The sequence below is a fragment of the Heterocephalus glaber genome, unplaced genomic scaffold, assembly GCF_053883595.1.
Source record: "Heterocephalus glaber isolate CG9 unplaced genomic scaffold, H.glaber_assembly_v1.0 deba00000122, whole genome shotgun sequence".
NCBI classification, from domain to species: Eukaryota; Metazoa; Chordata; class Mammalia; order Rodentia; family Bathyergidae; genus Heterocephalus; species Heterocephalus glaber.
The window spans coordinates 83,893,115-84,175,307 of NW_028258138.1; the positions used below are offsets into that span (position 1 = coordinate 83,893,115).

The 282,193-nt window shown below is 41.5% G+C and overlaps 6 protein-coding genes, 1 long non-coding RNA gene and 8 pseudogenes across 10 annotated transcripts; 7 read left to right on the top strand and 8 right to left on the bottom strand.

The window, feature by feature from the left end:
* Positions 1 to 9,497: 9,497 nt before the first annotated feature.
* On the bottom strand, positions 9,498 to 14,401 carry LOC101709768 (uncharacterized). The gene is made up of 4 exons (XR_204775.4): positions 14,232 to 14,401; positions 10,265 to 10,340; positions 10,018 to 10,175; positions 9,498 to 9,679 (listed from the first exon to the last, which is right to left on the bottom strand). It is a non-coding gene; the product is annotated as an uncharacterized LOC101709768 (long non-coding RNA).
* A 327-nt stretch (positions 14,402 to 14,728) lies between these two features.
* LOC147830545 (uncharacterized) lies at positions 14,729 to 63,192 on the top strand. The gene is made up of 12 exons (XM_087180775.1): positions 14,729 to 15,011; positions 38,292 to 38,371; positions 41,329 to 41,367; positions 47,252 to 47,450; positions 50,434 to 50,647; positions 53,528 to 53,652; positions 54,512 to 54,683; positions 55,922 to 56,096; positions 57,437 to 57,560; positions 58,927 to 58,999; positions 61,413 to 61,513; positions 63,058 to 63,192. Exons 1-4 carry the CDS (start codon positions 14,825 to 14,827, stop codon positions 47,333 to 47,335), a joined length of 390 nt encoding a protein of 129 aa, XP_087036901.1. The 5' UTR covers positions 14,729 to 14,824; the 3' UTR covers positions 47,336 to 47,450; positions 50,434 to 50,647; positions 53,528 to 53,652; positions 54,512 to 54,683; positions 55,922 to 56,096; positions 57,437 to 57,560; positions 58,927 to 58,999; positions 61,413 to 61,513; positions 63,058 to 63,192.
* LOC106009547 (rho GTPase-activating protein 12 pseudogene) lies at positions 25,020 to 26,673 on the top strand (annotated as a pseudogene).
* LOC106009548 (abl interactor 1-like) lies at positions 44,790 to 46,501 on the bottom strand (annotated as a pseudogene).
* On the top strand, positions 50,539 to 71,956 carry LOC147830546 (transient receptor potential cation channel subfamily M member 7). The gene is made up of 12 exons (XM_087207829.1): positions 50,539 to 50,647; positions 53,528 to 53,652; positions 54,512 to 54,683; positions 55,922 to 56,096; positions 57,437 to 57,560; positions 58,927 to 58,999; positions 61,413 to 61,513; positions 63,058 to 63,192; positions 66,753 to 66,806; positions 70,001 to 70,141; positions 70,531 to 70,665; positions 71,672 to 71,956. Exons 1-12 carry the CDS (start codon positions 50,539 to 50,541, stop codon positions 71,954 to 71,956), a joined length of 1,629 nt encoding a protein of 542 aa, XP_087063955.1.
* An 8,433-nt stretch (positions 71,957 to 80,389) lies between these two features.
* Positions 80,390 to 112,115, top strand: Trpm7 (transient receptor potential cation channel subfamily M member 7). The gene is made up of 19 exons (XM_004835419.3): positions 80,390 to 80,718; positions 82,331 to 82,457; positions 83,356 to 83,540; positions 84,214 to 84,346; positions 85,080 to 85,795; positions 86,458 to 86,525; positions 88,044 to 88,103; positions 89,880 to 89,976; positions 92,101 to 92,171; positions 93,801 to 93,835; positions 96,188 to 96,213; positions 98,139 to 98,189; positions 98,267 to 98,332; positions 98,871 to 99,154; positions 99,283 to 99,365; positions 99,525 to 99,730; positions 105,502 to 105,553; positions 105,656 to 105,762; positions 110,763 to 112,115. The coding sequence occupies exons 1-19, from the start codon at positions 80,553 to 80,555 to the stop codon at positions 110,891 to 110,893; spliced, it is 2,664 nt and encodes an 887-aa protein (XP_004835476.2). The 5' UTR covers positions 80,390 to 80,552; the 3' UTR covers positions 110,894 to 112,115.
* Positions 112,116 to 112,265: 150 nt separating this feature from the next.
* Positions 112,266 to 124,603, top strand: Usp50 (ubiquitin specific peptidase 50). Its single transcript, XM_087207831.1, is given in 8 exon segments — positions 112,266 to 112,318; positions 113,303 to 113,322; positions 113,757 to 114,145; positions 114,148 to 114,171; positions 116,455 to 116,472; positions 116,475 to 116,666; positions 119,652 to 119,794; positions 124,338 to 124,603. Coding segments are annotated over 8 exon segments (981 nt in total). The 3' UTR covers positions 124,480 to 124,603.
* On the top strand, positions 121,051 to 122,839 carry LOC110350031 (3-oxoacyl-[acyl-carrier-protein] synthase, mitochondrial pseudogene; annotated as a pseudogene).
* Positions 124,604 to 126,808: 2,205 nt separating the features above from the next.
* On the bottom strand, positions 126,809 to 139,635 carry LOC106009550 (glomulin pseudogene; annotated as a pseudogene).
* A 180-nt stretch (positions 139,636 to 139,815) lies between these two features.
* On the bottom strand, positions 139,816 to 202,917 carry Usp8 (ubiquitin specific peptidase 8). The gene is made up of 19 exons (XM_004835420.4): positions 202,779 to 202,917; positions 187,915 to 188,070; positions 186,376 to 186,520; positions 184,564 to 184,649; positions 176,354 to 176,516; positions 173,655 to 173,697; positions 171,451 to 171,595; positions 167,169 to 167,331; positions 164,925 to 165,069; positions 164,452 to 164,663; positions 161,675 to 162,256; positions 152,944 to 153,024; positions 152,049 to 152,311; positions 150,602 to 150,814; positions 149,390 to 149,600; positions 147,733 to 147,969; positions 146,747 to 146,889; positions 140,844 to 140,976; positions 139,816 to 140,692 (listed from the first exon to the last, which is right to left on the bottom strand). The coding sequence occupies exons 2-19, from the start codon at positions 188,016 to 188,018 to the stop codon at positions 140,507 to 140,509; spliced, it is 3,255 nt and encodes a 1,084-aa protein (XP_004835477.1). The 5' UTR covers positions 188,019 to 188,070; positions 202,779 to 202,917; the 3' UTR covers positions 139,816 to 140,506.
* On the bottom strand, positions 191,054 to 193,931 carry LOC101704136 (SCY1-like protein 2 pseudogene; annotated as a pseudogene).
* A 30,059-nt stretch (positions 202,918 to 232,976) lies between the features above and the next one.
* Catsper2 (cation channel sperm associated 2) lies at positions 232,977 to 245,219 on the bottom strand. Of its 4 annotated transcripts, none has more exons than XM_021261272.2 (13): positions 245,122 to 245,219; positions 244,346 to 244,478; positions 243,517 to 243,690; positions 243,207 to 243,275; positions 240,777 to 240,949; positions 240,163 to 240,318; positions 239,776 to 239,900; positions 238,157 to 238,335; positions 237,904 to 238,003; positions 237,515 to 237,571; positions 235,598 to 235,776; positions 234,786 to 234,953; positions 232,977 to 233,119 (listed from the first exon to the last, which is right to left on the bottom strand). In XM_021261272.2, the coding sequence occupies exons 2-13, from the start codon at positions 244,470 to 244,472 to the stop codon at positions 233,088 to 233,090; spliced, it is 1,539 nt and encodes a 512-aa protein (XP_021116931.2). In that variant the 5' UTR covers positions 244,473 to 244,478; positions 245,122 to 245,219; the 3' UTR covers positions 232,977 to 233,087. The 4 variants fall into 4 exon arrangements, with proteins under 4 accessions (XP_021116931.2, XP_004835478.2, XP_021116925.2 ...); XM_004835421.3 differs by having other exon boundaries at positions 245,089 to 245,177; XM_021261266.2 differs by lacking the exon at positions 245,122 to 245,219 and adding an exon at positions 244,869 to 245,078.
* A 5,664-nt stretch (positions 245,220 to 250,883) lies between these two features.
* On the bottom strand, positions 250,884 to 251,974 carry LOC147830548 (sodium channel and clathrin linker 1 pseudogene; annotated as a pseudogene).
* Positions 251,975 to 252,020: 46 nt separating this feature from the next.
* Positions 252,021 to 253,180, bottom strand: LOC147830549 (sodium channel and clathrin linker 1 pseudogene; annotated as a pseudogene).
* A 15,697-nt stretch (positions 253,181 to 268,877) lies between these two features.
* On the top strand, positions 268,878 to 271,622 carry LOC147830550 (suppressor of cytokine signaling 5-like; annotated as a pseudogene).
* The last annotated feature ends 10,571 nt before the right edge of the window (positions 271,623 to 282,193 follow it).

A 282,193-nucleotide genomic window follows, 5' to 3' on the forward strand; every position in this document is an offset into this window, starting at 1 on the left:
CCTTTTTTTTTTTTGGTACCAGGGATCGAACTCAGGATCTTGTGCTTTCAAGGCAGGCAGCAGAATCACTGAGCTAAATCCCTGCCCCTGCCAGCCATTTTTTTTATCTTAAAATGGAGTGACATTAAACTGCCCAGGCTGGTCTTGAATTTGTGATTCTCCTGCCTGCATCTCTCTGTGCTGGGATCACAGATGTACACCACCACACCTCTGAATTCTAACATCTAGGTCAGTAATTTTCAACTTTTTGTGTTACACTCCTAACCCAAGTGACTTACAACAAATTAAAATAGGGGCTGAGGTTGTAAGTTTACAGTACATGCTTAGCACGTTCAAAACCTTGACTTGATCCCTTGCACCAAAAAGGTCAATGGAAGGGCCAGGGATTTAGCTCAATGTTTCTGCCGCCTGCCTCGCAAGTGTGCAAGATCTCGAGTTCGATCCGCGGTACCAAAAAAAAAAAGGTCAATGGAGCAACAGTAAAAATGTCAATCCTCAATACTGCAAAAAAAAAAAGTATCACAGAAAAACATTAGTACTAGCAAATGAAAACAACCATTTCTACACAATATTAACGATTAAACATCCTTCCTAAAAAGAAGTTGGCAATTTCAGCTACTTACGCAGGTGAGCTTTTAGAAGCTTTGCCCTTGCAGCAGTAGGCAGACTCCTTCGAAGAACTCCAGAGGCATCTCTGACTACTCACTGGAGGCGACGTCTCAGTCCACTTTGTGCTGCTGGGACGCAACACCTGGCATTGCACAGTTTGCAAAGCACAGAGAGTTATTTCTTAGGTTCCGGAGGCTGGGAATTCTAGAGTTGAGGGGCCCCAACTGGTGAGGACCTTCCTGCTGCTCTGGTGGAAGACAGGTAGGAGAGGGCTGAACTTGCTTTTATAACAAATCCTCTCTTACTATAACTGATAGTCTCCTAAGGGAAGGACATTGAGTTGGGCATTGTGGTGTACGCCTGTAATCCCAGCACCAGAAGGCTGAGGCGGGAGGACCATAAATTTGAGCCTAGCCATGGCAACTTATTGAGACCCTGTTTTAAAATAAATTACAATGATAATGATGATGGTGGTGGTGATGGTAGTGGTGGTAGTAGTGATGGTGATAATGATGATAAAATGATCAAAAGACGAACTAGGGATGTTGTTCAGTCCAAAGACCCTGGGCTCAATCCCTGTACTGCAAAACTAACTAACAGAGGAAACTACCTTACTCCGCAAAGGTTCTGCCCTCATGAACTGACCAGCACCATCACACTGAGGATTTCCAACATATACTCATTCAAACTACAGCAGCACTAATTCCTGCAATTCCCTTAGGGTCATGGGTAAGTAGTTCTCAGTCTTAGCTAACAATCAGTTTGGCATAAAAGCTTTTCCATTAGGATGGGAGGGCCGTAGCTCTCAAAAAAGGTATCAATTCAGTTCTAGTTTGCAGTTACCTGGGAATAGACTGTGCTACATGGTTTCATTAATAAGGAAAACCAAGTAACTCTTTAGAAGTGTGAAGGATACTTGAGGAATTTATCTTACATATGTGAAACTGGGGGGTTAGCTTGGGGATAAAGCTTGTGTGGGTCCTGGTTTGAACCCCAGCATCGCAGAAACACAAACACATACACAAAAATGTTCTCTTCTACACATGGATGTTGTAATATACAGGAACAAAATAAGATGCCATCTATGACTTACTTTAAAATCCTTCAGCTAAGAAAATAAGAAAAAAGAGGAAAACAAAGCAAATACATAGTCTTGGTAATCACTGAACCCGTGATGACTGTATTGTCTCTTGTGTATATATGAAATTTTTCACTAAAACATCTTTGAAAACTCCTCTTTTTAAACTAGATGTGTGTTCAATTCACCCTTTATCTGCATCTTATGTTTTACTCTTTACTTCAGCTACACATTTGTAATCATTTGGTTTTAAGGACTTGTATTTTAATACTATTCCAAGCACAGAGCAAATTATTCCAATTCACAATTCACTGGCTGCTTTTTTATTTGTTGTTTACATGTTTTAGTTTTACTTAGAGTTTTATGTAATTGGCCTGCGTGATCCTGAAGTGCATTAGGTCAAGATTAGTGCCTGAACATTATCCCCTTTGAGAGCCTCTGAAAAAAGATGAAAATCTCTTAAGAATAATGAAACAAGTATATAGATATCCATACACATAAACACACAAATCACCAACTCAGTGTTGATGTTGTTTAATTTGCACTTATCATATCTGTTAGCTAGCCTTACAATGCTAAAAATCTTGATACCTTGTTAATAAGTTAAAAGATCTATGTTAACAATGTGAACAATCCTAGAAATAATTATATCAATATCAGATTTGGGGGCTGTGTGCTGGGGATCGAAGCGTTTTACTACTGGGCCACATCCCTGGCCCTGGCCCCTGTGCCCTTCCTTCCTTTCTTTCTTTCCTTTCTTTCTCTTCCCATTTATTATTCAGTCATACTAGGAATCTGAACCCAGGGCCTTCACTCTAAGCTAAATTCCCAGAATTTTTTTTTAATTTTGATACAGGGATTCACTAAGTCACTAACTTTCCCAGGCTGGACTCAAATTTGTGATCCTCCTGGCTCAGCCTCCCAGACTCTCCTTCCCTGGCTCTGCATCCCCACCCCTGGCCCCTTATTTTAAATTTTTTACTAATATTTCATGTAAAGAAAATTTCTTTTAGAAATATTTTCAAACAGCTTAAGAGTCAAAGCAGATAATCAAATTTGGACCGACTTACTTTTCTATACATTTTATTGATTGGGTTTGCTCAAAAACATTAATATGTCAGTGTGAATAAATAGCAATTCACAATTAGAACCACCAATTAATAATTTGAAAAATGGACAGTGAAAACTAAATGCCCCAATCTCATGATTCCTAACATCGAAAACCTTTCATGTGCACAAATCTGATTTCTCATCCCTCACTTTTAAGTAGTTTAAGTCTCTCCTCAGACTGAGATTTAAGGATTAACTGTATACGTAGATGACATTAGCTTTTTTTCCCCACTTTCTCAGGAAAGAGTTGAATTCAATGATTTAAGGAGAGCTGTATCGTTAACATTAGTTAAATTAAATTTAGCAAAATACCATTGTCACATTTTGATGTATTTAGTCTTAGACCCCTGTACATTCTCCATCCAGCCAAAGAAATCCCTTCAGTATACACTTACATTTGCTTTGGAAAAGTCCCTGCAACCCAGCCACAACATCTTCGTCAACACAGGGCTTTGCTAAATTCAAAGGAGAATTTCTCTCTAGGGTTACTGCTATTCACTCTTGATATTTTCCCCTCAATCTGGTCACTGAAGGGTGTTGTTCTGTGATGTGAAAGGCCCAGGGTTTGATCCCCAGCACTGCCAAAAAACAAACAAAAAAGCCTTTAGGAAGAAACCGTTTTTCTTCCTCTTTAAATATAATTCTAGGGCTAAAGAAAAAAATTATCCATGATGAATGTAATCATTATGTACTGCAAACATGTATGAATAAAAATAAGTTTAAAAAGAAAAGGCTATGGAAATATTTTAGTTGTAGCTGGGGATTTAGCTCAGTGGTTCCGCCACCTGCCTCGCAAGTGCAAAGACCTGAGTTCAACACCCAGTACCCCCCCAAAAAATTTTAGTTGTATACTAATTAGTGTATTCACATATAATACAGCTAAAGAAGACTGATTTCATTTTCTCAATGTTCAAGAAAAATATTTATTCAATATTTATGATATGCCAGGCACTATACTAAGGTACTGGTGTTAAAGATTAATATTTGAAACATTCCAGATATTTTTAGCTGGCATTTTTATAAGCTTTCACTTGTGACCAAGGTTAATGCTTTTCAGAGTGTCTAAGAGAAAAAAAAATCCATTAATCCTCTATCCAAAGTACAGCAAAATTCACTGGAACTGGTTTAATCACCCCTGTGTTTACAAACGAAGGATTGTGTAATGGTTGGCCAAACATTGTAAGTGACAGAGAAAGTTACATAAAATGGACACTTCCTGTATTACTCTCTTTTTGTTTTGATGTTGTCAGCGATTTTAGCTGTCTTTACTTGCCAGCATCATCAGTCTTTGCTTTTTAGTTTTGGGGAGCAGCGTCCTTCCCCCATTCATTCGGAGGAAGTCAGAGGCGTGATTAATGTGGAAACAATCGCACATGCCAACACTTTGGTCCTCGTGACATCAACAGAGATCTTTGATTAGCTGATTAAACAGGCTGTGCAACAGATTTTGTGAAAGACAGAATCATATAATGTTTGCTATTATTAGTGGCATTTCTCGGTTGTGTCTTTCTGTCACATGAAATGAAACAGCGTAAGGCCTAAGGACAGAAACTCTAGAATTAGACTGTCATGATTGAAAATCTGGCTGTGGCCCCTAAAATTTCCTCCTTGGTATAATGGAGATGATAGTAGCATGTGTTTCATAGCTTTAAGAGGACTTAATGAGTTAATACGTGGTAAGCGAGTAGAGCAGCATCCGGGGTATGCAACCACACAATAAAAGACAGCTGTGTAGTGTAAAGACGGAAGGGCCCTGCTATCTTCAAATCGTATTACTACAGATCCTGCTTTCACTTATCTAAACGGAAACCTCTGTATTGTCAAGGTTTGTGAAACATGTATTAAGTAATTGTGAGGAGTTACAAAGCCTGGATACTGTAAGAGTAGTCATTCACAAATTGTAGTACTTTTAGTTCACTTCAGTTATACAAGGTGTGATTTTTTAAAAATACAGTGAATGCACCAAGAAAAGTAAGGATCTTCCATATGAGAAGCAGAACATTAATCCTTAGTAACACTGTGTGACAAGTTTAAACTTGTTTGTACAGTCAGTTGTGAGCTATGGTTGAGTGAAGGTGTGTTTTAAAATGTGCTATAAGTCATGGATCAGGAGCAACATATTAACATGAAATTTTGTCAGTTTCATTGGAGTTGTAGGTCTCAGCTTTTTAAAGAAATCTCATCATAGGAGAGGAAACTTGGGTCTATGGTTATGATCCTGAGAGTTCTCAGTGGAAATCATTCAGTTTTCCTCTTGTGAAAAAAAGTCCTGTAATCAACATCTAACAGTGAGATGTGTTGTTCTGACCTTGATGGAATTGTGAGAACTGAGTTTGTACCCAGAAACACTATGGTGAACTTGGAATACTATAAGGGCTTAGTAGAGCATTTGGGAAAAGAAGTGCATAGAAAACCGCCTGAGAAATGGGCATGCTCTGTGTCACATGATGCTTCTGGTACAGCAATTTCTGGCAAATAAAAACATGACACCATGTCCTCATTCACTGTGTTCACTGGCTCTGGCACTATGCAACCCCAAAGTCACAATGAGCATGGAAGGGAAAGGTTTTGAATCCATTCAGGACATCCAGGCAGCCACTGCAGTACAACTGAAGACGCTCAGGAAAGAGGACTCCGGAGCTACTCCAGAAAGCAGCAAGAACAGTGGGATGAGTGTGTTCCAAGCGAGAGGCAGGATTTTGAAGGAGATTTATGGCAATGTGTCTTTTACTGTAACACATTTTAAAAAACTTTAAACAGTCACTGTGTTTTTCAATCATATGCTCTAATTTAAACGTAGGTTTCCAAAAATATATTTTCTGGGCTAGAAGTTTACCCCCAAGGTAGAGTACATACTTAGCATGTACAAGGCCCTGGGTTCAATCCCCAGCACCAAAAATAAAAAATAAATAAATAAAAAGGTAAAATTAAGAATGTATTTTCTGAGTTAAAATTAAGCCCCTTTCTCATTCAACACTTTAAAATTTCAGTGAACCTTATAACATTTAAAATAGTTGCTAGAAGTGCAAGGACCCGAGTTCGATCCCCGTTACCAAAAAAATAAAAATAAATAAAATAAAATAGTTGCTAGAGCTGGTGTATGCTTATAATCCCAGCACTCGGGAGGCTGAGGCAGGAGGATCATCAGGAGTTCAAGGCCAGACTGGGCTTCATAGTGAGTCCAAGGCAGGCTGAACTACACAGTGAGACCCTGGCTTAAAAAAATTTTTTTTTGTTTTGAGTCTGGGAGTATAATTTAGAGGTAGTGGTCATGCATGAACCTCTAGATCCAATCCCCAGTCACTGCAAAAATAAATAAAAATAAAATAATTACAGTTGTCACATCCTGGCTGTGGTTGTTTATGAGTTAAACCCACAAGGTATATTTCTGGGTTTTAAAACCAAAATGTAATAGCATATGTTGCTGAGGGCTGGGGAGGCAGCTGGGCAGCACAGCACCTGCCTGGCAAACACGAGGCCCGGAGTTCAATTCCTGGTACCAAAAGAAAAAGTATAGGTATGTTGTATATATTTCTTACCAAAATTGAATTATAAAAACAAAGAAGAAATGATGGGATAATCACTGATATGTCCTGTATCGACCAAGTTTTTATTGTAATTACTGTTGTCATCCCCTCTGAGCCCGGCCCCTGCAAGACTGAGGCCTGAGCCCAGGGCCTCACCTATGCCAGACAAGTGCTGCACCACGGAGCTATGCCCCGCCCCTTTTAAATTCTGTTTTGATACAAGATCTCACTAAGCTGCTAAGTTGCACAGGTTAGGCTTGAATTTTTGATCCTCCTGCCTCAGCCTCCCAGAGTGCTGGGATGACAGGTGCACACCACCACGCCTGATGAAGTCTTTACTTTTACATGAGTTTTACATTTGAAAAAACATCCAGCGGAAAAGTACCCATTAATCTCTTTCCCATGCTCTGCACCCCTCCCCCACTCATTTTCCCCACTATTTAAACTTGCGTTACTCTGGTGCATTTGTTACAACGGATAAGCCATATTAATATAAATAACCAAAGTAAGCCAGACGTGGTGGTGCCTGTAATCCTAGCCCTCTAGAAGACAGAGGCAGGAGGATCTCAAGTTAAAGCCCAGATTGGGCAATTTAGTGACTTAGAAAGAACCTATCTCAAAAGAAAAACTTTAGAAAGAGAAGGGCATATAGCTCAGCGTGAAGGCCCTGACTTCAATCCCTAGTACTGCAAATATAAATAAATCAATAACCTCTACCCTTCTAGAGTCTCTTGTTGGGATGAACAAATTGTAAATAATTTTATTTACATGCACATGGGAGCCCTGACAAGAAAAATGAAGACCCGAAGGTAAGTGCTTATGTGCAAGGTAGACCAAAGAGTGGCACTGCGGGAATTGACAGGAAAAGGGGTAGGTTAAGGAGGTTTGTGAGTACAGGTTTCTCTGGGCCCAACTGCCTGTATTTCCTGGCGAGGACATCCTTTCCCTCCTGGCATGGGGAGGGCATCTTTCACATGGGATTTCATCAGCTTTCAGAAAGAAGAGAGGATGTCACAATGTCATGCATCTGCTGTTTTCTAGGTGACTTGAGATCTGCCAAAGTAGCAGATCTCGGGGAAGCCTGTCCTGAACTCTTCAGGGAGGACTTCACTGCCTCGAGCCGGGTGTGGTGGTGCATGCCAGTAATCCCAGACTCAGGAGGTTGAGGCAGGAGGATCACTTCGAGTTCAGGGCCAGCCTGGGCTACATAGTGAGTTCAAGGCCAGCCTGCACTACATAGACCCTGTCTCATAAAAACAAAAAAGAATTTGCCTGCCTCAAAAATAACCTATGTTGCACCTGTTCATCTCTCCCTCCCTGGAAATCACTGAGCTTTCTGTTGTCATATTTGTGCCTTTTCCAGGATGTCGCACAGTTGGAACCATGAAGCTTGCAGCTTTTCAGTTTGGCTCCTTTCAGTTAACCATCTGCATTTACTGTTCTTCGTTCTTTTGTATGACCTGGCAGCTGATTTGTTTCTGTTGCTGAGTGCTATTCCATCGGTGGGTGTAACACAGTTTGCTTATGCATCACCCATGGAAGACAACTTGGTTGCCACTAATTTGGGGCAATAGTTAATGAGGTCGCTATATTGTGATTAGGTTTTTGTGTGTACATAAGTTTTCAACTACTCGGGTAAATACCAAGGAGGACAACTGGGGTATTGTTGCTAGTGGGAATAAATGTAACTCCCCAACCTATTTGATGTCTGATACACTGAATCTATGCTTTCCAACAATGAAGAATGAATTCTGAGTAACAACGGAGGTTGAGTAGGGAATTTTATTGAGGGAGAGAGAGCTCCTGAGAGACAGGAGGGGACCTGGAAAGCAGGTTTGTGGATTCCACTTACAGGGGAGGTTTTATAGAGCAAAATCAAGGCGTAGGTACCACACTATGGTCAACCAATAGTATTACAGGATTATAGTTGCTTAGGTAATATTGATCCAATGGGGAAATAAGTCATGTAGCAAATGTACATGGATGACATCATTAGCCTTGACAGACAATCCATAGCACAATTTTTTTTTCTTTTTCATCATCACCTTCATTCCAGAATGCATCCTTTTCATTTTTTTCTTTGGTACCGGGGATCAAACTCGGGTTCTTGCATTTGTGCAGCAGGTGGTGAAACCACTGAGCTAAATCCCCGGCCCTGACAATCCATAGCTTTAGTCTTTGATTTAGCAATCTTAGTCTAGTGGGTAGGAAAAGATGGCCACCCTTAATGAGATAATGGTTTATTGTGGATCTCAAAAGGGTGGAACTCAAACTCTTGTTTATCCCTCACAGGTATGTGGGTCTTTCATCTTTTTTTTTTCATCTTTATCTTGAAGCCTAATGTGCAATGGATGCGCCTCCAGCCACAGCTGTGATGTGTTCTCATCCTCTGCACTGACTCTGAGGGCCCAGCCCTGTCTGCCTGCCTACATTATTTCTACCTAACTTAGCCCTTTATATCACTGTCATTTCTAAAACACCCCCTGAAGGTATGTCAGCCTTTTCCAGTGAGAGGGTGCACACAGGAGTAAGGAGGCAGACTGAGACGCACCTAGGGGCCTGTGGAGCCAGCTGACACAGCAGTGAGTTCCGCTATCCCACTAGACAGAGATTCCCAACCTTTTCTATTGCTATTGTTACTGCCTCTATGGAGTGTGTGAGACGTGTTCTTCCAACTGCAGGCTCCCTGTGACATTTTAATGCTGCAGATGTGCTGTGGATCAGTCAGTTGGTCTTTACCGTAATGAAATAGATGAGGCCGCTGACAGAGACAGAAAAGAGGTTTCCTTGGCTTGATGTTTCCTCCTTTTTCCTTTTTTTTGAGACAGGGTGTCACTATGCAGTTTAGGCTGGCCTTGAACTCACTGTGCAGCCCAAGCTGGCCTCAAGCTTGGACAATCCTCCCGCTTGCGCCTCCCAAGGGCTGGAATACAGGATCGCCCCACCATGCCTGGCTTGGTGCTCCCGTCTGTTCTGTTTTGGTGCTGGGGTGGAACCCAGGCCCTTGCACATGCTGAGTGCACGCTCTACCAAGGAGCTGTGGCCCGGCCCTCGCTCACAGTGCTGGTGGCTCACGGGGCAGGCCTGGCTTTGGCCGGGTGCTGGGGAAGCTTTCTCAGCTGTAGCAGGTGGCAATGGCAGGAGCCTGTTGGGGAGCAGGAGGTCACATTTTTATACAGGAAGCCAGAGAGAGCGAGTTGGGCCAGGCTCAGGCTTTGATAACAACTTGCTGTTTGGAGCACTAGGAGACCAGCAAGCCCTCCTGAAGGCTATGTCCCCGATTCCATAATGACGCACACCTGGTCCTGTCTTCCAGCACTGCCACCCTGAGGACTAGGCCTCCACACACAGAGTCCTGGGGAGAAAACACAGCCAACCGTGCATACAGGAGGTCAGCGTATGTATGCTCTGCGTATCTCTGCTCTGTGTATAAAAGAGAAACAGCTTCCCACCCCCCACGAAACTATTTTCACTTCTTGAAGGGTGATCACGCACAGGCTAGATGGAGAGCTGGAAACGTTAAGAGTGGCTGCAGGACCACACCTTTCCATGTGTTAGTCCCACCCCACTTTGCTTGCTGAATTGGAAATAAGGGCAAGGGCAGCCGGAGAATGAGCAGTGTGTGGTCCAGTGACGCCACTGACGGATGGAAAGAGCCCCGAGGGAGCAGGTGCCAGGGAACACTGAACTCACTCTCTGAAACACCGGGTTTGTCCACCCTGTTCATCAGCTGGCCTTGACCACACCGGCTCCTGACATATTCCAGACACTCAGTGGACACATTTTGAGGGAAAAAAATTCAGTCTTCAGGGCGATTGCTTGACATATAAACATCAAGTCTGTCTGGTCATCTGAAATTAAGGAATTTATTTTGATTAGTTCAATTAAGGAAAAATCATGTTCTTCATTTTCAAAATATAAAATAACTGCTCCAATTTACCAGAATTCTGAAGATTAAGTGTCGGGGAGCTCATCTTGCTTTATTCCTGCACCATCCAGGAGAAAGGAAGCCTTTGCTGTGGGCACAAAAAGAACAAAGCAAGTTCCAGGGAGCAAAGTATTCTTATCTCGCTGCATTTTGATTCTCTGGTTTGTCTCTGCTTTCCAGAGTATAAACTGCCTAAAGGCAGAGAATGTGTAGGCCCGTTGAAATCGAGAAGATAAACACTCATTAAATCCATGTATAAATTAGTCTGGCCCCCAGCCCCTCAGGGCTGGCAATCTACTAGGCCACATATTTTTTTCAGTTTCATGTTTATTAGTCCACGTCTGCAGACCGATGATTACAGTTCCTCCTCCTGGGAGCTGGTGCCACTAAGTAATGCAGCTCAATTCCTTTTCTCATCCCCTTCCTCTCCCCTTTCTCCCTCCGTTTCCTGTGACCTCTCTTTCATGTTGCTCTTTATTTGTATTTTGGATTTCTCACCTCAGAGATATTTATATGAGATACTTAAGCTTGTGTGTCTGATTTATTGCACTTAACACTACGGTCTTAAGGTGCATCTATTTTCTGACAAATGACTCAAGTTTATCCTTCTTGATGGGAGAATAGTACTCCATTGTGCATAAACATATTTTCTTGATCTGTTCTTCTGTTGGTGGACATACATAGGCCACTTCCAAAATTTACCTATTATGAATTATGCTTCTATAAACATAGGTATGCATGCTTCACTGTAAGATGATGTTCTTAACTCTTTTGGGAAGATACCTAAAAGGAGAATAGCTGAATCAACCAGAATTTCTAGTGTTAGTTTTTTGAGGAATCTCCATACTGATTTCCATAATTTACATTCCCACCAATAATATAGATGGGTTTCCACCCCCCACCCCACCCCGAGGTCTTGCTAGCATTTGTTATAATTTGATTTTTTTGATGATAGCTATTTTTTCTGGAGTAAGATGGACTTTTAGGGTTGTTTCAATTTTTGTTTCTCTAATGGCCAGAGATGTTGAAGATTTTTTCATGTACAGTACAGTATTTATTGGCCATTTGTATTTATTCTGAGAAGTGTCTATTTATTTTAGTTGCCCAGTTTTGGTTAGGTATTTTATTTTAGGCATTTGAATTTTTTTGAGTTCTCAGGATATTCTAGATATTAGTCCTCTGTCTGAGTCCTACAGGCAGAAAATTTTTCCCATTCTGTAGGTTGTCTCTACATTCTGTTGGTTTTTCCTTTGCTGTGCAGAAGTTTTTAATTTGATATGATCCCATTTGTTGATTCTTGATACTGTTGCTTCTGCAACTAGGTTTTATTCAGGAAGTCCTTGTCTACATCTATGTCTTGAAGAGTTTTAACCTATTTTATCTTGGAGCAGATTCAGTGTTTGTTTGCACATTTAGATCTTTGATCTAGTTTTGATTTTAGTTTAGTACATGATGAGAGCTATGGATCTAGATTCAATCTTCTGAATGTGGATAACCAGTTTTCCTAGCAGTATTTATTTATTTATAGATGGGATCGCCCTATGTAGGTTCAGGCTGACCTTGAACTCACTATGGAGCCCAGGCTAGCCTCAAACTCACAGCAATCCTCCTGCCTCAGCCTCCGGAGTGTTGGGATTACAGGCGTGTGCCACCATGCCAGGTTCCAGCACTGTTTATTAAAGAGGCAATCTTTCCTCCATTGTATGTTTTTGGCCCCTTTGTCAAAGATTAGATAGCTGCATGTATCTGGGGTTGTATTTGCATTCTTTATTCTGTTCCAGTGGTTCACATATCTGTTTTTATTGCCAGTACCATGCTGTTTTTATCATTGTCACTTTGTAGTATGATTTGAAGTCTGGGATTATGATGGCTTCTGCTTTGGCCTTGTTACCCAGAGTTGCTTTTGTTATTCTGGGTCTCTTCTGATTCCATATGAATTTTTTCTTAATGCTATAATGAATGGTATCGTTTTCTTACTTTCTCAGTGAGCTCATTATTGGTGTACAGGAATGCTATTGGTTTTTGTGTTGATATCATATCCTGCTACATTGGTGAATTTGGTTATTAATTCTAGGAGTCTTTTGGTGGATTTTTTTGGATCTTCTATGCAGAGCATCATGTATGTCATCTACAAATAATGATAATTTGACTTCTTCCTTTCCTATACATATCCCTTTTATCTTTCACTTGCCTTATTGCCCTGTAATGTGCCCTGTATTTTTAAAAATTTTATCAGTACATTTTAGATATACACAATGGTAACAGTCACCATAGGGAATTTGTACCAGTACCTGATATATTTTTCTACTTCTTTTGTTTTTTCCCATTCCCCTCCTCTCCCTTCAATGTCCCATATTTTAAAACATTTTAAAACTTCAGGTCTGCCAGAGTTGCCAGATAGGGAAGGAACACCTACTTCCTGAAGACTGCCTGAAGATTGTTTACAAGTATGGCCAAAGCTCTAGGGAAACAATGGTTGGCTCAGTCTGTTGGAGAAAAAAACACTGCTTCAGTGACTTGTGGGTCATAATGTTTGAGAGGCAGTAATTAGGCAGGGTGAAAAAAGCCAGGCCCCAGCCCCAAGTATGTACTTATTGTAGGATTCCCATCCGTAAACCTTAGCATGTGCAGACTAACCTGTAGTCACAGAAAGCCAGTCATGAAGTAGGGCCTCCTGGTCCCCAGGTTCCACATATGAAGATCAACCAACCAAAGATGGAAAATGTGTGGGAAAAAATTGCATGTGTAGTTTTTCTCTTTATCATTATTCTCTAAAAATACAGTTTAATGGGCCGGGGATTTAGCTCAGTGGTTCTGGCACCTGCCTCAAAAGTGCAAGGTCCTGAGTTCGATCCCCAGTACCAAAACAAACAAACAAAAAATAGTTTCATGACTACACAAATTTTACATTCTCTTAACCTAGGGATAATTCAAAGTACACAGGATGCTGTGCGTATGTATGGTGTATGCAAATACGATGTCATTTTGTATGAAAGAGGTGAGTGAGGCTAACTTGAGTATGTGCAGGGAACCCTTGGAACCAACGATCTGTGGATGCTGAAGGACAGCTGCCATTGCTAAGGGATGTGATGGGGAGGGACACAATGGAGATTACAAAGGGTGGTGGGAAACTTCGAGGCAAACATGTTCAACATCTTTATTGTGGTGATGACTGCACGGGTGTATATATGTGTCAAAAGTTACCAAAGTGTACACTTAAATATGTGCAGGTGCTGTACTCGGTGGAGCATTCCTGTAATCCCAGCCCTCTGGGAGGCTGAGGCAGGAGGATCACAAGTTTGAGCACAACCGGGGCAATTTAAAAGACTTAGACCTTGTCTTAAAATAAGAAGAGGGCTGGGCATGTAGCGCAGAACCCTTGGTTCAATCCCCAGTACACATGTGCGTGTGCACACACACAAGCAAAAGTGCAGGTTATCATGTGTCAGGTATTCTCCAGGAACGCTATTTTTATTTTTTAGGTACCAGGGATCGAATTCAGGTCCTTGCGCTTTCGGGGCAAGTGGCAGAACCACTGAGCTACATCCCTGGCCCAGGAACGCTATTTTTAAAAAGAGGTTAAGAGTCAGATCCCCACAGTGAGAAACCTCCAAGTCTCAGAAAGGTGATGTGCGAAAAGCAGTTTTTAAAAAGTTGAACCGACTCGCAGACAGGGAAGAATAACATTTGGTGAAATCTATAACCAGTGCGGCCGGGGTGAAAGGAAAGGCAGGCTCATGTCAGAGCCGGGATGTGTGTTGCGCTGTGCGTCTGCTCAAACCAGAGGAACTTTAAGACTCTGGCGCGTTCTAGTCCTGCGACCAGGTCGTTAAGTGAATCAGTCGCTAAACGTACATTACGACATTCAGAACAAAGGAAAGGGCAAAGGAAACTCTGACTTGCTAACTTTGCTTTTATGTGCACAAGTCTTACTTGCAGCACTGTAGTGTATAACAGAACATAAAACTTCAGAACTTACCGTACAGTGCAATCAGCAAAAATTACGGCGCTGTATAAACAAGCTGTACTGTACCAAACAGACCCTGAGGTCCTATCAATGAGAGGTACGGAACTGTACACAGAAAAAGACCCTCGTGTGTCGCAGCAGCTCGCAGGCTGTTAAACGAGGAATGTGTACAGGCAGAAAAGGAAGCAAGAGGAAGAGCAGGATTTCGGGGAAAAAAGGGATGATTTTGGATTTTGGACCAGCAGAATCATACTTAAAGTCTCGATCCTTTAGGAAGCGCGGAGAAGCTCGAGAGGCCCTGGTGGGTTCCACCACACGGACCCAGAAGGGACACCACGCCGACAGCCCAAGCCGTACCGGGGTCCCACCGCCCGGGGCGGACGCAGGCGCAGACCGCCCGGAAGCCTAGAGGCGCGCGTGCGCAACTGCAAGGAGCCGGGCGGGGGGGGTGGGGGGTGGGAGCGCGCGCCGCTCACGTGACCGTCCGCGGGCGGCGACGCACCCAACGCGCCCCTCACGTGGTCCGTCTTCAGCCCCGTCGCCGGCGGAGGCGGGCGCGGGCGCGTCCCTGTGGCCAGTCACCCGGCGGAGTTGGTCGCACAATTATGAAAGACTCGACTTCTGCTGCTAGCGCCGGAGCTGAGTTAGTGCTGAGAGAGTTTCCTTGGGCTGTCCTCGTCCGGCGGCCTCTGCTGCCGCCTCCGGAGACGCTTCCCGATAGATGGCTGCAGGCCGCGCAGGAGGCGGAGGTGGAGTCGCGGCCCTTCCGGAGTCTGCCCCGTGAGGAGGATGGTACTGAGCGGCGGGGACCCGGCGGGGACGGGGCACGGCGGGGCTGGGGGACAGGCAGGCGCGTGCACATGAGGGGCCCGCAGTCCCCGCATCCCTCGGAGGCAGCTCCGCTGCCTGGCTTCGGAGACGGGGCCGGGGCGCGGGGCCGACGGCGAGGACCTCCCGAGGGCCTCCCGAGGGCCGCCCGGTCCCGCGACTGTCCGGGTCGGGCCACCCAACGCCGCGCTCCGCCCGCGGCTCGCATCTCCCGGGAGCGCGGTGCTCTGGCGCGAGGGCTGGCAGATAAGGAGTGGAGCGCGCTGCTAAAGTTCACTGGGAAGGGAGGGCGCGGGCAGGGACACAAAGGCGCCGAGGACGCGGGTTGGAGCGGTGCCTGGTAGCCGAGCAGCGGATACTCCACAGGTAATTGTTTCTTGTCGGAGCCCGAGAGCGGGGAGGTGGTTGACTGTCGGGACGGCGGTTTCTGGTGAGAATTTTCTGGTCTAACAATTGAGGGTATTTTGCGAGGCGAGGAGCTGCAGTGGGGCTGAGGCCCCGAGCTGTCGGGTTTTAAGGCGAGTCGCTTTCTCTGTTGCTCTGGGGAAGGGTTTGAGCCGAAGGTGCAGGGTGAAGACACCGACGGGGTGGGGGTGGGTGCAAATGCTCCTTTTGATAGAGCTGTTAAGGCCGGGGATCGAATGTGAAGATTCTTACAAGGCAAGACATTTAGATCAGGAGCTTGAAAAGCAGCGAAGGTGTTTCTCGTTAGCTTTGTAACCCGGCAGGCTTTTCGCAGACAGCTCTCCCCTGCTGAGGTCTGGCGGGTTTACTTTTTCCAGCATGGAGCGTCAGGCGACGCCTTACCAAATCGAAACCAGGTAATTTTTACTGACAGCATGAACGTAGTTCTACTTTGAAAAAGTAGTTCATTTTCCATCCTTTTTGGTAAAGTCAATAAAAACGTCATTGAATTTAATGGAGCCGCGCATTGAGGTGCATGGCTGTAATCCTAGCACATGCCTGAAGTCCCAGCCCTCCTGGAGGCTGAGGCTACATCACGAGTTCAAGGCCAGCCTGAGCTACAAAGCAAGATCCTACCCATCCTTCCCAGGGGATTTAAGGGAATCTTATTTGGAAAGGGAGTTAAAGTACCTGATAAAAAAGCTGTTGATACTGACTGTTCAGGGATACATGTACTTTTCCTTTTTAGATGGTAAATAGCATAAACTTGAACATATCTTTATTTCAAATGTGTTCATAAAAAGAAATGAAGATGCCTCAGCATCTTCGAAACCGTTCATTGCGTCTAATCTTATGTTAGAGTAACAGGCTTCTTTGTTACTATTGAAAGTCTGTTCTTCGTTTATCTCAGGTGTTCTCAAATTCAGCCTTTGATATCTTATCTATATACTTTGAAACCTAGTCTTCAAAAATTACGGTGTGGTTTAAGTTTCTCTTGTTTGTATTGCCTGTGTCCCTTTCGTTAGCAGATAAGCTGCCTCAAATTTGTTTACATAAATAGTTAACTAAATTGCTCTGAGTAAGAACTTAGTATTGATTGGATATGCTGTTAACCTGTTAGTTCTATGAGAACATTCCCGTTTGAAGATGGCCTTCGCACTGTGCTACGTCCTCAGTCCTTGTTTTATTTTACTTTTTTTTTTTTTTTTTTTCGAGACAAGTCTTTCGGAGTTGCCCAATCTGGGCTTTAACTTGTGATCCTCCTGCCTCAGCGGCTCAAAGTGCTGGGATTACAGGTGTGCACCACTATGCCTAGCTCATTCTCACCTTAAAATTTGAAATTGCATCAGATTTTATTTTTTACATTATTTGAGTTCTTACTGCTGTTGGGTTATTTTATTTTCACAATTTCCAGTTAAGTTAAAGTGAATCCCAAGTATAACTTAATACTAAGGTTCTTCGTTCAAGAATGATAATTTGTTCAGCTTCTTCAGTTTTTAGATCAATACTCTGACCTAAAATTTCACCTAAGTATATTGTACCTACACACATATTCTTACTGTAAATTGATACTGAAGGCATTTCTGGTAGTTTCTTTCTTTCTTTTTTTTTTTTTTTCATTTCTGGTAGTTTCTACTTCAATAAAAGAAACCATACAAAATTTTTCTGTTTTGAAAAGCTTTAATTAGCCAGCTGACTAAATAACAATGTAAGACAAAATACCCAAACACAATTTAAAAAAACTGGAGTGGAATCAGATTTTGTGAAAATTCATCTAGGTGACTACTGGAAGTGTTCTATTCATTTGGCAGTCAGCCACTTATTTAATGATGTATTCCAAGCTCTGTGATAGGCTCAGGAGTGACAAAGATATGTTAGACAAGTCCACTTTTTTTGGTGGTGTGGCAGATGGAATCCAGTGCCTTGTAGTTATAGGCAGGTGTCTGCTGCTGAACTACAACTCCAACCTCATAGACTACTTTAAACAGCTCACATTATTGGGGTTTTTTTGGTACCAGGGATCGAACTTGGGTCCTTGCGCTTGCGAGGCAGGCGGCAGAACCACTGAGCTAAATCCCCAGCCCTACATTCTTGTAGTTTCTAAAAGGTCTACCTGTCAGTTGTCCAGTGGAAGATGCAGACATCATAAAACAAACAGTAACTACTGTATTTCAGGCACATTGGTACTTAATGACCTTGAAGGGCAGTATAGGAAAACAAAAGGAGAGTATTGCATTGCTTGGATTACTGTGACAAGTGCCGGGTGATCAATCAGAAGTCTGAGCAGGCTTGCAAAGAACTAAAGGTACAGGTGAGTCCTGTAGAGCTAATAAAGAATAGGAGTTAACCTGGAAATAGGATATTGACTTGGTTTTAGTGTAAGGAAACTGTCAAAAGCAAAGAGCATCTTTAATTTGTTTGAGGAACTATGTACAGACTGTACATAGTTCGGAGTGAGTGGGGTATTATGGGATTACGTAGGGTACTGGTGGCATTATAAAGATAGGCAAAACCAGATTTCTAATGGTAATTAATATGTCATGTAGAGGAGTTTGAATTTTATTCTGGAGGTGCTGGAGATCCACTTAGGGTGACACTATGGAGGGTGAGTTGATGTGTAGTCAGACTGAAAAGAGGCTTGTAAGGAGAAGGCTAGTGTCTGGCTGACAAATGCTGAGGTAATTAGAAGTGGGAAGGAACAGATTTAGATGTTTAGGAGTTCAGAGAGCTTTAGCACATTTATGTGTATAAATGTTGATAAACAGGTGTAAAATGGAAACATAATAATTGAAGTCTACTTAAAATGCTGTATGTAATAGTTGAAAGCAATACTTCAAACAGCTTACAAATTTTTAAATGGTCTGTTGAAACTAGGACTTGTAAAATTTAAGTTCTTCCAGTCAGATGTTTTGGTCTAAATGCTGTGATAGTCTAACATGGGAATTTTCAGTGTACAGATACTGCAAATACTAAAGTGAGCCACTGTATACCCATTGACAAGTTTCAAGTTTCAAACATGTGAATTTTGTTTTTTCTGTTATGTCCCTCCCTTTTCCCCTGAAAAGCAAAGCACAGACTTACATGTTATATATAGGTCTTTATTGTGTGTATGTCTAAAAGGTAAGGGCTCAACATAACCACAGTGCCATTAGCATATCTAAAATTAATAATTCCTGCATTGTCTTAGGTTTTATTCATTTGATTTCTTTAAATCAGGATTCATAGAATTCTGCACATGGCCTTTGGTTGATAACTCAGTTGCTAGTATCCCTTCCTTTTTGTTCCGAGTCATTTGCTATTTATATTTTGAAAAAAACAATAAAAACTATTTGCTCTGTGTTATATCTCACAGTTAGGATTTTGTTGACTACATGCCTGTAGTTTTCTTGATATTTCCCAAAACTATTGATAAATTTGAAAACTTAGAGTCTAGTTTCATGTGTTGGCAGAATAAGTACCACTTTTCTGCTGCCAGGTATGTTGGTACATGCCTGTAATTCCAGGACTCTAGGAGGCTGAGGCAAGAGGGCCACAGTAAATTCAAGGCCAACTTGGTCTGCATAGGGAGGTCAAGGCAATCCTGGGCTACACAGTGAGATCTTGTTTGGGGGGTGGGGGGTGGGATTGTAGCTCAGTGCAGAATCCCTGAGTTTAGTCCTCAGTACCATCCAAAACAACTGCAACTTTCTACTGCATCACATTAACAGGCCCATGTCTATTTTTTGTTGTTTTGCAGTGCTGATGCTAGAACCCAGAGGTTCAAGCATGCTGGGCATGTTCTCTACCCCGGAGCTGTCTGCCAGGTTTTTTTTTTTAAGATTCACTGTGAATTCTTGTTAGCTGCCTGATCTCTCAGTTGTGAAGTTCTCCCTGAGTCATTCACATAATACTGTTAGTACTGGCCAGTAATGAATGATGAATGATTTTAACCATTGATTAATTATTTTGATCTTGGTTCCTCTTTCTTTTTGGGGAACTTTTCAGCATGAGAGTAAGTTGTACAGTCATTTATTTTAATGACTGCCTATTAAATGTCTGTTTTAAACAGTATTCAGAGTAATTGAAATAGTCAGACTCTAAGCATCATTTGACTATTTATGGGGATTCGAACTTTGTCACTTATGTGAAATTAAAGGATGGGCCTGGCTGCATTGCCCAGGTACACTTCCACCTCCCAGGCTTAAAGTGATCTTCCCTCAGCCTCCCAAGTCTCTCAGATTACAGATGTGGGTTGCCTGCCACACCTGGCTTAAAGTCACAATCTTTTATGAGCACACCTGCTAACCTGTCTGTAAAAAGCATGTGAGATTTTTTTTTCCCCCTCTGCTTGACCTCAGGAGCAATTCTGGGTTTAAAAATGTATTTACCCTTTTATATTTTTTATTCTAACATTTTATTCTAGTGAGATGAAACCTTACAGAATTTCCTTTATTGCCAAATTTCTGTGTATTAACAATTTCAGGACAAGTTATTTGTAACTCAGTTTTATACATTTTATTTGGAATTATTTATCTTTTTATGAACTTTGCTATGTATTTCCTGTTTTGCTAGTATTAGACATTTAGGTGATTTCTGTGTTTTTCCCCTTTTACGTAATGATGCAACACTTTTGTATGCATAATCTTATGTGTCAGTGTGAGCTTCTTGATGATAGGCCATAAGGCAGGCCCATCTTGTTGGCTAAAGTAGTTGTGCAGTTGACACTCTTGATAAGAGTATGTAAGAGTTACTGCTTTCCCTGCATTTTTGCTTGCACTTTGTTGGTTAGGTTCTTTTATTTGGCCAGCGTCATGAATGTGAAATGATTCTTCATCCTTTCAATGTGCGTGTCCCTAATCCCTAATAATATTGAATATCATTTCAGGTTACAGTTTTTATAGTTCCTTTTTCCTAACTTTTGTTAAATTTCCTATTTTAAATCCTGTGTAATAGTTTTTGTCTCCCCCCACCCCCTTTTTTTGGTACCAGGAATTAAACTTGGGACCTTGTGCTTGTGAGGCAGGTGGTGGCACCACTGAGCTAAATTCCTCCCCCCCACCCTTTTAAATGAGCAACAAATGTCTCTGTAGCCTGTACTTTTAAAATTTTCCTTTTATTGGTGATAGATTATTTATTAATTTATTTTGGGGTTGTTGATGTATACTGGGTTTTACTTTTAATGTGCTAGTTTATCAGTATTTTCTTTATGTTCTTTTTCTTACCCTAAGGACATAAAGTTACACTTTATGACTTTTTAAAGTGGTATGTGTCATCTGCACCCCTCCCACCCCCAACAGAGACCCAGGGTTACTCTGTGACTGAGTCATCCCCAGCCCTTACAAGAGCTTACTGTCCTGTCTGACCTGGCCTCAAACTTGCTATTCTCCTGCCTCAGCCTCTCAAGTAGCAAGGATTACAGGTATACACCACCATGTATGGCTGGCTTTTTGTATTTTAACTTCAGTCCATCCTAGTATTCATTTTTGAGTTTAGCGTTATATTTCAGATAATATAGTGTAGTAGTTCATACTTTCTCCTGATTTCTATTGGTGTGTCTATCACATACTGTTCATTCAGTGTGTTTCTGTTTCTAAATAGTTTATTTCATTCTCATTTCCTGTAACTGTATATTTACTTTGATTTCTTTCGCAGTCTTAAGTGGCCACTAAATCTGTTGACTTAGCATAAGAAATTTAAAATGTTTAATTTTTTTCATGTATGTGTATATATATTTTTTATCCTAAAAAGATGAATATTCAGTTGCTTTTCATTTTCCTAATAGTTTTTTTATGTTAAAATGAATTGTTTTAGGAAAGACTTTTCTGTAGACACCTGAGGAGAAAATTACTATTTGGGCTAAATTGAGGTTTACTACTTTTCAGATGTGGTATGCTCAGTCTTTATTGCATATCATGGACCCCACTGATGGCAGCTGCTCACAGTTCTCTTTATCAGTTTTTACCACAAATTTAGTGCTTTAAGCAGAGTTGCAGTCTCTAAGAAGTCAGCAGTAAAAGGGAAGGGACAGAATAGATGTGGTAAAATTCTCTTTGCAAATATGGTCATGTTCTGAATTTCATTCAGTTTCATCTATGTAAAACTTTTCTACTAACAGTCATTTTACAGGTTCTTTTTGATAATATCTTGAAATCCTCATAGAATTCACATCTGAATTATCATCATTTAATTATTAGTTAGGTAGCAGACAGTCATTTAAGAGTAAGTGTGTGTAATTCTCTGGAGTAGGACCGGGAAGAGTGAAAGAGGTCACATGAATGTGACACTGATAGGGGAAGTCAGCATGCCATATTATTTCAACATTTGCTTTAGGCAGGCCTTTTTTTTGAGGGGAGTCACTATTTGTGCTGTCTTGTAGTCATGTTGACTCGTACAGATTTTATCACTTAACTCTGAATTTCTAAGTCTCTAGTATCTTTTTTAAAGAGCATCCACTTTATTAGTAGGCAACCTCCTTTTTAATTTGACACCTTTGTTTTAAGTATGGGTCACATTTTCCTATTTCTCCATATGTCTAATAATTTGAGATCATGTGGTGGACATTGTGTATGTTCTTAGTTTTGTTGTAGTTTCCTGAGGATATTTTTTTTTTTTTTTTGTACTGGGGATCCAACTTGGAACCTTGTGCTTGCGAGGCAGGCAGCGGAACCACTGAGCTAAATCCCTGGCCTGATACTGATTTTTTTAATTTAGTTATAGGCTGAATATTTACGGCTCTTGCAATTCATGTTGAATTCATTCAGATTCATTGAAACCATGACCTCCATTGTGATGGAATTTGGGGGGACCTTGGGAAATAATTAGGGATAGGTGAGTGGTGAGGATGGGCCCTGTTCCCATAGTGTTAGTCCTTGGAAGAACAGATGCTGGAGGGCTTCAGTGCACATGCCTGCCCACGCTTTGTCAACGCCTTCCTCTCCCTCTTTTCTCCTCATCACTGTTTGGGGATACAGTGAGGGCATGCTCCTCTGCAACCCAGAGAGAGCCCTTGCCCGACCCTGACCCTGCTGGCACCTTGGCCTTGAAGTAGTCTTCACAACTGTAAGAAAATTTTAAGCCATCCTGTCTATGGTATTTGTTGTGGCAGCCCAAGCAGACTAAGATTAAGATAGTCATTAATCAATTTAACTCCAAACTTGAAGCTCCAAGCTTTTTCTTTTGTATGATAGGTGGTAGCTAGGCTGGGACTGAACTCCAAATACTTCTGTCTCAGCCTCCCAGAATGCCATGATTACAGGCATGCACCATCATGCCTGGCTCTAATTTTAACATGTAGTATCACAGAATGTATTTAGTTGTTTAAAAGATGAATTCAGGGGCCAGGGATTTAGCTCAGCAGCGTAGAGCCCGCCTGGCAAGCACAAAGTCCTGAACTGAATCCTGGGTACTCCCCTCCCCCAATGAATTCAGTTGTAAAAACGTTCCACTCATTACCCTGAAGTAGAATTTTAAGAAACTTGTAATTTTTTACCCCATTTTTTTTTTTTTTTGCCAGCAGTATCTAGGCAAGAAGGATATGCTGGTACTATTTGGAAAGTGAGATGTAACTAGGCAGTTTTATTTATTTATTTATTTGTAGTACTGGAATGGAACCCAGTGAGTACTGAGTTACATCTCCAGCCCTTTTGATTGCATTTTGAGACAGTCTTGCTAAGTTACCCAGGCTGGCTTCAAACTTACAATCTTGCCTCGGCTAAGTAGAATAAGTTTACGTACAACATGTGTGCCCCTTATTGGTAGAGTGGTAGGAAGAGCTTAATAGTTTATGGAATTTTGAAGTGATAATAAAGATGGTTGAAATTTGAATATGTGCCAGGCATTGTACTAAAAACATCTTGCATTGATCAGTTTGTTTAATCTTCAGAGCAACATTGTAAGGTATATACTGTTATTACCCTATTTTATAGGTGAGGAAACAGAAGTTTAGAAACTTTCACAAGGTTGCACATACAGTAAACAGCAGAGCTTGGATCCTAACAGATTAATCCAACTCTAGAGCTTGTGTTTTTAACCACAGAAAGTTGCCAAGTGATCTTCAAGATGCTTTTGTGTGCTGACATTCTGTGGGTATTAAGGTTGAGCATCTCTAACTTGGAAATCTAGAATGCTTCAAAACCCATAACTTAAAAGTACTTATTTGCAGCACATAATGATTGCATTCACCATGAGAAGTTGGTGCGTGTACCTAGCACATCTTCATTCTGTTTTCATCCCTTTGCCTCCCCTCCTTCCATCTTGTGGTTTCCTTCCCTTTTGCAAAAGACCTATCTCTCCGTTTCCTATTACCTATTTTTAACTTTTGCTCCTTATTTATACTTCGGGTTCCCCATAACTGTTTGAGTGCTGACATAACACCACCCCGAGTTGAAAATTCTACACTTGTCCTCACATGATGAGTCACAGTCAAAATGCAGGCAGGTCCACTGTCACCACACCTGTTTAGTGTAGTACTCAAGAAATTAGCCAGGGTGTCAGGCAAGAGAGGGAAATAAGAGAGATATCTATGAGAAAGGAAAAAGTCAAGTTATCATTATTTGCAGATGACATGATCCAAAAAATAGAAGATCCAGAAAATTTCACCAGAAGAATTAATAACCAAATTCAGTAATTAGCAGCATGCAAAATCAACACACACAAAAATCAATAATGTTCCTATACACCAATAATGAACTTACTGAGAATTAGGAAATCAATACCATTCACAGTAGCATCAAGAAAAATTAGATATGTAGGAGTTTACCTAATCTACAGTGGAAACTACGCTACTGGAAAAAGGAGATTAAAGAGGACATCCTCTGTTCCTGAATAGGCAGAACCAGTGGAGTCAAAATGGCCATACTGCCTACTCCAAAACTGATAAACAGATTTAATGCAGTCCCAATCAAAACACCAACTGGATTTCTCACAGATCTAGAGAAGACAATCCTAAAATTCATACAGAACCAAAAGAGACCCAGAATAGCAAAGCAATCCTGGGCAGTAAGAGCAAAGCAGACGGCATCACAATCCTGGACTAAAAGTTACACTACAAAGCTACAGTGATAAAACCAGCATGGTACTGGCACAAAAACAGATACAAGGATCAACAGAACTGAATTGAATGCAGAAACAACCCTAGACACATTGAGCCATCTGATCTTTGACAAAGGGCCCAAAACACACACTGGAGGAGAGACAGCCTCTAATAAATGGTGCTGGGAAAGCTGGCTGTCCACATGCAGAAGACTAAGTCTAGACCCATATGTCTCACCATATAGTAAACTAAAGTGGATCAAAGATGTAAATGTGAAAACAAAATAGGTAAAACTCTGGAAGAACCGGGTATAGGTATGGTCTTTCTGAATAGGACTCCAGTTGCACAAGAAACAATGTCAAGAATCAACATATGGCAGCACTTCCATCAAAGCTTTCTGTGCTGTTCATTGGTCTCTGGGTCTGTTTTTGTGCCGCTATGCTGATGCTCTGGTGACTCAGCTTTGTAGTCTAATTTGAAGTCAGGGAACTACACCTCCCAATCAAGGAAGGCCAGATTCTCCTGTGTATGCCAACCTACAAGAACTGAAAATATCCCCCCCCCACCCCTTCCTGGGAGTCCAGCAGTTCAGATTAATGGAGAATGGGAAACACATACAGATAGTTCAGGGCATTGTTACTGCTCTAACCGAGGAACACAAGAATGGACTTGGATATCACCCTGTTGGATGTGGGATGCGAGCATGAGCAAAAATTGCCACAGTCAAGGAGATCCAGAGTGGCTCAAGCATGTCGATGACCAAGGCAGACAGTACTACTACAGTGCGAACGGTCTCCATCCAAGTGGGAGCTGCCAAAGTATAATGCTTTGTCCCAGCAGCAAAGAGAAATAATTAAAGTAGGAGGCTGGACAGGTGGCTGCAAGAACCAATAGTATTAATGAAGTGGCGACGAAGCACCATTGTATTGGACAGCAGTGACAAGGGTCAAGAGAAGTATGGATTATTAAATGTATCAAAAATGACTGAAAATAGGAAGAAGGTCCGAAAGAACTGGCTGTCTTCCTGGGCAGTGTTGCAGGGCTCATCTTTACTTTTTACTAAAACTCAAGGAAGCAGTACAAGTTGGTTTGGGAGTAATCAGTCCAAGCCACAGTTCACAGTGGACTTCAGTGGGGCAGGGACTGAGGTGGCCTGAAAGGACAAATCCAGCAAGAATGTATTTGAGCTGAAAACTCGTCAAGGCACAGAACTGCTAATTCAGTCTGCCAATGATGCCATTATTGATTGGTTTAAAGTTCTTAGCAGTACGATCAATAACCAGGCAGTAGAAACTGGTGAAGCAGTAGAAGAGGAGATAGCAGATTCACCAGGAATAGAAAAGCAGGATAAAGAAAAGAACCAGAAGGATCTTAAAAAACTTCGTTCTATGAAAGTATCTAGCATAGATTCTTCAGAACAGAAAAAAACCAAGAAAAACTTAAAGAAGTTTCTTACACAATGCCCCACTTTGCAAGCTGTGCCTGAAAAAGGTTATATTAAAGATGCAGTATTTGGAGCCAGTCTTGCTGATTTGTGGCCGAGAGAGAATGGCACAGTGCCAGACTTTTTGAGGCTGTGTATCACACGGGATGAAGAACAAAAGTTTGGATGTTGCTGGTCTCCAGAATAAGAGGCAGCCTCTCAGTGATCCGGAAGCTGAGGTTTGCAGTCAACCATGATGAGAAAGTGGACTTGAAGGACAGCAGGTGGGAAGACATTCATGTCATCGTGGGAGCACTCAGTGTTTTTCCGAGAGTTGCCAGAGCCTCTATTTACATTTAATCATTTTAATGATTTTGTTAATGCAATTAAACAAGAACCAAGACAGCACGTCGCTGCTAAGGATCTGGTCAGACAGTTGCCAAAACCAAATCAAGACACAATGCAGATTCTTTTTAGACACCCCAAAAGAGTTACAGAAAATGGAGGAAAAAAACAAGTGACCTATCAGTATAGCAGTTGTTTTTGGTCCCACTCTTAAAGCCAGAAAAAGAGACTGGTAATATAGCAGTTCATACTGTTTGCCAAAATTAGATTGTAGAATTCTTCTAGAATTAAGTTCCATCTTCGGATGCTGATTCTTACGGAAGATAACCTGTGGGATAGAAGCTGGATTCCATCAGATTTCAGATCTTTATACACATTGTGTTTTATTTTTGGACCAAGCAGTGGCTCTTTTGATTTTGCACTTTTTGAGGGTCAGAAGGGAAGAGAGTGTGAAGATGCCTGTTAGGCCCTCATGTTTGCTGCTTTCTTGCGAGGTGATAAAACTGTAATTTTGGGAAAAAACAAAAAAAAGAATCAACATATGTGATCGTGTCAAATTAAAAGACTTCTCCACAGAAAAGGAAACAACCAACAGAGTGAAGAGACAACCCACAGAATGGGAAAAAATTTTGCCATCTAGTCTTCGGACAGCAAATTAATATTTAGAATATACAGAGAGAACGCAAAAGAAATTCAACCTCCCCAAATGAAAGACCCAATTAAAAGATGGGCAGCTGAAAAGAATAGATACAGGTACTTCTCAGAAGATGTATGATTGGTCAATAAATACATTTAAAAATGTTCATCTCTGGCCTTTAGAAAAGTGTAATTTAAAACAATACTGAGTTTCTATCTTACTCCAGAAAGAATGGCTGTCATCAAGAAATCAATAACATGCTGGCTAGTGTGCAGGGAAAAAGTAACCCTTCTATATTGTTGGTGGGCATGTAAACTAATACAGCCACTATGGAAATCAGTGTGGAGCTATTCCCCAGAAAACTAAAACTAGAAATTCCATTTCTAGTTACTCCCCTTCTGAGTATCTTTCCAAAAGAGTTAAAGCATCAGTCATATTATAGTGATCCATGCATATCCATGTTTATAGCAGCACAATTCATAATAGCTAAATTTTGGAAGCAGTCTATATGTCCATCAGCAGATGTATGGATAAAGAAAATGTGGTGTTTATACGCAGTGGAGTCCTCTGCCACAGTAAAAGACAAATGAGTCATTTGTAGGAAAGTGGTTGCAGCTGGAGACCATAATATTAAATGAAATAAATCAGGCACACAAGCCTAAATATCATATGGCTTCTCTTCTATGAGAAACTCCAAATATAAATGAAGAGCAAGATAAAACATTGCAAAAGGGAAGGGGGGGCCAAGAGATGGGGGAGGGTGTGAAAAAAGAACTGAGGTGCGTTGCGTACCCATACCGACTCCTCATGAGGAACGTAATCACTGTGAACTGCAAACATGGACTCGTAAATAAAAGGTCAAAAAAACGGCAGAAAGACTAAAGACAAAACTTGTTTTCTTTTGGACAGGGTCTAAGTATGTAGTACAGGCTGGCTTTGAACCTGCAATCCAAGTGCTAGGATTACAGATATGTTTCACCTGGCCAGATTAAAAAATGCTTCATGAAATTATTTTCAGCACATGAAATACAAATGAATTTTGTTTGTTTTTGGTACCAGAAATTGAACTCAGGACCTTGAGCTTGCGAGGCAGGCATGGTGTCACTGAGCTAAATCCCCGGCCCTGAATTTTTATTTAGACATGGGTCCCCTCCTTACATCTTATCGTGTATATGCAAATATTCAGCAATCTGAAAAAAATGCAAAATCTGAAGTACTTCTGGTCCCAGGAATTTTGGATAAAGGATACTTGCTCTGTGGCTATATTTTATATTACCTGGGACATAAGTTTAGGAGTTTTCAGATTCCTGTTTATCGTTTGACACCTTTTGGTATAATTTGGTAATGGATCCTAACAAAAGAGAAGAATGTAAGATGAGGAATGTACATGTGTTTATAATCCAAGGTAGACTGAGTTACTGATGGCAGAGCAGCAACTCAGAATTTCAGACACTGTCAGAACTTAGTTTTTGATGGGTGAGATTAATATTATGTGGGGAGAATATATTTATTTATGGCCATTACACCAAGATGCAGTAAATCCTTGAAATAATCAAAACTTGGTGTATAAGGTAGAGGAAGCTGTAGGAGGTATGTCTTGAAACATGCTAATGTGTGTTCCTGAAGCAGTAGAATTTAGTAAAAATTGGTGAGCAGAGGAGTGGCACAGTTTATATGACTTTGAGCAAATAGTTTTGCTACAGTTTTGGGTGGATTTGACAGTTAGAAACTCTTCCATGATACAGTAGAGGGGATGGTATATTCAAAGTGTGGAAGGAACATAACTGCCAGTTTGAGAGTACATAGCACAGTTGCCCTTCAGAAGTGAAGAGATGAAGACTTTCCTGGGCAAATAAAAGCTGAGAGTCCATTACCACCAGACCTATCTCACAAGAAATGCTAACAGGAATTCTTTAGGTTGAAAGGAAAGGATGCTAATTAGTAACATGAAAACGTGAAAGTACAGTATAAAACTCACCAGCAAATGTAAGTACATGTCAAATTCGGAATACTCTAATAATATAGTGGTAGCTTGTAAATCACATGTATCTTTAGTGTAGAAGTTAAACGACAAACTACTGCCGGGAAGTGTGGTGAGCCCTTATGGTCCCAGCTGGCTGCTTGGGAGGCTGAGGCAAGTGGATTGGATAAAGTCAGCCTTGTCAGCATGGCAGGAATCCATCTCAGAAAAAGAAAAAAAAACCCTACTAACTATAATAATAGTAAAAATAATTCATGAAGGAATACACTATAAAAAAGATGTAAATTGTGATAAGAAAAATTTTAAATGGGGAGGATGAAGTAAGCATAGTTTTTAAAATTTAACCAAAGTTATCAGCTTAATTGTTGTAACTGTTTTATTAAGCCTCGTAACTACAGAACAAAAATGTATCATTGATGTACAGAAGATAAAAAGGAAAGTATACTTCTAAAGAAAATCACTGAATCATAAAGAGAGATAAGGAGAGGAGGACAAGAAAGGGATTTACAAAACAGCTGGGAAAAGCAAGATGGCAACAGTAAATCCTTACATATCAATAATTACCTCAAATGTGATTGAATTGTTTTCCAATTAAAAGGCTCGAATGGTTGAATGGATTAAAAATAGCATTATTCACTTATATGCCACCTGTAACAGACTCAGGTCCACCTATCAGGACACACTTAGCTGGAAAGGGAAGGCGTGACCAAGGTGTGGAATCTACCTGTGTTCATCAGTGGATAAATAGGGAAAGAAAATGTGAGATATGTACGTGTATGTATAGTAGGCATATATATGCAACTACACATACATGGTGAAATACTATACAGCCTTTAAAAAGAAAGGGAAAACCTTTCACAAAGAAGGAAGTCTAATTTGAGACAATCTGGATGAACCTGGAGGAAAGTTTAAATGAAATAAGCCAGAAACAAAGATGAACACTGCACAATCTCATTTAAATGTGAAATCTAAAAATGTTGAACTTGGAGAAGTGGAGAACAGAATGATGGTTACCAGGAGCTGGGAGGTATTGATCAAAGGGTACCTTATATCAGGTGGATAGAGAACCAAGTTCAAGAAACCTGCTCTACAATATAGTAACTACAGTTAATACAGTTGAATACAGTTAATAGCAGTGTATTCTTTTTTAAAAAATTAGTTTTATTGATAACGTTTTAGATATACATAGTGATCACGTTCATCTCAGGGAACTTGTACTTGTATATAATATGTCCTGATTCTTCTTTTTTCCTTAGTCCCCTCCCCTCCATTCAACTCCTTTTCCTCTTCTTATCTACAAAGGCTTTGTTTTCACTTTTTTCTTCAGTTCTTTTTTTCCTTTTCTCTTCCTTCCCCCCTCCCCACTCTCTTGTTCCCCTTCTCGTCTGTTACACATTTTGGTCCTTATTTACCCTTTTGGTTTCTCACACCAGGGAAACAATGCAGCATTTAAACATCTGTGTCTTGACTTATTTCACTTAAGAGTATGGTCTCAAGATGGCTCAAGTTTATCCTTCTTTATGGCAGAGTAGTACTCCGTTATATAAAAAACACACATCTTTATTCATTCATCCACTGATGGGTATTTGGGCTGTTTCCAAGATTTAGCTATTACAAATTGAACAGCACTGTATTCTTCAAAATTACTGAGTAGAGTTCAATCCCCGGTACCAAAAAAAAAATTGAGTAGATTTTTATTGTTCACAGTACCAAAAATGACTTGTGAGGTACTGCATGCTAATTAGCTTAATTTATGCATCCTGCACTGTGTATATATTTCAAAATGATATAGGGCTGGGGATTTAGCTCAGTGACTCCATGCCTGCCTTGCAAGTGCAAGGTCCTGAGTTTGATCCCTGATATCACTGAAAAAACCACAAAAAACAATATGATGAAAACAATATATAGAGGCCACCCAGAAAATGTATACATACTTTAGGGGGGGAAAATCCTTGTACTAAAATATTACAATACTAAATTATTGACATCATGAGATTAATAGATTAATACAAGTTACCTTTCTGCCTCTACCATTAGAAGAGGTGCTCAAAGTGGTGCCCATGAGCTTCTGAACTGCTGCTCAGGTCACCTTCCCGTTTGAGACTGCTGCACATGCATTTTCAGTTTCTTTTGTAGGGGCTGGCAGTGTGTAGTGGGTTTTCTGGTACGAGGCATCCCCGAGGGGCCCCCATACAAGGATAACACCACCTGTTGAAAAAACATCCTACTGGTAGTTTTCTTTTCCTGAAGTGTGTGTACCTTTTTTTTTTTTTTTTGCCCACTCCGTGTATATGTATATTTTAAGTACTTTTAAAAGCTATAGGTGGTTTGAGGTGGAGAAGGGATAGTATTGGCAGTACTGGAAGTATGTAAATGATAAAATGAAATTTGTGAATAGGATTTGTACTGGGCTCTGAATTCAGATAAGGTGCTATTCTAAGTAGGTCTATATTTTATGATAGAACATTCACCAAGTGAGGATTCACGTGATTATGTGAGGCAGGAGGATCAGCAGTTCTCTTTTCTCCTAGGAAAACTGTCTCACAACAAGTCAAAAGGCCTAGGTTTGTAGCTCTGAGGCAGAGCACCCGGGTTCCTTGACTGGTACCCTCCCCACATCCTTAAAATGTGGAAGATCAGGGGTGGTTTGGCTTAAGGTGACTGAAGACTTACTTCTGGGCCAGAGCTACCTATTAAATACTCACACATTAATGAGGTTTTGCTCAGGTAGGGTTAGCTTTATTATTATTTAAAAAGCTTGATCTAGTAAGGGTTATGAAAATGCTTTTACTATTAGAATTTCTACAGGGGAAAAATAACTTTGTTATTGTACCTGTGAAACTTTCTGCCCCACCATTCCTCTCTGATGGAACTGCAGCTCTACTCGGATGTTAGAAAGGGATAAGGGAGAGAGACATCAGTGTTCTTAAGGGGAAGGATCTGAAGAGCCTTGGCATAAACTTACGGGATTGTTTGGCTCAGTGGAAATGTGGGACCCACATTTATGGGATTGGGGCATGGGTGGATGTATAGGACAGTCTTCTTCCCCAAGGGCCTGTTGTGTGGCCTGGAGCCAGGAATGGTTTGTCTCACTCCCCTGCCCCAAGCACTGGGGATCAAACCCAGGGGCTTGCTTGTGTGTGCTTGAAGGGGCGCTGCCTGATGAACTTCACCCCTAGCCCTGGTTCTTAAAAATGTTAAGGGTTTAAAAACAAAAGCATTTGTGGCAGAAACAGGGTGTGGCCCAAATGCCCTAACATATTCACTATATTTATAAAAAAGTTTATAGAACAAGTTTACTGATTGTCCATGCTTGTAAAAAAAAGTGTTCACTCTGGCCCTACTAAGTTACATGTGTGTTGGAAAATAATTGTACAGGTGTAGTGAGAGGAGAATGAGAAGCCAGGACTGTATTAATAATCACCCTGTAGTGATTTTATTTTTATCAATTTATTTCTAAGATGGGGTTTCAGTTTGTTGCCTAGGCTAACCTTGAATTCTTGGGCTCAAGTGAACCTCTTGCCCAAGTGTCCCAAGCAGTTAGTACTACAGCCATGCACCATTGTGCTGGGCTTCTGTAGTGTTTATTTTATAAGACATCATACTAGGTTGAAGGTTTTGAAATCATCTGTTTTAACCATTTCTTTCCTAGTCCAGATCTCCATTGCCTCCCCTCCCCTCCCTAAAGTCACTGCAGTGGTGCAGTACTAGCTTATGTTTAGTTGTCTCCTTACTAGTCTTTGTTATTTTTTTTTCCTTATTAGTCTTTGTAAAGAGAGCTCTGATGATTTTATATTAATTCTACTTAGAATTCATTTTTCCTGTGATTGTCTTAATTGAAAATGTCAGTGAAATATTTTTACTTACTGTTAGTAAGAAACCCTAAGCTGTGAAAAATATATACCTGCCTTGTTTGATTTATTTATTATTATTATTTTTTAATTGAGGCAGAGTCTCACTGTTTAGTTCAGGCTGGCCTTGAATGCGAGACCATCCTCCTGCCTCAGCCTCCCGAGGGCTGAGATATTATAGGCATGCACCACCATGCCCGACTTGTTTAATGAATATTTCAGTTAATAAATACCAAGTTTTGCAAGCAGGCATTTAGAACCTACTGATTTAGTGGCGTATTAAGTCTGGTGATTGATTTCCCCCTACCTGTTCCCATCTTAGTTTGAGTGATTGTAGTCAGAGTTGCTGCAATGAAAAGAAAAGGAGAAAAGCTTAATACAGATTAATAGTTCTTAGAAAGTGACAACATTATTTAGGAGAAATATGTTAGTCTTTTTGTTCTTTCTGTCTTTCTGTTCAGGAAAATAATGTATAGAGCAATCACATTGGATTCTCCCTTTTGAAAGTTATTTATTTCTGTTCATCAGTTTAAAAAAGATGGAGGAAAGGTGGCTTATTTAAAAGCATAGCATCAAGTGATTTTTACTACATTTGATCTTAGCCAAAAGGCCCTGAAGCGATAGTACCAGGTGATTTTTAAGTGCTTATTTTAAATATCTCTTAAAAAGTTGGTAGAGACTTTGGGCCAGGGCAAAGTCTTAGCTGAGCAACTTTGGACAGTTCTCTAAATTTTATCCAAGTCCTCGTATCTGTGATGGGGAAGTACTAATGGTACCCACTTCGTAAGACTGTGGGGATAGAATAATTTGGGTACCCATTGTGCCTCTAAAAGGCACCACTGCATTAAAAACATAATGAAGACGTCCTGAGTTTAGAGCAGTAGGTTCAGCCGGTGGGTGTGGTGGTACAGACCTGTCATCTCAGGGAGGTTGAGGGAGAAGGATCAAAATTCAAGCCCAGCCAGGCAACTTAGTGTCTCAGAATAAAAATGGCCTAAGATACAGTGTGAAGGCTGTGGGTTTGAGCCTCAATGGGGGCAGAGTTGATTTTGATAGAAATTCTACCTCATAAGTAGAGTAGCACTACCAGATGATTTATTTTCAAGTTGCAGGCATAATTGACATGAATAAATAATGTTTTTAAAGTTACAGATTGGCTCCTGAATTTCAGTTTGTGGGTGGAATGTGAGAAGGAGCCAGCATAAAAATAGTATACCGGCACTTACGCTGAAGTGAGCAATCTACTCCTCACCATCATTCAGTGTGTGTTCCTCAGAGCTTTATCCAGAGAGCGAAAGGATGACTGAGCCCTCGGTTTTAGGTCTCTGCTAGCTAGCTATATCTTTATTTTTTGGTACCGGGGATTGAACTCGGGTCCTTGCACTTGCGCAGCAGGTGGCGAGACCACTGAGCTAAATCCCCGGCAGGTCTCTGCTTTTTAGAATGGATCTGGAAGGATGGAGTTGCCATTTATTTACAGAGATGGGTGAGACTGTGTGAGGAGTGAGTTCATTCAGTTGTGGTTGTAGTAAGTGTGAGATACCTTTTAGGAAATGGTGCCTTGTGAGCAGATACCTGAGTGTGGAACTCCATCTGGGATGGAGATAGAAATTTGTGAGTCATTGACATATTGGTGGTAAACTGTCCGTGGTTATGGAAAACAAAAAGAAGTCTGGGGTCAGCGCTTTAGGAGATTGAGGTGGGCTGGGGCTGTAGCACTGTGGTAGAATGTGTGCTTAGCTGGAGCAAGGCCCTGGGTTCATTGCCCAGCATGTAGAAACAACAGGAGAAAAGACAAGTGAAGGAATGAGCAAGGGGTGGCCCTGGGGCTGGGGGTGGGTAGTGCTCAGCTCTGTTCAGTGCTGCTAATGACTCAGCAGCTTGTCTCATCAAAACTTACTTCAGGAGAGTGGTAGGCTTGAAAACTGACTGGAATGGATCTTAGTAGGAAGAAAAGAAAAGAGGAAAATGATTGCGCACGCCTGTGATCCCTGCACTCGGGAGGTTGAAGCAGTAGGATTATTGCAAGTTTGAAGCTAGCCTGGGCTACAAATTGAGTTCAAGTAGTTCAACCTGTACTACATAGCAAAACCCTGTCTTTAAAAGAAAAAAGAAACCTTTACCGTAGGTGTAGGCACAAACATGGAGTGGGTAATGTGAAGAGAAAGAGTCAAGAAAAGGTTTGTTGTGTTGTTTTGTGTTTAAAGATCTGGAGGATAATAGCACACTGCATGCTGGTGGGAATGAGCCAGTCAGGAGAGGGAGGTAGAGAGGGCCCTTGATTTAGAGGTCAGTGTCTGGGGCACGTGAAGAGTGGCAGCACAGTCACGGGGCGGGAAATACAAGAGACACAGGGTACCTTTTCTCGATACTCCGTGGTGGGGAGACGGGAGGAGGTTGGTAGCAGTTGTCTCTGGGCTTTCTTTTTCTCAGTGAAATGGGAAGTGACAGAATGTTGGATAGAGAAGGGTGGCAACTTTGTGGAGAGGAGATAATAAACCCAAGACAGTGAGAAAATGCACCAGGGAAGCAGTGATTTTTGGGCATCAGTAAGCTTTTGTGGTTTATGGTCAGGATTTTAAAGTGAAACCAGAGGGCATTGTTCTGTTTTTGATAGTCATGTTGACAGCCTATATGCGAGTAGTTGGAGAATAGAATTGACTTCCCTGTTGGGTCTGTCAGGTTTACGCTGGGAGCAAAAGGACTTGTATTTTAGTGACCCTAGAGATTTCTTTCCTTTCCTGTCCCCACCCTCTTTTTTTCAGAATGATATAAGAAAAGCAGGTTCTTCAGGAGATAATAGGGTTTACTTAAACTAAAAGGAACTTGAAGGAGTGTTGAGCATAGGAAATTTTGCTGATAAAAGGCCTTAAGTTTGGCAGTCATGTGATTTTTATGGCTGGCGGTTCATATAATTTGCTGCTACTGAGTCTTTTACCTGTGGGAATTTTGAATGAAGATAGAATTTTGGAAACAGAACTAGAGGCTGGGGATAAATTAATATTTATCAGTAGGGTTCCTGAAGGGATTAAAAAGGATCCTGCAAGATTTCACCCATATACTTTTGTTTGTTTCACCCATATATGTTTGTTTATGTTTGTTTTGTTTTGTTTTGTTTTTGGTACTGGGGATCAAACTCAGGACCTTGTGCTTGGCAGGCATGCGCTATGCCGCTGCGCTAACTCCCCACCCCTCACCCATATACTTTTGTATGGTTTTCGGTGGCACAAATAAAAGGTCTTCTTTATCTTCTGTACTTCCCTGGTGTGTGTATATATGGGAGAGGAGGATGAAGCCTGACATCCTGCTGGTACATAGAGTCTAGGGCAGCAAAGATGAGCCTTTTAGAGACGAGTGCCAGACTGCAGCCCACGACCCACTTTGTCTCCAGCACTGCACTGAAACCTGGACACTGAGGGTTTAGTTCAGAAAAAACAACTCTGTACTAACATCTTTTGTCTTAAGAGAAAAATCACACTAACATGCGTGCCATGGGTTCACCACCACTGACCTAGGCTCCAGGCAGAAGCCCGGGTAGGTCTGATTTGAAGTAAGTTCAGGTTTATTGAAGGCTTGGAAGGAAGTATGAAACATTCTTGAAAACTCTTCACCAATTTTCCCCACTGTACCACTTTCTCTCTGTATTTATACTCTCCTAGAATATGCCTATTTCATGTTTTAAAATCGTGAATGTTTTGGCACAGAGTTGTTGATAGTAGTCTGTTATTTTCTGTTGTATCTTTATATGATATCTTTTCATTTTTCTTATTCCGAGAATCAACTTTTTACTTTATCTTTTTGGGTTTTTTTTGCCTTTACCTTTATTTCTTTACTTTCTTTGAGTTTATTCTTTCAATATATTTTTAAATTTGGGACAACAGCTCATTAATTTTCAGCTTGTATTTTCTAGTGTAATCTCTTAAGGCTGTATTTTTCCTTCAAGCACAGTTTAGACTGCATTGCACAAATTTGAAATGGGTGTAATCTTCATTGTTAGAGCCTTAAGAGTTTTAATTTTTTTTTTTTTTCTCTTTGAGACAAGGTCTTGCTTTGTAGTGCAGGCTGACCCTGAACTCACTATGTAGCCCAGGCTGGCCTTGAACTCATGACAATCCCCCTGCCTCAGCCTCCTGAGTGTTGGGATTGCAGGTATGCACCACCATGCCCCACAAGAATTTTATATTTTTAATTATGACTTTTTTCTTTGATTCTCAACTTAAAGTAGTTTCAGGTATTGAAGGCTTAATTTTTACTTACGTTGTGTTTATTCAGTTGTGGTCGGTGAATATGATCTGAAAGTAATTGCTGCCTAAAAATTGAGTGAATCATGTTTTCTGGTCAAGTACATGATTCAGTTTCTATGAATGCGCCATTGTGAGCTTGAGAAGAACTGATGGCTTTCTGTTTGTTACATGTAGAAGTAGCCATATGTTCATAAGGTAGGCTCATTTTTTTTGTACTGGGGATCAAACTCAGGACCTTGTACTTGTGAGGCAGGTGAATCCTCGGCTTCTGGTTATTTTTTAAAATTTACTTTTCAGTAAATTAAAGAGGTGTGTTAATCTTCAGCTTTCTACCTTTATCTAATTTTCCCTGTTAATTTTTTTTTTAATGTATTTTGGGTCTGTTTTATTTGGTTAATCTTATCTAAGATTGTTGTAGCAGTTGTAGATTGGCTGTAATTATGTAATAACATGCTCTATGATGTTTAGCATGTTTTTTCTGATATTTCTTTAGATTAGAATTTTAGTGCAATGTCTCTTAAATCTCTGTACCATTAACCATTTCGTGCTTTTATAGTTTAGGTATTTATTTTAGAAATATCTAATATCTTAGCTGGGCTTTTTTATTTATTTATTTATTTATTATTTTTGGTACCGGGGATTGAACTCGCGTCCTTGCGCTTGCGCAGTAGGCAGCAAAACCACTGAGCTAAATCCCCAGCGCTGGGTTTTGTTTGATTGATTGATTGATTGATTGATTGATTGTTACTGGGGATCGAACTCAGGACCTTGCGCTTGCGCGGCAGGCCTCTGAACCACTGAGCTAAATCCCTGGGCCTGGGCTTTGTTTTTTAAATTAAATCTGGCAGTTACTTTTAATTGTCTTCTAAGTGGTCCATGCCTCTTGAGAGTTTTGACTTTTGGTGAGAATTTCATCACACCTGTTTTTTCTCCTGTCTGGCACAGCACTGTTAAATCACATTGGGTTTGAATGGGATTATTTTAATGTTTTACGTATGCTATCATCAGTAAGAGTATAGCGTGCAGTAACAAGTGGATTAAAACAAAATTAAATAGTATAGAACTATTTTTTGGTTTTGATTTGTGTAGCTGGGGATTGAACCCCAGGGGCTTCTCATTTGCTACTAAGCAGGCAGCTCTAGCACTGCTTTTCTTGAGACAGAGGCTCCTTAAGTTGAGGGAACTGACCTCAAACCTGTGACCCTTCTGCTTTTACCTCCTGAGTAGCTGGGATTATGGGTATGCTCCACCACACCTAGCTATAGGTATTTGTATGTGTTTATCATGAAATTGTTAGCTCCTTATTTTAGTGAGATAATTTGTAAACCTTAACACCTTTTCCTTTTAGTCCCAGAAATCCTGGATAGAAAGCACTTTGACCAAGAGGGAATGTGTATTTATCTTACCAAGTTCCAAGGACCCTCACAGGTAAGCGTTCCTTTGTTTCTTTTGGAGTCTTCCAGAAATTTAGATGTGAATTATATTGCTGTTTATTTATTGAAGATAAAAATGATTAAATTATTTGTAATTACTGTTAATCTTGGTAGTTACTGTTAATTGGTATTTTGGGAATGGGAGGAGACAATATTATTAGACACAGTACTGTATTTTGGCGTTCTCAATGACACTTACAGCATAAAACCTCTTCTCAGTGTTCCCTGTCTCTAAACTTCATGTATTACAGAGATGTGGCTGTTTAGGCTCTCTTTAAAAACGTATTCAGTGGTTCTGGCGCCTGCCTTGCAAGTGCAAGGTCCCAAGTTTGATCCTCGGTACCAAAAAAAGTATTCACTGATCTTGAGAACTTAAAAATGTTTGTGTATGTATTTGCTTTTTTGGGCATCTACTGAATACACAGCATTGGTTCATGTTAAGAAACCAATTATGAGGGCGAGGGATTTAGCTCAGTGGTTCCAGCACCTGCCTTGGAAACGCAAGGTCCTGAGTTCAATCAAAAAACAAAAAAAACAAAAACATTGATTTCTTTTGGGCCAGCAAGCAGTTTTAAGCCTTTACAAATTAAAGTTAGGCCGTAATGAATATTTTTGTGGGTAAAATTTTTTTAAATTGTAAACTTCCCTCATTTATGTAATCTTAGAAACAGTATACATTATCACTAGTAGTGAAAAAGAATGCTTGCTTTACTGAATATTGGCTAAAGTAACATACTCTATTACTTTGAGAAGAAGTAGCACACATACACACACACACACACCCACACACACCCACACACACCCACCCACCCCTACCCCTACCCCTACCCCTTTTAGGCCAGGTCTTACTACGTTGTCCAGGCTAGTCTTGAGCTCCTAGACTCAAGTGATTCTCTGGACTCAGCTTCTCAAGTGCTGGAACCATGCATAGGCACATGCTATTGTACCAGGGTCTTTTTAAATTTTTAATTAACAATAATTGTCATTTTGTACTTACACACTTTTGTTTTTAATGGGAATTGAATCCAGAGTCTTTTACACTGAAATACATCCATAATCCCTTTTTTAAATTTTTGAGACGGGGCCTTGGTTAAGTTGCTAAATGAGGCTGAGTTTGACTATGTAATCTTTTTATGCCTCAGCTTCCCAGAGTACTGGGATTACATGTGTATGCCACCACTCCTATCATAGGGTATGGTTTAAATTTGCATTTTCTTCATTACTACTGAAAATATTTTGTATTTTAAATATACCAGCATTTTAAAGTAAGTTCTGTGGTGAATGTTTTTATTAACTCTTCTGAGATAATTAGATGATCTTAGTGCCTTTTCATAGAATCAGGAGATTCTGTGATGTATTCTAATTTTTACTACTTATTCAAGATGCATTGTTATTATATCATCAGGTCACATGTCTGGTTATTCCTAAAGATGAGATTAGAATTTAGATCTTAGTGTGTCAGTTCTAAAAACACTTTCTCTTCCAGGGAAAGTTATGGTTTTGCTTTATTAAAAATAGATTGTATGAAAAAATAGATTGTATTATCAGTAAGGAATTTATTTTCTATAATTTTGTTTCACTTTGCAGTACAAATAAAGCATTTGTCAGGTGTTAAATCAAGATGATATTAAATATCTTCAGCTAGAATCTTCCTTGTGAGGCATAATTTACAAACAGCTACGCCATTTGGATTTTAAAATTAATTTTATATAAACTTTATAAGGTACCTAATGTTATAAGTGAAAGTCTCCTTTCCACGTCTGTGCTTTAACTATAAAGTCTCCTTACCAAAATAATATGGTATTAACCATTCCTTGAGATACCTTCCAGAAATAGATGCAGTCTTAGCGTGTCAAAGTAGATGCTTACATACCTTTTTCTTCCCTAGCATACATCTTTTTTAGCCTGCTGTCCAGTTCTTTATGGTGGAGCTTACTGCCTTGCTGTTCATTGGTGCATAGTAGTTACCTGTCGGAATGATTTGTTTAGTAGCCTCTTACTAGTGAACATTGTGGTATTTTTAGATTTTCTCTGCATTAGATACTACACTTGATCTTAGCTAAAAGGCCAAGAAGTGATTTCTCTGCATTAGAAAAAAACAGTGCAGTGTATTATTCCCTCTGTATACAGTTCAGATACGTTTTAGCTCCGATTTTAGAACTAGAATTAGCATGTGAGGAGTCTGCATTTTATTTTGATGAGCATTATCAAGTTGCTTCCTATAGAGATATGCTACTACACATTTCCACCAACAGATATGAGACTTTCTCCATATTCTCACAGATATTTTCCTGTAGTATTTAAAAATTTTTTCCTTGGGCCGGGGATTTAGCTCAGTGGTTCCGCTGCCTGCTGCGCAAGCGCAAGGACCCGAGTTCGGTCCCTGGTACCAAAAAAAAAAAAAAAAAAGAAAAAAAGAAAAAATTTTTTTTCCTGCTGAAATCTCTTTTCATATGTTAATGTGAACTGTCCATGTAATTTCCTTTTTTAAATTGGATTTTTAAAAAATGGGGAAGCTCCTTATTTTGGTGGGGGAACAAGCCCTTTGCAAAAATTACTTTCTCAGTTTGCCTTTCAACCTTACTACTGGCAGATTTTGCAGCATATAAATGTTATGTTTTTAGGTAATTAAGCCTGTCAGTCTTTTAATAGTTTCTAGATTTTATGTTAAAATGTATTGTATTTAAAATAGGGACTCAGTGGTGCCATGCTTGCCTTGCAAGGTGAGGTCCTGAGTTCGATGCCAGGTACCAAAAAAAAAAATGGAAAACAAAAATTTTTAAGTTATTTGAATGTATAAATCAGTTTGCATGTTTGATATTGACTGAAAAATTAAGTTAAATACATAGTTTTCCTTGGTTTCAAATTTTTGTGTCAATTTTCTATAGTTTAAAATAGTTTATGATTAAAAATTTTGATGTAATAATTTATTTGCCTTTTCATATTTTATAGATGCCTTCCAGGATGTCAGATATGTCAGCAACTTGTCAGGTAAGTTGAACATGACTACACTGCACAAAATTTGAAAAATAAAAAGAACTAATATGTTAGAAACACTAGTTAGATATAGTGGGATAAGACTCACATCCTGTTATATTCGAAGGATGTTTTACCTGGAGTTGGAAGAGCAGGTATTGCTGTTTGAAACTCAAGTGGAGCTTCCTGAGCTGAGTTCTAAAGTTGGGTGTGAGCAGAGGCAGAAGGAACAGGGCTTTTCACAAGAGAGCAGGCTGTGGGAAGGCCTGACAGTAAAGACATATGATTCTCTTAGGAACTGACAGAGTGGAGCAGGCAAGATGGGGGCTGCAGAGACCTGAGCCTGAGCCTGAGCCTGGGAAGTAAGTAGAGACTAGGTCATTTCAGTGCTTTGTATGCCATGCCCTATATTTTTACTTTTTTATTTAAAGGAATTAGATAAGTGAGTACCTGCTGGATTTTTTTTTGTTTCTTTAGTTTAGCTTTTTGTAAGAGCAGTTGGGATTTTGAGAGGATTGGATTAAGAGGGGAAAAAAAGACAAGTTCCAAAAGTTTTGGAGTAATTGTTCTCAAAACTGAGAACCTGAGTTAAGATAGCGGCTGTGTTGGTGAAGAGAAGTGGACGTATTTGACAGGATTCGTGAGATAAATGCAGTAGGGTGTGAGGGAAAGGGAAGATTTGAGCATGGAACTTAGATTTCCTCCTAAGCAACTGAGAATGTTCATTAAGGTCTAAAACAGAGGAAGAGGAAGAAGTCTCTGGTTGGTAGGCTACAAACAAAAGTGCATAGGATGAAATTTATTTTTAGGTACATTGAGTTGTTTTTCAAGCAACTGAGTGGAAGTAGAAAGCAAACTGGCAATCTTATATTTGACCCTGTGCTTACTCTGTCTAGTCATATTCGTCACTTCCTACAGATGGGGAGTTTGTGTGGCGTCTCTTCTTTAGAACTTAATACGTGCAGCTATACCAGAAATCAAGTTTTGCGGTTTGGGTTATCTGAAAATATTTTACTTTCATATTTAAAGAATACTTTCACTAAATATGGACTTCTCAGTTGAGTCTTTAAATTCCAGCATGTAAAGGATGTCGTCATTTTATCTTCTGGCTCTCATTTCTACCATGAGGGCAGCTGTCATCAGTGTCATTTTCCCCCGGTATGAAATGGGGCTAGTTGAAAAGTGTTTTTCTTTGTGCCTTTGGTTTTCAGCAGCCTGTCAATAGTGTGAGAGTGGTTCTTTAAAGAGAGTTATTCTCTTTCCATAAATATCAGGTAGTTCAAATTTTTTACCTAATTGGGGAGATTTTAGTTATTGTTCTTAAAATATTTTACTACCCCATTTCTCTTTCTTCCTTCTGGGCCACCAGTTACACACATGTTAAGAGTGTTTGATGTTTTCCACGTATCACTGTTGCCAGCTTGCCTGCCTGCCTGCCTGCTTGCTTGCTTTCTGCTGAACTTGCTTATCAAATTGTTTATTTCCTGTTTATCTTTCTTTAGGTTCATTAACTCTTATTTCTTTAACTGCCAGTATGTTAATTTGCCTATCCAGTGAACTTCTCATGGATTACATTTGTCAGTTTTACAATTTCTGTTTCATTCACTACTGAAATGCTCTGCTTGTGTCTGCAGTTTGATCGTCTGTTCCTCTTAGTCCTTCAACATAATTTACAATACCTGCATTAAAGTCTTTGTTTACTAATTCCAATATTTGCATTATTTAGAATCCATTTCTATTTTTTTCTTGACTGGGTCACATTTTCTTGCTTTTTCGTATGTCTAGTAATTTTTTAAAACTTGTAAATGATCTACTGTGGAGGTCTGGATTCTGTTATCTCCTCTAAAAGGTGTTCAGTTTTGATCTTACTGGTGGCTAAATTATTGATACCTTCATTTGTCTTGTTGGGTGTGATTTTCTTTGTTGAGGCAATGCTATTTCTATTTTGAACTTAGTCCTAGATTGTAGACCTTATTTTTAAGATATAGCCTTTTTGGGAGCTTCAACTGAATGCTCAAGGTGCTCGGTGATGTCTTTCACCCTAAACTAAAATCAGTGACTCCCAGACTGTATGAGTCAGTCCTGAGACATGCAGCAGGTGATTTCTGCTGGGTATCACAGTCTTGCCTGAAGCACATACACCAAGGACCCTCGTGTGTTTCCTTATCTTCTCTCTTGAGTCCCTCTTCTCTGATGCCCTGCTGCAAGTTCCAGTTTTTCTGTTGTCTGCTTCCTTGCCTGGCACAGTGATGTTGCCCTTCTCTGCCTCACCTCTGCACAGTGGCCAAGGACTCCCCAGGCTGTGTGGTCCAGGGGTTTGCGTGGTATGTGTATAGTATCACCCTCATGGACAGTGGCCCATGCTGCTGGTTAAGCAATGTCTGAAAGCAGTTACCTTACATATTTTGTCCACCTTTGTGTCAGACTATCCATAGGTTTAGTGATGAGCTAGAGTGAATCACAGGACAAAGCCTGTAGTGCTGCTCACTGGCAAGATAGTGGAAGTATTATGTAATCTGTGTGGAGGAAGTTTCCTGAAAATATTCCTAATGAATAGATGGTGAATTTTGCCCAATGCTTTTTCTGCATCTGTTGACATGATTGCAAGTTTTTTTCCATTCATCTTATGGTACAGTAAATTTATGACTATTGGAGCATTCTCAGAATGTACTCCCCTTGAAATAGATTTTTTTAAAAAAATATACAGCTGGGTTCAATCTGCTCATATTTTATGAAAGATTTTTGTGTTTATCCTAATGCAGGATACTGGTCTTGTTTTATCTTGTAATGCTTCATCTTTTGTTAAATCAGGATCTGTCTCACCTTATAAAATGAATTGGGAAATGTTTTCTGTTATGTTCTTTGGAAGAGTATGTGTGGAATTGATACTGTTTCCTCTTTTTTTTTTTTTTTAAGTTTTCTGGTTTTAATATTAGGTTAATATAGCATTAGTAATCACGCTGCACTGAAACATGTAATGGTACACAATCTGAATCATGATTTGTTAAATATTGTACCCCACTTCCCCAGAATATTTAGGCGGGTCATAAAGCTAACAGTGTGTAAGTACATAAGCATAATCATTTATGGGTAGCCTCTTGTATAAATTGCTGTTTAGCAGTACACAAACTGCCACAAAGATTTATGCTTACAGGTAGACATTCAAATATGCCAATAAACAGCATGTCCTGAAAATATGGGTACATTTGAAAACATTAAGACAATTCTGTTAACCATAAGTCCACAGTATGACTGAGTAATAATCCACTTTAAAAGAAAAAAAAAAAGGGTATTGCATAATGCAGCATAGTTGCCAGGGAAGACACCCGTTACTCAGTTGTAGACTCCTTCATACCAGACATGGTAGTTCTTTTTTTTGGTACCGGGGATCAAACTTGGGTCCTTGCACTTGCGCAGCAGGCGGCAAAACCACAGAGCTAAATCCCCGGCCCACCATGGTAGTTCTTTATCACGTAAATTATTGTACCCTCCGTAAATGACAGCTCCTCATCCTTGTGTTTTGTGTTAAAATTATATCTTGCAACAACCTTCTCAGTATAATTCTTGGGGGCCCAGGCAGGACCACCATCTGCATATGGATCATTGTACTGAACTGCTCCAGCTTCCTCATTTTCATAGTTCACTGAGGGAGGTGGGCAGTGGAGCTGGAGAGTCCTCAAATACAGGAAGGTCATCTGGTGGAGGGTGGTGGTAGTGGAGTGGGGCTATCAGCCATGTGTTCCTGCATCCTGGCCACAAAGCCAGTAAGAGGTATCTGTGGAGTCAGTTGAGCATAGGGGGAGGGGATGAAGCAGTAGAAATTGAACTTTGAGAATAAAGTGGACCCCCATTAACATGAATCTGAGCAGAAAATTGAGCAGTCACAGAGGGAGTTCGTCAATTCAGCACAAGACGTCAAGGAAAGGGTAGAATCGTATGGCGATATCTACCTCGTCATTGTAACACACTGACAACCAGGAGCAGAGCCTGGGGCTGCTGGTCCAGTGGTGGGGAAGGTATAGGTACACCAGTGGGAATGCCAATACCATTGCTTCCACTGTTCTCTCGACTTCCACTGTTCTCTCGACTTCCACTTCCTCCACTGCTTCCACTGTGTGTCCTTGGTCTCTGATTTTAAAAAGCTGTCCTGCCTGGACTATGCTGACTGCCAAGCCTTGCAGGACTGGTCATGTGATCATTAGGGACTGTTGGGGGTTTAACAGGCTCTCTAGGCTTTTATAAGGAGTATTCTGTCCAGTGTTACCTGGTCTGATGTGGGAGGGCTTGGTGGTTTCTGAGTAGGTGGATTTGTTCTCAGCAGTGCGCCTGCTTTTGCAGGCTGGCTATTTCCATGCTGGACACCGTGGCCCACATTATCCAGAACTGTAGAGTCAGGTTTCCAGATATACCTCACAGGGCACTCTATGTTTGTAGATGCTATTATTTTGTGAGTTCTTGATATACTCTTATTTGTTGTCAAAATAGCAATTTCTCTTCGAGCCACTTCCTCTTTATGAAATCCATAGTCTGTGAGATATGATTGATGGAAGACTCCACTCTTCAAAGCTGAAAAGCTTAGATGTCCAGCAACCGGAGTATGTTGTTGGCTGATGCATTTATTTGATAAGCAACACTAGCTAGAGATTGGGTTGTATATGCTTGGTCTCTTCTAAAGCTTTTCTCTTGTCTGTAGCCTCTAATTGAAACCTATATTCAGATTTCTCCAAGTTCCAAAGAAAAAACCTTTATATCTGTTTTATTTCATTCTGTATGCTCCAAGAGCCAAAGATTGTTCACAGCTGTTGATAATCACATCTATGTGTGAGAAACTGTGGCCCAGTCTTTTATCAAAGGATGTAAACAGGAGTGCCTCCATCTTAGACTCTAGTCCACCCTACTGTTTCCTCTTAAATATTTGGTGAAATTGCCCGGTGAAGCCATCTGTCCTTGAATTTTCTTTGTGGGAAGGTTTATTAGTGATCGGGGCCCATGCTGTCCAGGTCTAATGTAGTCCTTCTAATTAGACAGAACTGTGAGAGGATCTCTCCACTCTGGCCCACGGGAGCTAAACTGTTCTCTGCCCTTTGTAAGCTTTAGGAATTGCTTGGTGTGCTGTCTAGTAGCTCTTACCTTGCCTCGAATAGTTCATTCTTACATAGAGGACTCTGCAGGTACTTAGAGCTCTTTGTAGCTAGCTCTCTCCTCCTTTTGTTTTCTATTTCACAAACTCTAGCTGCCTTGGCTTCCTCAAACTGATCTGAGTTTAAGATTTTTATCAAATCAGTGAGACTGCCCTGGCTCTATTAGGTTTCATCTTCTTGAATCGTGGTCCAGTGTGTACTTCCAGATAGAATGCTGTCCTCCTTTCTGCCTCTTGCCTCAGACAAATGTAGACGACCTTTTGGTCAACCATGGATTAATTTGTGTTTTCTTGGTCTGTATGCATGGAATCATATAAATACGTACTCTTTGGTATCTGGCTTCTTTCACTCGGCATGATGATTTTGTGTTCCATATGTATTGTATCAGTAATTCATTTCATTCTTTTGCTGAATATGATTTCTGTTACATGGCTGTACTGCATTTTGTAGATGCATCAGACTAAATTTAGATGATGATGTCATCTTAACAGATAGATTAGTTTCTTTTTTCGGTACCAGGGATTGAACTTGGGTCCTTGCGCCTTTGGGCAGGCGGCAGAACCACTGAGCTAAATCCCCAGTGATGATGTCATCTTATACTAATGTAGTAATAATGTTCCAGTCCTATGCCGAAGATATTTGATAGCCTAAAATAAGTAAAACCTTTCATTACTCTTCATTAGTTTATTCATTTTAATTCATTTTTTTGTTCTAAGTTTTTGAAAGAGCTCTTTATAATCTTAACTTTTCCCCATTAGGTGTTTTTGTGGTCGCTTGGTCAAGCAGCATGCTTGTTTTACTGCAAGTCTTGCCATGAAATACTCAGATGTGAAATTGGGTGACCATTTTAATCAGGTGTTAGAAGAATGGTGTGTGGAAAAGCATACAGAACAGAGTCCAACAGATGCTTATGGAGTCATCAATTTTCAAGGAGGTTCTCATTCCTACAGAGCTAAGGTATGTCACATATTTGATACTTTTTAAACTTCATTTGTCTTGTTACCTAAATAGTAAACACTTGTATATTCATTTAATTATTGTGGTGTTGTAGATTGAACAAAGGGCCTTACTTGCTAGACAAGCTACTACTTAATCAGCCCCTTTTTTGAGACGGGTTTGGCTAAATTGCCCAGGCTGGCCTGGAACTTTCAAACCTCCTGCCTTAGCCTTCTGAGTAGTTAGGATTATAGGACGCTAGTAATGTTTATTATCTAACAATGATAGTGCCTACTTCTTCCAAAATAACAGCTAAACCTTCTTTATTCCCTTTCAGTTTTGACCTTTTCTTATGTTAAGTAAGAGGTATCTTTTTTGGGCTTGGTGTTGTGTGCCTTTAGGCCCAGTTACTTGGGAGGCTGAGGTGGGAGTCTCTTGAGCCTAAGAGTTTGAGACCAAGCAACATAGGGAGACCTAGTCACAAAAAACAACAACAATAACAAACCACCAAGAGTGGTGTCTTTTTAGCAGCATATGGTTGTTTTTTAAAATTTAAAGTATTTTATATTTGAGTTTAAATTTACCATCATATTTCTAGTTGTCTATTCACTTTTTTCTTTGTTCCCTTTTTCTTGTATTCTTTTGGATTTTTTTTATTATTGCCTTCCTTCTTTACTAATATGCTATTTAAACCTTTCTCTAATCTTTAGAATACTCCTCTTATAATAATAAATGCTATAAGATGCATTTCAACTTGCTGCTGTCTATCACAAATGGGTACTTTTACCAGTTCCTCTACAATGCATGAGTGTCTAGAATATTTGTAACTGCATTTGTTTCCCTTGTGACTTAGGTTGTGTTTGTCAGCATGAATCTTTATTCTGTGTACATTAAGCCCCACACCGTAATTCTTAATCATTTAAATTGAAGCATAACCTTTGTATTGTTTTGCCTGCCTCTCCATAGTGATGAGAAAAGCAGTGCCAAATGGTAGGTTCATTATTTAGAAGTTTTCTTATTTTCCTGGGCTTGGGCCCATAAGTCCCTCTGCCATCATAGCTCTTTTACTCTCTGAAACGTATGTTATTTTTCTTCTAGTTTCTGTAGCTCCCATAGATAGTTAGACCTCATCTGTCATTGTTGGATGTTGAAATCCTTACTTACTCCTAGTTGTTTTATGTTATATGCCCAACCATAATAGTGAGTTAAATAAAATTCTTTATATACTTTTTTTTTTTTTGGTACTGTGAGCTAAATCCCCGGCAGGTTAAATAAAGTTAATACAGACAGACTTTGTGTAGAACAAATCCTATATACAAAATATTCTTACAGGATCCTGAAGCCTGCTCAGTTTTGGAGAATTCTGATTTTTTTTTCAGCTTCATATGTTGTTTCAAAGACTTTGTTGTGTTTCATCTCTGTTTGTAAAGGAATGGGCAGTATACCCTTTTTTTGTGTGTGCTTAAATTATTTTATTGGTACATTTTAGGTATAAAATATACTTACATTTATCATTGCAGTACACCATTTTTGCGAGGAACTTTTCTTAGAGATTATTTAAAAATTGTATCTTCTAGAATCTGAATATTTGGGAGTTTTTTAGGCATTTGTTTGCTTTAGACAAAGAGGATGAATTAAAGTGATTATTCAAGTATGTTTTATGATGTCATTCAAAAAAAGGTAAATTAAAAAAATATTTTCAAACCAAAAGTTATTTTTCCACAGATGCAGTAGTTTATTTCCTATCCCCCCCCACCCCCGCCCCTTTTGCACATGCTAAGGAAATGCTATACTGCTAAGCTACACTTGTGGCCCTTCTATTTCATTTATTCATTCATTCATTTGCTGGTATTGGGGATCTAACCCAGGGCTTTCACTTTGAGCTATACTTACAGCCCTATTTATTTGCTTGTTTTATTTTGAGACAAGAGTCTCACTAAATTGCCTGTCTGGGCTCTAACGTGTGATCCTCCTCTCTCAGCCTCATGGAGTGCTGGGATTATAGGCATGTGCCACCACATTACCTTTTTAATAGAATGGTTGTTCAGAAACTTAGCTGGTGAGTCCTTCTGAACACTGTTTTGTGTGTGTGTGTGTGTGTGTGTGTGTGTGTGTGTGTGTGCTGGGGATCGAACTTGGTACCTTGTGCTTGCGAGGCAGGCAGTGGCACCACTGAGCTAAATCCCGGCCCCTGTTGTTGTTGTTTTAATGTGCTGGAGATTGAACGCAGGAATTTACACCTGCTGAACACATGTTGTACCACTGAGCTACATCCCCAGCACTCCACTTAATGTTGATTTAGATTTTCTGATTATTTCATACTTTAATTAAATCCATTTATTTCCAATGAAAGAAATAATCATTCCTATTTAAAATACCTTTTAAATTATATTACTTAGTTACAATTCTGTTATAAATGGTCTGGATTGGCAGAACTTTCAAACAGAAAATATTTATTTCTCCAGCAAGTCTTAGAAGCTTCCATTTTTTCCCCACAATTCTCTTTTTTCCCTTTACCCATCATCTTAATTGGTCTGAATGTTTCTGACTCACTGTGTACCCATAGTTAAGTAAGACAGAAATACTGTGGATAAATTTGTAAATTGGATTAATTGGTGATTGAGTATAAACAAAGTAACATTTGTGTCTTAATGTAGAGTGCCTCTATTATCTATAGATGTCACAGAATGATTTTTCCAACTTTAAAATCACTTGCAGCACTGGTTGTGTTGGTGCATGCCTGTAATCCCTGCACTGGAGAGGATGAGGCAGGAGGATTACCCTGAGTTTGAGGCCAGCCTGGACTACATAGTGAGGCCCTGTGTCGGGGGGAAAAAAGAAAATCACTTGTTATTGTTTATTCCTTGCAGTGCAGATATATTAAAAGGAGCTTGTGAAATTTGTTCTTATGCAATCTGTTTCAGGTATATTTTTTCCTAAAGTAAGATGATGTTGCGTGGACAAATTTCAATTATTTTGTGCTTTTAAAATATTTTTATTTTAGTATGTGAGACTATCATATGACACTAAACCTGAAATCATCCTGCAACTTCTGCTTAAAGAATGGCAAATGGAATTACCAAAACTTGTTATCTCTGTACATGGGGGAATGCAGAAGTTTGAACTTCACCCACGAATCAAACAGTTGCTTGGAAAGGGTCTTATCAAAGCTGCGGTTACAACTGGAGCCTGGATTTTGACGGGGGGAGTAAACACAGGTAATATGAACTAGATCAGTTCTATTTAGTGTACTTCTATGTTTAAGACATTTGAAACAATAGTCAATACCTTATTTGGTTTATCTATTAAGTAATGTATAATTCCTGGGTAAGAAACTGAATCTGTTTGGTTGTCATTTAAGCCTTAAAAACAATGCACTTCAGAGCTAGGATTGGCAAACTACAGCCCATGTGCCAAATCTGGTCTTGCTTTTGGTTTTGTGAATAAAGTTTTGTTTGCGTATAGCTACACTCATTTGTTTATGAAGGGACTAGGGCTATTTTTGTGTTACAATAACAGAGGTGAATAGGGTGACCGAGATTGGCAAATTCCTTGCAAAGCTTAAAATATTCATGTTTGCCCCTTTACAAAATCAGTTGCTGGCCATAGTGTAGAACAGTGTGTTAATTCTTACAGTCTGTGCCTACTGGTAAATTGGTAGAATATCTAGCAACCCATTACCTTAGCCATTAAAATGTTAAAAGGTAGCTTTCAAAAATCAGTGTTTAAAATGCTATCATCTTTCATTTAAATATACAGATTAACTCTGAGGGCAAATTAATTTTCTTGTCTGTAGCAAATAATTATTTATTTAAGTTGTAGGCATCTAATATTAGCAACTCTTTTGAGCCTCATTTGTCAGACATTTTTTGGACTGTTGAGTAAGTGTATGTCATACCACAGAACAGATGAGCTGTTTAACTTCATGCAGTGTAGATATTAGTGGGGAGGTTCAGACAGTAAACAGGTGACTGCGTAATGTGATACGTTTGATGATGGTGCGTGCTGGGCACACATGGAATAAAGAGGAGAGGGAGGGATGATGGAGCGGCTGGTATTTTGTACACGGTCAGAGCTTTACTGATAGGTGACACTGAGGAAAAAATAGAAGGAAATGAATGAGGAATCAAGATACAAGAAAAATTTGAGGCAGAGCATTTAAAGGAGAGGAAATGACTACGGTATTGGAAGAAGAGTGAGATTTTGGTGTCACTTGAGTCCTAGATGATGTGGTCAGAAGTTACTGGCCTGTGGTGGTGAGGGAAGCCTGGTGAAGAGTGGGGACAGCAGACAGCTGGTGCACAAGGCCTTCAAGGCTGTACGAGCACTGAGGGTTTTACTTTGAACAAGAAGGGGAGGTTTTAAGCAGAGTTAAGCATTAAAGATGATTTAGATAAATTTTAATGGACTGGGAGGCAGCAGGTGAGAGACCAATGAGGGTACTATTTCTTTTGTGGTTTTTTTTGAGATAGGGTCTCACTATGTAGTTCAGGGTGACCTTGAACTCACTGTGTAGCCCAGGTGTGCCTCAAACTTACCGTGATTCTCCTGCCTCAGCCTCCCAGCTCCTGGGATGATAGGGGTGTACCACTACATTCGGCTTAGAGGATGCTATTTCTGTCATCAGGTGAGGGTTGAGATCTTATCTATTATTTTAAACAGAGCAAATTGAGTGATACTAATTTGCTAGGGATGCCATAACAAAACCCCACACTGAGTGGTTCATCTTCTCATGGTAATGGAGTATGAAAAAGCCCAATGTTAAAGTGTTAGCAGGTCTGATTACTCCTGAGGCCTCTGCTCTGGCCTCCCTGGGGTCTTTTTGGATCTGAGTTATCCCTGCAAGGACACCAGTCAGATTGGTTAGGACCCACCCCAAGGTCCCATTTGAACTCAGTCACCTTTTTAAAGGCCCATCCCCGAATAGACTTTTGAGGTATTGATGGTTTGAGTTTTGACATATGAGTGGGGGGACACAATTTACCCCACAATAAATGGTAATGAAAATGTATAGTAGTGCATTCTTAAATTTTCAGTTCTTCTCAGTTAATTGTGGCTTGAAAATATTAAATGGAAAATTCAAAAAAAAACTAATTTACAAGTTTTAAATTGCACTGCTGTGAGTAGCCTGATGAAATCTCATGCCGTCTCACTCCATCTTCCTGCTTGGGATTGACTTGTGCCTGTGTCCAGCACACCCACCCCTGTGTACACCAGTGCCCATTAGTTATTTAGTGGCCATCTTGGTTACCGATTGACTATTAGATCCACTGTCACAGTATTGCAGTACTGGTGTACAAGGCTTTGTACTCTCCACTGGTGTCTTAGGACAGACCCCTCACAGATAAAGGGTAATGACTGTATATATTCTTGGGAATTGTCTTTCCTACTTCTCTCCCTCAGTTTTTTTGTGGTATATGTGTTTTGTTTGTTTTTTTGAGATAGGGCTTCACTATGCAGTTTAGGCTGGCCTTGAACTCACTGTGGAGTCCAGGCTGTCCTTAAACTCCAAATGATCCTCCTGCCTCAGCCTCTCGGGTGCTGGAATTACAGCATGTACTGCTACGCCTGGCTTCTCCCTCAGGTTTTTTTTTTGGTACCGGGGATCGAACTCGGGTCCTTGCACTTGCGCAGCAGGCAGCGAAACCACTGAGCTAAACTTTTTTTAGTTGTTTGTGGTGTATTTGCTTTGCTTATACCCTGTGCTCCTGGGGTATATTCTTAATTTATACTAGATGATGTGTAAAGAAACAACAAAAACTTGTTACAGGAGAAATCCAAGAAAGGACTAGACCTAACAATATAGTAAAACTTAGTTTTACATGTGTTTCAGGCATTTATAGTGATGCTATGGGGATTTGTTTTGTGTTTCTTTTTTTGTTGTTGTTATTGTGTATTTTGTCAGCTTGGATTTATTGTCTTCAGTGTGTAAAGAAATACCGCATTCTGCTGCCTGCCTCGTAAGCGCGAGGACCCGAGTTCAATCCCTGTACCAAAAAAAAGAAACATATCACAAATTGTGAAGTTACAGATTTAAGAACAAGATTGTTCTGAATACAATAAAGAATTTGAACTAAAACAGCATTTTTCATGAACAGGTGTGGCAAAACATGTTGGTGATGCCCTCAAAGAACATGCTTCCAGGTCATCTCGGAAGATCTGCACAATTGGGATAGCTCCATGGGGGGTGATCGAAAACAGAAATGATCTTGTTGGGAGAGATGTAAGAATGATTTTTAGGTTGCTTATATTTGGACTCTTGTGTTAATAAAATTAAAGCAAGAACAGTGCTAGTCAACTCAAAATATTCTTGATCATAACATACTTTCCAAATTAAGTTTCAAAAGTTTTTCCTGTGGTTTTCCTCTGGTCCTTTTTAAAACACATTCCTGAATATAAATGATTGTTACTATAGTGTTGGCACATTTTGCTTTCTTAAACATGTCAGTCTTTATAATTAAAATTTTAATGATTAAGCATTAGAAATAATTCCTACTGTTACTAAAGGTAAACATCAAATACTAGTATTTTGAGTAGGTTAAATATAGGGATTTACATTTATCAAGAGACAAAAGGAATTACTGGCTTATAACAATTTCAAATGTTATTAAATTTCTAATACCAATTTTAAAGATTCTATTTATGGCCCAAAAAATAACAATATGACATTTTATTGCTTTTTTAAAATATTCTTTACATATTGCAGAATATTCACTTTAGTTTCTTAGCACTGTGGATTTTGCTTTTTTACTGCTTCTCTTTTTACATGTAATGATAAAATTGTAATTCTTCAGTAAGGATCAAGATGTAATTGTGTGGTTCAACTCATATCGACTGATCTTCAACTTAAAAATTTGTGCTTTTTGATATGTTTTTTGTCTTTTTTTTTTGTACTGGGGATCAAACTCAGGTCCTTGCGCTTGCGAGGCAGGACCACTGAGCTAAATCCCTGGCCCTGTTGTTTTCTGTCTAATTGTGAATGTAAAGTAGAATGTTACTTCTGTTCAGATTGTTTCAAAAATGTTTTTTACATTATGTTACATTTAATGCTACCCACTAACTCTTTACGTTCCTTGTTTTAGGTGATTGCTCCTTATCAAACCTTACTGAACCCCCTGAGCAAATTGAATGTGCTAAATAATCTCCATTCTCATTTCATATTGGTGGATGACGGCACTGTTGGGAAGTACGGAGCAGAAGTCAGACTGAGAAGAGAACTTGAGAAAACTATTAATCAACAAAGAATTCATGCTAGTAAGGGCATTCACAAATTTGTTAATGTTGAAATTGTGCTAGACTGTATTAATAGCCATCAGCATTCTGAAAAAGTAGTGTTCTTTGAAGTACATTTTCCTTACATAGCAAGATAACCTATAAAACAGCCAAGAACGGCAGATCTTAAATAAGGTAAGATGACCTAGGAACAGACATTTCCACCCAAATAGGTTTTCAGACCAAAGTCAGAAAGGTTCATTACACCCTTTGTTGCTGTTATAAACCCATTGCAGCCTGAAGAACTTCTAAGTATTTTTGATATGTGATACATTACATTACATTGCTTTGATATTCAAGATTGAAAAATAAGGGAGAATAAGTTATTTTGTTACAAAGAATCAGCTTGCTTAAAGTTTATAGAATGAATAGTTACCATTTTTTGGCAAATGTGTCTTAAAAGTTGAAATTCTTGGGATTGATTTTGCTCTCCAACTACAGCTGAACTTTCTGGTTCAACATCTAGATTTTATTTCAGGTAGAAGAACTTTTGTAACCCTAGAACACCAAGAAGGTAAACTTTTTGAAATACAAAATCACAGAACAGCACATTCTGTTTATGGTGGAGTCAAAGCATTTACAAAAATTAGGAAGACTTTGCATAACTCCACAGTTCACCAATATTTTCTATTTCTCACCACCCTGCAGGTTGCTGTAAAAACAAAAAATGGTATTTGTCACTACATTTTTTATTTTTCTCTTCTAAGGGTTTTAGAATTTTATTGATCAGTTTTATTTGTGTAATTCTGATTCTGTAATAAATTTCTATGTTAATGTCAGAACTCATTTGAAATCAGAAATAGGCATTTTAGGGCCAGGGATTTAGCTCAGTTGTGCCACACCTGCCTTGCAAGCCAAGCACAAGGTCCTGAGTTCGATCCCTGGTATGAAAAAAAAGGCATTTTAAAATGAATTAAGGTATACATTAGAAACTTAACTAATACTGTATCAAAAAGTAACCTTAAGAAGTGTTATTATACATTTCTTGCTAAGAACTCAATAAATACACACAATTTTACTTTTCAGCGAACATACATTCTCTAGTGTGTGTTACAAATTATATATTGGATTTTTAAATTTTCTCATTTAAGTTATTGACTGTAATTTATGTGAGACTGTTGAGCTGTTGAGTATGTCTTACATGAAATTGTTTTGACTAAAAATAAATTTCAATTACTGAACTTTGTCAATTTTCTAATTAAGGTTTTACTTTTTTTAAGGAATTGGCCAGGGAGTCCCTGTGGTGGCACTGATATTTGAAGGTGGACCCAATGTTATCCTCACCGTTCTAGAATACCTGCAGGAAAGCCCGCCAGTCCCAGTGGTGGTGTGTGAAGGGACAGGCCGAGCTGCAGATTTACTTGCATATATTCACAAACAGACTGAAGAAGGAGGGTAAGTGTGTGAGTGTAACACATTTTAATAGCCTTATTAAAGAGGCCTGTAGTTTTTGGAGTTTAGATTCCTTTGAATGTTTTTTGAACATGAAAAATCTCAGGTTTAATACAATACTTTTTTAAGGCTGGAGGAAATAGTCTGACTCACACATTATTGAAATGAATTATGATACGGTATAACCATCTTCCTGAAAGACTTGTTTGCTACAGAGACACATGCCTTTTAAGCTGATAGTTTCATTTCTGGGAATTGAAATCCTACAGATGTTGGAACATCTATGAAAAAATATATACTGTTGTTATGGTTATTTGTAAGAATAAAAGATTTGAACAAAGTAGAATATCTGTTAGAAGACGACTAGATAAATTGCAAATATGTATACAGTGGGATAGTGTAGAATTGAATAAGGGTGGTATTTGTGTAAGATATTTGTGAAGATTACCAAAATGTCTACATAGAAAAAGATATAAACCAGTATATATATTGTGGCACTTCCTGTGTAGAAAAAGAAAGGGGATAGCCAGTGACGGCGAACCTTTTAAAGCTTTGAATGATACAAACAGCCCACTGTGGCACACATGCCATAGGTTTGCCAGCCCTGGGATAGGCATTTGTATTTATGGAAAGAGAGCTCAAAAAGTTATGTAAGCTAATAAATGATTTCTGAAAAGAGCTAAGATGGAGCTGGTTAGATGGGAGAGAATGGGAAGGAGACTTCCACTATGACTTCTTACTTTTGTATTTTCTGTAGCCATGTGAATGTATGACCCTTTCATCAGAAGAAATAAAAATGTGGGCCAGGGAGCTCAGTGGTTCTGTGCCTGCCTGACAAGTGCAAGGTCCTGAGTTTGATCCCGCCAAAAAAAAAAAAAAAAAAAAAAAAGTACTGTGTTCATGTTCAAGACATCTTAGTGAAATATTGCTTTATATACCATAATATATTTAAGCTGTCTTTGTATAGTATCTTATAAAATTGTGAATATTAATACTGAAGTACACACTTTGTAGGGGGGAAAAATATTTTTGTAAAGTAATCAGAAAAATGACCGTGTTAGTTTTTTACTCCCTTAAGAATTACAAAATTATCTTATGAAAGTGAAAACAATACTGCCCCAAGTCACGTTTTTAATATTAGTACAGTATCCTGAAGGTCTTGCATGGGTCTTTCTGTACTTTTTTTTTTTTGGTACCAGGGAACGAACTCAGAACCTTGCACCTGTAAGGCAGGTGCTGGAACCAGTGAGCTAAATCCCTGGCCCTCTTTCTGTACTCTTTTTGATTTTGCAGAAAAGGGAAAATGCAATCTTAGAGTTAATTTATATTCCCTTTTATACCAGGAATCTTCCTGATGGAGCAGAGCCTGATATAATTTCAACCATCAAGAAAACATTTAACTTTGGTCAGAGTGAAGCTGTTCATTTGTTTCAAACATTGATGGAGTGCATGAAAAAAAAGGAGCTTGTAAGTATAATGTGGCATAATTAGGACTTCTATTTATTCCACAGTGCATTGTAAATTGGTGAACTTTTGTTTTAATTTGGATTTATTTATTTTCAATGTTGGGGATCAAACACAGGGTCTTCCACGTGCTAGGCAAGTGTTCTACAACTGAGGTACATCCCTAACCCTGGATTTTAAATTTTTAAATCTTTCCTTAACCGTGTGAAGAGTTTGCTTATTTATTGGTCTTTTCAACTGAGTGGTGACATAGAACTATTTTTTTTTTGGTACTGGGGATCGAACTCGGGTCCTTGCGCTTGTGCAGCAGGTGGCAAAACCACTGAGCTAAATCCCTGGCCCCACATAGAACTTTTTTTTATATATTGATACAGTATATTTGCTTTTTTGGGAAAAGTTGCATAACTGCAGCAAAAGATTATGTCCAGTATCAAGAAAGAACTATAAGAGTTGTTCATACCTTTTCTCATAAGATATTTGGACAAAATTTTTAAGCAATTTCATATTCAGTGAACATTCAAGGCTACTAAATTAAGAGATTAAGGCTGTTTCCTTTCAGTCATATATACATGGGCTTCAGTTTTCAGAGAGAAATTGTTTAACGGCTCTTTAAATCAGTAGATGATAGCAAGAATTGATCTGCTGTCTGCTTTCATTGCAAGTTTTTGTAGCACATGAAATGAAGTTGGCTGAAGTATTTGTGTTTGGGTTACTGTAATCTTTTACTTTATGAAAAATGTTATTAGATAGACACTTCTCAAATGGTTTATATTTCAAATAATTTAAGGAAATATGCAGTGAAAAAGATTGAACAACATCCCCCATCCCCAAAAAACCCCCAAAACAAAAGACTTTCCTCATTCAAGAATACATACACTGTATTAACTATGTGTTCACTTTGTGGAAAGAACAAGATTTACTCTGATAAGTAATTACTTTGGTAACAGACATTATTAGCTAGGTCCAAGACAATGTATATAATAATGGAACCAAATATTTTGAGTATACTTGCCACCGTATTTGATAAATGATTGTTTAAAATCTTTTTTTTCTCTTGGTACTGGGATTGAACTCAGAACCTTGTGCTTGCCAGGCAGGTGTGGTGCCACTGAGCTAAACCCCTGGCCCTGCATTTGATAAATGATAAAGTATACTAAATTTCTGTTTTGTTTTGGTTTTGGGGGTTGAAATGAACTTTTGGGGGCTGTTCCCCTGTGATACCAGTCAATCTGTCACTCCCCCTTCATCCCCCCTGCCTGAGTCTCTCAGAATGTGTATACATATTCCCCCACATTTAGTGGCTATTGCATTATGATGCCTTACATTTAAGAATATAAAGGTATAATATTATGAGTTAATTTTTAAACAGATCACTGTTTTCCATATTGGATCAGACGAACACCACGATATAGATGTAGCAATACTTACTGCATTGCTAAAAGGTAAGGTTTTTAAGTTTATTTGTATGATCTTTAATTTATGGCTCACTTATATAAGAGAACTTTTCAAATTTGGCTGAATGAGTGAGAAGTGAATTTTTCAGTAAGTTCTTTGTGAAACAGTGTTGGTTTTCATTGGTGGTAAATTAGCTTTTGTTTTTCTCTTGTAGAACTTTTAAGTTTATAGCAAGGTTCATGTGTCCAGATTCATTTCATCATCTTATTAAGAATGTGTCACTGCCATGTGTGGTACACACCTGCAATCCCAGCACTTGGGAGGCTGAGACAGTAGGGTTGCCAAGAGTTCAAGGCCAGCCTGGAATACATAGTGAAACCCTATCTCCAAAAAAAAAGCATTATGTTTTTAATTGGCTGAAAAATAACTGTTTAAAAGTAATGAGGAATTTAGTTTATAGAAATAAAAGGATTCTTAAACATAGCTTTTTTATTCTGGAGAGAAAAATTTTAAACTAGATAATTGTGTAGGACTGAGGGATTCCTGCACATACACTGGACTGTTTCATTACCTCCCCAAAGGTGTCCAGCTGCTCTGACAGCATGGTGCTGAACAGATGCCTGCATCAAAGTAAAGAGGTGTGGCAGGAGCAGAGCAGGAGGACACTGTCTTGTTATTTGTAAGAATTTCCCAAGTGTTGGACCACAACAGCGTGTTGATATATCAAGCGTTTTAAAAATAAGTTAATTAAATATATGTGGTCTTGGGATCAAGCGATCATGTTAGGAAACCCAGCAACTTCCTTTCCTATAAAGGAAGAAGTCAGTAAGTGAGATAACATGAGAAGATAAAGGAGGACACATTCCCCACGTGGGTGGTGGATTTGCGGCACTTGTCCTGTGCATAAGTGGCTGAGTTGTCTACCTCGTATTATCTCTGTGACCCTGATGGCACAGTTCCTTTTTTATTTTTTGTTTTTGTTCTGTTTTTTAAGACAGGGTCTCACTGTGTAGCTACCAGTGGCCTTGTACTCTCTACGTAGCCCATCCTGGCCTGTAACTGGCAATCCTCTAGCCCCAGCCTCAAGTGCTGCTGGGATTACAAGTATGCACCTTCATGCCTGGCTTTTTCCCCATTTTATAAGTGAGAAAACCACAGATAATAGAATTACCAAGAGTGGTTAGAAATTAATAAGATGAATACCTATAGAAAATGTGTCAGTTTATGTGAAAGGTATTTGAGGTAGAATCTAAATATTTGGAAGAAATGTGGGAAGATGGTCAACATCTTAGTGTAAAAGTAAATATAATTTTTTAAAAAGAGCTTTACCCCCTCTACTGGCAAATGGAAAAATGAGTATTCTTGTACCTTTGTGGTTGGCATAAGCTTTTTGGAACTTTTCTTTGTTTTTGTTTGGAGACAGAGTCTCCCAATGTAGTTCAGGCTGGCCTTGAACTCACTATCTAACCCAGGCTGGCCTTCAACTTGTGGCAACTCTCCTGCCTCAGCATTGCAATGCTGGGATTACAGGTGTGCACCATCAGACCTGGCTCTGAAACATTTTGATAGTTAAGCCTTTTCACAAAGCCTGAACATGTATATCCTTATATTCAGCAGTTTGGCTCCTCAATGTATTTAAATGCTAAAACATGTGCCCCAAAATTTAATTGACAAAAAATTCAAAGTAATTTGACTAGTAGTAGAGATATTTGTTGATTAAATTATAGTTCACCTTTAAAAGATGTTAATACATATGAAGTAAATCTGTATTTACTCTTTTTTGGGGGCGGTTATAGGGGATCAAACTCAGGATCTTGCACTTGCAAGGCAGGCGGCAGAACCACTGAGCTAAATCCCTGGCCCAGATCTGTATATACTCTTGAGGAAAACTAAAGTATAATAGTAAAGTATGTAAAGCAGGCTGGTCAACACTTAGTGTAACATGGTCCCATTTTTCTTTTCTTTTTTGGGGGGGAGGAAGGGTATTTATTAACCAGCATCAGGGGGAGCTGAGCCTAGGCTCCCCACTGTCACATGCCTGTTCCACCCACCTGGGGCTGAGTGAGGCCATTCCTAAAATACAGCCATTCTCACAATAAATACATTCATTGTGGGCTGGAGGTGGGGATGGTCCCATTTTTCAGTGAACACAGTATTTGAATGAACTTACATATGTACAGAAAAATACCCAAAAGGATGTTTTCAGAATCCTAACAGTAGTATCTCTGTGATAGGTCATTTTTATTTTCTTCTCATTTTTCTGTATTCTGAATTGTTTGCAATGAATGAGGCTGTGTAGTTTTTATAGTTGGAAAATTAAAGTTCTCCGTCTTGTGTTGGGGTTTGTCCTGTCTCTGAGGCAGGCTGCTTCTGAATGGTGGCTGATGCCATCTGTGTATATTAAAGGATCATAAGTGTTTGCATATTAATGAGGGTAAACTTGCCTGTTTTCTTTATTAGGTACTAATGCATCTGCCTTTGACCAACTTATCCTTACATTGGCGTGGGATAGAGTTGACATTGCCAAAAATCATGTGTTTGTCTATGGACAGCAGTGGCTGGTAGGTCAACAATCTCTGTGCACATATACTTACATGACATGCAGTGGCCCTCTGTATACACAGGCTCCATATCTATGGATTCTGTTACATGTAGTTGGGCTACAGTGATTGCATGTGTACTAAACTACATGCAGTTCTCGGGATTATTCCCTAAACAGTACACAACAATGTGCATAGTACTGACATTATATTAGGTATTATAGTGAATCTAGAGATGATTGAAGGTATATGGAGGATATGGTTGTGTTACACTGTTCTGCAGAAGTCATTTGAGTATCCATGAGTTTAGGTATCAAAAAGAAGGTCCTGGAGCCAACCCTCCAGAGATACTGAGGAACGAGTGTAGTAACAAAATTATTTGCTAGAACAGTGACCCAACTTCGCATTTTATCTTTCTTTCACAAGTACAGAAGTAGCTTAGCTAAGTATTTACACTACATCCAAATCCAGTTAGGATTTAATAAGTTACTTGGCACTTGATGAAATCTTGTTTTATCAGCCCCTTAGAGCATTTGTAGAGCTGGTAATGTGGATACGTCTAAAGAAAATGTGGGCCAGAGGAGAGAAAATAATAATTTTATATTATTTTGTGGTACTTGCATTTTTTTTTAAGTATAGTACTGTATTTTCTGTATAGTAATGAAGAGACAGATCACTTTCCCTCTTATAGAGGAAGAAAGGGATGTTAATTGCTTGTAAGTTGTAAGCCAGCCTTTTACTCCCTTGAATGATTTCTTTGAACTTCAGTCTCCTCAGAAAGGCTTGGATGGAGCCTTTGTCTTTTGTATAGGTTTTTAGTCTCATGGATTTATCTGGTATAATGTTGCCTATTTGATTTAATGCTTCATGCTAAACTTGGAGTTTGTAGGACAATTGTTTGATTTTTTTTTTCATTCAGTACACATTTGAATGAGAAAATGCTGCCTACAAACCAGGTAGATAGGTTTATTTTAGCTGCATCTGTTTTTCTTCAGATAATAAAATTGTGTCAGGCTTTTGGTTATAAACCCAGTTAGATAGAATACTCCTTTATTAAGAATTAAAGGGTAAGGATGTAGCTCAGTGATAAAATTCCTGCTTAGCAAGTGTGAGGACCTGGGTTCAATCCCTAGTACCACCAGAAAGCAAAACTAAATAAATAGTAAAAGCAAGAATTTGTTAGGCTTCTTTTAGTATATCAAAATGAAATTTCATAAACACTACATAAATTTAAAAACCAATGTAACACCCTAATTGTAATAAGACAAAAAAATGACTTACAATAAAAAATATTTTAATATTTGACCATGAACTTTGTGGTCCTCCTCCCCATATAACCCTTATTCTCTTGTAGAAATAGTATTTATGGAGTCTTCTTTGGGTAATCCTGTTCTAGAGAGGTCTTTTTACTTGTTTTCTAAATACCCGAAGGCCTAGTCTGTCAGTGTTTTGCATCTTTATAATTCTAAAACTGAAACAAATAGGTATAACTCCTATAGACTTACATTTAGACGTTATTAGTAGAACATATGAAGTATATTTTATTAATTTTAATATTCTTCTAGGTTGGATCCTTGGAACAAGCTATGCTTGATGCTCTTGTAATGGACAGAGTTGCATTTGTAAAACTTCTTATTGAAAACGGAGTAAGCATGCATAAATTCCTTACCATTCCAAGACTAGAAGAGCTTTACAACACGGTAAGTGTGTGATACAATTCTCTGTTGGCTGTTTGGTAATCTTTCAGAAAGAAGTATTTTGCCTAAGTATGTACATCCATTCCCATGAATAAAGCCTTTCTTGTCTTTCTTAGCTATAGGGAAAGAAATACAGCCACTATTAGTACAGATCGTTTGTATGATAGTCTGCATCTCTGTTCCTGCTTTGGGAGCCTTTTCTCATCACCATAGATAGCCATGTAGTAGTGACGGCCAACCTTTTAGAGCTTTTAGTGGTAACAGACAGCCCACTGTAGCATGGATGGTGTAGGTTCGCCACCACATTGGAAGGACATGTAGACTCCAGTCCTGTCTCTCCTTTTGTCTCTCCTCCCCCCTTTAAAGAACCAGGATCAACTTCTTAATTAGAGGGCGATGATGTTTCTTTTGACTCCCTTGTGTGATGGAGAATGTGAAGGTGGTTAGAAAGCCTTTCTCATTTCATTTCAAATTTCATGTCTTTAGTGTTGGAGGGGATAAATGTTACCCTTCTTTGTGGTTTTCTGTGGTACCAGTGTGAATTTAATTGAGCTGTGTATGGAGGAACACTGACTAAGTCCTCGCTTTCTGACTTTGACTTCTCTATAGAGCTGTGTCTGTTCATTCTCAATTTACCTATTTCTCTGCTTTCCTTCCTGATGTCTGTACTATTCAGTCACTACTAGTCTATGTCACTAACTTTTTTTATTTTTTTGTACCAGAAATTGAACCTCGGGTCCTTGCGCTTGGCGCAGCAGGTGGTGAAACCACTGAGCTAAATCCCCGGCCTTGTCGCTATTTTAATAATCTAATCTCTTCATTGATATTCTTTTCTCACATCAGTTTATTTTTGTAATGATGTTGTACTATAACTTTCTGCAGTTTAAAAAACCTTTGGTGGGGCCGGGGATTTAGCTCAGTGGTTTCACTGCCTGTTGCGCAAGCGCAAGGACCCAAGTTCGATCACCAGTACCAAAAAAACCCAAAAAACAAAAAACCTTTGGTGGCTGCCCGATGTGTTCATAACTTTAGTTTGATTTGCAAATCTCAACAGTTTGCCCCAGCTGTTTTTCTCATTTGGATTTTGCACTATCACACCTGGCTTGTAAATAACATTTTATGTGTGTGTGCTGAGGATTGAACCCAGGGTCTTGTGCATTCTACACAGGTGTTTACTTCCAAGCTACACTTCCAGTCGTAACATTTTTATAGTAAACAAATTACTGAAAAGAGTAAAATGATGCTATAGTTTCACAGTCTCTTCAATACCTGGCCTCATCAACGCAGCCTAGACTCTTAATGAATTAAGTCTTATGATATCATGCATCAAGAAGCTTGTGAAGGGCCAGGGATTTAGCTCAGTAGTTCTGGCACTTGCCTTGCAAGCGCAAGGTCCCAAGTTCAATCCCCGGTACCAAAAAAAAAAAAAAGCAGCAGCTTGTGAAAAGGGGCCGGGGAATTTAGCTCAGTGGTGCCACCACCTGCCTCGCAAGTGCAAGGTCCCAAGTTTGATCCCCAGTACCAAAAAAAAAAAAAAGCAGCTTGTGAAAAAACCCACTGAACGTTGAAAGAATGAGAGTAAAACAATGCATATATATGAAAATTGTTTGGAGTTATTGGCCTTGAGCAGTGGTCTTGGAGGCCTCAGGTGCCTTCAAGCCATGCTTTGAGAACCGGCCTTCTATAGTATATTTATTTTCTGCTAAAAACTTATTTTTAATAGATAAACTTCCAATGGATTAAGATAAAATATTGTGAGTGTATTTCTATGTGAACATATAGTTAAAGAAAATATAATGAAACTTCTTTTTTTTGGTACCGGGGATCGAACTTGGGTCCTTGCGCTTGCACAGCAGGCAGGGAAACCACTGAGCTAAATTCCTGGCCCACAATGAAACTTCTTAATACCCTAAACATATAAAACACTTCATGTTAACTTACAAGTTAACTTGTGGGAAGAATGTACAAAGAGAAGCCAGCCAGAGTGAATAGACTACAGTATCATAGGAAGAAAACAAGGTAAAATATAATTTATATATAGTGTCACTTATAGTCATCTTAGATATGCTGTAGAATTAGACAGCTAACAATGTTAAGGGCCAGGGATTTAGCTCAGTGGTTCCGCCGCCTGCCTTGCAAGCGCAAGGACCCAAGTTCCATCCCCGGTACCAAAAAACAAACAGAAAACTAACAGTATCAAAGAAATACTATTTTCAAAGACATGGTAGTATTTGTGCCTAGATTTGAAAACATATTTCCAAGTAGATATGATATTGAAAAGTACAGTAATTAGTATAAGAACTCCCATAAAAAAAAATATTAACAATACAGTGGGACTAAATCCCATTTGGTACCAGGGCATGGTGGCTCACACCTGTATTCCCAGCACTTGGTAGGCTGACACAGGAGGATTGCTGCAAGTTCAAGGCCAGCCTGTGCTACATAGTGAGACCCTAATCTCAAAAAAACAAAACAACAGTAGGCTGAGGCAGGAGGATCTTCACTAGTTCAAGGCCAGCCTGAACTGCATAGTGAGACCCTGTCTCAAAAAACAAAACCCAGAAAACCAAAAGGGAAAAATCTCATTTGGTAATTCTTTTAAACAAGATTTAAAGTCCTAAGAATAAGTCCCTTGATTTGTGCCACATAGAATGAATACATTGTAGTAAATTTCATGAGTCAAAGCTCTGCCTGAAGTGTTCAGAGGAATGTGTTTTGGGGTCTTTTACCTCAGTGTTGACAGTGGTATATATTCCCGAATATTTTTTTGAAATAAAGAATGCTGTCAAAGTAAGATGACTGTGATGATAAAACTTGTGATAAACCTGCCCTAATACAGAGCACCCACGAAGAGGATAATGGAGAAATGATGGCATAGATAAGTATTGAAATGTTTGCTACCCAAAATATTTAAAATTTGTACAATTTGATGATTGGTGACAAAAGAGAGGAACATTTCAACAAGAAAGGGAATATGAGAGAAACTAAATTTAAAATTAAGATACAAGGCTGGGGATTTAGCTCAGAGCTTCCACCGCCTGCCTCACAAGCGCAAAGACCGAGTTCAATCCCCGGTACCAAAAACCAAACAAACAAAGTAAAATTAAGATACAACTACGAAGTTTGCACTATTGACATTTATTTTTGTTTGATTTTGGGGTTTTTTTTGTTGTTGTTTTTGTTTTGAGATAGGGTCTTGCTTTGCAGTTCACACTGGGCTAGAACTCACTAAGTAGCCCAGGTTGGCCTCAAACTCATGGCAGTCCTCCTACCTCAGCCTTCTGAGTACTGGGATTACAGGTTTGTACCACCACGCCCAGCAAATTGATGTGACTTTTAAAAAACAAAAATTTACATATAATTTTAGTGATTCTCTGAATTCATTCATGTTTTTGATAGTAAACAATATGAAATGTTTATATCCTTACCTTTGTTCTAAAGAAATAACTCCAAAACAGTATAATTTGTACATGAAAATCCTTGAAGGTCCCATATGTAAGAAGGAAAATTAAGTTATTTTAGAAGAAAAGTAATAGTTTTTTCTTTTTCTTTTCTTCCTAAAGAAACAAGGACCAACTAATCCAATGCTATTTCATCTTGTACGAGATGTCAAACAGGTAAGAGGTTATTTTGTTTTTGAAAATGTTATTGTGTAAAAATCATTCATTTATTTCTGGAAAAAGCATTTAAATACATTTTAAGATCAGCAATAAAATGATAGCTTTTTATGTAAGATAAAATAAGGGTAAGCATAATGTATCAGAAGTCAAAAGGAAGGTTTGTGAAACTAAGGCCTGTATCTTGATCCCTTGGTCATCCACAGTAGAATGTGACTGATTTTATGATGCTCTGGTTTGTAAAAGGAAGGTCATTGATAAAATCTTTATTCTTGTGCCATATTCATCAGAAACTTGTTCCCTAGGGGTTTTTCTCAATAAAAAAGATAGTAAAGGAGGAGCTTGAGGTGTGCTGGCTTCGTGGCTGTGAGGCAGGGCAACATGCTCTCTCCCGTTGTGAGACAGCATCTAGTTTGGTGGTGGTGTTGAGCACACACCATCCTAAGGGCCGATACCATTCTGCAGTGGCTTTTTCTCCTCTGTTGGGAGTCTCTCTGACTTCAGTTTTAAACATTTGTCAGTATTTTTATATCCACTTTAATGGTATCCTGTACATTTTTATTTTCCTTAATAAAATGACACTGGTATTTGATTAAAATCTTTTAAGTTTCTGAACTTAATGCATTTTCTTTCTAAACTAATTTTTTTCAAACTTACTTTCTATCGTGTAGTGTTAAAAAACAAAATTTAAAGTGGAAATGTCACATTCTCCTTTAATTTTCTAGTTTGTAACTTATTTAATACTAAAGCAGCATTCCATATGAGAATTTAGTCTGTATTATACTTAAAATTTTTTGCTTTATTCAGTTCTTTAATACCAGCTCTTCTTTATAGCTTTATTGAAGTATATTTCACACACTACAATTTATGTAGTTAAAGTATACACCTTATTGACATACTATTTTCAGAGTTGTGCAGCTGTTGCCACCATGTGATTTTAGAGCATTAACAATACTTCAAGCCAGGCATGGTGCTGCACACCTGTAGTACCAGCACTTTGGGTGGCTAATGCAGGAGGATCTCAAGTTTGAGCGTCTTCGACTAGCCTAGGCAACTTAGCCTCCTAGTAAGGCCCTGACTCAAAGTAAATACAAAAGGGCTGCAGATACGTACCAGAAGCAAAACAACATCAATACCTCAGAAAGTGACTCTGTACCCCTAGCTGTCAATCTGTATTCCTGGTCCTTTTCTGTTCCCCACTTCTGGCCCCATCCCAGAGAGTTAATTTTGGGATTTGCCTGTTCTCCATATTCCTAATGGGGGCAACCTTAGGACCAGGAGTTTCTCCAGTATGTTTGCATTATAATTTTCTTAGATGAATCAGCAAAAAGAAGTATAGTACTGGGCTGGCTGGTACAGCTCAGTGGTAGAGCAGGGACCCAGCATACATAATGCCCTGTGTTTCATCCCCAGCATGTTCCTTCCCAAAAATAGAAAAAGAAATAGTATAGTATTTAAAATTTGAGGAGAAATGAGAGTGAGTCTATAGTGATTGTTACATTGGTGACTATAATAGGCCAAATCGTTTTATTTCTGTAAGTTGTAAATACTCAAGGGTATAATTGAATATTTTTTGGTTCAGATTAATATGTTGAGTTTGTAAACCTTATCAGTATCGTTGGGGACATTGTTAATCATAACTTTTTAGATGACTCACATTATTTACATGGGATTAAATATTTCCTGTTCAAGTAGGCTTATATAATGATATTTGTCACATTTTTAAAAAGCTAGTATTAGGGCTGGGGATTTAGCTCAGTGGTTCCACCGCCTGCCTTGCAAGCGCGAGGTCCTGAGTTTGATCCCTGGTATCAAAAAAACAAAACTAGGGCCAGGGATTTAGCTCAGTGGTTACATTGCCTGTCTCGCAAGCGCAAGGTCCTGAGTTCGATCCCTGGTACCAAAAACAAAACAAAACTAATATTAAGGACTATAAAGGTAGAATCTTCAATCATAAAGCATATTTTGAGGTTGCTTGAGTTAAAGTAAAAACCTTGTATTTTGGTTGGAAATAAGTATTTTGATCATTTTTGAAAGAATAGAATTGCAGTGCTCGCTTTGGCAGCACATATACTAAAATTGAAAAGAAAGAATTGCTGTCTAGAAATTAGAAATTCCAAAGAAGAAACAAAAATATTAAAAATACAGAGACATAAAAAAACAATAGTTCAGGGAGGCTGGGCAAGGAGGATCACAAGTTTGAGGCCAGCCCAAGTTATATAGCAAAACACTGGCTCAAAAACAAAAACCACGAGGCTAAGAAATCAATAATAAAGGAAATAGGAAGAATGGTAGTGTTAGGAGGTCAAATTAACCTGATGGATTAAACTTCTTTAAGATTATTTAATGAAATTAACAAGTTTTTATATTTTGAAATGGGCAGTCTTTACAAACTCATAAATAAATGGCTTTAGTTTGAAAAGTTCATTTGTAAATTGATTGTTGCCCAGGGAAAATGGAGTCTTAACTGTGGAATATTAGTTAAATCCTGGACAAAGATATAAGTCGTATAACCTGTGGTATAGCCTGTATGATTTTCATTAAAGAATATTGGTATTTTTGAGCCAGTCTGGAAACAATAAACATAACATTTTTTGTAGGAAATTGCATTTTATGACATGTATTATCATGAAAATGAAATACTGGCTCCAGGGCCAGGGATTTAGCTCAGTGGTTCCGCTGCCTGCCTTGCAAGTGCAAGGTCCCGAGTTCGATCCCCAGTACCAAAAGAAAAAAGAAATATTGGCTCTAATAATTCTGTTGCCGCTATCTGTAAGGCTTTAGGGCAGTGGAAAAAGCATATTATCTTCCTGCATTAGGCTGTACTCCTGTCCCAGTCCACACGTTTCAGGTTTCAAAACCTCAGAATCCTCTCTTCTCGCAAAAGGAAATAGAGAAACAAGCCTGGCAGTGTAGCATGGTGGCACATGCCTATAATCCCAGCTATTCAGAGGCCGAGGAAAGAAGATGCCAAGTTTAAGACCAGCCTTACCAATTTAAGGAGCCCTGTCCCAAAAGAAAAAAGGAAAAGGGCCAGGAATGTAGCTCAGTGGTAGCTTGCCTAGCTTGTTTGAGACATACCACCAAATAAGTAAGTACATGCTGGCAATCCTGGCTTCTTACAAGAAAACAGTTTTGTGTGACAGTGTTGACAATGTCATTGTATCTGTTTAAAACTAGTGTTTTGTTTGTAGGGAAATCTTCCTCCAGGGTATAAGATCACTCTGATTGATATAGGACTTGTTATTGAATATCTCATGGGAGGAACCTACAGGTGCACCTACACTAGGAAACGTTTCCGATTAATATATAACAGTCTTGGTGGAAATAATCGGGTATGTAGAATTTGGGGGAAGTTTATATATGTGTTTTAAAGTTAATCCATGCATTTTAAATGTTAAAAATTAGTAACATGGTGAATGTAGTATCTTTAACGTACGAGGTTTCAACCAAGAGTTAACTGGAAATATTTTATAAGCTGGACATGGTGTTGAATGCTTGTGGTCTCAGCCACTCAGGAGGCTGAGGTAGGCGGATCATGAGCCCATGCATTTGAGACCAGCTCAAAAAAAATCATAATTGAATTCCTAAACCAGTCATATTTTGCTTGTGTGTATGCACATATATTTGCACGCACATGCACACACACACACATATATATATAGTTAAATTTTTATAACATCAGCACCTTGAAGCATAAAAGCTAATAACCTCTCGTTTTCAGAGATCTGGCCGAAATACCTCCAGCAGCACTCCTCAGTTGCGAAAGAGTCATGAATCTTTTGGCAATAGAGCAGATAAGAAAGAAAAAACGAGACATAATCATTTTATTAAAACAGCACAGCCCTACAGACCAAAGGTATGTATGTTTGTTTTTTAAAGAAAATGTTTATTTAGCTTACCAAAAGCATATTAATGTAAACCCTTTCTGGATTTTGATTTTGTTCTTTTTAATTACTTAGTATTATTAAATAAAAAATTGTTTTAGTGAGAATTACTGCTTTTGGATCATTTATATCTTTGAATCTCTATTTTCCTAAATGTAGATATTTCCTATTTGAGATAGTCTTTGTAAGTTAATGATTGTAATAAGCTTTTCATATTTAGCTATGTATAATAACCAAATTTCACAAAATTTTAACTCATTCCATTTTCACTTAATATGCACAACAAAGTGTTATCTACACTTTTATTAAAATTGTGTTTTATTAGATAATAGTTGAAATATGCCCTTTCTTCAGCCTTGGAAAACATTTATTACAGGCATTTTCAGATTTTTTTTGAAATGGTTTTGGTGGGGCATGCTGGAGATTGAACCCAAGGCCTTCATTCACACTGAGTTATAGCCCACCCGTTTTGTTTTGTTTTGTTTTCTTTCTTTCTTTTTTAAATTTTGAGGCAGTGTCTCTCTTAGTTGCCTAAGCTGAAATTGAACTTACTGTCCTTCTGCCTTAGTCTCCCAGGGTGTTGGGTTTACAGGTGTATACTACCATGTCCACCTTGAAAAGGCATTTTTATAAAATAAATTATGAGCTATAATGCCTGTATCCCATCTACTCAGGAGGCTGAGGCAAGATGATCCTAAGTTTCAGTTCTGTCTGAGAGACTTAATGAGACCCTGTCTCAAAATAGAATTAAAAAAAAAAGACTGTGGATGTAGCGTGGTAGAGTGCTTTCTTAGCATTTTGTAAGGCCTTTGTCCAATCCATAGTACTATAAAATAAAATTTAGAAAGTTTATACTTTCTGTTATGGGTAGTTTTATGAAGTTGGAAAATAGAGAAAGGGATATTTTATAGGAATTTACTAACTCAGTGTCATTGGCCTTGGTTTAATGAGCCTTATCATATTTATTTTCCCTTGAAGATTGATACAGCTGTGGAAGAAGGAAAGAAGAAAAGAACCAAAGATGATATTGTAGATATTGATGACCCAGAAGCCAAGCGCTTTCCATATCCACTGAATGAACTGTTGATTTGGGCGTGCCTTATGAAGAGGCAGGTCATGGCCCGTTTTCTGTGGCAGCATGGTGAAGAGTCAATGGCTAAGGCATTAGTTGCCTGTAAGATCTATCGTTCGATGGCATATGAAGCAAAGCAGAGTGACCTGGTGGATGATACCTCAGAAGAATTGAAGCAGTATTCCAAGTAAGTGATCTTGTATCATTTGAAAGCATTTTAAAAATATAAAATACAGTGTTTGAGCGGATGTTATACTGCTATGCACTTAATGAGGATATATGTGTATATGTATAAATTTGATACAGTTGAGAAAAAATTATTTTAAAATATATTAAGTATTTCTAAAAATGTGGGAAGAAATTTTTCTGCCTGTGTATGTGAAAGAGATATCATTACTGTTTGCAATTCAAGAATAAAAACATGTCAAAAGTCAGCTTAATAATTGTTCTAGTAGCATTTAGAAAAATTACATTTGGAATGGTGAGGGGAAAAAAGAAATTGACATTTGAGGCGTGTTCCAAGGAAAGGGATCGATTTCAACTTCGGGGCTGTTTTGGATGGTGGAATCACATAAAAGAATTAAATTGTTCACATAGTTTATACTATGTATAGTGCACATAGGGAAGTATTGCCATATCAAGCCGGAAATGAATCTGAGGATGTTTTCTAATAGATACTTAGACCCACCTGTCTCTAAGTGGGCTGTGTGGGAGAGTGACAGCTGCTCCTGAAAAACTCATACAGGGATCCTGTGGCTGCTTAGGGATGTTGAAGATTGTGACATTGCGGTGGGCCTCAGGCACATTACCCTCCTTTCTACTGCGTATCATCTCTTTGGTTTGTTTGAAAGAACAACGTAGAAACTTTTGTGAATAGAACATTGTCGCATTGTTAGTTTTGGTTCCCTGTGAGATTAACTTGTTAGACCAGAAGAAGGTGCTCTGATATACCTTTTCTGTTCTACACCTAATGTTCCATATTTCAATATTTTCTGATTTTCACATAGATGTAGATGTTTGAACGTAAAACTACTTTGATTCTAATGCCTCACAATTCCTCAGTCTGTGTGGAAATATTAAAAACTAAAACATGTTATGAAAAAATTTTAAATTATTTGGTTAAAACTAATTTGTGGGCTGGGTATATAGATCAGTGGTAGAGTGCTTGCCAGCAGGTGTGAAACCCAGGATTCAGTCTGTAGCATTGCAGAGAAAACCCGTACAATAACAGATCACTGCAGATTTATTAATCTGAATATATTTTGGCCTTTATCTTTTGGTAGTGATTTCGGTCAGCTGGCAGTTGAATTACTAGAACAATCCTTCAGACAAGATGAAACCATGGCTATGAAATTACTCACTTATGAACTAAAAAACTGGAGTAATTCCACTTGCCTCAAGTTAGCAGTTTCTTCAAGGCTCAGACCTTTTGTAGCCCACACCTGTACCCAGATGTTGTTATCTGATATGTGGATGGGAAGACTGAATATGAGGAAGAATTCCTGGTATAAGGTATACCTTAGAAATAATTTGCCTCAAAGTATGTGATTAGATGCAAGAATAGAGGAATGAGCATTGCATACATAGCAAAGTCCTTTGACGTGTGTGTGTGGGGGGGTGGAGGCCTGAGAGAGGAGGGAAAGGGTGGCTGTCACCTCATCCAAGTGGCATAATATGCCCTCCCTTCCTCCTGGAACTTCCTTGTGTGGGGGATGATTGCCCTCTCTGAGCCAGTACAAGGGCTAAAATGGGAACATTGGCTGATATTCACAGCCCTGAACAGTCATGAAAAAATTACTGCTTAAACAAAAGAGTGAATCCCAAATTTAAGAATTCCAGACCTGGGGCCCAGAATTTAGCTCAGTGGTTCTGGTGCCTGCTTTGTAAGTGCAAGGTCCCGGGTTCAATCCCCGGTACCAAAAAAAACCACAAAACAAGAATTCCAGACCTACCTACTAATGTAATCTGTTACTTTTAAGCCATTGGAAGTATATTGGATAAGTATTTCCGTATGTCCAGTCTTCAGGGTTAAGAATTTGGGCAAAATTGCTGGTCCTTTCAGCTTTGTTACAGTGAAAGATATTGCTTTAAAATTCCCTTTTCATTCTCTCATATCTTTTTAAATAAGGTACAGAAATGTAGAAGGCAGAAATCAGGCAAGTGGTTTAACCATTGACCATTTTAAGTGGATAACAAATATTAATCATCTACTAAAAATAACGGTGAAGAAATAACTAACAGAAAGCCTCTTGCACAATTATAATTTCTTTCTCCCTTAGGATTTTGCAAGTAATACATAAAATTTTGGAAATAAATCCTTTTGTTGGTAGAGGCCTGAGATGAGGTAATCATGTTAAGATGTGGAGCACTCGCAAAGAGATTTAGGATAAAATGAAGTACATTGCACCTTCACAATACTTCAGTTTTGTTTAAAAATATTTTTTTCTGCAAAAATTGTTTTCTCCTTAAAGGACATGTCTATTGTAATGAGTTTACTCAGCACTTATTATCATAATACTGTAATATTTTCTCCTTTCTTAAAACAGTTCATCCTTAGGGCCGGGGATTTAACTCAGTGGTTTTGTTGCCTGCTGCGCAAGTGCAAGGACCCGAGTTGGATCCCCGGTACCAAAAAAAAAAAAACAAAAGCAAAAAACAGTTCATCCTGTGTCTCTAAAGTATGTTTAAAAAAAATGATTGTTTTTGTATTTTCCCTCTATTTCTAGGAAAAAAATAATAATTATAAGATTTTAAACTTTTTATTATATTCTTAAAGTTAATTGATTTTTAAAACATAAAAATTTATGTTTCTAAAATTTGTAGGTCATATTAAGCATTTTAGTTCCACCTGCCATATTAATGTTAGAATATAAAACCAAGGCTGAAATGTCCCATATTCCACAATCTCAAGACGCTCATCAGATGACAATGGAAGACAGTGAAAACAACTTTCAAAACATAACAGAGGAGATCCCCATGGTAAGGAAGAAAAATTTTAAAGTAAATGTAGGTTTGTTATGAATACAACAATAAATATATATTTTTTTTAATTTTAGGAAGTGTTTAAAGAAGTAAAGATTTTGGACAGTAATGAAGGAAAGAATGAAATGGAAATACATATAAAATCAAAAAAGCTTCCAATCACTCGCAAGTTTTATGCCTTTTATCATGCACCAATTGTAAAGTTCTGGTTTAACACGGTATGTTTTTAAATTGTTTATGCATGATGTATATGCGTGTGTGTGTGTCTGTGTGCACACATGCACTTGGGAAAGCATGGTTTTTTTTTTTTAAATACGCTTTAGGAGACCTTTGGTCTAGAATCCACATTAATATTTTTTGTAACTTAGATTACAGAAAAGGCATTTTCCATTTAAGAGAGCAGTAAGCTTGACTTAGTTTTCTCCAAGTTGCTAACATCTAGAATCATAAACACCAGCAAATCTTAGTTTTAATTGGACATAAATTTTATTTAAAAATATGGTAACATTAGGCATGTATTACTGGGTAGTATTTACTAAAAAAGCGGGATGTTGACCAAAATAAACTCAGATACACAATTATAATTTTGTTGTGCTTTAGGATTTTGAAGTTAATACGCAAAAGTTTTAAAATAATCCTGTTTGGTGTTGATAAAATAATTCAGCTGATTTGTGTGGTTTCATTTGTGGCTGATTCCTTTAATCATGTTCTTGATTATCTGCCACAGTGGCTTTCTCCTGCTTTGTGGAAAGTAGACTTTCCTAGTAGATTGAAGAGCTTATATTCATAGAGGATGGGCTCACTGTTGGACTGTAGTTGTTGATTCACTGCTCTGATTGTTTTTATTGGGGGAAGGGCCATAAGCATTAGAAACTTGTAGGGGCCCACCTTCCTGTTGTCATTTCCCAGGGATGGCTGCCCCTGAAAAACATAGGAAATCAGCCTCTGCTTTTAACCTGGTGTGGAGTCTGAGAGAATGAGCATTTACTCCCAGGAAGGATTCTTCAGGAGTTTTTACTTTATTTTCATTTTTATCAGCATTAGACATATGCCAGAGTTTACACATGGCTTTGTGCTGCAGTGAACATTTGAGAACTTCCTTCAGCTATTGCTTCATCCATACTTGCCCTATTATCCTGAGATTAATTTATTAATTTCCTTCTTAATGTGAAGATTCTCCTTCATCCTTCCTAGATGTTGATATTGCAAATCTCATTTAATCTAGTGACCAAATTCTTTCACCACTAATGGAAATGTAGATTTCTTACATTTGTATTCATGTGAAAGGGTACTTAAAATATAGCCAGCCCAGGTGGTCATAGGAATGTCTCCTTCCCTCCCTTTCTTCCATTTTTTCCTCTTTCCTGGATCCCTCCCCTCCTTCTTTCACCGGCCATCGTTCAAATCAATATTTGTATATACGAAAATGTCCATAATAAGCTTTATTTTGTAGTAGTTTTATTCATGTAACTTTTGTTTCTTTTTTGTTAGTTGGCGTATCTAGGATTTCTAATGCTTTATACATTTGTTGTTCTTGTACAAATGGAACGCTTACCTTCAGTTCAAGAATGGATTGTGATTGCGTATATTTTTACCTATGCCATTGAGAAAGTTCGTGAGGTACATCTTTCATTTTTCTTCGATTTGTCTCTGAAACAGCCTAGATTTTGTTTTATTTCCTCAGCATTCATATTTGCATTCTCTTCCACTCTTCAAAAAGCATTAAATATCCTTATAGCCTGTTGGGTAGATACATAGATTTTCATTATGCTCATGTATTGTACTGCTCACTGAAGTTTATTATATTGCCCACTAGTTGTTACTTAATTTACTCTTGCCTTTCAGTTTCCGGTTTAAATTGTAAATTTTCTTATGTCCTGGTTTTGGAAAAAATGTTTTTATCCTTAAATGCATTTTTATATTTTCCATTTAACAAGCAGCTATATAAATGTTGTTTTATAATGAATGCACTTGCATAAATATTTTTGTGTTTCATGTCTGGTTTACCTTTAGAGAATACATGAAATGCAAAATAGAAAACGTGGTCCTTTATGCCCACTTAAATCATAAGAATTTATTTTATAAAATAATTTATCATGCATTTTAAATACCCCTGATTGCTGATTCTTATGTTTGAGTAATAGTATATGCTTTAAATAAGTTAGATAAGCATAACTAGTTAAACTAGTCTCTTTTCTGTGAATAAGACATCTTTGGAAAAATATTACAAAGATACCCAAGTATTTGATTCTAAGTAAAGCAACTTTTCAAAAACATGGAGAACTATGTTGTAATCCAAGATGTCACCTTCTTTGTTGGATGACTTTGGTTGAGCAGGTCATTTATTTATAAGATGTATTTATCTCTGCTCTTAATGTTTTGATGATTAAATGCATCATCAAATGTCAAAATAATAAAAGCATTTTGAAATATTAAAATCCTGTGATATAATTGAATACTGTTTATGTTTTATTTTATTATTATTATTTTTTGGTACCGGGGATCGAACTCGGGTCCTGAGCTTGCAGGGCAGGCGGTGGAACCACTGAGCTAAATCCCCGGCCCTCTGTTTATGTTTTAATAAGAAATTGATTAAACCTTTTTGTTCTTACTAAATCTTTAGATTTTTATGTCTGAGGCTGGAAAAATAAGTCAGAAGATTAAAGTGTGGTTTAATGATTACTTCAATATCACTGATACAATTGCCATAATTTCTTTCTTCGTTGGATTTGGACTGAGATTTGGAGCAAAATGGAATTTTGAGAATGCATATGATAATCATATTTTTGTGGCTGGAAGATTAATTTACTGTCTTAACATAATATTTTGGTATGTGCGTTTGCTAGATTTTCTAGCTGTAAATCAACAGGCAGGACCTTATGTAATGATGATTGGAAAAATGGTAAGTTGAGAGGTGTCTGCTAATACTCATGGCTTTTTTGTTTCCTAAAAATCATAAAAATGTGTTACCTAGTATAGTTTTCCTTGAGCCAGCGAATATCTGTTATTTCATGTTTATTTGGCTCATACTACCAAGTCTTCTATTCCTTAAGAATACATTATTAACTTTTTAAAGTTTAGGAAAAGTAGCTTAGAATATTGTTTGTATTACCTTGAAATAAAGTGCTACTTCTGTGAGCACTTGGCATCAAAATGCAAAATATGAACTTGTCTGCATATTTCTTCTCATCTTTCCTGCTATCTTGAGTCAAACCACATCATCTAGCACTTTACATTTCCTCACGGCCAGCCTGACTTGTCTTCAGTCTACACTGTAGCTAGAGTGATTATTACAGAATGCAAACCTGAATATGTTACGTCCCCACCTTAAAATTTTTTTAGTGGTTTCTACATTGCTCTAAGAGATTACTTAAGATCTATAAGGCTTGCCTTTGTCTCCCCCCACCCACACCCCTACCCTTTTTGAGCCAACACAGTGGTGTACACTTTAATCCCAGCTCTTCGGAGGCTGATGGACAAGGAGTCCTAGAGTCCAGGAGTTAGAGAACAGCCTGGGCAACATACCAAGGCTTGCCTCAACAGGTTTTATCTTTTGACATAGCCGCTACCAGAATAGCATAGCTCATATTCTTTCTACTTGGAATGATCACCCTCATCTACACTCAAACCCTTTGCTTTTTTGACAGATTACCTTAGTGTTTATCCTTCAGATCACAATTCCAACATGATTTTCTTTTCAGGAGAGCTGTTTTTGGTCTCTTCTAGCTAGATCAGGTTTGTCTTCTCTGTCCCCTTCTGGGACTAATGCTCTTTCCCGTCATACTATTTGTACCTTTGTCTGAGTTTTAAATTCCATTCTTACTAGATTGTTTACCTTCTCCTTAGACTGTACACTCCTCAGAGTAGAAACATTGTTTAGTGTTGGTCACATCTGTTTCTCCAGTACCTCACACAGTGCCTCCATATACCATGTTCTCTTTAGTAAAGCTTTATTGGTTGGATGGATAAAGCAGTTATAAGTTAAAAAATAACTACATAAAAATGCTGAATACTCTATCTTGGTAGTTTATTAAGATTTTTTATTTTTATATCCTTAACAGATTATAAATTTTAAAAATTGTAATTGTTAAACTAGTATTTTAATATGTTTATTATTCTCTGCTGGGTAAGACAGTGCAACAACCCTCAGGATATTGCACCTGAACTTTATGAAACCACATTTCTGTATTTTTACTTTATTCATCCTGTGGTTATTTTTCTTCATAATTTCATCATCCCATATAAGACATTTCAGGAAATCATAGCAGATTGTTATCTAACAGTCAGTGTCATTTATTGAGTAAATGAATGAATAGGGAATATTGAGATTCATGGGGAAAGAGAGCTCTGTGGAAGCATCTTTTTTTTTTTTTCCGTACCGGGGATCGAACTCGGGACCTTGAGCTTTCGAGGCAGGTGTGGTGCCACTGAGCTAAATCCCCGGCCCTATGGAAGCATCTTTTAAAGTAACAGGATGTGAGCTGTTCTCTGGAAGCTTAACGTAGATGTGAGTAAAAAAGGCACAGCCTGACTGGAATTTCTTTTAGAATAAGAAATCGTTAGTTGGCAGTCAAATTGGATAGACAAGCTGTAGTCTGGGTTATACAGGTTGTTGAAAAAATGAGCAGTCTGAATTCTTTAGAGAATAAAAATACAGGGAAACCACTGAGTCCTTCCCCCTCCCTGAATTTAATATTTCTTACCTTGCCTTTGATTTTCCTGCCTTCTATTTTTATTGTCATTATAAATTTATTTATATGAAAATGATAATTTCTTTTAGATTGACTTGGTATTATAATTACTGTTCGTTCCCAGTGGATTCAAGTATAGATTTATTGTAAATGCTGTCTTTGACTTTCATGGGGCTGTTCTCCCCAGTGAGATTATTATTCATGGGTAAATATTATCTATCTTTAGGGTGAGAAGCATTCACTTTGTTAGATGTAAGTGCTAAGAACTTATATACCTAAATAAATAGGGATTAAAGATATAAATTAATATAGTATTTTAGTTAATTTCTTAAGCTCGTGGATAAGGATTCCAGATTTGCATTAATTATTAGATGATTGTTCAGTTAGGCTCTTTCTCAGTTTTGTTGAGATTAAAGAATTTCAGACTACCTGACTTGCAAAGGTGTCCCTCAGACATTGGTATCACTTAATTTTCAGCGCCCATACTGATAAATCAGTATGTTGCTGTGTTTGGCTCCTAGGAGATAGATTGTTCATATCCAGGACAAGGCTCCATGGGAGGATGTTAGGTTTGGGACACCTGGAGAATAATTTGCCTTTTTTTTTTTTTTTTTTTTGCGGGGTGGGGTGAGCAGAGGCCAGTTAAAGGCAAGGTGTTGAAAAGAGTCTGTGCCTCCATTATAAAAGTAGAGACGCTTTAGGACAAGGCACCCATGAAAATTGCATGTGTGCCTGTGCCCTTATGTGCCCCAGATATATGCATGCTCCAGTTTGAATCCATGACACAGTTCATCATAGACAAAAAGGTGCTGTTGACTTCTGTAGCTTCACACATCATTTTTTTGTGTAGTTTGATGTTTTGCAGTGCTAGGCATTGAACCCATGGCTTCACATATAAAATCCCCAGGCCATAGATTTTTTTTTTTTTAAACACAATCTCCTTAATGTTAGAGTTTATGTAGTGATGAGATTTCCCTGAATGCTATTATTGGAAATACAAAGAAAGTCATAGGTTCTAATTATCAGAATATTAGAAGTATTTTTAAGATGAAAATTTGTTAAAGTGTTTAATGTGTATTTTAACAGTTTTGTTTTTTTTAAACAGGTGGCCAATATGTTCTACATTGTAGTGATTATGGCTCTTGTATTACTTAGTTTTGGTGTTCCCAGAAAGGCAATACTTTGTCCTCATGAAGCACCGTCTTGGACTCTTGCTAAAGATATAGTTTTTCGTCCATACTGGATGATTTTTGGTGAAGTTTATGCATACGAAATTGATGGTAAAGGTTTATGTTTGCAGAATCATCTTTTGCAAGATGATTTTGGTTATTTTATGTTTCAAAGTCGTTTTGCATTAAAGTAACATTGCATGTTTTCCAGAGTGAAACTTAAAACCTAAGTCCCCCACTGTGCATTAGTTAACCCTAGAAAAAAACAAAAATTAACTGACAAATATTTTAGAATTTTTCAGTTAAAAATAATGGAAATATTTGTAACTGCATTGGCCTAAACAGGGAGGACATTTATTAAGTCAGAAAGCTCAGAGGTAGAGAGGTCTCAGAAAGGTTCATGGCTAAGGTCCCTTGCTCCTTTTTCTCTTGCTGCTTATAGTGGAGATGTCTGGGTTATACAGGTTTTCCTCAGACTCAAAGCAGTAGGAAGGAAGGGCACTTTTCATCCATGGGAATTGTTAGAGCAAGCCTCTCCCACAGACATCCCCTTTGAAACCCTGTCTTCCCTCTCATTAGCTCAAGTGGCTTCTGTGAATGGGAGAAGCGTGTTCAGCTGAGGCCAGTCAGGTGGATTAATAGTGAGGAGTCAGTCCCAGTGTGAAGGACAGAAATACTGATTCTCTGTGAATCTTGAGTTTTACAGGGGATGACTGATTTCAGGTTTCTATCAAAATTTGTGAGTACTTTTCTCTGGATAAGCTAATGAATACCCTCTATCTGTTCAACCTTGGACAGTTTTGTTACTATTCATATTTTGACTCTGTTAAGAGTAAAAGGACCTTATTAACATCAGTCTTCCTATAAGACCTCTTAATGAACTAATATGGCCCTAATGAGAATTTCAGTGATGAGTATAAAACTTACTAAGTGCTAACTGCTAAGTGCACTAGAAATACTTACTTTTTCATTTTTATTGTATGTGTGTATGTATTAATTTTGGTTTTTGAGACACGGTCTTGGTATGTAGTCCAGGCTGGCCTTGAACTCACTGTGTAGCCCAGGATAACCTAGAATTTATGGCAATCCTCTTGCCTCAGCCTCTTGAGTGCTGTGATTATAGGCCTGTGCCACCACGCCTGACAGTATAAATAGTTATAAAGGAATTGTTAGTAATTTATGATTTCATTCTAATCTTTGTGCTATCTCAGTATTCACTTTTATCAGTTCTGTGGTAGGTGTTAAAGCTGTTCCTGGGTTTGTATTGAGCTATGGTCTGTCTTCAGAAACACTGTAGGTAAAGGTCATGAAAACCAAGGAGTTCAAATCTAGTCAGCATAAATGTGAAAGCACATTGCTACTCCTCCAACCCTGTGTTTTGACATAATTAAACTCGGTTATGTTTATGTACATGAATATACAGGATTTCTGTATATCTTACCATACTTCAGAGCTCCCAATATCTTTCTTACATAAATGTTATGATGTGGCTGAACATTATCCTCCTTAGTGGTCCTGGCCAAAATCCAGCCTATGTGAAGAATACACATAACATCCTACATGGACTTGTTTGTCTGAAACAGGGTAATAGAACACACAGCACCTACACCGTGACAAAGCCCTTCACTTATTTTACTGTTAAGTAAAATAAACAAATAAGCACTGATTCAGGGCAATTTCTGGTGAATTACTATATTTAAGACTCTTTTTCTTCTTCCTAAAGTGTGTGCAAATGATTCCACTATCCCTGAAATCTGTGGTCCTGGGACATGGTTGACTCCATTTCTTCAAGCAGTCTACCTCTTTGTACAGTATATCATTATGGTTAATCTTCTCATTGCATTTTTCAAGTAAGAGTCTTATTCACTTGCTTATTATAATAGATCATTTGATGTACAGTATAGTGCTACTCATTTTGATCATTTTGACAGAAACAGATTTTAAAGTCTAAAAGTTTATTGAGCCTTAAAATATAGTACTAAAATTACTGTTTAAAAAATTGCAAATAAGAGATGCTTTTTTCAAATCAAATGAGTTCTAAATTTTAGACTTATCTTTCAACATGCATTTCTTTTATAAATTCAGTCCTTATCTAGGGTTTTTCTTGCATTGCCAGTGAATCCACATTTCAGTATAGAAAACAAAAAGGCAAGTTCAAACTCATCTGTAATCCCACTCTTAATATTTAGACATATATGTGTCATTTTTTATGAACATACAAACCTTTTTTTTTTGTATTGGGGATCAAACTCAGGACCTTGCGCTTGTGAGGCAGGTGAGATGCTGCTGAGCTAAATCCCCGGCTAAACCATGTATTTCTTTAGAATGTTTTTCTAAAAATAGATGTGTTTGAGATACGTACTTTTAGGGCTTCTTGCATATAGGCTTGTCACAATAGGCTTGGATCCCTAACTTCCTGCTAAAACTAGGTATTATTACTTTTTAGTAATTGTTGATTTGATAGTATTTAAAAGTATCATTTTTGTCTACGTTTGATTACTCTTAAGATAGGCATTTTCTTATTTTTTTTAGCTACTTATGTATAATCTTTTAAATCTTAAAATCATAGTATTTTTGTCTGTCCCATTTTTCTGAGAGGTTCTTATTAAGGTCTTCCACAATATCAACCTTTTCATTTATAGAAGGGGGTTACTCGTGAGATCTTGTGTATTACAGAACGACAGTAAAATCTTTAGTATTTAAAACTGTAAGATATGATTGTTTTATTTTTATTCCTTGTTATCCTAGCAATGTGTATTTACAAGTGAAGGCCATTTCCAATATTGTGTGGAAGTACCAGCGTTACCATTTTATCATGGCGTATCATGAGAAGCCAGTTCTGCCTCCTCCACTTATCATCCTTAGCCATGTAGCTTCTCTCTTCTGCTGCATCTGTAAAAGAAGAAAGAAAGATAAGACTTCTGATGGACCAAGTAAGTACAGTAAATTAAGGTAAACGTTTTTATCACATCCAGTGTTACACTAGAGAGTATTGAGTTTATTTAGAACATTTAGTTGTTTGATATTATTGTGAAGACTTTTGTTAAATTTACCTAAACATAAAGGAATTTTCAGTGCAGTTTGATGTCTTTAATTCGTACCATATTGAAGTTCCTTTTAAGAGATGCCATCTCAAGTTTGTTTTGTTAAAATGGTAATGTAAACAATAACAGTTTAGCTGGATTTTTTTTTACAAACCACTTTTACTGCTCTGTAAACAGTGCCAAGTTCAGTACATTCTGTGTACCAGCTGAGACGAGTCACCTAAGACGAACTGCACTTAACATTAAGCCAAACTGTGCTTAAAATTTTCCTGTGGCTGTCTGTTCTCCCAAATTAGTTCTTATTCCTCTGGTGGTGACAGAGAGATGAAGGAAGGGGGTAGTGTGGGAAACAGGAATTAGAAGAGAAGAAAGTACCTGAAACTGTTATGTAAGTGAAAAAAAAGAGAAAGATGCTTGTTTAGTGCCTAAGAAACATAGTAGTAAAACGGGAAAATGCAGAATAATTCACAAGAACCTGAATAATTCACAAAGCTTGTGATCTAAAGTTTTAAGAGCCTGAAAGCCCTTCATTATTTTTTTTTTCATTTTTTTACCCCTTTAGAACTTTTCCTAACAGAAGAAGATCAAAAGAAACTTCATGATTTTGAAGAGCAGTGTGTTGAGATGTATTTTAATGAAAAGGAAGACAAATTTCATTCAGGGAGTGAAGAGAGAATTCGTGTCACTTTTGAAAGGTTCAGAAGCTTTTTTTTTTTTCTTGCTTAAATTCTTTTATTGGTACATTTTATTTTAGAAGCTTTTTAATTATACTTGACTGTGGTGTCAGAAGGGATTCCTTTAGTTATGTCTCTTGTAATGGCCATTGTTCTGTTTATTTTGTTAAAACTGACTGTGTGTGACTGTCATAATGACTGACACGCACACATGCACACGCACACACACACACACACACACACACACACGAGCTATACCCCCAGTACTTTTTATTTTGAGACAGGATCTCGCTGAGTTGCTAAATTGCCAAGACTAGGCTCAAACTTGGAATCTTCCTGCCTCAGCTTCTCAATTCACATTCATACACTGCAATCAGACCCAAGGCCTTCTGCATTCTAGGCTAGTGCTTAACCACTTGAGCTACACCCCCTCCCTCTTACTGTCTTTCAACCATAACCATAGTTACAGATACAGAGTTAATGTTCTGCACTGTTGAGGGAGAGAAAAGAAAAACTGTCCTCACAATTTCAAAGTCATTCTTTCCATTGACTTTGCTGCATCTTGAAAGTGTAATGGTGGTCATGTAGTTACAGTAATGTTAATTCTAATACTTTCTACAAATAATTTGCGATATCTTGTTTTTAATAACTTGAGTGCATGTAAAATTTGTTTCTACCACCTTCTTTTGAGACTAAGAACTAATTTCTACATTAATTTTTTAATATTTGTAAAAAGCCAATTTCTGTCTTACAGAGTGGAGCAGATGTGCATTCAGATTAAAGAAGTTGGAGATCGTGTCAACTACATAAAAAGATCATTACAGTCATTAGATTCTCAAATTGGCCATTTGCAAGATCTTTCAGCTCTGACAGTAGACACATTAAAAACTCTCACTGCCCAGAAAGCTTCAGAAGCTAGCAAAATCCATAATGAGATCACACGAGAATTGAGTATTTCCAAACATTTGGCTCATAACCTTATTGATGATGGTCCTGTGAGACCTTCTGTGTGGAAAAAGCACAGTATTGCAAATACACTTGGCTCTTCTCTTCCACAAGGTGATCTTGAAAGTAATAATCCCTTCCTTTGTAATATTTTTATGAAAGATGAAAAAGATCCCCAAAGTAACATATTTGGCGAAGATCTACCTATAGTACCCCAGAGAAAAGAACTCCATTTTCCAGAGGCTGGTTCCTCTTGTGGTGCCTTATTCCCAAGTGCTATTTCTCCTCCAGGACTGCGACAGAGACGACATGGGGTAGAAATCTTAAAGTTACTTAATAAAAGTCAAAAATTAGGCAGTTCACCTAATAGCACACCACATCTCTCATCTCCACCAAACAAATTTTCTGTTAGTACACCATCCCAGCCGAGTTGCAAAAGCCACTTGGAAACTGTAACCAAAGATCAAGAAACTGTTTGCTGTAAAGCTGCTCAAGGAGATAGTGTAGAATTTGGAGCATTTGTAGGTAAGTTTGGCAAACAGTTACTTTTCACCTTACACAAAATAATTAGCTAATAACATGTGACAAGGGAACTGTCTTTTCATACTGCTCTAAAAATTTTCAAAGGAACCAGAAGTGGGTGAAATGAATTGAGCTCTAAGAGTTACTGGTGTACACCTGTTTGGTGCACTTTACATAATAACAGTAAAATCTGTAGTATTTAAAATGGTGAGTTATGATTAGCTATAAGTTTATTTTTATTTATTTTTTTGGTACCGGGATTGAACTCAGGACCTTGCACTTGCAAGGCAGGTGGTGGAACCACTGAGCTAAATTCCCAGCCCAGCTTTAAGTTTCTGTAGTTTGTTATTCTATATCTATATATATATATATTCTGCAGATCCATGAACGTGGGACATCTTTCCACCTGGCATCTTCTCAGTTTCAGTGTTCTATAATTTTTGTTATAGAGATCTGCAACCTGCTTGTGTAGATTGACCCTTGGTTGTTTTTTCGAAGCTTATTTTCAGTGATACTATTTTCTTGATTTCTTTCTCACCTAGTGTATTATTGGTGTATAGAAAAACTGTTGATTTTTTTAAATGTTGATTTTTGTATACTGGTTGTTATTTTGATAGATAAATAAAAACAAAAATTTGGAATCTTTTTTTTTTTTCCTGTTAAAGGGCACAAGGATAGCATGGATTTACAAAGGTTTAAAGAAATAGCAAACAAAATAAGAGAGCTGTTACCTGTAAGTAAATCCTTATAATAGCATGATTCAGTTTATTTCAGTTTTTAAAATTAATTTTATTGGTACATTTTAGGTATACAACACGGTAACATTCATCATTGGGATCTTGCACCTTTACATAATCTCTCTTGGTTCTTATTTTTTCCCCCTTCCCCTGCCCTCCCTTCAACTCCTCCGCCCCTCCCTATTTACAAAGACTTTGTTTCCATTTTTTCCTTTTTTCATATTTTTTTCTTTCCTTTCTTTTTCTCTACTCCCTCTTCCCCTTTTCCTTTGGACCTTTTCTTCCTATTTCACATCATCTATTATATATTTTGGTCCTCATTTACATTTTCAGTTTCTCACACCAGAGAAATTAGTCTGTATTTACATATGTGTGTCCTATTTATTTCACTTAAGAGTATGGCCTCAGTGTGCATCCATTTAGCTATAAATGTCTTTAGTTTCTCATTCTTTGTGGCTGAGTAGTACTCCATTTTATTAAAAAAATCACATCTTTATTTCACTATTTTGAGAGTTTTGATAGTTTAAATAGACTTATACATTTTTGATAAAAACGTAGTTTTAGCAGACTGTCAACAACATGATGTACCAAATATTTGAAGCTATACCTAATTTGAAAAAAAAAAAGTAGAAACATGAATAATGTATATATAGCTTGCATTTTCAAAACTAAAATTTGTTTCTCTTTTTAGACATGCTTTTCTCTATTTGCTTTTTATAGATTAAGTACTAAGCTCAACTTTTTTTCTGGGCCTCAACTTTTCTTAGAGCCTTGTAACCTGTGGTCTAGAAACAAAAACCTGTGTACAATGTGCAAGTGCAAGATTTTCATTGTTGTTGTGTTTAAAATGTATAGAATAACTGCCCTCAAAATGTGTTTCCTGCTTGAAAATTAGTTTTTATTCCTTAGGCGTTGCCCTCATAAATTACTTGTAACTACTTAGCAGCTAAAGGGTAATAATGTAACCATACCATGATAATTAAGAGGATTTAGGAAAATGTTAATTGTCTAATCCTTAAAGAACTTAACATTGTTGACATGATTAATAAATACAGTGAAAATAAGGTATTTTTTCCAAAGCTACAGCCAAGGAAATTATAATGACTTACGAGTTTCTATGATTATTCCATGTATCCAAAGTTAAATGGGTAATTCCCATCATGATGTTACTACCCTATATACAAAAGGTAGACGGTAATGCATTTTGATATTTACACTAACATTTGTGCTTTTAATGACATATATTCTGATAAAACTATTATACTAAACTGATTACCTATGTCTCCTAACTACACATTATTTTGGAAATTAATTGATGTTTATATGGAAATTGAGATGTAATGATTATATAGGTTTTTTTCTTTCTGTATTTGCCTTTGTTTGAAAATAGCTATAATGGGCCGGGGATTTAGCTCAGTGGTTTTGCCGCCTGCTGCGCAAGTGCAAGGACCCGAGTTCGATCCCTGGTACCAAAAAAAAAAAAAGAAAATACGTATATTATTTTCTTCTAATAGGACCAGCAGAACGATGTGAGAAACACAATTATGGAATACTCAGAGATGCCTAAATATCAGGTACGTCTCATTAGTGTGTATGGGCATCTGACTGAGCTTGACATATACACACACACTTAGATGGAGGAAGTCATGTAAGTTCAGTGGACCTGTCGTAACACTCTGGCATACTTGTGAAGATCTGAATTTTCTATTATGACTAAGAAGCAGAGAGCTAAATAAATGAGTGTGTGTTTTATGACACATTGTGAAAAAATACAGGAATGAGAAAAATGATGAATATTAAGAACAAATAACTCCCAGTGTTGGTTTTGGAATTATTATAATGTGAGATATAGTACATCTATTTTCCGTTCAGGGTTTTTCTTGAGCAGATTTCAGCTGAAGTGGATGTTACAGGTAAATGAATTGTTTTGTGGACCTTCGTTAAGTCCTAGTAAAGCTGTGTACACTCTGAAATTATTTAAACTAACACATTTTCTTTTTCATCTATTCATGTAATTATGATGTTGCCACACTCTGGTGGCATCGTTTTGATGTGGTGAAATATTTGATATACAAAGAATATAGTGTAGCATAAAAAACACTTAATAAGAAAGAGTGAAACAGAGTTTCCCAACAGATTTCACCATCTAATGATAAAAGAGGACTGTGCTAAAAATTTTTAAGTAAGCAAATAACTTCTTGATGAAGGAAGAAGAAAGCTCAGGTTTCTGTGAGGAGGCAGGAAAAGTGGTGGCTGTGATGTTTTGATTTGGTGCTAGAGATGGAACCAGGGCCATGTGCCCACCAGCAAGAGCTCCTCTGCTGAACTGGTGCTTGTGTTTGGAATAAACAATTTTGGGTAATTTACATAGGGGGAAAGAATTCAGCTATAATAGAATAATGAGCTTTGCCTTATGGTGGTCAGAGTCCTGGAGTGCTTAATCATTTGTGGGTTTTGCACTCCTTTGAAAATCTGATGAAAGCTGTAGACTACCTTCCCAGAAAAATGTGCATATACAAGGTTTTTCTCTGAAGGGTCTGCAGATACCTTGAAGTCTATCTGTTCCAGTTTAGAATTTCTGGTTATAGGTGGTTCTCTGAAACTGATAGATATATCATTGTACCCAGGAGTATATCAAGGAAAGTACTTAAATAAAGTGAACAAAAATAACTACAATTGGTTCCAGGAAACATAACTAAAATCAGACAAGAAATTAATATGATTTGTCACTGTGTTACTTCATTTGGGAAAATAGGTAAAAATACTGAAGAGAATTCACTATTAGATATTTTAGTAGCTTGCAGCTAGAACAGAAGAAACATGAATATTTAGCAGAACATTTTAGCTGACCTAGAAGAATTTAACAAGGAGGGAAAAGAGGAATGATTTATGAGTAAATACAAAATGGGTAGAAATTTGGAAAAGCCTGGTTATATTCTCATATTACTTTATAGGCTTGGATGAATTCTGGAGTTAAATGTAACTATTCAAATCATAGAAAATAGAAATGTTTATTAAGCCAGTAAAGCCACTAGGGCTTTCTAGATGTATAAAAAAAAGTAAGGGAAGTTGAAAAGAAATTTTTAAAGTATTTTAGCTAAATACGTCGTAATTGTAGCACGGTTGAAGTTTGACAAATAATGAACAGAAATCTTTGTTAATAAATAGCTCACTCAAATCAGGAAGAAAACTATCAAGACTCCCAACCCACAAACGCCCACTGCAAAGCAATATTCCTTTGGTGTCCAGGAGACACATACTGAGCTAAACAGATCAGAGGATTGTTATACTTAGAACAACAGCTTGAAATTCAGTTGTTTTAAAGTTATGTTTGTGTACAATATACATAGAATGACCCTCCCTCTGAAGATCCTTTGAAGCTCTTGAGTTCTTACGCTGGGTTTGCTAAGAGTCACAAGACTTCTGTTTCTCGTCATTCAGAACAAGGTATTTTGACTTAATGAATTCTGTTAATAAGCATACTCTTTTCAACTTTAAATATTGTATGTCAAACCTCTAAATATGAGTGGCATAGGGGTCAGATGACGAAGATTGTAGTTCATAACTGTTACTGTAACTGTGGGAATGTCATGTAGTACTAACATTCTAATATTTTTACAAATTGTTTAGTCCATAAAGATGAAATATAAAGACTTGCTTTTTTACAAATCTGCTGATTTTAACTTCTATAAGTTTAATCTATCATTTATTCAACATGTTTTTCTTGTTCACCTTTTAAAAAAATAGCTAATATATTTATTGGTTTGAAATTAAAATAGGCATACCTCACAACCGTTATTTCTGTTTGCCTCTAGAGTTTTGTGCTTGTGCAGTTATACATGTCTATACAAGTCTTGCTTACCTCTGATCTTTTAGACAAAAGTTGGCATCTCATACTAGTTACTTGTACCACTAAGTTTTCACTTACTATATCTTGATGATATGTCCACATAAAATTATATATGCCCATAATTAAAAAGTGGAATAGTAGTAAAACCTCTGTAAGAAAAACAGCCTTGCCTCGCCCCTCTCACCATCACTTCTTTCATCCTGTTTTGAAATCCTGAATTCAGCAGAATATAGCCTGACCAAGTTGGGGTCGTTACAGGAATGCAAGTTGGTTTGGCATTCAAAAGTAAAATTATCGGGCTGGAGATGTAGCTCAGTAGCGCCGTGCCTGCCTGGCAAGTGCAAGGTCCGAAGTTCGATCCCCAGTACTACGAACAACAACAACAAAAGTACAATTACTATGATGCATAATAGTAGCAGATTAAAGAAGAAAAATCCTAAAATCATTTCAATCGCTGTAGAAAAAGGCAGTTTTAAAAATTCTACATCTAATGATGAATAAAACTCTTAGTACTATAAGAATAGAATGAAATTCCTCAATCTCAGTCAAGTCAATCTACAGAAAATTATCACAAACATTGTATTTCATAGTGAAATATTGAAAATTCAAGATGGAATACAAGATAAAGATTCTGACAAGACAGACATTTTGGAGGTGGGGAAAGGATCAGAGGATGGGATCAGAGGGAAGGATGGGGTAAAGAGATGAAAAGCAATCAAGGTACATTATACATGTATATGAACATGAATGTTAGGTATTGTAAACATACTAAAAAGGAGATAAAGATTTTGCTTGTTTTATAATTTAGAATATATAGAACAACAGTAAGGCAAGTAAAAGCAGTGACGGATTATGAGGGAAAAATTAAAGTATCTGATAGTATTTTAAGATATTACTGCATCCTCGTATTTCAGTTTTAGGCCACATTTATTAACTTTCCAAGAACTGAACTTTCTTTTCCCATTGTGTGTTCCCAGAACACACGCACAAATACACATACCTTTACCCTTTCCCATCAGTATATTTTAGAGGGATACCCTGGATTCTCTGAACTGACTGAATTTCTTGAAGATAAAGTTCATTTAGGATAAACAGACGAGATATGACAAAGATATCTTAAATGGGCGAGTGTGGATTATTCTTTGCAGTAAGTTTGTTTAAATACATTATTGTATGTCTACAGTATGAAAATAAAGGCAGCATCAAAAAATAATAGGGAAGTCCTCTGTGTAAAAATTTTTCTGTGGAAAAATCTCCCAAGTCTAAAGTTTAAAAACCAACAAGCCAAGCATAGGCTCACAAACCTAGTGTTACAGTTGCTCAGGAGTTTGGGACCAACCTAGGTATCAAAGCATGACTTCGTTTTTGGGAAGAAAAATAAAAGCTAACAGCACCAAAACCTGAAAATAAATACTGTAAAAAGTGGGAGAGTGGTGTGGTGATACGCACACTTAAAATGCACACCAAAAAATGTCCCTGGAGAATATACAAGAAGCTGATTACCTTGACTGCCCCAGTGAGAATGATTTGGACAGAAAGACTTACTTTGTACTCTTCTGTTTCTTGGTGTCTTCTCATAATAACTCAGTTGAGTGGTTTATTTCAATAATTGGCCTCATGTAATTCTTGTGTCCTGTGCCTGGAAACCCTGTATTTGGCTAGTCAGCATTAACAAAACTTTTTAAAGTTGCATGACTTTATATCTTTACGTTTTTTTTCAGCAAAAAGCAGTGGTAGAAGGCCATCTGCAGAAGACACACACGAAGTAGATTCCAAGGCAGCATTGCTACCGGTTGGTACATTTCAATTAAATTATTATATATTATGAAATACATATTTATTAAAGAAGAGCTACATGGTGGCAGTATTTTTATATGACATTATATCAAGCTTTCAAAAAGATTTTACCTCAGAAAACTGACATCAGATCATGGTGGCGGTAACACAAAAGTTCCTCCTGCAGTGAACACTGGGAAATGTTTAAAGAAAAATTTATGCAGAAGAGAGGCAGGATCTCCTTTTCTTTGAATGCCAACTAAGGTAATACTTGATTTTGCAAATGCTCACATGCAAGACAAAATGGTTCTGGAGAAGGCAGAAAAATTACTCCTTTATAGTCAACTACATAGAAATCAACACTCATAATTACAATAAGATACTCCTTGATAGATTGAGTTGTTAAATATGTTGTTAAAGCTATTTTCAGTGGAGTAAGGAGTTTGTCAGTGCAGAGCTTCATGTCACAGATCTCCTTTCTGGAAGGATCCATCCTGAATTTAGGCTACACAGTATTGCAACAGAGTCCCGTTGAATATAAGCTGATGACACCATGGCAGAAAACTCACAGATGCTGGCATAAACAGTGTGAGACTTCTCATGGCTAGGAGAAGTACTGGGTATAGATTATAAAATAAGTACACTTACCAAAGTGACTAAAAACAAGGGAAAATGTTATAAAATATGAGGAAAGGAAAAGATAACTATTCCAAAAAACTGGCACACCTAAAAACATTCAGTGGGTATTGGGTAACATGAGGCGTTCTTGAGAGAATCACTAAACTGGAATGCAACACAGGTGCAAATAGAATTAGAAAATATGTCACAGAAAGGAGATGTGGGAAATACATCTGATTGGCCATGAGATAGTGGAATTTGAAAAGATATAAATGGCTTAAAATTATCCAAATTAGTAAAATATTTAAAAATTCTGATTCAAATATGAGTCTCAAACTGGAAAGTAAAAATAAATCCATACCTAGAAACATCACTGCAAATCTACAGAATAAAAGCTATGTGTGCATATATGCAAAAACTCTGCAATGAAATATTCCTGTATATCCTTAGTGAATGTCTGATGTATTCAGTTTGCATGATTTTAACTTTCTGTATTTTTTGATGTTCTTTTGGCAAGGGGCACATACTTTTAGAATCATAGAACAAATGTATATTTTGGGAGAATAAAGTTGTTAATAGAAACAAGGAATTTGAAAAACTATGTGGTAGGAAATTGCACTCCTGGAATTCTTTTTCCCACCTTGTGGTTGTCACATACGTTTATTGTCTTATTAGTTCAGTTGTGTGAAGCTAAGTCTTCATAGTATGTTTGCAACCCTCTTTTCCTACAAACATCTTATAAGAAATGGGGCTGGGGAATGTTCCTTAGGGGTAGTGTTTGGCTACCATGTTGGGAGACCCTAGATTCGATCCCTAGCATTGTTTAAAAAAAAGGAAAGGAGGGGCTGGGGATTTAGCTCAGTGGTTCTGCCGCCTGCCTCGCAAGTGCAAGGTCCCGAGTTCGATCCCCGGTACCAAATAAAAGGAAAAAAAAACTACAAGAAACAAGACAGTGTTACACAATCATGCTTCACCTAGAGATTTTTTTGACTTTTAAGTTGTTCTTTGTGTTTGTCTTTGCCTAAAGGATTGGTTACAGGATAGACCGTCAAACAGAGAAATGTAAGTAAATCTTTTCTCATCATTAGCCTGAAAAGTTATCGAATATTGTCTTTTCCCGTTTTGTGTCACTTTTTGAACTCTCTTTTATCTGTGGGTGGTGATTATTTATTCTGCCACCTCCTGTCTTTATGTAGATGAGATTGAGGAACTTAGTTATAACTATATTAAAATCTTTTTGGGGGGCCGGTACTGGGGATCAAACTTGGGACCTTGTGCTTGTGAGAGGCAGGTGGCAGAACCACTGAGCTAAATCCCCAGCCCTAGCATATTAAAATCTTCTCTTTTTTTTGGTACCGGGGATCAAACTCGGGTCCTTGCACTTGCGAGGCAGGCAGCGGAACCACTGAGCTAAATCCCTGGCCCCTCATACCAAAATCTTAATAACAGTGATACCATTGCAGTTTTATTCTTGAGTCCTATTTCCAGCTTTCTCTTGAATAAATTTGTTGAAAGACCTAATTTAAGACTAGTTTTGCAGTTGATTAACTTCTCAATTCATCATTCTAATCAAACCTTGCAATTGCTTTTGGAAAACACTTTGGGTAGAGCAGCGGCGGACAGTGTGCAGTACTCCTGCATACAGGAAGACCCTCTAGAAAGCTGTTGTGATAATCTAGAACGAAAAGTAGAAACAGAAGCAACCTGACAGGTAATTGTCCTCAGAAAGTAAGATTGTTTTAGTACAGAGTACTCACAAGAATAAAAAGATAACCTCTGTTTCTAGCATAGCAGTCAGCATTTTACAATTTAAATTTTTTAAAGACTTGTTTTGACTTCCATTTGACACTGGAAACATGGTAAAATTACTCTGTATATGATCTACTTGAGAAGGGAAGCCAGTTTGAAGGAATTATTTCTTCCGTCTGTAAATCTGAAATAGATATGAATATATAGAGAAAAAAATCAGCCATGTGCTATGTGGATCAGTCACTGTTCAGATTGTTTTGAGTAGTCTATCTCTGAGTGGCATGGGGAAGATCTGCCTATAGTCACACCTCTCAAAGGATTATTGTCTTCTGTAACCAAAGCCCTAAGAACGAAAGATAGACAGGCCGGGGATTTAGCTCAGTGGTTTCGCCGCCTGCTGCAGAAGTGCAAGGATCCGAGTTCAATCCCCGGTACCAAAAAGGAAAAAAAAAAAGAACAAGAAAGAAAGATAGAGGAAGTCCTGCAAGTTGATATTAATTCTCTGTCTAACAAGGGAATGTTGTGTAGGCTGCTGACCCAGGAGGTTGGAGTTTATTTGCATTCTTACAGTGATGAGAAAAGCGTGGATTATCAGCAGCAGACACAGGGCTAATGATAGGGTTAAAATATTTCCTATAAGAGGATGTTAAATTATTAAGACTAGCCTTTGATCAGATGGAATGTAAAAACTAGAAAGAGACTGCAGTGGCTCTCTTCCTAAAGTCCTATTTAGAGCTAAGCTTTTAAGTGCTGGACAAGGCTATATACCTGTATAATGGTTGAGCCAAACCTGTAACCATTTTCCTTGGTTCTCATTTCATTCTCCTTTGCACTCTACTTGGGTCTCTAATTTGCCTGGGAATTCCAGAATTAAAATAGATGCATATGGCCAGGCACAGTGGCACTTGCCTGTAATCCCAGCTCCTCCAGAGGTTGAGGCAGGCAGGCTTCAAATTAGAGATCAGCCTGGGGAACCTAGACCCTGTGTTTTGATGTCTCCCCCCAAAGCCTCATGCGGTCATAGTTGGGGCTTTTTCAGAGGTGGTTGGATCTCAAGTGTGTGATACTGGGACTGCTTCCTGGTGCAGTGTTAGGCTCAAGGGCACTAGGATTAAGGGTGTGAGTGCTGCCCGCCCTGAAGAGCCTGGATAAGATACAAGGGGCAGAAAGAGTTATTGTCCTCCCTTGCTTGCTTTGCTACCTTCTCCCTCCTATGAAGTGTTTCTTCTCTGTGATGCCTGTCCGCCATTCTTCCCTGCCTTGGAGCCAGCTGATTATATACTGAAACCTCTACCAATTGTGAGCTGAATAAACCTTCCCTCCTTTAACTTTGAGTGTCGGGTAATTTGTCTCAGCAATGAGAAAAGTAGCTAAGACACTTACCTTGTATCAAAGTAATAATAGCTCAGTAATGAACCATTTGCGTGGCGTGTGTGAGGCCATAGGTTCAATCCCTAGGGTGAGAAGGAGGGAGGGAGACAGGAGTATATATGTTTCTATGTGTAGATTCTGAGTTGCCTAAAGAAAAATGGCACCTATTCAAACAAATATGAATCTGTCAGAATTCCTTTGATGATATTTAATTAAATGGTTGTGATTACTTTATAAAGTCTAAAAATTAAATGATTAAAATTGTGGCACAGCTAACATTTTGTTTTTCTTTAGGTCATCTGAAGAAGGGACATTAAATGGTGAGTCGTTGTGATATTAATGTAGATTGTGTCGGACACATAGCCCGCCCTATGAATGTAGTCTCTTCTGTCACCACCCCTTCATCCTGCTACTCAGCCTGCTTTCTCTAGGGTTTCCTGTTGAGTGAACAATACTCTTTTCAAAAGTCAGCTATGTGAGATGAGTGAGTTATCCTCAACTGCCCACCTTCTCATTCATGCAGTTGTATTGCACTACCTTCTGAGTGTCTGTAGAATCCACTCTACATCCCGCTGCTCCATTCAGTTCCTATGTTATACTGAAGTATAAATATGTATACAAAACAGTGCGTGTGAGCCTTCAGTGAATTCTCCCTAATTAAGGATACCTGTGGCATCAGCACCCAGAAACAGAGTATTGCACTATCCCAGCTCCTTTGTGGCTTCTTGTTTCAACCCCTGATTCTACTTAATACAGTGACCTAGTTTCGCTGTGTGTGTGTGTGCGCGTGCATGTGTGTACTAGGAGTCATACAACATGCAGTTTGTGTCTAGCTTCTATTTGTCATATTTTTGTGAGATTTATCATCATTGTTGTAGATAGTAGCAGTTTGTGTATTCTTTGTAGTGTTTCCTTGTGTGAACACATTGAATTTAGCCATTCCATAACCATTTGATGGGCTTTTGTAGGTTCCAGTGTGTGGCTTGTATACTTTCTGTTGCTGTGAACCTTGCTGTACATGTTTGGCAAACATAAGATTTACTTTGCGCTGGTTATATGCCTAGGTGTGGAGTTGTAGGTCATAGGGTGTGCGCAGGTTCATATGTCGTAGCTCTTACTAAGTAAGTTTTCAGAGTGGTTATGTCAGCTTGCACTCCCTGCCGTACACTTCTAGTCTATGTTCTGCAAACAGAACAACTCTTCTAGAAGTCTAATCTTGCCACTCCTCTCCTTTACCTTTTTCCAGTTCAGCACAGTCTGTTTTCCCTTCTTTGCATGGCATATTAGGCTCTTCACTGTTATTCCCTGGCTCCGTAGCTTCACCTCTTCCATGTGTGTGCATTAACTAACAATCTTGGCTGTGTATTGTGGAGAATCACTTACCTGATGACACATTCCTGGAGAGTTAGAATATTGGGGGCTGAAGTCTCAGGTGTATTTCAAAAGCTGTTCTGCTTTATAGTTTGTGCTAAACTTCAACTGCTTGCAGCTCCCTCAACGTGGCATGCAGTTAAACACTTCTGTGCCTTTATCGTGGAGCCCTAAAAACCACTACTTTGCAGATTACTCTCGTCCCTCTTCTGTTCCTTTGAGACAGCCTTTAACCTTTCATCAGCCAGGAGGCATGAAGTACCCCTCCTACGTTCTTTTACTGTGCATGCACACATAAATATTTTTATACTTACCACAGTTAAAACTGTTGACTGACTACCTTCTCTCCCAAGAGAATGGGTGCCTTTTCATTTGTACCTAGAAACTTAACATACAGCAAATCTGACTCAGTCTCCATCTTTCTCTTTCTGCTACATTTAAAAGTAAAATTCCCCAAAAATATGAGAGAAGAGGGGTTCTTCTCTTGACGGTGCATTTCACCTTCTAGAAGTTCATCTTCTCATGGTAGACCTGCTGAAATAGAGCCATGGCTATAGTCCCAGTCCCTACAGGTCAGACATGAAGAGGTTTTTCTTCCTGAGTGGGAGGAGTGGAAACATGGAGTCATGGCAGGAATTGGGTTAATGGGAAGTATCATGCACTTCTCCCTTCCAGGGTTTTGGAGCACAGTAGGCACTATTCTGGCATAAGGATACAGAATAGCACAGCACTTGAAGGGCATGTGTTATGATTTGGTTTTTCTGTTTTTGTGAGTGAGGTACATGAAGGAAATTTAAGATGACTATAGGAGAATAAAAAGTTATGCTGCACTAGGACTATTAAAACAGTCTCATTTGTGTATCATTTTATTTAGGTCTTGCTTCTCCATTTAAGCCAGTGGTGGATACAAATTACTACTATTCAGGTCAGTAATGCTAAAACAGAATTTATAATATTTTGTACCGTTAGAGATTTCATTACTTTTCTCTCATTTATATGCAGCTGTGGAAAGAAATAACTTGATGAGATTATCGCAGAGCATTCCATTCACACCTGTGCCTCCAAGAGGTAAAGCCAAAAACAAGAGAGGTAGACCCTGCCCTGAGTTTTAGAACATGCATGGGGTGGAAAGAAGAGGGCTCATGTGAAGAAATTTTGGTTTCGTCTAAGTCCTTGATCTGACTACTGCATGTGTGATGTATATGTAAACAGAGGGAACCATTAGAAGTTTTAAATTTCTCTATTGCTGACACATCCACAGATGTCTGTATTCCAATTTAGGAAAGTTCTCAATCCATTGTGTCTTAACAAAAACAAAGATCAACTGACATCTGTGGAACAGACGGTCTTAAACTGCTGTCTAAAGTTTCACTCGGAAGTGCTTATAACTTCACTTGCTTCCCAAAAGTTTTATCACAAAGTGTTCCTAAATTTAAAAGTGCTTCTTTTATATAGAATTCAGAGATATACTGAGGTACATTTGATTTCCTATCATTTGTCTCTATTCTTTTTATAAAATTGCACTCAGATACCTGCAAATGTCCATCCTACTTTGTGCTGTTAAAGAGTCGCAAGGTGGTCTGAGACTCTGCCCTTGGTGTTGCAGGTGAGCCTGTCACCGTGTACCGCTTGGAAGAGAGCTCCCCCAGCATCCTGCACAACAGCATGTCCTCCTGGTCCCAGCTGGGCCTCTGTGCCAAGATAGAGTTTTTAAGTAAAGAGGAAATGGGAGGAGGTTTGCGAAGAGCTGTCAAAGTGCAGTGTACTTGGTCAGAACACGATATCCTCAAATCGGGGCACCTTTATATCATCAAGTCTTTTCTTCCTGAGGTGGTCAACACATGGTCGAGTATTTATAAAGAAGATACAGTTCTACAGCTCTGTCTCCGAGTAAGTGCCAGTGAGTGCATAACTAGGAAGCATGATTTGAACTTCATATTTCGACTTCTAAAAGTGTGAAGAAGCCAAATAAAATCTTAGTTTAACTGTTCATCAAGGGTTCCCCTCTCCTTCTGTAGGAAATTCAGCAGCAGAGAGCAGCCCAAAAACTCACATTTGCCTTCAATCAAATGAAACCTAAATCCATACCGTATTCGCCGAGGTAAATCCTTACATTTTTCTGGGATCTTTTAGTATTGTGTGGGTAGCAATCTCCTGACCTTCATTATTGATGTTGGATATTCAATTATCAGCACTTTGCATGTCAGTTAGAATCTCACTGTCAAAACTGCTAGTAATACCTGTAACTATTTTTCATAAGGTTCCTTGAAGTTTTCCTGCTATATTGCCATTCAGCAGGACAGTGGTTTGCTGTGGAAGAATGCATGACTGGAGAATTTAGAAAATACAACAATAACAATGGTGATGAGATTATTCCAACTAATACACTAGAAGAGATCATGCTAGCCTTTAGCCACTGGACTTATGAATATACCAGAGGGGAGCTGCTGGTACTAGATTTACAAGGTAAGTTTATTAGAATATTGCTAAGGTGAAATGGTACAGTAGGTTCTCATTTGTTTATGTCCTATGAATAATACACAGAAATCTGTTAATTTAAAGACTTAAGCTACTAAAGGTTGAAAATAAACATCAGGAATAGCTACACCATATAACCTTAGCTTAGCAGAGCTTTTAAGAATAGTGGGATCTGGCTGTCTTATCAGTAAGGTGATAGTGTGTTTTAATGAGCGAAAACATGCGAAATACCCTATTTTACTCTTAGATATATGGCCTTTAGTATTTCAAAGGTATAAAAACCTCTTCTGGGGGTACATGTTTGCCATACATAATATTTACATTCTTACGGAGTGGGTATATCTACTTAACATATCTTGATTTAAAGACCATTTTTTAAAACAAAACAATAGCACCTGTTCCTTATATTTATGTTATCCCTTACTGTGAGCTAATGAACTAAACTACTTAAGGATTTATTGGATTAAAGTAGTCAAGCAGATATGGTGTAATCCCACTGCTGGGGAGGTTGAGACGAGAGGATTGCAAGTTCGTGGCCAGCCTGAGCTATGTAGTGAGACTCTTATCTTTTAAAAAGTCATTTTTCTTACAGTTTTTTGATTCAGGATTTTTTATTTTTTATTTTTTATTTTTGGTTTTGGTTTGCTTTTTGAGTTAAGTGTTTTGCTGTGTACCCCAGGCTGGCCCTGGACTCGGGCAGTCTTCTTGCCTCTGCCTCCTGACTGCTGGAATTACAGTTATTCACCACCACACTCAGCTTGATTTTGGATTTGGATGAGTATCGTGGGGCTGACTCAGCGCTACGGTCACTCTGAGGGGCTCAGTGGCAGCCTGAGAAAGTCGAATGTCAGGGTCTTGTTGAACATGGTGTTACATGCTTATGATCCGGCTACCTGAGCCAAGATGATTGCAGTTTGAACCCATCCTGGGCAACTTAGCAGTTTAGCAGTCCTTTATCAGGATAACAATGGGCTGGGGGTATAGCCCAGTACAAACATGCTTGGTTCAAGTTTCAGTAACCCATTCGCCCCCAACCCCGACAGGTCTCTGTTCACAGTCAGCAGAATTCCTCAGTTCTCCCAGGGTGCTGCTCATAGCTGACTTTCTATAGTGTGGCAGTTTCAGGTCTTGGGCTTTTTACACGGAGCTGACTTCGAGGAACAAAGCAGACTCCTGGGGCTGGGCCCAGGTCTCTGCCCCCACATTCACTGGTTATGACATGTTCTGGGGTGGCCCAGCTCACAGGCGGGAAAGTAGAAGCTGGCACTGCTGGGAGAGCCGTGCGTAGGAGAGGCCAGGAGGGGCTGCTCCCAGGCGTGACAGTGGACAAGTCTGACAGACTGCGAGCATTGAGGCTGAGAGAGGGTGGCCTGCCTGGAGCAGTGTCCTCACATTCTCACAGCAGTCTGGGCCAGGTCTGCTTGGCTGTGTTCTCACCTCACAGCCTGCATAATCCGCCTCAGTTTCAAATGTGAACTCAGACCAGATAAAAGCTGCTTAGAATATCCATTATTCCTTGACTCCTTTCATTCCACAGATGGAAATATTTTAAAAATTTGCTTAGAACTGTTGGATGTATGTTATTAGGCCAATCCAATTATGTTTCAAAAATAATTAAAATAAGCCAGGCATGGTGGCACATGCCTGAAGTCCCAGCACTTGGGAGGCAGAGGCAGGAGGATCACCATGAGTTTGAGGTCAGCCTGGGACACATAGTGAGCTCAAGTCCAGCCTAAAATGCATAGCAAGACTCTCATATAATAATTAACATTATATTTGTTTAAACAGTTTTCCTGAAGCATACATAGGAAGTGAGATCAAACAAATTTTACATCATCTGTTCTGTGTTGATTTAAAAGATGGCAATATTTTTCCCTCTTTTTCGGTACTGGGGATTGAACTCAGGACTTGTGCTTGTGAGGCAAGGGCGGCTCTGCTGAGCTGCGTCACTGGCACAAGAAGGCAGTATTTTCTTTTTGGTATTGGAGATGGAACTCAGAACCTTGCGCGGTTGTGAGGCAGGCAGCAGAACCACTGAGCTAAATCCCCAGCCCTGATGCCAGTATTTTTAATAAGCAAATGCAGTTGACCCTTGAACAGCATAGGTTTAAAATGCACACTTTGTGGATTTATTTTTTGCAGATTTGTAATAATGTGAAAAACCTCACAAACCATATAACCAATAAATACAAAAACAAAGAAAAACAAGGTTAGTCATGTTGTGAATGCATAAAATATATATGGACAGTAGTCTGTTTTATTTAATGCCACAGAATATGTGCAATCTATGATAAACAGCTGGAATTTATTGAAACTTACCCACAGACTGTGCATGCTGCTGTTTGCAGTCAAGAGAAATGTAAACACGTAAAGAAGCACCATGAAAGCATAACTGCATAGAATTAACTCGTGAAAGTACTGTGCTACAGCAGTCATTTCAGAGCCACCTCTTGTATTGCAGAGAGTGCAGGTGTTGAGTCTCCACTAAAAACGCTGTGTGGTGCCAACCACCTCTGAGCAGTTCATCTGTGAACTGCACACTGCAGGGGTGCTCTTGGGTTCCCATGGTCTTTCGCCTTATGTAATACCCACAACATAGAAAATATGTCTTCTTTTGTTATCAGCAAGGCTTCTGGTCAACAGCTGGCTATTTGTAGTTAAGGTTTTGAGAGCTGAAAGTTAGAGCTGAGATTTGATTTGTGGTGCCAGCCGCCTCCCCTGGGCCTAGTCTCAGAACTGCCAGTCCCATGCTGGCACCATGGACAGTGGCATACAGGGCAGTGCTCTTGAGACGAAACTAAAACAGGAGAGAATTACAGGGAGGGTTGGGGGGCAGTAAATTGGTTCAGTGTAAGAAGTGGATATGGTTTCTAAAATGGGAATGACACCAAGGAAGACATTTGCATACCATGGTACAATAAAGAAGAGTAGCCAGGAAGGGCCTTGACTGTGTAAGGGGGTGGGGAGACTGGAGGAGGGGAGGTGCACAGGCGAGAGGCGGTATAGAACTTGGTGAAGTGCAAGTTTAAGGCAGTAAATATGCAGCACATCAGAACCCTTAAGGATGTTATTTAACTGAATGCTAGTCTTTCATGTAATTACCAACATACTTACAGCAATAGTGTCTTAGTCACTTTTCTTTATTGGGACAAAATACCTGACACTCACAACTTAAAAGCTGGAGAGGTTTATTTCAGCTCATGGTTTTCAGAGGGTTCAGTTCATGGTTGCTGGCATGGTGGAGGAAAGCTGCTCAACCGTACAGCAAGGAAGCAGAGAGACCTGGCAGAGCCAGAGAGAGCGATGGACATGCCTGGTCCACACCCCTAGCATCACCCCCTCCTCTTACCAGCCCATCTCCTGCTCAGACCCACCTAACAGTGCATTTGGCTGTGAACTCATCACATGAATTCCTTTATGAGTGCAGCTTCCCCATGATCCACTCACTTTCCAAAAGCCCTATCTCTGAACACATAAGACCTTTGGGGACATGGAAGTCTAAACCGTAACAGTGAGGGTAAGGAATATAACCAGAGATCATAGAGCACTTCTGATGGTCAGGCCCAACAGCGCAGTCCCATCCCAGCAAAAGTTCACACCTGCCACGCGAGACCCTGTGGGCGTCAGCCGCAGATCCTCCCCTCTGCAGGGAGGCACTGACCACCAGGTGCAGGGGAGCAAGGCAGACCAGAGGGACAGAATGTGTGTCACAGTTGTAGGCCGTGGTTGTGCAGGGGCGCTCCTTGCCAAAGACATCCTGGAAAGGACTCAGATGATGATAAGGAAAACCGGTGAGGTGAGACCCAAGGTTAGTTGCCATCTTGACATTGGCACTGCTGCAACTTCAGTTACTGACGGATGCCCAGAAAACCCCAAATCACAAGATGACAGAGAAAAGCAGCTAATGTATCAAATTAAGAATTCTTCTACTCCTAAGGCTGAGCAGGACTTGGCTGAGTAAATGTCCTCACCATCTCCACCATCACCTGGCCATCCACTAAAAAGAAACAAATAGGAAATTCCAGCAACAAGAAAGAAAGATTGGAGCTGAAGATACAGCGCGCTCACCTTTTGCGCCTTCACCAGATGGTTACACTGCCTCATTATTCGCACGCGTCGGGGTTGGTTCTTCTTTCTGAAAGATGGCTCTTTTTGGTAATAATATTTTTAAACCCTAGTGTTTCTCAGTATACTTTATGGGCTTTTAATTGTTTCATATCTGGTCAAATTGAGATTTTTAAATCTGGAATAAAAGTTCACGAGTTGACTTTTTTCAAATAAAAAAAAAAGCACCAGGGCCAGGGGTGTGTAGCTCAGTGGTTCCGGTGCCTGCCTCACAAGTGCAAGGTCCTGAGTTCGATCCCCTGTACCAAAAAAACCCCTGCTAATAAAAGTCTTTAGTTTCTTTGAAAAAGTCACACGCCAAAAAAAAAAGAAAAAGAAAAAATCACACGCAGATTTTCAGCTAGTCAGGGGTTGTTACTCCTGACTCTAGTGTTGTTCAAAGGTCATCTGTGATTGCAGTTTTTTCTACACAGTTAATATGTTCATGAAGCCAATTTTTCACAGGAATATTCTAATTTGCGACAAGTTGAACAATACAGAGAACAAAATGGCCCCATCCTCATGTTTTCTCTACTTTTGTGAAGACATATACAGAAATGGAAGCCCCTCTCCCCTTTTATGGTGTGCTAGTTTTTCCAAAACTGGATTCATGAAATACAACTATTTTTTTCCTTTTTTCCCCCCTCTGCCATTGTATCAGACATCTTCTAGGTCGTTATCGATAAATCTGAGGTACTGCCAGTAGCTTCGTGGTAGTCAAGTATGGAGGCATAGCATGATGTTCATCCTCCATTGATGCGGCATTCACTGTGTTGAGCTTTTTTGCTACTACGAAGAGTGGTGCTACAAACTGACAAATATTCTTCATCTTCACCAGTCTGTTAGGTGGAAAGTAGTACCGCGTTTTAAATCTGGTTTTTCCTTTCCTTTCATGAAAATTAAACTACTTAGGTTTCATTCTGATGGGTTAAATATTTGTGATTATTCAAAGTATTGGTAGGTGATGTATGTGTTTGTTTTGCATTCCTGGAAATAGAGCCGAGGGCCTTCACACTGAGCTCCATCTTCAGCCCTTTTCTGTTTGTTTTGCGAGACACTCACTGAATTGCTAAGATGCCCAGACTGAGCTTGACCTTGCCATCTTCCTGGCACTGCCTCCCCAGGTGCTAAGAGTACAGGTGTGTGTGCACCGCATGCCTGGCTACCCCTCAACATACTATGTGTGTTACTATATGAGGGACTGGAAAGATTGAACCACATCTGTGGTGCCTGTGAGGAAGGCTGCAGGTAAAGGAAGCTGAGTTCACTCTTTATTGTGAATATTTTGCAAGAAAACGTATCATGTTACTGTGTGATTTTTTTCTTTTTTTTCCCCTTAAATATCCTATAGATTGTGCCTTCATGTAGCAAGTTGTCTTTTGCTACCTACAGTGAATCAAGGGCAGGTGTTCAAGACCTTTAACAAGCAAAGCTCCATCAATAAGCTAGGTGGCTTTTGTTCACATCACCGGAGCTGTGCCTGCTCCTGATGGGAGGCCAGGGTCATAATCAAATTAGGAAATTCCAAGAGAGAAAAACTTGAATAATTGAACGTTGTAATGTAGATGATGCTGTGACTCTCTCGCATCTATTGTGTAGACAATGCCCATACCAATTTTATAATATAAATTATCCTTTTCTATGTACATACAAAGGTGTGGCTGAAAACCTGACTGACCCATCTGTGATAAAAGCAGAAGAAAAGAGGTAATAATAAGTTTTAACAATTTCATTAAAGCATATTTTCATAATTTTAATTTTTATATTTCTACTTGCATAAACTTTTTTTTTCAACTACTAATTCCACAGATCCTGTGATATGGTTTTTGGCCCAGCAAATCTAGGAGAAGATGCAATAAAAAACTTCAGAGCAAAGCATCACTGTAATTCTTGCTGTCGAAAGCTTAAGCTTCCAGGTAAAGCTTTTCTTACTGAGTGCAGCATAAAACTTGTCAGCCACGTTGGTCACTGTGTGCTCGTGAGGCCAGACACAGGTTTGATCAGTGGTCTCCACAGTGCCAGCTGCAGCAGACACACACTGTGGGCTCTAAGTGCATCTGTGATTCCTCCTTACCTGTAAATCACAGGGTCGTTGGTTTGGCATATTTTGTGTCTGCCAGATGCTGGGAATTGGGCTGAGTATTGCTGGTAGGATAGTGAGCAGACAGACGTGTTCCCTGGCCTCATGGAGTTGAGGCAGATGTCGGGTATGGCAGTGTAAGTGCTGAGGAGGAGAAGCAGACAGTGCTGTGTAAATGGGAGCAGTGACTGAGCCAAACCTGGAGCTCAGGGAATGAGGCTGCAGAACAGACACGTGCTTCGACCTGCAGGCTGAACAGACTTTGAAGTGAGCCTGGCAGAGAGGTGGGAAGAGAATTCTGTGATGCAGAATCATGAAGTACAAGTATATTCTCTCATCATGTCATCTTTGGATTTGAAGAATCGCAGGCTCTATTGAGTTGTAAGTTTTTGAAAAGCCCCGTCTTTTATGGCTAATAATGTAATAAGAGCTTGGGCTCAGAAGGCAGACTGAACATCTCCAGGGAGTTCTCTGTCAGTTTTCGTGAAGGGTTAAGTGAGTTGGTGTTTGTGAAGGCCTTAGAACAAAGCCAGCCATCTAGTGCACACTATTAAATCGTAAGACATTGAGTTTTGGTTTGTTGACCCTGTATTCTGCAGTCTGGGTTAATTCACCCTTTCTAGAAGCTTTTGCTTTTCTGATAGACTCCTTGGGATTTTCTGTATACAAGACAGTTTTGTTTTACTTCTTCTACAAACTGTAAGCCTTGAATTCCCTTTTCTTGGCTTTTTGCCCTGGCAAGAACTTTTAGGTGTAGTAAAACTTGACACCCTTCCTTTGTTCCTTGTAAGGATTTTGTAGTAAATAGCTTTTTTTTTAGGCTGTGGAGATTGCCCTCTACTCTTTGTTTCTTCAGAGTGTTTATCCTGCATGGATATTGGATTTTTTTCAGCTGTTTTTTCTGCACCCTTTGGCATGGTCATGTCGTTTTTACCAGTTAATATAGCACGTATATTACACCAGATGATAGTTTGGTCTAGATTTGTTCTATTTGGTTTGGTTTGGGGCATTGCTGGGAATCAAACCCAGAGCCTTACGCATGCTAATGAACAAGTGCTCTCACATGAGCCGCACCCACGTCGAACAGTATGTTAATACGGAGCGAGGCTGGCACCACTGGGACAGACCACACTGCCCTGTGGTTATGTTTTTCATGCATTGTTGGGTTCAATCTGCTAACATTTTGGTAAGGATTTTACGTCTGTGTTCATGAAGAACATTGGCTGATGGCTTGTTTTTGTTTTCTTGTATTGTCTTTATCTTACCTTATAAATAAATTGGAAAGGGCCGGGGATTTAGCTCAGTGATTTCGCTGCCTGCTGCGCAAGCACAAGGACCCAAGTTTGATCTCCGGTACCAAATAAATAAATTGGAAAGTGTTCACACCTCTTCTGTCTTCAGGAATCAGTTGTAGAGAATTGATATTCTCTCCACCATAAAGATTGCTAGAACTGTCCATTGAAACTACCTTTGTCTGGACCTGGGATTTAACTCAGTGGTTCCACTGCCTGCCTCGCAAGCTCAAGGTGCCGAATTCGACCCCTGGTACCAAAAAAAAAGAAAAAGAAACTACTTTTGCCTGAGGTTTTCTTTGTATTTACTAAGAATTTGACATAATTGGTAGAGGGCTGTTGAGATTATCAGTTTCTTCTTGAATGTTTTGAATGCGTACGTGAAATGCAGTGAGCTGCCTTCTGTTGTTGCAGTCTGTGTCTGTCCTCTTTGTTTCTTGGTCAGCCTGGTCGGGTTTATCAATTTTATTGACAATTTTAAAGAACCAGCTTTTTATTGATTTACTCGATTTCTCTGCTTTGATTTATTCTTTTATTTCCAACTTCAACTGGCATTTAAATTAATTTGTTCTTTTTAAATTTTAGTTTATTCTTTTTTGTAGTTGAGTTTGCTGATTGAAGGCCTTCTTTAACAAAACATTTGGTACCATAATTTTCCTTCTGCAGTGGCATCCCATGAATTTTGGGTTCTTTTCTCTTTCTTCCTCTACTTCATTTTTCTTTGTTTTTTGTGGAGCTAGGGATCAAACTCAAGGCCTCACACGTGTGTGGCAGTTGCATCTTGTTTAGTTCTCACATATTTATAAATTTTCCAGATGTCTTTCTGTTGATTTCTTGTGTAATTCCACTATGATATAACATAATTGTATAATTTGAATTAAAAAATTATTAAATCTTAAGGCATGGCCTCTGGTGAGCATTCCACATGCACTTGAATATATGTTCTGCTATTGATGGATGGAATGTTCTGTAAATATTAAAGTTTGTACTGTTTAGGTTTTTTTAAAATGTCTTTGCTAATTTATTTGTTCCATTGACTAATTAGAAGATATAATTGTAATTATGTTTTTGTCTTTTAGTTCTTTCCTTTGGGTAGTTTGAAGCCTGTTCTTGGATGCATAGATATTTAATATCGTTGCTGTCTTCTTGGTGAATCGATTCTCTCACCATAATGCAGTGCCGTGGTCGTTTTCCTTGTTCTGCATCTTGTGTGAACATAGTCACTCCAACTGTCTTCTGATGAGTGTTTACCTCAGCTTCCTTTTTCATTCTTTTTAACGCACGCACACAAGCAGATGCACATATGTGATAGCATATTGTTGAGCTTCTGATTTTTTTTTTATTCTAAAACCTTCCATCATTTAGTTGGTGTTTTACATCCTTTACACTTAATATAATTACTGATACCGTTAGAGTTAGACTTGTCATTTTATTGTTCTCTTGTTTTTCTGATATGCCCCCCCCTTGGGTAATTTGAATACTTTTTAGTATTCTGTTTAAATTTATGTTTAGTTCTTTGGTGGTTGCTTTTAGTTTTCCTTCACTTAAGTCTCTATTTCTATGATTTCCATACCCGAAGGATGTTATCACCGAATGTAGTGTTTGGCTGACAGTTTTGACTCAGTGCCTAAAGATACTCTCTTGTCCTCTGGCCTCTTTCAGATGAAAACACCACATTCATTTGAGTGATCCCCAAATGTGACATACCATTTTATTTATTTATGTATTTATTTATGGTACCAGGGATCAAACTCGGGACCTTGTGCTTGTGAGGCAGGCACCGTAACCACTGAGCTAAATCCCCGGCCCATGACATACCATTTTAAACTAGCTGCTTTCAAGATTTACTTCTTATCTTTGGCTTTCAGCAGTTTTATTCTGGTTTTTCTGATTGTGACTTTCTCTGAGTTTATCCTTTGTTGGTTTACTTAGCTTATTTAATTTGTAAAGTTAAGATTTTCATTAGGGTTTTTAACTGTGAGTTATTCAAATAGAGTTGAGATTATTTGCTTATGGCTGCATCCATTAGTTAATAATAAAGACTTTAACTATTAACTGCATGGTTCTCTACTGTTCTTTATATAGTACAGATACACATTAGCTCTTATTCTCTCAGGCCATACTGGCATAAACTTGAATTTAAATTGAACCAAAAGTAACTCGTGTAGTTGCAGCCATGGATTTGGATCATTTGATGTACACTGTTTCTTGGATTTAAATTAACAGCTCATATTTTGAGTGTCAGTTGTATTTTATATGCAGATAAAGTAAGGATATGGCCTGCTAGATGTACGCTGTTCTCATTTATGTCTGTAGTTCCTTAAGTGACTCTGCCCTGTCCCGTAACTGTAAATGCTGATCATTCCAGAGGCATCTGAAGTCTTCCTTTCATTGCTGTACCTTTGCTCCACATTCAGTCCCCCATTTCTCCTTGGATCCCTTAAAGCACCTTTATGGTGCCATCCATTCCAGAACCTGGATGTACATCTCCCACCCTCCCCGCAGGACTCTCCATCCCCATCTCAGAAATGGTTTGCCCAGTTGCTTGGGCCCTGACACAGCTCCCCAGTTTGCCCTCTCCTTTCACAGCCAACCTGTGCAGATCCTTCTGCTCCGATTCCCGCAGCCGCCCTGGAATTGGCCGCTACCATCTTGTTTCCTGCGTAGCTGCCGTGTACTCCAGACAGGCCGGGCTTCACAGACCATCGGCATCATTCTGAGTGTTTCTCCCACACGACTGCTGAAAGCCTTCCAACAGATTCTCAGTGTAGTCTGTGCTCCACTTTATGACTTGCATCCCCTTAATTAGTGGTCAAAAAATTGGTAAAGGGCAAGGTGGGTATTTTCTGCTTTGTGGCCCATGTGATCTGTGTCTAGCTACCTGGTTCTGCTATCTCAGGGCATAAATAACAAGCGAGTGTAATAAATGAGCTGGGCTGCATCCTGGTAAGACCATTTATCAAGACATCACTGGCCAGATTAGTCCATAGGCTGTGCTTTTAATCCTTGGCCTTAACCGTTGCTCAGCTTCATTTTCCTCTCATTTGCCACACAAAAGCCACACTGTCTTCCTCCCATCGCGCTGGAGCGCACCACGTCCATGCCTTCTTGCAGAGCTGCTAGCTCACCTCGCCTGTGCCCAGAGCAGTGGTGGCGAACCTTTGGCATGCGTGCCGCAGCTGCCCATGTTACCATCATTGAAAGCTGTAAGGGTTCACCGTCGCTGTCGCCATCATGAGCGCTCCTGTGGAGAGCGCTGTGACCATCCGCTCTGCTTTCGAGTTGTGTGCCCGGTCTGTGCCCCGTCTTCCTTCCCAGCTGTGGGCACCAGCTGCCTGCTGGCCTGGGGCTGCTTCCCGTTCTTACATAAGTTACTGATTGATGGTCAGTGTGTAATAATTATTTCACTTTTACGTAGTAAATATTGTCACTTAACTGTATAACAGCTTGTGGAAAATAGGTGTATGACCTGTTGATTTAGAGAATGTTCGTAATTCTTCATTTCTAAGAAATTCTTTTTTCTTCTGTTGGGTGGTGAATGTAGATCTGAAGAGGAATGACTATACTCCCGATAAAATGGTGTTTCCTCAGGATGAGCCTTCAGATTTGAATCTTCAGCCTGGAAATTCTACCAAAGAATCAGAATCAACTAATTCTGTTCGTCTCATGCTATGATACTGCTGAATCACTGGTTTTGCCTACACCTCACAAACATGTTTTTGTGTCCCTCTTCCCTCAGGAGGACATGAATAATGGGGAAAGGTGTATGCAAATTGAATTTGACCCCAGCATGGTTTAAAGGCCAATATTCTTTTGGCCTAATTAAACTTGTCAGTTAGAAACTCCCTATAGGATATAGCTGGCAGCTGAGAGAGTCTGAAGGTAATGGAAAGGTAGTGTTTGTAGCTGGTTAAAGGGCTCCTGATAGCAGAAGGTCTGATGAGGGTGTGAAGCCCTCTTACCGCGGTGCAATACATTAACCAAAGTTAGAAGTCTCTGCTCATTTTATTGGCGGCTGGTTTTCGGCCATTCGGCAAGAGGAATGAAGAACTCACGCAGCCTTTGTTACCGGCCATCAAGTCTTCCTGGCGCTCAGTGAGCGCGTCATTGTCCCCATCTGGCCTGCACCACCTCCCGAAGAGCTGGGCTCTGGGGTATCGAAGGCCTGGGTGAAGCCCATTTCTGAGAGGGACTTGATTCATAATCAGGGTTAGGCTCCATAATGAAAAATAGAGCCAGTTTTTTAAGTAGAGTGCAAATTGTGCAAAAGTATTAGATTTTATTTTGTTAAACCTCGTTTTATCAGATCACTGTTAAGCAGAAGCAAGCCATGGTGAAAGGGAAACGTCACTCCGTGAGGACGCTCGCTTCCCTGCGTGGAGGGCCACACCTTCCTCCCTCCGGAGTGAGCTAGGACCGCAAGCTGCTACTTCTCCAGACCTCCGTGGGCGTCAGGCCGGACCTGGGGTTAGCTCCGTCGCCTTCAGATTGCGGGGCGTCGGGACTTGATGTCGTTCGTGGTACTTGCTGAAGAAATGAATTGAGTCGGGTCATCCCTGGTGGCTCGGGAGGCTGCAGTGCGACTTAGGCCAATAAGATGTAATTTAACTGCCCCTCGTTTCTGAATATGCAACAAGAAGAAAAATGCTTCATCTGCTTTCGTTTTTTTCATTGTCTTTTTGTTTCCTAGGTACTACTTTTCATTTTTACTTGGAAGGGAGCAGCGTAAAGCTTATTTGTATTCAGTAGTGTATCTCATAGATACAGACGAGGCAAGCAGTACAAGCTGTTTAAATAGTGTTTAATACTGACTTGGGAGAGAGTGTATTACTAGAGATATACTATATACATTTTGTATATCATTAAATCTTTAAAGAAATAAATTTATTCTTGTTTACACGCGTCTGTTGAGCCGTCCTTGTGGAACCTGGGACTTGGGAGCCGTCCGCGGGCCGAAGCCCAGAGTAGGGTCTCCGGGGCGCGGACTGTGATACCGGACCGGGCGGAGCCGCCCCGAGCAGAATCCAGCCCGACCCGCCCGCGCTCCATGACGGCCCGCCCCGCTCCGTCGGACAGCTTCGGCCTCTACTACATCCTTTGGTGAGCCTCGCTCCTGGCCCGCGTCCCGGGGACCCCGGAGAGGCCTCGGGGAGCAGCCGGCCAAGACAAGGGAGGCTGGGGGTCCTGGGAAGCCCCCGTCCAACCCTGGCCCGGCAGATCTGGGTCAGAGGGTCCAGTCCTGAGCGAGCGCCGCTGGGGCGTCTGCCGCCTGCCCGGGCCCGCCTGAGCCTCGCGGGCCCCTGCGGCCAGCAGGAGGGGTCCGGGGCCCGGACACTAAGCATGCGGCCTGGCTGAGCTCGGCCCCGCTGCTCACCCCTGCCGACTTCGCTGAGGCGCACTGGGATTCAGCTAAAGCCCGGCTCTTTCGGGCTGCCGGGGCGTCCCAAGCAGGCAGAGCCCGAGCCTTCGGCTCACCCCGCCTTCACTCACCCACACACGGGCGCATGGAGTGGTGACACACGCTGTAATCCCAGCAGTCAGGAGGCCGAGGCAGGCAGATCGTCACCAGTCCAAGGCCAGCCTGGGCTACATAACAAGAACCTGTCTCCAGAAAACAACAAAAACTCAGACCACGTTTCCCTGGGTTATGCTATTTCTCCCTCCCTTTCTCTGTGTTGCTGTTTATGAGTATAGATGTACGTGTGCATCGCAGGTGCTCCGGACGCGTGTATGCACCGCGCTCACACTCACACTCAGTGCAGACACTGACGTCGAGTCCTCCAGCCCTCGGTGGATGGGGCTGCCCTTTCCCACATGCCCTGCACCTCCCCTTAGCTGTACTGCTGCCAAACAACACACCTGACATCTGAGCTACAACTGGGATTTAAATTTCTTCCCCCAATCTTGCAAAAATATAACAGAAAAATGCACGTTAAATGCATGATAGCTGTTGTCATTAGCTGTCCTCTATTACTACTGGTGAGAACCACCCCACAAGACCTTGGCTTTTATTGAGAAAGGTATTTTCAGCCAAGCAATTCTAGGACTTCGAGATGCCAATATGTTGCACTTCTGTTGATTTAGTTTCCGGAAGAAAGTTTTCTGTAGGTCTTATTTGGCTTTGGGCACTTGTTCAGAGTTCTGGACTAAAGAATACTTGCTTTTGTTTCGTTTTGGAATTTTAAAAAAATCTTATTAGACAAACTATTTATGGTACCGGGGATCGAACTCTGGACCTTGCGCTTGTGAGGCAGGCAGCAGAACCACTGAGCCAAATCCCCGAATTTTTGAGACGCTCTATGTAGTGCAGGCTGGCCTCGAAATCACAGTGACCCTCCCGCCTCAGCCTCCCCGTGCACCCTCACGCCCGGGATGAAGACGTTCCCCGGTGGACCCTGAGCTCCAGTCACGTCCCCGGTGGGGAGGGCTTATTTCCTGAGGCCGGGAGGTGTTCGAGGCCTCCACACGCCTGGCGCTCTGCACGCTGACCACACAGCGCTCGGATCCCTCCAACCCGCTTCCCGCCCGCGAGGCTGAGGCGCGGACACCGCACCCTCTGGGCGTGGCCGGGCTGCGCAACCTGGGCAACACGTGCTACACGAACACGGTCCTTCAGTGCCTGGGCATCCTGCCGCCGCTGGCGCAGTACTTCCGGTCGGGACGGCGCTGCGCAAGTACGGCGGGGGCGTGGCCGGGCGGGGAAGGGCGTGGCCGCGTGCCGGCTCAGGGTCAAGGCCAGGACGGACTTCAGCCTCCGCTCTCCCGCGCTGGCCCAGGGACTTCCCCTATCTGCTGACCGACCTGCGGCTGGGCGACGCCGACTGCGCGTCCCCCGAGGAGTTCCAGGCCACGCTGGGCCGCCCGCACCCCGCCTTCTGGAGGAGGACGCCGCAGGGCGCGCGGGGGTTCCTGATGTTCGCGCTCAGCGCGCGCTGCACGAGGCGCCGAGGCAGGTGAGCGCCGCGGCCTGCCGGGCCCTCCAGAGCGTGCCAGCCCAGCCTCTGCGGGCGGCGTGCGCGTGGCTTCATTCTTTCGCCGCCGCCGCCGCCTCTTCCTTCCTCTCTTGGTTCCCTTCCCATTGCAAAGATCCATCGCCCTACTTCCTGTTACCTGTCTTACATTTTGCTCTTTATTTATACTTTGGGCCCCTCGTCTAAGGAAATCATGCCGTATTTAAGCTTATGTGTCTGATTTCTTTCACTTAATATGGTCTCAAGGTGCGTCCGCTTTCCTACACATGACTGAAACGTATCCCTCTTTCTGGCTGACTAATACTCCATTGTGTATCTTCATCAGCGGCTCCAATGTCTCAGACTTCCTTCACGTGTCATGTTGCTTGCTGTGTGCAGTGCTGGGCGGCACCGGGCTGTGCTCCACAGCCCTTCATGTTTGGATGCACAACTGCATCCACCAGACTGGCATTCCAGTCACCAACCCGATGTGGAACCAGGAGTCCAGTTCTCCTTACAAGTGAAAGCTGCATGGACTGGTGTTTAAACGCACAGGGCCGGGGGTTCAGCTCAGTGGTTCTGCCGCCTGCCTCGTAAGCCCATGGTCCCGAGCTCGATCCCGGTACAAAAAAAAAAAAAGGTATAAATCACATTTTATATAGAAATATATTTCTAGTGAGAAATAGCATGTAGGAAAGACTTTAGCTGGGCATAGTGGCACACACTTGTAATCCTGGCACTCGAGAGGCTGACGCAGGAGGATTTGTGTGAGTTCCAGGCCAGCGTGGGCTGCACAGTGAATTCCAGGCGAGCTTGAACTACGTAGCGAAATCCTGACTCGAAAATAAAATGAGAGACCACAACTTGAGTTTTCAGGGCATCTACACATCCCAGCAGGCAGTGATTCCTGCTCCTCTGACCACACCCACCCCGGTGCTTGCTGGTCAGGACTGTGCCTCCCTGGTAAGGAAGTCGCCCTCCGGCCAGGCCCGCCTTGGCCTGGGGGTGAGAGCCGCCACACTTCCTGGAGATGTGTCCATGACTTCTCCTTAGCTGCACATCGCCTTCTCCCCTGCCAAGCCGCGGGGCCATTTTGCATTCCAGGTAGGGACAGTTGGCGGCTCTGGGAGAGACTCAGTGTGAACCCCCCGTGCTCACGACAGGCAACTGAAATAAACAGCCTTCGGCTCCGGGGCCACATGAGAAATGAGACCCAGGTGGCAGGCAGAGGTGACAGAGCCGGCTGATCCTGAGCACAGCTTCGAACTCCTCAGCCCCCTCCACTGGGTCCGGGCTCAGGAGACATCTGGGGGACAACCTGGGCGCATACCAGACATCAGGGTGCCTGAGGAATTTTTTTTTCGTGTTTCAAAAATAAGTAAAACTTCATTAACTCACATTCTTTCACCATTACCAGAAAAATGCAGAAAACAACATTTTGTGTTTATAAAGATAAAGTAGTCTCTTTACCCAGAAATCCAAACCTCAGACCACAGCGGGGAAGAGGACAGTGCTGTCCCTCATCCCCACCCTGCCCCTGGTCTGAGACAAAGCTCCCTGGCGGCTGAGCCTGTACATGGCCAGCTCCGGTTGAGGGCCAAGGGAACAACCAGCCTGTCACCTGCGAGAAAGTGGGGCCGAAGCCAGGCCAGGAATCAGGTGCCTATATTGACACAGGAACCAGGTGGCCACTTATATTAACAATGAAAACAAGATGCACTTCGGGCATGACATTTTCTGTTTGCTTTGTTTTATTTTGAAAAGTATTTTCTGGCTGCGTGTGGTGGTGCATGCCTGTAATCCCAGCACTTAGGAGGCTGAGGCGAAAGATTTGCTGCCAGTTGGAGGTCAGCCTGGGCTACATAGTGAAACTCTGTTTCAAAAACCCAAAGTATTTCCTGTACTTTAAAGGAGAAAAGCCAGGAAATGTAAACTGAAGGGATTGGACTAGACTAGATCAGCTTGCCTGACCTAAACTTGTTTCAGTAGCAGGGAAACCTAGGTCTGGGGCCTGTATCACATTATCACAGGCTGTCAGCTTCTGTGGCCAGGGGCTTGTGTTTACCAGAGTTGGGGCCACCATTACCATTGCTCAGCCTCCCCTCGAGAAAAATACAGTCATCAAAACTCATACATGTTATATACCTCAAGATCTTACTCTATGTATTGTCTCAATCTACAACTCTGGTTTCTGTTGGGCATGTATCATTCTGATAGAAAAAAATGTTTTTAGAAATGTTTTTGATAACCCATAGTTGATTTGGGGGAATTTGTCCCTTGATTCAGTACCATCGAAGAAGGTCATGTGAGAAAAAAAATCTACCCAAAGATGTCACAGGAAGGTGATTGCCAGCGAGACGTCCATCATCACCCGTCTCTTTGAAGGGCAGCTCAACTACAGCATTGTGTGTTTGAAGTGTGAGAATTGCACCTATAAGAATGAAGTCTTCACCGTCCTCTCCCTCCCCACCCCATCCGAATATGAGTGTACCCTTCAGGTAGGATTCCTTAATCCTGGATGCGCAGGGTCTTTGAGTTTTTGAGACAGGGTCTCACTGAATTGTCCAAGCTAGCCTCAAATTTGTGATCTTCATGCTTCAGCCTCCCAGGTAGCTGGGATTACAGATGTGTACCACTGCAGCCAGCCTACCTTTGGATACTTCTTTTTGCTCTACCCTCATCCCTGTATTTTCTTGGAGCCTTTTTAGGTATTTTGGTCAGCTTTCCTGGTGCTGGTACAAAACACCTGACATCCACAGCTTACAGGAGGAAAGCTGTAATGTGGCTTATAGTTTCAGAGGGTTCAGTTCATGGCAGAAGGACATGGTGGGAAAAATTACTCATTTCATGGTGGCCAGGCAACAGAGAACAGGACTAGAAGAAGGGGGCAGAGACCGGATATAGACTCTTAAGGTCACACCTCTATGACCCACCCAGACACACCCAGAAGTGTACTCTGAAGCCAGTCAAGTAGATGATTAAGCTTAACCATCACATTCCAGACCTTGTCAACTTGACACCCAAATACATCTTCTAAAACCATACTTAATCTCCAAATAAAGATAATTACCAATTTATAATTTTACCTAACATGATACAACTATCCTGCATACAACCAAAAATGTACTGATCCCGTTCCCAGTGTCTCAACAGTTCTGCATGTCTCAGAAGTCCAAGTCAGAGTCCCTGAAACTCAAGGCAAACACTTAGCTATGACCTCCTGTGAAATTCAAAAAGCAAATTACTTAATCTCCAGATGTAGTGATAAAGGGTAAATATTCCCATTCCAGAAGTGAGGAATAGAGGGATATAGAAGAATTGAACCAAAACCCAGCACAGGAACCACTGAGTCCAGTAGCTTCTTGTCCAGCATCCTGGGTACGTGGTGCCACATGTGCGCTCCAGAGGACTTGGGAGCCCCCACCCCTGTGGCTTTGCTGGTTGCACCCACATGGCCCCTCTCTTGGGCTGCCCCCACTCATGCCCTTCAGCTTTCCTCAGTAGAAGTTGACATCTCCAACTTCCTGGGGTCTCCACTGCACATTTGGCTTCATTCTCACAACTTCATGCACTTCTCTCTCTGGAATACTGTCTGTCCTCCCAGGCCTTCCTTTAAAAATCTCAGTGGCACCTCCATGACCACACAACTCTTGCATTTCTGTGTGCCTGTAAAATAAGTATCATGTGGCTGATGCCAGGGTTTGCTACCAGTGCAAGCAGTAGCCAGGCCTCCTTGGACCATGGCAGCAGCAGCCTGTGTGCCTGGATGGCTAAGCACAATGAAATGAATCTTGGTGAACCAGTTCCCTAGGCAGCCCTTCTCAAGCAGGGGGCCCCAGGAACTCTCTTAAGACAAAGGTTTTATTTTTGTACCTTTGAGTTTGTGATGGATGGGATCTTGCTGATTCCTGAGATGCCCTCAGGGCATCATTCTTGTCCCCATTTGAATTACTTGATTTCTTTTTAATGGTGATAATCTCTTCAGCAGCCACATATCCTTTGGTTCTAATTTTACATGTAGTTTAGGCAAAAAATTTGAATCTTTCTGTTTTGGTTTTTCATCCCAATTTTCATTATAAACCTGGATAAAAGCAATCAGCAATACCCATGCCACAGCTTGAATGTTGGGCTGACTTGAAATTTCCTCCACCAGATCAAGTCTCCTCCAAAGTCTTAGGATGTGGGTAAAGTGAGACAAACTTTTTGCCAGTGTAACTTGCATGGTCTCTAGTCCTATTCCTAACAGAGCTCCCTTCTGAAACCTTCTGAGCTTGGCCTTTACTATCTGCATGTTTACTAGCATTCTGGTCTTCTAACCTCTTGTTAGAATCATCAGACTCTGCTTATAGCATTCTGTAGCCTTCTATTTCCAAACCTTTCCAAATTCCTCTTGCAAACTAGTTCCATACAGTTTTGAACCACATGATCAAGTATAGTCACAGTAGTGACCTCACTCGGTAATAATTTTCTGTATTAGCTTTCCTGTTGCTGGTACCACATACCTGAAATCCACAACTTAATGGAGAAGTAAAATTTGGCTCATGTTTCAGGGGGTTCAGTCCATGGTCAGGTGGCTCCAAGGCAGAAACATCATGGTGGAAGGGTGTGGTGGAGGAAAGCTGCTCATTTCCTGGTCACCAGGAAATAGCAGAGGAACAGCGCCAGAGATGAAAGGGCCAGGGACTAGATACAGACACCAAGGTCATGTTTCTGTGAGTCCCTTAGACACACTCTTGCAGCTCCCAAGCCAATAAAATTAACAATTGAGTTTAACCATCATAGAGGTTTTAAAAAAATAAAGGAATAAAGCCCATGATTTCTTTTGAAAAGCAACATGTTGGCTAAAAGTTGTGAATCCCCCCCCCATGCTGGGATTTGAACACAGAGCCTTGCGCATGCTAGGCCAACACTCTACCACTGAGCCACAGCTCGAGCCCCCAAACAGTCTCTAAATGAAGTGCTAGCCAAGTCTATTGAAAACAAAATCTGTTCATCTCCTTCGTGAGTTAAATTCCTTGCCGAACCAAGGGCCTGACCATGTTGAGGAAATCTCCTGTGGATGTAGCACCCAATTTTTCTCTGTTCTGCAGCTTTATTATGGGCAGCCACCTCCAAACCCAGAGGTGTGGTCCATTTTCAGTCACCAGATCATGTCAGGGATGAGTCCTATCAAGTAGCTGCCTAGTTTTGTTGGTAGGAATCTCAGAGTCTGTATTATTCTGAAATAAGCCAGAAATGGATGTTAAGGGAGACGACTGCTCACATCCGTCTCAGTAACTCAGTGAGAAGGCAATGTTCTTGGTACCTTTGCTGGTGGATTTTACAGCTCTCTGGGCTGTAGTTTGTGACCAACCCAGTTTTCTCCTGGATTTGTTGACTAAGGAAACCCCTTAGGAGTGCGTTGCAGAGGCTCTTTAGGGTTCTAACAGAGACCCAGGCTGCAGTTGTGCTGGGATGGTCACCGCGTGCCTCTCTCCCCACAGGACTGTCTCCAGTGCTTTTTCCAACAAGACACTCTGACCTGGAACAACCAAATCCATTTCTCCGTTTGTGAAACCAAGCAGGAAACAGCTCTGAGGGGCAGTATTTCCAAAGCACCAAAAATAATTATTTTTCACTTTAAAAGGTACGGATTTTTGACAGTTTGTGGGCAGATATTTTAAAACAGCTTTACAGAGATATAATTCACATGCCAAGAATTTGCCCACTTAAAGCATACAATCCAATGGTATTTGGTATACTGCATTATTTTTTAAATTGTGATATATATATATATATATATATATATATATATCTCATAACATCTGCATTGTTTGAATTATAAGTATATAATTCATTGGCACTAGTTACATTCACAGTGTTGGGCAACAATCACTACAATTTGCAAAACCGTTTATTACCCCAGACAGAAACTTGGGTCACCATCCCACAGTAACTCCACGTTCTTCCTTTCCCCATCCCTGTAACCCCTTATCTACTGCCTGCCTCTATAAATTCACCTCTTTTAGGTACTCATATAAGTGGCATCATACAGCTGGCCATGGTGGTGCATGTATGTAATCCCAGAACTTGGGAGGCTGAGCCAGGAGGATTGCCATGAGTTCAAGGCCAGCCTGGGCTACATTGTGAATTCAAGGCCAACCTGAAATACATACCAAGACCCTGTCTCAAAAAAAAAAAAAGACATCATGCAATATTTATCCTTTTTGTCTGGCATATTTCACTCAGCATTATGTTGCGCATTACCATTCACAGTACCATCAAGAAAAATTACATAGGAATTAAGGCAGCAAAAGACATTTACAGTGAAAACTACAGTACACTGAAAAAGGAAATCAAAGAGGACATCAGAAAATGGAAAGATATTTCCTGTTCCTGGATAGGCAGAACCAGTTCATCAAAAAAGCCATACTTCCAAAACTGACATACAGATCTAATGCAATCCCAAGAAAAATACCAACAGCATTCCTCACAGAGAAAACAGTCCTAAAATTCATAAAGAAGCAGAAGAGAGCCAGAATAGCAAAAGCAATCCTGGGCAACAACAGCAAAGGAGGCATCACAACCCCAGACCTCAAGTTATATTACAAAGCTACAGTGATAAAAGCAGCATGGTACTGGTGCAAAAACAGACACAAGGATCAGTGGAACAGGAGAGAGGATGCAGAAACAACCCCAGCACATTCAGCTCTGCTCCTTGACAAAGAGCCAGAAACACACACTGGAGGAAAGGTAGCCTCTGTAATTAATGGTGCTGGGAAAGCTGGCTGTCCACATGCAGGAGCCTGAGTCTAGACTCATATCTCACCCTGTGCTCCACTAAACTCAGAGTGGGGCAAGGAACTAAATGTTACAACAGCTCTCTGCCTCCTGCCTGCCCTCATGCCAGACTGCCCTGCCTTGGGGCCAGCCAGCTACGGACTGGAACCTCTGCACCGTCTGGTGGTCTGCGAGTCCTTGAAGGTCAGTACTGCAGAGGGTCTCGAAGAAACCTGACGGCCCTCAGCCTTGGATCACTGGCCTCAAGACGAGGTGATGCTGTGCTGGGTCAAGGACTGAGGTGCGCTCCTGTGCGATGACCGTGACAACCCTCTGAAATCCCCGCCATGTTGTCAGACTGCTTAGGATATTCCCTAAACGTTGCAAGCACTCACCTTCTACACTCAAGATTGTGCCTGCAATTAATAAGAAATAAAAGGAGGGGCTGGGGATTTAGCTCAGTGGTTTCGCCGCCTGCTGCGCAAGTGCAAGGACCTGAGTTCGATCCCTGGTACCAAAAAAAAAAAAAAAAAAAAAGAGGCGTTTTGGTACAGTGCCGGCACCCAGACTGCATGGGCGGGTCGTCATTACAGGGATTGGCTTAGTGACTCCTCTCGGTGTTGGAACTCACTGGTCTGGGATCATCATCTTCGAGGAGAAAGTGGATTGTTTCGCTGGTTAGTGAAGAGTATAAAAATATCCCTTGCAGTGTTGCTGCTCACGTGCCAAGAGGTTTGGATGAAGACCGGGTCAGGGAACAAAACTTTATGTCCAAATCGGGTGTCAGGTTCATGTTTCCTCCCTCCATCGTGGCCAAGGGGCAGCAGAGTCCCCAGTCAGAAGCTGGTTCCCCTTGAAATTGTTTCTGAAACTGCTTTGATGTTTCAGACAAAAGGGCACCAGGGCCGGGAATGTAGCTCAGTGGTGCCATGCCTGCCTTGGCAAGCACAAGCTCCTGATTTTGATTCCTGGTACCCGAAAAAAAAAGAGGGACGTAATAGAGTCAGTGCATTATTTGTCCCTAAGATTCTGATTTACATGGCAACAGGCCAGGTCAGTATTCAATATAGATTCAAGGGCTCTACTCATGCAGTACACACGGCCTGTACCACAGGAGCTCGTGCTGTGGGAAACTCAGATTTGTAGCCCATCGTGATGCTCATGTGATGGGGGCTGGAGGTGCAGGCTCTTGCATTAGTCCTTCATTCCTCGCTGGGTTTCCCAGAGCTGGAGCGCTAAGCACCGTGTTATCCAAAGAGGGGTGGCTTTGTAATGGAAGAAGGTGCCGCCGTGCTGGTGCTGGGAGAATATGAACGTGCCGTTCAAAAAAGGGCCCGGGTCCAGGCAGAGGTTTTGGGCTATGGACTCGCAGGTGATGCTGGTCACACGACTGCCCCCGGTCCTGAAGGGGGTGGGGCTGCTATGGAAGACGCAGGTGTACAGCCTGAGGAGATTCCCTACGTCCGCGCACATGCTGCTTCTGCAACCACTGGGAGATGCTGCTGAACCACAGCTGTCACACATCTCTTCAGAGAGCATACGTGTGCCCGTGCAGTTTCCTCAGCAAAGGTATCAAGGGCATCTGCTGGGGGCTGCAGGCGTGGCCAAGGCAGCTTCTACTGTTTGTCATCAGAAACTGCCACCTACTTTAAACCTGGATTGTACAGACCCAGAATTTGGTCTCCGTGATGGACACAAGAGTGGCCCAATTATAGGCACAAGAATGGAAAACTGATAAATGGTGTATTGGACTCACCTATTCCTTTGGTTTTGGTGGTACAAATGCAACACTTTGTATTGCTGTCAGGTAGGACAAATCATGTGTAATTAAATATTGGCTTTTTAAATGTAAGTAGAGAAATGATATATGTGCACATGCTCACATCATAATACTGAAATATCCTTTGTCTATATTAAGCTTTTTCAACCTTGGATAATTCTCGTTGAGTAAAGGAAGCCTGTCGTGTGCACCGTAGGATGTTTAACAACATCTGGTCTCTTCCTGTGAGATTCTAGTCACAACTCCTTCCCTAACTGTGACAGCCAGAAATGTCTCAATTGTTGCCAAATGTTTTCTGGAAGACAAAATAACCACCCATAAGAACTGCTGATCTGGTTTCCTAATATTCTAGATCAGACAAATTCTGTGATATTTCATGTATCTCGATCCCTTGCACAGATATTTAGAGAGCAGCTCCTCTTGCTGGGCAGGGTTGCTAAATGGTACAGTTCTAGGTACTTTATTCCTATTATTATTATATAGGGAACTTTCAAAATTTTTTTTTTTTGGTACGGGGGATCAAACTCGGGATCTTGTGCTTGCCGGGCAGGCGGCAGCACCACTGAGCTAAATCCCCGGCCCCATTCAGTATATAGGAAGGAATATATAGCTGCGAGTTTTCATCATCGATCAGCATTCTTTGGGTGTCACTGTCAGCCTGTAACGATGTGTCTGCCCTTACCTATTTCACCTGCTTTTTGTATTACTACCCATACTGTAATTCAGTAAATTAATGAAATTTCCCTAACCCTCCAAGCTATTGGTTCTCTGAAAGAAGGAAGTAAAGATGAACTGGCATTTCAAAAAAAAAGTTAAACCAGAAGCGCTGAATCTGTTGGAAGATAAACTAGGTAAAACTTGCAGCCATAAGCACAGGGACGACTGTGTGCTTTCTGAACAGAATCCCATTTGCACAGGAAGTATTTCCAAGAATCAGCCAGTGAGACCCAATCAGGAAGCTTCTGCCCAGCAGAAGAAATACCTGAGTGAAAAGTCAAGTTCGGAATGGGGAAAACTGTTTTGCTAGCAGTTCCTGAGACAGAGGACTCACACCTAGAATATATAAAGAACTTTAAAAAACTAGACTGCCCAAATGAAACACCCAATCAAAAACTAGAGAGGGCCGGGGATGTAGCTCAGTGGTGCCCCTGCCTGCCTAGCAAGTGCAAGCTCCCGAGTTCGATCCCAGGTACCAAAAAAAAAAGTTAACAAAAAATGAGAGAACTGAATAGACACTTCCCAGAAGTACAGATGCCCAAGAAACACATAAAGGAATGCTCACCATCTCCGGCAATTAGAGAAATGCAAATTAAAATGACACTGCCTTTCTATCTTACTCCAGAAAGGGCAACCTGCAGTGGCTCCGCCTCGCTGTGGCTTCTCCCCTTCCCTGGTGGTTCAAGTCTTAGAGTGGCCTCAGACTTGCAGTGGTCTTCCTGCCTCAGTCTCCTGAGTGCTGGGATGACAGGCATGCACCACCACAACTGGCTTGGCTGTGGGGTTTCTAGATGTTCAGATGAGGAGAAGCCACCTGTACAGAGCCTCTCAGCTGTCCTTAGAACCCCTCGGCTGTGTAGGCAGCGTCTGTTTGGAGCTCCCTCCACCCATGGCGTGCGTCTCCTCTCTCCAGGTTTGACATCTAGGGGCAGACGAAGAGGAAGCTGCGAACTGACATTTACTACCCGCTCGCTGACCTGGACCTCACGCCGTACCTTGGCACTGTCCCCCGGAAGCGCCCGAAATACAGCCTCTGTGCGGCCGGTGGTGAGTGAAGCACTAAGGCTACCGATGACACGACGTGCCCCGAAAGGACAGTCTAGAAGTTTTGCTTTCAGTCTCTACACTTTGTATCTCAGATTTTCCCCATACCCTCCTTTTAAAAACAAAACCTGGGCCAGGGATTTAGCTCAGTGGTTCTGCCACCTGTCTTGCAAGCACAAGGATCCAAGTTCGATCCCCGGTACCAAAAAAAAAGACCCACCCAGGGACTGTACCCGGAGCTGTATTCCCAGACCTTTTCTATTTTTTATTTCGCAACAGGGTCTTACTAAGTCACAAAGTTGCCCAGGCTGGTCTCAAACTTGCAGTCCTCCTGCCTCAGCCTCCCAGAGTGCTGGGATCACAGACACGCACCACCATGTCCAGCTCCTTAAGAGATTTCTGCAGCCTTGACCCAAGCCCTTGCATGCACTGCTGCTCAGGGGGGCTCTTCGTTTCCTTGTTCATAGTGCTTGTTCAGGGCACTGTAGAAATAGCCATTCGTTCCAGTTGCAGTCTGCTGGGGTGGGCACTGTGACTGTTACCCCCACTTTTCAGAATAGGGGAAAGGTGTCCCCAGTGCAGTCACTTCCCCAAATCATTCCGCCTGCTCCACCAGGGCTGTGACGGCGCTGCCACAGATGTGTCTCTAGGGCAGAGCCCCAGTCTCTCCCCTGCCTCCTCCCTGTAACTTCCCTGTCTGTCCTAATTCTCTCCCTTGCAGCAGTAGTAGTAACATTCAGGGGTGATCAGAAAATATGATGAATGTTGAAAAATTTAAAGCCTTTATTACAGTAGGACACATGGTGATGAATCCCCGTCCAAATCCATCCCTGACTTTGAACACACTTATCCCTTGGTTCTCACCACTTTCTGAAGCAGCTCTGGAGTCCTCTTTCCTGAGTGTCTTTATGAGGCATGATCAAAAACATGGTGACTGCTGCCACCAAGCGCCATCCGACAGAAAGCTGGCGGGCTCATGAAAAACGTGACACTGTGTCCTCATCCACCTTAGTCACCAGATTTGGCTCCGTGCAGCAGCAGCATCCACTGCCATTATATCTACTCCCAGAACTGTGCTAACTAAGCCAGTCAGTGGACTAATTTAGTTATCGCCCAACTTGAATCCACGTTCACATTCACACACCCTAGACCCAGTACCTCTGAAAAGCCCTACCTACGAGCGCCTGAGGCTTTGGGGACATCTAGATTGAAGCCACAACACTCAGGAAAGAGGACTCCAGAGCTGCTTCAGAAAGTGGTGAGAACCATGGGATGAGTGTGTTTGAAGTGGCAATTTTCAGAGGATGATTCATGGCAATGTGTCTTTTATTGTAATGATTTTTTAAAAATCAAATATTGACTATATTTTATCCTAATTTATATGTAGCTTATAGTTAACAGATGTTTGTCAGTGTGTTATCAAACAACACCCATTTTATTTTTTCTTATTAATACATGTTTGCAGTGCATGGTTGCACTCACTGTGGGGAGTTGGTACATGAACATTGTTTTTCCCCTTTCCTCCACCCTCCCCCGGCAGCATCAGATTCATGTGGTTATCCTGTAGGTCCTTATGAAGTTCACTCATACATAGTGTCCAGATGAGCAGTGAGACTAACAGGCCAAAGAACATAGAACACGTAAGACCGTCCTGTAAATTAGGTACACTTTTAGATACATTGTCCATGCTGGATTTCAGTAATTTTTCTCTCTTTTTTTCCTCTGGTCTGTCTTTTCTTTTACACTTTCTTTATATATTGAGTTTCTCATACAAGAGAAACCATGTGATATTTAAACTTGTGTGACTGATTTCTTTAACATTATGGTCTCAAGGTGCATCCATTTTCCTACAAATGACTCAACTTTATCTTTTATGGCAGAGTAGTGCTCCCTTGTATGTAAATGCCACAGTTTCTTTGTCCACAGTTGCTTTGTCTGTTCTGTTGATGGACATTTAGGCTGCTTCCAAGATTTAGCTGTTATGAATTGTGCTGCTATAAAGATGGGTATGCATAGATCACTGAGGTGTGATGTTTAACTCTTTACCTAGAAGGGGAATAGCTGGATAAATGGAATTTCTATTTGTAGTTTTTTGAGAAATCTCCATACTGATTTCCAGTGGCTTACCAGTTTACACTCTAACCAACAGTGAAGAAGTGTTCTTTCTCCCTCACAGACTCCAGCCTTATCGGTTGCTTTCTTTTTTTTTTTTTTTGGTACCAGGGATCAAACTCGTGACCTTGTGCTTGCAAGGCAGGTGGCAGAACCACTGAGCTAATCCCTGGCCCTTGATTTCTTGACAGTAGTCATTTTGGAGATGGAATCCCAGTATTGTTTTAATTTGCATTTCTCGAATGGCCAGAGACGTTGAACATTTTTTCATGTATTTATTGGCCATTTGTACTTCTTTTTTGGGGGGGGTATTTTATTAATTTTTATTTAGGAAGTAGAACTTTTACTTTATTCCAACATTTTCTTCAGAGGTAGACTTTGTTTTTATTTCAATGAGTTCTTCTACTCGAGCTAGAAGACTTTCAGTCAAATCAAACGTGAAAAGAGCTGAATGAATGTAGGACCTTAAGCTGCATTTCAGGAGACATACTGGGGATCTCTTCTCTACCTACTGTTACAGAACAAAGGTCCTTAGACTTTTGAACTACTTGGTTATTTTCTTGGCTATTTTTAATTTCTGCTTCATAGTGTGCTTTTGACATATTAAGTCCTGTATGGAGTGGCTTTAAGAAATTATTCTCAATCTTTCCAAGTTCTGTCCAAAATCCAGTTTGACTGTCATTTTCATTATCTTTGATAACCAAATACCTCAATAAATTTAATGCAGCCATAATCCTATCTGAGTTTTGTAGTAAATCTGTTTCAACACCCTCTGGGAGAAACAGTACCAAATCTAAAAGAGAAATCAGCTGTGGTCCTGTTAAACCATTTGTTAGGTGTTTTCTTAAATGACATATCAATTTGATTTTTGATATTTTGAATAATAAAGGCCTCCACACCCGAGTGATTACTTGTATTCAACAAGCACCTAAATAATGTATATTTGCCTTGTGGATCCAACTTGTTAATATACAACTGAAGCATGGCTAAACCTTTTTTTCTCAATGTCTCAATGGGGCAAAGTGTCATTACTTTGACTAAGCTCTGAGGTACAGTAAGGAAACTCTTGATTTCTAAGTACTGGCAAAGTAGACTGTTATCTTCTATTGTTAATAAACCATTCTTCAGTAGTTCCAATCCTTTGGACAAAACAGACTCTTCTGTTCTTTGCAAAAAGACTTCAGTATGCCCCATATTAAACTGCAAAATGTATGAAGGGCTTAAAACCACTGGCAGTTGATCAGTTTGGATGCCCTGAACAAATACCAGATATGCCAGAGAGGCCATAGAGTCTGCTAATTGTTTGTCTTCTTCTTCCTCAAATTCAAGGTAATTCCATATCCTCTTTTTCCTTCCATGATTAAAAATAATTTTTGGAAAAGGGTATCCAATTGCTGATTAAAAAAACCCTATTATTTCTGATGCAAAACACCTTAAGGGATAATTTTCTGCTTCTTCAGATTGTTCGAGGAATTGTGCTGTCAGCAAAGGGTATTTCAAGCTTTTAAAACAAAATTTCAATAATTCATCCTTTAATTTTTTGTTTTCATTTTCCTTGTTTTCTTTATCATCAATGACTTCTTCCACAAAAGGTTTACTGAACTCTATTAAGGCCTTGCAACACTGACAAAGGCCATAGTCATCTGTTTGTATGTGTTCTTTTGAGTAAGGATGTACTTCTTAATTTGAAAAGTGTTTTCATTTCAGATGCCCATTTTTTCATTGAGTCTTTAAATTTGGAGGGTCTAATTTTTGAGTTCTTTCTATATTCTAGATATTTAGTCCTTTGAGTAGTAGCTGGCAAATTTTTTCGTTTTCTGTAAGTTGTCTCTTCACTCTGTTGGTGGTTTCCTTTGCTGTGCAGAAGCTTTTTAATTTGTTGTTGTTGTTGTTTTGTTTTTTTTTTGTTACTGGGGATCGAACTCGGGACGTTGCACTTGCAAGGCAGGCGCTGGAACCACTGAGCTGCATCCCCGGCATAAGCTTTTTAAATTGATGTGATCCCATTTGTTGATTCTTGGTACCACTTCTTATGCAACTTGGCAGAACGCCCATTTTCTATACATGCTGTTCCTTCAAGTATCTGAAAACAGCAGTCATGCAAGTCTTCGTTCCTTGAACCCTTCTCAAATGATTGGTTTCTAGCAAGAGTTTTGTAAAACTATCAAATGTTTCAGGCACAGAAAACGGAATAGCTATTCATTATTCTCACCTTATGTTAAGAAACAAAATATTGTAGATGAAATCGAAGCCCCGTGTGTATGTGTAATGGTTCCGATGTGACACTGAGTTACGTGCTGCCCGTCATGCTCCCGTGTCCCGTCCCTCACACAGGGGCACACTCCATGTTCGTCTATCTGGATCCAGTGTGGCATGGTAAATCAAGCTGGTTAGCTTACTGTCACTTGCTTTGTGTGTGTGACTGACATCTGAAAATGTACTCTTTGCTATTTTGAAATACACTGTGTTTGACTGGTTACCTGCTATGCAGTAGATCACAACAACTTGTTACTTACTGTCTTCCTCAGACTCGGTACCTTGACCAGCAACTCCCTACTGCCTGTCTCTTCTTTGATGACTTTGACTGTTTAGTTAAATGAGGTCATGTGGTACTTGTCTTTACATGCCTGGCTATTTCACTTAGCACAGTGTCCACCAGGTTCATCCAATCTTGTTTGCAAATGAAAATGTCTTTTTTATGGCCAAGTAACATTCCACTGTGTATAGCACATTTTCTTTATCCAGCCATCCATCGATGGGCATGTATCTCAACTGCACATTTTGCTCTTGTGAATTGTGATAGCTTGCATATAATGTCCCCCCTAAAGCCTCATGCAGTCATAGGTGGGGCTTTTGGGAGCTGGCTGGATCTAGGGTGTGTGATGCTGGGATTAAGGGTGTGAGTGCTACTCGCCCTAAGGGTAGGTAGCCTGGCAAAGATGTAAGGGACAGAAAGGCTGGTCACTGGTTGCTTGTTGCTTATTGCTGCTGCTGCTGCTTTTCTTCTGCCTGCTCTGCGATGCCACCCTGCCTTGCAGCCTGCTGACTATGGACTGAGACCTGTACAAAATGACCCAAAATAACCCTTTCCTCCTTTAATTTTGGGTGTTGAGTGTTTTGTCTCAGTCACCAGAAAAGTAACTGAGACATGAATGGTGCCGTGACAAACACCTGCACTGCATATACGTAGTTCGGGTTTCAGTGTTTGGAGAAAACTCCATAGTGCTTTCCATCGTGGCTCACATTCCCATCACCTGGGTGCAGCTCCCTCTTCTCACACCCTCGCTGACATGGATCAGTCCTTTTTCTTTTCCGTGTTTTCCCTTCCTCCTCCTCCTCTTTCTCCCCCATCTTCATCTCCCTCTCATCTTCCTCTTACTTCTTTTCCTTTCTTCCTCCTCCTCCTCTCCTCCCTTTCTTTTTGATATTGGGGACGGTTCAGTCCCAGGGCCTTTGCATTAAGCTACATCCCAAGTCCTTTATTTAAATTTATTTTTTATTTAGTGAGACAGGGTCTCACTAAGTTGCCTGGGTCTGGGCTTAACTTGTAATCCTCCTGCCTCCGCCACCATGCCTAGCTTGTCATCATTTATCCTTTTGATAATAGTCGTTCTTGGAAGTATAAGGTAGTATTTGTGGTTTTAACTTCCATTTCTCGGTGCTTAGTGGTGTTGAATGTTCTTCATGAACCCATGGGCCATTTGGGTGTCTTCTTTCGAGAAATGTCTGCTCAGGGTCTCTGCCCTTTTTTTTGGTACCAGGGATCGAACTCAGGACCTTGCGCTTGCAAGGCAGGCGCAGTGCCACAGAGCTAAATGCCTGGCCCTCTCTGCCCATTTTTAAAATGAGACTGTTTTCTTACTCTCTGTATATTTTGGATATGTACCCCTTTGTCCCTAGGGTATTACTTTGTTTTTGTGGCTATTGTGAATTAAACTGCTTCCATGATTTCTTTCTCAGTATATTCATTATGTTGAATTTTATCAAATGCTTAAGTCTATGATGATCAAATGATTTTTAGCCTTCATTCTGTTTATGCAGTGTGCTGTGTTTACTGATTTGCATGTGTTGATCCTTCTTGCATCCCTAGAATGAAACCAATTTGATAATATGCATGACTTTCTTTTTGCAGTACTGGTTATTGAACCCAGGGCCTTTGCACTGAACTACATACCCAGCCATTAAAAAAAAAAATGTTTTCTTAAAAAAAATTTTCAGACAGGGTTTGCCAAGTAGCTGAGCTGTCCAGACTGGGACTGAGGTTGAGATTCTCGCTCCATGCCCTCCCGAGTAGATGCAGACACAGGTGTAACAGCACTGGCTGTGAATTTGATTTGCTTTTTCTTCATTTTGGAGACAGGATCTTGCTATGCAGTTCAGGCTGGCCTTGAACTCACTCTACAGCCCAGGCTGGCCTCACTCTCAAGGCAGTCCTTCTGCCTCAGCCTCCTGGTAGGATTACAAGGGTGCATCACCAGGCCTGTCTACTCTGTTTTCATCATGGGCGTGGTCTGTAGTTTGGTGTTCCTGCTATGTCCTTGTTGGGTTTTGTAACAGGGTAACACTGGCCTCAGGAAGTTTGGAAGCGCTTCCTCCCTCCCTTCTAGTCTTTGCAAAGATGTTCTTTTTCAGAAGCTTGGTAAACCGGGCAGGCGTGGTGGCGCACACCTGTGATCCTAGCACTCAGGAGGCTGAGCCAGGAGGATCGCTGGCAGGTCGAGGCCAGCCTGGGCTACTTAGTGAGTTCAGAGCCAGCCTGAACTACGAAGCAAGACCCTGTCTCAAAAAACAAACAAACAGTTTTGGTAAAATTCAAAGTGACACTATCTGGCCCTGGGTTGTTTTTATTTTTTAATTGGGAGACATTTTAGTACTCAGTCTCATTACTTACTGGTCAGGTTTTTTGTCTCTTCTTAGTTCAATTTTGATAGGTCTTAGATGTACAGAAATTCGTCAGTTTCTTCTAAACTTTCCAATATGTTAGCATAGTTTTTCAGAATAACCCTTAGTGATCCTTGTAATGTCTCCTTTCTCATCTCCTATTTTTGGGGTTTTTTTGTTTTTGTTTTTGTTTTTTGTGGTTAGTCTAGCTAAAGGTTTGGCAACTTTATCTTTTCAAAGACTCAATACTTTATAGCAAAACATTTATTGGTGCATTTTAGGCATGAATAATAACATCATAGGAAATCTGCACCTGTACATGGTACATCCTGCCTTTTTTCCCATTCCCCCTCCCCTATGTACAAAAGCTTTATTTCCATTTTCACTTTTTTCCTTGTCCCTTTCTTCCTTTCTCCCACCCTCTTGCCTTGTTCCCCTTCCCATTTGAACATTTTCTTCCCATTTCTCAGTATTACACATTTTAGTCCTTATTTCCACTTTCTCGTTTTCTCACATCAGAGAAACAATGTGGTATTTTAAACATGTGTGTCCAATTTATTTAAGAGTAGGTCTCAAGGTCCATCCATTTAGCTATAAATGTCTGAGCCTCATCCTTCTTTATAGCAGAGGTGTACTTCATTGTATAAAAAACCACATCTTTATCCATTCATTGGTTGATGGGCATTTGGGCTGTTTCCAAGCTTTCACTATTACAAACTATGCTGCTATAAACATGGGTGCACATATATTGCTGTGGCATGATGCTTTTAATTCCTTCAGGAAGATACCAAGAAGGGGACTAGCTGGGTCAAATGGGACCTCTAGTTTTAGCTTTTTAAAAAATGTTTTAGTTTTAGCTTTTTGAGGTATCTCCACACTGATTTCCACAGTGGTTGCACCAGTCTACACTCCCACCAGCAGTGGAGCAGTGTTCCTCTTTCCCCACAGCCCCGCCAGCATTTGTTATTGGTTGATTTCTTGATAGCAGCCATTCTTTCTGGGGTGAGGTGGAATCTCAGTGTTGTTTTCATCTGCATCTCTCGAATGACCAGTGATGTTGAACATTTTTTCATATATTTATTTGCTGTTTCTGCTTCTTCATCTGAGAACTGTCTTTTCATTTCAGTTGCCCATTTTTGGATTGGGTCTTTAAATTTAGGGGTGGGGTCTGATTTTTTTTTTGATTTCTTTATATATTCTAGATAGTTTTTTATCTGATGAATAGCTGGTAAAAAAAATTTTCCCACACTGTGGGCTGTCTCTTCACTCTGTTGGTGGTTTCTGTTACTGTGGAAAAGCTTTTTAATGAGATGAGGTCCCATAGTTGTCTTTTTGTAGTATTTTCCATGTGGACTGGGTTTTGTTCATGAAGTCCTTGCCTACTCCTGTGTCCTGAAGCATTCTACCTATTCTCTCTTCCAGCCAATTTAGTGTTTTTGGTTTTGGGGTTTTTTTTTAGACTTTCTCCCTACTGTGTAGCTCAGGCTAGTCTTAAACTCTCGGCGATCCTCCTGCCTCAGCCTCCTGCAGGCATGCACCAACACACCCAGCTAGTGTTTCTGTTTTAATATTTAGGTCTTTGATCCATTTTGATTTTAGGTTAGTGCATGGTGAAAGATTTTTCACCAAGGTTTTCAGTCTTTGGCATGTGGAAAGCCAGTTTTTCCAGCACCATTTATTAAAGAGGCGATCTTTCCTCCAGTGAGGGTGTTTGGCTCCTTTGTCAAAGATTAGGTGGCTGAATGTGTCTGGAGTTGTTTCTGCATCTTCTAGTCTGTTGCACTGGTCCTCAGGTCTGTTCTTTTGCCAGTACCAAGCTGTTTTTTTCACAGTAGCTTTGTAGTATAGTTTCAGGTCAGGGATTGTGAAGAACCAACACTTTCATTGATCTTTTGTATTTCCTTTTAGACTCTATTTCTATTCTGACCTTTCTTTTCCTGTACTAATTTTAGGCTTGGTTTCTTCTTGCTTTTCTGAGTCCTTGAGATGCATCATTAAGTTATCTAACATCTGTGTTTTTGATGTAGGCACTCATTGCAATAAATTGCCCTCTTAGTACTGCTTTTGCTGTATCCCACAGGTTTTAGTATATTGCTTCCATTTTCATTTATTTGAAGAAATTTTGTAAATTTCCCTTCTGATTTCCTCCATGACCCACAGTTCACTTAAAGTGTGGTGTTTAGTCTCGGTGTATTTGTATAATTTTTCTTGTTGACTTCAAGTTTTATTCCATTGAGGATCAGAAAAGATACAAGATATGATTTCAGGATTTTTTCATTTCTTTTTCTTTTTTGGGAGAGCATTTCAGGCCTATTTTGTACCCTAACATATGGTCTATTCTAGAGAAAGTTCTATGCACTTATGAAAAATTGCATTTTGCAGTTTTTAGATTGAATGTTTTGTAAATGTTGTTTAATTGGTCTAAAGTATAGTTTAACTAATGGTTCTTTGTTGAATGTTTGTTTTTGGCCTAGATGATGTGTCCCCTGAAAAAAAAAGGGGGGGGGTAAAATCCCCTACTATGTGGCTGCTAAAGGGATTACTGCCATTGAAAAGAAACTGAGTACTTAGTACAGGGACAAGAAAGATCCCTCAAGGCCCTCTCAGGAATCAGCAAGACCACACTCATCACAGGCTTGAGGCTGCAAAAGTATCAAGCTTTCATTTTCGAGGAGAGCTCCTGGGACTTCTGCTTGAGAAAGACCTTTAGGGAATTGATATCCCAGGATTCACTTCACTCTGCTCAGTCATCCAGGCACTCAAAGGCTGGAGCTTCTATGGTCGAAGGGGGCCTGGCTGCTGCACATGATGCTGGTTTTTCGGATATACAGAATGCAAGAGTTATGGGGTCAGGGAGGCATCTACACAGATTTTAAAGAAAGGCCTGGGAGGCCAGGCAAGGAGCTTGTGAGAGGGTTATGCATGAAGCTGTGAGAATGAAGCCAAAGGTGCAGTGAAGACCCCAGGAAGTTGGAGGTGCCAGAGACATAGAACACCTGATGAGGAAAGCTGCAGGCCTTGAGCAGAGCCAGCCCGAGAGAGAGAGCCCATGTGGACCACAACCAGCACAGCCATAGGGGCAGGTCTTCCCAAGCCCTCTGGAGCTCACATCTCACCATGTACTGGAGATGCTGGACAGGGAGCCACAGGACTTAATGTTTGCCCTGCTGGGTTTCAGTCTTGCTTTGGTTCTATTCTTTTCTATCCCCCATTCATCCTTTTGGAATGGGAATGTTCACTCTGTGGTATTTATTGTACCTTGGGATTGTATACTTTTTTTTAAGGGGGTTCACAGCTAACAGTTTGCTTTGAATCTGAGACTTTGGACTTTTTAGCAATGCTGGGACTGTTGATACTTTGAGAAGGACTTATTGTGTTCCCGATTGTACATGGAGTAATTCCATCTTGCCAGGTGGAATTATGACCTAGTGTTTATGTGGAGATTAGGCATGGTTTAAAATCTGGATTATCAAGTTGACAAGGAGTGGGATGTGACATTATGGTGGGTGTCAACTTGGTTGGCCTGAGAGCTGCTCAGGGGGTTAGTGAAGTACACTTCTGAATGTCGAGGTGGGTCAGGACCCAGGGCCAAATTACAGCTCTTCTCCTTGAAATTGTGGTTATCAGGTATTTTATCCCAACAGAAAAGCTAATATACTGTCTTTTTGTTATTGCTAATCATTCTTTTATGCACTGTTTCTCCCTCCTTTATTCATCTAACCTGTGGCACACATTCCAGTAATCTTTTTCAGCGAGTTGTTTTGGGTTTTTGAGACAGGGTCTTGTATGTAGTCTTGACCTTGACTCTCCGGTCACTGTGTAGCCAGGCTGGCCTCAGATGCTTTGCAGTCCTCCTGCCTCAGCTTCCCAAGAGGTGCGATTACAGGCATGTACCACCACCCCCACCCTTGGTGAGGGTCTTTTAGACTGAAGTCTCTCAGTCTTTGAAAATGTCTTTAGTTTACTTTCATCTTGAATGCTAATTCAATTAGAAATGTGACTTAGATTAGGTTGAAATTTATCTTATTTTTCTGGCTCCTGTGGCTGCCAGAGAACTTCTACTGCAGTGTCATTTTTGTGCAGGGGAATCTGTCTTGTCTTTGTGGTTGATTTTAAGGTTTTTCTCCTTGCCTTTTTCATTCTGCAGTATTTTCTATCTTTGATTTATTGCATTTCCTGAAGTTGAGGGTCTGTTGTTATTCTTAGCCATTATCACTTTTAATATTGCCTTGTTCCTATGCACTGTTTCCCTCCTAGGATGGATTTCTACTGTGTGTAAATTGAATTGTCATTCACTCTGCCATGCCTTTTAGCACATATTTTTCCACTACACCACTCTTGGTAATTTCCCTAGCTTCATTTTTGTAGTTTATCCATTCTCTAATTCTTTGTAACCACTCAGTCTTGCCACTAAACTTTTCAGTATTATAATTTTCATTTCTAGAAGTTTAGTTTTTCAGAGGTTAGTTTCCTTCTCTTAAATGTTGTGACTTCAAATGTACTTTATTTGTAGTTTCTACTTGAAAATTAAATTATCTGAAGTCCTTGGGGAGTTTAATCTCACTGTGTATAGCAACCTTTTCCTTGTGGTGAACTGTTTCCTCTGTTACTTTGAACTGGGAGCTCAACTTCACTGGGGTTTTATATGTGGGTGTCTTGTATGGCTGATTTAAGGTGCAACAATCTAGGAAGAAATTCTCCTTGCCTAAGTACCCAGCCACATCTTTCATTTGAGTGTCATAGCCTTCCCAGACCACACGTGTGGTATAAATGTGAATCCCAAACGTGAGAAGGCACAAGTTCCCAGGAACTACTTCTGTTCTCTGAGCCCAGGCCAGGCTTGCACTGTACTGGGGGGTAGACCCTTGTTTCTTCCTAGATCTTTCATCAAAGGTGACTCTGGTCTTAGGGCCCCAGGTATCACCTGTAGGGTTCCTGGGTAACCTCTCCAACCCAGCACCTTGGCTAGAGACTAGCATCTGCCTTTATTTCCAGGCAGTCACAGGGTGCTGCCCACACCGTGCTACTCTGTCATTTCTGGTCCGGCTCCCCTGGAATTGCTCTCACTGAACTTTCAGGTCGGCTGTACACCTCAAAGGGTGCTTACTGTGTTTTGTTACCCAGGATCCCTGACGGGGGTGCAGCAATCAGCTAGGTCACTGCCACAGTGCTGGAGATGGAAGTCTAGCAAGGTGCTTCATCTTCTCTCATTATGTCTATTAAAAAATTCATCAAAACTGAACATGAGGGCTGGGGATTTAGCTCAGTGGTTTCACCACCTGCTGCACAAGCGCAAGGACCCGAGTTTGATCCCCGGTACCAAAAAACCCAAAAAAACCGAAAACTGAACATGAGCCGGGGATGTAGCTCAGCAGCACAGGACCTGCCTGGCAAGCGGGAGGTCCTAAGTTCCCTGGAACCAAAAAACCCCGAACATGACACTCAGCTGTGATTGAGCACTGCATATCCTCACCAGAGGGGATTTCTCAAGGTACACCGTACTGTTCTGGGCACCCGTCAACACACCTGATGTTGTCAGCTTGGAGATATTTCTATGAGATATGAGGCAAGGGGGAAAAAGATGAAGGCCCAAGGAACATATAATTCAAGCCCTCCTCAGTCCTGGTTCTGTTAATACATATCTGATCACAGCTGTGTAAGACTGGTCAATTTAACAGACCAGAAGCAAAGCTCGGCAGGGTTAAATAACTCCTCCAAGGTCATTGTATTCAGTTGAATCTGGCTTTAAAAAAATCCATTTCTTCCCCCTACACCAGGGGTCAGTAAAGTCATTCTGTGAGGAGCCGGAGAATAAGTATTTTAGATCTTGCAGGCCGCAGGGCTTGTTTGTTCAGTCTTGTGCTGAACCATTAAAGGAGCCACTGTAAAACAAATGGGCATGGCGGTGTTCCCAAAACACTTTGAGAACACCAAAACTGGATTTCATTGATTTTCACATGACAAAATATACTTGGATGCTGGGTGTGGTGGCACATGCCTATAATCCCAGCACTCAGAAGGCTGAGGGAGGAGGACTGCCCTGAGTTCCAGGCCAGTATGGGCTACACAGTGAGTTCAAGGCCAGCCTGAAGGAATAGTGAGACCCTGTTTTAAAAAAAAGCAAAACCAGGGGCCAGGGATTTAGCTCAGTGGTTCCACCGCCTGCCTTGCAAGCACAAGGTCTAGAATTCGATCCCCGGTACCAAAAAAACCAAAACAACAAAACCAGAAAGAAAAAAAAAAATTGGAACTTTCAATCATATAAAAATGTAAAAGCTATTCCAAAAACAGGCAGTCGGCTGGATCTGGCCCTGGTTTGCCAACCACTGTTCTGCACCACACCCTATTTTTGCAAGCCAGGCTTCCTGTTCTGGGTCAGGAGAGACATGGATGAAAGAGAATGAAACAGCAAGGTGTAGTGGTGGACGCCTAGAATCCCCATACCCAGGGACTGAGAGAGGATCGCCCTGAGTTTGAGGCCAGCCTGGGCTACATAGTGAATTCAAGTCAGCCTGAACTGCACAACGAGACCCTGTGTCTAATCCTCACCCACCAAAATGAGTGGGACAGGGTTGTTTTGGGGCCAAGCTGGTTGGAGGGGTTCTGGTGTATGTGCTGCCCCTTCACACCATGCTGTTAACAATATGCAGTTGTTCCCATGTCTTACTCCAATGTTAAGGATCCTTTCTCATGACTTAGCCTATATTTAGAATGAAACTATGAGTTATTACTTATTTTAAAATGTCCTTTAGTGATTAATAGCTGATGTACAGTAAGTGCTCAGTATTTATTAACTGACAGACATTAGTGAAACGACACCAAACCCAGTGTTCACAATCAATGGGAGCACTCAGTAAGCAGTTCCTATGCACCAAAAGCCAGCAGCAGGCAGGCCATATGTGTAATATAACAAAGCTGTCATTTCCTTTGAATTTAGTATCAATCTGAAGTTTCTATGGCTCTAGCTTTGTTCTTGCTTTGCAGCTGCCCCATTTGCATGTGAGCACTAAGTCTGCCTTTCCTTCCATCCCTAGAACCACTTTGGCGACCTGGATGGTGGCTACTACACTGCTTTCTGCAGGAACTCAGCCACCCAGGCCTGGTACAGCTTTGATGACACTCGTGTCAGTGAGATTCCAGACACTTTGGTTCAAACCACTACGGCCTATCTGCTGTTCTACAGCTGCTAGCCCTTCTCTAAATCTATACAGAAGTGCAAGAGCTAGCAAAGGCTGCTTCCTGAAAACTGCAAAACAAGTGATCAGAAAGTGGTGGTGAGGCTTTGCTTCATCATTAAACTCTTCCAACTTACTTGTACCACTGGTGTCTGTTAACTCTTACCTGCAGCCTTTTTGAGATATGGCTACCGCAGAAAAGATGGGTCTTGGCTTGTGGATAAAGCAGGAAAATAATTCAAAGCCAATGGGTGGGGCCTCAAAGCACTGTGGATTCCACAGTGAGTTCAAGTTCCAAAATTCAGTGTTTATTCGTCCAGATTTCTATCATAAAATATGTTATATACACTCAACAAATTTTTAAAAATGTTTTTGACACAGAATCTCACTATTAGTTCAGGCTGGCCTTGAACTCACTATAAAGCCCAGGTTGTCTTCAAACTCATGGGATTACAGGTGTGTGCCACCACACCTAGCAACAAATTATTTTCTAAAGAAACTTCATAGAGCTACGGCCTGCCCCCAGGCTGGGGGGTAGTTCAGTGGTAGTGCCTGCCTAGCGTGCAGAGGCCCTGGGTTTGAGCCTCAGCACTGAATTTTTTTTTGTTCAAATAGCTCTGTCAGCTTTGGAGTGTGACCTAAAAACACTGAATTGACAATGATTTAGCCAAGATTCCAACGCCTTTTGAGCTAGCTACAGAACACAAAGGTGTCAGCTTCGCCATTCAAAACCCAGGCTCTCTCGGCCCTCCAAGGTGCACTCACGTGGCAGTGTCCAATTGAGACGCACCTGCAATCTCTACAGGAGAGCTGCACTGCAGTGACCGGGTCAGCCCAGGCTCCGGGCTGCCGAGTCCCTCTGCACGTCCCACCCTCACTCTGCAGTCAGGTCCAACTCCTGGCCCCCACCTTAACTCTTGAGAGGATGAGTCTGGGCAATGTCTTACCTGCATTCCCGCTGCTGAGGATCACAAACGTGGCACACGGCTCTGGTGCCATATGAGAAGAATGGAATCGAGTCCTGATTCTGGAGGATCGGGGAGCTGAACTTAGAACCCCAGCGTGGGCTACAGAGTGGGTGGGGTGCATAGATAACATGTGTGCACACAAGCAGTCTAAAATCTAAAACCACCACCGGCTCTCCTAATCATTAAAGACAGAATACTGACAGATTTTACATTATTTTTCTCATTAAGATTTTAATGTAGTAATGAGATTCTTATTTTTAAAAAATTAAAGAAAGTTTCCTTTTATTTTTTTAGAATAAAGATTTAGTGCACAAATACAGCCCAAAGCCAACAGAAAAACAGTTTTGCCCTGTCATTTCCCTAAGAAAGCACTGCAGTTACTCAGGATAGGCCAAAAACAAACACACACGCAGTCCTCTGAGCTGTAGGCGTCACAAAAAGAGCACATTGAACTATGTACAGTGCCCCCATGTGCAAGTGTGCAATAAAGATGTACACGCACATCCCTATCTGCTCCCCATCATTCTAGAGTATCGTAGCAGATCAAGCTGGGTTAGAAATGTGAAAAGGCCATAACAGTGAAAAGGAAAGTGAAGGTTACAGCGGTTCTTCGACCAGTAGTATAATAATGCTTTGCTAGTTAATTATTTTAACTTTGGAGCAGACTTAAAAAGTTGTTTTGAAATAACTGGTACCTGTAAGGGATGCTTACCGCAATACTTGCTAACGTTTGTCATTGGTTCTGGTGACAGCACTGGCCTCAATGATAGAGTCTAGTAACTTAGCTCCTGGGCCCAGAGTCCTCTACATGGTCCACCTGGGTTCCTATTACCTCTTTAAGCAGTTCAGGAGTTGTGTGGTTGAGCTTCTGAGAACCTAACTAGCATGTCACCTAGGTCTCCTTATGTGGTTACATCAGCTGCTCGTGGTCCCAGTGAAGAATAAAAGAGAATATACGCTGCTGATGACTTCACAGAAGAAACAGAGATATCAGAAACTTCGTGATCATCAAACTTAAACCACCGCTGTCTGGCTGCGTTTTTACAGTAAGCAGTGTAGTGGCCTCCGTCCAGCCCGCCGTAGTGATTCTGTGCAAAACAAGACAACACCCGTGAGGATAGCAGCAGTCCCTTCGGTCACACGCTGCTCCCACTCCTGCTGTGTGCTGAGGGGTCACCTGAACTCCTGTCTTACTAGTTTGCTTTGGACAAAAGGTCTTTAGTGCAAGGAGATACTTACTGAAACAGAAAACAGGCTGTACTTCTTCAGGCTGTGCTTTGGACCAATAACATACTGTGACAAATCAAGATTTTCTAGTGGGAAGTCCACGGATGTTTGTAATTTCTGCTTCCATCTGCCATCGTAGGAAAAACTGCAGAACACAACATTACTGAAATTATACTCAGACAGCAGAAGAAATCCTTACTCATTCAACAGCTGGATTTGAAGTTCATTGAGGTTTAAAGTGGAAAGACCTTTCCATTTTACAAATGAGGAAACTGAGGTGGTAGGAATTAAATGCTACATCCAAGGTCCACCAGCTAGCACAGCAGAGGATCCACATGAGGATCCCAGATGCCTTGTGCAGGCTAGGACTGTCAGACAGGGCTTCTGCAGTGGTGACCTGCATGTCCAGCAGAGGGGCCACCCCAAGAGCACACAGGAGAGCGTGACGAGAGCTGTTCCTGTGGGAGAGCTTGAGCCAAACACTGACCACGGCAGCCTTGTGATCGAGATAATGGCATCCGTTTGCAGCACACTCTGTTTCTTTAAACCCCCAAATATGGTTCCTTTTTGGTGACGTGGACTGAACCCAAGGCTTAACATATGGAAGCCAACCATTGCCCACTGAGCTACATTCATGGCCCCTGAATTATTGTTTAAAAACTGCATTCTGGGGACTACTGGGGTGAGATGATGGGACAGAAGTATCCTTTGTGTGAAGCGGTGAGAAGAGTTAAGAGGTAGAAATAAAGAAACTAAAAGGGGTAATCAAAATATACAGTGAAACTTAAAAATTTAAAATATTTAAAATTTTAAAATGTATCACACGGTAGGACACTGCCGTTAATCCCCTCAAAACCCTCCCCCTCATTTTGATCACATTTTCCCTCTCTTCTGGCCACTTTCTGAAGCAGTTCTGGAGCCTTCTTTCCCGAGTGTCTTTATGAGGTGTGATAAATCCAGTGACTGCTGCTGCTGAGCACCATCCAAGGGAAAGCCAGGCTCCTAAAGACATGACGCTGTCCCCTCATCCACCTTAGTCACCAGATCTGGCACTCTGCAACTGCTGGCTCTTCCCCAGTCAGAATGACTGACATGTAAGAGGAACATTCTGAATCAATTCAGGACACTAAGGGAGCCATGGCAGTGCAACTGAAGTCAGAAAGTGGCAAGAATGATGGCATGAGTGTGTTCAGAGTGAGGGGCTGTGCTGAGGGGATTCAGGACAATGTGTCTTTTATTGTAATAAACTTTAAAAATTAAAACATTCACTGTATTTTTCAGTCACACCTCATATATTCTGAGGAAAGAGAGGAAGAGCTGTGGGGACCAAGAGGTGCGAGTAAAGCTACAAAGTGTGTAAAGGGAGCAGAGAAAGGTCCGAAGCAGCCCCAACGCCAAGCCTGAAGTAGGCGTCTGACTCAGCCAGGGAAGGCAGGAGACTCAGATAAACAGGTGACTGGCAGCAGTGGCCGAAGGCAAAGGCCACAGTGGTGCTGCCCAGCATGGGTGTTTGCTGGGCCAGTGGCTCCGGATTAGAAACCCAGTGCACTGCTGGCCGCACGTCTGGGTGCTGACAGCGCCGTCTGGGTGGGCTTGGTTTGAGCTCGGTTGGAGCCCAAGTGACTGCAGTCGAAGTCAGAACAGCCACACCTCACCCTCCCAGTGGTCTCCAGGGACACCTGAGGCAGTGCTGGGTGGGGCACCACAGGGCACAGTGGGAGCGCCAGGGCTGGCTGCAGACCCTCACCTCGGGGAGGTGTCAGGAGCAGGCAGGCGAGGCCCACCTGAGGGTTTTGTGGCAAGCATGCCAGGGCTGACCAAATCCAGGGGCTGAGCGCCCTGCTCCCGTGCAGCCCAGCACCACAGGGCACAGTGGGAGCACCAGGGCTGGCTGCAGACCCTCGCCTCGGGGAGGTGTCAGGAGCAGGCAAGCGAGGCCCGCCTGAGGGTTCTGTGGCGAACGTGCTGGGGCTGACCAAATCCAGGGTCTGAGCACCCTGCTCCCGTACAGCCCTCACAGCAGGGCAGCCGAGGGCTGTTGGCTTCCCTGCCACCGACACAACTCGGCCGCGCTGCTGGGACACTTGCCACGTCCAGGGCACAGACAGGGAGCCTGTGCAACAGAGCAGCTCGCCGGCTGCCTGCAGAGCCCACGGGATGCACAGGAGCAAGCCCAGAAAGCCCTGCCTGGGTGGATACCGCAGGCAACAGACCTCGCTTGCTGAGGGAGGTGGGCGGGCTCCGCTTCTGCTGCGGGTCCCAATTAAGGAGCTCCAACAACGCACCAGAGGCTCCCTCTGTGTCTCCCTGCTGCTCCCCCAGTGATGCAGCTCGCAGGAAAAAGGGCACTGGGCCAAGCACCCAGGCACAGAGGATTTCTTTTTACACCTTCCTTTCTTTTCTCTTTGCCCTGTTTACTTGTTTTTATCTATGATTTTTACCTACTGTATTTACTTTTTAATTGGATATTGTATCTTGTTCTTCTCTTTCTTCCTTTTTTACAAACACTTGCTGGAGGAGAAAGAGAGAGCACAAGAAAAAAGTGAAAATAGAAGGAAAAATGGAAACAGTTTTGTACATATGGAGAGGAGGGGCCTGGGGGGAAAGGGATAAAATAAAATTTTAATAAGTTAAAGCACTTACTGCTGCTTCCATTGTCCCCCTGCCCCGACTTCATTACTTTGATCTTGTATTACTTCTAGCCTTTTAGTTTGTTACTGCTCCCTTCCTTTCCACTGTGATGGTGGTATAGCTGCTACTGCTTCTCGCTGTGTGTCAATATCTGGTGTGTCAGTGTCGTCATTACTGCAGATTCTCTCTTCCTCTCTGAGTGTACTGGGGGTCAACCCCTCAAAAGCAGGCTGGTTGCTCAGAAGACCCTCATGTCCATTCTAACAGATACACAAAGCTCAGCAAAAACACAGGAAGTAGGAAAAACAAGGCATCATGACCAAATGTCCAATGTCCCTAACTCCTCAGTGACTGAATGCAAAGACAGCAAAGTAATCAAACACCAAAGAATTGAACAATTTGATTTTAAAATGATTAATGACTTCAAAGAGGATGCAAATATACAGCTGAGTAAATTAAGGAAGACAATGTAGGATATGAAGAAGCACTCCAACAAAGAGAAGGTTTCTGAAAAAGACTCAAACAGCAATCTTGGGGGCCAGGGATTCAGCTCAGTGGCACCACACCTGCCTCGCAAGTGCAAGGTCCTGAGTTTGATCCCTGGTGCTAAAAAAAAAAAAGTCCATTCTCATCACTCCCACTCAATACAGTCACTAAAATTTTAGCCAGAGGAATTAGGCAAGAGAAAGAAAGAGATACAAATAGGAAATGAAGAAGTCAAATTTTATCTTTTTTTGCAGATAACATGATCCTATATTTAGGAAATCCTAAAGACTCTACCAGAAGACTTTCAGATCTGATAAACCGAGTAAAGTAGCAGAATACAAATCAACATTTTAAAAAAGCGAGAATTAGGAAAGAATCAAACACTAGAAAGACAAAATGACAGGGAAAGGTAGCTACTATATCCACCAATAACAAGAAAGGAGGAACAATTCCACTCATAATAGCTTTACCCATGCCTCAACCTCCCCCCCCCCAAAAAAAACCCTCCTAGGAATCAGACTAACAAAAGAGGTGAAATACCTCTCAATGAAAAATACAAACACTGAACAAAGAAATGTAAGACACTATAAGATAGAAAGATGGGCCAAGTTCATGGACTGACAGAATTAAAATTGTTAAAATGGCCATATTACCAAAGACAATCTAGGGATTCAGTGTAATCCCTGTCAAAGTTCCCATGACATTCTTCGCCGAATTGTAAAAACACAAACACCCAGCAATCCTGAGCAAAAGGAGTAAGACTGGAGGCATCACAATTAAACCACATCAAATTAAAAAGCTGCTGCACAGCAAAGGAAAACAAGCATGAAGAGACAGGCTACACAACAGAAGAAAATCTTTGCCAGCTACTCTTATGGCAGAGAATTAATATACAGAACCCATAAAACACCACCAAAAAAGGGAAAAAGCCCAATCAATAAACGGGCTTGAATAGCCACTTCACAGAAGTTAATATGGCCAGTAAGTCTATTAAAAAATTGTTCAACATCTTTGTCAGAGAACTGCAAGTCAAAACCACTGAGATGTCATCTCACCCCAGTCAGCATGGCTATATTCAAGAATACAAAAACCAATAAATGACAAGGATGCAGGGTAAAAACCCTTCTACATTGGCAGTGGGAACGGAAATTAGTATAGCTTCTACAGAAATCAGTATCAAGGTTCCTCAAAAAACTAAAAATAGAACTACCATATGACCCTGCTCTACCATTCGTTAGTATTTACCCAAAGGAATTACAGTCAGCATACTATAGAGTTGCATATCCATGTTTACTGCAGCACAACTGACAATAGCCAAAACAGAACCAGCCTAGGTGACCACAGTGGATGAATAAAGAAAATGTGACATATATATACAATGGAGTATTATTCAGTAATAAAGAATGAAATTATGTCAGCTGCAGGAAAACAGATAGAACTAGAGATCATCCATCATGTTAAGCAAACTAAGCCAGACCTAGAAAGACAGGTACAGTATATTTTCCCTAATATATACAATCTTTAGAAAAGAAACAAAGATAATATGAAAGGACAAGAGTACTATTATCGGACAACAGGAAGGGAATTAGGAGGGGAAAGGAAATGTAAAGGAGGGTAGTGTGGGGATGAATATGACCAAGATATGTTACGTGCATGTATGAAAATACCACATTGGAACCTAATTATTTTGTAAAATTAATATGCACTATTAAAATACTGAATTCTGAACCAAATACATTTTTAATATCCTCTAATAATAATGTTCAACAATAAAACTTTTAACAGATCTATAGTCAACTTATATCATGTTTATAACTCCCCAATCCTCAAAATAAAAGAAAAACTGATAGAACAAGCGTTCATTAGACCTTTCACAAGAGAAATCTGAACCCGTCCACATTGAAATTAACACAAGCAACTGCCTAAGAATATCTAATACAAACAGAAATGTTTTCTTTGAAACAAAAATGACACTGCTCAATAAAAAGAAACTTCTTTAAAAAGATTTTAAAAACTGACTCAAAGTCACCACTCCACAGATGGATTACACAAAGACAAAAAAGAATGAGAGCAAAAGATCTGGCATGTGTTTTATAACCTCCATCATTATTCCTTCTATTATAGGACCAGATGTTTTTTACTGGTTAGAAAAATCTGAGCAAAAACCATCTGCATTTAACACTGGGATCATTAACATATTTTCTCTTTAAAATTATACTTGAAAAGTATTTCTTCTTTTTTTTTTTTTGTACTGGGGATTGAACTTGGGTCCTTGCGCTTGGGCAGCAGGTGGCAAAACCACTGAGCTAAATCCCTGGCCCCAAGTATTTCATTTTTAACACTACTCTTTGTATGCTTAGTTTATGGTTTGCATGTTAATTTTTTTTTTTTTTTGATAATGGGGATCAAACTCGGGTCCTTGCGCTTGCAGGGCAGGCGGCAGAATGGAGCTAAATCCCCCGCCCCTTGCATGTGAAATTTTAGCTGCTACTTTTGCTACTTTAGCTGCTATTTTGTGTTAGAATTATACTGAACAACATTTATATAGTTCCATGTGATGTAATGATGCAGTCCTTAGCTGCACTGACCCTAGAAAGTGGATCCCACCGACAGGCATGATGACACAGCAGCATTGTCACTGTGGTGTCACTTCTGCCTCGTGTCCCTCCAGCTCTCTAAGCAGATGCGCGTAATAACCCATGTTTCCTTAGGAGGCAGGGCAGTAAGCGGAACTTACTACAAGACTCAGAATTCCTTCATCTAAATCTTACTGAACAGGAAAAAATTTGCTTGGTTACCGTTTCAGATGCACCAGAAGCACAGGTGGCAACTTCCAGATTTCTATCTTTTTGAGAGAATCCCGCCGAGCTCTGCAGTGACTGCAGTAAAACCTATTGTTATCTGTGAGTTTTTCTTCCTTGGAAAATAATCTAAGGCAATCCTGGTGGAAAAACAAGAAACAGACACTCAGTAGTTCATTTCTTCACACAGCATCAGAGAGCACCTCTTCAGGAACAGTGAGCTCAAACAAGAGTCCAGGTCCCACAAGAGACGCAGCCAGTGAAGGGTGTGGTGGGGGCCCTCACGGGGGCAGGGCGGGGGCTGTGGGCCAGGACAGTGCACAGGACTCCCACACCGTGCCTGGCAGTCCTGGGAGACAGAGAAGGGTGCGCAGCAGGAAGCAAGGCTAAAGGCACCAAGGAGCCTAAGTATAAAGGTACTGACTCAATGTGCTCATGGAAAGCACATAGCTGTAAAAAGTAGACCTAAGCGAGCCTGGTGTGGTGGTGCACGCCTGTAACCCCAGCACTTGGGAGGCTGAGGCAGGAGGATTATCTTGAGTTCGAGGCCAGCCTGGGCTACACAGTGAGTTCAGGGCCAGCCTGGACTACAAAGGGAGACCCTGCCTCACCCCCTCCAAAAAGAGTAGACCTAAGTTAAAGTCAACATAGAATTTTCCAAATTAACAACTTCTTAAAAATACGAACATTATTGGGTGGAGGTGTAGCTCAGTGGCAGAGTGCGTAACAGACACAGCACTGGGTTCAGTCCCTAGCACTGAGGGACGGGAAATAGAGAGGAGGAGGGAGACAGCAACTTTTAAAACATATACTATCAGCTCTGAGGGAATATGTAATCAGAAGTCACCTTTGAAAAGGAACACTGCTATTCTATCAAGTGTTTATGGGGTAATGACGAGAAATGAACTGCTGGATAAAGTACATCTACGTGCATACAAACAGCATTTAGTCCAACTAATCACCTCTGTCCATCTGAAACTCACCTGTAGTGTACATTTACTTGTGGATGCTAGTGGCAGAGACAAATACATGAAGGCCTCAAATGTCCTGGACTTTCTGTGACAAGTGAGGCACTGTACTGTGGATTTGAACTGACCCTGAAAGAGTGCAACGATAATAGATTCATTGAGCTGCTTATGTTTCTGCCAAGCATGTTCTGCAGCTTTGAAGTCATCGAGGTGATCATTGTTCTCTTCTTTATGTCTCTTCCGGTTGTCAGCCTGGAAATAAGATTATTTAAACTCTATATTAATATCTGAAAGACAACACTGAAATATGTAACTGAAAGATTCAAATACTTTCCCAATTTGAAAATGTCATGAAGGAATTCTGATCATATCAAGTGCTACAAAAAAATAATTCTAGCCAAACACAAAAACTCCACTTTACTAAAAGGATGTAAACTGTTGGAATTTCCTAATATATATATATATATATATATATATATATATATATATATTTTTTTTTTTTTTTTTTTTTTTTTAATTTAAAAAGCTGAAAAGTCTACTTTTGAAAAGAGATGACATCCCACATAGAGCTGAGAATTAGGGGAGTGACAGAGAGAGGTAATTTCATTGTCTTAGCCTCAGAAATGAAGACATATGCAGCCACCTATGTCAGATGAACATGTTTACACACACACACACACACAATCACAATCAGTGTAAGCATGGTGATCCCACAGGTATCTGAAAAAAAGATGACAAGTTGGTGTGCTAAAAAGAAGCTATTGTATATAAATTTACATAGATACATGTCTCTATAAGAACCATTCATGTGAATTACCTGGTTACATGGAGTAATTCTTATTTTAGAAAATAAGTATAAGAACACAGTATAAGATAATATATACAAATAATATAATAAATACATAAATATCCAATAAAACAAATACATAATGAAGATATTAAGGCTATCTTTTATAGAACCAAATTTATGATTTTATTTTACATGTGGGTCACATATAAAATTACCAATAACTTTTTTTTTTTGGCACCAGGGACCGAACTTGGGATCTTGCTCTTGCGAGGCAGGTAATGGAACCACTGAGCTAAATCCCCAGCCCACCAATAACTATTTTAACATTTGCAAACTGCTCAGCAGTACTACCTGTTAATAGTTAAATAACTACATGTACAACTTCAAATACAGATCCAACATCTTTAATCTCAAAATCCAAAATGCTCCAAAATCAAAACTTTCTGAGCACCAACATGATGCTACAAGTGGAAAATTACACACCAAGAAACTTTGTTTCATGTACCAAATTATTTAAAAATATTATATAAAACTAACTTCAGGCTATGTGTGTAAGATATATGTATATAAGACATAAATGAATTCTGTGTGTGTTTAGATTGGGGTTCTATCCCCAAGATATTTCATCATATATATGCAAATATTCCAAAATCCAAAATCCTAAACACACCTGGAAACATTTCACATAACTGATCACTTATTAGATACTACGCTTATCAGACACATTTGTATTACAGTTTCATACCTTAGTACAAAGTCACTGTATCTGAATAAACTAGCACTGAATATTCAGCAACTAGAGTTTAAGCTGCTGTAAAATGATGGCAGTGCTGCTGAGCAACCTAAGGAGTCTTGGAAACTTAGAAATAGCAAACATCTTACTTTATTTAGGTCCTCATGGAGACCATCCATGAGGAAGAGGAGCAGCTCTTGTGAATCTTGCTGGCTGTATCCTGCGAACTGGTCATTGATCTTCCCGATGGTGATTTTAAAGTCTTTTGGACTGATGTACCTATACTGACCTGTCCATAGCGCTTTCATGATTATACCGAACTCTTCTGCCACTTCTCCTTTATGCCCCAACAAATTTGACCTGTGCAAATAAAATTCAAGTCACTAAAAAAACCTATAAAGGAAAAATTTATAAAGTACAGTGGGTTCTTGATGTCAACATTAAAACATTCACACACTGTAGCCCCACATGAACATACTTGCAGGTTTGTTACTCTTACAGTTTTCCCACCTGGCATGTTCTGGCTGTGAGCTCTGTTCTCCTTGTGTTCTGAGACCAACATGCTGCAGTCTTACGACAGGGAGCTTCTGCCTTGTTTACTGCTTTTTCCACCTCTTTCAGAGTCGGTTTTCCTCTACATTTTTCTAGTGAATAAATGTATTTTCCCTTTTCCTAATTAGACTTCTTTGGAGCTGAGTGGTAGCAGCTCGGGTTTGAACATATCCCCTCCAAAATTTAGGTGATGCCAGTATGACAGTGTTTGGAGGTAGGGCCTTCTCCTCTAATTCTACTCCTGGGGAGGCTGAGGCAGAAGGATCAGAAGTTCAAGACCAGTCTCAAAACAAAAACTAAAACAGTTTGAGGATGTAGCTAAGTGACAGAGCACTTGCTTAGCGTGCACCAAGTTCTGGGTTCGATCCCCAATACTGCCAAAAAAATTAAAAATAGACAGGACCTTAAGAGGTGATTCAGTCACAGGCTTCCCTCTCAAGAATGAGCTTAGTGCACTTAGCAAAGGGCAAGACAAAGGAGGTCATCTTCTCTTGCCCTTCCACCTTTGCTGAGTGACAACACAGCAAGAGGCCATGACCACACAGTGGCATCTATGTCTGGACTTCAGTCTCCAGAACTACGAAAATAAATTTCTTTATAAATGACCCAGTCGCAGCTACTTTGTTGAGCAGCACAAAATAGACTAAGACAGGAAGTATGGTTAGGCTTTCCTTTCAACAGTGTATTGCAGGGCCAGGGATTTAGCTCAGAGGTTTCGCTGCCTGCTGCGCAAGTGCAAGGACCCGAGTTTGATCCCTGGTACCAAAAAAAAAGAACAATGTATTGCAAAAAGACAGATGCTTATTCACCTGTTAATATCATCCTGATAATAGTTCCGGTTGAAATAATCAGCCAGGTGCGGTGCATTGCACAGGCACTGCAGGATGGAGTTCATGTAGCACGTATTTCCTAAGTTCCGAAGTCCAGTGAGGGCTGGTCCAGACCCTCCGAAGACAGGATTGAGGTTTCGGATCTGAGAGGCAGAGAGCCTGGAGATCTCGGCTTTGGGGCAGCATGTTGGCCTGAGCAGGGAGACGTATGGGATGTGGTGAGAGGCAAAATACCTGAAATCAAGACACACACTACAGAGGGGAGCGGCTCAGCACCAGGCCACAGTACCCTTTGTCCAGTCAGTGTGTCAGTGCCTACGGTGCTGGGCCTTACAGGGCATCCAGTAACCAGGTCAGGCCTCCCTGTGTCTGGAATCTGCCCTCTTGACCTCTTAGGTGGGTCTTTGCTTCTAGAAAGGCCCTGAGAGATTCTCTAGTTTCTTGTGAACTAGAAGCTGAAGAACTGAGGCTCTTTCTACCTCTTTCAAACGATCCCAGAGAGGTTAGCATTTTAAAATATTTGAACTCAACCAGAATGCCAAAGAATCAAACAATATTTATTACTGGAGAGCAGATATCAAAGCAGGTGGAGGCTATCTGGGTACTATCACCTAAAATCTAGAGCCGAGATGGCCACAGGTTGGTTGCTATAATGTTGAAGAAACAATGACTGGCCAAAAACATCTGCATTTGTTCAGTACTGACATTTTTTTTCTTAGCAGCAAGGGAGACTTATTCTTGGCCAAGAATCTTAACAAATATTTTCGACCCATGGCTGGTTGACGCCCTGGCTGCAGAGTCCAGGGCTGTATTTCCATCTATTCCCTTCCCCCTCCCAAAATGTAAAGATTAGAAGTAGTAGACAGACTTAAAAACCACCTCACACCCTACCAGTTATAAGCCAGGAGCATTCAATTCAAAAAGGGCAGAAACCAGGAAAGCATCTAGATCAGACACCACTGGGGCAAATTTAAGTGGACCCTGCTCACTACCTGTGGACAGAGCAGACCCATTGCTTCAACACCGCAGGACAACCTGACTCTTTCACATGACTGGACCTTGAGGGCTGCAGCAGTGCAGACTCAACACTTCCCTAAGTTAGGGTCCTCAGAGGACACTAAGAATCACAGGAAGTCTAGGGAAGACCTGGAGGTCGTCTATGACACAAGTGCTGTGAAATGTAACAAGGTGAGTAACACTTTTTTATGTTAATACTTATGATAACTTCGCCTGTATATTAAGTTATCAACTGGAAGAAAAAGCAAGGATATTTTCATTTCCTTTCTCTCCACAGTAAGTAACAGTGGCTGGAATGGCCATCCAAAGCAATTTCTGACTTGAGCATTAGAACAGTGATCTATTTGGAGCAGAGGTATTAAAATACATACCTCCATTATTTGGGCTGGAGGCGATGCGACAGACTTACTTGTTCTCCCGATTCACAGCTGGTGTTACTGCGGGCTTCCTCCTCCCGTCCTCTGGCACAGACTGGGTGATGTCTGGGGAGGAGTAGGAGCGCTTCAGTTTGGAGGGGTCCTTGTCCCACTCGGCAGGAACCTGGGGCTTGGCTTTGTGAGTCGGGGGGATGGAAGGAGGAGCAGAGGAAGGAGCCATTTCTGGTGGGTACATATGGACAGTGTTGGTGGGTGAATGATAATAACGGAAGGTTCCAGTGATCGGGTCCAGAAACTTGGATAGAAAAGGAAAAAATAAAGGTCGAAGCCTGAAAATGACCATTATACAGAATTAACTTATTCCAAAGCATTCTAGCTAAATTTACTTTTGGATTAAAAAGTATGTACTTCACCCCTGAGCTACACTGCCACTACCTAAAATGATCTGAATAAAATGGTGATAATCACTTCTCTAATTAAACTTCCAAAGAAATTTAGGTTTTAGAGTAATACATTATGATTATGATTACTTGGCACTGAGGACTGAACTAAGGGCCTTCTCACTGAGCTACGTACCCAGCCTTTTTATTTTGACACAGGGCTTTACCAAGCTGCCTAGGCTGGCCTCAAGCTTGCAATCCCCTGCCCCAGCCTCTCAGCTATGCCACACATTCTTGTGGTGGGCCAAGTATGCCACCACATCTGGCATGTAGTGCACTATTTCTAAAGAATACTGCCCGAAAGCTCATGTGCTGCAGCCAGAATCCCAGGCTGGGTAGTGAGAAACAATCCTGCGTAATTAGAAGGAGCTATGTCCTCTTACACTGAAAAAAGAGACTACCTCTTCATTAGGGAAGATGTAAAATAAAAACTAAACAAAGAACCTAGTAACTGTTACTTCTTTTGAGTTCTAATAGTGACTTTTACCTTGGCCCAACCGGAAGGCAGTCCTGGGACGATCCTCCCCATTTCTTCGCTCCGTGCTCTCGTCAAAGGCTCCCTTTGAGCCTGTTTGGGGAAGGAAGAAAAGTCTGATCTTTCAATTAAAATGTGCCACATATAAACTTAGGTACATGTGCCAAAGAGTCAGGGAACCCTGCCTCGGCTGCCGCTTCATGTTTTCAAAACAGGTTCAAAGATGAAAACAAATTATTTTTCTCAAGGTCTAAATATTATTACATCAAAGAAGAGGAGTGTGAAAATAAAAGGAAAAATTTTGATGCAAACATTTCAGGAGCTTTAAAAAAAAGCTTTTCCCAATGACATCCAAAGCCCACCTGGGAGCAGGACTTACAAACAGCGGGCACCAGAAGAGACCCAGACGAACATCGGGAGGGACAGGACCCTGCTGCGTGGCTGCTTTTACTCCGTGTGCAGCTTCCTTCCCTTCTTGTCCCAGGACACAAATCCCCTATCACAGCACCTGAGGCCACAGTTCCAATGCAAGAACACACTTTCTGTCCCCTGGACAGTGGCGTGGAGCAGTCCGAACCTAGCTTTCCTGAACTCTGATTCCTAAGGCCCCAGTCTTCTTACTTTTGCACTTTCTGAGTTGGGAATGACAGACAGGATGGGTGGATAAGACTCTTAACGATGGCAGGGACACAGCAGAGGGAGATGGCCTTCTATTGTGGCTCATGAAGGGCACAAGGGACCCAAACAAGTAAGAAAGGCCACACAATCACACATCATGGACTGCACTGGCATTTTGCTCCCCTAGCATATCTTCTATACGTACTCATTCCACAAGATACCAACGAAGTATCATATAAGTAAATGCAGGCCAATATACTGAGGCACCAACCTTAAAACTAGATGATAGGTACTTTCACTTCTTTCAATGAAAAATTATTAACAGAAAAGAAAAAGGTCCACTCAATTTGTATCTTCATATTCTTCCTGTCTTAAAATAGAATTCCCTTGAACATAAACATGTAACAGAATTTGCATGCTTGAACAAAATCAGTCAAAGGCAAATGGGATAAATGAATAGCTGTGTTAAAAAGACAAATCTAGACCCCCTCTCTGGTGGCTGTGGCCCCCAGCCATGCAGGGAGTTCTGGGAGCTTTGGTTGCTGCCTGAACCTCTCTACATGCTGTGTCTCCTCCTGTCCATGCACTCCTATGATGAAGCTTAGCTTAGAAAGCAGGGACAGTAAGGAATTAACAATAAAGGGAAAACAGAACAACTACGACAATGTACTATTATAAGTCACTTAAAATGCCTTAAGTTTGTTTGCGTGACTTTCAGGACATGGCCAAACCAGAGTAACTGAAATCAGGAGGAAGAAGCACAGACTAGGGGAGACCACAATACAGATAAAGATGAACTCAAAATGGACACAAGTTAGTTCCTGTAGGAACTAATACCACAAGATTTTAAGAAGAAATGAGAAATTCTCTATTACTTTATGACTTTGGGTTAGACACAAAATTCCTTAAATACCAAAAGCATGAGTCAAAAAAGAAAAAACTGGCAGCCTGGACTTGCCCACAAAAACATCTGTGCTTGGTAAAACTCCAAATGAAGAGAGAAAATGAAGAGAGAGCCAGGTGTGCTAGTGCACACCTGTAATCCCAGCACTCTGGGAGGCCAAGGCAGGAGGATGGCAAATTGAAGGCCAGCCCAAGAAACTTAGTGAGATCCTGTGTCAAAATAAAAACAAATAAAAAGGGTTGGGGATGTAGCTCAGTGTGAAGGTCCTAGGTTCAATGCCTGGAACTGAAGAAAAGAGAAGGTGCAGGGAAAGGGGTACAGAGAAGGAAAACCATGAGGTGGAAGACATTTGGAAACCATATTTCTAACAAAGGATTTGTATCCAGAACATTAGAAACTCATACAACTCAGTAAAAGCTTGGCAGTAATCAAATTTTAAAACTGACATAGACTTGAGTACATATTTCACCAAAGAAGATAACCACGGGCCTATACTCATATGAGAGAATGTGCAATACCATTAGTCATTAGGGAAATGCATTTTAAAGCCATGAGCTACAACTTTACACTCACAGAATGTTTACAATAAAAACAGTAACAAGAACTGGCCAAGATACAGATACAGACAAATGGGAATCTTCGTATACCGCTAGTGGGAAGGGAAAATGGGGGCAGCCACCTGGAAAACACTTTGGTAAGTTTTTTTTAAAGTTTCCTAAAAAAACATAGCAAAACAATACCACCTCAAAGTGCCTATTTAAAAGAAATAAGAACATATTTCTATACAAAGACATGTAGAAATGTTCACAGTAGCATTACTGAAAAGAGCCCCAGAACAGAATGATCCAAATGTGCCTATCAACTAATGAGAGTAAAATGCCACAAGTCCAACCATGTAATACCAGCTGCAAAACACAGGCATGAACTACCAGTACATGCTACCACATGGATTAATCTAAAAAACATGCCGTGTGAAAAAAGCCAGATGCAAAAGATTATTAGAATCACACAGAAGGCAGACGACTGGAGATAGAGATTAGACTAGGTGTTGTTTTAGGGTTGAGGTTGGGAAGAGGGAGATACTATAATTGGTCATAGAAACCTTTTTGGTATGATGGAAATGTTCTAAAATTGGGTTGGTCAAAAAAATGTAGGAGTGGTAAATGACAACAACTCAGCCTATCCTAGATTCAGAATCTAGACACTGGAAAATAACAATTTGGAGGGGCAGGGATTTAGCTCAGTGGTGCCGCTGCCTGCCTCCTAAGCGCAAGGTCCTGAGTTCAATCCCCAGTACCAAAAAAAGAAAATAACAACTTGGGAAAGAAAAAGAGAGAAGTAGATCCCCAGGAACCAGGAAGGCTCTGACAGGAAAATTAAAACCTACAGAGAAATTGAGATGGAACACAACATAGAGAAGGGAAGTAAGAGTCTGCATTTCTTCCTCATACAGAGTCAAAGTGAAAGTTGGGGACTCCAGAGGGGCCTCGGAGAAACACAGTAGTGGAATGGACCAGCAGGCATGGCCTGCTGCAGGGACAGTACAGGATTCTGCTTCCACACAAGCTCTTCTGTAGGCAACAGATGGTGAATGACTCCAGTCTAAGTGTCCACCATACCCCTGGAAGAGTGCCTGGTGGGATGCCATTCCGGGGAAGGGTTGTTTGAACCCAGGACTCAGAGCAGCTGCAGAATGGCATCACTTCAGGGCTCCCTTTGTTAAGTTCCTACAGTGACTGGGTAAAAGACAGCAGTGGTGAGGGAGCAGCCTGGAAAGAGACCCCTGAGAGGTTTGAGCTGAAGGACACAGGCCCTGCCATCAAGGCCAGAGGCCAGGCCCAGTCTGAGCTGCTCTGGATTTGATCACTGCAGCACTGGCAGCTTTGCCCTAATCCTACAGCCTGCTGGTGCCTGACTGCTTTATCTACCAGTGTGATCAGGCTCAGACATCTTGGCTCAGACACTGCCCCAAAATTGTAGATCTCAGAAGAAAACCACACGTTCAAAATCACAGAGAAATTTCTTTTCTTCTGTTTTTGGTGAGTGTGTGCATTGTTTTTGGCTTTGTTTTGGTCTTGGTTTTTCTTTTTTTTTTTTTTTTCTTTCCTTTTCTCCTTTCTTCACCATTTTTTTGGGGGTTGGGGAATTTTCTTTTGTCTTTTTCCTTGCTTATCTATTTTTATTTTTTTCCTCTTTTAATTTTTTCTTATTTTTACTCCTAATACAGTGATACCTCAGTTATTAAATGGCTCCAAGCTTGAACTTTCTATTACTTGAAAAGCAACATTTGAAAAAAAACTGCCCAGTATTTGTAACTTTGCTCGATAGTGGAAAATCCAACTTGAAAAAACCTGAGTGAGTCACATGTTACATCTCACCATGGACACAAAGGGGTGACACTTCATTCTAGGCACTGCTCTCATCCAGACAACATACAGTGCTTGTGTTAGTGCGTTAAAATATTTGTCACTATGCTGCTTTATTTTATTTATTTATTTAATTTATTTTATTTTGCATAAAATGTCAAACCATGGCTCCAAAAAAAGTTAGTGATACCAGCAATAAAGCTGATAAAATTATGAGAATCACAATGGAATTAAAGAAGTTATTGCAAAATCTGTTGAAGTACCAGAAAAATGAATTTATAAGTGTAAATTCTGGGCCTCAGAATCAATTATTTGGCTTTCCATTATTTGTTATGGGAAGATGATGTTCAGTTCTCAAACTTTTCATTGTTCTAATGTGAATTTGAAATGAACTGAGTTCAACAATCGAGGTATCATTATATTTCTTTTTTTCTTCTATTTCCCATTAATTTTTTCTCTTAACTTTACCTAATGCTATGAACATCCTTCTATGTCCGAGTAGGATCCTTTGTATTACTTCTCTCCTGCTTTTCATATTATGTAGTTTAGTTTCAAATTTTTCCTCTTGCATTGCCCAATCCCCCCCATAGCTTTAACAGTATAACTATAAATCTTTATTAATCTTTAGACAGTTAACTCTATAAAATTACTGAATTCTTACCATTAGCAGAGGTAAAGCTGTCACAACTAGTACATACTAACTATAAGTCAATACGTGGGTTCTCTTAAATGTTTACACCATAACTGTGGCTTTTGTCTCTAGGGATAAGGGTGATACATAATTGGTTCTTACTATGTTAATATCCGATTTGTCCTGAACCATACCACTATAGCTGATTTGTTAATATTACCAGTGTTGCATAACTGTTGCTATTAATGGGTTTTCTCAGGAAGCTAACACTCGGAATACCTTTTGACATTAACACTACTAGAGAATATTCCCAGAGAACTCAGCATTGGGCCAATTACACTGCATCCTCCCCTCCCAATTTAATCAGGGTGATCAGATCTTGGGGCTGACACAAAGGACTATAGTCAGTCACATCCAACATCACTAAAAAGTCACTGAAAGACGAGTAATTAAAGGATCTCTATACTAGCAACAACATCTTTACAAGAGTCCATACACCTCAGCAGAAAACAAAACAAAGAATAGAAAAATGAGAAGACAACGCAACAAAGCATCTTCTACAACTCCCAACTCCCCCAAAGACTATCCAGAAGGCATCAAAGGGGAGAACAGCATAAGCCCCACACCGGAATTATTCAAAAGGATAACAGAGGTTAGAAATCATAGCAAAGATGTACTCAGCAGGATCACAGAAGATACAGCAAAACAGATATTGGTACTAACAACCAAAATGATCCAAGAGCTTTCAAAAGACACTAATAAAAAACTAGCCAATCTAAACAAAACTGTACAAAACACGAATGACCAGTTCAACAAAGAATTAGTGTCAATGAAAAGGTTTCAATCAGAAATCCAGAAGATTAAAATTATATTGAGAAACAACAACAGAAGCTACCACTGTGAGGGCAGAATTTCAGAACTAGAAGACAATGATGCCTCAAAGATCAACTACTCAAAGACACCTTAAAAGCAACAAAAGAACATGAAAAATGGATCCAACAGCTGCTAGATGCTGCAAAGAAGACTAATCTAAGAGTAACTGGAATAAGTGAAAAAAATTAGAAGACAACACAAATGGCATAAAAAAACCTATTCACAGAAATAACAGCAAGAAACTCCCAAAATATAAAGAAATAAACACAGATAAATGAGGCATATGGACTCCAAAGAGCCATGACCAAAATAGAACCTCTCCACACCACATTATACTCAGAGTACCACAAGTCCATCACGGGGGCAAAAGCTTAAAAGCTGTTAGAGAAAGGCAATGAATCACGTATAAAGGCAAATCCATTAACTTACAGCAAACATCTATACAACCCTTAAAGGCCAGGAGGAGTGGAGTGAAATGTTTCAAGCCCTAAAATGTAACAACTTCCAACCCCAACTTATGTATCCTGCAAAACTTTTCCTTAAAATTGAAGGAGAAATACGGTATTTCCATGACAAGGAGCACCACCAAACCGCATTACACAAAATTCTCAAGTATATCCTAGAAAGAGACAAGTCAACAATGCCAACAAGTCAAGAAGAATGAGTACACCTGTCACAAGAAATAATACCAAGAAACAAATGGGACCACACCAAATTAGAAAGTTTCTGCACAGCAAAGGAAATCAGAGTTGATCTGTGTTTGATGGTTGATTTGATAAAGACATAAAATAAATTTAAATTTGACGCTAGCAAAAAAATAAAAAGTATAGTCTATTTTACTGTCAAATTCAAAACACATACTTTGGAGCCCCTTTGCAATTAACTACCACTAAAGAGAAAGAACTGGAAAGTTCTGATGAAGCAAAGCAAAGCAGACTGTAAGGCGTGGGTTTATGGGTGCATACGACGCTGAGGGTCAAACGCTGGTAACCAGTGGGTGCTCAGCACACCCTCACCGCAACTGTTCTTCTACTTCAGTCCCATACGATTCTGGTTACCCTGAAAGGTGCTGTGCTCCAAAAACTCTCAAGTATTCAAGAGAATACAAAATGTTATATAGACCAAATTTAAGAAATGCAAAATCGGTTTTTATATCTTCTTATACATCACAGGATCTTTAAAATAATTCACTTTATCTTTTTTTTTTTTTTCCTGAACCGGGGATCAAACTCACTTACCAGGCAGGTGCCACTGAGCTAAATCCCCAGCCCTACTGTGTTTTTAAAATGATTACAGTTAAAAACTTTATTAGCAATACTTTCAACAAAATTTATTCTAGAATAAATTACAGTCTGCTTCTACTTTTAAAAGGAACATACATGTGGGCCGGAGATTTAGCTCAACGGCAATGCACCTGCCTTGCAAGCACAAGGTCCTGAGTTCGATCCCCAGTACCAAAAAAAAGGAATATACATGTATAGCAATGTAATATAAACTTTTTCGATGTGTTATAGGGAGAGTCCAAAGCTAGTTCATAACTGAAAGTTATTTAGATCTGTAGGGATATTTGGCACTCACAACATGAATTCTTTAAGTTCTAAACACAGCTTGTTGTAATAAAGCAAAAGGAAACTAAGTGGCTTGGAAATGTCACTGCCTATGTGATTTTAGGCAATGTCTAAGCATCAGCTTCACTTGTAAAGACCCCAAGGGGTGACTGTTAGGAGTAAGACAATGTTGGGGAACTATCCAGCATGTTGTAGGTACTCAGCGAATAATGTTTAAATCGTATCTCAAGTAACCACTTGCAAGTTCTGATTGCCTGTGAAATTAGAATGTAGGTTTCTGGGCTTCATTCCCCAATTTGGGGTGTTTGGAAGGTTTCTGGACAGCAGCTCTATCTTTTATACTAGAGGTTACCAGAGTCCGGTTCCCTGGCTAAGTTCAGCAATGGTATGTGTTGTTAACCCTGCTAACTGCCTAACCTGCTGCTAGAGAAAAGCAGACACTGCCATTCTGTAAGACAGTATTTTGCCTCTCATCAGAAATCATTTTCATACTACTACAAGATGTTCTTCTATTTACATATCCATAAAATGGATTTTAACTGTTCCTATTTTAAAATTTAGTATCCAAGGGAGGGGAAGGGGAAAGGAAAGAAGGGAGGGAAAGGAAAAATTATGAGAAAAGGAAAAAATGGAAATAAAGCCTTTATAAACAGGAAAGGGTGGAGGGGGTGGAGGGAGGGCAGGGAATAGGGAAAAAACAAGAACCAAGATGCATCACGTACATATACAAGATCCCAATGATGAGTGTAACTGTATTGAATACCTAAGATGTACCAATAAAAGAATTTAAGGAAAAAAAATTAGCATCCAAAAGGAGAAGGCACTATTAATTGCCTAGTGAAGAAAAAGAAAAGTATGACTTCACTAGATTAAAAAGAAGGAAGAATGAAAGCGTCCTCTGAGGTGATGGGAGCTCCTTCTGGGTGTGTAGCCAAGAGCAGAAAACAGGCAGCATGAATGAGGCTCTTGCCAATATTGTTTGGGTAGATAAAGTGCGAAACAAAATGACACAGACTTGCCCCAAAATGTGGTTACACGTAAAGATAAAGGCTGGGCTTTCCCCCTCGTACTGGGGATGAACTGAGGGCCACTTCACACCAGAGCTGCATGCCCAGCTCTTTCTATGTTGTTGCAGTCAGGGTCTCTAAGTTGCCCAGACGAGGCTCGAACTTGTGATCCCCCAGCCTAGGCCTGCGGCACTGTGCGCAGGTGTTGGGCTATCTTGATGCCACTGATTTTGCATGCATTCTTGGCAGCTATAAACTTCATCATACAAACACTGGCATCTAACTTCTCCATACAGAGAGGAAGATTATATTCTAGTCTTTTGATGATCATACATCAAACATAAAAATGAACGTAGCTACTTAGGCACTAAGAATGCATTGCATTTTATTGACATAAATTCCACTGCCAATCATTTTTAAAGTACTCAAAGTAGAGTAGGGGCTGGTTGTGGCAGTGCATGTCTATGAGCCCAGCTACTCAGAAGGCTGAGGCAGGAGGATCCCAAGTTTCAGCCAGCTCAGACAATTTAATGAGACCCTATCTCAAAAAAGAATTGAAAAGGGTCTGAGACATAGCACTAGAGTGCTTGCCTGGCAAGCCTGAGGCTCTGAATTCAGTGGCCAGTATTGCAAAAAAGAAAAAAGCAGAGCAGGTGAGCATGTTTGGACAAAGCAGAAAATCTACTCGAAGGCCCACCCTGTCTGTCTGTCTCGGAAGGAGGCCCTGGTGTCCTGCTGGTCTGTACATTTCAGCAGTGCTGCTGTGCTCTGCTTACCTTGCCTGCACTTGCATCTCCCGCCACAGACACAGAGGTGTCTCCTACTGGCTTTCTCTGCACTTCTGGAGTTGGACACCTTTTCCCCCTGTCTTCCACAGACTTCTTGGCATCAGAAGTTTCATGTTCGCTTTTACTCTGTCTTTTTAATCCTGTTGTTTCTTTGCCCCTCTTTGCTGAAGTTTCCTTATCTTCCTTCTTGGCTTGTTCACTTTCTCTCTTCTCCATTTCTTTTGCTTTTTCTTGACTTTCTGGGATTTCACTTTCTTCAGCTTCTTGTTTCTTTCTGGCTTTTTGTTCTTGTTCGTCCCCGCTTAGCTTCTCTTTCTGTTCCTCGGGCTGCCTTCCTCGAAGTCCTTTTTCTTGCTTGCTTTTCTCCATGAGCAAAGAGGCTTCTGCATGAATCCGGGCTTTCTCTTCATCCGAAAACACAGCAGCTGCAGGGGGAAACGCTGGCTTGGTGGAGCGGTCGGGAATGGCTTTTCCATTCTGAGGAGACTGCTGCTGCTCATGGTCTGTACTCTCAGATTTTACTCTATGATCTTCGGGCAATCTGACTGCTGGTTTTTTACTACGATCAATCTACAGAAACAAAAGCAGCAAAATGTATAATCTTGGTTCCCGAAACCAAGCTGTGATAGAAGAACTGTCATTTCACAGAGATAACATCAGCCTGAACATCTACCTGTAAACTACTCAATGTCAGGTTCCTTGTGGGAGACTCAATTCAACATTTTCAGGTCACCCAATGGGTTCTGTATATGGAATTTATTAATGTGTTCATACCAAGAGATGAAATCTAGAGCAGGCACACCAGGGTTCAAGTTCTGCTTCCACATATCCACCTGCCTGCTCACTAGCTCCATGATGACCACACATCTACCCCAAACCCAAGATGACCAACATGGAATTCATGACTCCCTCACAAATATGGCCCTATCTCATGGGAACACTCTTCTCCAAGCAGCTGTACAAACCAGAAGGTGAGAGTTCCCCAGCATGTTCTCTGCCCTCTGGAGTCTAACGATTCTCCTCCTGTGCCTACTGCCCTCCGCTTCTACCCTCTGCCATCGTCTTCTACTCTCCTCTAATCTAGTCTCCATATTGTAGCCAGACTGATCATTTCAAGACAACCTGACCATGTTCTTCCTATTTTAAATTGCTACTTGCTATACTTAGATTACATCTAAATCTTTAGCATGGCCTGAGTCCCTGTGTAGTCCTACATCTGCCACCTTCTTATCTCTTACTGTTCTATATACTAGCTACACTTGCCTTAAAAAATATTCTTCAAAACTACCACACTCCTTCCAACTCAGGTCTTTCTATCAGTTGTTCACCTAGATAAGGTCCAACCCAACATTAAGTCTTAGCTTAAATAGTTCTCTCTCAGAACACCCCCCACCTCCAGTGCTAAAGCTAGTCATGCTCTGATATATGCTCTCAGTATACCTTATACAGCACATACTGGGATTTGGTTTAAATAAATATTTGTTTAAAATCTTCTCTCCTAAGATAGATGTGGTGTCACATGCCTGTAATCTCAGCAATCAGGAGGCTGAGGCAGGAGGGTCACTGTGGGTTCCAAGCCAGCCTGGGCTGCATGGTGAACTCAAGGCCAGCCTGAACTACACAGTGAGATTCTGTTTCAAAAAACGTAGGTAAAATATTCCCTCCTAGAACATAAGTTCTAAAAAGGTAGAGATGGTGCCGGGCACACAGTAAATAAACATGTTATTGAGAAATTGAAAGGGAAACAATACTCTCGAATTCATTCCTGGAAGCAAGCATCACCTTGATCCCTAAAGCAGAGAAAGACCCAACCAAAAAAGAGAACTATAGGCCAATCTCACTAATGAACATAGTCGCAAATATCTTCAATAAGATATTGGCAAACAGAATGCAGAAGATCATCAAGAAGATCATACACCCTGACCAAGTGGGATTCATCCCAGGGATGCAGGGATGGTTCAACATATGCAAATCAATAAATGTAATACCCTTTATCAATAGAGCCAAGGACAAAAACCATATGATCATCTCAATAGATGCAGAAAAAGCATCTGACAAAATCCAACACGCATTTATGATAAAAAGATGATTTTTAAAATGAAGAAACGAATAATCTCATTTTATAATAAAAACTCAAACTTTCTCATCACAGTCTGCTCTATAAATCAAAGTCATCCACTTCATATGTGAAATGTTATTTAAATATATCTGGGGAAATAAATGAAAAATAAATGCTAAATAAAAAGTCTTATTGGAGAAAGCATAGGAAAGCATTAATTAATCTTTGAGTAGAACCTAATGGAGACAAAAACAGCTATACCTGGGTACAGTGAGTGGTGCATACATGTATCTCTGCTACTCGCAAGGCAGCATTATCTGTGACATACTAGGAACAAGAGTTTATGTAGCTTGGGACACCTCCAGTTAGCAATCTGCAGGTCTCAAATGCTTGCTCAACTGAACTAATATTCTTATCTATCTCTCCACTTCTGTTCCTAAAAGAATTAGTCTACTTCTCTGTGGAAACAGAAGCTATTACTGATATTTGCTTGGGTAAACAGTCATCAGCTAGGTTGAAATCCTTTGAATTATCTATTCTAATAGAATTATAACCAAAAAAATTTGTAAAAATAAAGGTGCCAAGACTAGTTTCTCCTGACACTTTCCTGGGATGTGAAGTTTATATATAAAACTTCATTTCTATACTGTGTGTCTAATACAGTATGAAGGTAGAGAACAAAGTTAAAAGAAAAGTAAGACAATACCTGCGGAACATTCTTTATAATAGGCACTGGCTGAACTGTAGGTGAAACATCAGCTCTGGAAGCAGCAACTGGTTCAGCTGGCATTAATGCACTCAGTTCTCCTTCATCACCTGTCAATTCTGTGTTTTCATTTACTTCTGGATGAGGCGGTGGCATCTGAGCAGGAGGTTTGGAAGGAACTGATTCTTCCAGTGAGGGATAAGTGAAATCCACTAAAAGCACCAGAAGAATAGCATTTTTAAAAGAATAGCAAGCTCCAGAAATAGTACTTGTATTTGTCATGCATGTTGTATGTGCGAATTAAATATCAACTACATGACATGACAATCACAGCAATCTTCTAGGCTAAATGTATTTTTAACTGAAAACAGAACAGACAAATACACATATGACAAAGATCATGACCCTGAAAACATCAGCATCTATTTTATATTCATTAAAGTAATTTTAAACAAAGATTTGCACATACGTACATGAGACAGACACCTCTTCGCTCCTGCCTCGTGGGGGTGGAGTGATCTTAGCATTTGTTGTGTACTGGGGATAGCACAGAAGCCAGTTTTCATAGCCTCCCTCCAAAACCAAGGGCTCATGGCGCAGGACAGTTTTACTTTCCCACTATAAAGCAAGAAAATGGAATTTTTAACACGGTGGCAGCCTACTGACAGCTAAAACCACAACAAATGTGAATTGTTCAACTGCTCCCTTGAAGGCAAGATTCATTTTCTAAATGATGAAAATAGAACCAACTTCAAAATTTCACATGAAATAAATAGATGTATAGGCCAGGTTTTAAGAACCATACAAGTAATCCATGATCTTAAAAGAAAAATTAGAAAATTAATTAATATAAAATAAAAATTGCCTATACCCTCACAACCCACCCAGAGATACCATTTTAACATTTTGGAGTTTATTCTTTGTTAGTTTATTTTTTATTAGTGTATGTTTGCAAAACATAATAAATATATTCTTTGTGGTAGTTTATTCTCAGTTTTCTACTTAGATACACATTTTTTAGTTTTGCTTTTGCAAAACAATGAAACTCTTATGATGCTGCTTTTCTTTCATGTGAACATCGTTTATTAATAAAGACCTGTATCATCATTTATAATGACTAGACACTATTCTATTTCACACACACAAACACTTCAAAATTGAACCATTTGAATGCCTTCCCCTCACTTAATCATAAGCAATGCTGAGACCCACACCATGACCTTAGACATGTACACATCCAATCTCTGACCCCAGGGGCAATTCCCAAAAGTGGAGCTGCTGAGCCAAGGCACAAGAACATTTTAGGATTTTAAATATATATATTGCTAATCTTCAAAATGATCATTTAAAATATGTATTTGTATATTATTATACCATTTCCTAGGAGAAGAGTTGCTAGTTTAAAAGTCTGGTAGATAATGTCAAACTGCCCTTCACAAAGACTATACCAATTTATACCTGGAACCAACAGTATTATGAGAATGCTCATTGTAAGTCTATAATTTTTACCAAAGTGGTGGACATAAGATGGTATCTTAATTAGCATTTCTCCACTGGTAAATTTGAACTACTTTTCGTGTTTATTAACTAAACATTTAAATTATTCTACGACTTAACTAATCTCAACTTTTGCCATTTTTCTACAGAATTGCTTGCTATTTTCTTAGTAAACAGTGCCAAGTATTAGGGAAACTAGTCATATATGTTACAAATAGTTTTCCTGAGTTTTAGACTTTATGGTATTTCTTACAGTTTAATAATGCATTTATCTTCTAGGCATTTTGGTTTAGAATCAAGATCATAATCATAATCATAAAATCAACGCTTTCTCCTAGTAGTTTACTGTTTCAATCCACACATTTGCACCTTTGATCTATTTGGCATCTGATCTGGTGTAAGAACTTAGGCAGGAATCTACCTGCCATTACCTACCAGCTGCCCAGTTGTCCCCAAACCATTCATTTCTATCTATCTCTTTCTTGCTGATTTGTTAGGTCATCTTTATTATACCCTAAATTTTTACATTTCTCAGGCCGATCTTTATGAAACTGCTACTTTTGCAGGTCAAAGCCAGTGGAATACTGGTAGTTTCAATATAATCAATCCATATTTATGCATATTTCTGCTTCCCTATGTTAAATCATGAACTGTGTTAAGGCTTTAAGATTGTGCTACCAAGGGCAACATGCCAGCGGTCAACTATCTGAGCAGCAGAATGAGTTTTATTCTAATTATGTGTTTCCAGCCTTCCATGCTAGCATTGTTTAATAATGCAACAAACCACACCAAGCATTTTTACAGCACTTTCTTTTTTTTTTTGGTACTGGAGATTGAACTAGGGACCTTGCGCTTGCGAGGCAGGCGGCGGAACCACTGAACTAATAAATCCCTGGCCCCACACCAAGCATTTTTAAAGTCTTTAATTTGATCAGTGAGAGCAGCACTCATTGTAATTTCCATTTACCTAATCCTATAAAGCTGACCATTTCTATGGTTATGCCTACAATCTCTTCAGATTTGGGGTGTTTCAACATACTTATATATCAGTTTATTATTTGGTGATTCAAAACATTTCTTTAAGTCTGAATTTCTTTAAAATTCCACAAAGCATGATGGATCGATCTTTTACTTCTTAAGAAAACAACTAGTCAACATGGCTTCCTAACAAACCAAAAGAGGCTTATAGTTATGGTAATCTAACAAGGAAACATGCTAACCTTGAAAAGTGCATCTTTCAGACTCTGTAGAGTTGTTCCAAGCTGTAAATCTTTTGCAGAACTAAACCAGTCAAGAAGTACCACATAATCCACATTCCCCCTCTTCTTCCATGTGTCTTTAGAATCCTCTGGGAGGTTTGCTTCAATCCAAGTAGCAGTGACTCTGAAATGTATTAACATTCATATTGGGGCAAAGAGCCTAGTATACTAACAGAAGATACTGAGTTCTCTTCTCATCTCTACCATAGCACAGCCAATTTTAAGTAAACTCCTTCCTAGGATCCGCTGTCCATTACGATATTAAGTAGCCTAAAGCCTTTAATCGTCTCACTACTGCATGTTGAAAAATGACTTTAATAATTACTAGAGACTGAAAGAAGTAGATTCAATTCTGGCCCCCCCTTTTTTTCCTTTGGGTACCAGGGATCCCTTTTTTTTTTCTGGTACCAGGGATCAAACTCGGGTCCTTGCGCTTGTGCAGCAGACTGCAAAAACAGTGAGCTAAATCCCCGGCCCCTCTTTTTTTTTTTTTTAAGGGCCAAAACTGAAACCAGAGAAAGTCATCTGGGCACAGCTCTCAGCCAAAATAAACAACGGGGAACACTTCGGTAACTTTATTCACTTTGCAGTCCTCTTACACCCACACAGATACTCAGTAATTGAATGGTAAAAAGTTCATTTAACAAATACATATTTACCATGTGTCAGATACTGTTCCAGACCCTTTTCCTCACTGAACTCATGAACTCTCACAACAACCTCTAAGGTAGACATTACCCCGTTTTACAGATGAGGAATCCAAGCACAGAGGGCTTAACTTGCCCCAGGTTACAGCTGGTAATGGAGGTACAATGAAATCTCAGGCAATCTGGCTCTGGTCTATGCCCTCAGCTACCTCTTCTACCTCTGCTGCCTCTTCTAATCAGCTCTGAATAACATCAGTGTTGGGTTAGAACATGCTCTTCCCCTCATCTTGTGTTGACATAAGAGCAAAAGTCATGCCGACCCTGTCACCAGTGTGGTCCCCTTTGTTACTCCCTCCAGCCGCCGGCTTCTTTGTGCCTCCTGGCTCATCTGGGGGTGCTCCTGCACAGGAGGGCCTCTGCTTTTGCCGTCTGTTTGGAACCCTTTCTCCCACTGATATCTGCATCAGTCATTCCCTGATCTCTTCAAGACTTGCTAATAACTGCTTCTTAGGCCTCCCTGGACTAATGCTAAGATCCACCCCAACACACACACACACACACACACACGCGCGCGCGCACACACATGCTCCCTCCACTGCCACCTCAACAGCACTCATCAAACATGACACATATTACCCATTTTGTAAGTTTTTACTGTCTTACTGATCCCATTTCCCCATTAAAGCTCTATGAAGGCAATAATTTTTATCTGTTCACTGACTTAGCTCCAGCATTTGAAATCACAGTACTCAGCTCATTGTAAGTGCTGGTAAATATTTGCTGAATGAGTAATACAAATTGACTCCTCTAGGTAAGAAGTGCCATCATTTCTAGCAAAGCACTTAGCACATAGTAGGCCTGTTAATATCTGACTGATGCTAATGGGAAGCAGAGCAGGACTGGCAAAACATTATCCACAAGTAAGACTAAATGGTTTGGATATTTTTTTTAAAATCCTATTCCTAAATAATAATGTTGGTTATTTTATCTTCTAGGAAGTAAAGAAAGAGAAGAGGTAGAAGAAGAAATAACAGAAAACTTTTGCTGCCTGCTGCGCAAGCACAAGGACCCAAGTTCGATCCCTGGTACCAAAAAAAAAAAAAAAAGAAAAAGAAAAAGAAAAAGAAATAACAGAAAACGTCTCCTAGGCCTTGGGGATGTGGCTTGGTGGTACAGTGCTTGCCTAGCTTGTGTGAGGCCCCGGATTCCATCTCAGCACTTAAATAAGTAGTCATAATTCCTCTCCTGATATTAAAGACATCAGACGCTTGGTCTACAAAGAATGAGAAAAACAAAATGTGATATTCTTAGGGAGCATTTCCAAATCTAGTGTTATATCTGTCTAAGTACTGTTCTCAGGATTAATATTCGACAGAACACACTTCGGGAAACAACTGTGTCAACCAGTGCTCCCCATACCTGTCCTTCATGTGCTATCTTCAGTTTGTTCCAACTCTGCTTTAACATTTAAATGTGATTTAACTATTAACTTCACAACAATTTAAAATCATCTTTTATTGATACAACTTATTTTAATAAGAAACCATATGTTCCTATATCCATGGAAAACAGTGTCACAGACAATAAATACAAGGTGAGTCTAAAAAGAAGCTGACCATGCTGTGCTCACACAGCAATGAGAATGAAGGAACTACAACTCTGCACAGTAACAGGTGAGCCCGAAACACCAGGGAACACAAGCAGCCAGCCACAAAGACTGCAGATCGGGAGGCAGACAAAACGAGCATGTTCTGCTAGAAATTGGTAGTTTCACACTCAGTCCGTCAGAATGCATATCCTGTTTTATGAAGTGTTGCTTGCTTCTAGAGTAGAAAAAAAAAGCCACTTTAGATCTTCGAGGGAAAAAACCAGGTAATTTCTGGGGTGGGTGGGGAAAAGGCCTGCAGCTGAGGGTGGTGTCTGTCACACTGGGGCTGGAGGCTGGCACAAGGGGCACAAGCGGTCAGGGTTAGCTGCTGGCTGGGCGGAGCGAGCCCTCAGGACAGGAGTGCATCTTGTCCAGACTCTGGCACCACAGAAAGCTGTAAGGCCTTCCTCTGTAAGAAAGGGAACCTAGCAAATACTACAAAGGTGCAGCAGCTCAAATTGAAACAGCTTTTAGCCAACTGAGGCCTGGAACAGAAATTACAAAGGAATAATTTTCTCAATACGCAATTCGTCCCTCTTTAATCTTCAAGCTAAAATCATTTTGAGATTCGCAGTAGTCCTGACTGCAAACTCAAGAAAGACCACCAGCTTTCTGTTGGTACAGATTATCCAAAGACTACAACTTTGTCTTTTCAAATTCTGGGAATACATTTGGATCTGCTTAATTAAACTTAACACTCCATAACTTAGTTCAAAGCACGCTATTCCTCAGGTCAGATATCTACCAAGTGTCTGCAACATGCTAAGAACTATGTAAATTTTATCTAGTTTTTTAAAAAAATATGCTTTTAATGCTGTTGGTAAGCCTCAAAATGGTTTTTATTTTTTCAGTACTAATGACTGAACCCACGGCTTTGCATATGCTAGCCAGATGCTCTACTACTGAACTACATCCCATCCCTCTTTAATTTTTATTTTCAAGACAAGTGCTCAGATTGGTCTCGAACTAGGAATCCTCTTGCCTCTGCCTCCTGAGTATCTGGGACTATAGGTAGGCGCTAATGCACGTGGCTACAACTATACAGTACAACTAATCCAATCCTGTAACCTAAGATCAGAGGTCATATGAATTATTTTAAAATGCTCAAAACACTGGAGACAACCCTGGATGTACATGTTGCCATGATTTCTAGTCTGCAATACACACATGGAAGTAACTTTACACTGTGGTACAGTTTTAGGGCCTTTTTTACTAAAAAGAAGAATGGGGGGGCACACCTCTTACTAGTGCTAGGCACTGTGCTAAGTGTGTGTAGCGTGTATAAAATGTCTCATGTAAGCTTCTTGAAACTTCTAGTATACTGCGGTAGGCAGTATACTACAATCCCCATTTTACAGATGGATATGGGCTTAGTGAGGTTTAGTCACTAGCTAGAAATAATACAACAAATGACAGTTATTTGATACAACCTGACTACAGAGACTATATTCTTTTTTCACTTAGCTATTTTTTTTCCAGTACTGGGGACTGAACTCAGGACCTTGTGCTTACCAGGCCGGTGCGGTGCCACTGAGCTACGTCCTAGCCCTAGCTATACTTTTTTAAAAAAACTATTTGTATGTCTTATCACAGATAATAGTTTGGGGAATTTCAACCTGTAAAAAATTCAATTAGTTTCACAATTTGGTACTTATGATCCACAAGCTTATGAACAGAAAAATGACAGAAGTCCGGCAAGGGCAGCTCTGCTTCATTTCTTTTTCTTTTTCTTTTGGTACCAGGGATTGAACTCAGGACTTGCGCTTGCAAGGCAGGCAGCGGCACCACTGAGCTAAATCCCCGGCCCTGTGCTTCATTTCTAATACGTGAAGCAAAGAATGAAACAGGCAACAGGAAAAGACATAACTACTTCTCTACAGCCCATGGGCCAGGTGGCAGCGCTTACTACAATGCAGCCTACCCACTATCTAAAGACTCAGTGACCCACCCTGGACTGATGGCCTCTTCCGGGACACAGACAGAATCTGCAATACAGGAATCCCGGTAATCCTGCATTCTTCGTGTGTCCATTATCATCAGGGTGATGTTTTTATCTGTCATCATTGTGTACAGTTCCTTTGCTGTGACTGCTCCTTGGAATGGAGAGACAGTGTAAGTGACAAGAGACACCAGTTCCAGGCACGAGCCTATCATTAAACACAGGACAAACACAGCTTCTTCTAGAACAGCAAAGTGTACTCAGAATCACACTTGCTTTCTCATCATACCACTGATTATCTCTTAACCTAACATCAGATGTAATCCATGTTAATATTTAAGTACCTAGAAACCAGGGTCATGTTTTGTTTACAAAGTGTTAAATGTCAAAACTTCAGCTCTGTGGTAGAATGCTTGCTTAGCATTTGCAAGGCCATGGGTTTAATCCCCAGCACCACCAAAAAAGGAAAAAAAAAATTAAAACATGCTCTTGGGGTTACACCCGGTGTTGGCTGTTACTGGTATAAAATAAGGAAAATTAATGTGTATCTTATGAAAATAATTCTTTTTTGTTTGTTTTTTTTTTGGTACCGGGGATCAAACTCGGGTCCTTGCGCTTGTGAGGGAGGCAGCAGAACCACTGAGCTAAATCCCCGGCCAAAATAATTCTGTTTTTAAAAATCAAGACAGGAGAAAATGGAAAACTTCATCAGAAAATATATCTATGGTTGAGAAATTCCCAAAAGGCTTAAATTCTTTTTGAAAAGTGGCTGATGGGGTGTTATTAGGTATATCTGAAAAACTTTAAGATTTTCAAGTATTTCTGAGTAACAATCCAGAAGCTTAGCATTAATGCCCCCTCCATCCCATCAGGATGACACGTTTCCCTGGCAGTGTGCTGCCTGGTGTGCTTTGGGCAGTGGCAGCTCACAGCACCCCCATGGCCCATGGCCCAGGGCTGACCTATCACTACCTGGCCATTAAGAAAGAGCCTGCCAATCCTCACTCTGCCTCATGCTCAGCAGTTGGCTCCTAGTCAAAAAGGAAAAAGATTATTTTATTTTCTCTAAGAAGTCCAACAAGAAAGAAACTAAGTAAAGCTACTGATGTTATTTATTTATTTAATGGGGGTGGGCCTGACAAAATAAATGTCCCCACATTGCTGTTTCTCCTCAGCTCTTCACCTAAAGAAAAGACTACAGTCTGAGGGAGCAGATGAAGCAACACACTGTGGGAAGGAAGCAGAACTCAGAAGCCTCTGGTACAAACACCTCACGCTGCTAACAGGCACCGCCGGCCCTCTAACCACTGGGAGCTTTCTGACAGCAAAATACCCTAAACAAGCCCAGCCTCCACTGAGAAGGGAACATCTCGGCAAGAGATGCAAAAGAATAAATGGATAAATAGTAACCCTGGAATAACCCAGTGAGGGCTTCTAAGAAGGCACCGTAGTCAGCTATTTTAAAAATTGTTCTACAGCAATATTTTCAGTAGAAAGTTTATATTAATGTTACATATAATTATGTTTAAGTTAAATCTTTGCTGAGACAGGAAAAACTTCTAATAGATGAAAACAATTTCCTAAGTCTTGGTTACAGACATATATTTGTGGCTATACCACCTACAGATCACATCCGAATTGTCAGTTTAGTTTTTTTTCCAGCAAGTGAGGAAGCCTCATAATTAACTCTCCAAACTATAGTCATAAACAATAACCATAGCTAATAAAAATTTACTATGGCTTACATATAGTAACTAGTCCAATCTTCACAATAACCCCATGAAACAGATTTTATTATTGTCCCCACTTTACAGAGGGGGAAATGAAGGTAGAGAGATTGAGTAACACATTCAAGCTCACATAGAATTCAGAGGAGCCAGTTTTCAAACCCAGGCAGTCTGACTTCTAAGAGTCCATGTTTTAAAACACTACACTAAACTGCACCTAGAAAAGAAAACAAGTACAAATCGTACCTTTGATGTTTTCAACTGCATGTTCCCATATTTTATCATGTTACGCTAAAAGTAATAATAAATATGCCCCATAGTAAATAGACATGGAACCTAAGGCAATTTCGATATAACTGTCTGGAGTAAGAAAAACAGTAAAACTTATACAGAGTCTGGACACAATGCTAAGAACCTTACTGTATAGAATCTAAAGTTATTCTGATTAAAAGGCGCTCTCAATAAAAATTTAAAAAGAGAACATACCTTTCTCTGCAGTTTCTTTTTTTTCACTCTTTTCACCATTGATCTATTTCATAGGGGAAAAAAAGTTTCAATTTTCACAGAAAAAAAAGGCTTAACTTTAATACTTCGACGAAGGGGGAAGCCTAAGAAATGAAGTGTACCAAGTAATATTTTATAAAAACACACATGAACAATAATGAAACTACCAGGTAACTCTGGCATAGACAACAGCTAAAATAACTAGCAGCGTATCAGAATCTTAGGACATTTCTTCAATTAAAGGTCAAATATAATTTAAAAGCACAAACTGCTATAGAAATTTAGTGTTGGGGCCGGGGATTTAGCTCAGTGGTGCCGCTGCCTGCCTCGCAAGCACAAGGTCCTGAGTTCGATCTCCAGTACCAAAACAAAACAAAAAAATTTAGTGTTTAATTAGAAAGTATTTCTTACAATTAAACAAATATTCTAGTATCCATTCAGTGCCCTCCATTATGTAATTAAAGGAAATGTATCCAAAGTGTTACTTATATAATTTATATTTTCTAACCAAGACAACCTGGGATAATCCTTTAAAATACTCATTTTATAGATGGGAAAACCAAGGACTCACCTGGATCTATGGATCAATTTACCACCACTAATAAAAACAAAATAAAATAAATGCACATTTATGTGCCTTCACATAGACTACAACATGAAGCACACAGTATTATCTGAGGAGCATTCCTGCCATAAAACAAAACTTGAAACTGACTGTACGTTCAATAAAGGAAATATGGGAAATAGAAAATCAAGTAAAATGACACAAGGAAGCAGCAGCCAGATAGGCAAAGAATGCAGCTCATTTTCCAGAATTAGAAAGTCCAGCCCATGAAATGAAAAATGAGAGGATGCCTCATTTCTGAGTTCCTGCACTCTGTTCTTGAGTGCACCCTACATCCACTTCTAATAAATCCTTCTCGTGTCTCTTTAAAAAATGGAAAAACGAGAGGAAGGAGAATCTCAAATGGATATATATATATATTTGGTACCGGGGATCGAACTCCGGTCCTTATACTTGCACAGCAGGCAGCAAAATCACTGAGCTAAATCCCCAGCCCTCAAATGGATATTATTTTTTTGGTGCCAGGGATCGAACTCAGGACCTTGTGTTTGCAAAGCAGGTGGGAGAACCACTGAGCTAAATCCCCTATTATTTTAAAGCAGTGATGGCAAACCTTTTAGAGCTTTCAGTGATAACAAACAGCTAGCTGTGGCACATGTGCCATAAGTTCGCCACCACTGTTTTAGAGACTTAAGGGACATAACAAACCAAAGACAATCTCTCTGGTTTGGATCCTAATTCAAACAAATCAACTTGAAAAAATCATTTTAAAACAAGTACCTAAATCTAAAACTAGGCAGAATATTAGATTATATCAGAGAATTATTTTTAATTTGTGAGGTGGGAAAATAGGATTGTGGTTAAGAAATGTGAGATGTATAATGAAATACTTAGGAGTAAAATGGTACATGAACTAGAACATGATGTGAAATACCCTAGCAAAAGAGCAGGAGACAAACTTAAAAACATGGCAAACGTTAGTTGATGAATAAAGTCTGAGTGAAAAAGTTGCATTGTGTTCACTTTCCAAAATAAAAAGACAAAGCAAAGTAAAAATAACAGGGCCAGGGATTTAGCTCAGTGGTTCTGCTGCCTGCCTTGAAAGTGCAAGGTCCTGAGTTTGGTCCCCAGTACCAAGGAAAAAAAAAAAACCAAAACAAGGTAAAAATAACAAAAAGCAACAAAATAAAGAGTTAATAAAGTTCCCTCCATAGAAAGTCCCATTATAGTTTCTCTGCCGTCCTCTCCAGTCTTGTTAGTTGGGTACAGCAGCCATCTGAGCCATAAATGACACTGCTTTAGCATGTCACACATGACAAGTTCCTGAAGTTGAAAGACCAGACTCTGTCACTTCTTTCTACATAGTTCCTAGCACAATGTCACTTCATCTTAATGAAACTAACGACCCACCCCTCCGAAAAAAAGATACCTAAAAACCATAAAATGCTTAAGAAAAAAAAAAATCAAAGTAGAAGAATTTCCAAGGATTTCAACAACGTGAAAGAAATTATATTTTGTGGGAGAACAGTTTGAGCAGCAAAGGAAGGGAGGTACAGTGACTACAGACAGGTACAGACTAAGCCCCTGGCAGCTTCTGGCAAACAGATGCTTACAAGGGGGACCAGGCAGAGGAAGAAGAGGGGAGGAAACGAGACTTCAGAAACAGATAAAACATTTGGCATCAAATAAAGCAGTATATCTAATCAATCTTTTACCATAAATTTCATTATTAGAAGGAAGAAATCTTAAAGATCATGTATTTCAAGACCTTCGTTTGGCAAGTGAGGAAACTGAGCCCCAGGGCCATTAAGCAAGTCGTGACTGGGCCCAGAGCTTGGATGCACTCAATCACTGCTCAAATGCTCTTTCTTTCACTCTGACTCAGTTTATGGTGGCTGCTGAAAATGTAACGAATGGACAAAACATATCACTGTAGAAGCTCATAAAAATACCTGGAATTAACTGAAGCTGGAATATTTAATTCAACTTCTAATTAAAACACCTCAAATTTGACCCTTGTAACCTAAAAAAAAACTTTAGAGGTATCTTAACTCCTCATGAGCAAATCACCTGACCAACAGAAGCACACTGACTTTACACAAGAAATGCGAAATACCTTTTGGGATTTGTTTTTGGAATCCAATACATTCTCCAGAGAACCTTTAGCTGCTGCACTGCCGTCCTCTCTTCCTGCTTCCTGCCGCTTCTGCTGCTGGAACTGCTCCTCTTCCTGTCTGTCCTTCTCTTCGAGCTTTTTCCGAACTTCAGCTTCTTCATATCTAGTTGAAAAAAGCAGCCAAGATGCATTTTGCTGGTGTGACAGGAAAGTGAGGGCTCACATGTCAGAGTCGCCCTCCTGCCCTGGGGCACTGGATGCCCATCCTGCTCTCCCTCCAGCCACACGCTAACCCACTAGACTTCCATGACAAGCCCAACTCACATGCGTGCCTCCCAGGACGGCCACGCTTACTCCAAACTGACCAAAACCTTGCAAAGAGCTACGCTCTGCTCTCCAGTTGAAGTTATTTAATGTTCTTTCCCTCTCACTGATTTCAATCTTTATGCAAAGTTTATTTTTTCTTTTTTCACGGTGTTGGGGATTGAACCCAGTCCCTTCATGATTCAAATCTGTTGCAATTCCCTTTTCAAAGGACCTATAAGCCCCTACTTCTCTCCACAAAAGAAACAGTTCAAACACCATGTCAGTGACAAGGAGCTAAAAGGTGTGCGGGGGGAGCCAGAATATCACCAAGGTCAATAGGTTATGCGTTTTTTTTCTTTTTTCTTTTGCAGTACTGGGATTGAACCCAGGACATTGCCCAGCCCCACCCTCCCTTTTGCCCAGGCTGGGCTCAAATTTGTGATCCTTCTACCTCAGCCACCCAGAATGCTGAGATTACAGAGATGTGGCACCAAAAAAGGCTGTTTGTGTTGTTTTGTTTTTTAAAGAAACACTACATTGAAATTTCTAATTTGTTGGAAGTTGAAGTTATCTTAATTACAGTCAGTAAATATCCAAGGAATTTGGAATTCTTCCCTATTAATTTATAAGCACGTGGCAGGGAATGCATGTTATCAAGCACATGCTGCCTTATTTGCCCTAAGTACAACCAGTAACACCTGTGAGTTTCAGGGGGGTGAGGGGGAGTGCCTGCAAACAGTGGACGGAGCCAGAGAATCATGTGGTGGATTTAGTATACTAAGACTGTAAACCACCTGTTACCCCTATGCTCAGGGATGCAAGTGAAAAATGTGTGTGAGAATAAATCAACTAATAGGAAACCTCTACTGTATGAAAAAATACACTACAAAAAAAAAGGAACCAAATAGAAATTCTAGAAGTGAAACATGTTTAAAAAAAAAAAAAAGGAAAAAAACCCTCATCTGAAACCTGGAGATGACAGTCAGTACTTACAGACCAAAAGAAATTACCCAATCGGAAGAACAGAGAACGATTTTAAAATAATAATAAAAGAAAAACATGGGCCTAGGGATATGCTGGGGGGAAAATAATCTGTGTATAGCTGAAGTCCCACAAGAGAATGAAAATGGGGGAGAAAAAATATTTTAAGAAATAATGGCCAAAACCTTTCCAAATTTTATGAAAGACATGAATTTATAGATGGAGGGAGCTCAGTGAATCCCAAACAAGAAAAATACAAAGAAAAGGATCCTGAGCCATATCATATCACAGTCAAACAAGGCTAAAGGGGGAACTTTTTTTTTATTTTTTGAGACAGGGTCTTGCTAAGTAAGTAGCCCATGATGTCCTTAATCTCCCAATCCTCTTGCCTCAGCCTCCAGAGTGCTGGGATTACAGGCATGTGTCACCACACCCAGCTTGAGAAAATCTTGAATCAAGTGAAAACAACATATTCCATACAAGGGATCAGTGACAGGTGATAGACACACATTTCCACATCAGAAACAGTGGATGCCCAAGACTACACAGTATCCTTAAAGTGCTGACAGGGGGCAAAAACCAGAATCCTGTATATCTTGTGAAAATACAGTGGACCTTGACTTACAAACTGAATTAGTTCCCAAGGGCTGGTTGTAACCCAAGTTGGTCAGTGAAGGCTCAGGCTCCTCTCCACAGCCTTCAGAGTCTCTCTCCTGTATTCAGGCAGATCTCAGTGTCCTTAGAGAGACCCTGACCCAGGATTTCTCAGTGAACCCCACGCAGGAAAGGATGCTTTCATGTTCCTTCCAGGACTCTTTAAGGGTTAAGTCTGTATCTGAGACCATCTGGAAGCACAAGCGGCATTTGGCTCCATAACTCAATACTTTGGTTGTAACTTAAAACTAAAATTTTGGTAGTAACCCAAGTTGTTTGTATGTCAGGGCAGTCCAGTGTATCCTTTAAGAATGAAGAAGAAACAAGTAAAGATAACTTCTAATAAATGAAAATCAAGAATTTGTTCCCAAAAGATTTGTATTATTAGAAAAGAAAATGGAGGGCCAGGGATTTAGCTCAGTGGCTCACGCACCTCCCTCACAAGAGCAAGGTCCTGAGTTCAATCCCCATATCAAAAAAAGAAAAAGAAAGAAATGCTAATGGAACTTCTTCAGGCGAGAGGAAATGATTCTAGATAGAAAACTGTATCTGAAAGGAATGAAGAGAGGCAGAAACGATAAATATAAAAGGTACATTTCCTCCTTCTTAATTTCTTTAAATTATACATGCCTTTTGTGTTTGTTTTGCAGTTCTGCAGAATGAATCCAGGGGTGCTCTAAGCTACATTCTTAGCCAGGTTTTTTTCTATTACTTTGACACAGGGTCTCACTAAGTTGCCCAGGCTGGCCTCAAACTTGTGATCTTCCTACCTCAGCCTGCCAAGTATCTAGGACCATAGGTAAGTGCCACCACACCTAGCTCACATGTGGAAAAATTATAAGCCTACTATTAAGAAAAAGTTCTAGGGCCAGGGATTTAGCTCAGTGGTGCCACCACTGCCTCGCAAGCATAAGGTCCCAAGTTCGAACCCTGGTACCAAAAAAAAAGTTCTAATATATGAAAGCATAATATATATGACAACTAATGCATAAAGTATAAAGGGTGGTAAACAGACTTACATAGTTACAAGGCTTTTGTATTTTATAAGACTAGATAATATTATTACATACATATCCATACATCATAATATGGAAAGAGAAAACAGAAGACAGAAAAATCCCTACAGAGCTACTTTTTAAAAATTTAGTGTAGTTAAAACCTAGCTGATAGCATGGAATTCTACACAGAACAACTCAAAGGAAGGCAGGAAACTAAGAAATGAAAAACAGATGGCACAAAGAAAAAACAGTAAAACAGACCTAAGTCCAACTATAGCAATCATTATATTAAATATGAATATAGAAAATACACCAATAATGAGGCAGAAATTTTCAGAAGATCCAATACATGATCTCGACACAAGATGTACAGATAGGCAGAAAGTAAATGGCAAAAGATGCAAACGGTAAGCACACAGACTATGCGGCCATAGCAGTCTCCAGGATGCAGAATATAGCCGAGGTAGAGAGAAACATAACAATAACGAGGCCAATTCATTCGGAATTTATAATAGAAATGTTTATGTGCCTAAAATCAGAATTTCAAAATACATAAAAGCTGAGTTAACAGCAGAAACAAATAGTTAGAGATTTAACATTCTCTCTCAGTAATTGTTACAACTTTTACTTTTGAGAAGGGGCCTCACTATATAGTCCAGGCTGGCCTTGAAGAATGCTGGACTACAGGCCTGCCCCACCACACCCAGCCAGTAATGGTTACAATTTAAACCCTAAAACCTCAAATAAATAGTGAAGATTCCAACAACACTCACAATGTATCCTAAATGACACACACTGCTAAGGTCTGAATGTGGTTTGTGTCCCCAACTGAAGTGACCTTGGTGTTTAGAGGTAGAAGCCTTTGGAAGGGGACAGGGCTAGAGAAGGGCATGAGGGTGCAGCTGCCATGACTGAATGCTGGTGGCTTTACAAGAAGAGATGGCAAGAGAAAAGACTCCCGCCACAATGTGCTGCAGTCACACTGGGCCCACCTCAGGCTGCACCGTGCAGCTTGGACTTTCCACCTCTGAGACTGCTAATTCACTAAACTTCTCGTCTTTACAAAGTTAGCCTGCCTCAGGTTCCCTCGGAACAACACAACACAGACTAAGGATAGAGGACACCAGATTCAACTGCACTTTCTTTGCAAATACACACAGTACATTCACCAAGACAGACCATATGGCAAGCCATAAAACAAGAATACATTTAAAAGGCCTGGCTATCTATGACCACAATGAAATTCAATTAGAAATAAATAAGATACGGGCCAGGGATTTAGCTCAGTGGTTCCACTGCCTGCCTCGCAAGCGCAAGGACCCGAGTTTGATCCCCGGTACCAAAAAAAAAAAAAGAAAGAAAGAAATAAGATACTTCAAGGGCCGGGGATTTAGCTCAGCGGTTCTGCCACCTGCCTTGAAAGCACAAGGTCCCGAGTTTGATCCCAAGTACCAACAAAAAAAAAAAAGATGCTTAGAAAAATCGCAAATATTTGGAAATTAAACAACATACTTCTAAATAATGAATGCACAGGTCAAGGGAGAAATTACAAGGAAAATCAGAAAGTATTTCAAAATAAATTATTAAGCTCTACTGGGGGAACAGAATGCTCTTAGATTTACAAAAATCAACATGTTAAAATAAAATAAATTAAATGGAGAACAAAGTGAATGACAACCAATAGAACAGTGACGGTGAGCCTTTTAGAGTGTCAATGATAACAGCCCACTGCAGCACACGTGCTATAGGTTTGCCACCACTGTTGCAGGATTTAAAAACCAAACAGAGGCTCCCCGACACTGCACCTGTCCAGGCAGCACCCAGGGCTAACTGAACCCTCAAATCGAAGAGAGGACCAAGCTTCCTGGACACTCACTCCCATCTCCACTCTGCGCTGGTTGAGAACCTGCTGGCAAAACACCCGTCACCCAGACCTCAGGGGAACATCCCTCCACAGTGTTCTGCCTGTCTCAGGTGCCAGCATCTATTTCACCATCACAACACAGAAACGAGAGCCTGGGAACAGGGGAGATGTGCAGCTATTTCTCCTAGCACCTTCGCAGCAAATCATTAGAATGCTGAGAGAAGGCGCTGCAAAACAAGTCTGCTTCCAGGTGATAATGGCAACAGCACACACTTACTGAGCAGCTTTCCATGCCAGGCACCAATCTAAGTGCGTGCATGTATTCATTTGCTTAAGTACTCAAAAGCCCTAAGGAGGTAGGTCTGTTTGTATCCCAGTTACAGATGAGGCAACAGGCGCAGGAGACCAGTAACTTGCTGAGATCACACAGCCAGCAGTGGAAGGCTGAGATGCAAACCCAGGAAGTCTGGCTCCGCACATGTACCCTCTGCTCTCTAGCGCTTCTCTAGAAGCATTCCATGCTCGAACTGTCTGCCCTGGGAAGCAAGCACAGTCGGCCTGAATCCAATCTGAGGGCCGAAATGAAGGAACTTTAAGACTTTCTTTTTCCTGTTTTCTCCCGTCACTCCTCGTTACCTCCACCTTGTCAACTGCTCCACTTTGACAATGGACTCTTCGAAGCCGCTTACAGAGCTGGCCTCCTCCTACCTGGAGCTCCGGCTGGTGGTCTTAGGTGAGAAAAGGTACTCTCCCTCTGAGACTGACTTCTGGCTCTGTCACTGGCAGCCCAATCCCTCCTACCAGCACTCAGACACCTCCAGACTAGCGCACCCGTGACATGAATGTAAAGGAAAACGCATGAGTGGAAGTCTGACAAGTGCCTCCCAATGACAGGCAAAGCTGAAATCTGGTTTCGGTTTCTAGCCAGTGACTAGGTACTTCTCCCAATGCCTTCTGGGAATGTGGACTGGGCCTGCCCTAGGACTGAGGAGTACATACCATAATACCAGATGACTGGACAAAGTTTAGCAAAAACTTACCCTACGATGGTCAGGATTTTCACAGAATTATAAACTATCCTCCAAACTCTAGACATCATCTTCTCAATGCCCTTTCTCACACTGCTGGCCTGATAGAGAGTAACCAAGTACAAACTTCAGAAACTTAAAGGGAGGGAAAAGCTGTGTAGCTGACTTAGCAGAGCATTATTAAGGACAGAGGTGAAGATGTGTCAATACAGAGCTGCTCTAAATGTCAATCAAAGAAACCAAGCACACGGGCCAGAGGGCAGGGAGAAGACTCACAGGAGGAAACTGGAGTGGAAGGTCCTCCCCATGTAGTGCAAAGTAAACTGCACCATGGGAAAAACTCAGCACATTCAAAAAACCTTAGAATTAGGAAGGTCCTCAGAGGTCAATCAGTAACAGGGACCTCACTGCAAGATTTTCACTGTGCAAAAAGTAAATATTCCAATACTGACTCATTCTCAGTGACTTCCTTTATTAGCGGAAAAATTTTTTTTTGAGAAAAAAGTGCCAAAGCATTAAAGAAAATAATGTTTGCTTCAAGAAGAACCTGCTTTTGTCGCTGTAATCTACATGTATTTAATGCTCTGATGATGCACACTGCAAAAGAAAAATTCTCTTCACGTGAACCCTGCACATTTGTTTAAAGAAGTATCGGCAATGAAACACACTCGCAGTCCAGCTCCACCGAGCTCAAGTCTTCACACATCTTCTCATCAAGGTCTCCGTCCAGGAACCGGTTCCTGAGTTTCATATAAACTCTCCTTTCACCCCGTGTCTCAGATCTAGGTGCACAGTCTCAGAGTAACTAACTGCCTGCTGAAGAAGTCAGCAGCCACAAGATTTCCCTGGGCCCTTTATGACAAAAGCAGTGTGATGGCAACAGCAAAGACACATCCTCTAACAAAATCATCCACACCTCTACCACCTGACCTCAGCTGCTGAACTGTCCTTGTCATTGTCTTTGGGTTTTTGTTTTTTTGGTACCGGGGATCGAACTTGGGACCTTGAGCTTGCGAGGCAGGCGGTGGAACCACTAAGCTAAATCCCCAGCCCTTGTCTTTGAAAGGGCTGAGTGTAGTTCAGGGGCAGAGCACTTGTCTGGTAGGCATGCAACCCTGGGTTCGAGTTCCAGCACCACAAAATGAATGAACAACAAAAACTGTTTCAAACTTTATTTTTAAAAGAATACTTTTAAAAACAAGTAATATGATACATTCTTACTGAACAAAAACAATTTTTCTGGGGGGAGACAAGGTCTCATTATGAAGTTCAGATCTTGAACTATGTAGCCTCGAACTCATGGTGATCCTCCTGCCTCAGCCTCCTGAGTGCTGGGATTATAGGCATACATCACCATGCCTGGCAAAAATTTCAATCAGTACAGAAATACGTCAGCCTGCTTCAGTTGTCTGGTCTCCCTCTTTTATCTACCATTTGCATCATAAGTGTCCACCTGCCCTTCCTGCTAACCAGGCTTTGGCAGCCTGTATCACCTGAACGTGCTCTCCTATCTTCTTCTACTGTATCATGTTTCTGGGAATGCTTTCAGATGTATACAGTAACAAAATTTTTATGCTGTAGATATGGGCACAAATTTATCTATTAGAGTCTCCATGAAAGCACCGTGCTGTTCATAAGGGCAACATTCTAAATTTAAAGAATGACTAAAACCTGAAACATACTATTTTTAATTTGCAAGTATTCTGTAAGCCTGGTAAGCCAGGCATGGCATATATAGTAATTAATTTTTTAAAAATATACATATAACTTTTGAAACTATGAAAAGATAAAAAAATGAGAATACTTCATTCCCCAATTCTAGTATGGAGTAGCACAATACAACATGGGGTATATAAAAGAATTAAATTTACAAAGATCAAAACTTATGATGGGCCGGGGATTTAGCTCAGTGGTTCCGGTGCCTGCCTCGAAAGTGCAAGGTCTGGAGTTCAAACCCCAGTACCAAAAAAAAAAAAAAACTTATGAAAAACTGGACCTGGGTTCTAATCTAATCTACCTGTACTTAACCTTAACAATCTTTCTAAACTTAAGAACTTTCAATAAAGAATTTTAACACATGAACATAATAAAGGTGATGTACCAATTTTAATTTTTGTGCACCAGTTAACAAATATTGCTTCTAGGAACTGGGTATTACCTGCACAGTCACACATAAATTGACAAACCCTACGTATCATTTTTACCTTCTAAATTTACATTCTTTAAAAAATTTCAGCACTGGGGAATGTAGCTCAGCAGGGTAGCACCTGGCTGGCAAGCACAAGGCCCTGAGTTCAATTCCTGATACCAAAACAGCAAAAAGAAAAAAAGAGACCAAAAAAAGAAAATAAAAAAATAAAGATTTCATAATAATTGTACCTCAGTTTAAGGCTTTCAGAGAGTCTTTCAGCTTCTTCAATAGCTTTTTTGATGTTTGCAGGTCCGAGTATTGAATGAAAGTAGTCCTAAAATTGTAGGAAGCCACATCATACTGTTAGTACTGGCACTGCACATAGCACTGATGTTAAAAACATTACAGTCATGGCGCTTACATCAAGGAAACTTTACATGACAACAGTATGATAACTGAAGTTCCATTTTTTTAACTTTTAACCTACACAGATGAACAATTTATTCTCAAAACAGTCTCAAAAGTATTTCTTCATATCAGTAGTATGCTAACAAAAACCCCACCAGGTAATAAATTTCACTTATTTATAAGCCACCACTAAGAGGTATGAACAGCATTCTTTTTGTTTATGAACAGTACCAAAGAGCAAAGTTTTCAAGAGCAAAATGCATTTTCTTATTATAAGTATGAATTAAGTTTTTGTCTTCAATCTCAAAAGCAATAAAGCTAATCATATATAGCAATACAGCATAGGGTTTATTTTCTTTTTTAAATTGAGGTATTTTTGCTTCTACTGTACCTTGCAGTTGCTATTCACATCCCAGCTGGACTCAAAACATTTCTGACATATACAACAAGATTTACATTTCAGGAAACCTTGAACAACTAAAAACCCAATGATAGGAAATAAATCATCAACAGCATAACCTATCTTTAAAAAGACACAAAAGGTTTAATATGACATGTTTGACTAACAGCCATAACGAAATTTTCAAAAAACTAATTTACCACAAAAGGCCGTTCACTGTGGTGTGAGGTGTCCCCAGCTGGGCCCGGCCAGGACAGGACTCCACAGCCAAGATAACGGGAAAATGGCTCTGCGAGGGGCGCCTGCAGCACAATCCCTCACAAGTGCCACGGACCAAGACTTAAAAAGGGAGCACAGGAGGCCAGCAGCCCTCGCCACTGGCTCTGTGTGAGGCCATCATTAAGAGGGCAGCTGCGGAGCAAACTGTGTGACAGTGATCATCTACTCATTGTTTTTCTACTGATCATCTGGGTTTTTTCTATAAGAAGGCAACAAATATACTTTCTCTACTAGTAAGGGCCACTAAATTAACAAGTTCTACCTAAACTTTGAATATTCTGCAGTGTAAGAGTGACTGATTCAAGTTTCTGAAAAAAATTCAGAATACCTGATTTAAGGAATAATAACTAGAAAACAAACAGTTAGCAAATCTTTCTTTTATCTTTTTTTCAGTTTTGTTTTTTGAGACAGGGTCTCATTATGTAGTTCAGGTTGGTCTTGAACTCATTATGTAGCCCAGGCTGAGATGGAACTGGTTATCTCAAGGGATCTTCCTGCTTCAGCCTCCAATGCAGCCAAGACCACAGGCACAGGCTCCCATGCCCAAGCTCTTATTCTTCTTACTTAATGCGTGACTCACTGGCCCTCCACTGGACCTGGCCATAACTGATCACAACAGAGAGCAGAATGACCCTACACAGTGCTACAGACTTGTCCTACACAAGGCGAGTGAGCGGGAGTGAACAGGCGCACAAACACATCTGGAAGCAATGAAACCATCTCAGTTTGCTTTTCCTCAGAACTTGAACTTGATCTTGCAATTGCACAACAGGACCTAAGTGTCGTCGTCACGCTGTGTGGGGTAGCTCAAGAGCACAGCGCCTGCTTGGCATGGGAGAACTCTCAGTTCCGTCCCCAAGGCCTCACCCCACACACCAAGAAAAGTAATTTCAATGTTAGTTAAAGCTCTTAGAGGAAACCAGTAGTTGCATTATACCAAAATTACAAATAAAAATGCAAAAATAAAAGGTACCTGCTGTTGCTTGAAATCAGGTCTCTTTTTGATAAGGTTATAAACAGTCACATATTTCATATACAGTACATAAGCCCTTTCCTCATCGCGGTCTAATCTGCATTCTTCTGCTGCCTTGAAGATCTTCAGAGCACTGTGCACATAACTTAAAATGAGAGAAAAAAATAATTAAAATACTTGACATCTAGGGGAAAAGTAAAGGTCATATATGTAGTCCACAGATAATCTTTTCTCTTTTTCTTCTGCAGTATTAGGGATTGAACTCATAGCAAAGAGCTGTATCCCCAGTCCTCCTTTCCCCTTATTTTTACTTTTGAGACAGGCTGGACTTGCAATCCTCCCGCCTCAGCCTCCCAGTGCTGAGATCACAGGTGTGTGCCAGCATGCCCTACCCTCAGTGATCTCCACAGAGGAGGCTGTACTGCTTCACACACTGGAACACAGATATAAGTTTGGATACAGGCAACTTCTACTTTCTCTGAGATGTGGGTAGTCTTAGAGAAACCACTAGAAAGGAATGATGTGTCTTGGGCCTGACTTTAAAGACTTTCCTGCTTGTTAATCCTGAGACAGCATGAAGCTGGCTTGATGGCTCTGCCTGCTTCCTGTGCGAAGATCCTGTGACAGCAGTGCAACAGAACTGCTTTCCCGGTCAACCCACCACCAACAACAACCGAATCCGAGAAACGAGTCAAGCTCCTTACTTCTCCCACAAGTGGTCTCTTCAACGTTCAGGAGTATCAGCTCAACCTGGAAGTTTCCTTCCAGACATTTAAAAAAGTTTTTACCAGTCTCTTACCAGCTTGACATTTTGTTTACTTTCACCTCCTGTTTATTTCCTTTAGAAAATAACTCCCTCTGCCTGGATAGGTTTCTTTAGGTTTCTCTGGGTTGGCTCTTTTAGGATTACAAAGAACACTTTTTAGAGTCTCCTATTTATCTCCAGTCATGGAACACTTACTTTCCCCCCTTAATTTCTAAAAGCCACCTTCCGCATGTCTGAGGAATATGGCTGACTAGCTCCATCTCCTTTTTACGACCTTATTTCTGACTCCATAATAATGTAGTTACTTATTTATCCCCCAATCTTCTGTTTCAGGCAAAATAAATCCAGAGGAAAATTTCTGTCTTCTGATCCTTAACAGAGATACCTCCAACAACAGATTAACAATTTTAGTGATTCCTTGTTTTTAATAAAACTATATTTCCAGTAAATATCCAAGTAACCGATGTGATATTTCAGTTATTTTTAACTTGTTTTATGAAAAGACAATGACTTGTGGCCAAATGATTTTTTTAAGACCTCCTCGTACTGTCTCATAAACTTATGACCTATTATATGCTCCCTGGACAGTAAGCATGTGGTCACAGCATATAATGTACTTGTGAACAGAACATACATATACTATGCCAACACAGAGAACTTCTCTAAGAAAAAGACTGTATCTTCCAAAAAATTTTAAATTGATTTTTCATCTAACTTGAATAGGAAATAAACTAAAATTATATGATTCAAACAAACTAACAAGGGATACATACTTCTTAGTGCTGATTTTCTCTGGCTTAACTTCTGTCTTCTTATTGAGGTCTTTTAGCGAAGAACTGAGATAGAGTTCTTTAGGAACTGAAGCCACAGCAGGCATGATGAATAAGCTTTACTTTACACTTTCAGAATGGATGAAAAATAATTCTTTCCTGGAAAAAACCAAACAACTCCACTAATGCACCTTCCTCATTAACAATAAAAACAAGCAAATAGTTTAAAAATACAACACTTCCAGGCTGGGCTAGGAGAGAGCAATTTCCTGACACGCACAAGGCCCTGGGTTCACTCCCAGCATGGCAAACAACAATCAAAACTAAACTTCTAAACTGTATCCTGTGCTAACAGGGTTAATTTTAAACTATCTAGTATTTTGTGTATTTATTAGTAGTACATATTTGTAGTACATAATGATTACATTCATTGTGGGAATTTTAAATCCTCTTGAATATTTATTTTGGGAGTTTAAGACATACTGTACTGGGTGAACAGTAATGTTTTCAAGTTTCCATTAACTAAACAAGTTACTGAAATATTTCTCTTTTCTCAGTGATTGCAGTTTGTAAAAGAAAACCAGTTGTAAGCAGAGCCACACAGTGTTATACAGAACTGGGAATACAGTGGACCCTTGACTTATAAACTCAGTCACCAAAACGTTTTTTTCTCACAACTCACAATTTTAACATTTTCACTGTTCTCCATCTGTACTTGCTCTAAGTAACTACAGACATGTGTTGAACAGAGCCCTTTAATTCAGAGTCTGAGACCTATGCAATCAGAAACAGAGATGTCACAAACACTTTCTGCATTTTACTTGCCACACTGGGCCCTGGTCTAAAGCTGAATAATGGGAAAAAGGTCTCTGGGCACCCCCATGACCCCCAGGCAGACCCACTGGCATCGAGTAAGTCCTTCTGGGATGGCAGCTTGTTCCCTAAGGCTTCTGTGCCAGCTAACTAAGAGAACAGCCAACGAAAGGCTCCAGCAGGGGTGCCTTGCATTTCCTCACAGAGGACAGCAAGGTTTTGCATTGATGTAACTCGCCACAGACTCACTTGCAAGACAGAAGCTGTTAAAGGCAGGTGTCAAAGAGGGCAAGGACATGGTTCCTGCTCTCCGGGGACAGAGCGTCACCCTGCCCCTCCCCACACTGGCGAGTGAAAAGTTGGGCTTTGCAGCACAATACCACAGAGACACACTGCTTGTATACAGCCAGGGAAAACTGCAGAGAAGGACAGGACAGGACGTGCACAAAATTCCATTTCTGGGGCAGGCAGAGAAAGGAATCAGGGAGACATCACACAGGGAGCTCAGGGTACAGGCAGGCTCTATTTCTCCAGTCGGACACTACATTCACTGATGATCATTTAATTCTAATGCTTCACACAAGTCGGGCATGGTGGCACACACCTGTCATCTCAACTACTCAGAAGGATGAGGCAGGAGGACTGCGAGTTCAGGGCAAGCCTAGGCAACATGATGAGGCCATGCCGCAGAAATTAAAGAAGGGCTAAAGATGTGCTCAGTGGTACACTGCTTCCCTACCATGCGTGTTCGATGCCTGGTCACACACTCACACACACTCACACACACACACACACACACACACACACAGGAATGGCCAGAAAAACATAAAAGTTCAGAAGTTACAGGTTAAACAAACAAACAAAATAACATGTGTGTATATATACTCATTTTTTAAAAGCCAGACTTGAACAGTGGAAGAAATGGACTGACACAGCCTTGAGTAGTATAGCGCCCACACAACAGTGTGAGTGGAAGGAGAGCACAGCATTAAGGAATACAGAAATGAAACTTCCAGGAGGTGGTGAAGAAAACCAAGGCCTTTGCATTGCCATATAGGCACTAGGACTGTGCACAAAGGCGGAAGTCAGCCAAAGAACAGTGACGGAGCCCTTGCTTTCTTCTCCGGCCCCACTACCTCAGCTGAGGTGCTGAGCTCACCCAAGCACAGAACGTCACTGTGTGCTCCCCACGCGGGCCAACTTCTCAATGCTTGTCCCCAAAGCCGAGGCATGTCTGCATGGAGACATGACTAGTAAAGCACACCAAGACAGGACCAAAGCCAGAGACGGACAGGGTAAGCCCCAGGGTGGAAGCATCTGCTTTTCCAACCCTACCATCTACCTGGGCCATCAGCACAGCGGCCTGATCACAGGATAATGTCCCCAGCCAGGCCAAGTCACCCTGATGACTCACCACAATTAGGGTTCTTGGCTGGGAAAAGAAAGTACTGATTTGAACTTCCTAAAATGAAGCTCTAAAATATGTACTCAGTTAAAATCTGTTTCTCACTATTTTAAAGATTGGATCTTTTTTTCCCCATTCGTGGTGAAGTTTAATTACACTTGAAACAACACAACAGAAATCTCAAAAGTTTACTCATTAAATATAGTTTAATTCTTACAAACTTCCTTTTGAAAATGTAATGCATATGTGCTGCAACTTCATAAGTTTAAATTCAAAATGAAATATAAAGGCAGGAGTCAGGGAAATCACATTAGATTCCTTTGTCAATAATCTCTACATATCAGTACATAGCTCTTCTGTGATATGGTAGGAAAAAACAGATCCTAAATGTATCCAAGTAAATGCAGAACAATACATAGCTATTTGAGGCAGATCATGCGAAAATATAATGTACAATTAGTTTGCATTTAAGATGGTGTATAATGCTTTCTAAACCAATAAAATTAAGATAAGTTAAATTTTGTAGCATTTGTTCAGTCTATTACTAAACGTTAGTTCATCTGAAAAGTAAATGAAGACTGGAAGAAGACAAAACCTGATCATTCTTATGCTCATCATTTTCTCAGTCATACTAAATGCAAACAAACCAATACAGCACCAAGATTTTTCACATATTAAAATGAAGACTAGTAGAACACAAAAAGGGAGTTTGCAGTTACCAATTTTTTCAAAAGAACACAGATTTACAAGGCAAAATAAACATCTGACTTAAAAATTCTGCTATTCAAGATAACTCAGTTGTCCTTTTTCACTCTCTGACACTGGTAAGGATTGGGTTTTTAAAAACCCAAAGAGGAGTTTGTAAAAGAAAAAAATCCTCAATGCTTTAAAAAAATTCAACTGGTTAAGAGTTCATACAACTACTGTGCTGGCTGGCATGGCAACAGATGCTGTCACCAAACCATTCACTTTGCAATAATAGTTGCCTCGAGCCAAGTAAACAAAGATGTAAATTAGCTTAACCAAGATTAAAACGTAAGTAATCCTTCAAAACTAGGAGCAAGACACCTCACCTGAAAAGATCTTTCAAATCACTGCTAGCTGCACTGGCACTGGTCATAGCAGTGGGTGGCTGTGCAAAGTTCTGTGGGTTAAAGAAAGGGTTACCCTGCATGCCGAAGGCAGCTTGTCCTATCATGCTCACCTGCGGTCCCACTACTGAACTGCCCAGACCTGGAGAACCTTGAGGAGGTACAAAGTGATTAAGCCACTGATTTGGTTTCTGTTGTGATAGCTGGTTCATGCTAACTTTGGGTTTCTGAGGACCAAAGAGATTATTAAGGGCAGACATATCAGCGGGTCTCTGTTGGGTCTGCTTCACGCCAGCGCTCAGAGCACTGAAGCTGGACGGGGTGGGAGGTGCTCCCACAGTCAGACTGCTCACTCCAGGGGTGCCTGGACTACTGAAGTTCTGGGTTGTGTTAGGTGGCATGCTGAATCCCGAAGTCTGAAAGCCCATATTGCCATTTAGGCCATTTGTCAAATTTCCCTTCGGATTATCAACTTGTGTAAACATCTTGCCCAGGCCCAAGGAAGGAACTGAAGTGAAGGTACTTGAAGCAAAAGGTTTGGGGTGCTGACAGAGAGGCTGCTCAAAGATGACATATTACCCATCAATGTGTCTGTCAAGTCCTTCGTCTGTTGTACTGGAGTGATGGTGGTGTGCACTTAGGGGTGAAGAGGCTGCTGGCTTTTCAGCTTCTGGGCCTGCTCCTGTTCTTTTGCTAATTTTTGTTTTTCTTCCGAGTGCAAGTGATGCTCTTTTATGTTTATTATGTAACACATCTTATTTTCTGATTCACCGCCAGTCAAAAGGTCTGTTCCAATGTTGTTAAAAACCTTGTCAATCTGATTCCTAGCATTTGTAACTTTTGTCTCCTCAGATGTATTCATTTGATTTCCCACATCCAAAGATTTCTGCTGTTCTTGCATTATATGAACTTGCTCCAGTTTAGTCTTATGGTCAGACTCCAATCTGCTCAGCATCTCTTTTATGATGGAAATGAAAGAGTTGAACTGATTAAGATTCAGGTTGTTTTCAATACTCAGGGGAATGAGATGAGGCAATATTTTCCCAGCCAGCTGCTCTTTGGTAATTCCTAACTTCTTATGAGTCAAAGTGCATTTGTAAATACCTAAAATTCCCACAAGGACTGCAGGTTCCTTGGATGGAATCTGTTGTAAGAAGGGCAGGACATCATCAAGTACAAACCATTTATCCAAGTATTCCTGTATCTTTCCTAAGCACACTAATGAATTCACATAGACAGCAAGGGAAGACGTTTGCAGATAGGCATTTTTAATTCTTGGTTTCAAAGCATTTTTCATGGATGGGTAGTCTGTAAGGTTTGCAAAGGTTGGAATGATGTTCAGACAGAGCTCCTGGATCAGGGAGGCACTTCCAGTGCTCAGTACACCACAGGCAGGACACTGTTCTTTATCTCATCAAGTGGGGTTTTGGTTAGCAATAAATCCATTTTTTGTAGGAAAATTAACAAAATCTGGATTGGCTCCTGCTGTTTAAATACAGGGCAAGTTCAGGTAGAATCAATCTGACATATTCTTCTTTGGTGCATTCCTCAGCAATCAATAAAACATTGGGCAAAGCAAAAGGAACCATGTCAGGATTCACAAATTCTTAAGTCAAACAAGGCAAAATTCTCTGCACAATGACACGCTTGGGAAGTTTTGGTAGAACCTTTGGCAGTCCTTTGAAAAACTGTGATTTCTGAAGATTCTCTCTTTGGGATAAGCGATCAAAACATTGAAGCGTGACTGCACCAACATCATCAAAGAAAGGAATCTTTGTCATTTGATCTGCATCTGTTCTTACAGTTGGAGTTACATTTAACAGTAGTTTCACGTGTTCGTGGACTTCCTCAGGTATACTTGTAAGTGAACTAGATCCTAAACGACTCAACTGATCCAACTGCCTACTAAAACTTTTATATATATCTTGCTTGTTGACTTCAAATATAGGTTTCCCTTTATTAAATACAGCATACATAACAGTTCCTAAAGAATACATATCACTGGCTGTTTCACAGCTGACAGATAGTATGTATTTAGGAGCCAAATACTCAGGATTTGGAAGACATAAGAATGGTAAATTTTGGTCCCATTCTTTACAAGGAAACTTAGGCTCTTGTTCAGAAGGATTGGTCAGTGACATACAAAAATCAAAACCCATTATTTTCCAGGCTCCACTTTTATTCAAAATTATGTTTTCTGGAGTAGTATTTCCATGAACCATTTTCACACTGCTGTGCAAAAATGACAACCCTTCTGAAACCTGAAGCAAACCATATTTAATCTCTACATCAAAAAGTTTATAATCCTTAATGTCTCGAGATAGAGAGGAAGGTAGATTTTCCCAGTTACCAAGAACATTGGCTAAACTTACAAAAACTGGTTCTGTACAAAATGCCAAGCAATCCCTGTTTTGTTGACTTTTTGGTGCCATTAAAAATTTTCCAAGCTAGCTCACTGCCACCACTGGAGATGTGTCGACCAGCATCAAATTCCCGAGTGACAGGATTTCCCATGACAGCACTGATGACATCGGCTGTCAATTTTGTAACAGTAGTCTTCAATTTATTAAGCATGGACTCCATGGCTGCAGTACTGGGTACTCAATTACCTCTCGCACAGCTCCCAGGAGGGGCGGTGCTGGGGTCCCGTCCCCCCCCCCCGCCCCGCCAAATGCCTCCCGCTATGCCAACTCAGCTGGCCGCCGCTGCCCCCTTACTCCACTGTTTTTGTTAATGCTGCGGCCGCTAAGGCTGGAGCTGGAGGAGGAAAAGGCTTAAAGATTGGATCTTTAAAAGACAAAGAATATGCAACAAAGAATATGTAAACCACATATGTTACCCAGGCAAACTTAAAATAATAAATCATTAGCTATTTACAAGTTAAATTCAATGCAAACCCTCACAGGTATCTGCTGTAGTGTGCTTCCAGAACTCAAGAGTTTAGGTATGGTCTGTTTCCTCACAAAATTTACAAAGCTAACAGGAAAGAGAAAGTTCTAAGCAGTGGCAACATAACACAGTAAGATACACTACTGAATTATAAATAAGGTACTAAGAAAAAATAAGAAGCAAGACTACATATGAGTAGAGAGAGTCTGGAAGTCATCACAGAATAGATGACATCTGACCAGATGGTGATGGCACATGCCTGTAATTGTAGCACTCCAGGAGGCTGAGGCAGGAGGATGACAGGTTCAAGCCCAGTCTGGGCAATGTTGCAAGATCCTGTCTCAAAACTACAAAAAAGCACTAGCAATGTAGCTGAGTGGAAAGGCCTTGGGTTTAATCCCCAGCATCGCAAAACACAAAACAAAACAATAATACAAATTAAAAAAAAAAAAGTATTTGATGTGAGTACTGGTGGTAGAAGGCTTTCAACAGATACAAGGAACAGCATGAAGAAACATGTGAGTGCATCTTTAGGAATGAGACACTGTAGAGAACACACAAGGATTTACTGGGCAGGGAAGCCTGCAAACTGTCTTGGAACAGATAACAAAAGGCTTCCAAAGTCCCACAAATTCATATCCTCTATTTCCTGAAGGCAAGGAAGAGCCAGCAGGGTTCTGAAGCAGGGCACAACATGACCCACAGGGACAGGAGTCCAGTGAGGCTCTCGGGATGTAGGGAGGAAAAACCCAGCTTATGTACTGTATGATCCCAGGGAAAGACGATGACAGAACCAGGCAGGAGAGGCAGAATGGAGGAGGCAGATAGCATAAACACACAACAGTGCAAGGACAAGGACGAGACTTGGCACATGATTAGAAAACAGGGAGGAAAAGTACGGGGGCCATGTTATGCACTGTGCTGTACCAACACTGTAAACAAGGGCTTCGAGAAGACAGATTAGACTTTTTTTGAAGCTACTTTCTCTGACCTTACTTGGTTTCTGAGAACAGCTCCAGTAAGTAACAGTCTCCTCTGATGGTCTAAAGCCCATCACAGGACCAGCTGTTTCTATTTCTTATTGACATCACATTATATGTCAAACAGTGCTGCTGATGCTAACATTTTCCAGCATTATTTTAATTCCTATTTCAGCCTCCACAATCACACACATTTTTGCAGAAGTCAAACAGAGGTAAAAGAGGTATTCTTCCCTAAACCAATGAGAAAGCAAAGCATATACATCCAACCTGTACGTGAGGTTTAATGTGTTAAAGTTTTGAGAAGTCACTGTGCTGCATTTTACCATTAAAGAAACCTCAACATAAACTGACATAAGATGACTTAGGGCCAGAATGACTAAATAAATTCACAATTTCCTTATTTTGACTCTAAGAGTTAAAAGCAAAGAAAAAAGCAGCAGTAAAAGAAAAAAGCAACCAAAAAACCTATTGGTACAAATATAAGAATATTTAATACCTATAGAAGTCAGTTTATTCAATCTGTTTAATGTAGAGCAAACTAAATATAACATATAACCTGGTAGACTGTTATGCTTCAAAAGGGCTTGTGAGTTTAAAAAAAAGAAAAAACCTAAGCATATGTAAGAAAAACTGAAGAGTTCTAAAAACAAAAAACAAAATTGAAGATGCATAAAACTGAGAAAGATGAAGTCCAGCATCTGACAGACAGCAAAGACCTAAGCAGTGCTGAAACTGAGTTAACACAGGGAAGAAATGGAAGGTGATGTATGTCCTTTGACACTCTCTCATAGAGAAAGAGAAAGAGAGAGAGAGAGAGAGAGAGAGAGAGAGAGAGAGAGAGAGAGAATGAGGATGAATTAGTGATTAGAAAATCTTGACTAAAAAGAAAAAGCAAGCTGGGTGTGGTGGCATACACCTATAGTCTCAACACTCAGGAGGCTGAGGCAGGACAACCATTGCAGGTTCGAAGCCGGCCTGAACTACACAGCACGACTCTGTCTCAAAAAACAAAAACAGAAACACAAATAAAACTGGTCTTGCTATCTTAACTTGGGCTTTGCCTCGGCCACTGCCAAGGTCTCTGGCAGGCAGGGCAAGAGGCAGTCTGTCCATAGCAGCTGCCCCACGCCCTCTTGTGTGCTGTTCAGACAGCAGCAGAGCTCATGGCGGCCCTGACCCATGCAAAGCGCCACGGGAGCAAAGGGCAATGCAGCCACATCCTAGAACAGCCCTATGTGGTAGGGCTCCACCTTCCCAAGACTTCTCACTGCTGAACTCCTGGCTCTCTGAACATCTGCTGTACATGTAAACTGAGACTAATGCCTGGAGGCAGTGTGCAAATCTGAGGCCACCGTTGGAATTTTAAACACATGACACAAAGGGAACACCAGAGCGCATACACCAAGAGGTGGGACCTCATGGGTGCTGCCCCCAAGGGGCAGAAGCTCAGCTCAAGGCAGCTGTGGGCCCTGCCAGTGCCAGGCCCCTTCTCTGGCTTCCTGCCCCGTACGACGTCCCCCCACGGGCTTCCTCACAATGTCCCCCACCATGTGGGACGCAGCAAGGAGCCTGGTCGGGATGCCACCTCCCAACAGTGAGCTAAGCAAACTGCTTCATGAAACACACAGTGCAAGGAAGTGAGCTAATCCAGTGTGCATTGGTGCATTTTACACAGGATCAAAATGTAAGATGTATTTCTTACTATAGGAGACAATGTTTTTTTTTGTACCAGGGATCCAACTCAGGACCTTGTGCTTGCAAGGCAGGCGCGGCAGCACTGAGCTACATCCCCGGCCCCAGGTTACAATTTTTTAAAAGTGTGACTGTCTCCCATTACAGCAATGGTACTCCAAGTGCGTCAAAGATCAATACAGTTGGGGAACTACTTGCCAATAGTCTGTGACAAAACGAAAGAAGACTGTAGCCAGGCAAGGTGGAGCACGCCTGTGAGCCCAACACGTGGGAGGCTGAATCAGGATTCTGAGTCTGAAGCTGGCCTGGGCTAATAGTGAGTTCAAGGCAGCCTAAACTACATAGCAAGATCCTGTATCAAAACAATCAAAAGATAAAGTCGTGACAGAACATAAATCAAGCAAGTGTGCTGACCTCTTGGAGCACCTCAGGCTTTGTCACTGCAGAAGGCACATACTGATTCACATCCTGAAGGTGGGTAAGGGGGACCTGACACAGCCCAGACTGGCTACTCTGAATGGCACTGCTCTGAGGGACACAGAAGACAGGTCTTCTGATCAAATGTCTCAGTCTAGTCTCCAAGAACAAATTAATACTTGTTACATAATAAGCCCCCAGAAAGGGATGTGCAGCTCAGTGGTAAAGCATGTACTTAGCAAGCACAAGGCCCTCGGTTCAATCCCCAGCATCAAAAATAGGAAGGAGCAGCAGCAGCAGCTAAAAATTAATTGCTACTATACACTGCAGCTCTAGTCACCAGGAAGTCACAGGAGGGGAAAATTCAGGTTGATGAGAAAAGGCGATGCTTCCTCCAGCCCACAGTGTGCCTTCCTCCCTCGTGCTGGCCTTTCCTCCTCCAACATCCAACTTCAGTTTTACCTTTCTGATGGCTGCAGTTTCTGGAACTCATTCCTTGGTCTGAATCCCACAGTTGTTGCTATCTATTCTGGTCCTGTAGGATAGGATGTGGACCAAATGGTAATTATGTGGAAGTGATGAAAGAGAGACAGAAACTGGCTCCATCCTGGTGCCCAGGGCCACAATCACCCCCCAGATCAGACCCCTTCCAGGAAAGTAGGGAACTCAATCCTGAATATGTTGAGTGGAAAATAAGAAAGATGCCGTCAGAAATGTAAATATGTACACAACATCAGTGGAGAGACCAGGTGCTAAATCCGTGTGTCAACTATTTGGGCATTCATGTTAACCTTTACAATCCTCGTTGTTTGAGAGACAATGAACTTTGACACTAAAATATTATCTCAGATTTGATTCTGAATAATTCTATTTTCTTTAATTTTATTAGTATATTTTAAAACTTCCTCAATACTATTTTTCCTCAATACTTTTTAAACAGACATCAGCCAGACAGCCACAGTGTTACACACTTGTAGTCCTAGCTACTTGAGAGGCTGAGGCAGGAGAATCATTTGAGCCTATGAATTCCAGGCCAGCTTTGGGTGGAGACCTGTCCCTCAAAAGATGCAAATAATAAAATCAATAAATACATTTTAAAAATCGATAAAACACAAGATTATTATATATACCAGTAATGAAGAATAGGATCACCAAGGAAATGAGCTCGTTTCTCCACAGCTGACCACTTAGTGGAAGGACCTGGATTTGGGGGGGGGGGGGCTACGGAATAAAGATGCAGAAAAGGAAAAGCAGAAAAGTGTAATATCATGGAAACCAAGCAAACAAACTACAAGGAACTTTTACAAAGTTCTCAGAATGCTAAGGGAGAAAAAATAAATCAGTAAAACAGCGAGGCCCAGCTCAGAAGAGTGACTGGAAACCTGCTGGAGTTGGTAAACACTCAGAATTCACTACTTACACAGTACAAGTTTCTAACTCACTCCAGAAAGACAAGTACACAATGTTAACAGAAAGTATGCTGGGTGCAGTAACACAGGAACCAGCAAATCCTGCCAGAATCTGTTCATCTGATTAAGAGGGACCATTCCTAGAACAAACAAGACTTCTAGAGGTTTAGCTACACTTACAGCTTTAATCCATGTATTTTATCTGCTCCTCATTATTTTTTAGTAATTGTAAAACAGATAACCAAAGAACCGGACCATCCTACTTACGATATGGACATGGCTCTCAAGTGGACATGGGGGTGCACACCTGCAATCCCAGCACTCTGGGAGGCTGAGGCAGGAGGATCACAAGTTGGAGCTCAGCCTGGGCAACTGAGCAACTTAGCAAGACCTGTCTCCAAAAAACAAGATATAGTTCTCAATCCTAGCTACATATTAGAATCACTTAGAGAACTTTTTCAAAATACGAATGCCCAAATTCCACTCTTCAACAGTTAAATCAGAATCTTGGGGTTTTTTTTTTAATACTAGGGACTGAACTCAGAACCTTCGCACTGATCTACATTCCCAGCCCTATTTTTTAAAATTTTCAGACAGGGTCTTGCTAAGTCGCTAAGTTGCCCAAGCTGGGCTCCAACTTGGGATCTCCCTGCCTCAGGCCCCAGAGCACTGGGATTGCAGGTGTGTGCCCCCACCCTGGCTCACACAGTGTTTTTAAAAAAGTTCCCCAGGTGTATTCTAACACACAGTCAAGACAGAACTATAGACATGGAGAACATATGTTGCCAGAAGCAATAAAATATGAAGACAATTGTTCCCAGCTAAAATCAGCATTGTAAACCGTATAATCCCCAAGCTACCAAATTAAGAGAAATAATTTTTGTTTAAAAATTGTGCAACTGAGAAATTAAAATAAGACCTCCAGGGCCAGGGATTTAGCTCAGTGGTGCCGCCGCCTGCCTCACAAGTGCAAGGTACCAAGTTCGATCCCAGGTACCAAAAAAAAAAAAAATTTCTGTGCCTGTAACTTTTTTCCATGACTATTTTATTTTGAAACTGGCATTATAACCCATAATAATTTCATCTCAATTTATTAGAAAAATATGCATTTACATCATTATTGGTATGCATCAGTTTAGTGGTATGAAAAACTAAATTGTAATGTGCTAGTCAAGAGACAAGCTTAGTTATCTCAATGACTATTACTACACATAAGTACTGTTTTACGTGAATTAGGATGGTTATAAATACAGAATTCCAAACAAGTTAAATATATTTCATAATTTACTACTAACAAATTTAGTATCAGAAATGTTGTAGCTCTTAGTCTTATTTTCTATTTATTAATCATATGATGTTGAGCAAATTCCTTAAATTCTCCCAACAACTACACTGCTGCCATTTCTCAGTTTACCTTCATCTGCAAAATGAAACGTGATGATCCCTCTGCTTCTAGTTACTGTATAGATCAAGTGAAAAAATATATACAAAAGGGCCGGGGATTTAGCTCAGTGGTTCTGCCGCCTGCCTCGCAAGCACAAGGATCCGAGTTCGATCCCCCGTACCAAACGAAAAAAAAAAAACCATATATATATATATATTTATATACACACACACACACACACACACACAAATGCTCTGCAAATTGTAATATGCCATAAAGATATAAAGTTATAAAGACACTAGAAGTGTACCTTATTCTGCCTTTACTCTATAAATCCAAACACGGGTCCAACAATACTTTGACATCAAAATTATAGTAAACAAAAGATGGCCACAAATTCTTTGACATTTTTTGCTTTAAAAGGTAGGTAGAAGTTGGGTTGGGGTACAGCTCAAAGCCCTGGGTTCTCTAGCATGGAAAAAAACCCAGGAGTTTATTATCTGGAGGGAGGGCTTTCTGCTTGCTCTAAGCAAGTGTGTTGGAAATAATGTGCCAATTTCTAGGTCCAAGCACTTAAGAGTCTGGCAGCTTCCACTTTCTGCATTTTCAAACATGTATTACTGAACCCCAGCAACCATGCCGTGGTGCATCCAAGCCACATCAAGAGGCCACGTGTGTCATCCTCAGCTGAACTCCCAGCCAACATCAACGCCCACCCAGGACACTTCGCAGTGTTCAGCCAGGTTGAGCCTTCAGAGAACTCTCACCTCAGCTGCTTATCTGAATACAAATGTGTGAAACCCAAACAGAGAACCACCTAGTTAAATCAGGTCAGCCCAAACACTAATTGTTATTTTAAGCTAGTTTTTTGGAGTGATTGCTATGTATGCAACAGTAGGTAACTGAGATAATAGAAACATTTCTGTCCCTCTGTTTTTCAGAAACAGGTCTTCACTATGTTGCCCAGGCTGGCCTCAAATTCTTGGGCTTAAGTGATCCTCCTACAGCCTCCTGAGTAGTTGGGACATTCAGTATTTTTAAAAACGCTTCCTTAGGGCCGGGGATTTAGCTCAGTGGTTCCGGCACCTGCCTCGAAAGTGCAAGGTCCTGAGTTCGATCCCCTGCACCAAAAAAAAATTGCTTCCTTAAAGCCAGGCATGGTTGCACACACCTGTTATCCCAGCACTCAGGAGGCTGAGGCAGGAGGATGGCCATGAGTTTGAGGTCAGCCTGGGCTACATGGTGAGCTCACCAGCCTGAACTATACACCTGTCTCAAAACAAACACCGAAGTTTAAAAAAAAAAAAAAGCTTCGTTAATTATATGTAATTTAATTAGCAACATATTTGAATAACCCTTTTTCTCTTAATTTCTACAAAAAATGAATGCACTCCCATTAGAACTTCATAATAAAATACAATAGTCTACATTTTATTTTAAAAGTTTGATGCATTCATTTTATTTTCCCTAAATGTCCTACTTTACCAAGCCACATATTTTGTGGTTCCTTTCCATTATGGTTCACATCAATAAACAAATGCCCATAAGGATTAGAAAAATTCAAGTAAATATATTTTTTAATGAAATGCTAAAAAGACATCTTAAAATATTTTAGTTTATTTTATGCACTGTTTTCTCAAAGAATACATGTCTATGTATAAAATTTCACTGACGTGGTTTTTTACTATTACGATCTAATTTTGTACCTTATGTGGCACTATAGGAATACATATTTCAAACTGTCACACCAACATGATAAAGGCGTACCAGAATCCAACATCACCTTCCTGACACTCCACCTTAACGAGAAACTATGCAAACCTATTGCGAATGACACAACAATGAACCCTAAACAGATCAGCTTTAAGGCAAAAATCTGCTCATGCAGCAAAGCCGCACAGCAAGCCTACAACAGGGGCATTTCTTTCTTTCTTTCTTTCTTTCTTTTTTTTTTTAAGGAACACTTCTTAACAAATATCACTTGGCATTTTTAATGCAGCAGGATATATATAAAACTAAGGATGCTGGGCAGGCGCAAAAATAAGCAACATCCTTTAGGAAGGCATTCCTTTTCACTTGAAACTTACAGCTCTTAAGAAATACTAAATTCCTTAGGCTCCGCAACATTTGAGTCAGGTAAATACCCCGATTAAGTGGCTTTAGCTCAAGGTCACAGGATAAACTAGCGGCAAGAAATAAACCCAAGTGTGTGGTCGGCAGTTGTGGGTATAAATACTCATCACTGCAATTCAGGGTTCTTATCATTTATTTCCTCGGTACAGTGGGAGGTGAAGTTAAGTTGTCCGTGCCACAACTGTAGGACAGAAGGCACATTTTAGAAGAGAAAAGCTATGTGGAGAAATCAGTTTTAACTCCGATGAGTTTATTAAACTCCTTCTAGCAATTTCACTAAAGGAAAGTGTGCCTGAGGGACCGGGGAAACACTGTGAAGGGCTCTAAGAGGCCTGGGATTATAAACAGACGGCAGGAAACCAGAAAACGGAAGTACGAAGGAGGTCAAAGTCGGGTCCGGGTGTCCAGGAGAAAGGAGGAATGGTCAAGGCCACCTTCTAAGCGGAGAACCCAATTGCTCTGGGCAACCCTGGGTGGGCAGCAGGGAGCCCGAGGACGGGCTAGTGCTCCCCAGGCCGCCCGTCCCGGACTGTCCCACCCCTCTCTGCGGACACGGCTGGGCTCTGGTGACCGGCAGCTGGCGAAAGGACAGCGGGGCTACTGCGGACGACTTCCCCGGGAAGAGGGGCCAGAAGCCGGGCTCGCACTCACCGTGCGCCGGCCGCCTCGCTAGCGCCGGCCTGCGCGGCTGGGACCCATCGGCAACCGCCTGAGGAAGCCGCGGCAGTGGTCGTCTCAACGGAAGCCAGCCGGCTCGGCCCCTTTTCCCGATTTTCATTGCGTGGCGACGCGTCGCGTATCTAGACGTCACGGCGGGGCGGTGATTTCATGTGCGTGCCCTGGCTCCGCCCCTCCCCGCCCCTCTCCGTGAGGCATGCGCGGGAGGAGTGAACATTTTCCGGCTCGGCTTCGCAGGTGGGCTCTGCGAACCTGAGTGGAGACTCCCGGCTGATCCCTCGCCCAAACCCCTGAGCTCAGTCTTTCTAGGCGCAGCTGAGTCCGCCTGGTGTCGCGCCGCATCTGGGGCCTTGCAGCTTCAGTATTCGTGGAATCAGGTCCTGTCGGGCTGGAATATCTCGAGGAGCCTGTGCTTTTTGAATTGTAGGCCCCTCTGCTCTTTTTCAAAAGTGTATTTTTCGCTTCGTTTCAGAAATTAAAAAAACTAGAAAGAGAATTCGAGTCCCCTCATATTTTAGTTAAACATGCTCCAGACCCAAGCCTTTGTCCAAAGAAAACAGGCATGATCATAAAGTACACGCGAGATCACGTGAAAGCCTCTTCCTGCAAAAGCAGAGCAAGAGGTCTGAGCTATGTCCTCCTGTAGAGAAGAGAGATTGGGTGCTCTGGGTTTCTGTAAACGCAAAGTTGCTGAGGGTGGAGCGGTTGGCCGTGGTCACTGAGTCCCCAGCAGCCTGGGCGCCTCACGGGTGTGACTCACAAGGGAAATGCGTGCTAGCAGGTGCTTGTTAGCTTGTGAGGAATAAATAGTGCCCAGCGCTGCAGTGCTCCACAGACTGCACTCTTCCACTGAGCCTTCATTTCCTTTGCATTACAATGAAGTGCGTGCAAAAGCTGATTGTATCTCTTTTTCTGGCTAAGATTTAGACTGTTTCCCCCAAAACATGTAAGACTGATAAAATAAATACCTTGTAATGCCTAGAACTGCTGAATAAACTAAACCCCAGTAAATTGTTCGCAACTAAGGAAAAAATTGTCTTTTGAGGATGGGTCTTAAGGAAGGAACTTTTTTTCCCCCTGTGTTGAGCACCCTTACAGATTTGGGTCTGCAAAAAAACAAAAACACCTAGAGCTGAGTTTGTTATAGGTATCAAAGAAAGAGGACAAGAGTTTGGAGTGCTCTGACAATAAGAGAAGAGGGCAGGAATGCGAAGTGAAGGAGGAAGAGAGGAGACATTGGACTGAATTAATAAAAATTCTCTGATGATGGGGTCTCAGAAAGATTTCAATAAATAGGACTCCTTAATATTTACCTACAGTTTACTTTTGCGTGTTTTCTCAGTACTGGGGACTGAACCAAGGCCCTCACGCTGAGCTACATCCCCAACTCTTTATTTTTTGAGACAGGATCTTGGTAAGTCACTAAGTTGCCCAGGCTGGGCTCAAACTTGCAATCCTCCTGTCTGAGCCTCCCAAAGGACTGCAGTTACAGGAGTGCACCATGACATCTGGCTCCTGCAGTTATTTTTGTTCCGTTGATGTAGCTGTGCTGCAGTTCTTCCCAGTAAATGAAATTCCTCCACTTCCCTAAAACCTCAGTCAAGTTTGCTAAAACATTATTATTCCCATGAGTGTTTGTGAATACTGAGGAAGGTTCTACAGGTGGGTCAACATGTGCAAAACAGAAACCAGGCACGGGAATGATGACATTCCTACACTGGGCCACGATGGTGACAACAGAACATAGAAAAATGATCCTACGTAATTCACAGAAATCTTGGAGTGGGCTTTGGACTTTAAGTACTTGTGGTGTGAGAGGTTTAGTTTTGTTTGTTTTGCAGTACTGGTGACTAAACCCAGGACCTTCACACTGAGCTACAACCACAACCCTTTTAAAATTATTTTGGATTATATTTTGAGACAAAGTCTGGCTAAGTTGCCCAGGCTGTGCTCCAACTTGTGATCCTCCTGCTTCAGCCTCCCAGAGCACTGGGATTATGGGCATGTGCCACACACCTGGCAGAATGAGATTTCTGAAGGAGGGTTAACTAAATGAAACTGCTTATTAAATTGAGTTATAGGGCCCCTCTCTTTTTCAAATATGCATTGTAACAAACCAGGCAGCAATATCTCTGGTACCTAGAACCTAACTGGTCACGAACGGTTCCGAAGGCATGGCCTGAATTTACCCAGAGCCTCAGTTCCCAAGACATCTAGCAGAAGCACCAGTCCAAAGCCTGGATCATCTTCTGGCCATCGTCTTCCGACTGTGTGTTCCATGCCACACACTGTTTTAAATCTGCGATACAAAGTCCTTGGTCAACAAAGAGCTGACTGCCTAGAGTCCCCAGCCTCTCACCAGCCTGAAGAAGCTGTGCTTGGTCCTGGTGTGACTGGGGGCAGGCCTCCTCACCTCGTGTATTCGTGGAGGAGTTGGGCAAGATCAGGGAATCACTTGGGCCAGTGAAAACTCAGGATGTCACTTTATAATTTACCACATGCAGAGATATAATGCTCAGTCCCCTGCCCCCTCCTCTTTGGACGACTAGGGACCAAACCCAGGGCCACACATGCTCTACCACTGAGTTACATCCCCAACTTAAATTTTATTTTGAGACAAGGTCTTGCTAAGTTACCCAGGCTGGCCTGGAGCTTGTGATCCTCCTGCCTCAGACTCCTGAGTAGCTAGGATTACAGGCATGCGTCGCCACATGTGCCTCCAAACCATTTTTAGTGGTTCTTTTTATGGTAGAAATATTTGAAAATAGGGTCCCTTTCTGATTAATATTTTTCCTACATCAACTATTCTGTTATGGTCTTGTTATCAAGGTGCATGTATAAGTACACAGATAGAAAAAACATGAATCTGTGTGCTCTTGGGGTCATACCAGGAGGTGCGTTCTGTGTTTCTGTGATTACATAGCACCTGTAGGTAAGTGGCTATATTTCAGAGTGGAATAAAGGTTTCTGTGTCTATACAGAATCCATGAATGGATGTAAATGAGACAATCGGATGAATATGTTTATAAGACTGTGTAAAAGAAGTATGATGATTTCAGATCTGAGAAAAATTCCTAAGGAGATTTGTTTTTTCACTGCTTCATGATTGAACTGTATGGAAAGATCAAGTGACTTAGATTTTTCTTTACTGTGCTTTGGTTATGGGCTGAATATGTCCCCAAGAGCTCCCATGTCAGGAGCTTGGTTCTGTGAGGCCGTGTTGGAAGGTGGCATAGAGTCTTTGAGGTGCAGGTGACCGGGAAGTGATTAGACCATAGGGGACAGTGCCCACAGAAGGAACTGATGGCCTTCGCGCAAGACCCTCATTAGCTCTTGAGAGAGAGAGTTGTTTTAAAAGTGAGCCGACCCTGAATCTCTTGGACTTCCTGTCTTCCTTTGTGCCTCCCTTGCCTGCTGTGGTAACAACAGCCACCTTGATGGGATGTGCCGAGGGGCCTCACCAGAGCCTGAATTGATAGGGCTGCCTGCTCTTGGATTTGTGGCCTCCAAAGGTATGTGCTAAATAAAACTCTTCTCTGTAAAATAGCCAGGCTCAGGAGTTTAGCTATAGTAATGGAAAATGACCTAATACTCTCCTACTTAGGAGTAATGTGTTAATGTCATTCACAAATGTTGGAGATGATTTCCACTATTCTACTATATCTTTCCAAATGGAAAAAGAAGTTCATATAATACTGTATGTGAAGAAATTGCATATTTATATTTCAGAAAGATTTAATGAATGTTGCAAAATTAGATGCTCAATAAATATGTTACCTGCTTGTAAATGGGGAGCACCAGGTCAGGAAAGTTGGGGAATGGTTTAACATCTTTCAGTAATCTCCATCGACTATCTTACCCCATTCTTTAATGGGGACAATTAACATTTTAATCAAAATTTTAAATAAAAGTCACTTAAAAGCACCTTCAAGGATGACTCTTCAACCTAGCTAGGCCCCTATTCTCTTCAAATACACAAATTCTGGAAGTGCCAATGATTCTTAACTCACTGATGTGTGTTGTCTTTGATATAATCTTGCTTTCTTTCCTTTATTAATTTGTTTTCCACAATTAATTTCTTCTGCTTAGTAGCAAGACCAGGTAATCAGACAGACAAGGTCATTTTTAATCTCCATTCCTCACATCCCGTCTTCTGATTTATGTCTGAAATGCCACCATTAAAGATTCATTCCTCATGTCAAAATGTAGCACCCCTGGGCCAGCCTTCTATCCCAGGATTAAACTAGTTTCCCCTAGTAAGTACCTCTTACTAGAGAGAGGGAGTTCAACACAAGGCCGGGAAATCTGTGCAGGGTTTGGGAAGTGACCATGAGTGTGTGGGAGCCAGGGTCTCACAGGAAGGCGCTGTAGTTTGGAGGTGTGGCCCAGAGGTTCACTTCCTCTGTGCAGCAATGTTGGGGGGTGGAGCCTAGTGGGAGGGGCCTGGGTCATGGGGTGGGGCCCTCTTGAATGGACTAACACTTTTTCTCGAGGGAGTGCGTTCTTGCTCACTCGGGACTGGATTGATTACCAAGAGAGTAAGTTGTCATAAAGCAAGGCTGCCCTCAGTGCTTTCTGCCATGAGTCTAATAGCAGGAAGCCCTCACTAGAAGCAGAGAAGATTCTGGCACTGTGCTTTCGACATCCAGAACTGTGAGTCAAAGTAAACCTCATTTCTTTATCAATCACTCAGGCTCAGGTATTCTATTATAGGAACAAAAAGACTAAGACTGGAGGCAGAGATGAGAGACAGCATGGAGGGGCAGGAATGTACCAACTTCTCCCTATTGTGAGAGAACATGGGGCCAAAGGAGAAGGGACCTGTGCCTCCTCATTGTGACCAGGATCGAGCTCCACAAGGTCTTTGTAGATGCCTTAAACGTGACCATCCTCTGATCTGGAAAAATCTCACTCTTAAAATAGGAGATGAAGCCTAATGCTCTCCAAGAGGAACTTCTATTTATTTTTCTTTTTTCTTCCGTGGCTGCCCCAAATGCCTTGCAGTTGGCCACAACTGCGTCAGACACCTCAAAGCAACTCCAGAAGATATCTGTTTTGGCTGCACCAAGTGACTCTGAGCCCCTGCAGCCATCCTCAGCCAAATCTGTAAGGAGTCCCTCCTCTACACAAAGGCTGACACTGTATGTGTGCCGGGCTGCCTCTTTATTCTGTATAAACAACTTCCCCAGGCCCTTAGTGGATCAGCCTATGCCCTCTTCCCTCTTGTGCTTCTCCCTAAGTCCCAATAAAGCTCCTTTCAGGTGGAGTATTTCTGTCTCTGATTCCTATCCTGAGTAGAGCAGGGTGAGCTTAGCACTGAGAGAAGCCCACTGGCACTGAAATGATAGCAGCTGGGGCTGGTGACCCTGAGGGCAAGTAGCAGCCAGAGAACACAGAGAGCAGTGGAGAACCGCCAGGAGCCACCTGCTCTGTTTACTGGAAAAGTTGCCAGTAGCTGCTGGTTCCAGCTGCCAGGAGAGTCCTGGGGTCCACGAACACCAAGAGCTAAGAGTCACTGACACCAAAGCTCCGGGCTGTTAACGCTAAAGAGCTGCACTCCATCTAATCATGATTTTTATCTGAATTGAGCCAAAGAACCCTCCACTGATTGGTGATACTAACTTTGCTCATAATAATTGTATTTGTACACAATTATTTTGGGCACATTTTCTCTATATGGATAGCCTATTTCTCCCAAAAATACAATAAATTAATTTATTCCATTTTAAAATAAATTTGACTTTTATTATAGACTTTAACATTACGTGCTCTGAAACTATTCATTCTTTAGTAATCATTGATTAAAATAATTTTACAAGATTCATCAATTCTATTTAGAAATATTTACATTCTTTCATGAAATGTTTTATAACTTGACCATTATTAGTTTAACAGTATGTCTCAGATTGTTTACATTGCCATGTATTTAACATTTTAGCCATTGTGACTATTTTTGAGAAAAGGTCAGAACTAAGTTGCTGAGTAAGCAGAGAAAATATATAGTATAATTTGAGCTGTAATAAAATATCTCTTTTCCTAGAACTTTTGCTCACTGACACAAATGCCTAAAATTGCCATTATTGAAATAATTCTTTTGGATTATTCACACCTGTCATTTCTGAAGGGGGGTGATTCGGCAGAGGACCACCAGTGACACTTGTACAGCAAAAGAACAATGAGTAACTCCAGGATTTATCATTCTGCTACACTCGTGGAAGCCTGCCTTCCTCTGACAACTGCCATCTGTCACCACCCATGCCTCTCTCAGTCCTTGGTTACTTGTGTCCTAGATCCCACCCCTCTTGGCTCCTCTGGAACCACGCTTCATCACTTAGCCCTTGTTTCCTGTAACTTCGTTTTTCTCCCTCTTTCTCTTGTTGTCCCTTCCTCTCTGAACATGAGTATGCTCTATTTCTAGATAATGGGGAACAGGGAGGTGGGTCTTTTGCAAATGGAAAGGGGTGCAAGAAATGGAGGAGGAGGGAAAGAGGGAAGGAGAAAGGGATGGGGAAGTAAAAAGAGTTGAGATGTGTTAAATACATGTACCAATGCCACAAATCAGTGTACTCATTATGTGCTGCCATGTGTACAGAAAGATTGGCAAGTGTCCCTGTTAAAAAATATTCTATCTTGGCCCAGGGATTTAGCTCAGTGGTTCCAGTGCCTGCCTTGCAAGCACAAGGTCCCGAGTTCAATCCCCCGTACCCCCCCCAAAAATTTCTGTCTCAAATGGACATGCATTTGTGCATGTGCTCACACACACACCCCTTTTCTATCCAACCAGGTGTGGCAGCACCTGCCTGCAATCCCAGCAGTCAGAAGCCTGAGGCAAGAGGTCACCACAATTTCAAGGAAACCTGAGTAATGAGTTGAAGACCACCCTGGGGTACATTGTAAAATCCTGTTTCAAAAATAAAACCAGAAACTTTTCCCATCCATATCCACCTTTGGTTCTCACTTCTTGCCCTTCTTTTCTCAGCCAAAAATTTTCAAAATACCTGAATTCAGAGACTCTGTCCTTGCCTCTCTCAGGGATAACTTGCTTGTGGACATCACCAGGGCTGTCCTAAATGCAGAACATCTTGGTCCTTGCCTTTCTTGGCAGCTGCTTTTTCTCTCTCCCCTCCCTGGGCTCCTGTGACTTCATGCTGTTTTCATGTTTCTCCAGCTCTTCGTCTCTCTCAAGACATCTCTTTCCTCATCCCTCCCCCCAAGATGTTGATGTCTCCCACTGTCCTCCCTCAGCACTCTCTCTATCTTTCACTGTCACTCTATTTGGGGAATTTCACTAACCTCATAATTTCGAGTTTTTCAGTCCTGCTGTCCTTCCAGAACTTTAGGTCTATAAACCAATATGTAAACTGCCCACTGGTCGTCTATGCTTGTGTTTCCCCACGGTGATGTGTAATTGTATGTGTCAACTTGTCTAGCTTGTGGGGATGAGTTTGCTTAGTCAAATACTAGTGTACACGTTGCTGCACAGGTGGTTTTGTTTGATGTGCTGGGGCCTGAACCCAGGGCTGCAGCCAAGCAAAGCACACGCTGTACTGCTGAGCTAATAATATCCTTGGCCCTAGAGGTGTTTCTTTTAGATATGATCCACATCTATGATTAGTTGACTTACAGCAAAGCAGATTCTCCTCCACAGTGTTGGTGGGCCTCAGCTAAACTTTTGACGGCCTTAAGAACAAAAACCGAGGTTTCCCAAAGGAGAAATTCTGTTTCTAGACAGCAGCACAGAAATTCTCCCAGATTTTCCAGCCTCAGATTCCAGGCTGTCACATCAACTCAATCTCCAGTCTGCTGCTTTGTTCTGTGGATTTGGGCTTGTTAACCCTCAAAAGTGCATGACTTAATTTCTTAAAATGTCTGTTCTCTTTCTCTGCCTAGATAGCTTATGTCTGCTTTATAGAAAAACATGCCATATATATTATATAATACATATTTATTTTTATTTCAAATTTTTATTTTTATTCAAACCTGTCTACAGCGTACAATGATTACACTCATTGTGGGGATGTGTACATAACACATTTTAATTCTCTTTACTTCCTCTTCCCCACTATCTCCCCTCCCTCCTCACTCTCTCCACCTTTTGGTGCCCTTCCCATTTGCAAAAGAGCTATCGCTCTGTTTCCTATTATCTATCTCTTATTTCATTCTTTAGTTGTATATGCTTTGGGTTTCTCATATAAGAGGAATCATGCAATATTTAAGCTTCAGTGTCTGATTTATCTCACTTAACATACAGTTCCATGGTGCATCCATTTTCCTACAGATGACTCAGATGTACCTTTCTTTATAGCAGAGTAGTACTCCATCGTGTATAAATACCACATTTTATTTATTCTTTCATCTGCTAATGGACAAATAGGCTGCAGTCAAGATTTAGCTATTACGAGTTGTGCTGCTATAAATATGGGTATGCATGGATCCCTATAATATGGTATCTTTAACTCTTTTGGGAAGATACCTAGAAGGGGAAGAGCTGAGTTGAAGGGAATTTCTATTTTTAGATTTTGAGGTATCTCCACACTGATTTCCACAGTGGTTGCACCAGTCTGCACTCCCACCAACAATGCTGAAGTTTTCTTTTTTCTCTCACAACCTTGCCAGCGTTTGTTATTATTTGATTTATTGATGATAGATAGCCCTTCTTTCTGGAGCAAAATGGAGTCTAGTCTTATTTTTTAACCTGTACTGGAGATTGAACTCAGGACGTTGTGCTTACAATGCAGGTGTGATGCCACTAAATCTAGTGTTCTTCTAATTTGCAGTTCTCTAATGGTCAGAGAAATATAATTTTATATAATAAACATTTGTGTCTCTGTGCATGTGTGGTGCTGGGGATTGAACCTAGGACCTTGGCCATGCTAGGTAGGTGTTCTACCACTGAGCTACACCCTCAGCCCTGATTTGATATATATTTTATATACAAATAAACCTTGCTCTCTCTCTCTCTCTCTCTCTCTCTCTCTCTCTCTATATATATATATATATATATATATATAATATAACATATGCTTTGTGTGTATGGTGCTGGGTATCAAACCCAGGGCCTTGCACATGTTGGGCATATGTTCTATCACTGAGCTATGGTCTCTCTAAATCTCTGAAAGGTATAGCCTATTGGCTTCCTGGAGAACCCTAACACGCCCATATTGTACCCATCTTGTCCGAATCCCTTAGCACAGCTTCAAGCCTTGGGCTGGTCCAGCCATCACTGACAGCCTCACCTACTGTTCTTGCCCCTCAGTCCTCCTTTCCTGCAGACCCCCACTCATCCCCAGAGCTTGCCCCTCTTTGAGGCCTCATGCCTCTGCCCTGCCTGTCCATAATGTGAATGATTCTTGTGTCTCAGATGGTCTGGCTAGTATCATTAGCAAGACACTCTTTGCTAAACATTAATAGGGAGCCCCCTGAATGTCTTCAAAAACATCGTCTTTGAACCAGACCCTCTGGTAATAATGCTGATGCTTTATCCCAAGCCACCTGCCTCTGCTGTTAGGACCAGAAATGCTCTAGATTGCTGCAGTTCCACATTTACTAAAAATGCCTTCAAATTCATATGTGCCTGCCACTTATCTCCTGGCATATAAAAGTAATCCTCAACGGCTCTTCTTTTGCCCTTTCTAAAGGCCCACCAGGAAACACCTTCCTGCACAAAAGATGTCAGACTGAAGGCATCGAATCTTTGACCAATTATAAGAGTAAGCATCAGACTAAGAACATAGAAATCAACTATGGTGTGCGGTTTGACACGTACAGGCTGAGAATCTTCCTTCACCTTTCCTCTTCTGCTTTTCCCATTTATTCAACAAGTACATTTTGAGGTCTGTGGGGAAGAAAGTCCTGGCTGAAATGATAGAGTAGCAGAGAATAATATTTAAGAGCACAGATCCCTAGTTTTGAATCCCGGCTTTGCCAGGTAATAGACATGGGGTTGTGGCTAAGTTATTTCACTTCTTAGCACCTCAGGGCTGCTCTGTCAAATAGAGAGCACAACAGTGGTACTTTGCTCGCCCTAAGATATGATCTACATTTAACTGCTGCTTAATTCTTGATGACTGTGGGAATTAATTAGGAGTGCTGTGGGGTCTGGGGAATCCAGAACTTTCTAGATAAAGGAAACCTCGTATTCAAGTCCTTAGGCTGGAAGTAGCTGCAGGGTGTTTGAGGAAACTGACAGAAACAGCATTGCTAAGGTAGGCAGGGGCCATGTTATGCCTTGGAGACTTTATACTGTATAGGATTTTATTTTTATCCTAAAAATCATGGGAATCCTTTGAAGAGGTGACATTATCTGATTTGCTTTTCTAAAGATCGCTCCTGCTGTTGGGGGAGAGAACAGTTTGAAGGAGGACAAGAGGAAATGTGGGGAGATCCATGGGCAGGCAGGTGCAGCTGTTAGATCCAGATGTTTTGTTGCCTTTGCCCAGGTCTGCAATAGAAGAAGTAGAAAGATAGGGACAAAGCCAAAGGCCATTGATGAGTTAGAACAAGATTGGCTGCCCGGGAGTGGGGATGGGGAGCATGTGATATGGAGAGGGAGGGGAAAGCATAGTGACGCTAATCTCTAATTTGAACCATTTGGGGGATAGTGAAGCCATTCATTATTTTTAGGGTTTTTGTTGTTGTTGTTGTTGTTTTGTACCGGGGATTCAAACTTGGGACCTTCCGCTTGCAAGGCAGGTGGCAGCGGCACCACTGAACTAAATCCCCAGCCCTATGAAGCCATTGATTGAGAAGAAGAACCCCAGATAATTAGGTTGGGGAGAGGAGGGGAGGATTCAGTACTGAACAAGCTGGATTTGAAGTGGCTGGGAAATCTTCAAATGACGTTAGAAGTCTAGAGAAATTGGATGCGTAGGTCTGAGGCCTAGAGGTAAAATTTGATTTGGCTGCTCTTAAATCCTTGGAGTCAAGTTGAAAAGGAAAAATTCTGGATCAAGCCTGTTAGGGTTAATATCTAGATGTCCCCCTAACCCTCATGCACTTGTAGGTGGGCTTTTGGAAGGTGACCGGAACATGGGGCCGTGATACTCATCAATGGAATAGTCCACTGAGGAGCTTATGGCTCAGTGTGAGGTGAAGAGTAAAACCTCCTGAGAGGAGGCAGTCACTAGGGGTGTGGCCTGGAAGGTCTATCGCCCTCCCTCCTCCTCCCTTGATCCCTCTGCTTCCTGCCACCATGCCAGGAAGGTTCTTTTCCTCCATCAGGCCCTTCAACCCTGCCAGCCTGCTTTGGAGGCAGCCCATTCTGGACTTGGATTGTGAGCCAAAATAAACCTTTTCTCCTTTAATTTGTAGGTGTTGGGTATTGTGCCTCAGCAATGAAGAAATAACTTAGACAAAGCTAAAAGAGATAACCTCAGTTAGCTAATGGTGGAACAGGAATAAACCAAAAAGTTTACATTTTTTGTTAAGAGAAAACCTTCCCCTAACTATGGATTGAAGCATGAGGGGAATTTAGCTTAGAAAGACTGGATTTTTAAGCTAGCATTTCAGAAAGCAACAATTTGGCTTTTCACAACTATCAAATAAAGAGTTCATCATTTAAAAAATATTGTATGTACTTGAAGAAACGGACAAAGGAGGCAAGGTGAGAGTATCTTTGTCTGCCTCTGAAATGCTATCCTGCTGGAGATGGAAACTACCAGCCAGGAACAACTTTTACAAATTGAAAAACTCCACAGGCTTAGGTTGTACATGGGTCCTTGAGGTAAACCTGGGGTGTTTCAGACTCTGAAAGGTTTTTATTAATCTTGCTTAAATATTCCATGTTAAATAAGAGCATTGCATAGCTTGAAATTTTATCTTAGACTCTTCAGGCCTTGGACTAAGTAGTTTAGAGATTTTGGAAACAAAGCTCCAGTTATGATGAAAGATATGGATTCATACTTTCAGAACACACAAGTTCTATAAAATATTGTGTCTATGAGAGTGTCAGAAAAGATACTTTTATTGGAAAATCTCAAATGAAAACAAGAGAAAAGTACAGTGAATCCCCATAGACCCATCATCCAGCTTTGACCATCACTGACTTCCTGCTTTTAAAAAGATAACATTTGGAAAAAAAAAAAAGGTATCATTTCAAAACAATTTTTTTCTTTTGGAATAGTAATTCTTATTCACTGAAGAAAACATAGGGGGAAAACTACATCATCCAAGAGAAGAAAATACATGTTGGTCACACTTCCAGCCCTTCTAGCACAACTATCTGTAGTCCCTGGACATGGTGGCGCACACCTGTAATCCCAGCACTCAGGAGGCTGAGGCAGGAGGATTACCATGTTTGAGGCCAGCTTGGGCTACACAGTAAATTCAAGGCCAGCCTGGACTACAGAGTGAGACTCTGTCTCAAAACACACACACACACACACACACATAGAACTTTGAGAGAATGCAGAGAAGGATGCTACCTCCCCTGGATGCCTGTGACCCTGCCTCAGGGTGCGCAGCTGTGGCTGGGCCACGCTTGGGGTGCGACCCCCAGCTCTGCTTCCACTCTCATCAGCTCATGCCTTCTTTGGAGAGCTCATCCCGCACAGCGGGAATGGCAGCCTGCTTCTCAAGAGACGCGTGTGCACTTACACAGCTGGTACCACACTATGCATGCTGTCGTGTAAACATCTTTTTCAGTTAATGTTTTTGAGCACTTTTCCGGGTCGTTTCTGAATTCTAAAAACAACATTTTTGTGCATTCTGTCAAAATACCCTAGTTTAGCTCTGTCACTGGCCATGTAGTTTACTTCTCATTTGCTAACACCATAAAAGCACCGTAATGTATATTCTTTGCAATTATAGTAAACATAAGTGCACATCCATGATAAACTCCTTAGGACAAATTTCCAGAAGTGGGATTCCAGACAGACGACACAGCCAACTCCACACTTTTTATTCCTATTACCAAAGTGCCTCAGTGAGGTTGAAGCAGCTCATGCCCCATTGGCTTTTTCCTAAAAGCTTCATAATATTGAATGTCATGATGAAACACATAGATGTAAGTTAAAAACCTAACAGTAATATTTAGTAAAGGTTATACATTCGTATTTTAAAAATAAAAACAAAAACAACACAGATTGACAACTGAAAAGTGGTACTAATGTTTGAGTATTAAGAAAGTGAAAAATCTTTTTAAGTGTATATTAGTCATTTTTCTTCTTGAATTTCCCATTTACGTCATTACTTCTTTAGCACTTTTCTACTGGTATATTTTCTGATTTTGTTTTGTTTCATTTTTGATACAGGGTCTTACTATGTGGTTCAGGCTGGCCTTGAACTCACTGTGTAGCCCAGACTGGCCTCAAACTCCCAGCGATCCTCCTGCCTCAGCCTCCCAAGTACTGGGGTTACAGATGTGAACCACCACACCCAGCTGTATTTTCTGATTTGATAAATCCTTTTGGATAAAATTAAAGTTATTATATATTATTATTATTATATGTGTTGCATCATTCAAACATTACTAAAAGCATAAGAAGGTGTCTTAGGGGCCTGGGATTTAGCTCAGCGGTTTTGCTGCCTGCTGGGCAAGCACAAGGAGCCGAGTTCGATCCCTGGTACCAAAAAAAAAAGAAGGTATCTTAGTACATTTGTGCTGCTATAACAAAATGCCTATGACAGGATAATTTGTAAACAGTGAAAATTTATTTCTCATAGTTCTGGAGGACGGGAGTGTAGATCAAGGTCCAGCAGGCTGGATGTCTGGTGAGGGCTCACTTCCCCTTCTGGGATGGAATGCTGTTCTTCACAGGCAAAAGGGGCAGGAGGGCCCTGAGGCCAAATGCTGCACAAAGCCTCTTCTGGAAAAGCCTCAACCCCACTCCTGAGGGAGAAGCCCCTGTGAGCTGACCTCTTCCCAAAGTGCCACCTCCGAACACTACTGGACTGGAGGTTAAATTTTTGTCAAAAGACAAACAGTTGGTCCTCCATATCTGTGGATTCTGTGTCTGTAGATTCAACTAACTTCAGATTGAAAATACTTTCACAAGCCGGGGATTTAGCTCAGTGGCACTGCTCCTGCCTTGCAAGTGCAAGGTCTTGAGTTTGATCCCTGGCACCAGAAAAAAAATAATAATAAAGTAAGGAAAATATTTTTACAAACTGTACTAAAGATGTCGAGACTTTTTCTTGACATTATTTCCTGTTTTGTCTTGTTGAGATAGGGTCCTGCTATGTAATTTGGGCTGGCTCTGAACTTACTCTGTAGCTCAGGCTGGCCTTGAACTTGTAACCCTTCTGCTTCAGCCTGCTGAGTGCTGGGATTATAGACCTGAAACATCAATGCCCAGTTTCTTGTCATTGTTTCCCAAACAATACAGCATTGTAACAATTTACATAGCACGGAAATTGTAGTGTTACAAATAATCTAGAGATGATTTAGAGTGTACAGAAAGGGGCTGTAGGTGTGGCTCAGGTGGAGCACTTGCCTAGCAAGCACGAAGTCCTGGTTTCAATTCTCAGCACTGCAAAAAAGAAAAAAAAAAAGTGTACAGAAGGATGTACACAGGTTATATGCAAATAGGACATCATTTTACATAAGGTATTTGAACATCCACAGATTTTGGTATCTGATTTTGGACCCAATCCTCCACAGATGCTGACTCATAATCTAATTGACTTCATGATTCAGGACTTGGAGCCTTTTTTGGTTTTGTTTTTATTTTCTGTACTAGAGTTGAACCAAAGGCCTTATGCATTCTAAGAACTCCACCACCGAGGTACACCCCCAGGCCTACACTTTACAAGTTTTTAAATTTTACTTGCTGAGTTGCTCAGGCTAGACTCCAACTTCTAATCTCCCCGCTTCAGCCTCCCAAGCAATGGGATGACAGGCATGAGTTACCTACCATGCCCGGCTGCACAGCCTCAGTCCACAAAACAAAGCAAGGCCCGGATGGACACGAAAGCACAGTGGCGTTTGTAAGGTGGGACCAAGGAAACAGAACAATAGGAAAAAAGCTGACTGGTCACCATCAGGTTACTTCAGGGTATGTTTTTGCAAGGGTTGGGCCACAAGAACTTCCTTGTCATGCCACCTAAAACTGCGCTGTTTGGGGATTTGTATACTAGCTCTCTCTTCTGTCAGGTCAGATGAATGAGTGGAAGGTTGGCATGAGTAACTATTTTAGTTTGGTCTTCTGGACTTTGTCAAGGAGCTCAGTCAAAACAAATGGCCTCCTGTAACTTTTACTTCTAGTTTCAATAGGAATTTTGGAGGAACCGAAACATTCAAACCATAGCTGAAGGCAATTATGAAAGGACACTGTAGCAATATTTAAAGAGATGTAGACATTTCTGATTTACTAGCAATGAATGTTTTGAGGGAAGAACATATAAAATTGCCAATATCTGACTATTTGACCCATCAAAATGATGTTTTTTAAAAGATAGTGTATCAGTGCTTACTAGAAAAACACTTAATACAAGGTATACAAGTATATAAGGATTTACAGGACAGGCTTACAATGGCCACCCAGAGAGTCAAGTATAGAACAGCACAGAGGGGCTGCCTGTACGCTGGAGATCCGAAGGATCCAGTGGAAGGCCTGGAGCTCACTGTGGTTTCTGTGCGAGTCCGTATCAGGAGGCTGACGGAAGCTGAAGACCCTGAAGACCGAAAGCCCTCCGCCTTCCTTCTTTGTTTCCCTTTTATTCCATTCAGGCGGCTAGCCTATTGGTTGGTGCCGCACGCCCAGGGTGGGTCTTCTGTCTTCAGTAAATCCCTTCAGCCACACCCAGAGCTAGCCTGACCCAATTTAGTTAGGCGTTTCTCACTCACGCTGACATAATCGGTTAACTATCTCAGGTGGTTTGAGGCGAGAGAAGCACCTGGCTCTCATTTTTCCCTGCTGGGTGGGGTGGGGGTGGCTTGACCAGCAACTGCCTTCCCCTCCCCCTCACTTCCCTTTGTTCCCCCTTGCGCCCCAGTGGACTAGAACAGTTTGCCTCAGTGTCCTCCCTGGCTACCAAACCACCATTTTCCACTCCAACATGAGTGCAGCCACACAGGGAGTGTGGCACCTTCCCTCACCCACCACTTCAGACGATACCGTTGCTTCTTTGAAGAAGGGAAGGACACCCTGGAGTAGCTAAGATCAGGAAGGGAGGGATCTGGTTCCCTTATTTACATACCCAACATTCACAGCAAGTTTTCAGCCCTGCCCCTCCCTGAAGCAGGCCTGCAGTTGCTACCTCAGCAGCATTCCTCAGCCACTTCTCAGGTTCATCCTGGAGGGCACCCTCCTGTGTATTGGCCTTCCTCCACTGCAGCACAGGTACTGCTAAAATAAAGACTCACTTTGGTGTTCCTATAAACCTGGGTGCTGTGGGCTCCAACAGTCCTGTAAATCTATTTTATCTTGAGTAGTGTGGACAGAGCAGTTGGTTTCCAAAGAAAGGGCATTAAACACTCAGAGCTGTTAACACTGAGGAGCTCCAGAGACCAGCAGCTAGCAAAGGCTAGCAGCAGAGACAAGCACGTGGCTGTCGACCTGCAATGTACAGCACAAACTGGCACTGGACAGTGATGGCCAGAAGCAGCAGTGACCAGTAGCTGGCTGTGTCACCTGTTGGTATCCAGCATTACCTGGTGTCAACTGGTGACATCAGGACTGCTGGCAGAACTGCACTTTGCCATTCATGATTTCCATCTAAGTTGAGCAAAAGGACCCTAGGTGACTGGCAACAATTTGACCTGCTATTTTGGTGTATGGAGATACTAAAGATGAAAATGACTTTATATTCTTAAAGGGTCTCAAAATAGTTCACAAATATTCTTTTATCCCTTTCTTTTTCCTCTGTTACACTCTCCAAACTGCATAAATTTATGGCTGCACCTTCAAATCACAGGATTATATAAGTGTGTGTGGTTTTCACTCCTTCTAGAGGAAGTGGACAGGAAAAGGACATAGGCCACTCAAGGGCAAGGGAGATATTCATTTTGTCTTCCTAATACAGATAAAACACCCACAGCTGGTTAAGGATGCTTTTCACTCATAAATCTATGTCATATGGGTGCATAATTTACTTTTTTTTAAATTTGGCCCAAACCTCCTCCCTTCCTTGATAATTCTAATACCTGAAAGCTCTGGAAGGTTCCGTCCTTTAGTTGTGCAATGATAGCAGATGGCCCTCTGAACGCTCATCAAACTGTGGAGAAATCTGGAGCAACCCAGAACCATTTGGAGTCATGTGGGGTCACTGTTTCAGCACAATGAAAAGACTGATTTCCTAGGTTTGAAAGTCCAGATATTCTCAGTAGTGGATGCCTGTAATCCAAGTACTTGGAAAGCTCAAGAAGGAGGATTGTAAAATCAAGGCCAGTCTGGGCTACATAATGAGTTCAAGGCTGGCCAGGATTACATAGTGAGGTCCTCTCTCAAAACAAACAAAACTAAACTAAACAAAGAAGAAAAAAAAAAGAAGAAAGCACAGATATCCTAGTCAAGTGGCTTAGAGACGGAGAACTCAGATTTTCATGTCTTTCCCTGCTATCCCTAGATCCAGTGAGGAGGAAGGGGGCTGTCTCCTGCCCATGGAGGGTAAGCTACCAATGAATCTCATTCCTCTCAGGGTAAAGCACATACATGCCAAGGGTGGAGAGGAGGCGGCAGGTTGATCCTGGCTGTCGTGGGTTTTGTGGGGATAGGACTGGGAGGAGCGACAGTGACTATGGCAACAGACAAGGACTACACTACACTACACTTGGCTGCCCTTACACTGAGGCCCAGAGCTCTTTCTTTTATGTGACTCAGCTGGATATGACCATTAATTATAGTATGTCCACTTGAATAGGTTAAAATGCCTAGTAAATTAGTGGAGCTGGCTGTCTGTGTGTGACTGACATGTAGGCTGCAAACTGAAGGGGGAAGACCCACCCAACATGGTGGCCCCAACCAATAGGGTTGTGGCCTGGCCAGGATAAAGAGGAAAGAAGAAGGAAGTGGCCCCATTTTGCAAGAGTTCCAGTCTTCACCATCATCTTTGGACCTCGGTCTCCGGTTTCTGCTGTCTTCAAGGCAGACCCCATCTCGACTCTGCCCAGTGAGCCTCCAGGCTTCCACCCTGGATGGGTGCTGCATCCTTGATCGCTGTCTCCCAGCTTCCCCCTTCTTCGGCCGGGCAGCTGGATCTCCTGGGTCTCCAGCGGGCAGAGGCCACCATGTGCTCTCCCGCCCGGACCCAATAAGCTACCCAGCAAACCCCCTGCATGACCACACATGTGTCCTACTGACCCTGTTTCTCTTGAGAACCTTCACTAATACAAAGGGTCTGCAGAAAAATGTAAGAGAATAGTGTATGAAGGAGCCTAAGAAGCAAGCAAGATTTGAAGAAATTCAGTAAGAAAAGGAACCCAAGAGCAAGGAACTGGGCAGCCAGGTGTAAACAGAGAGGAGGAATGAAGACAGATGGCTAGTCCAGTGACAGGGCATCCGGGAAAGGACAGCTGCTTTAGATTCACCACCTAGAACTTCCAAATGTGAGCACTAGCAGGACCTCAGATGATGTATTAACTTACAGATAAGGAGGAAGCAGACCCAGAGAGGTGTGATGTGCTCATTAGGCCATTCAGATGTTGAGGTTTCCCTTTGGGGAACCCTCTCCCTCCTTCCCTCCTTTCCTCCCTCCAATTCTGAGCTGAAAAGAGAAAAATCAGATTAAATCACTGTGCAGGGAGCCACTCCCCTACACACAGAATTGTTCATGGGTCAGGAGGATCCCATTCAAAATAAGAGGGTCTGGTTAGGGCTAGCAGTTTTTCCAAGCACAGTGGTGCACACCTGTAATCTTAGCACTTGGGAGGGAGGCTGAGGCAGGGGCATTGCTCCAAGTTCAAGGCCAGCCTGGGCTACATAGTGAGCTCAAGGCCAGCCTGACTACCTAGTGAGGCCCCGTCTCAAAAGCATAAAGTCTTTTCCATCTCTCTTATATCTTCCCAGAGCCCTTGTTAGGCTCCAGCTCTAAACAGTAATCTACTCTGGGCACCACCTAAGCTCTTTTCCATCCCTCTTTCTTTACAGCCCTTCCGCATTCTCTCCCCCAGGCCAACACATTCAACACTGTGGCCCTAGAAGATTCACTTAGGATCAAAGAATTTTACAGATAGAAAGGACATGAGGAATCCTTTGAGGAGGGAAAAAAAATTCTCATTTTATATACAAGGAAATTTGAAGCCCCGCAAAATGAAATGACCTGGCCCCAGGCACCAAGATAGTTGGGGACAGTGCTGGGCCTTTTCAAAGCCAGTCCAAGTTGAGTTTGTAAAGTAATGAGTTGCACTGTTTGACAGTATCTCCCCTTTGCTCGTGGTCTGGAGGCAGAGAGGAGAGTTAGTGGAAGAAGACAGCCTGGGTGGCCAAAGGCATCCAAGCTCCTGGTTTCATCCCATCATGCAAGTGCCCTGATGCCTGCCCTTGGTTCTGTAAACCCTCTTATAATAAAGTCTCCTTTTGTTTAGCTTTAGAGTACCGAGAAATGAGATGGCCTAGGTTCACATCTCAGTTCCAATATTAACTGGTTGTGTGTCCTGGGTAGCTTCTAAATCCCTATCATACTGGCCTTTTCTATAAGGAAAAATTACTAGTGTAGAGTTATAATGAAGACTAGATTACAGCTCCTAGGGCAGTGAAGCTCAGCCGGTCCCAGCATCCGGAAGGAAGCTCCCCCACTACCATCCCAAGCTCCTAGGGCCAAGAAGATGAGCTGGTCCCAGCACCCAGAAGGAAGCTCCCCTGCCTCCATCCCGGGCTCCTGGGGCAGTGAAGCTCAGCCGGACCCAGCACCCGGAAGGAGGCTCCCCCGCTGCCATCCCAGGCTCCTAGGGCCAAGAAGGTGAGCCAGTCCCAGCACCTGGAAGGAAGCTCCCTGCCTCCATCCCAGGCTCCTAGGGCAGAGACGCTCAGTGGGTTCCAGCACCCGGAAGGAAGCTCCCCTGCTGCCATCCCAAGCTCCTAGGGCACAGAAGGTGAGCTGCGTGGGCGCCAGAAGCACCTCCCCCCCACCATGGAAATGAGAAGACACATAAACAAACCTCAAAAGCAGACTTCCAGATCACCTACAGTAACCCCAAGGGGAAACGAGATGGAACACTCTGATACTTAACCACCTGGACTCTCTGAACTGGCAACAAAAGAGGATCTGGGAAAAATGAAATCAGAAATAATTACTCAGATAACAGCAAAGATTTTGCTCATGGTGCAAGACATGATTAATAAATCTAGAGAGGACACAGATAAAAAAAAATAGAGGATCTGAGGAACATGATGGAATCCCAACATAGGAAACAAATAGAATCCATAAAACAGATACAAACAGATTTCCAAGAGATTAAAAACTCTATTGAAAGTCTGCACAGCAGAATGAACCAATGTGAGGATAGAATTTCACATATAGAAGATAAGATTGCAATTAGTGAGGAGGAAAAGAAAAATTGCTTTAAAATTGTAAGGGAACACGAGAAATCAATCCAGCAGCTGCTAGACGATGCAAAGAAGAATAACATAAGACTGATTGGAGTCAATGAAAAAGAGGAGAGAGTGCAGATGACATAAAAAAACTCTTCACAGAAGTGATGGCAGAAAACTTCCCAAGGAAAGGAAAAGAACTTGACATACAGATAAGTGAGACATATAGGACTCCAGCTAACCTTAATCAAAAAAAATCTACACATTGGCATATAATAGTTAGGATTCCAGAAATCCAACAGAAGAATAAAATTTTACAAGCAGTGAGAGAAAAGAAACAAATCACATACAAAGGAAAGCCCATCAGAATCACAGCAGACTTCTCAATGCAAACCCTCAAGGCAAGAAGAGCTTGGAGGGATGTATTTCAAGCCCCAAAGGAAAACAGCCTCCAACCCAGATTGATGTACCCTGCAAAACGATCTTTCAAAATGGATGGTGAAATAAGATACTTTGATGATAAAGAGCACCTCAGGAACTTCATGAATACCAAACCGGCACTCCAAAAAATTTTAGACAATACCCTAGGAAAAGACAATGAGGATCACAACCCCAGGAAACCCAGCAGAATGAATCCATTGGTCATGACAAATTAAACGCAAAGAAGGAGAATCCAACAAAAAGAAGAAGTCATGACAAGGCTTTTAAAACTTTTTACTTCATCTCCCTAATGAGTGTATAATTCAATCTTATTGTACTAATTAGTATTTTTCTGATTCTAGAATTGCACACTATTCCTTGTACTATACTGGCTATTTATCATCTTCTTATGTCTACATTTTAATTGGGTTGTCTATTAATAAGCTCTAAGAATTCTTTATATATTCTGCTCATAGGTTATATGCATTGCAAATATGGTCTGTTTAAGGACTACTTTTCATTTTAATGATGTCATTTAAAGTTCTAAATTTTGATGGAATCTCATCAATTTTTTTTCTTTTATACACCATGGTTTTTGTATCCTAGGTAGTTCTTGCCTACTCTGAATTCATAAATATTTTCCCTTATAATTTCTTCTCAAAGCTTTATACTTTTAGGCTTTCTTATTTAGGTTCATAGATCCCTTCAAGTTATTTTCATGTATGGAAAAAAAGAGTTGAGGTTAATTTTTTATATACAGATACCAGGTGTTCTAGTGCCATTTGCTGAAGACACTATCTCTTCCTCGGCTCTTGAATCGAGTTTATATTCTATAAAATACTAATGTTAAATAATCTTTCAAAACTCAGAGGACCATATATGTGTGGTTCTATTTCTAGATTCTCTGTTTTATTCCAATGATCTATATGTCTTTCCTTACACCAACACTGCCTTGATTACTGTAGCTTTAGAAGAAGTCTTAAAATTGGGTGCTAAATGTTTTCCAACACTGTTTTTATTTTTGGCTTTTCTGGGTCCTGTGTACTCCTACATAACTTTAAAATTTCAATATCCAGTTCTCCATTTATAGCAAGTATACATAGACCTGAATTTTTATATATACCTTGTGTTTTCTAATCCTGCTAAATTCAAGTACAAGTTCTAGGGGCTCCTAGAGATTTCTTAGTATTTTCTCTGTAGATGATCATTTCATCTACATATAAAGATTTTGCTTCTGCCATGCCAATCCTATCCTAGCTGTGTCCTTTTATTGCCAGACTATTTTGGTTTAGAACTATGTTTCAAAGTCTAATGGACAGATTAAGAGTAGGCATATATGCCCTTGTTCCCCACTTTAGGGAGAAAGCATTGTATCGTCTCCATTCATAGAAGGAGTTTTTGTTGGAAGTATGGAGTACATGTCTTTGATCTGTTGAGAAGGTTCTGATCTACTTCTAGTCTCCTGATAGCTTTTACCATGAACAGCTGTAGAATTTAGTCCAATACTCTTTTTCCAACTAGTGACAGGATCATATGGCTTTCTCCTTTCCTCTGTTAAAATAATTACTTTTGGGGGTGGATCTTCCAGTGCTGAACCAACACTGCCATCCCTATAACAAAACCACTTTCTACATCCTGCCAGATCTGACTTCTAAGAGTTTGTTTTGTTAAACAAATTTCTATCTATGTTCATACTTTTTTCTTCTGTTATCTTTATCCAGTTTTAGGATTAACACAATGTTGATTTCCTAAAATGAGGGGAGAAGTGTTCCTTCTTTTTTCTGTTTTAATTGTTTGATATAATTTATCAGTTAAAATGTTTATGAGCCTGCTGTTGTCATATAGGTAGGTTTTCAAGCTAGGAATATACTTTCTTTAATAGGTGCTATTCAAATTTTATATTTCCTCCAGCGTTAGTTTCATTAATTTGTCTTCTAAGTTACTTCTTAGAAGTTGTCAAATTTATTTCAAAAAAGATTTTTGTAATATGCTTTCTATATCCTTTTAAATTCTGTAAAATCTGTGGTAATGTCTCCTAGATCTTAATATTGTAATTTTAAAAATGTATAACTGATATTGTGTAACAGGAAGAAAAGGTCTAAAAGAGCAGGGGAATTGGGAGGGGTGGGGGAAGGGAAAAAAGGGAAAGGAAAAAATATGAGAAGAGGAAAAAAATGGAAACAAGGTCTTTGCAAATAGGGAAGGGTGGAGGGGGTGAAGGGAGGGCAAGGGAAGGGGGAAAAAAATAAGAACCAAGAGACTCATGTAATGGTACAAGATCCCAATGATGAATGTAACTGTACTGTATACCTAAAATGTACCAATAAAGTTAATGGGGGGGGGAAGAAAAGTCCGCAGAGGATTTTTATCTTAATTAATGTTAAAACTCCCCTTAGAAATCAAAAAAAACAAAAAAGACTAGATTACAAAAGTACATTTAAAGCACTTAGTGCAAGGCCTGGGGGTGTGGCTCAGTGGCAGAGGGCTTGCCTAGCATGGGTGAGGCCGTGGGTTCAATCCCCAGCACCACAAGGCATAGGAGAAGTTCTTAGTAAATATCTGTCATTCATGCAACAAAAATTCATTATCCATGATATGCCAGGCACTGGTACAGAATATGATCACTAAGTGTGTCTACTACTCACATTAGAGTAGCTTCTGCTCACTGCCTGGTTACTGCTTTTAGTTGTGTGAGGTTCAACAAAGAAAAGACAAATTCCAACCTAGGAATGACATGACAGAAAAAAAAAGAAAATCAACAGAAAAACAGAATCAGCAAACCGAAACAACAAGGGTGCAGAACAGAACATTAATCATGCATGCTGCTTACGTGACACAGATGAGTCTGGAGAGATGACTGGAACTCTCAGGATGTTCCTAGGAAAGCCAAAGGAGGTGAGAGCTCTGAAATATCCTGACTGCCTCAAATCCCTACGGGGCACTCTGTACCTGGAAGAACAGATGCCTCCCTTTGTAATGGATGGTTATTTTTCTCCTTTTTGGTTTGCCTTTTGTAACTGAGATACTTACTGCTTACTAGCTAAATATTTCCCCCAAGTTCCAGACCCCTTGCAGTGAAGTGCACTCAAGTGATTCTTTCCTTCCAAGGGGTTGAAACTGACTGAAGAACCGAAGAGCTTGTAAATTCCCCTCTGACAGTCTCTTCCTTGCTGAGGCAATCTGGAAACTACATGCTGAGAGGACAGCTTCATACGGCCAAAGCAGCCGAAGCTCCTGGTAACCTCACAGCACTTATCCTCCATCCTCATTATCCGCAGCTTCTGAACTGTGACTCTGGTCATTAACTTAATGGTAGCCCCCAAATCAATACCAGCAGTGTTTCTGAGGTCCTTCACAGACAGGGCAGGATGCTGAGAAGTCTGAGTCACTGAAGTGCATGTCCCCAGAGAAGGCCAAACAAGGCAGGCTCTGCCTTCCGGTTTCAGCTCTCCTGCTATACTGTAGTGTCTTTTTGCATCTAGCACCTCAACATCATTATGCTTTTTGCTGGAAATTCTGCTGTTTAAAATAGCTTTCAAGGGCCAGAGATTTAGCTCAGTGGTTTCGCCCCCTGCTGCAAAACCGCAAGGACCCGCGTTTGATCCTAGGTACCAAAAAAAAAAAAAAAAGTAGCTCTCAAGCTGAGTGCTAAAGAGCTGTCTGGTGTTGCTGAATTCAAGGTCCTGATGTGCCGGACAAAGAAAATGAGGGGCTGATGGCCATGTGTTCGGTGTCAATAAACAATAACATATTAAATAGGTATCCAGAAAAAGAAACAAAACAAGGTTATGTGTGATCATTTGATTAAAATGTAACCAGAGGCTCACAAGAACCCAACCCTGTACCCTAGACACAGTGGTTCAGTATTTGTTAATTCAATTGTTTCCAGTAACTGTATAGAATATAACTACTGCAGATAATAAAAATTGCCTGCAGTTGCCCTTAACAGTTGCCTAAACAGTATTGGAATTTTCATGAATAAAAAATAAACTTTTCTTGTGCGGGACTCCTGAGATTTAGGGCTCAATCTGTTCTTGTGGCACAGCCTTTGACTCCCCTAAATTAAATTATGCTAGCATTTTGCTATTGTATCTCTGAAGTCTAGGTCCCCATCCTGTCACTTATTAGTCTGATGAGGAGGAGAAGTTTCTGGAATTTACCTGTCTGCAGTTTGTGCATCCATCCAGTTTTCCTCATTCCCTTTTATTATAAGGTGCCCATGATGCACAGCCCACTAGCACAGACCCACTAGATGGTACCAGTATTATGTCTAGAGGAGCGCACGCGCGTGTGTGTGTTGGTAGGAATCCAACCCAGAGCTTTGCACATGCTAGGCAAGCACTGTAACAGTGAGCTATATCTCCAGCCCCAAATGAATCCCCTTCTTCTTCTTCTTCTTTTTTTTTTTTTTGCAACTACAATTATCTTAATGCAAAAACTGGTAGAAGAAATGGTGTCTCAAGTAAGCAGGAAATGGATCAATGAGGAAATTGCTTGGTGGTCCTCACTGGGATTAGAAGAGGAACAGGCTCGAAGAAATGGTAATGCACTCAGTGTGGGACACATCACGAATAAAGTGTATGAGGAAAGACAAATGGAGGTCCACAGGTCCCTGGATATTCCCCCAAAGTTTAAAGAGAGGCCTGGGGAGAAAGTGGAACTGAAAGTCATTAGCATACATCATGTGGTAGTTGAAACAATAAAACTGCATGAACCTAGTTAAGAGTTTGCAGAAAAGAAAAGAAACTGAGCAACACACATTTAGAGCTTGGAAAGAAGATGGCCAGAAACCAAAGCAGAGAAAAAGTCATCCAAAGGAAAACCTGAAAAGAGGTCACATAGCCAAAGAAAGAAAAAATTTTACTGAAGACACATGGTCAAAACAATCTGTGGTGTTTCATTCCCGGTACCAAAAAAACCAATCTGTGGTGGTTTTGAACTTTGTCAGTTTAACAAAACTGGAATGAATCTCCAGGAGTCCTTTCCTAAATGGTTTATATTAAGTTGGCCAACAAGAAAAAGTAGTATGAGATTTGGGGAGAAAAGGCAAAGCAGAGGAGACCTCTGGTTAGAAGTGGAGAGGGACACAAACAGGATGGGAGAAGAGTTCCAGTATGTCCTAATTGAAGAGGGGAGAAAAACACAGAGTTGGTCAGATAAAACATCCTTATTTGTCCTAAACAGGATTTTGTGGGGAAATATGCTATTCAGAGGAGTCTACCCAGCCTTCAATGCAAAAACTGAAGTGTCATCTCATCCTAGACTAGACCATGAGCTCCAGAGCAGAGATGAGGGCTTGTGCCTAGAACTATTATGAGCAGAGTGTTAAACAAAGAATTTGTTAAATAAATGGAGCCTACTCCACATATCCCTGGCCCACATTACAGAGGCTAAGATCTCTATCCTGTTGAGGAGTTTGCTGCTTCTACATGAATAAGGACCTAAAATGTTCTCTTTAGAGAAGGGACAATTCTTCCTTATGAAAAACTCTGATTAGTAATTGTTGAAAGAATGAGAGAAATAGAATTCTACGGTAGTAATTACTGCAAACAAGGTCCCCGATGAAAGCAAAAATCAGTGGGCAGAAGTTTAAGGGGAAACAAATACTTATGTAACTTCAAAGTATCTCCTCCCAAATATTTATTAATTATAAAGGGAAAATGGTTAACTTCACAGGAGAGAAACCCAGCGAACCCTGCCCTAAGGGATCAGGGTCAGTATCACTATAACACACATCTTCTGTACGATGTGCTGAGGAGGGGACTTTCAGTGCAAATTCTTCTAAAAACTCATAATGTCAATACCATCATGGAAAACATCAGATGAACGCAACTTGAGGGACATTCTACAAAATCCTAGACTAGAATTCTTTAAACGCACCAAGGGCATAAGAAACCAGAGGAGACTAAGGCAACAGCCACAACCAGAGGAAATGAAGGAGACTAGCAACTAAATAGTGTTTTATTCCGACTGGACCCTAGAACAGGAAGAGGACACAGGGTTTTGTGGGTAGTATATGGCAGTGTTGATTTCTTAACTTTGCTCCTTGTATCATAGATATTACCAGAGAAAGCTGGATGACAGGCATTTGGCAACTGCATCTCTGCAACTCTTCTGTAGGTCCAAAGTATTTCTAAATAAATTTTTTCTTTCCTTTGCGGTAAGGGGGATTGAACCCAGGGATCACTAAGCTACATACATCCCCACTACCTTTTATTTTTTGGAGACAATGTCTTGCTAAATTGCCCAGGCTGACCTTAAGATTCTGATCCTCCTGCCTCAGCCTCTCAAGTAGCTGGGATTACAGGTATGTGTCTTCATGCTTTTATTTAACTTTATTTTTATTAGTATATGTTTGCAGGACATACTGTTTACAATCATTTTGGGGAGTGGGTACATGTATATAATACAACTTGCTTCTTTTTAAAATCTTTCCTCTCCCTCCCTCCTCCTCTAATTCCCTTTTCCCCATTTTCATTCTTGTTGATATTATTAATCTTAGGTCATGTTTATGGCACATAGTGTTTCCATTCTCTGAGGTTATTAGGTTCCTGTCCCATGGCATATCTTTATTCTCCTTATTTCTCCTTTCCCTCTCCCTCACCTCTCAGCCTCTTGGACCCTGGGCAGTCACTGATCTGCTTTCTGCTCCTGGATCTGCCTGTTCTGTAGGTTCGTGTTCATTTTCTCTACTCGACCTGTCGGGCACACATGCATTTAGGTAATTACTGCTGTGGAGGGCTTTATAACTGCCTCGTTACCACCGATTCATCCCTTCCCCATTGGGTAGCAGCCCTTAAATTTAGGAGTGTGATTGGCCCTACTTCTAGCTCCGGGAGAAAGCCTTAGCGATTCCATCCACCTTGCCACCATGATTGGTGCAGGCGTAAGCAATGACCTAACTTCTTGGTGCAGAGTGGTGTTTAGGTCGTGTGTGTGTGTGTGTGTGTGTGTGTGTGTGTGTGTGTGTGTGTGTGGTTCAACTTATATGCAGACTTATGGTTTAGATCGAGAATGTCCCCCCAAAGCCTCGCTATTCAAAGGCGGGACTTTTGGAAGGTGACTGGATCTTGAGGGTGCTGTACTCACGAGTGGATTCACCTACTGATGAGTTTGTAGCTGAATGTGCTTCAGGAGCGGGGCCAGATGGAGAAGGCGGAGCAGAGGGCGTGGCCTTGGAAGGGTGTCTCCCCCTCCCCAGCTCCTCCCCTCCTCTGCTTCGGGCTGCCAGGACATAAACTGGTCTCCTCAACCACGCCCCTCTGCCGCGCTGCTTCAGCTTTGGTGCCAACTGACTGTGGACTGTAACTTTTAAAAGCTGTGAGCCCAGAGACAAGTTGTGGGCATTGGTATTTTGTCCCAGCAACATGGAAGTGACTAAGTCATACGGTTTAAGTCCAAATCGTAAATGTACAGCTCATTGAATCTTCACATCTCTGTACACGTGTGTGAGCGCCTTGCACGAGTCGTGGAACACTACTGCATTGAGGCCTCCTCCTGTACAGCGGCCTCGCTCCAAGAATAACCGCTCTGACCCAGAGCTCAGCGCTTGCGTTCAATAACTGGGAAGTGAGTCACGGTCTACCATTCCCTGGACGTGAGTAAACAGGTATCTAGGCCTAGGAGTTCAGGGAAATCACCTGACTACCTAGAGATAGTGTGGACACGCAGAGGAAAGCAGAGACGAGAACTGCCAAGAAACAAACCACAACTCTGACCACAGTGGATTTTATGTTAAAGAGACAACAGAGTGAACTATTCCAGTGTTTAAATTTAAACTTTTTCAACCCATAATTATTTAATTTTCTTGGTTTTTTTTTTTTTGAGACAGGATCTCATTGTGTAGTTCAGGCTGGCCTTGAACTTGCAGCAATCCTCCTGTCTCAGTCTCTGGAGTGCTGGGATTACAGGCATTTGTCACCATTTGTCACCTGGCTTAAACTCACAATTTTTCACCTAGGTTAGAATCTCAGCTCTACCTCTTGGTGTTATGGTTTATATCTAGACATTCAGCCAAACCCTCATGTGACCATAGCAGGGGCTTTTGGGAGGTGACTGCATGGTGGGGGCTTGGCATTCATCAGTAGATTCGTCCACAGTTGAGTTCATAGCTAAATACGGTATTAGGAGGTAAAGTCTGGTCTGCGGAGGCCTCACTGGGGGCGTGGCCTGGAAGGTCTACCTCTCTCCCCCTCCCTTGAGCTCACTCTCTGCCTCCCGCTGCCCTGCCTTGAGCTGTTTCTCCTCTGCCATGCTGCCCTGCCTTCGAGCCAGGGGACTAAGGACTGAAACTTCTACAAACTGAGCCAAAACGAACCTTTCTTCCTTTAAGTGGGTGGGTGTCAGGTATTTTGTCCCAGCAAAGAGAAGGTAACTAAGACACTTTTTAAGTCTCAATTTTCTGGTGTCTAAAAAATGGGAGAACAGTATCTCCATACATTGTTATTTTATGGAATATACACACATATTTCATATACAGAGAGTCTACGACTATAGTCCGTATAGATATGTACTATAGATGAAAATATCTTCATATACATCAAGCACTCTGGGATCGAATTCTTCCAACAAGCAAGTCTAAAGACTTCAGCCATCCAATAATGGAGCAGGATCCCTTCCAACAGTAAGTCACCAGTAACCACAAACAGTGATCAGCAGCGAGAGGCTCGCCTTTCAGTGATATTCTAAAAGGTCTTCCTAGGGCCGGGGGATTTAGCTCAGTGGTTTCGCCACCTGCTGTGCAAGCGCAAGGGCCCGAGTTCGATCCCCGGTACCAAAAATAAAAGGTGCTCCTGCTGGGGGCTAGCTCAGGGTACAGGGCTTGCTTGTCTGTCTGTGAGACCCCAGGTGCAATACACCACACACACACACACACACACACAGTGTTTCTGTTGAACACCTACTGCTTTGACCATTGCCCTGAGCAATGGCAAAGTAATGGAATAAAGAAAGGAACTGTCTTTCAGCCTCAGAGGCCAGTATGTGCTTCGCCATTGAGGTGCATGCTGCACAGGAGACGCAGCCTGAGCAGGGCAGACCGTGTGTGGGAATGACACTTCTCAAGCAGTCATGCTGCCTGGCACCTCTGGGGCCTGCTCCTCCCATACAGAGGCCTGTGCAGCCTCCGTCATGGGGGAGAAGTACAATTAGGACTCTCAGCAGGAAGCACAGGTTGCAAGAGGGATGGGCTAAAACACCACAATGAAGGGAATCTGACTCAGGCCTGTGAAGAGGAGAGAAGCCTGGCTCAGGGCCCACTGGCATGGAAAGGGGCTTTTCTGCCTGTCCTCAGGGCTTTCGGTAAACCCTGTGTCTGAGGCATAATTAGCTTGCTCAATGGCAGTATTATTCGTAGTATTTATTAGACACTGATAATTTTGAATTTCTATTTCCAACTATGTCCTTCATTATCTTTTGCTGGGCCCAAAAATCTTGAAGCCATTCGTGGTGGGCATTACCTGTCTTGGAAATTCATCAGTGCCTGTGCTGTAAAGAAACAGACTGTGAGGCTGCAGAACTGAGAATATTCTAAACCTATACATGTTTGGTAAAGACCTTTCTTTTCTGGGTTCGAGATTCCCACACAAATCTTTTTTTTGTTTTTCTTTTGAGACAAGATTTTGCTATGCAGTTCAGGCTGGCCTTGAACTCACTTTGTAGCTGAGGCTGGCCTTGAACTTGCAGTGATTATCCCGTCTCAGCCTCCTGAGTGCTGGGATAATAGGTGTGTGCCACCATGCCTGGCTCCCACACAAATCTTGATTTATCTTTATTCTTTTGGTTTTTTGGTACCGGGGTGGAACTCGGGACCTTGTGCTTTCAAGGCAGGTGGGGAACCACTGAGATAAATCTCTGGCCCTGTTTTGTTATTTTTGAGACAGGATCTTGCTAGCGGCCCAGGCTGGCCTTGAACCCACAGTGATCCTTCTGCCCCAACCTCCCAAGTGCTGAGATTACAGGTGTGCACCACCGCACCTCACATTGTTTGTTTGACATTGTTTTGTTTTTTGAGACAGAATCCCATGTTCCAATGTCATTTAGTGTCCCCTTGTGTCCCCTACCCCTGCCATGCACACATAAACAAACACTGAGTCCTCCCTAATTTCTTATTTTCACATTGGGTTGATTTCAACAAGGTATAAGAAAGATAATCAGACAACACTGATTGATATTAAGCTGTTAAAAAAACCCAGCCCTAACAATTTGTTTTGTTTTACATTGGGTGGGTGGGTGGGGGTGTTATTAATTCAAATTAGCCCCCAAGTGGTGAAAAGTAGGATTTTTTTTTTGGTACTGGGGATCAAACTTGGGACCTTGCACTTGCAAGGCAGGCACCAGAACCACTGAGCTAAATCCCCGGTCCAAAAGTAGGATTTTTAAAATGTGTGTGGTAGGCATTAAACCCAGGGCCTTCTTCATATTGAGCTACATTCCAGCCCATTTTAAATTTTGAGACAAAGTCTCACTAAGTCACTGGTTGCCCAGGGTGAACTTGAACTTGTGACCCTTCTGTCTCAGACTCCTAGAGTGGCGGATGCCAACACACCCAGGGTGAGAGAATAATTTTGAGCACTTAGTTCCCAGCTTGTATCAAAATCTACTATTTAAATCACCTATTTCTCTCTGCCCAGATTGAAACTAGAAAGGGCTGATAGAAAAAGAAGCCTGTAATTCAGAAACCCCTCTGGGGGCTGCGGCAGTGGGCACCTGGAGGCTCTCTGCTCCCTGTCTAATGCCCACAGAGCACACTTCAGCTCCCCTGTCCAAGGGGAGCCAGAGTCCAGCTGGTCAGCTCTGAGATTTGACCTTCAATGGGAAGGAATGTGAGCAGAAGAAGGTGGACTGTGATGTCAGCAAAAATCCACTTTGCCCTAATTCCCAGCAACCAAAATAGAACACCTTTCTTCTGGGAAACAAACTCCCAGAGCTCGTAGGATTTGGGCGTCCCCTGCTGGAGAAGCGAGTTTCTAGGTTCTCTCAAAGTTAGAGGCCACTGGGACACAAGCCTGGAAGATGACATACAAAACAAGAATCTGGTGGGAGGCACGCAGGCAGAGACTGAGGTGCTGGTTACACATGCTACTCCTCTGTTCTGAATGTGACTGCCGCTAGGTACCCTAACCCTAATTCTGTGACTGCCCCAAAGTCAGACCTGCCAACTGCTGCAACTCTTTCCGCTCCTCCAGATTATACTGAAGCTCTTCCAGCAACTCAAGATAGCGCAAGAGTAAATTTCGGGGCCACAGAGTGTACTCGTCCCGATCCATTTCCAGGAGCTCAGGGAGATTCTGGTGCACCAGGTTCTCCCAGTCCAGCTGATCTGTAGGGAGGAAGGCTTCTTGTGTGTCTGCATTTGCAGAAGCGGGAAAAGAGCTAAAACCCGGTGGCATTTGTAAGAAGGTGGCAGTGGAAGAGGAACTGGGGGACACAGAGGGAAAGGGCATGTCACCACAAGACAACTTTTCACAGTGAGCAGAGCCACTGCTATACTTAGCCAAAAGGAAGCAGAAGCACAGGGAAATTATATTTACTTGCAAAACTTCTGAGGTGCTTAGAGTTGAACCCAGGGCCTCATATGTGCTAGGTAAGTGCTCTCCCACTGAGCCATATCTCCAGCCCATAGACAGAAAATTAAGAGACACAGATTATGACCAGAAAATCAAACTGGTGGAGAAACTGGAGTGCATATATAGTGGGATAGCTGCTCTTAGGATTGAGATTCTCTGCTGAGTAGGGTGTGCATCCACCCCTGTGATCCCAGAACTTAGGAGGCTGAGGCAAGAGGACTGCTATGAGTTCAAGGCCAGCCTGGGTGGTTCAAGCCCTCCTTGAAGCAGAGACCCAGACCTTGTCTCAAGGAAGGGAAGGGAAGGGGAGAGGAGGGGAATGGGGAGGGAGAGAGGTGGGGGGAGATATTGGGTTCTCACTAAGTCTGAATTTAAATGGAAAAACCCCTCTGCTCACCACCATACTCTGAAGAGGAGGATGTAGTGGAGGAAGATGAGGACTCTTCTCTTTTGATCAAGGACTCTTTTGTTAGTTTGGAAGAAACTGTCAGGTCCTTTTCAACAGCACTGTTTTTAAACTCTTTTTCAGAGGAAGCTTCTTGGAAGTCCAGAGACATCCTGTGTCGCCTGACTTCTCTGAACATATTAGAAAAAATTTTTACTATTTCCAACGCATTTACAACTGACTAGATCATTCATTATTCTAGTCCAGGCCCTGGCTGTGCCCTAAAGCTGGGATCTAAGGATATGAGCACCAGTTTAGTCCCAGACTCTAAGTTTAGGCCTTTCCAGCCTCATCCCTTACATCATTCTTAATCCTTTTCTTCCTTCCATATCAGGTCCACCAAGAAATCCTGCTGGTTCTACCATCAAAATGCATCTTTTCTCCTACTTCACTGCCACAGTGCTGCTGTATGCCTTCCTCATCTCCTTTGGGCCATAGCAATGTCCCTTACTGACCTCTCGGATATCTCCCGTGTCCTTATAAAAAAGTTTTCTGAGACATGGTCTTCCTAGATTGCCCGAACTGACCTCAAACTCATTATGCAGCACAGGCTGGCCCTGGGATTCTCCTGCCTCAGTCTCCTGAGTACTGGGATTACAGGAGTGTGCCACCATGCTCCGCTTCTCCCCTCATTCTTTTCCAGTCTGTCACCAACATAGCAACCAGAATAATTCCTCCCTCTTTCTTTTCTTTTTTTTAAGTACTGAGAATTGAATCCAGGGCCTTTGCACTGAGCTACATTCCCAGCTCTTTTTTTTCATTTTGAGATAAGATCTGGATACATCATCCAGGCTGGGCTAGAACTTGCAATCCTCCTGCCTCAGGCTCCCAGACTGCTGGGGCTACAAGTGAGTGCCACCAAGCCCAGCTCATAGTAATCCTTTTAAATGTAGGTCACTTCCTGTCACCCCCTGCTCTGCTTCCCATTTCCCTCTGAGTAGAGGTCTAAGGCCCTACAGTGGCGTCCTTCTGTTCCACAGAATCAGGTCTCCAGCCCACTGTGTCTTGCCCATCTCCTGCCACTTCCCCCTGCTCATTCTGCTCCAGGCACAAGAGCCTCTTTGTTATTTCTCACCCACATCAGGCCTGCTTCCGGTTTAGGACCTTCCTACTGATGGAAGAAAATCTGCTGGGAATCCACAGGGACGTACCTTCCCCAACTCCAAGTCCTTTTCACTGACTACTGTTCAAACTATAACCCACGTGCAACCCCTACGCACTCCCCTTTACCTGTTCTAATTTTAATCTTTCCATGAGGTTTATCATATTTTAGCGCATTATTTACATGTTCATTGCTTGTTGTCTCTTCACCTCTACCCGTATGTAACTTTTCTTATTCACTGCTAAACATTCAGGGCCTAGAATAGTATTAGTTTCATCGAAGGTATCTATATTATTTTCCTCTGGGTGCCATAACAAATAGCCATAAACTGGTAGCTTTAAAAAAAAAGCAGAAATGCATTCTTCTCCCAGTTTGAGAGGCCACAAGTCCAAATCAGTGTTGGCAGGGCCATACTACCCATGTGAGCTTTAGGAGAAAACGTCCTCACTCCTTGGCCTTTCTGGCTGCTACTCAGCATTTCTCAGCCTCCTCTGGCTTCTGGCTGCCTCACTGCAGTCTCTATCTCTGTCTTCACATCACCTTTGCCTATTCTGTGTCTGTCTTCTCTTCTGTCTTCACATCCTCCTGGTCATGGCATTTAGGGTCCACCTGGATAATCCAGGATGATCACATCTCAAGAATTTTTAGGTTAACCACATCTGCAAAGAGCCTTTTTCCAAATAAAGACAAATTCCCGAGGTCCCAGAGATTATGGACATAGACAGATAATTTGGGGAGCCATCTCAGTTCACATATATGCTGCTCACCTGGGATTGATTTTGCTGTGGCTTGACCTCAGTGTTGTAAAGGACAGGTTCTGTCTCCTGCAAACACACACACCAAAAACCAGAAACAAAAAGAATGAAGCAAGCTATCTTAAACTGAAGTGCAATAAGAAACAAAAGACTTCGGATCAGCAAATGAAGTAAGCTGAGTGGGGAGGACAGATTATAGTGAAGGGGTAAAGAAGAATGGGGAAGCCCCTCGAAGTGGATGAAGAATCAGACAATGTACCGGAGCTGGGGAAGTCTTAAGTCTTTGGGCAAATATTCTGTCACAAGGGGAAAAGTAGGATCAAGGCCAAGGAGTGGAAGCAGGGAATGAGGTCAGAAAGCTCTCGGGAGGCAGAGTCTGGTTTGACAAGCGAGGAGCAGACCTCCTGAGGATCTGCAGCTTGAGGACATCAGCCTTGTGCTGAGCTGCCAGATGTGCCATCTCCTTATCCAGCTCATCCCGAATGTCCCGGAAGTTATTAGCTGGATGGGGAGAAACCAAGTGACACAGCCATCATGGGATCGGAGCCTGCCTGCTACACTAGTTCCTCTCTGCCCATCGTCCTCCAGTCCCAGCTGTCAGACTCATTCTTCCCAGTCACTCCTGCCTCTGAGTTGCGCCCGCTCTCTGCTCACCCATTGTGCTTATTATGACATTTCGCAAGATAATGGAGCCCAGCAGCACCCAGAGGATGATATAGGTGCTGCTGATGACAGAGCTGACTTCCGGCACCTTCCAGATGTCCCGGAGCAGCGCGTTCCAGTGATCCATCGTGAAGAGGATGAAGACGGTTATTAGGGAATATGGCAGGCCCCTGCAGACCAAGGTGTGTGGAGAGATGGGAGCAGAGATCTAAGCCTTTCAAAAACTGTACAATTCCTATTTTTAAAGCAACATAAGCGCATTTCTTTGTACAGTACTTTGCTCTGACTTTGGCATATTTTCTATCATATTCAATTTTTTTTAGCTATTTGTTCTTCAGGTTGAAGTTGTTTTTATTAGGTTTTCCTTTATTGTGAATAACCTAGGAATGCCTCTCATTATTGCAATTGTCCTGGGGCACAGTAAGTACTGTACTCCATAAATACTGGCTGAATTTTTAAAAAGTGAATGAATCACAAGTAGATATTTTTTCTAAATTCATTCATTCATCACTGCTCTACAGATTTTATCCTAACTCACCAGTATGCATTGACAGGTAAATAAAATGGATGGATATCTGACACAAACATATGGAGTCCCAAATAATGAATGATAATGAATGTATACAAATAACATAAAAATAGTAAAATTAATACAATTAATTTATAAATTATTTCAGAATTGGGTGTGTAGTTCAGTGTGTAGAACACTTTTCTTATATGCACAAGGCCTAGGGTTCAATCCCAGGCACTCCAAAATAAAGATACTTAGATACCATTCTGAGATCTTTTGTCCACAAAAGGAAGATATCTAAATTGTTCTTCCCTACGTAGTTCCCTACATACAATTTATTGAAAACATCAGGGCTTGAATAAGATGAATACTAGGACCTTCTTAATACTTTTATGAAATTACCCATTAATAGTCTAAGAAAGACTGGATTACAGCCGGGGATTTAGCTCAGTGGCATTGCACCTGCCTCGAAAGCACAAGGTCCTGAGTTCGATCCCAGGTACCAGAAAAGGAGACTGGATTACAATTCATGAATGGAATTATCTCCTCTAAATTCAAGTTGACTTTCTCTGAAACAAGTGTTTTCTAGACAGAGATCTTAGGGATTTTACTGTTGAACAAGCACAGTTGTGTGCCTGTGTAAGGAGCACACCTAAAGATGGGGGTTAGAGCAGTGACTTGGTCCGAAAGTCACAGTGACATCTACCGGTCACTTGAACTGTGCTCAGCCCTATGCCGAGTGCTTCAGTGCATGACCTACCTCATTTATCCCCACACTCTTCTGAGGTAGCACCACTATTGTTCCCATCTTTCAAAAGAGGTAACTAAGTCACAGAAACCAGGACTTCTCCCCTGGAGTATGCTGTATGTAAAGGTGGCTCGTGTTGTGTTTAAATTTGTAAAACCCAGAACCAACCCATAACTAGCTGCCCTGCCCTAAGATCAGAGCCAGTGCTACTTGCTATCCCTTTGCTTTCTCTCTCCCTCTCCCAACCGTGCCCTACTCAAGCTTCCTAGACTATGACTGTACTTTGGATGAGGTGCTAAGTACCCAACCCAAATTCCCTCCCTCACCCAGGCTTTCCCTAGCCCTGCTTACAAGAAGGCCTCCTTGTACACCAGGTCCTGGCGAGTTGAACGGGTGTAATCCTTAAAGAAGTAGACACCAGCCACGGCAAAAATGTAGAAGAGGAGGAGCAGCAACATGAAGTGAAATCGGATGCTCTAGAGGACAGGACCTAAGTCAGGAGGGCAGAGGAGGCCCATCCCGTGACTGCCTACCACAGCCCTTCATACCCTGCCCTTCCTTCCATTGCAGCCCAGGCATCTGGAGACCAGGCGGCTCATTCCCAGCCATTCTCATCCAGTAATGTTCTGCAGCCCCCAATCGGCCTTCTCTGACCCGCCCAGGCTTGTTGCACGTCACATGTTAAACCCCACGTCTCTTCACCCCCAACCCACACTTAAACTGCACATGTCGAATCACCTTAAAGGTCCTGACCAGGGCCAAAATAATAACGCGGACTTGATGGAACTGTGCATAGAGCCGGAAACAGCGCATCACGCTGCAGATACTCAGCAGCTCAAGCCACACAGGATGGCCTGTTACCCCGCCCAGCACCAGGATTTCATAAAGCAAGGGCTGTGGGAAACAAGAGTGTGAATGCAACTGGGCACCGCTGTTCCCCGAATCAACCCTGACCACCATTCTCAGGAGGTTGTTTCCTAGTTAGACTTTCTACACTAAGCTCTTGATCCCCTGCATTTCAGCTTGTCAAGATATAAGAGAGGGTAAAATGAGTGCTGTATCATTGACTTCTTGTGCAGCACGAATGACATAACACGAGCAAAACACTTACAACAGTGCCTGGCACTTACTGAGCACTCCAGAACTGGCAGCTGTCACTGTCGGGACTTATGCTGGGGTTAGAGTTTACCTTGTTCCTAATACCAATGATTCCTGCAATGTCTGACTTTGACCAAAAAAAAGTCACAGGAACTTGGGGATATTTGTATTCATTTCTTTGTTTTCTTGTTGTTTCCATTCATCTAAGTACACTCCTCAACCCACGATCTGGTTCTCGGGCTATCTATCCTTACCAACAGGGTGACAGTGAAGTCAAATACATTCCAGGCATTCTTCCAGAAGAGGGAGAAGCTGGCTACCCACTTCAGAAGGATTTCCACAGTGAAAACGGGCAGGATAAACCAAACTGCCACCTCCAAAGACAGCTTCAGTGGCCACAGACTGTTGTTTGTAGAATCCAGCAATTCTGTGAAAGTAGAGCAAAGGAAAAATAAAAATTAAGGAAGTAGGAAGCTGAAGGATTGCTTATAAATCACAGTTGTGCTCACGACTGCTCCATCTTTCTTTGATTTCTCTTTCTTAATGCTGTAGCCTCAGGCTGTGGGATACAGGGGAGGACACATCTGACCCTGAAACCTTGTGCCACTGTGGCCCCTCTATCCTGGTGTCTAACAGCTGTGTGCCACTTCCGGCCCATCCTGCGATCTAGGGATTTTCCTTGTCCCCCACCCTGTGGTTGTTGTTAAATCAGTTCCTAAATTTACCTGAAGGCAATGGGTCTTGAGTCGAGAATGAAAATGTGGGCTATGATAGGCAAAGTGCTTTACCAGAGATGTGAAACAAGAAGCTGGATTCATGGGGCATATGGAGTTATAGTAGTCCTCTGCTATCTTCCTTTCCTCTTCTTCTCTGATGAAAATTGACTGTGCTCCACAGAGCAAACGGAATTCTTTAGAATCCTGATGTTATTTGTTTACTATTCTTTCACTCACTGCCTTTATCTTTTAACTCTCATCATCACTTACACACACACACACACACACACACACACACACACACACACCCTGTACTGGGGACTGAACCCAGGGCCTTGGCATAGAGTTACCCTCAGTGTTTTTTAAATTTTGAGACGAGGTCTCACTATGTCCTTTAAGTTGCCCAGGCTGGGCTCAAACCTGGGATTCTCCTGCCTCAGTCTCCCAGAGTGCTGGAATTGCAAGAGTGTCAGCATACCTACAACTTTCATACACCTGAAGATGTGTGCTGTGCTCCAGGGCAGCGACAGTGAACCTTTTAGAGACCAAGTGCCCAAACTGCAACCCAAAGCCCACTTATTTACCACAAAGCGCCAATCTACAATTAAACCTGAATACTGAGGTTTTAGTTTAGAAAAAACAACTCATACATTAGCATCTTTTGTTTTAAAAGAAAAACAAATAATACACATGCCATAGGTTTTCCACCACTGTTCTAGGGGGAAAAAATTCATGTTAAAATAGACCTAGAGCCGGACATGGTGGTGCACATCTGTAATCCCAGCACTCAGGAGCCTGACACAGGAGGATCACTGCAAGTTTGAGACCAACCTGGGCTACATAGTGAGTTCAATGCCAGCCTGGAATACATAATAAGACCCTGTCTCAGAAAAATTAAAATCTAAAAAAACGAAACAGGGAATTGTGAATGACTTAGTTCCAAATCTATACCTTATGGGGAGGAACTAAAAATACTTCAAAGTATATGAAGTATACAGTACATACAGGAGTAGGTCAGGGAATCAGGTATTGCTGTGTATTAAATACCTTTGACCTGAGTGCACTGAAGGACTATTTGCAAGATGCCCATAAGAAGGTGAGGAGGAGGGCCAGGGATTTACCTCAGTGGTTCTGCCGCCTGCCTCGCAAGTGCAAGGTCCTGAGTTCGATCCCCAGTACCAAAAAAAAACCCAAAAGGTGAGGAGGAAACAAGTGAACATTTCTACTCTCTTTTCATCATTTCTGAGCAGCTTGTTGGAAATAACAATCAAATGTGAGTGCCCTTCTGTTTTTAATATTTTTCACATAACTCATGATTGGCTTTAGAGTCATTTACCTTCTTAGTAATTTTTTGGCTCACTTGCTACCTCAGTTGTCCCTAACTTTAATTTGTGAGCTTCTAAAATTCATACTTAATGGGCTGGCGATTTAGCTTAGTAGTTTCGTCGCCTGCTGTGCAAGTGCAAGGACCCGAGTTCAATTCCTGATACCAAAAAAAAAAAGTAAAATTCATACTTAAATCTTTTTAAATATACTTACAAAATCTAAATGTCAGATCCTTCATGGATGGGTACTAGTATCTTGCAGAAAAGGTTCAGGGCTGGAGAGGTGGCTCAATGGTAGAGCACTCGTCTACCATGGGGAAGGCCCTGGGTTCAATCCCCAGCAGAGTGGGGGACTGAATATTTGGAGAAATATAACTGATCTTTTCATCTCCAGTTCCTGTGGATTTGCTACCTTGTTATAACTGACACTGGTCCGTAAGTGCCCAGACCACCTGTCTCCTGCACAGTAGTCCTGAGAGCCCTCCAAATGCTTCTACACCTTAGCAGGTGCACAAATTCTATTCCAGGGGGCTTAATATATTGATCTCACAATTGTTACAATTCAAACGATATTCAAAACTGTAAAATGATCAATTGAAAAGAACAATAACTCCCCCATTTCCTCTTCCAGGTCAGTCCTCACCTATTGTAATCATCCGTACAATTGCATTCAAAATGATGAGGAAAGTGATGAGGTTCTTGAACCAAGGATCTGGTTTCTGTTAAGGAAACATACTGAGTGGAACTCTTCCTGATCCACACAGCTGAAATAATACGGGCAAGAATATAAGCGGAAGTAGGACGACTTGACTTCCATCTCTAGCACCACAGAAAGAGAAGGAAGAAAGAATGTAAGCTGTGAGAATACAACGAAAATAGGAATGTAGGGAAAAAGAAACCATTAGGCAGATGATGAGTAGCCATGGCTAAGAATGACTGACACGAAAGGATACGCTCCAAAACCCATTCAGCCCACAGGGAAAGAGGTGGCCAAGGACTATGGCGAACGTGAAATCTACACAGCAGTCGCTGGGCATGTGAAACCCGTCCTAAATGCCGGGCCTTTGTGGAGAAGCGCACTTGCTGGTGTTGATCTCTCAATCTAAGTGGCTTCTGAAGGGAAGGATCTAGGATAAAAATTTTTAAAAGGATAGTGCCCATAATTCCACCTACTCGAGAAGCTGAGGCAGGATGACTGCTTGAGCTCAGGAGTTCAAGGCCAGCATGGGCAACGGGAGATGGGGCGGGGGTGTCAGTGGATAAACGTGTGTTAGTGTGGGTGAGAGTTCAGGTCCTGCTTATGACCAACACTGACCACACCCACAATAAGAGCAGCAGGCTCAACCTTCCAAGTTTTAAGTATCTGTGGCAGAGACTTTTCTCAGTTAATCAAGGGTAGTACCCTAAAAGGGAGTGACAAGGGCTTTATTTCCTGGATTCAGCGTTTTATTTATAAGTCAGGCATGGTAGCTGGCTGCAACTTCAGCACTTTGGGAGGCTGAAGTAAGAGGATGCTAAGTTCAAGCCCAGCCTGGCAATTTAACAATTTAATGAGACCCTGCCTCAGAATTCAAAAAATAAAGGGCTGAGGGGTGTGGCTTAACGTGAAGGGTTTAATCTCCTGTACTGGAAAACCCTCAACATGATTTATCAAGTTTGGTGTATCCTCCAAACTAGCCACCAAACCAGTCTTCCCTGAATTTTCTACCCTCTGGTTCCTGGTCTTTGGAAGATGTGGACAGAGGTCTTAAATTTAGGGCAGCAAGAAATCAGGCTGCTGACCAAGTATCTCCCGGGTCGTGAAAAGTGGAACAGGCTGGCCAGAGGCTTGAAAAAGCTCCAGGTCAATGCGACGAGAACGAATGGCATCAGCTCTAGGCAGATGCATGTGCCTAGCATGGTGATCCATGGCTGTCTGTGAAGAAAAGAGAAGAATCAAGGGTCAAGGGCCTTTCCTTCAGAGTTGGATTAGAAGGTAGGTAGGTGTGTGTGTGTGTGTGTGTGTGTGTGTGTGCCCTTGCGCATGCATTTTTAACAAAAGGAGATAAAAGTATGAAGAGAAGGCTGGGTGTGGCAGCAAAAACTAGTGTGAATTCCACCGCCCTGGGAGGCTGAGGCAGGAGGATCCCAAATGTGAGCCCAGTCTGGTCAATTTAAGGACTTAGTGAGTCCCTGTCTCAAACAAACAAAAAAATAAAAAGGCTGAGCTGAGGATGTGGCTCATGTGAAGGCCCTGTTCAATCCCCAGCCTGGAAAAGGAAAAAAGAACGAAAGAAAGTTGGAAGAGAGATACTGCCTAGTCGACCTAGTGTCCTGCCGCCTTCCAGAAAGTCATTTTAAAAATGGGTTAAAGAGGCGTCAGCAGGGCTGGAGCCACTGAGAGGGACCCAGGTCGCAAGGCCCCAAGCGACTGCCCCAAAAAGAGAAGCCAGCGCCAGAGGAGCGGTCAGCCAGTTAATCGCACGTGCGCCGCGATCCTGCCTCAGGCGAGCTCCTGCTCTCCGCCCAGCGCCCGCCTCCCTCACCGTAGGACGAGCCCAGGGCCGCTCGCCTGTTACCCGTTCTCCCGCCCGCCCGGCACAGCCAATCAGCGTGTACGCACTGGTCCCGCCCACTGGGCGTCGCCGCGCTAAGGGCGGGACTTCCGCCGTCAGTTCCTTCCGCTGTCGGTTCACTTGGGAAGCCGCCGGAAGTGTATGGGGCCCTTTGCTCCCACCCTGCCTCTGGTTGGTTTCTTCACAGGGCCTGTGACTCAGTGGAAATACCCTCCAGCCTGCAGAGAGGACGTGAAGGCTTGCAGAGGTCTCCGGTCGCCACCCCAGCCCCAGCCCTGGGACTCGCCAGTCATCCAGAGGCTGCGGATGGTGATAGGTGCTTTCCCTAAGCCGGTGATGGTTTTCTCCATCCCGTGGTATACAGTGCCTACATTAAGCTGGCAAGAACAGTTCCATCAGAATCTGTCCATATCGTCATTTGTAATTAGGAGTCCTGAAAAAACGACCCCCCTCCATGAGAAAGTAGCCAGAGCGGCTTCACCGAACCTCAGCCTGAATTCCTTAGAGGGAGCTCAGATCTGTCCCGGAAGGAAGGGAAGAAATAGGATTTCTAGATGGTGGTGGTAGTGGTGCTGGTGGCGGCAACTTCCAGGTCATTACTAGAACAATAATGATTATCTTAAAGCTTGGGATAATTGAGTGGATCCATACTAATTACAGTACTTAATTTTCCACCTCCATGTACAAATAAACATGGGGGGGGCTATGGATATCCATCTCACACCCATTAAGGTTACTTTTTTTTTAAGGATTCAAGGTAGAGTTCAATAGTAGAGCATCTTAGCATGCTTGGGGCCCTCCCTGGGTTCAGTCCCCAGCACAACAAAATAGGAAAGTTGGGAAAAATGTTGTGCACTGTTGCTGGGAATGTAAAATGATACAGCTGCCATTGAAAACAGTATGGTGGATCCCCCTGAAATTAAAGATTAATCACCATACAACTCAGTAATTCCACTTCTGGGTGCATAGTACTCAGAAGAAGCAAAAGTAGGTCTTACAGAGTTCATCATTCACACTGATAGCAGCATTACTGACAATGGCTAAAAGAAGTCATCTCAGTGTCAATGGATGATTAAACAAAATGTGGTATATATGTGCAGTGGAGTGGGATTTGGGTTTAGAGAAGGAAATTCTGACACAGTGAAAAAAGACCAGTCACAAAAGACAAGTACATATGATTTCATTATGTGAAGTACCAAGAATAGACATCTTCAAAGGGTTAAAAAGCAGAAGGGGGCTTGTCGGACTGGAGGAGGGCAAGAGAAGTTTAGTGGTAGAATTTCAGTTTTGCAAGGTGAAAACAGTTCTGGAAATTGATTATACAACAGTGTAAATGCACTTAAAATGGTCAATAGGGTGAACTTTACAATATATAAATATATATATTTTTTCCACTGGAGATTGAACCCAGCCTCCGCACTTAGTTACATCCCTGCCCTTTTATTTCTTATTTTGAGACAGGGTCTCACTAAGTCACTCAATTGGTTGGGCTTGAATTTAATGATTCTCTTGCCTCAGACTCCAACAGTGCTGGGATTACAGGCATGTGCCACCAAGTCTAGCTTTATGTTATGTATTGACCATATGTATGTTGGTCATATGACCATATGACCATATTGACTTTATGTATGTTATGACCATTTTAAAAGGTCAAAAGTATATACAGGCCTGGGGATTTAGCTCAGTGGTTCCGCCGCCGCCTGCCTCGCAAGCGCAAGGGCCCAAGTTCGATCCCCAGTACCAAAAAAAATGTATATACAGATAAAATAAATTGAGTTAGTGGTGAGAGTATTAGGAGAGAAAAATAAAATCAGATGGTACTGATTGGTGGTGGGAGAAGCACATAATCAGGGTGGTCAGGGAAGAAACCTTGGAGCTGAAACCTGATAGGAAGTAGATCTTGGAGAGAGCCTTTTAGACGAGGTAAAAGGGTTGCAAAGAGGCTGTCATGTAACTGAGATCAGCGTGTTAGAGGGACAGAGAGCCCTGGTGGCCAGAAAACAATGAGCAAGGATGAGGGTAAAGTTAGAGAGTTTAAGTGGGGGCTGGGCCCAGTAGGCATCACAGGTGAGTAGGAAAAAATATTCTTGTATGATCAGAGAGTTTTATCTTGGATTTATCAAAAAATCAGGCCGGGGATTTAGCTCAGTGGTTCCGCCACCTGCCTCGCAAGCGCAAGGACCCATGTTCTATCCCCAGTACCAAAAAAAAAAAAAAAAAAAAAAAAATCGGGCCAGGGATTTAGCTCAGTGGTTCCGGCACCTGCCTCGCAGGTGCAGGGTCCCAAGTTCGATCCCGGGTTCCAAGAAAAAAAAATCAGGCATATTTTACCTTTTCACAATGGGAAGCTAAGAGGGAAGAAGTTAAGTTTGGGGATTTTAGGAGATACAGTATTTTATTCCTACATAAAGCACCACAAACATGGCTCATCCCTGACTGATGCCATCTCGGGACTGTTTGACCTTGGGCCTGTCATGCTGGCTCTGTTCAGAGCTTGAAGTGGTCTTTCCTCATGTTTGCATGGCTTACTTATTTGTGTTATTCAGATCATGGCTGCAATTTTCTTCAGCGACATTTTCTCAGGTCACTAGATCTAAGATAGCCATCCCATCATTTTTCTTAACTTGTCCTCTTCTCTGCTTAGTGCTTCTTACTGATTTTTTAATGGTTAATTTATATGGAAATGTGCTATATTATAAGCTCCATGAGAACAGAAACCTTGATTGTCTTATTTACAACTTTCCCAGCACCTAAGTTTCCACATATACCATAGTAGATACTTCATAATTTTTTCAGACATGTTCTCTCAAAATTATTGAAGCTGGCCTCAAACTTGTGGTCTTCTTGCCTCAGCTTCCAGAGTAGCTGGGATTATAGGAGTGCACCACTGCACCCTGCTTAAGTATCTTAGAGAAGTTCTCAACATCTCACCAGGAGGTCAGAGGTTTAGCTACTTATTTGTATTCCTCAGCCAGAAGATGTTTTGTTTGTGTGTATCCCTAAGAACTGCACTCTTTGTTTTCATGTTGAAACTAGTTACTCTAGGCTCCTGTACACCTAGAGAATTTTAGAATTTTAGTTCTTTATGATTTATGTTGTGATGTAGAAGACTGAGCAATTCATATCTAATTTCAACTAATCTGTCGACAAAATCTCATCTTCCCAGTAATCCCAGTGCCTTTTCCCTAAAGATCCCTTGTTTCCCCTCAAGACCATGGACCATCCATATGCAAGTTTTCTGTTGGTGAAATTAATCCATATGTGATGTCTGGGGAGGAATTTCCTCCGTGTAACAACCTCTCCCTCTTAATTCCCCTTCAGGTATTTGCAGAGCTGCTTGACCCTGTGATCCAGGAGTGATGCAACAGGTATGAGCCCTGGACCACACAAGACACCACTGACCTGAATGCCAGTAGGGTGGGCCTCGTATTCCCCCTCCAGGTCGTGTCACCTCATAGACAACATTCTGTATCTCCAGTGCCTTCACCTTGTTTATTCCCTGACTCACGGTCATTATACTGCTGAGGATTTAATCTTAATGTGGGGAAAGAGTCCTATCTGAAGGAGTGGCAGAGATGGAAAAGGCAGAGTGGAAGAGAATGACTGTGCTCCAAAGTGGGACGTCTGGGAAAGGGTCCCAGTGCCCTCTCAATTAGAGTGCTCGCTCCAAGGGCCACTCCTTCCAGCACATACAGGAGGAAAGTACAGGGCCCTCTAATCCCTGAGATCTCTCCTTCTCCAAGTGCCTTGTTTCCACTCTCTGAGTTTCTGTGACTTGTGTTCATTTTCCTTATCCCTCAGATCCATTCTGCTGTCTTTGATGAGTGGTCCAGATTGTCCTCAAGAGTCAGAACTGGCTGAAGTATCCGGGGACTCATTCTGCCTCCAGCCTGCACCCGGGCTGAGCAACAAGAGGTGGAACCTGTTGTGAATGTGATGAGCGGCCTGGAAGGTGACCTGGCTGGATGTCACTGCAGGCCCAGTGAGATGATGGAGGCTGAGCAGCAGCAGCTTAGTGATGTGAGGGTCCTGGAGAAGGAGCCGGGTGGGGAGAGCAGATGGTTAAAGAGACAGAGGGGAGGCTGTGCAGGGAGGCCCAGGGGCCACCATGATGGTTCTTCACCCAAGTTGCTTTGCTTTCCCCAGGACCACTTTCTGTTTGATAAGCTTGGGGCCCCATTGCTGACTGGATGCTCGTGGAATCTGGTGAGAGGCTGCTCCTGGTCTCTTTTAACCTCCGTGCCATGGAATGATTTTTTCTCTCTCTCAATTCTTGTCCTGTCTCTTAATCCCTTTACCCCCTGCCCTCGGGCACAACAATGAGAAGAGCTTCTTGGTCTGGTGAATGAGGAGGATCACATCAGGGGCGGCTCCATGGAGAAGGGGGAAACATGAAGAGTGTTTGAAAGATTCTGCTGGGGCCTCAAGAGATTGGAGAAGGGTGTTCCAGGAGCCAGATGGCAAGAGATACCGAAAACCAGAGAGCAGCCCAGGTACCTGGACCATCATTTATCAACCAATCTGGGACATTTCTGGTAATGAAATGGGTCATTGTTAATTACTCCAGGAAAACAGGTATAAACTTGGACTGTCCTGGGAAAACCAGCACATAGGGTCACCCTAAGAGCAGAAAGAGAGAAAGGATGCAAGCTAAGGAAGTAAACAGTTGTCAGATAACGCAGAGAAGGAATGGCAGAGGCAGCGAGTCGCTGCCCGGGGATGGTGTAGGACGGTGGGCTGTGCAGATAGAGCGTTTGCGCATGTGCTGATGTCGGAGGCGAGAGGTCGCTGTGATCGTGTTTCTGAAGTCACCCCCAGTCCTGAGCTGAGGAAGGCCTGGGCTCTGGATTCTGTTGTTCCTGCTGAAGCTTCATGGCCAGGCTTTAAGCTGAGAGAGGCTGGGGTTGGAGGGTGGAATGGCCCAAGTTCAGGGTGTGTGGCTGCCGGTTAGGGTTGATCCTATGTCGATAGGTTCTCCATGGTCACCTCTGCATGTGAAACTGCCAGATACCCTGTTCTACTATGTGTTCTCATGTACACAGTTCTGTTTGGGCTCTTCTTTAGGTCCTAGCTAAGAACTTTATACCATTTTTGGCAAGTCATGAATGACATTCTGACTATGAATGAGTAGGGAAGCACTTTTTATGCTTTAGTTTCCTCATCTCTAAAATTGAGATAAGATTTCCCAACTGAGGTTGTTTTGGGGATTAAAAGAAATAATGCAGATAAAGTAAGTGGTCCACAGAAAGTCTCCAGAAGTGTTCACTGTGCTGTTATTCTTTTTTTTTTTTCTTTTTAAGACAGAGTCTCATTATGTAGCCCAGGCTGGCCTCAAACTTGTGGCAGTCCTCCTGCCTCAGCCTCCCGAGTGTTGGGATTACAGAATGCTGTCATTTTTTTTTTTCTTCTCAGCTGGTTCTATTCTTCACTGAAGCTCAAATGTAGGATTATATTTTCTTTGCTTACAGGAAAGTGTCCCTGTTCTGTTATCCAATAACGCTCAAAACAGAATGCAAAATGCTTATGCAAAGTGACACAAGGGGTGACCACTCTCTGCAGGCATCACCATGTCAATACACTTCTCCTCCAACAGCTTTCTCAACTCTGCAGTTCTGTGAGGGAACTATGAATATTCCTAAGTATTTTCCAGATTCATCCTGGAGGCTGCTTTTCTTCTCTGCACTGTAATCACGCCGAGCTGCTGGGAAGCTGAAGCAGCTCTCTTCTGCTGACTGAGACGCCTGCCTTGGAAGTTTGTTGGCTTTTTCTTGAACATTCCTGAGGTTTTGGGGGGTTTTTTTGGTACCGGGGATCGAACTCGGGACCTTGCACTTGTGAGGCAGCCGGCAGAACCACTGAGCTAAATCCCCAGCCCTGTACTCATCTTTAATTGGGCTTTTTTTTGAGCCTCTAGAACAATCTTTCTTAACTGCTCAGTTTCCTTGTGTAACGAACAGTTCATTTGCTTACTGAAGGTTTAGGCCTTTGTTCACTGACAAAGCCACAGTTCTCTCTTTCCGACTCCAACACATTTTGAAGTTTCTGAATCATTTCATGGGCATGTGATATCTCTTCTGAGGAATTAATTTCAAGTTGTTTTATTCTGTGTTCTGCTCTCTTACATTTTAGCTCAAGATCATCTTTATCGCTCAGCAACGAGACATCTTTGGTGCTTTTCTTCCAGTTTTCTGTAATCACTTTCATTCCCTCTACCTTCATGGTAAGTCTTTTCTAGTTTTCCTTCCACAGCTTTTTTTCCCCTAATGCATCATTCAATTTGGCTTTGTTTTTCATCACACTCCATTTGAAGAGCTGAAAGCTCTTCTGTTAATTGAGAAATCTGTACTTGATGTTGCTTTTTGGTGTTTTCAGTTTCTTGCCAGAGACTCTTGCAGTAGGTCTCTAGTCCCCACCTGTCCAATGCACGATGCAAGGTTGAAGAAAAACTTAAGACAGAGTTAAAGAGAAAGTGTGAACTGGGACAGCCAATGGGCAAAAGGCACTGGCCTGTCTCATCCACCAAATTTTATTATTCATCAGTCAGGGTAAAGGTGCATGTATAGATGTGCAGTATGTGAAATTCCTATGGAAATCAATGCAGCCAAGGCTTTAAAGAGAAGTCAAAGCATTTTCAAATTAGAAGCAAGACAGACAAACTATATGGTGGTAATTAGAGCATTGTTCTTCAAGCTATGAAGGCACTAATTGTGGGAATGGAGTTTGGGTGCGATTACTCTGACCTCAGCTGCAGATGTTACCTTGTATGAGCTGCACAGCTTCATAGGCCATCACTCTGGCCTTGGCCGTGGCCGTCAGCGGGAGGTCATGCTGACCTGTGTGCCACCACAATGCTCATGAGATACTTCTGTGAATCCGGTAGCTTCAGTCAGACTCACTTCTTAAGGTAAGCCAATCGAGGGATTTAACTCTGCAGCCTGCACTGCTTACAGCATATTTTGGGCATAATCAATATTGCGGGCTCTGGCAGTTCTAATGGTAGAATCTTGTATGAGCTGAGAAAATACTTCTTTCATTTTCTTTTTAACTTCCTCTCTTTGCTTCTTCTTGGGCAGAGCCTGATATTTTTGAAGGTTAGCTTCTTCTAAGAGTTGCATGCTATCTCTGGCTCTTAAAATAGCCTCATATTTCTCATTTTCTAATTCATTGCACTTTGCTTTTAGGGCTTGGTTAGTTTTTCCAGATGTGTCTTTTCTGCTGTGAACTGGTTAGCTTCCTGGGTTGTCACACGTGATCTTGTTTCTAATTGTTTTATACTAGAGTGCAACTGCTGTGAGTGACTATGTGATGCACCCTCTCTTCCTTGGGCAGACACCATATCCTCCTCCTTCTTTTGCATTTGTCCCTGAAGACCTTCAGTCACATTTGCTAACTCTTCTACTTTTGCTACTGCAACTCTAGATCTAACTTGGCTTGCCTAAGTTGTTTTCGAAGTTGCTTGATTTCCACATTTTGCTCAGTTACTGTTTTCAGAAGTTGATTAGACTTTAGTTTTTGGCTTTCAAATACATGAATCTGGGCCTCAGTCATGCTCCTGCTAAAGGTTTCTGTAGTCTCTTCAACTCCTGAGAAACATTCTGCCAAAGTTCCACAGCCTGAGTCTTTTCTTGATTGGCTAGCTGGAGTTGCTCTTGAAGGTTCCTGGCTGTTTCATCATCTGGAAATGTATAATTTTCCATCTCCAAGCTAAAGGGAAAGGCCTCCAATTGCTTTTCAACAGGATCTTTTAATTCTCTTTCCTTTTCTTTGATGACATTTTCAAGTTGTAGTTTCATCTCACTCATCTGTTTCTGAATGGATGAATATTTGAAAAAATGTTCTATTTGGTATTGCCTAAGAACTTCATTTAGTCTTTGATTTTGGTCTCTCAGAAGGTCGATTTCTATGGCCATTTCAATCTCATTTTTGTTTGGCACTTTCACCACCTTTCTCTTTCCTCTAAAAAACCTGAGCTCGCTGTGGGGGAAAACAAAAAACCAAACAACACTCATAGGTTCTCAAGCAGCGGTTCTGCCACGGTGTAATCGGCACCCCACTTGCTTCGCAGTCCTGCCGCGTTTCCCTCTCCTGGGGGAGTTCCTGGCCCATGGAGGAGACTTCACGTTGCAGCTGGCTGCCACGCACCGAGTGAGCCAGAGGCAGCTGGAAGGAGGGCAGTCTAGTAGCAAGGTCTGCACAGGAGCTGGGGGACAACCACAGGCCCATGGGGAAGCCCAGCCCAGAGTGCTGTTATTTTTGATGGAAGGGTTTCCCCACCCATGTTCAGCGGGTAAGCACCCCGCAGACCATGTCTCTTTCTGACCCGTGAGCAGGGTCCTTTAGCTTGTGTTGGGTGGTGATCTTTGTGACCATTCCTCGGATTCCCTGCGTCTTTGGCCCTCATCGTGGTCGTTGTGCACAAGGAGACCTGTCACACAGCTGTGCATCTGGCTCCTCTGCTTTCTTACATGTGTTCCTTCCACAGCTAACTGAAGGCCCGCTTGCCTCTTCCTATTGGAAAGCTTACACCCTCATCTCCTCTCTGCAAGGACGCTCTGCTCATTAGCAAAGCAGTGATAGTCAGTGCATATGGGACTCATTGAACAACCAGTCCCTTCTCAGATCAGTTTACCCCTCTGTTCACTTCCCTAGATCATTCTCAATGCATCTCTCCCTCAGGTTTCTTTGCATGCATGATGACAATAACAAGCTATTTTCACACAAAAAAGAAGCAGTGTCATTCATTCCCACTCAGGTTTTGGATTCTAGACATGTTTCTGGAGTTCTGCCTGGGTTAGCACAGGAGGGACCCACATATCCCTGATTTTCCACTAACAGAACCCTTGTGGCCTCTGTGGAGTGGCCGATTGGACATGATCGGGGTTTGTGTGGAGTGAGTGTTGGGGTCCATCTCGACCTGTCCCTCTAGCCTGGGCTGTGGGCTCTGGGCAGGAATGCGTATCGGGCTGCCCTGCTAAGCAGAGCGCAGGGATCTGGGAGCAGAGAGGGGTAAATGGAAAAGGGGTGTGAATGGGAAGGGAGAGGAGCGGCCACTTGGAAAAGACCCAGAGGTTGGAGGAACGAGCTCTGAGCAGTTGGCACAGTCCCACTGCAGTGCTTTGATGTGCGGAGATGCGCAGATCTATGGAGCTGAGCTGTGACAGTGAGCAAGCCGTGGGAATGTGGTGGGATCTGGAGGGAAACTGAGGTCTGGTGGGTGTGGGGCATTGGCAGTGAGTTTGCAGTGCAGGAGAGCCAGTCAGTACTGAAGAAAGAACCCAGGGTGTTGTAGGAGACATCCCTGCCCAGTACTAGCAGGCTATGAGTGGCATATGCTTCTTGCCTTCCCTATTCGGCTATATTGTTTTATGTCGGGAGTCAGACCGAAGCCCTGCATGACTCAAACGGGCATGTCAGCTAGCAGAGTTGGGCTAGGATTGCTCCTTTGCTAATGGCTGTCACCGAGGCCTAAGTCCTGGTCTGTGAAGTTACGTGCCGCTGAGGTCAACGTGACCCCAATTAAAACCCTTTTCCCTGAACTATGGCTTCTCACTGACCTTGTGGGTTGCTTGCCAGTTGCACCTGGTCTCAGTACCGGTTTCTTCTATCCTAGCAAGATAAGCAGTGCTGACTCCCTGACAGCCCTGCCTGGTGCCATCGTGCCAGTGTTTGACAATAATTCACTAGATGACTTCAAAGCTCCCTGGCTCCCTATTGCTTCTCATAATTGTATTCAATAAATACTGGATGTGCTTGGGGCTTTTGTCTTTGCTGCCATCAGCAGCACTGACTAGGACCCAAGACTCAGCTTCACTTGTTTCATCTGTTCTTTAACCTTTACTGGTGCTGTGGTGGCTCACAGGAGGCTGGGACCTAGTGCAGGGGTCTCCAGCAATGTCCACTTCCCCTGACCCTTACAGGGTGTGGGAAGCAGAGATCAAGGAGTCTGTCTGTCCCAGTTCATTTTCTCGTTGCTGAGACAAAATACTCGATGCTCAAAGTTAAAGGAGGAAAGGTTTATGTGAGCTCACAGTCTGTAGAGATTTCAGTCCATAGTTGGCCAGATCCAAGGCAGGGTGACCTGGCAGAGGAGCAAGCAGGGGAGAAACTGTTCATGGCCGGCAGAAAGCAGCAGAGCAGGGAAGTAGCCAAAGACCACAGCAGGCTTCTTTCTGTACCTTATAGTCTACCAGGCTGCCCACCCTTAGGACGAGTAGAACTTACACCCAGAGTTGGTACAGTTAATCCTACCCAGAACTGTGCCAAACCCATCAGTAGACTGATTAAATAATCAGACACCCTTGGTCCCAGCATCACACACTCTAGGTCCAGCCACCTCTGAAAAGCCCCACCTGTGACCACGTGAGGCTTTGGGGGGACCTCTATCACAAGCCATAACAACTTCCATTTATTTACACTTTATTTGCGACAGTGAAGTTTCTCTGCACTGTAGTCTCCAGCAGCTGAAGACAGGCTCACAGCAAGTGGCCCCAGAAGCAGATGGTCAGTTCCAGGGTCCAGGAGGATTGTGGCCAGTGCTGGAGTCCCCAGGCTGGGCTTCAGCCTATAATGAGGCGAGGAGTAGAGGGAGCATCGCAGCCTTGCTCTCTGGGAGCCAGTGACGCTTGGGAACAGCTCTCTGCCCGTTCTCCCTTCACCCCAGGCGTTTCCCTTGGGGAAGGGGCTTTAAGGTCCAGACAACACCGAGGAGGGCTGTGGCCTTGGGTCAGGAGGCCAAGGGCCAAGCTGTGCTCTTGGGAGCTCACTCTGCTGATCTGGGCTCTTTTCCCCTTGTGTTGGGCCTTGCACCAGTGCTCACAGTTCAGGACTCAGGGGTGATAGGCCCCAGTGAGGCCACACAGCGGGCTGGGCCTGAACACAACCTGGAGGTGGGGACAGGTATTGTGCAATCCCAGTAGCCCCAGGTCTCCTGTGGTCACGCCAGAGGCCAGTTCGTCAAACCTTACAGTGAATTTAGGAGCAGTGATGGCAGAAATGGCCAGAGGGGTCAGCCCCGGATGTTTCCCTGTGTGGTACTAAGCCAGGGCTGGGACCCCAGCTGTGGAAGGGAGATGCACCTGAATGTCAGACTGGCCCACTTCCTTCTCTCCACATGTGTAGACTTCCTCTAGCTGCTCCTAGAGTTCCCTGCCAGAGGCCAAGGGATGGCCTGGAGTGTCTGGGGGCTGCGGCCAGCGGCAGAGGGTGCAAAGGGCAGAGTTCCTCCAGGGGGGCACGGTGCAGGAGAGACGAGGCCTGAGAGGCTGAGCTGGGGGCAGCAGCAGTCACAGTGTGGCGGAGCAACTGGGTTGAGGGGCAGGAGAGTGAAGGTGCAAGAGCCAGGTGAGGGAGGACAGCGACCTAGGGAAGAGCCTGTGATGGGACAGGACAGGAAGCAGCAGCCAAGTCCCAGACAAGTCCCTGGGCCTGTCCTCCAAAACTTTGACCACCCGCAGTGACCAGCCTGACTTGGGGTGCTGCTTGATCCGAGGAAGGGAATGGGACAGGGTCCACTCACAGGGTTCACCTGTAGCACTCCTGCAGCCAAAGCACGGGCTGATGGTATTAAGTGAGACTCCACCTGGGCAGGCGTGGCATTGCTCCCTGTAGGGCAGGAAGTTCCGCGCTAAGCTGGGCTCTGGCAGCTCTTGCAGGAAGTGAAGGCTTAGCTGGGGAAGGGGACCCAGACCCACAGCTCCTTCAGGTAGCCACAACACCTCAAGAGGCCCATACAGTGCCTGTGACCAAAGAAGGCTTGGGATTGGAGTGAGAAGACTGCTGAACCTTTCTAATTCCACATCTGGATTCCCCAGGGCTAGGTTTGGAATCAGGGATGGAAACAGTACCCGAGGTCCAAGATGGCAAAGGGCACACAGGTAATGGGGGAAACAATAACCAAAATACATCATGTACAGGTACAAGTACCCAATGGTAAATGTAAACGTATTGTATACCTAAAATGTACCAATAAAAGAATTTTTTTAAAATGGCAAAGGATGAGTTTGGAGACCCTGGGACCAGACAGGGCAGCAAGGGGTGGTAACAGGTAAGAATTATCCTAGAGTCAGGCGTGGAGGTGGCAGAGGCGGATCTGGGCTGGTACTACTGGGCCCCTCAGCCATGTGGGGTGGGGAAGCCTGGAGCCTTGCAGTCTCGGGCCACGGAGCTCTTCCGTCCTGGGCTGCCACACTGACCGTGCGTTCCAGCAGCCCTCATTCTCCTGGCCGCAGCTCCTCAGGGACCCAAACACGAGGAGGAGGTTTTGGGGGTGGGGGAGTGGTTAATAGCAATGTGTCTCCTACTGTAATAATTTTTTAAATAATTTAAACACACGTCTATTTTGATCACACCTCATATGTTGGGGTTATACTTATCTCTATGGGTCAGGATATATGTATAACTCCATGTACCCATTATTACACTATCATACAGAGTATTTTCAGTGCCCTCTGTGCTCTACTAGTCGTCTCTCCCTCCTCCCTAACCCCTTTTTGCTGTCTCCACGATTTTACCTTTTCCAGAATATCATGGAGTTGGAATCACATAGTAAATATCCTTTTTGGGTGAGCTGCTTTTACTTAGTAGTCTGCATGTAAGTTTCCTCTGCTGCAGGAGAACAGGAAGATTGAGCCCTAATTGGCCTCCTCTGTGAGCACAAAGAAGAACGAGGATGTGTAAGCATGCTGACACGCTGCAGGGAGAAGTAAGAACACCTGAGATTCTGTTGTTTACCCGGACAAGTGCCATGGAGGGAGGCAGACAGATGAATCCTGCTCAACTCTAATTGCTTGGGGCCAGGTCTTAGTGAACAAAGCCGAGGTGCGCCAGTCACTCAGGGCTCTATGTCGAAGGTGGACAAGAGCCTCATGGCCTTCCAGATTTTAACCCAATTCTGTGTCTTTCCTTTTTTATCCTTGTCACTCCTTGGTCAGGTTCAAGCTCGTAGGCTGGTTCCTACTCTGTCTTTTCATAGCTTGATGGCTCCTTTCTTCTTAGTGCTGGAGACCTACTGAAAGACATCTTGGTTGCCTCCAAGTTTTGGCAATTACAAGTAAAGCTGCTATAAACATCTGTGTGTAGGTTTTCGTGTGAACTTTAAGTTTTCAACTCCTTTAAGTAAATTACCCAGGAGCATGAGAGCTGGGTTGTATGGTAACAACATGCTTAGTTTTGTTAGAAACTGCCAAGTAGTCTTCCAAAGTGGCTGTGCTACTTTACATTCCTATCAGCTCCATATCCTGCCTGCATTTGGTGGTGTGAGCATTCTAGATTTTGGCCATTCTAATATGTACATAGTGGTTGTTTTAAAATTTGCATTTCCATGATAATACGTGTATTAGGGTCCTCCGGAGGAACAAAGACAATAGAATGCATATGTAAGGGGGGATGTATGATTGGCTTACGCGGCCAGAGCTGGATAGTTCCACGGTGGCTGGCTGTAGGGTAGAGAGCCAGGGAAATTAGTAGCTTCTCAGTCCTGGAAGCTGGAAGCCTCAGAACATCAAGGACCACTGATGCAGCCTTAGACCAAGATGGGGGGGGTAGCTTTGGAAGCCCTCTGGGGTGTCACTGGAGCAGCTCTGTGTTCAAAGGTTGAAGAGTCTGGAGTCCGATGCCCACAGGTGATGGCAGCAGCAAACAGTGCACCTGCTCAGTAAGTGCAGCTGGGGTGCACATGCAGGCATCTCCCTCTTCCGTTTTGTTGTCCCATCTGGGTCCCCAACCTTTTGGTCAGTGTCGCCTACATTCAAGGCAGCTCTTTCCCACCTAGTTTGCGTATCCACAAGCCATTTATTTCTGGAAACACCTTCACACACACCAGAAGTGCGCTTTCGCAGTTTTCTAGGAGGTTGTCACTCCAATAAAGTTGATAATATTAACCTTTGCAACATATGATGTGGAACGTCTTTTCACATGTTTACTTGTCATTGGTATATTAGGTAGCATCCTGTGGCTGAAACACAATACTTGACACCCACAACTGAAAGGAGGAAATTTTTAATTTGGCTCAAAGTTTCAGGAGACTCAGTCCATGGTTGGCAGGCTCCAAGGCAGAGACATCATGGCAGAAGGCATGGTGGAGCACAGCTGCTTAGTTCACAATTGCTAGGAAGCAGAGCAGAAGAGTGCCAGAAAAATGAGGGTGCATAGATAGTACCGAGGCCATTTGTCCGGGATCCATCCAGACACACCTGGAGCACACTTTCATCTGCTAGGTGTTTCCTAATCCAATGAGGTTGACATGTCAGGAATACTGGTCACACATATCTTCTTTGGTGTTGTGTCTGTTAAGGGCTTTGGCCCATTTTAAAATCAGGTGAGATTTTTTTAAGATTATAGCTTTAAGAATTCCTTGCATATTTTGGTAATAGGGCTTTATCAGATAGATACACCTTTCGCAAGTATTTCCTTCCAGCTGGTGACGTACGTTTTCCTTCTATTAAGGGCCCTGAAGTTTTAAGAGGTAAGAGCCTTAAGTTGAAAGGTTTGAGAACCTCTGCTTTGTGGCATTTCTCAGTTACCTTTTGTTTCCAAGACAGAGCAAGTGTTGCGGAGAAAGAAGTGCATCCCGGGAGCTCAAAGCATTTAATCATAAGAGTGGTTGTTAGGGTCTGGCCAGACCCTGAGTATCAGAGGTACTCTTGTATTAAGGAGTCATGTGATAACGTGGGACCCTCTACATCAATCTACAGCAAAGACCCCCTCCCTATGCCTAACTGCAGAACTGTAAAGCAAAAATAAACCAACAGATCAGCAATACACATTGAGATTTTCACATGGTAAAGACAACGTGGTGAGACACAGCCATGTGTTCCTCTTCTTCCCTTTCCTCCAATAAACATTGTAAAAAGTAGACTTATCGGAGGTAATATTAACTGGAAGAACCTGTTCCTTCCTGATTTATACTAGAGAATGCATAATTTAAAAAGGAAAAAGTATCTTCTCTTCACTCACTTGGGCTCCTTTGGGAGAGCTGAGTTCCAGGAATCCATCTGTCTTTACTTAGAAATTAACCTAATAACAAACAGGCAGACCCTGAGGCGGGCATCTTCAGAACTTTACATAAAAAAATCAAGACAATAAATAGACACACTACATTCTTGAATTAGAAATAGAACATCATTTACAATGTCATTTCTCTTCAAATCACATTTTGGGTGAAATGTAATTCCAATCAAATTTGCATTCTGTGAGCCAGCAACATATTTTTAAAATCAAGAATCTGTGATATTAAACTTATTTTTTAAAAGCTTATTTGCATTTCCCCGTCATCCAGATGTCTGTACTGAAGGTCCTTCTATATTGTTATTTCTTCTAAATGAATAGCTTGGGAATAAGGAAGTGACCACCCCAATCCAAAAAAGAATTCTCATCCCCTGTCTTGCTCCATGATAGCATTATTTTCTCTAGAACTAGATGTGATGTCCTGATGGCCTCAGGGAGACCAGAAGCCTAGAGCGTGTTGCCCAAAGTCCCCAAGACACCAACAAAACTGAGGAGGTCCATAGTTGTCATAGCATTGGGCTTTCTTTTGGGTCATGGAGTCAAAACTACATAGATGTTTTTATTTGATGGTTCACTAGTCTTATAAAATTTTAGGAAGACAAGCTATGTGTTATAAAAACTGGGAGGACTGGGCTGGGGATTTAGCTCAGTGGTTCTGGCCTGCCTCCAAGCGCAAGGTCCTGAGTTTGATCCCCACCAAAAAACCCCCAAAATACCCCCAAAACTGGGAGGACTGCAAAGCCCAGAACTTGGTGTAAGATTCTTCTGTGTAGAAATCACTAAAACATTTCAAGATGTAGAAAACTGGACAGTTGGAGCTCTGGAAGAAACTAGTGAGAAGCATAAATAATTTGAATAAATAGATGAATCAGAGAAAAATGGCAAAATAAATTTTTTCTTGTTCACACATAAAACAGACTTGGGACCTCACTGAAAAAAATCCTCAAGTATACATACAGAAAGTGCAAATAATAATTGTACAATAAAATAAATTTTCACGAACTAAATGCACCTGTGCGACCACTATCAGGTCAAGAAAAATAACATTATCTATACATGAAAAATCTCGCTGTGCTCCCTTCCGGTTGCCACACCGCACCGTATCAGTATACCACAACGAGTGTAACCACTGTTCTTCTCTCTAACAGAATAGATGAGCTTTGCTTGCTTCTGAACTGTATTATTTTCATTAAAAAAATTTTTTTTGAGACAGGGTCTTGATATGCACTTCAGGCGGGCCTTGAATTCACTATGTAGCCCAGGCTGGCCTCAAACTCATGATGATCCTCCTGTCTCAACTTCCCAAATGCTGGGATTATAGGCTCACACCTGGCTTCTGAACTTTATATAAATGGAATCTTACAGCATGAACTCATCTCTGGCTTCATTATATTTTATATTGTATGCCTGTGGCATGGCATTCTCACTGGAGTGATACCTTGTAAATTATATCCCATTGTATTCATTCACTTTACAGTAGGACATTTGGACAGAATCCAGCTGTTTCTTAGGTGAATATACATAAGATTGGAACTGCTGGGTCAGAGGGTATGCATTTGTTTAACTTTAGTAGATAGCTGTGTTCCAAGGTGGTTATACCAATTTATACTGCCATCAATTGTGTATGAGAGTTCTGATTACTCTAAATCTTTGCCTACACTTGGTGGTGGTTTTTTTCCTCTTCGTCCTATACCTTTTTGATAGGTGTATAGAAATTTCTTACTGTGGAGATTCCTTTGATGACTAAAGAAATGTTAAAATGATAGTCTATAAAATGTCCGTTCATGCTATTAGACCATTTTATTATCAAGCTAGCTTTCTGATTGATTTGTAGAAATTATTTGTATATTCAGGGCATGATCGCTTTATAATTTATATATTATTGTATCTTCTTTCACCCTTTTAAAAAATATTTTTGTCTTTTGGAGACAGGGTCTCACTTAGTAGTTGAGGCTGGTCTTGAACTCACTATGTAGCCCAGGCTGGCTTCAAACTTGTAATCCCTTCCTGAGTGTTGGTATTACAGGTGTATGTCATCACACCTATTTTCTTTTTTTTTTTTTCCTGTGGCTTGCCTTTTAACTGTTTTATTAGTGTCTTATTTTGTTTTGTTCATTTTTGAGGGTCTTGTTATGTAGTCCTGGCTGGCTTTTAATTTGTTATGTAGTTCCCAAGTTCCAAGTGCTGGGATTACAGGAATGCTCCCCTACACCCAGTTTATTTGATGAACAAATTTTTGTAATTGTTTTTTAGTCCCAATTATCACATTTTTATTTGCCCTTTATGGTTGGTGATTTTTTGAGTCTAATCAATCTCCTAGTCTAAGGTCATGAAGCTCCTTTCTTAGTTTTTTTTCTCAAGGCTTTGTTGTGTTATTAGTGACTTTTAAAAGGTCTATAAAAATCAACCTCTATTCAAATTAAAGAGGTGTTTTGAAGAGCCAGTCACAGAGTACCGTGGTGTGAAATCTGCAGTAGTTGGATAAACAGCTCACTGCAGCAGGAACACCAGTGAAAGCAGTTACACAGCTTCCACCCTATTCAGTCACGTAAGTGTCCCTTTCTGAATAGGCCACGTTGCAAGCCAATGAGACTCTGGTTTAACTGCCAAGGGTCTGTAAAACGTCAGATAAAACACAGGAACATAGTGAGAGCGTGTGAAATTCGGTAGTGCTGGGGATTGAACCCAGGGCCTCGTGCTTGCTGAACTGCACTCTACCACTGAGCTCCCAGCCCAGAATCAGATTTTTTATTTACTGTGCCTGCAAGTTGCTGTCACAGAAATATTTCATATCTTTCCAGAGTGAACCCTTCTATCAGTACCTCTAATACCGTGACCTTTCTCCATCATTCCTTTTCCCTTTTCCCCTCCAGTCTTGAAGTCTCTGCATTTTCCCTGACAAACTACAAACAAGTGCAGTCTCCCCATCATCGGTGGAAATCCCCAACCACTTTCCTCGTGCACACTTTTCCTTCACTGCCAAAGTTCAAACAATAGTCATATTTGCTGCCTCTGCTTTCTCACTTCCCATTAACCATGTGGCCCAGCTGGTCTGTGGTTTCCAACAATCTACAGAAATTACTGTCTTAATAATGCTGTGCTGTTACAGTTTAAAATTTTTATCAGTGCATGTTTGCAGTACATAATGATTACATTCATCATGGGGAGCTGGTATATGGACGTAACACATCTCAATTCTTTTTACATATTCTTTTCCTTTTCTTGCTCTCCCTGTCTTAATAATTCTCACAATGAGTGAGTCCAAACAGAATTTCTTTGTTTCTCCCAGGTGTTACCTCTTACGTCTGTTATTTCTGTTACGGGTACACATTCTCTGACAAGCAGGTTGCCAATATCAATCCAGTCAGGCCCATAGTACTTCTTCCCTATCCCTTCCATTCCTCCTTTTTCTGTTTGCACTCATTGTCTCTCACCTCGCTGGGGTTTTTTTTGGGGTTTTTTGTTTTGTTTTTGGTACCGGGGATCGAACTTGGGTCCTTGTGCTTGCGCAGCAGGCGGCGAAACCATTGAGCTAAATCCCCAGCCCTCACCTCACTGTTTTAATGGTTTCCTAATTGCCCTCCTTGATTGTAGTGTGTCCTAATCCAAGCTACACTGTACAACTGTACAAAACTGTAAGATTAATCTTAATTCAAAGTTCTAACCGTGTTAAGTCCTGCTTTGAAAATCTTTAATGTTTTTCCCTGTCTTTAGTCTCAACACACTCAACTGAATCCACTTCACTAAGTCTTTGTACTCACTCATTCAACAGTGAAAACGACTTCACCTCATGCTTTTCTTTTTTTTTTTTTGTACCGGGGATCAAACTCCAGTCCTTGCACTTGTGCAGCAGGTGATGAAACCACTGAGCTAAATCCCCAGTCCTTAATTTCTTTTGTTACATAGTTCCTTAATTCCTAGCTGCTCCTCACTGCTGCCTGGCCCAGTTCTCCCAGTTTTGGAAGGAAAAGGTTAACTCCTTATGGCCTTCTTTGTCGTCTGCATATGATTACCTCCTCTTCCAATCCCACCTCAAGCATTATTTCTTTCCTGACCTGGTATAAGCTGTAAGTCACTTTTGCTCTCTGCCTCCCAAGCACACTGAACATATCACTAAAAACCATTTCTACCAATTATACTGCAAGGGTTTTATTCTGTGCTGTCTCCCCTACATTCTTAACATTTCACAAGTAAGAAAATTTGAATTTTTGCACCTCTGTTGTCTGGTGTAATACTTTGTGCAGAGATATCTATGATAAATTTCTATTAACTGAATTAATGGGCTCATTTTTTATAGTCTTTCATTGGAATTAATTTTTCCTTATTAAATTGCCATCGAATTTTCTCTACACACTTTCTACCATGTGTAATAGTTATTTCTTTTTCTTTTTTGCAGCCCTGGTGCTGAGACCTAGTACCCTGTGCATGCTAGGCCAGGGCTCTATCTCTGAGCTACATCCCGAGCCCAGTGTATCCTATATTTCCTAACAGATAGTCCATTAGTATTTTCTGTTGCTATAACAAATAGCTCAGGGCGGGGGATTTAGCTCAGTGGTTTCGACACCTGCTGCGCAAGCGCAAGGACCTGAGTTCAACCCCCAATACCAAAAACAAAACAAAATAAAACAAATAGCTCAGGCTGGGTGCCTTATAAAGAACAGAAATTGATTTATCCCACAGTTTGGGAGCTAGCAGTCCATACTGTCCAGGCCTCTGGGGAGGGCCTCCTTTTTGTGGTACAACATGGCAGAGAACCAGGAAGGGGGCCAGCTGCATGCAGAGGGGACCAAGTGTGATGATCATCCTACTTTATAACAATCCATTGCCCTGAGAAATATCCAGAGTCCTCAAGAACTACATTAATCATTCTGAGGGCAGTGCCCTCAGTGACCTGATCGCCTTCTGGTGGCCCCACTTCATACAGCTTTCACTCTCCACATTGCCATACGATGGACCACACCTCACGTGTGTTTTCTTGTGGGACACGTACTCCAACTATGTGCATACTGTTGTTAGAGGGTAACCAGAGACCTTGCCTTGTCATCTGAGGGCCTCTTGGGCTTACTAAGAGGGCCCTGCCTTAGGCTCCTCTGTCACTGGCACACCTAGATGTGGCTTTGGTAGAACACGCTGCCACACCTTGAGAGCACACTGTTCTGAAATGAAAGGCTAGGGACAGGCTAAGGCAGGCTCCTAAGAGACCCCGCTTGCGCTGTCTTCAGCAACCAGAAGTACAGGTTCTGTGAATAAGGTAAGGACCACTGCTGGGGAAGGACCTGGCAATTTCTTCATTAATACATAAATCACTTTGTGGAAGAGACAGGGATGTATTCAGAGTAGCTTCTCAATGCCAGAAACTCTCACATCCAGTATTTTAACTCCCCACAGTGTTATGAGGTGAGCATTGTTATTCTAAATTTACAAATAAGGAAAACAAAGCTCAGAGTGCTTTAGTGACTTACTCAGTTTCGCGGTGCAGAGCAGGTGCGTGATGCAGCTAGGATGAAGGCAGGCATGTGACTGTCAAGCACAACTCTTCACCTCATTGTGCTGCACACTGGGTTTCTGGGAACCCTGAGCCTGGGAGCATAACCTCCCAGGGCCAAGGGCCAGGCTGGCATCCAGTGTTACGGAGGAAACCCTTGAGGAGCACAAATTGACTCGCTGAATTTCATCTCAAAACCGAGAAAACACCTAGTTACCATGGGGCTGGGGTTAAAGGGTGTTTCCAAGAAGGGTAGAGGAAAGGTTGTAGTTGAAAAAGGAAGCTGCAGGATTTATAGCTGGGAGTCAGAAACATTAAAGCAAGACTAGAAATCAAACCAAATTCCCTGTAATGTGAAACACACGGCAACACATACCTCTGGATTGTAAGAAAAGTGTGTGCTGGGCCCTAGACATGCCCTCTTCAGTTCAGGTAGCGTCGAGCATGCTGGGCCCTGTAGCAGTGTGAGGAATATAAACAGACAAATGGCGCCTGCCTTCAGGATGCTGAGACAGGGCAATCTGTTGACAGCAACAGGAGACAGAGTACAAGGATACAGAATCTTTTCTAAAGGTCCCTGAAAACCCAGAATGACTCCACCCAGAGGTTAGGGGAATTAACAGAAGATAGGCCAAAAGAGTCTCTGTTTACCTAACAGCAGGCTCGATGGTCAGCCATCTTGTACCTCTAACGCCTGTATATACAAAGCACAGCCCACAGCACCAATGGTGTATGTCCTAACTCAAGAGGAATTGTGCCCAAGAGTGTCTTAGTCTGTCTTCTGTTGCTATAACTGAATATCAGAGCCTAGGTAATTTATAAAGGATAGAGGTTTAACTGGTTCATGATTCTGGAGGGTAGGAAGTCCAATAGCAAGGAGCTGGGACAGGTTTAGCTTCTGGCAATGACTTTCTTGCTCCATCATAACATGGCAGAAGGTGTCACATGGTGAGACAGGAAGTATGCTAAGCTCAGGTTTCACTTCCTCTTCTTATAAAGTCACCAGTGCCACTATGGAGGCCCTACTCTCATGACCTCATCTGATCCCAATTACTTGCCCAGTGTTCCACTTCCAAATAACATGAATCTACGAGTGAGTCTCCAACACATGAATTCTTGGAGGCTATGTTCAAACAGCAGCAGAAAGGAAATTCAAAATAAGAGTACCAAGTTGGATAGGTGAATGGATTAGAAGCTTTACTGACATTTTACTCCATGCTTAGAACAAGGATTGAAATTTGGTACCTCCACTCACAATATTCCAATAGATAGTTCTTCATTCAGGAGACCTAGCAGTATGCTTAGCACTTAGTGAGCAATCAATACATTGTTAAACAAATGAACAAAGCAGCTATGGACCAAATGCTGTGCAGTGGTATAGAAAATACAAGACAGAGAGCTATAAAGGGGGAGATCAGCAAATGGGTACACAGCACCAATCAAGACCTATATATTCTATTAAACTATCTTTGCTACTCATTTAGACAGTTTGGTGCTTATACGCTCTCATTTTCTTTTTTTTTTTGGTACTGGGGATCGAACTCTGGTCCTTGATGCTTGCGCAGCAGGTGGTGAAACCACTGAGCTAAATCCCCAGCCTCTCATTTTCTTTTTTAAAATAAGGAAACTGTTTTAGGTGATCTCTGAAGTTCTTCTCAAATCTTATATACCTTTTATGTCTCAGTTATTGTGGAAAGTTTCCTTTTAAGAGTATAATAAACACATTTAGCTCATATGGTTTAAAATACATGTAGGGCATGATTGTACATGCTTATAATCCCAGAACTCTGGAAGGCTGAGGCAGAAAGATCACACATACAAGCCCAGCCTGGGAAACTTAGTGAAATGGTGTCTCAAAATTAAAAAAATATAAAAAGGGGCTGGGGATATAGCCCCGTGCAAAAGCCTAGGTTTAATCCAAATACCACACAAAACAAAAATAAGCAAACAAAACTAGAACAATACCAAAAGGTGCACTGTACATAGAAAAGTATTTTTCCATGCCAGTCCCTACAGGCTTATTTTAATCAGTAATCACTTTTGTTAGTATTTTAGGAAGGGTTTGAGAGCTTATTTATGAAAATATATAAGATTAAATATATATGCATATGTCTAGAAGTATATATAGAATAGTACATGCGTACTTGACATATGTATATATATAATCTGTTACTAAAAGGGTAGCACACTATATATTTTCTGTACCTTTTAAAACCTGATCTGTCGTTAAGTTTATATTAAACTGAAGATACTTCCCTAATAGTGTTATTGATACTCTTTATTTTTTTCCAAGTTATCTGTCCCTTGAGTTTACCTCTTTATATATTTTTTTGGCATGCAGAAGGAATGTGTATCATGGAACTGAAGGTCTATCCCACATGACCAACTCTGTGGGCTAGTCAGCAGGGGATTATGTTATGCATAGATATGTCTAGCTTTGCTTTAGTATGGTTCTTTTGTGTGTGTGTGTGGTGGGTAATGTTTGAGGGAATTAAGAATGTATTAGCTTTCCTGTTGCTGGGATAAAATACCCGATACTTGAAACTTAATGGAGGAGAGGTTTATTGTGGCTTACAGTTTCAGAGGTTTAGTCCATGGTCAGCTGGCTCCAAGGCAGGAACATCACAGTGGAAATGTATGGTAGAGCAAAGCTGCTTTCTTCATGCCAGCCGGGATGCAGAGCACAGGAGAAGATTGTCAGAAAGGAAGGGACCACGGACCAAATATAATTCCCAAAGTCACACCCCATGATACATCCAGACACATCCAGAAGAGTGCTCTATAGATCTGCTTGGTGCTTCTTAAACCATTCAAGTCCAAAACCTAGAGAAGTATACAAACATCCAGATACAAGGAGGTCAGAGTCTATGCCAAGACACCATCATCAAGCTCTAAAGATGAATCATCAAGAGCAGATTCTCACAGCAAGAGAAAGGGGTAAAATAACACCTAAATGCGACCCATTTGCCCATCTGCAGGACCTAATGAGCCAGGAGAGAGGCGCATCAGATTTTTTTTCTACAGCGCTGAAAAGGAAAGAACAAAAATAACAACTCCCAAACAATAACACTGTACACAGCAAAGCTATGCACACAGAAGAGCTATCCTTAGAAACGAAGGAGAGAAAGACTCCCAAACAGAAGAGGGGAGAACACGAGGTATCTGTGTCAGGCCCGTCTCTCCGGCAATGTTGAGGGGCTGTGCAGTGACCACCTGTCCCTGCCCTGTGCCTGCACCCCATGCAGGCAGCTCTGGCTGGGCTGGGAAGAGGATGGGGCTGCCAGGGACCCCGGCACCAGCTTTGAGATGCATCCAGAGAATTATTTCTCTGGTTGGAGGAAGATCTTGTAATCCATGGATAAAGTGGGGGGGCGGGGGGGAAGTGGGGGATTTCTTCAAAGGCAGGTGTCAGAATCTTTTCAGCCACGAGGGAGGAGGCCATGGTGAAAGTGTGGGCCTGAAATCCAACAGATGTTTGTCTGTCAAAGAGGAAAACGTCAGTCTGGGGGACTCAGCTCGCCAGCAGCAAAGCAGCCCCTTAAGAGAAAACGTTGCCACACGGCTGGGGTTAAAGCCCTTCTTTGAAAGTCTTTCAAGGAGAAGCCAAAATTGTGCTACCGAAATCCCTCAACTTGTTGAAACAAGCATTGAGACAGATTATGATCCATGTGTCACTCCAGGAACAAGAGACTCCCACTCTGGACCGATCCGGAGACCCAGTGCTTACTGGATCAGGACAGAAAGTACAGCTGGAAGAGGTGCAGGCTGGGGCACGAGGGGGACAGCGCTCCCCGGGCCATCGGGAGCCCTCTTTGTGACAGAGGGCACGGACGCTGGGTGCTCCCCGCAGAATTTACAGCAAGCCATCGAAGCCCCTCTTCTCCAAGAAAAGAAAACTACGTCTTTTTGAGTTAATGCTCAAGAAATGCCCCTTTACTGCTGGCTCAGATTTAGCCCCCAAGTGGCATTTGATTAAACAGCACGCGGCTCCTGGGAGCCCACATGCAACCTTTGGGTACTTCTGATCTGTGCTTGGTTTATGCAGATGAAGAGGACCGGGAGAGAAGGCAGCTTCGTATTCAGGAAGGGGTGGATCCCCCTCCCGGGCGCAAACTCAGCACTTGAAGCTACAGCACAGGTTAATCGCATTTATTGGCCGGGCCGCATTACCTCAGTCTGGGTACACCGGTGGCTACAGCTCTGCGCCTTGTGACCCGGAAGAGGACAAAGCCTCCCTGTGCCTGCAGTCGGGCACCTGTGACCTCTCGAGCGAGGCGTCGGGCTGGGTTTTCTCCGCCCCTCTGTACACCTAGGGTCGGCTGTGCCTCCGCCCTGGCAAACTTGGTGCTCCCGAAACGTGGGTGAGAGGTGTTCAGGAAAGCTGCTAAAGCACCCGCCGCTTTAGCTAACTGGCTCTTAATGGCTGTTGTCACGGAGGGAGGCATTTGCTACGAAGAAGTCTATTTTTTACTAAAGACCAGATTGTTCATATTGGCTGACTATTTCAACAGTGTGACTAATGTCTGAAGTTATTTTTTCTAAGAATTTTTCTATAAACTTCCAAAAATAGTGTTGTTTGTAGTTCTTATAAATCAAGCTTTGGATGTTAGGAAAAGAATGAAAAGAAAGAAAAGAAATGGCCTTCCTTTTAGGAGAAAAAAAAAGAGGTAACTTTCTAGCCAGAAGGGCATAGTGCAGTTCACTTAAGTGTTGATGTAGTTTATAGTCAGTCTCCTTTTCTCTTCTGGAGAAGAGAAGGCAAACCAGATTTTTAAAATACCCATTCTTAAAATTTCACACTTACAAAGTCAGTAGTAGAATTTTACTTAAAGTTCCCAGGTATTAATTTTTTTTAATGAGTGCTTTAATTTAAAACAGGCATTTGGAATAGCTGCTGCAGTTGTCCTGTGTGAGAATTTTTAAAGTTGACATGTGCTGTCTAAACATTGTTTCCTGAGCCCCTGATGAGTTCATGAACCATAAAGAAAAGGAGACTACAAATGAGACATAGTATCTACAGTGGCTGCTGGTGTTGAGATTATTGTTAAACTATAATTAATAATTTGGATGGCAGCATTTGTCTCTTTGTTGTAAACCCTCATGGCTAAATTGTTAAATATAATTTATAGAATTTCTGTGCAGTTAATTCTTCATGGAAGAACCTGAAACCTAAATTGCAAATTGAAAAAGTACTGTACAACCATTGTGTCTGTGAATAACTTCACTTAGCACCTTGTCACTTAGAATAGTATGTAATACAACTTGAGGGAGCGCTTTGGGAAGTAGAAGTATGACCAAGTTCTAGTATTTGCTTAGTATTGAACTGAATTTTTAGTTCTGTCCTGGACATTTGCACTACAGTAGCCCAATGCACTCTTGTGTCCCTTTGTTAATATGCTCTCGACTGCTGATGAGTGCTCCTTAGTTTCCTTATCAGCTTCTACAGAAGGTCATTTATATCCCTATGGCTATTGCCTAGGCTACAAAAAAAGAAAAGATATGTAATGCACCTAACCCTTTGACTGCTCAAGTATGTTTCTGCTTACTTCTTTGAACTAAAAGAAAATAGACATTAATAAAACACTGTGAGGTATAAAATTCATTGGTAAGCATCACTGTATTTGTTTATTTTGAGACAGGGTCTCACTATGTAGTTCAGGCTGGCCTCAAATCTGCAGTCATCCTGCCTCAGCCTCCCCAACACTGGGATTACAGGCGTGTGCCACCACACCCAGCAAGAATCACTATGAAGACAAATTCAGAATGATGTAATATTGTAAACATGGTGCATAAAGCATTCACATATCTCATATGAAAACAAAAAACTCAACTAAAAATAGTTGAGAACTTCATCCAAACCTACTTGAAAGCATTATTCATCATGAACAAGTGGGATTCTTTCTAGAAATACAAGGATTGTTCAATATATGTAAATCAATAAATATGATACATCACATAAACACAATGGAGAAAAACCATGTGATGACCTCAAAAGATGCAGAAAAGGCATCTGACAACATTGAATATCCTCTCACGATAAGAATGCTGAAGAAATGAGGTATAGGAGATGCAAATGCAAATGAGGCATATGTAAATGAGGTGTATGCAAATGAGGCATCAGAGGCGCATACCTTGACCTAAGAAAGGCCATATATTAAACATCTGCAGCTAATGTGACATTGACAGAGGGAAGTGAAAGCCTTTTCTCTAATATCTGGAACAGGACAAGGATGCCCACTTTTAACGTTTCTATTAACACTGTCCTGAAAGTCCCAGCCAGAGCAATAACATAAAGCAAGAAATAAAGTGTAAGCAAATGAGAAAAGAAGTCAGGTTGTTACTGTTTGCAGATGACATGATCTCATAGAAAACCCCAAAGACTTCAGCAGAAAACTATTAGAACTCATAGATGGATTCAGCAGTGTTTCAGGATACAAGGACCCCATTTACAGTAGACACAAAAGCAGAAACAATAGCACAGTAAAACCCTAGGGACAAATGTAACCAAGCAGGCAAAGGCCTTTGTAACAGAAACTATGAAACACCCATGAAGGAAAGGAAAGAGGATGCACACAAACATGGGAAAACATCCATGTTCATGGATTGAAAGCACCAGTGTTGTTAAAATGACCTAAAGCAGTACACAGACTTGTGCAACCCCTATCAAAATACCAATGACATTTTTCACAGAGCTAGAAAAAAATTCTAAAGTTTATATGGAACCACAAAACAGTAATGATGACAACAATAACAACAGAATAGCCAAGTCAAATCTTGAGCAAAAAGAGCAAAGCAGGAGGCATTACGCTATCTGACTTCAAAATATACAACAAAGCTGTAGTGATCAGAACAGCATGGTATTGGCATAAATACAGATGCATACACCAGTGCACTAGAATAGAGAGCTTGGCAGTGAATCCTTGTAAGTGGTACCTTGGTTCACAAGCTTAATTTGTTCTACATTTTCAGAAAAGATGGCCACATTTGTGTTTGTGTGGGAAAGATGGCCATGGTCATATTTGTCACCTGATGCAGCACCTGAAAATAAAAACAAAATATTTCCAAACAATGTTTGTGAAACAAATTATTTGCAAACAAAAGCATTCCTGAACTGAGGCATCATTGTACATATAAGCAAACCAGTGTTACAGAAAAGTGCTAACAATGTGTGTTAGAGAAAGAACATTCTTTCATTCTTTTCAATAAATGATGCTAGGAAAACTGGACATCCATATGCAGAAGAATGAAACTGTATCTCTATCCTTCACCAGTTGCAAAATCAACTCAAATAGATTAAAGACTTACATGTGAGACTTTAAACTGTGAGTCTACTCGAAGAAAATGTAAGGGAAATGTGTCAGGATATTCTAATGAGCAAAATTTTGTTTTGTTTTACAAAATATCAAAAGGAGAAGAAACAATAGAAAAGACAAATGGAAGTACATCAAAGTAAAAAGCTTTGGGTCTGTTTTTATAGGTCAATGTTGGAGAACTTTCTTCCTAGCACCAGAATAAAAATCAAGACTGAACAGAAAAGAGTTGGAGATATAACTCAGTGATAGAGTTTTCTTGCCTGGTATGAAGGAAGCCTTGAGTTCAATCTTGAGCACTGGAAAAAATAAAACAAGCCTACAGAATGGGAGGATATACTTCCTTCTGACAAGAGATTAATATCCAGAATATTTATAGCTAAATGGATGCACATTGAGGTGATACTCTTAAGCGAAATAAATAGGACACACGTGTAAATACTGAATAGTTTCTCTAGTGTGAGAAACTGAAAGGGTAAATAAGGACTAAAAGGTATAATAGATAATGTGAAATAGGAAGAAAAGGGGCAAAGGGGAAGGAAGTGGGAGGGGTAGGGGAAAGGAAAGAAGGGAATGGAACTAATATGAGAAAATGAAAAGATGGAAACAAAGTCTTTGTAAATGGGGAGGGATGGAGGGGTTGAAGGGAGGGCAGGGGAAGGGGGAAAAAATAAGAACCAAGAGAGATTATGTAAAGGTGCAAATTTCCAATGATGAATGTCATTATATTGTACACCTAAAATGTACCAATAAAATTAATTTTTAAAAATATCCAGAATATATTTGGAATTGGAAAAACTCAGTTTCCAAACCAGAAGTCAAACAAGAATCATCACCACCATAACAAAGAACACCACCACAATTAAAAATGGGAATCAAGCCAGGCATAGTGGCTTGGACCTATAGTCCCAGTTACTTGAGAGGCTGAAGCAGGAGGATGGCATGAGCCTAGAAGTTTGAGTCCAGCTTGGGCAACATAGTGAGACCCTGTCTCTAAGTTAAACAAAAACAAAAACAAAAGCAATAGACCTAAACAGACAATTTCCCCAAGAAAACATACAATGAACAGGTATATGAAAAAATCCCCAACTTCAGTAATCATCATAGAAATGGGAATCCAAACCATGAGCTATCACCTCCCTCTAACTAGAATAGCCATTGTCAGAAGATACCAACAGCTGACCAGTGTGAAGGGAATCCTGCCACTATGATATGTAGTATAGCTGTTATGGAAAACAGTATGGAGGCTCTTTAAAAATTTAAATATACGACCGAGCCGTCTCACTCCTAGGTATATTCCCCGAGCAAATGGAATCAGTACGTCAAAGAGACAGGTGCACTCCTGTGCTCATTGTAGCATTATTCACAGCACCTAAGAGATGGAAACTACCAAAATGTCCATCAACTGTTGAATCAAAGATGAAAATGTGGTACATATACACCATGGAGTACTATTCAGCCATTAAAAGTTTGAAATCCTCTCATTTGGGACAACGTAGATAAACCTGGAGATCATTAAGTGAAATAAACCAGGCACAGAACAATGCTGTATGATCTCACTAGTAGGCAGAATATAAAAAAGTAGATCTCATAGAAGCTTAGGGTAGAACGGTGGTTTCCGGAGCCTGGCGGAGCAGGAGGGCAGGACAGGGAGTGGATGAATGGGTGTTGGGTTGGCGAGACAGGAGCAGGAAGTTCCGGTGTGCAATTGTATGATAGGATGACTAGAGGTGACAATAATGAATATAGCAAAAAGCTAGATGAAAGGAGAAAGAAATGTTTAAATGGATATATTTAAGGTGATTTAAACATTATGGATTGTACACGGTATCAAAATATCCCAAAACCCTATAAATAGGCACAATTTTATGTATCTGTTTAAAAATAGAGAATAAAGTGGTTTTTAAATTTTGACACAGGGTCTCAATATGTGGTCCAGGCTGGCCTTAAAGTCACTATGTAGCATAGTCTGGCTTTGAATTTGTGGCGATCTTCCCACCTTTGCCTCCCGAGTACTGGGATTACAGGCAGAATTCATTATTTTTACACTGTGCAGGAATTACACGGACGATATGTTGGCTACAGTTAGGCCCAAGGACAATTACTAGGACGACTCCTTCTGGATGGACTTTATGAGCCTGTGGAAACTGCAGATACTGCACATTGTCTTGGCTGGCTTGGGCTGCTGCACAAAACACTATAGACTGAGTGAGCGGCTTAAATAACGAAAGTTTATTTCTCACAGTTTGGTAGGCTGGTGTGGCGGGTTAATTAAGGAGCGATTTACACTGCCCGGCTGAATGGAGTCAGCGTGGTTCTGGGCGTGGAAGACCCACCTGAGGATTGCTGCCTAAGGCATAAAAGGAGAAGTGGAGGGAAGATCATTGCTGTTGATTTTCCTGATACGAACTCGGCTGTTCTTTTCGTCAGAGGAGCTCGGGGCCTCGTTGTCGCTGGGAACGGCTGCTGTTCTCAGGGGAGCCCTGGTCTTCGCCATGAGCGTTGCTTCCTGCTCCATGCAGATCCCGCAGCTGGTGGCATAGACCCTTCACCATGCAGGCGCAGACTTTCTGGCCGCCATCAATGGGCTCTGGGGCTTCCCGGTGCAGATCCCCGACGCAGACCTGCACGAGATGTTGCAGTGAGCTCTGGGCCTTCGGCTGACTTGTTCGGGATAGCGGCGTGGGGTCCAGGCCCTCGGCTGGAGTCCTCAGCTCTCCAGCCAGATCTCTTGCACTCCTCTGCATTGGACTTTTTTAGGTGACTACCCCGATAAATCATGTGTCCTGTATTAAATGTATTCCCTTGCAAACCCTGACGACAGCAGCTGGGAATTCTGAGGTTGAGGTGCCAGTCAATTCAGTTCCTGGTGCCATTTCTTCTTGGCTTGCAGATGTCATCTTTTCTTGAACCCTTGCATGGCTCTTCCTCTATGAGCTTGAGGACAGAGATTCCTCCATCCTGGGGATTGAATCCAGGGCCTTTGCACGGAGCTCCATCCCAACCTCTTTTTCTTTTTTGAGACAAGGTTTTGTTAATTTGATGTTGCCTAGGCTGGGCTCAAACTTTTGACCCTCCTGCCTCAGCTTCCTCTTCCCTTTCTTCTAAGGCCACTAAGGCCACTAATCTCATTATGAGGGCAACATGTGGTTTTGTGAGGACACAAATGTTCTGTCCATAACACCATAAATTGTTCAGTATGGAGTAGAAGCAGATGTCCAAATGGTTGGGTTCCAAGGATGAAGATGCTCTACAAACCCATGATTTATGCAATAAGTAAAGTCTGGCATGTGAGGAGCCAGCACACCACAACCCATCCCTCTCTTCTCCCTCAGTTGCTTCTGCTCAAGTAACTTCCACCATTATTCCTGGAACTCTTTCTCCCCAGATAGAACCCCAGGCAGGTGCAGTCTGCAGCCCCACATCCTCCCCGTGCCATCTCAGCACCTAAACAGGAGTGATCAAAATCAAATTTCAGCTCCTATCACATTAGGACATTTTTTTGTGAAATTATTAATGTCTTGCCCTTCCCGGGGTTGACATTTTGCAATTCAAACAAAGGCTGAATGGTCTTTTTAGATTCTGCTAAGCTTGCAAATTTGCTAAGCACCCCCCCAAAAAAGTGTAGGTGGAGCTGTTTGCAGTCATTCCTGGCCCCTTTCCAGGTATGCTGGGTGCTTTGATTGCATAACCACCACCCCCTTTTTCTGTTTAAAAAAATAGTTGTAAAAAAAAAAAAAGCCTAGTTGTAGGTGGATAGCTGCAGAAACGGTTGCAAAGAATTTCTGTATCCCCAGCAAATGCTGTTAACTGAAACCCATTCTTTCTCAATTTAAACAAATGATTTTGTTATTGACCCTGAAAGTATTAAGTAGCACTTGAAATAATCTGCCCTTGAAAGATACAGTGGTGCACTCCTATAAGCCTAGCTACTCAGGAGTCGGAGGCAGGGGGATAGCAAGTTTGAGGTCAGCCCAGGCAATTTAGCCATATTTTAAGAGTAATAAAACAAGAAGGGCCAGGGATGTTGGCTGAGGGCTCCTTGACTTCAATCCCCAGTGATGAGGAAAAAAAGCTGAAGATCTGATAGCAATCCATCAGCAGAGGTGTGGAGAGACACTAGGTGCACAGAAAGCAAACTAAAAATATACATAGGTCCTTTTGCAGAGCAATTCCAGCAGCAGGAACTGAAATGAGACATGCTCACATATACAAGAAAAGATGTACATACAAGATGTTCATTCAGGTGGGAGTAGCGGGACGTGCCTGTGATCTCAGCACTCAGGAGGCTGAGGCAGGAGGATTGCCATGAGTTTGAGGCCAGCCTGGGCTACATAGTGAGTTCAAAGCTAGCCTGCACTACAGAGTGAAACCCTGTCTCAAAAAGAAAAAAAAATGTTCATTCAAACACTAATTAGGTACAAGACTAGAAACTCAATGTCCCTGCATTGGGTTACGACTAGTTAATAATCTGCAGGGTATGAAAAGTCATCTTTTAGGCACTACTATGGACAAGTCCCATATATGTCTTAGGTGTAAAGTATAGAAAAGTAGGTAAGAATCCTCCTCCTTGTATAATAAGTGGGGAAAATATGAATATTCTTACATGTATAGGAATTTTTAAAAAACGCTCTAGAAAAGTAAACAAGAAAAATAGTAAAGCTCACCTTGGAGGTGGGAACTGGATGGATGGAAGAGAGTGATAATTATCTTTGAAAATCCTTTTTTGCCTTTTGTGGTACTAGGGATTGAACCCAGGCTGTGGGGATGCTAGGCAGGCACTCTGCCGCTGAGCTATATCTCAGTCCTTTTTATTTACATTTAAAAACTTCTGAGACAGAGTCTTGTTGAGTTGCCTTCAGTTGGGTTCAGGTTAGTCTTAAACTTGCAATCCTCCTGCCTCAGACTCCCACACAGCTACAATTACAAACTCGTGACACCATACCCTGGAAAAAATATTTTTGAGCTAGTGGATTATCCAAATGGTTTTTAGAAACTGGCTAGACCTCTAACAGTTTTATGTGCTAGGTTACTCAAATATGGCCTCAACTCACAGGTTAATGCAAAAACATAGGGTTGAATGAGTGGCTGTGCCTCACCAAGTCATGGAAATCAAAGCTCTAGATGCATGGAGAAATTCTGAGGTAAGCAGCTTTGCAAAAGAATTTCATTAGTTTTTTTCATTATTTACTAAAACTCTTCTCTAGGAGGCAGAGTGGGCTGAGACAGAAAATGTGTTCATTTCCTATTTGATTTAAAATACTTCAGAAGCCCATCTGACTAAAACTCCTGCATTATTCATCCATAAATCTAAGAAGCATGTACGAAAGACCTAGAAATTGTGTTGTGCGGAGCATTTTTTTGTTTTGGTTTTTTGAGACAGGGTCTTGCTATGTAGTCCAGGCTGGCCAGGAACTAGCAGCATTCCTCTTGCCTCAGCCTCCCCAGTGCTGGGATTACAGGAATGAGCCACCATGCTTGGCATGGGGAGCATTTTTCATCTAATTTTAAGGTTACAATGATATTTTAATAGTAAACAAATAGTTTTAATGAAACTACTGGTAGTGGGGACATCTGTCTCATCAATTTTGGTGGGTTCCTTTACATTTGGAGGAGTTATCCTGCTTTTCAAAGGCGTGAGTTCATCACCAGCAGAATTACCTCAGTCCACATTTTAAGGACCTGGACTAGTAAAACCACCTTTGCCTTTTCCTGTAGGACTTCAGGTGGCTAAAACTGCACTGTACACAGACTGAACAAAATTGCCCAACTTCACGTTTCCCAAGTGGAAGAGCCTAGGGTGGCGACTGTCGGGCTGACTGCGTCAGTTCGCAAGCTATGAGGCGGAGGAATCCCACATCCGGAGAGTTCCTCTGCTTCTCTTCCCTCTCAAGCCTTCAGATTGGCAGCCTGAGGCTGGCGAGAGTATCTAGCTAGACCCAGCTGGTCTTGTTTTACTATACTCATTTTCAGCTACTGTCTCATGTTTTCCTCATGGCCACAGGTTAAGAGCACAAATGTGTCTGGTGTGACTGGCTCTGGGCACCGGAGAGGGGGAGTGTGCTGTGCTGCTGCCTTGGCCACGAATCGCAGACGTCCAGTGGCCTCTTCCTCGGGCTCATCTTTGCTGGACACTTGGCGCTCCAGGAACAGTGTGGGGTGCAGCAGGAACTGGAGTGGAGCTGGTCTTAAATTCAGTTTCTTGCCAGGTGTGGCAGCGCACACCTGCGATCCCAGCACTTGAGAGACTGAGGCGGGAGGGTTGTCAAGAGTCCAAGACTAGCCCGGAACACATACAGTGAGACCTTGACTTAAAAAAAAAAAGAAGCTGTTTCTTCTCCTTGCTCTGCAAAGAGACTACAAGAGGCAACCAGTGGTGACCTTGGCGTCAGAGAGGAATGAGAGAGAAGGCAGAGAGCTGCTTGTTGGTTTCAGAGAGGCTCAATAAATGATTTCCTCTCCTCCTCTTTACTTTTCCTTCTCTGTCCTTCAGTACTTTGTCTATATTCTTTCCATCACTTCCATGGCTTTAGTAATTACCTGTTCACAAGTAACATCTAGTTTCCTACCGCCAATGTGGCCCTTCCAGCTGAGTACCAAGCCTCTGCATACCCGTGTAACTTTCCACGCCGGTTCCCTGGCATCATCTTAGACTTGGCCAGCACATGCTACGCAGAGCTCATCTTTCCCCGAATTTGCTCCTCCTCTGTTTGGCTTTCTCGTTTTATCCATGGCATGACTGTTGTCTCCATCACTCAGGCTCCACATCTCAATTAGCTTTAAAATCTTTCCCCTTTCCCCTCATGCTGAATCAGGTATCAGTAAAAACTGCATAAGGTATTTCAACAGCTTGCCCCAGGCTAGAAACAAAAAGGCTCGTTTCAACGGAGCTGGGTCACTATGCAGTGCAGTGTGGTCAGAGCCTAAAGCCAGGCAAGGCTGTCGCTTCCCTGTCAGCTGCTGCGCTTTTCACCTGGCCAGGCTGCCTCGGGTTCTGCAGGATCTTCTGCATCTGTCCCCTCTTCTTCACCCCTGCTACCTGAAAAATGCAGGGGAACTTATTCCCGCGTCTGTAATCTGTTTATAGGAAAATTGGCCCAGTCAGGGAATGTGTAGTTGGGAAAGTGTATCCAGCGCTGCCTGGGAGGTATTTTTTCATTATTAGAAAAAAACGAGCATACATTTTAAATCATGATATACATTCCAAAAAACAACCCTTCTCCCCAGTCTATAGGCCAATAAATGAATGAAACCCCCTTCAGGTCAGAAAACTGCCAAGTACCCTGGAAGCACCTCTTTATTATTTATTCCCTCCTAAGCACTACACCTCAAAGTGATTTTTTTTTTTTTTTTTTTAGTACTGGGGATCGAACTCAGGTCCCTGTGCTTGTGCAGCAGGCAGCGAAACCACTGAGCTAAATCCCCGGCCCTCAAAGTGATTTCCTGTCTTTACAATTTTTACTACCTCAACCTCCACTTCTAAATCTAGTTTGGTTTTGCCTGGATTTTGAACTTTGAATTTTCCAAATTGCTTGTAACTATGTATCCCCATCAGCAGTTGCTGAAACTCTTGGCCAACATTTGGTATTTTCTGGGTTTTCTGTTTTAGTCATAGTTGGGTGAGTGAAGTATCTCATTGGAGTTTTAATGTGCATTTCCCTAATAATGAAAACAGCCGAGCACCTTGTTTGTTGGTGATGCAGACACCTTCTTTTGTGATGTGACTATGAAAGCCTCTTACCCATTTTTCTACAGGGTTATTTTTATTAATCTGTGGAGTTTTTATAAAACTTAGATAGGAAGGAGACCTATTTCTGTTGTAGAAATGGATTTGCCTGATGCTGTTGGAATACCACTAATTCCCCTTATTCTGGCCACCAATTTACTAATGACCCCCTGGGAAGAAATGTGGTCAACTTCATGAGTCCTCTGTACCGTTTGTGTTGGGAAACCTGCTAGATATTGAACACGTAATAGTGTAAACAAATGTGACTAGGAATGCTGCTTTGGAATGAGACCTGTATTGGAATTCTGCCTCTGAGATTTATAAGCTTAGTGACTTCAGACAAGTTCATTTATTTTAGCCTCAGTTTCCTCATGGGAAAAATGGAGCCAATAATACCTATTTTATAGAATTGTGGGATTAAATGAGACAATACATGTAACAGGCTATGTGCTGTGGGGCACAATGGAGGCATTTAGCAAATGGTAGCCACTGTAGAAAATGAGGTGTCCATTTCTTAGAGCTCTGACAGTTCTCACTATGAAGTAAAAACTTTAGTTAAGTCTGGGAATTTGGTCCTTCTGATTCCCTTCATCCTAACACCTCTGAAGCAGCAGTGAAAGATGATACTTGATAAAACATGGTAAACATTCCTAGAGAAGGGAATTAAAAAGGAAAGATATACACATAAGCCCCAAATTTGTATTGGATCCAAGAATAAACAGTCTGTCAGAGTGCTGTAAGTTTCTGATGCGTGGACGGTGACAGTGTCTGCAGGCTGGCGGTGGCCCGTGGACCACCCCTCCTGGGTACTGCCCTAGAGCTTCACCACCAATTCTGAGCCCTCTGGGCCCAAGTATAAGTAAGGAAGGGGTTGCTCTTGGTCCTGAGTCCCCAGGTGGTTAACCAGTGGCCTTTCTGGCCTTCAGCATAATGCTCTAAGCGAACTTCCTTCAACACTACCTACTGTGCACCATGACTCTAGGGCAAAATCCCACTCCCCGGACTTGGCTGGCATCCACGGCTTCTGGCCTGGTTCCAAACAACTTTGAGGTCAGATTTTCTATTATTCTATTCCGTTAAAACTGCACTGCCAATACAATGGCAACTAGCGCCACCCGAAATGTGGCTGATTTAGGAACTGAATTTTTATTCTTTAAAATTAAAATACTGTCACATGATTCAATTACCACAAAACTTTTTTCTTTTTCTTTTTTTTTTGGTACTGAGGATTGAACTCAGGTCCTTGGCTTGCGCAGAAAGCAGTGAAACCATTGAGCTAAATCCCCGGCCCTTTTTTTTCTTTTTTGTGAGGCTGGAGACTGAACCCAGGACCTCACAAATGCTAGGCACTCTATTGCTGAGTTCTACTTGCAACGTTTTAAAAAAATTCTCACACAGGCAGGTCTCGACTTGCAAGCTTACTGCCTCAGCCTCCTGGGCAGCTGGGATTACAGGCACGCACCACCACCCCTAGCTTGCAAAACTTTTAAGTATGTTGAAACGAGTTTTCAAATGCAAATTTTATGAAGTACTGAGATAAGCTAGATAAGT

Bases quoted from the DNA above. Each gene is read 5' to 3' on its own strand.
- Trpm7 (XM_004835419.3), top strand. From the start codon at position 80,553: ATGTTCTACATTGTAGTGATTATGGCTCTTGTATTACTTAGTTTTGGT. The intron at 98,333-98,870 runs GTAAAGCCAAAA...TTGGTGTTGCAG, and splicing joins CACACCTGTGCCTCCAAGAG to GTGAGCCTGTCACCGTGTAC. The intron at 105,554-105,655 runs GTAATAATAAGT...CTAATTCCACAG, and splicing joins ATAAAAGCAGAAGAAAAGAG to ATCCTGTGATATGGTTTTTG.
- Catsper2 (XM_021261272.2), bottom strand. From the start codon at position 244,472: ATGGATCACCATGCTAGGCACATGCATCTGCCTAGAGCTGATGCCATT. The intron at 240,319-240,776 runs GTAAGGATAGAT...TGTTTCCCACAG, and splicing joins ACTTCACTGTCACCCTGTTG to CCCTTGCTTTATGAAATCCT. The intron at 237,572-237,903 runs GTCTGCTCCTCG...GTGTGTTTGCAG, and splicing joins AAGCTGCAGATCCTCAGGAG to GAGACAGAACCTGTCCTTTA.
- Usp8 (XM_004835420.4), bottom strand. From the start codon at position 188,018: ATGCCTGCTGTGGCTTCAGTTCCTAAAGAACTCTATCTCAGTTCTTCG. The intron at 153,025-161,674 runs GTAAGCAGAGCA...TTCCCCAAACAG, and splicing joins GAGATGCAAGTGCAGGCAAG to GCTCAAAGGGAGCCTTTGAC. The intron at 152,312-152,943 runs GTAAAAGTCACT...TTTCTATCCAAG, and splicing joins TGCCTTCCGGTTGGGCCAAG to TTTCTGGACCCGATCACTGG.
- LOC147830546 (XM_087207829.1), top strand. From the start codon at position 50,539: ATGCAGAAGTTTGAACTTCACCCACGAATCAAACAGTTGCTTGGAAAG. The intron at 56,097-57,436 runs GTAAGTGTGTGA...CTTTTATACCAG, and splicing joins AAACAGACTGAAGAAGGAGG to GAATCTTCCTGATGGAGCAG. The intron at 57,561-58,926 runs GTAAGTATAATG...ATTTTTAAACAG, and splicing joins GCATGAAAAAAAAGGAGCTT to ATCACTGTTTTCCATATTGG.
- LOC147830545 (XM_087180775.1), top strand. From the start codon at position 14,825: ATGAAAGACTCGACTTCTGCTGCTAGCGCCGGAGCTGAGTTAGTGCTG. The intron at 15,012-38,291 runs GTACTGAGCGGC...TTTTCCTTTTAG, and splicing joins TCTGCCCCGTGAGGAGGATG to TCCCAGAAATCCTGGATAGA. The intron at 38,372-41,328 runs GTAAGCGTTCCT...CATATTTTATAG, and splicing joins AGTTCCAAGGACCCTCACAG to ATGCCTTCCAGGATGTCAGA.